The sequence below is a fragment of the Gorilla gorilla genome, chromosome 15 (assembly GCF_029281585.2).
Source record: "Gorilla gorilla gorilla isolate KB3781 chromosome 15, NHGRI_mGorGor1-v2.1_pri, whole genome shotgun sequence".
In the NCBI taxonomy this organism is placed as follows: domain Eukaryota; kingdom Metazoa; phylum Chordata; class Mammalia; order Primates; family Hominidae; genus Gorilla; species Gorilla gorilla.
This window is the reverse complement of record NC_073239.2, coordinates 120886577-121173424: the sequence shown is the minus strand read 5'-3', so window position 1 is coordinate 121173424 and position 286848 is coordinate 120886577. Positions and strand designations below refer to the sequence as shown.

General features: G+C 51.3%; 4 protein-coding genes, 2 long non-coding RNA genes and 1 other non-coding gene across 18 annotated transcripts; 4 read left to right on the top strand and 3 right to left on the bottom strand.

Moving 5' to 3' along the window:
- Positions 1-23806: 23806 nt before the first annotated feature.
- Positions 23807-66757, bottom strand: KIF26A (kinesin family member 26A). 2 transcript variants are annotated; one of them, XM_019009281.3, is made up of 15 exons: positions 66392-66757; positions 65868-66113; positions 52464-52910; positions 47074-47261; positions 37888-38077; positions 33003-33215; positions 32270-32363; positions 31699-31961; positions 31425-31608; positions 31082-31244; positions 30640-30802; positions 27054-29970; positions 26114-26319; positions 25310-25460; positions 23807-25087 (listed from the first exon to the last, which is right to left on the bottom strand). In XM_019009281.3, exons 1-15 carry the CDS (start codon positions 66431-66433, stop codon positions 24906-24908), a joined length of 5649 nt encoding a protein of 1882 aa, XP_018864826.2. In that variant the 5' UTR covers positions 66434-66757; the 3' UTR covers positions 23807-24905. The 2 variants fall into 2 exon arrangements, with proteins under 2 accessions (XP_018864826.2, XP_055217675.2); XM_055361700.2 differs by lacking the exons at positions 52464-52910; positions 65868-66113; positions 66392-66757 and adding an exon at positions 49262-51321.
- A 27-nt stretch (positions 66758-66784) lies between these two features.
- On the top strand, positions 66785-70869 carry LOC129526687 (uncharacterized). The gene is made up of 3 exons (XR_008671415.2): positions 66785-67628; positions 67874-68291; positions 69983-70869. It is a non-coding gene; the product is annotated as an uncharacterized lncRNA (long non-coding RNA).
- A 16742-nt stretch (positions 70870-87611) lies between these two features.
- Positions 87612-87723, top strand: MIR203B (microRNA mir-203b). The gene has a single exon (NR_106477.1). It is a non-coding gene; the product is annotated as a microRNA mir-203b (primary transcript).
- Positions 87724-89601: 1878 nt separating this feature from the next.
- ASPG (asparaginase) lies at positions 89602-120544 on the bottom strand. 10 transcript variants are annotated; one of them, XM_019010216.3, is made up of 16 exons: positions 120392-120539; positions 113502-113610; positions 112640-112751; positions 110587-110712; positions 108424-108507; positions 106533-106641; positions 101666-101778; positions 100855-101037; positions 100606-100719; positions 99892-100014; positions 98290-98385; positions 97840-98003; positions 95869-95955; positions 93597-93696; positions 93198-93278; positions 89602-89860 (listed from the first exon to the last, which is right to left on the bottom strand). In XM_019010216.3, the coding sequence occupies exons 1-16, from the start codon at positions 120471-120473 to the stop codon at positions 89768-89770; spliced, it is 1776 nt and encodes a 591-aa protein (XP_018865761.1). In that variant the 5' UTR covers positions 120474-120539; the 3' UTR covers positions 89602-89767. The 10 variants fall into 10 exon arrangements, with proteins under 10 accessions (XP_018865761.1, XP_018865759.1, XP_063554289.1 ...); XM_019010214.3 differs by having other exon boundaries at positions 89608-89860; positions 106533-106659; positions 120392-120494; XM_063698219.1 differs by lacking the exon at positions 120392-120539 and adding an exon at positions 114629-115260 and having other exon boundaries at positions 89608-89860; positions 106533-106659.
- A 32869-nt stretch (positions 120545-153413) lies between these two features.
- Positions 153414-280697, bottom strand: TDRD9 (tudor domain containing 9). 2 transcript variants are annotated; one of them, XM_004055767.3, is made up of 36 exons: positions 280378-280697; positions 250609-250715; positions 243245-243342; positions 240863-241084; positions 239592-239714; positions 235815-235895; positions 230888-231052; positions 220152-220255; positions 215223-215287; positions 212075-212129; positions 211849-211933; positions 210632-210689; positions 207713-207817; positions 202114-202211; positions 201052-201183; positions 199871-200036; positions 199716-199779; positions 199580-199643; positions 199221-199265; positions 197954-198007; positions 191569-191685; positions 190322-190429; positions 188250-188350; positions 184110-184283; positions 181753-181864; positions 180654-180866; positions 180288-180377; positions 179485-179745; positions 175151-175306; positions 174339-174409; positions 172354-172463; positions 171361-171457; positions 166068-166206; positions 164216-164334; positions 156400-156472; positions 153414-154100 (listed from the first exon to the last, which is right to left on the bottom strand). In XM_004055767.3, exons 1-36 carry the CDS (start codon positions 280590-280592, stop codon positions 153999-154001), a joined length of 4149 nt encoding a protein of 1382 aa, XP_004055815.2. In that variant the 5' UTR covers positions 280593-280697; the 3' UTR covers positions 153414-153998. The 2 variants fall into 2 exon arrangements, with proteins under 2 accessions (XP_004055815.2, XP_055217658.2); XM_055361683.2 differs by lacking the exons at positions 164216-164334; positions 166068-166206; positions 171361-171457; ... (1 more) ...; positions 174339-174409; positions 175151-175306 and having other exon boundaries at positions 154023-154100; positions 280378-280682.
- On the top strand, positions 266524-268633 carry RD3L (RD3 like). Its single transcript, XM_004055768.4, has 3 exons — positions 266524-266961; positions 267351-267656; positions 267956-268633. The coding sequence occupies exons 2-3, from the start codon at positions 267358-267360 to the stop codon at positions 268251-268253; spliced, it is 597 nt and encodes a 198-aa protein (XP_004055816.1). The 5' UTR covers positions 266524-266961; positions 267351-267357; the 3' UTR covers positions 268254-268633.
- LOC129526686 (uncharacterized) lies at positions 280465-282397 on the top strand. Its single transcript, XR_008671413.2, has 2 exons — positions 280465-280575; positions 281333-282397. It is a non-coding gene; the product is annotated as an uncharacterized lncRNA (long non-coding RNA).
- Positions 282398-286848: the final 4451 nt, after the last annotated feature.

Below are 286848 nucleotides of genomic sequence, written 5' to 3'. Positions count from 1 at the left end.
GTGCCCCCTGGGACGCCTGCCCCCTAAGGAGGACAAAAGCCAGACCACAGATCAAGGGGACCCTGGCAAGGAGGCAGGGTCCAAGGTTTGAGGAAAGGGGACTGGCTGTCGACAGACCGGGCATGGCTCCATTGGTCCACCCGTGAAATTCACTGAAGGTCTGGATTCCCAGGAATGACTTAATCCTTTGCCCTGGAAGCCCACCCTTGGTCCTCTGGGACTGCCCCCAGAGCCCTGGGCCCACAAGTGAGCCAGCTGTGCCCACTGAACTGCTGTCCAGCCCCACACCCAGGAGGAGGGGCTGTGATGTGGGCCAGCCTCCTGGCCATGCCTGCTTCCACCAACCTGTTGCCCTGCAAGCTGATGTCCTCCCGGCTGGATGACACCAGAACCAGTGACTCCTCCAGCCTTCCTTCTAATGCCAAGGGCCAGGCAGGGGAGACTTCCAGATCTACACTGTGGCTTCCAGGAACCCCAGACCCTTGCTCCACCCAACAGGCCAGGCTGCCCCCGCCACGACCTCCTTGCACACCCTCAGGCCCCTGTTCCCCGCTCATCTCTCCCCATGCAGGCCATCTGTTCCTGCCAGGCTGTCCCCAGCCACGCCCAGCCCCACACACTGTTCCGGAGCCCTGCCTCACCCTTCCGCCAGCAGCATCTCTCTGGGTCTCCCACCCTGGCCAACAACCTGGCCCAGAACCGAGAGTGGCACTGTCCCATCCCCCCACCCCACCAGCTTCACCGGCCAGGTCAGTGAACCCTTCAGAGGTCCCCACCCAGCCCTTTCTCTCCTCTCTAATTGGTGCCTCGAGGTCCACAGCAGGCTTTCCCGCCTGTCCCCGACCCGGGCCAGGCTGCCCTGCTCACTGTCAGGACAAATCAGCCCCTGCTCAGGCAGCCCATATGCCCATGGCCCCCCGTCGGCTCTACGGGCCCCCAGCCCACAGCCAGGCCCTTCAGTCCCCGGCACACCAGGGTCCATCGTCTCGTGCCCCTGACCTGCTGGTCTCTCCAGCTACAGGGCCTGCCCCTTCTGTCCTGGCAAGGACTCCTGGTTAGACTCAGCCCAGGAGCCACCTCCTCTGAGCAGCCTGCAGGCATGATCCACAGTCTCTCACTTGCCTCTCCAGCAACGCAGAGCCATCCAGCCAGGGCCCTGAAGATCGCAGGTGGGTCTCTCTAGTCCCAAACATCAGCGGGTATGAGGCGACCCAGACCTGTTCCAGGCCTGCCCCAGAGTGCCCTGGTTTCCCTCCTCCAGTCTCCGTTTCCCCATTCCAGCAACCAGAGCTTCAATCAGAACCATCTCCTGCCGCCCCAGCCTGGGCAACAGAGTGAGACTGTCTCAAAAAAGAATGGGAAATTAGGACACAGGCACAGAGGGAAGCCCACAGGAGGACACACAGAGAAGGTGGCCCTCTAGGAACCAGGGAGAGAGACCTGGGGAACCAAACCCATCGAAGCATTGATCTCAGACTTCCAGCTTCCAGGATTGTCAGGAAATGTGTTTCTGTTGTTTAAACCACCCAGCCTACAGTAAACCTTGTCACAGCAGCTCGACAAGGGCAAACCAACACAGCAAGGTTTGGGAAGGAAGGGGAAAGACGGGAATTCAGGCTGGGAAGGCCCAAGGAGTAGGGAGCCATGGAAGGTGTATGAACAAGGGAGGGCTACAGTCAGAGCTGGGCCTTTAAGAGGTCACTGTGACAGTGCAGATCCAACAGGCGGCTAGGGGAAGGGTCCCTGGGCGGCCACCCCCAGTGTACCCACAGCACCGCTCTGGCAGCCCATGGCCCTCTGAGGATGATGATTCTGCTCAGATGGGCAGCCCGAGGCCATTCTCTCCCGGTGAGTGGCCACTCCCAGAGCACCCTCCACGTACCTACTGCAGACAGGACAGGGCTGGTGACAGCCCCTGGGGGAGTCAGGAGGCCTCCCATTCAGGTGGCCATTTTATACCCAAAAGGAGCACTTCGAAGTATTTGTCTCGCCAACACATACCCAGAGGGAGGAAGGAGGACACAGCGGTTAAAGCACTACCAGGGGAAGGCCCCTGGGATGTGAACCTGGCTGCATCCCCCAGCCGTGCCCAGGGAACAGGTGCACCTGCTCTCGTAAAGCCCTTAGAATAAGCCTGCCTCACCTGAACCTGGGGAGCTGCTGCTTGCTGAGTGCTTGAGGTAATGGCTGCAGGAGCAGGCGTTTCAAGCATGCTTGCCTCCCCCCACCTCCCACATCCTCACCTAGGATACTCTCCAGATGCAAATTTTCCAGGAACACGCCAGAGCTTAGCTTGAGGGATTCTTAAGCATTTTGGTTGGAAACAAGAACGTTCTGTAACAACATCCCGCCATTCTGCTCATGCTGAGACCAGTGGACACACCTTTTCTTGGTGACGTCTTGGGGCTGGCCCGGAGTATGGCGGGCTAGGGCAGGAGGCGTCCAGGATCAGTATGCACCACGCTCCTGAACAACATGCTGGCCTTCCCTGCTGTCTTCAAAACTGTCCCTTCCAGCCACAGCCACTGCTGTGTACCCTCCGCACCTGCTGCTTCAGGTCAGAAATCAAAGAGTGGCATTTGCTGGAACTCGGTTTAAACTAAGGCTCGGCAGGTCTGAGTGCCTCACCCATGGGCTGAGCTGGGTCGGGCTGCCAGCTGCATCACCGACCCCTGGAAAATCAAGGAGCCCAGGATTATGAGGGCTGCCCTGCCCCTTGTTCACCTGCTCCTAGCAGAGCACCAAAAGGGTGCAGGGACCCAGCCTGGGTCAGCAGGGTGGGAGGGGCGAGGGAGGCAGGCCCCAGGGCAGAGGGGCACCACTGCAGTCTCCAGTGCTGAGGCGCTGCAGAGGCGGGAGCTAGAAGACCAGCTGGACCTGGATACAGGGCCGGTCAGAGGCCGAGCCACAAGGATGCTGTCTCCCGAGATCCATATGTTGAAGCCCTAATTCCCAGTACCTCCAACGGGCTGTATTTGGAGACAGGTCCTTTAAAAGGGTGACTAGGCCGGGCACGGTGGCTCACGCCTGTAATCCCAGCACTTTGGGAGGCAGAGGCAGGTGGAACACAAGGTCAGGAGATCAAGACCATCCTGGCTAACACGGTGAAACCCCGTCTCTACTAAAAATACAAAAAAATTAGCCGGGTGTGGTGGCGGGTGCCTGTAGTCCCAGCTACTCGGGAGGCTGAGGCAGGAGAATGGTGTGAACCCAGGAGGCGGAGCTTGCAGTGAGCCGAGATCACACCACTGCACTCCAGCCTGGGAGACAGAGCAAGACTCCATCTCAAAAAAAAAAAAAAAAAAAAAAGGTGAGTAAATTAAAATGAGGCTGTTCATGGGCCCCAATCAAATCTGGCTGGTGTCCTTCGAAGAAGACATTTGGACACCAGGGTCTCATGAGTGCACAGAGGGAAGGCCCCGTGAGGACACAGCGCGGAGGAACCGTCTGCACACCCAGAAGACAGGCCTCAGCAGACACCAACCCGCCAGCACTTTGAGCTCAGACTTCCAGTTTCCAGAACTGTGAGCCACAAAGGTCCGCTGTTTCAGCTGCCCCGTCTGCACATTCGTTACAAAGGCCCAAGCAGACGAAGGCAGATTTTGGTATCAGGCATGAGGCTAAGGCCAAGGCTGGACAGTAGGCAGATGGGCAGGGGGATGACACTTAGCTCCTGACTGTGGCTGCCAGGACCCCAGGTCCAGACACCCCCACGGCCTCCAGCCCCACCCCCACCCTTACCCTCACCCCCACCGCAGCCCCTGCCCAGCCCCACCAGCCCTGGGAACACGGAGGACCAAGCCCCCTCCCTTCCCCAGCCCACTCCAAACCAGCCTTTTGCCAAACATAGTCAATAAATTATTCAGTTTGCAGAATGCCATTATGTGTGAGTTTACTTAATTGAATAGAATAATTTATGGTAAAACCTGGGGAAAGAAAGATCGATGAGGAATGGCACGGAAGAATGATTGAGTTTCAGTGAAGGCAATTTGATTTTTATCCCTCATTATAATAATGTTAAGGGGAAAACATCAACTTGGGTCAGAATCAATATTTGCAGAGTGGCTGGACCATGAATTTTAACTGGAGGTGGCCGGGCGTGTCAATAATTAATGCCATGTCTGCCACCACAAATAACAGCTTCGTTTGGGTACAAATGCCCCCTACCCGCAGATTTGCTGGCGGTCATAAAAGATAATTTAGGAACAAGGCTGTTGGTGGGCGTGTGCAATACCCCCAGTGTGATTCAGGATGCAGCCACACGTCGGCTTCCCCACAAATCACCCCGAGACAGCTGGTGCGCAGCTCCCCACCTCTTTCCTGAGGGTTCTGCGTTGGTTGGTCACCAGCCCAGCAGCCGGTGCCAGGCCAGCTCCCAGTGCCCTGACCTGCTCAGCCTGTGTCCAGGCCACGCCCAACTCACCACACTGCATCTCAGGTACCCAGAAAACGATGACGGGCAGCTCGGGGACAGCAAATCCCAACGCGAGAAGCACAGGGGCCACCCACCAGCCGTGGGACCCCGAGCACCGTGCCTCTACCCTGAAATCTCGCCGGAAAGAGAAGGACACCTCTGCCGCTCGATGTCTGGGAGAATCGGGGACAGGCAGGTCTGCATAATGGATGCTTGTTCCTGCTGCTGCTGTTCTCTCACTGAAAAGCGTGTCCTCATCGAATGTGTTCGGTCCGGAGGACTATGCCATCCTTGCATGTAGGTGCAGGTGCAGACACCACGGATCCATCCCACAGGTCTAGGAGAGCAACAGAGTTGCCTGAGGCACCCCCAAGAGTGACTTGCTAAGCCCAAGTCCCCAAGCTTCCTGCACCCCAGCACCAGAGCCTCCCTGAGCCCCCCAGGCAGCCCTTCCCACACACACATGCGCCGTGTGCTCCAGGCCCCCTGGGGCTGCTTAAACACAGACTCCAGCACAGCCATTCCCACTTTATGGATGAGAAAAATGAGGCTAAGGAAGGCTGAGGGCCTTGCCGGCAAAGATGTCAGAGCCAGACTCGGATCTGCCAGATGCCAATATCCCACCCTCTCAACAGACATGTCCCTCCAGATGCCACTTATGGGGCCAGCTCTACACAGGGCTCTGCAGCAGGCAGGAGGCAGACGCCACCATAGCTCTGGTGACCTGGCAAAGGGTCCTTTGGGGACACGGTCCATCTACCCCAAATGGAAAGCAGCAGGCAGCTATCGGCCTCCCAGGGGAGAGGATGGGGCCAGTGGCTGGACTCCCTGGGCAACCTTGGGTACAGTTCTCTCCATACTCACCTGACCCACGGAGTCATTTCTCAGGGCCTCTCCAAGCCCTCGGGGTCACCTAAGCCTAACCTAGGCTGGGCTCCGGGGAGATGGGTCATGTTCCAGGACACACCCTCTCAAATGCAGCCCCAACAGACAACACAGCAAACTAGAGAGTCACTGCCACTGAGGGGAGCCCTGTCCATCAGGGTATCCTCCCCTGCAGAGCAGCCTGGCCAAGCCCAGCCCAGCTCAGGCTCCGTTGAGACCCCAGTGGCCTGAATGCCTCCAAACCTGTGCAGACACCACAAGCATATCTCCCATGCTGTAAGCAGTAAGGAAGTCCACAGATGCCTCTCCCACAGGCTAAAAGGTCTACAAGGGCAGGAACCAGGTCTACCTCATGTCTATCACCCCCATTCCCAGCCCTGAGTCCAGCACGAAGCAAGTCTTGATTGCCATTGGATAAGTGGGTGGATAGGTGGGTGAGTAAGTGGATGGATGGAGAGAGAAAGGGAGGGAGAAATGGAAGGATGAATGGAAAGAGGGATGGATGGATGGATGGATAGATAGACGGATGGATGAGCAGGTAGGTGGATAAGTGGGTGGCTAGATGGATGGGTAGAAGGAGAGAGAAAGAAAGGAAGGAATGGGTAACTGGGTGGGTGAATGGAGGGAGAGAGGAAGGGTAAGTGAGTGTATGGATGGGTGAGTGGATGAAGGAATAAAGGATAGCTGCTTGATGGATGGGTAGATGGATGGACAGATGATGGATAGATGGATGAAGGGATGAATAGGTGGATGGATGGTGGATAGATGGATGACATATGGATAGAAGGACGGGTAGACGATGGGATGAACTGATGAATAGAGGATGGATGATGGATAGAAAGATAATAGCTAGACGATGAATAGATGGATGGATAGATGAAAGATGGATGATGAATGGATGAATGATGGAGGGATGCTAGATGGATGATGAATGGATGAATGATGGATGAATGGATAATAGATGGATGAATGATGGATGATAAATGAATGGATGATGAATGAATGGATGATGGATGATGCCTGGATGATGGATGATGGGTGGATGGATGGATAATGAGTGGATATATGGATAGATGATGGATGGATGGATGGATGGATGGGTAGATGAGAGAAGGGCTGAGGCAATAGATGGGAGTATGAAAAATAGATTGGCGAATGACTGACAGACTGAGAGGAAGGATGAATAGAGAGACAGGTAGATAGATGGGCATATGGGAGAGGGGGTTGGCCCCAGGACAGCAAGGACTATACTTGTACTACTTCCTGTCATCAAGTGGGCACTGAATAGATATTTATCAAGTGAATAATAAAACAGTGGACAGGGAATGGTGGGTTGGTGGAGTCGTGAGGACAGCAATTCCACCCCATCTCACCACTGGGATCAACCTCAAGGCCAGCATCCCAGCCCCCACTTCATCCAGTGGGGATGGTGAGGCCCAGAGAGGGGAAGGGGCTCTCCCAAGGCCTAACAGCATGTCTGAGCAGGGCTGGGGCAGCCAGGCCCCTACCTCTCCACCAGGCCCTGGTCCTTGACCCAGCCCTGCCTCTCAGGTCCCCATGGGTACAACAAGTTCTTGCAGTGAGCTGGGGGCTGAGACCCTCCCTTGCCTTTCTCAGCCTCTGGCCCAGCTCCAGGCAGGCGATGTCTGCCCAACCTTGGAAGGAGACCAGGGAGCCGCTGCCTGGCAGAGAACATCACCAGCTTCGCTCACAGACCCACAAGTGCATTCATGTTTCGTCCTGGCTGCAAGCTAACTGCAGACACCCCACTCCCACCAGGTTCTTGTCAGGGGCACCTGTGGGCACGGGACAAGCAAAGGCGGGCTTGAGGGTGAGCAGGCACTAACAGAGAGGCCAGGTGATGACAAAGGACTAGGGGCACAGGCAGAAATGGGGGGTGGGTGGACTGCCCGGAACACGCTTCAAGAAAGAAAAGGAAATGAAAGTCAGTAGACCAGAACCCCGTGGCTGCCTCCTTCTAGCCCGGTACCACAGCCCCGCCTCCTGCACCCTCCTTCCCGCCCAGCCATGACCACAGCCACCTTCCCCCTTCCTTGCCTTGGCCCCTCCTTGGTAAGCTCTGCCCTAATTTAGACACCACCTGCCCTGCCCTTGCCTTCTCTTTCTCTACCTGGGCTCATCCCACACACCCTCTCCCCACCCTAAGGTGTCCCACCCACCCCCCTCCAAAGCACCTTCTCCCCAGCCCCCACAGCGGTGCTGGTAAATGTTTTAACAACTGGCTCTGAGAGAAAAGAACAGATGCTTGTGTATGCGAATGCACGTTGATTATACACGTTACCGCCATGAAAGACCTGTACACACAGTTTAGAAATAACACAAACAGATACACAACTCTCCCTGGTGAAGTCTGAGCCCTGAAGGCTCCTTGGCTCTGCTCTCATTTCCAGCCAGCCCCGCAGCTGCCACTCCCGCGAGTCAACAAAGGAAGCCAGGTCTCTTTTCCCAAGAAGCTCATTGTCGTGAGGTCTGATGTGTGCTCTCTGTTCAACGACCGCCTATCTCGCCCTCACACCAATTTCACTCATTCAACGGGAACCGCCAGCACTGCAGATTGCAGCCGGGCTGACTCTTGTTAGCTTTCCGTGCCGTGGCGAGAACGAGGACATGATCTGATTCTACACTATTGAATGACAAATCTGTGGAACAACTGGCTCCTGTCAGCCAGGAGGTGCCGGCCCCCGGCATGGCCTCCCCCACAGCTCCCGGCAAGAATGAAGGATGAATTAACGAGCTGGTGAGTGCATAGGCAGCCTCTGCCTCAGCCCAAAGCTTCCACCTGGAGCTGCCTATGGGACACGTCCCCCGGACCACCCAAAGCATCTCAGACCTAACCAGGCCCCCAAACCACGCTGGCCTCCTGTGGGCCCAGGCCCCACGCCTCACCCTTCCGCCAAACTCAAGCTGCCTCTGCCATGCCGGATGCCCCAGCCTCCTTCACCCCACACGCCTGCCCTGCTGCTGCCCACCACGCGGCCCCATCTCCAGCTTCCTCTCGTTGCCCAGCCTCACCTGCGTCTCCTGGGGCTGTTTGACTGCTTTTCATTCTTTTACTCCTCGACTGCCCCGTCTGCAGGAGAGGGCTGTGAGGTCAGCCGGCCAGGACAGGGTTCCCTCCACAGCCTCTCACCCACCCCGGAGCGATCCAGGGGTCTGCTCAGTTCCCCGGGCAAGAAGCAGCCCGGCCTGCCCTGGGCCCAGCAAGCTAAGGCCCGGGGACACCCAATGGCTGTGGGTCCTTTCTTTGTTTCAGACTCAGATTCCCTGGGATGGGTGATGCATCAGAGTCCTGTCCAGCATGCAGGGCCTCATCCCACCCTCTCCCTCCCACTCAGCCCCCCACACCAGCCTTCCCTGCCCCACCCCATGCCCCCAGAAGTCTCGGATGCCCCCAGAATTGGAAAGGGGGTGGTTTGGGAAGGAGAGACCCTACTGGTGGTCTGAGCACAGGTGGGACTTCCAAACCGCAAGCAGCCCCTGCTGCTGTCCCTGGCTCCCGCCACTACTACAGGGCACCTGTCTCAGGTGGGCTGCTGTCCTTGGCCGCACGAGAACTCTGCACAAGGTCTTCACTCCTCGCCGTGGCCCGGTCCGCTAGCAGGAGGGTCTGCGTGTGCAGAGTGGCCTATGGAGAGACCCCAGGGCAGGGACCGCGAGGGGGCTCGCTGAAAGGCACCACTGTCCGGTCCCCAAGAGTGAACACCGAGCAGGGGGGCCAGCATGCCATGCCCCCCTTGGCCCCATCCTCAGCCTGGCATGCTGGGCCCTGCCTGGCCGCCCCCCACAGCTCAGCCAGCAGTAGAGCTCAGCCCTGGCCTCACCGGGCACAGACATCCCCTGAAACAGACACCTGCCAGAAGGACCCTCACCCCTGCATCTCTGGTTCTCTCTGCCCTTCCAGGTTCCCCTAAGCACCTCCTCTTCCGGGAAGTCTTCCCTAACCACCCCTGGCCCAGGTGGAAGCACTTCCCTTCCTCTGAGTCCCCCGCACTTTCTCTGCCTCTCTCCTGGCCTAATCGTCTGCTAGACCATCAGTCACCTGCTGGACCGTAGGTGACACCCTGGACCGTAGAAGCTCTTAAGAGCACAGTCTACACCTGACTTCCCCCCCTCAACACAGCCCTGACACAGCACAAGCTGAGAGCTTAGGTCTAGGGAACTAAAGAAGAACTAGAAAAGTCTGGCTTCACTGAGCCCACCATGTGCTGGGCACCAGGGACCATCACAGACACCACCCACTTCACCCTCCAGGACGAGGGACAGCTCTCCCCATTGTCCAGAAGAGGAAATCGCTGCCCAGCAAGGACAGAGCTGAAGGCCCAGCCTAGCCTCGCTGCTCCGGAGCCCTGGGTGGGCAGGTGCCCTGCCGTCCGGAACCCACGGCACCCAGCCAGGACCATGGAGAGACAGGCACCTGCTCCACGATGGCACATCCACAGTCCTGAGCTGAGGGGATTGCAGAGCCAAGACTGTCTCTGCAGAAGCCGTTCCTCCACCCCCTCTCCTCTGCCCAGCCCTGACCCCTCATGGCTCAGGGTGCGTGGGCCACCTCAGCCAGAGGCCTTCCCAGCACTGAACTGTGCAAATATTTGTTTCTTTAAGAGAAAAGAAGACCCTCTGGTACCTCCAAGGGGAGCATAAATGGGGCCCCAGGAAACCCCACCAGGATATGGGGCTGGCTGATGCCTGGAAGCAGCTCAAAGCAAACCAGGTAATTACCAAAAAACCAGGTAAAAACCAAAAACAGACCAACCAGAGCAGGACCTGACTTCATGGTGAACAAATGTTCTTTGTGTTTTTAAGTGAATGCTGCATTTTAAGCCAATCCCTTCCCACCTGCCCCCGCCACTGCCATGCTCCCCCTGTGCCCAGGTCACCTGGACAGAGGCTCTTCCTGGACCAGCCCTGAGAGCTTGAGGGTCCCGACCCTGCCGTGGCACTGGGGCTGGGTGGAGGCACTGAGGGCGAGGAGGGAACCCCAGCTGATGCCCCGGTTCCGGAAGAGGATGAAACAGGGCCCCCAGGAGGGGTGCACAGGGGAGAACAAGTCTGAGAGATCTGGGAGCCGGAGGGACATGGGGCAGATACCAGAGAAACGATGGAACTGCAGATGTGGGGCACAGGGATGGGGTCTGGGGGCCAAGGTGGCCCAGGGGGACGTGAAGCCCCAGGGCAGGGGCAGGTGGCCCAGGGAGAGTGCAGGGAGGAGGACAGGGCTGAGGGCCACAAAGGGACAGACCAAAGACACATCCACAGGGCGGGGGAGTGGCCGGGGTGGGGGCCGAGAAGTGGGCACAGATGCCAAGAGAAGGGCACCGGGGCTCTGCTTTGAAGGCTGTGAGATCTCGCCCAGCAGAGGCCTCGGTGGTTGGGGAGGAGAGGGCTGAGCAGCCTTGCGAGAGGAGACCACCCCGGCCTCGATTTCCCCAGGGGTGCACTGGGGTAGGTCCCTGGGAGTGGGCTGGGGTCTCCCACAAGGCCTCCCTGGGGGCTGGGAGCTCATTTGCGAGTCTGCTCAACCTGCCCCGGCTCTATGTTCACACCCCATATATTGTCACCCGATGCCACGATGCCTGTGCCTGGTGCGCTGCCACTAGAAGCTCTCAAGTGCGGCGGAGCCCCTTCCTCACCCAACTTACAGCAAGGGGAGCAGGAGAGAGAGCAGGCCAACCAGCCACAGGCAGGGGGCATCCCCACCCCTGCCTCAGCTCTGGGTGAGGCCCTTGGGAGACAGAAGCAGGACAGCCCCCAAGAGCTGGGCAGAGAGACGAGGGCAGAGGGCCCCGGGTAGCTGAGCCTGAGATTGGGGAGCTGCCTGGAGCAGGGAGCCAGGTACACACAGGGGCAGGGCTGTCCCCAGACCAAGACCTGCCCACAGGCCTCAGCGGGCACATCCCATGTGCCAGCCTGCCCAACGCCCAGCCCCTTCCTTTTCCCCTGCCTCCAGCTCATTCCTTGCCCCCAGAAGCCAGAGCCTGTCCCACTGACCCCACCATCCCATCTCAGCCACCACCCAGCTGCTCCAGCTGGCCGGGCTGTGGGTGCTGAGCTGTTCTGAAGAGTGAGGGCACCAGGCTCCCGGATGAGCCCTCAAGGCCAGCCAGTCTCGGGAGCAGGGGCAGAGTCCATGCCGAGTGAGAGGAGACCCTTCTGCCCCCTGCAGTGCCCCTCCGGCTCCACCAGGCTCACCCCAGGGGCAGACGCAACCCAGTGTGGCCCCAGGGTGGGTCTGGCCCTCCTTGTGGCCGCCCGTCCTCCTGCCCCGACCCAGGGCTCTGCTGCGAGGCCAGGCAAGGAGAGGCCTGGCTCTCCTTCCTCCCATCGGCCTTGCACAGGCCGGCCTGCCCTGGACCAGGCCTTCCTGGTCTGTAACACGGGGTGACACGGATACCTGCCCACGCCTGGACATGGAGGGGCCCCGATAAATCCCCGTGGCAATGGCAGAAAATAGTCCCTGCCCTAGAGAGGACCAGGCGGCAGCTCCTGGTGCCCCCACCCTGTGCCGCTGGCCCCGGGCACTTTACAGGCCTTTTTTCTATTTCCCAGGCTCCATGTGGAGTCCACGCAGCTGGTGGGAGCAGAGCCTGGCCGTGGACCCAAGGGGAGGCTGCACTGTGCACACATCATCCTACCCCTGTCCGTGCCATCCCCATTGGAGCCAAATCCATTGGCATTCCTTATGTGCCAGGCACCACTAAGCCGCATACTCCAGGTCAAATCATCTAACTGAGCCCCAGTGAGGTAGGGGTGAATACGGATCTCCAGTTTCAGAGGAGCACAGAGACGTTCAGTAGCACACGTGGGGTCACACAGCAGGCGGAATTTGCACTCAGATAGCCCAGCTGGTCTGGGCACTGAGGCCAGTCACTGCCCGACACTCTGTGTCTCTGTGACTCTAGGTGAGCCCCACCCAGGAACGGGAGGCAGGAACTGGCAGGCCCTGGGCCGTGTGGTCCGTGCAGGTGGGTTCCCAGGCAGAGCCGCCTCTCCCTGCGCTGCTGCTCTGTGATGGACCCGTCAGACCCAGGAGGTCAGCCCCGATGGCCGCCTCAATCCGCAATTGCCGTTCAGCTGACAGCAGCGTGGATTTACGAGCAGCCCTCCGCCTCCCCACAGTGGCCGAGCCACCATGCCCACCCCAATCTGGGACCAGTCCTCAGACCTCCGAGGGTCTTGACCCACACGTCCTCTGTTCCCCTGAATGCAGGTGCAAGGGGAGGCCCCTGCCTGCATTCCCCACCTCTGCCTCTCACCCACCAAAACTTCTTGCCCCAAAGCCTCTGCTCTCCCCATTCAGGGACCCACCCACCTCCACTGTGCAGGGAGCCCTAAGCCTCCAAGTTCCCATTTCCATAATGGGGGAACTGAGGCCCAGGGGGCTGAGGTCACAGGTCGGAGCTGGCTTCTGCAAGGCCAGGCTGTGGCTCTCGCCAGACCTTTCCAACCTCCACCCTTTAAGGTGCAAAAATCAAAGGTCAGTGTCATTTCACCAGTGCGAGGCCAAGGGGCTTTCCTAGGTCACAGGGCAGTTTTTGATGCTGAGTCTGGGAGTACAGCCCACCTCTGCAGCCTGGCTCATGGCGGGGAGCAGGGAGGAGGCATGGGATGGAGGCAACTGGAGTTCAGGACAGTGAGCTACAGGCCCGACCAGCCCCACCCTCTGCCCCCAGGGCAGGAATCAGGAATGGAGACAGCTAGCGTGGACCCCCGGCCTCCCCAGCACTCCCACCTCAGCCTCTGTGCCTGCCTTTCCCGCTCCCAGAGTCCCCTCCTCAGAACCAGCCACATAATTTTGGGTGGGGCCCACAGCGTAACAGAAACCCTGGGCACCTTATCCAAGAGTCGTTATGAACTTCAAGGTGGCGACAACTGGGCATAACAGTGTGGGTCCTTCTGAGTGTGGCCCCATTACTGCCAGGTCTCAGCCCTGACCCTGCCTTCCATCCTGCCTCCTCCACCCACATCCCACCCTCAGCAGCCCCCTTGCCCTCCCGCACGCCCCCTTCCCTGGGCTCCACAGATACAGCCTACACCGGGAAGCCCATCTGCCCTGGGGGGACCCTCTGGGGGTTTGGGCCAGTCTACCTAGGCTCTGGCCTGGAAGTCACCAAGCACAGCTGGCCACAGGCCACCAGAGGCCACCTTCCCATGCATGTCCTGGCCGGGTACCAGTCTGAGACAATAGTGGCCCAAAAGAAGCTTCTGGAAGAAAATGCTGCTGCTCTACTCCAGGTTCCTTCAGGGGACACTCCAAAGCAGCACTGGGCTCTGAGCTGAAGCTTCAATCCCCAAACTCACAGATTCCCAGGTCCTCCCACCTCAGATCCTCAGACCCAGGACCCCCAGATCCCCAAACCCACAGCCCTGAACCCCCGACCCTGGAGCCCGGCCTCCTCCTCCCGGCAGCGGCTCAGAGGCCTCCTCTGCCCGCAAGAGCAGCCCCCGGTCTAGCACCTGAGCCCAGGTGTCCAGCAGAGTGGGCTTGGGTCCGCAGGCCACCCAACCTTTGCTGGGCAGATTTGCTCCCTGTGCCTGTCTGTGGGAACAAAGGCCAAGCTCCTCCCCTCCCCACGGGCTTGCCAGGAAGAGCTGGAGGTGGGGACTGGTGGGGGAGCCCCCATGCCAGGGCTCCAAGAAGATGGACATAAGAGCAGGGCATTGGGTCCCATGACTCCTGAGTGCACGTGTGTGTGTGTGCATGCATGCGCCCATGTGCGCATATGTGTGTACGTGTGTCCCTAGGTGCATGTGTGCCCGTGTGTGCATGTGTGTATGTGTGCGGGTGTGCCCCTATGTGCATGTGCACCCGTGTGTGCATGTGTATGTGTGTGTACGTGTGTGCCTCTACGTGCATGTGTGCCCGTGTGTGCATGTGTGTGTACATGTGTCCCTACGTGCATGTGCCCATGTGTGCGTGTATGTGTGTGCTCATGTATGTGTGCACCTGCACATGTGTGCACACACCAAGTGATAAATCTGGCCACCTAGAGGAGGTGTTTTACTCTCCTCTGCGCCTTATTAACAAACTGCATGGCCTGACACGCGCAGCCGGGGACTGAATCTCTCAGGCAGATCAGCATAACAGGAAGTAAGTAAACAGTGGCCTGCACCAGCCACCTGCTCAGCCTGACCTGTGTCCTGCACCAGCCTCCAGGTCCCGCCTCGGACTAGCTGAGCCTGGGCGCCCTCCTGCACCAACGGCTCAGAGCCCTGGCCATGCCGCCAGCCCCATGACACTGTGAGGCTGTAGGGGGCCTGCTACCTGCCTCCTCACCCCCTGTACTGTCCCAGGGACCCTGGCTCCCCTCACACAGCAGCCAGCCCTGAGGAACTGCCCTCCCAGGTGCTCAGCCAGCCCGTTGGGTAAAGCTAACAGGAGCCTTCTGGGCTGCTGAGGAGGAAACAACGAACACAGGTGCAGGGGGGCCTCACTGGGGTCCCCCCTGAGACAGAGTGCATGGTCCCCTTGCTCACCAGGCCCCCCCCTCCCAGGCCAGCCAGGCCCCATCCCTGCCCATCCCAGGGAGCTTCTCCGGCAGCCCAGGTGGGAAGTGGCAGAGCTGGGGTTGGAATCCAGGTGATTTCCAGCGCTGATGCTTTGCAGGCTGTCTCAGAAGCAGACGCCCTCCTGGCTCAGCCACCTCCAGGCCAGAATGGACTGATCCCTCCTGCCTTGGCAGAGAGGTGTCGCCTGCCCATGCCCCAGGAAGCCTGGGTTCCCTACAGGCAGGACCTGGGTCTCCGTCATCAGTCCCCTCTCAGCTCAGCCTGGCCCAGAGCCCAGCCCACAATGCTCAGGAAGCGCCCCCTGGACAGCTGTGTGCTGTGAAACCTCCTTCCTGCAGGTGAATTCCAAGGCTCCCAGAGCAGGAACAACAGGAGTCAGACACCTGGCTGCCCTCAGCCTGGGCCAGAGCACCCCGCCCAGTGGGCGTGCGCAGCAACTGCTGGCAGGCGGGGGCCGCCCAGGCTGTAGATCACACCCAGCCTGCCCTGGCTCTCAGCGAGGCTCATCCTGCCTCATAAAGATGCCAGCGAGCCCTGCGCCAGCACAGGCAGGCCCACAAATCAGCCTGGGCGCAGGATTTAGAGTGTCACCCCTCTGCCAGGCAGATTAGCTTTGCGGGACAGCCGCTGAGGCTGCGAGAAATACGGCCCGCCGCCCCTGGGGCTGGAGAAAGGGCAGAGATTTATTCCAAATCAGCCAGCTCAGACGCAGCAGACGGCTGCTCCTGCTACAGGAGGGGAAATCAAGGCACAGAAAGGCGGCACCTGCCCAGGACCTGCAGTGCAGTGGCCGGCCAGGCCCCACCCCTGCGCCCCTCAAGCCCCTGGTCCCTTCCTGCCCAGCTATGCAAGGTCCCTTCAGGGTTCCAGTGTCACCAACGGCCCCGCCTGGGAGTTTCCTCGGTGAGGCACATGGGCTTCCCCTTGAGGGCAGCAGAGCCGTTTCCCGAACCTGGACCAAGTGTTTCCCCAAAGGCCTGAGATAACCAGGAGCCCACCAAGGAGAGAGGCTGCCTTCCTCCAGGTCAGCAGTGGGAGCAAATGGTGACCCTGCAGCCCCCCAGGAATGGCAAGGAAGTGGCAGCAGTCTCAGCCCTCCCCACCCCCAGGCCGCCCCCGCCAGGTCCACGGGATGCTTCAGAAAGCCGGCTGAAGCCCCGTATGGCAGGCAGGGCAGACTGGCCAGCACTGGCAGGGGGCCTGACACCCCCGGGGCAGCACGTCCATCTGACCTCACACTCCCGTGATGGTGACAACAGTGTGAAGGCAGCTATGCAGTGATGTCACCCTGTGGGTTCTCAGGAATGTCATTACCCCAGGGCCAGGCCATGTCGCAGTGGCAACTAGCCCAGCATCGCCCGCCCTGGCAGCCAGCAGGCGCCTCCCGCATGCCATTCATCCACTCCGGGCCACCGAGTTCACCAGGGAGGCCCCAGCCTGGCACGGGGCTGTGACCCTGGACAGCACCCTCCTGGGGCATCTCCAGGGGCCTCATCTCACCTCAGACCTCCTTGGGGGAGGGTCCTGGGCTGCTCAGGGGCCTGGGCAGGGGTGGGGTCCCTCTTCCCAGGTACAGTTCCTCCCAGCAGGAGCTCCCGTCTGCTCACGGGGCCCAGATACACTTCCTTCCACCTGGGTGCTTGGAGACCTCAACCCCCCACCACGCCGGGGCCTCAGCCATTACATCCCCTCACTTCTGCGGCTTCAGAGGGGTGGAGACTCCCAGGCCTGTGGGCTCGGGGGCTGTCAAGCAGAGAGCTAAGGACTGTGCGAGGCAACTGGTGTGAAGCGTTATGCAAGGGCCGGGGTAATGGCTCATGCCTGTATTCTCAGCACTTTGGGAGGCCGAGGCAGGAGGATTGCTTGAGCCCAGTAGTTCCAGACCAGCCTGGGAAACAAAATGAGACCCCCTCTTTGCAAAAAAATACAAAACTAGCCAAGCACGGTGGCACACCTGTGGTCCCAGCTACGTGGGAGGCTGAGGCTGGAGGATCACTTGAACCTGGGAGCTTGAGACTGCAGTGAGCTACGATCGCACCACTGCACTCCAGCCTGGAAGATAGTGAGACCCTTTCTAATAATTTCTAATTTCTATGTATATATAATCACACATCCTGGCAGGGACATGTCAGCCACGCGTGTGGGGGGCGGGGGAAGGGGACGCACATGCCCGCAGGCCTAGGAACCAGGCAGCACCAGCTCACTTCTGGGGGCCACGGGGGCCTGGGGGCAATGGTTGAGGACTCAAAACCGACGCCAGCCAGCTGCAAGGCTCCCAGTGGCCAGAGCTGGAACAGCTTTAGTCATGAAACTAATAGTATTGAATGTAACCCAAAGTACAAAACAAACATCTCTAAGTCCACGCTGCTGAAAGTATTTGGATAAATTAATAAATGAGAGAGGAGACAAATCTCCCGTGCAGAATTCCAGGTGCTTTCCGTCTCTGCCTCCAGAGGTGGAGCCCAGAAGGGGCAGCAGACAGGAACTCGGGCGACCTGAGTTGGGGCCGCCGCCACCGCCTCGCCGCATGCCCGTGGGAGGGGGCACTGGAGCCTGCGGTCAGGTGTGGGGGCTCTGTGTGAGCCTCAGGGTTTTTCTGCAAGCCCAAAAGAAGGCTTAGTTTTAAAAGATGATTCTGAAACAAACAGCACCCCCGAAGGCTAAGGTCTGGTGCAGCTGGGCGCAGGCAGACGGGGGAAGGTGGGGGGAACCCACATTTGGGACATGACACCTCCTCCTGACAAGGTGGCCAGGAGGGAGTTTAGGGGGGACCCTCTGGCTGCCCCAGGCCCAGGCGTGGAGCGAGCACCTTCAGGGCCCCGCTCTGCTCCCAACCCTCCTGGAAGCCTCTGCCCTGAAATCACAAATGTCCAGGCTCACACGTCCCCTGTGCCGGCCACAGGGACTCTGCAGAGGGAGACACTGTGCCCCTCAGCCTTGGCCTGTCTGAAGGGAGACAGACCTGGGCCTGGGCCTGCAGGTCCCGGTGACAACATGGGGACACAGGGACGTTCAAGGCTGCCACCAAATCCAGAGCTCTGAAGGGGGTTCCACCATGGCCACCCGGTGCCCCAGGAGCCTCCCTGGACTCCCAGCTGCTTATCACCTGTACCCCCAACACCCACCCCACCCCCAACACCCACCCCACCCCACCCTCCACACCCACCCCACCCCACCCCACCCCATCCCTTCACCTGTACCCCCAACACCCACCCCACCCCACCCCATCCTCCACACCCACCCCACCCCACCCCATCCTCCACACCCACCCCACCCCACCCCATCCTCCACACCCACTCCACCCCACCCCATCCTCCACACCCACCCCACCCCACCCCATCCTCCACACCCACCCCACCCCACCCCACCCTCCACATCCACCCCCACCCCTCTACCCCACCCCACCCCATCCTCCACACCCACCCCACCCCACCCCACCCTCCACACCACCCCACCCCACCCTCCACACCACCCCACCCCACCCTCCACACCCACCCCACCCCACCCCACCCCACCCCACCCCATCCTCCACACCCACCCCATCCTCCACACCCACCCCCATCCTCCACACCCACCCCACCCTCCACACCCACCCCACCCCACCCCACCCTCCACACCCACCCCACCCCACCCTCCACACCCACCCCACCCCACCCCACCCTCCACACCCACCCCACCCCACCCTCCACACCCACCCCACCCCTCTACCCCACCCCACCCCACCCTCCACACCCACCCCACCCCTCTACCCCACCCCACCCCACCCTCCACACCCACCCCACCCCACCCCACCCCTCTACCCCACCCCACCCCACCCTCCACACCCACCCCACCCCATCCTCCACACCCACCCCACCCCACACCACCCCTCTACCCCACCCCACCCCACCCCTCTACCCCACCCCACCCCATCCATCTACCCCCATCTCTACCCCCACCCAATCTCCCCACACCCACCCTCACCCCACCCCATCTCTCTACCCTCCCACCCCATCCCTACCCCAACCCCATCCCCCCACACCTACCCTCACTCCACCCCACCCCCACCCATCTCCTACAACCACCCCCACCCCTACCCTCACTCCACCACATCCCTTTACCCTCCCAACCCATCCCTACCCCCACCCCATTCCTATCCCCATCCCCACTACCACACCATCCTTTTACCCACCCCCACCCCATCCCTCTACCCCCACCCCATCCCTCTACTCATACCTCCCACACCCACCCCACACCTCTACCCCCACTTTCACCTCTACCCCATCCCTCAACCCCAAACCCACCCACCCCACACCTCTACCCTCACCCCACACCTCGACCCCCACCCCACTCCACCCCCACCCCACACTGCCTGCCTGTCCTACAGGAAGCCAGAGCGTCTTAGCTGGCCCAGGGAATTCCTTCCCAGCCTCTTCCAGCCTCCTGGGTTTCCTGTGTGGAAACGGGCCTGGATCCCGCCTTGGTAAACACAATGTCAGGAGGGAGAAGTCACCCTGGGCTTCCTGTTTGCTGGGAGCACATCCCAGCCCCCAGGCACCATGGGGCGGGGCTCATTCCCAGGAGAGGAGCAGACAGGGGGCCTCCACCCCAGGAATCACCCTCCCGCCAGGGCTGCAGACAGGCCCTGGGGCATGGGGCGCAGTCACAGGGCAGGGGCCTCCTCGGATTCCCAGGGAACCAGGGCGTGGGGGCCGAGACTGGTCCCCTTCTGGAGAGCCCAGAGCACCGTCCATTTCACGGCAGCCGGGGGCGGCCCTGGGGAGGGGAAGCAGATGAGGACAGGTGCTGAGCCATGTTCACACACATGACCGCACACGTGAACAGGAACCTCAGCAGAGGGGGAGACTGAGGCTCGAGACACAGGGGGACTGGCAGAGCCTCCCCTCCCAGCCCGGGACCCCGGGAGAACGTGGCATCATCCGGCAATGACCCCGCTGCTGGTTATTTAGGGCCCCCATCTCGGGCACTCCAGGCAGCCCCCATTCCCCCCTTCAGCTGCTGGGGCTCAGGACCCAGTGAGAACCCTGTGGAGGCTGCTGTGACCTCACTCCCAGTTCCCAGGGAAAAGGGTGTCAGGAAAGGACCAGCCTCAGGCCACGTCCTGCTGGCCTCATGAGGAACACACATGCCCGAGGGCAGCCAAGCGACCAGCAGGCCAGGAGGGGTGACACTGCCCCATCAGCCTGGCTGGTTGGATCTCTGCTGCCACCATCCCTAGTACTGCTGCTGCTCTGCCAATGGCCCCACCCCAGCCACAGCCACCAGCCTCCCTGCCACCAACACTCCTCTGCCAGCACTCCCACTGTCATTGCTGCCACTGTTCCCATCCCACCCTAGTGTCACATCCCCATGGCCATCGCTATGGGTTGCACTTGTGGTCCCTGGGATGGTGAACAGGAGGAGGCTCGCAGGGAACCTCTGAGCCCAGCGCCTGCTACTGAAGCTGCAGTCAGTTTCCCAGACGCCTACCACGCCCAGCCAGATAGGAGGACCCTGAGTCCAGGGATGAGGGGCCTCTGCTCTTCTGCCTCCTGCGGATCCCAGTCCTTGGAATAGGGAACCCCCCCGCCCTCCAGCAAGGAGCGGGGCAGACGGCCTGGCAGGGCCCCGGGAAATCAGACCGTGGCTCACAGACCCTCCGCCACTCTGCGAGCAGGGCGGACTGTGGAGCGGCTCTGTGGGCCCCCCAGGCCATGTAGCTCAGCTCCTGTCCCACTGGCCTGCCCAGCCCACCCAGCTCTGGCCTCCTCTTAGCCACCTCATGACCCCCTGCCCCGGTCACCCCACCCCACAACGTGGCCTCCCGTGCTAGGGCTGGTGTGGGCAGAGCCATCAGGGCAGGCCTGGACTTACTGGGTGAGTCAGGTGGGCACCTCACTCCATGGCAGGGGCAGGCTGGCCAGGTGCCAGGCCAGCCTCAGAGGCTACAAGAGACACCACCTGGGAGGACCTTGCCAGTGCCGGGCACAGCCCAGCAAGGTCCTTTCCTGCGCCCACTCCCCTAACCCCAAACTCGCCTCAGCCCTGGCCATCCACCGTCAGCAGCTGCGTGGCTCCCCGTAGGCCACCATTTCTCCCCACCTCAGCTGACCCTGACCCTCCCCTGTGAGCCCCTCCCATCCTGCCCCTGCACACTCCAAATCCGCCCCCCTACTCCTCAAGGAACACCTGCTGGAGGCTCAAGCAGCCCTTGCCCTCTCAGGGCCGCAGTTTCCCCAAATGTCCTGGAAGCAGGAGGCAGAGGCTCCCTTGCCCTCTCAGGGCCTCAGTTTCCCCAAGTGTCCCGGAAGAAGGAGGCAGAGGCTCCCTTGCCCTCTCAGGGCCTCAGTTTCCCCCAAATGTCCCGGAAGCAGGAGGCAGAGGCTCCCTTGCCCTCTCAGGGCCTCAGTTTCCTCAAATGTCCCGGAAGCAGGAGGTGGAGGCTCCCTGCAGGCTGCATTGGTGCCGCTACCTTAGCTTCGGTTTCAGTCAAAGAGCTGGGTCCTGGGCGGCTGCCGCTTTCCCATCCATAAAATGGGTGACTCCTACTTGGGCCGCTCCCCAGCCAGCTTTCCAGCCCCTAATGACAGGGCTGAGGGCTTTGATGTCCCAGATGAAAGGCCGCCCCAGCTCCTGGGCTGGCCCCAATGGCCCCAGGACAGTGGATTCCACGTCCTGTAAAACAGGCACTGCCCTCAGAGAGCCAGGCCTGAACTGTGGGAAATGGGTCCGGCCTGGCCTGCCCAAAGGCCACCACCCCCAAGGCCCCAGCCACGCCAGCCCGGCAGGCAGGAGGACCGGGGTCCAGACAGGGAGGACGGGGGTCCAGGCAGGGAGGACCCGGGTCCAGGCAGGGAGGACCGGGGTCCAGGCAGGGAGGACCCAGGTCCAGGGAGGGAGGACCAGGGTCCACGGCGGCTCCCCAGCAAGAAGCAGGCTCTGGACCCCTCCAATGACAGACGGATGGGGAGGAGGCAGGGGTGTGCTCTATGAAAGAAAGGGAGCCACCCAGACACGCCTCAGCACCCACCCATCCCCTGCAGGTGAGCAGGTGCAGGGCAAGAACGGAGCAAGAGCCGGCACCCCGCAGTGGTCTGGGCTCTAGGGCAGCTCCCCAGCCTCCCTCCTGGGACCAGCATCACCCCGGTCCCTGAGAATGAGGTACCCTGACCCACCCAACCCCACTCAGACCCCAGCACTGTCCTGGATCCCATGGACAGTGTGCCTGGCCAGCGCCTCTGTGCAGGTCAGGGGTCACAGCCAGCTGCACCAGGTTTCCAGGACACGGGCCGGGTGGGCTTCTCAGGCTCTCGAGAGCAGGGTCCTGAGGGGATCACCCCTCCACACCCCAAGCTCCATCACACCCCGCCCGGACCTGACCCCCTCGCCAAGTTCTCCAAACCCAGCACAGAGCTGGCATGCGTGGCCCTCGGCTTCTCGGGAACAACCCTGCCCTCCACATTAGTCTGAGTTTCTGCTGGGATGCAGCGCTGGCCTCGAACAAAAGCAGGGCTGGGGCTGGAGGATCAGGGGCCCCAGCAGCCTCCCAGGCTGGCCTGCAACCCCAATCCCAGAGGCTGGAGTCCCAAGGGCCACCTGCGATGGAAACTAGGGGCCTGGGTGCGGGTGACCCTGTGGCCTGACCTGGGGGGCCCTGTGGCCACACGAAGGACTGCGTCTGTGTGGAACCACAGTGCAGGGCCGGCAGGAGGCTCTCTGCAGACAGCTCAGAGCTGTCCTGGACCTGCTTCCACCGCAGCCGGAGCCTCTTTAAGGGAATGCTGTCATTCAGGTATTCTTTCATTCCTTCTTCAGCCAGTGTCTCCCCAGCCCTGCTGGGCCTAGCCCTGTGCCCAGGATCGGGGAAGGTGATGACTCAGACCCCGCCAGGCAGGGAGACAGGCAGAGACCACACAAGGTGTGACGTGCCATGGCAGAGAGGCCTAGGAGCCTCCACCAAGGAGGGACCCCACAGTCCCCCGCCTAGAGCCAGGGAGGGGCACCTAGCCGGGGACAGGGGGAGTCCCCAAGGGAGGGAGGGGCTGCACAGCCAGCCACCGGGCAGGGGATCACAGCACGGGGGATGGTGGGGCCTCATGGCCAGGACCTCGGGTTGAAGGTGGAGTGGAGCAGCTGGAAGCCAGTGCAAAGCTGCAGAAAGGGGCAGGTGCCCAGACACAACCTTCGCAGGCCAGGCAGGCGGGGGGTACTGGCATGGGGACAGAGTAACAGGCTTAAGGAAGCTAACTAGTTCCACTGGGGACCTACCAAATGAGAAGCAGATAGGACTCCAAAGAGGCCAGGAGGCAACCAGAGCAACAGCTAAAGTGGCCCCAGAGGGCACATGTACAGGTCAGGTGAGGCCATGAGCTCACAGCAGTCAAAGGGCTGGGGATCCCCCAAAGGGTCTGGGGCCTCTGACCACGGGAAAGCCCAGCAAACTGGGGTCAAGACAGACCAGGCCTGAGTCCTCCAGGGAAGAGCCTCCATCCAGGCTGCCCCGGGAGGGGGCTCCTGTGGTTCGGGGGTCCTGAGCCCATGAGCAAAGGCAGGCAGAGGGCAGAGGATGGCAAGAAGACTCTGGGAGGGAAATGCTGCCATCACTCCTGCCTCGACTTCCCCACATAGCATAACCCAGAGACAAGGGAGCCAGGGGCTGCTTACACAGGGCTGTTTCCCACCAGCCCAGCCCCCAAGCCTGGCTCCCTGCCCCAGCCTCGGGACCCTAAGATCTCAGCAGAGTCGACAAGAAAGCAGCTCAGAGAGGAAGCGTGGGCTTGAATCCCAGCTCTGTCGTGTTCCACCTTCTCTGAAGGGCCCTCATGGCACCATGGGCCCCATAGGGGCTGCAAGGCAGGCCCTGGCACAGCACCCGAAGCCCTGGGTCCCCGTGGATGTGTCCTTCCCACGCTTACTGCCCCTCACCCTAGGGACCCTCAGAGGGCGGCACACCAGGTCGTGAGGAGTCTGCCGACACCCAGTGAACTCGGCAGCCGTGGGAACCATCGATGCATCTTTAATTCACAAATAAAAGCTGCAGCAAGATGTCATCTACACATTTGTACAAAGGTTCAGACGTCCTATGCTACGCACGATCCTCAGAAAGTATGAGCCTGTCGTGCGGGGACGTCGCAAACGCTGGCAGGCTCACCCCTCGTCTGCATTTGGCAAGAAGCGCCTCCCAAGGCCCCCCCACCCTGCCCAGGGTGCCCCCCAGAGGGAGCAGGCCTCCCACAGCTGGAGAGAGCCCGGCCCCCAGAACACCTTCCCTAGAAAACCATACAAACATAGATCATTTGTCTTCAAATTCCCACGGCAAATTCCGCATTTATGGGCAAAATGATATAAAAATATGAACCTAACAGAACCTTTACAAAACCCTACCCCCCATCTTTGTTGTTGGTCGTGGTGGTCTGTTTTGTTTTTTGCTTGTGGTTTTGGTAAAAATTCCTGCCGTGGAAGAGGCAACCTGTACCTGGGGCTCAGCCCTTGTTAGCTGCCCTCGGGACAGAGCAGGTTCTCGGGAAGGGAGGGGACTCGAGGTCAGCCATCCCTGCCCGTGAGACCCCAGGATGGATCTGCGTTGAGAACCCCACACAGATCCCCCACAACCCGGGCTCTGCCGAGAGGAAACCATTGTAAAAGAAAAGTCATCCTGAATCCTGAAAGACCCCTGGGGCGTGCAGGTAAGTCCCACTCCACAAAAACTGCTTGGCTGCAAAGAAGGCAAGGTGGACACAAACACAACCGGCGCCAGCCCCGGCCCGGACAGGCGCAGCGGGGCCGGGCTGAACACAACTTCTGCTGGTGTCTCAAGTCTGTAGCACCAAATGCAAAAGGGAGAAAAGTCCAAATCAAGGTCAAAGGCACTTGCGTTGCTGTTCGGTGGTGATGGTCTTCTGGTCACCCTGGCACCCTCGCTCTGTCCACCGCGTGGCCGGCCCTCCCTCCCCCACACTCCGTCTCCTCTCTGAGACTCCCGTCCTACACAGAAAGCCCTCCGCATCCTCCCCCCGCAGCCCCCACCACATCCTCGCTCCGTCCCAAGTCCCGTCCTCCAGCCCCCTGCACGCCCCCTCCTCTTGTCCGGCGCCCAGCCTCAGACGTCCACCTCCTGCGGCCCCGGGACAGCAGCACTGGCTGCAACGCTGATGTCGAAGCAGGTGACCATCATGACGTGCGCCTTGCACAGGTTCACGCACTGCTCCAGGGCCGCCGTGGCTCGCTCCAGGGCCGCCAGGTACTCGGCCGACTCGGGCTCCAGCTCCGGGTCCACTTCAACTGGGGAGGGGAGGAGAGGGGAAGGGCACCTGCGTCAGGCCCCAGGCTGGGGGCAGCCACCTGGCCCCCCAGAGGCCCCAGGAAAGGCATCTTGGCCCGGCCGACCCTGCCTTCCAGCCTTCCCACCACGAGGTACAGGAGAGCAACAGGGCTCAGGGAGGGGAGGGCAGCTGTCAGGGCACACGGTGGGCCGGGCTGGGTCCGTGGGCGGGCGGGACTCACACTGCTCCAGCCAGCGGCCAGGCTCCAGCATCAGCCGGCCCTGGGTCTCGGCCAGCTCCTCACACAGGTGCTTGTGCTTGGCCTGCACCTCCCGCAGCCGCTGCTGCCTGCGCTCTGCCAGCCGCAGCCTTGTACTGACGCACGCCAGACCCTGGGAGGCAGGGCGGGTGGGAGCTCAGGCATGGGACCCTCTCCCCAGAGACCCCCAGCAGCCTTGTACTGACGAACATTGGACCCTGGGAGGCAGGGTGCACGGGGGGCTCAGGCATGGGACCCTCTCCCCAGAGACCCCCAAGCAGCCTTGTACTGACGAACACTGGACCCTGGGAGGCAGGGTGCACGGGGGGCTCAGGCATGAGACCCTCTCCCCAGAGACCCCCAAGCAGCCCTGATGTGGCCCCCGCCTCCCTTCACCTGCCAGGCCTTGGCAGGCACACAGTGGGGCTCCAAGGGCGGGCAGGGGGCGGACCTGGGGCAGCCCACCCATGCCCGTCTGGGTACTGGCTCGGCTCTAGGACCACCCTCCCCACGACAGGGGAAAATTCCAGCGGACAGCAGCAGTGGCCTCAGGACCCCCCAGCCACCCACCCACTGCCCAAGGGGAGTGTCAGAGCTGCAACAGGCTTGGGCTGGGCAGGGCCGCTCCTACCTTTGCGTCCTGGGAGGAATGTGGACAGAAAGTGAGGCCAGGGGCTGCCCAGCCACACCCCCAGAGGCCTGGTGAGCCCATCAAATGGCTCACTCTGCCATCCGCGGCAGGCTCCCCACGAGGGCTCATAGACCCCAGCCCACCAAAGGCCCTACCTGGGTGGGGGCCTCCCTCGGGGTGGGGCGGGGCCGCTGAAGGCGCTCCACGTCATCGATCTCGTACACCTTGATCTCGAACGGCTCCTTCAGGGAGCCAGCCAGGGGCGGGGGCAGGTCCACCCACTGCCCGGGGAGGCTGGGCTTACGGCCCAGGGCAGTGGTGTCGGGCAGCGGGGCGGGAATAAGGCGCCGCCGCTGCAGACCTGGAACGGAGAGCCGGGCACAGGGTGAACAGAGGCGGGGCCCAGCCCAGGCACAGCCCCTGCGGGGACGCTGCAGAGCCAGCCGGAGTCCTGACAGGGAGGCCTTCGGGGTCCAGTCCAGGAATCCTCAGGCTGGCGCTCCGCCCAGGGCAGGGAGGAAGCCGACCCCAAGCCAGGCCCACAGCTCTCAAGGGCACCCCCACCACCACCAGGGCCTCCCACTTTCCCTGCCATGACCTGAGCAGTTCTGTCCCTTGGGGCAGCCCTGGCGGGGGCCTTCCAGGCAGCTGGACACTCGCCAGGGAGGCAGGAGGCCCAGGACCCAAACCCAAGTCCAGTGCCCCAGCCTGGCGACCTGTGCAGGGCTGCCCTTGTGCTCACCCAGACACAGACCAGGATCAGCCCCCAGGGCAGTGTGGGGCCAGAGAAGGGCAAGTACAGGGTGTATATAAACTGCAGAGGGCCGTGCACATCCACACAAAGAAAGCCCCAGGCGAGTCTGTAAACCGTCCACGGCTGTGTGGGTCTGGGACTTTGAAGGCTGTGCCCATCTGTCTAGCATCTCCTGGCCCTGTAAACTGTAGAGGGCTGTGCACCTCTATACACAGAAAGCCCGTAAAGTGTAGAGGGCTGTGCACCTCTATACACAGAAAGCCCGTAAAGTGTAGAGGGCTGTGCACCTCTATACACAGAAAGCCCGTAAACTGTAGAGGGCTGTGCACCTCTGCACCCACCTGTGGCCCTCTTCTTGGGGGACTTGAGGCTGCGCGTGCGGGCGCCTGGGGAGGCAGCCCCACTCTCGCTCATGGAGTCAGGGGCGGAGGAGGCGCTGCCGGTGGCCTCGCTGTCGCGCCGCAGGCTCTCGTAGCCGCTGCTGCCACCGCTGTGGTGGAAAAGGGCGGTGCGGCCCATGGCGGGCGGCAGCTCTCCACTCAGCACGCTGCTGTTGTCGCTGCCATGGCCGCTGCTGTAGCGCTGGGGCCGCCGTGGGGCGGTCACCTTGCTGTAGGGGGAGGGCAGGGCCGGGCCCGTGGGTGGCCGCTCCTCCCCCACGTTCACGCCGCTGTCATGGCCGCTGTCTGAGTCCGCCGAGCCCCACGAGGAGCCACCTCGGCCCGGGGCTCCACTGGCTGACAGCTCATGGACGCGGCTGTGAGCGGCCCGGAGCGCCTGCTTTGTGCCCATGATGGTACCCCGGCCAGCCTTGGCCCCGACACTGGGCCCGGCCCGTGGGGCTGCTCTGGGACCGGCCACAGGGCCGCCAGGGCTCCTGCCCGCCACAGAGGCCGCAGACAGCTTCACCGAAGGCCCCAGAGCCCGTGACCCACCAGCCACTAGGCTACGGCCCTTGCCTCCACCAGCAGGGGGCTTGGGGGCCCCCACAGCCTTGGCTGCGCCGCTCCTACAGGCGGGAGCTGGACCGTGTGTGGGGCTGGAGGGTGGCACACCCAGCTTGGGTACAGCCCGGGGAGGCCGCCCAGGGGCTTCCCGGCCCTTGCTGCTGCTGTGCGCCAGGCCTTCGTACCGCTCCAGAGATGCGTGTCCAGCAAGACGGTGTGCCGCTTCTACCTTGCTGGCCCGGGCCTTCAGGCTGGACGTGGCCCTGGGGACAGAGTGGTCAGCCCGGCTGCTGGGTCTGGGCTCCTCCTCCCCTAGAAGGACAGCAGCAGCCCCGACCCGCGCCGGGTTCACAGCATGCGGAGGGGCTGAGGCCGGGCTGCTCCTCTGCTCCAGGCTGGACTTCCGCGTGGGTGGGGCCGGGGGGGCCGCCCCACTGGGCCTCGGGAGGAAGCCCGCCTTGGGAGCTAGACTCTTCTTGCTGGTGGGGGAGGCCTTCAGGCTCCCCGAGCAGGCCACCACCTCCGTGGGAGCATCCCCCCAGGACACAGCTGGCGTTGTCACACCCAGCGTGGTGGCACCCCTCCGCAGCGGTGGGATCCGAGCCACAGCCTCTGGCCTGCGGGCCGCCCTGGCTGCCGCCTCACACCCGTCCACCACTCTCTGGGCACAGGCTAGCATCACCTGGGCCTCAGGCAGCCGGGGTGAGCCAAGTGTGGGGCTAGGGGCCCTGCCAGCAGAAGCTGCCTGGGCATCACACTCCCCTACCCGGAGCAGCCATGGGTCCTCAAACAGGCCTCCACGGCCAGGTGGGCTCTGGCCCGGGCGAGCACAGCCCACGCGGGTGGTGGCAGAGGCAGTCCTCGGTTTCCGGGGGAGGCTGGAGTGGATGGTCTGGGCTGCGGACGCCCCCCGTGAGGGCCCGGCCTGGAGCTCCCTGCCAGGTCGGGATGGGGCCACTGCAGCCACTTCCCCAGGGCACGGACCCCAGGTTGGCCCAGGACTGTCAGGTCTGTCTGGCCCCAGGAACCCAGAGCTTCCATCCCCCAGGGAACCAACCAGGGCAGGGGGGCCCCCAGGGTCAAGCCCTGCCAGCGAGTCGGGGCTGAAGCAGGGCTGCGGCGTGGGGCCACGGCTGTCAGCGGTGCAGACGCTGACCTCGCTGAGCCAGGAGCTGATGGAAGAGCTGTGACTGCTGCCGGCCCAGGCCGCCCCGTCCAGGGGCCCCCCCTCAGGGGCCTGAGAGGTGTAGGCGTCAAACTCATCATTGATGCTGCTGATGATGCTGACCGGCCGGGACCCCGAGGCCAGGGCCCGCAGGGAGCAGTCACTGTCGAAGCTAGCCAGGCTGGTGGGCCGCCCAGCTCCGGCAAGCCCCCCCAGGGACAGCTCCTCCACCACCGTGAACACCAGCTCGTCCTCGCCGTTGAGCTCCACTGGCCGCTGCAGGGTCACTGTGGTGGTGAGCAGGCCCCGCTCCGGACAGCGACTGCCAGCAGCCAGGCGGGGGCAGGTGGTCCCAGGAAGCATCGGGGACCCAGCCACCTGCCCACTCATGCCCACGGGAGGGGTCCGTGCCACTCCATCAGTGCCCCCTCCCCCAGGCTCTTCTGGGGCTCTGCAGGCTTCCAGCAACTGAGGGGGTGGGGGAGCCGGGCTGGGCAGTGGCCTCCTGCCTCCACCCACTGCAGCCTTTTCCGGGACCAGCAGCTCAGGCCAAGCGCTGCTGTCCTCTCTCTGGTCACCCCAGACAGTGGCCTTGCAGGGCTCAGGGGTACCCTGGTGGGTGTCTGGACCAGAACTGCCTCGAGGGGTGCTGGCAGCCATCGGGGTGCCCACGGCCTTCCTGGGGGATGCAGCCTCTGGTGGCGAGGGCTTCCGGCCCCCTCGGGCGGGGCTGGCCTGAGCTCCGTCGGTGCCACCTGGACCTCCTGAGGGACCCTCGTTGCCATCCATGCATTCTAGCCGCTCCTGCAGCTCCGCGAAGGTGCTGCAGCGGAAGTGGTCTGCGTCTCGGGGGCCCTTGGAGGGCCGGTGGCGGCTCAGGGCAGGGATGATGGGCACGAAGTCAGGCGGACCTTCGTTGTCGGTGAGCTCCCGGTCTGACAGCGCCGCCCCACCGGGCCCCACGTAGATGACCGTGTCACAGGACTGCTCGCTGCTGGAGGAGTAATCGGGGTCACCGGGCAGGCAGGGAGGTGTGCGGTCGGGGTCCAGGGCCACAGTGCGTGGGTGGAAGGGCCGCAGGTGCGGGGGCCGACGGGCCCGGCCCTCCTCACAGGAGCTCTCCCCGCCAGAGGAGCTGGAGGCGTACTGCGGGAAGAAAAGTGGGGCTGCCGAGCCCAGTCTCCCCACACGCCCCCGCTTCCCCGACCCTCCCCAGAGCACAGGGCCAGTGCTGCGGTCACTGTGATGAAACCACAGCAGCCACCACCAACCATGTCCCGCCAAACGCTGGGAGCGGAACTGAGTCTCAGGGGAAGAACCTAAGTGACCATTCTTAGCAACTTTACAAGGAAAACAGTGTCGCCCCGCGCTGGGAGGGAACGGGAAGCTCAAAAGACAAGCATGTACACCCAGGCCAGTGGCCAGGACTCACACCAAGGGCCGTGTAACCCCAGAGTGCACCAAACTCCACCCTCCAGCCCCAGAGAGGGGTCCCTAGGAAGCCCCTGCAGAGGTGGTGTGGCTCTCCTGAGCACCCCAGGGCCTGTGCGGGAACAGCAGGCTGGAGTGAGGCCACCACAAGCCACATACAGCAAGCCCCGATTCTGCCCACTGCAGCCAGGGACCTCAGGCTGGGCTCCCCACCCCCCAGGGAGGGCCACATAGGCACAGCCTCATGACACCAGAACACACAGGACATCTACCCAGGCTCCAGGCCACCTGCTGACCCCCACCCCGACCAGGCCAGCAGAGGCCTGCAGTGGACACAGGAGCCAGGAGGGCCCCAAGATGTGGCGGGCAGGAGGTGGGGAGCACCTTGGCCTTCTTCCTGCGCAGGCGATGGATGCGGGCGGCGAGCTGCACGGTGCTGAGCGTCTCCGCATGCTGGGCTGGCGCATCTGACACGTGGGCGATCATGGTGGTGCGGCAGCCGGCGGTGGCCAGGGATTCACGCAGCAGCATGGTGAGCCTGTGGTCCCTGGGGGTCGAGGCGGTTCAGACGCCAAGGGCTTGGGAAGGGAGCTTCGGGGACAGGCTGGCCAAGGGCAGCCCTGGGATCAGTCTGGTTCCCACCCAGCTCCGGCACCAGCCCAGCGTGGGGCCCCAGGCAGCCCATGGGCAGCGAGGCCTGTCAGGTGGTGGAGGAGCAAAGCCTTGAGGAGCTGGGGGCCACAGCAGCGCCGGGCACACCAGACACGGATTTATCAGGTCACCAAGGGGCCACCCTGGTCGGCATCTGCCCAGGCCCTACACTCACCGGTACGGCACATGCTTGGCTCCGTTGACCAGGGCCAAGATGACGCTGCCCAGGGCCGACAGGGACAGACACAGGGGACCCCCAGCAGCCTCCCCGGCCCTGCCAGCTGCCGCCTCACAGCTGCCCAGGTCGATGAGGTGCAGGCGGCTGCGGCCTCCGGACACTGGAACCACAAGGCAAGCAAATAACGGTGTAGCCAGGGGCCCCCAGATCCTGCTCCACATCCCCACCCCAGGCCCAAGCTGGGGACATCCCCAGGAGCCACTGGATGACAGGCCCCTGTGCCTGGGTCTCTGCTGACACGCATCCCACAAGGGCCTGGGAGTGCGGGTGTGGCACCTACTTCCTCCCCGGCCACACTTCTCCATGCGGTACTGGTAGACGTGCAGCGTGAACAACATGTGGGAGCTGCGTCGGGCGTCCTCACCGCAGCCCGCTCGGCTGGTGCTGCGGGCCGCCAGGGCCGCATCCAGGTAGAAAGCCGCCTTCTCAGCCGTGGGTGCCCGCAGCTCGCTCTGGTTCTGGAGCTGCAGGAAAGGCAGAGGCTGCGGCGTCTTCACTGGCTCAGGACCAAGTGCAGCCCCCCTCCCCCAAGGTGGGACAGTAGGCAGGCGCACCTGCGCCCCACACACGGGGTCCTCCCGCAGGTACACTCCCGGAGACTGGGTGTCCTGGAGGCTGCCAGGGGCCACCTCGGCCAGCAGGTCCCGCAGGCTCTGGTCGCGCCCGCACACCTCCACGGCTGAGACCCGGACGGAGAAGCGGGTGCCCGTCCTCTCCCTGCGCTCCTCGATGAGCCTGAAGAGCCAGGAGATGGCGCAGGGCACGATGCCCAGGCTCTGGGGTGAGCTGTCCTTCCCGATCATGGTGTACGACTTGCCTGGGGGCCACGCAGGCGTCAGGCCCCACCACACACCACGCAAGGAGTCTTTATGGCTACTGGGGTCCCCGGGGGCCAACCAGGGGCACCAAGATCTCAGGGGCCTCTTTGGATCCATCCTAAGCCCTCTGCCTTTCAGTTCGGCAGGGGTTCAGCTTCCTCTCCACAAGCCCCTCACCCCATATGCCCACCACGGCCCATGTGTAGGACCAGCCTCCTTTCCCATCAGAAGCTGCCAGCAACCACCGTGATGAGGATGGCAGGGGGTGGCCAGCAGGACCCATCTAGGGTGGGGCAAGGGTGCTTACCCAGGCTCATGTGGCCAAAGGAAAAAATGCAGCCATCAGCCCCACTGACCACCGACTGGAGCACGTCGGCCACGGTCCCCGAGCAGACTTCGGCCTAGAGGGGCAAGAGAATCAGGCAGGGCTGTGGCCCCTTCCTTCTGCCACGTCTGTGGGCCTGAGGCCGGTCTGTCCTGGCACATGCAGGCAGTCGACCCACAAGGAGATTGGGCTGCACACCCGGGACCAAGGACAGATCCCATGTGCACACAGAAAGCACAGAACACACATAAACAGGACCCAGGACACACGTAGGATGGACTGGCCAGACACGTGCAGACACACACCCGCAAAGCCCAGAAGTCCAGCCGCCGGGGGCAGGGGCAGACCACCACGCGCAGAGAGACGCACACGCAGCCACGCGGTGCACGGCTCAGCATGAGCAGGGAGCACCGGGCGCCCCCAGAGCCCAGAGCCCAACAGCTGCTCGGAAAGCTTCCCGGGAGGGCGGGCTCCGGAAAACCAGGCCTTTCCCTGTGGACTTGGCCCAGAGCCTCGGCAGGGGCGGGTGGAGACACCCAAGGACGCCGGCCAGGACGATGAGGGAGGTAAGCAGGCAGGCGCCGCAGGCAGCGGGCCCCTAGCTCACGCTTCCTCTGCGCCCTGCACGGAGAAGCGGGCGCAGATCGGACCCATGTGCTGAGCCAGCAGCCCGGCTCCGGGTCTCCGGGAGGACGCCCAGTCCGCCTGCCCGTACCTGCTCGGAGTCCTGGGGGAAGACGGCATCGAAGGCAAACATCTTGGGAACCGCAGCAGTGGCGGCTCGCCGGGGGCCTGCGCTGCCTGGGGGACCGGCGGCGGGATCGTAGAGGATCACCTGCTTCTTCCGAGGGTCCACCTTCAGGAAGGACATGGCCTCGGCCGAGCGCTGGGCCCCCTGTGCGGGCCAGATCCGCAGCATAACCTTCACCTGGGGCAGAGGTGGGCGGCACCTGAGAAGCTGCCTCCGCCCAGCCGGCCACTAATTACAGGGCAGGAGGGGCCCAGCTCAGGTGGGGACAGCGGGCCAGGCCTCACACTGGCACCCCCACCGCAGGAATGTGGACAGCGCGCCCCTGCTCCAGGCGAGAGCAGATCCCATATGAGGTCAGCAGAGCAGGGAGAAGGTGAGGGCCAGGGAGAGGCAAGGCCGCTGCACAGCCTGTCAGCACCGAATGTGCGGCACAGAGAATGAGGCGGGGGCGGGCGCCGGGCGCCTCCGTGAGAGGAGGACGGACGCTCAGGTCCTGCAGAGCAGCTCAGTCCAGGAGAGGGCAGGAGGGAGGAGCATGGCCCCCTGGCCCAGCCCTCGCAGGCTGCTCCCCAGGCTGAGGGGGAGCACCTGCAAGATAATGGAATGAACTGCCCCACAGAGGTGTGAGAGCCGCAGAGGGCTGGCGCTGTCAGGGGAGCCATCCAGGGGCATGGCTGCCTCCGACCCTGGCCAGCTGAGAGAACCGAACCCCGGCACCCTGTGGCCTGCCGGACTAGAGTCAGCAGAAGGCAGGGGGAAGCCCATTCGAATGCAAACGGGGACGGGCAAGATAAGAAGGATCCCATCCAGGGGAAGATACAAATTCTGACGCCTCGGCCTCACCGGACCTACTGCAGGCTTGGGGAGACTGAGGCTGGGGGGCAGGCTGAGGGTGGGTTGGGCTTCCAGCCTGACCTCCCAAGCCAGCAGGGAACCAGGCAGCCCTGGTGCTGGGCAGAAGCAATGGCGTCTCCAAAGCACACACACAGATCCCAAACTGGGCCACATACAGGCACCGGACTCGGGAAGACCCTGACACCAGCCCTAGTACCCTGAGAGGGGGCAGACGCCGGGGAGGGGCAGGACCCAGGATGCCGGAGCCCAGAGCAATCACTGCAAACACTCCAAAACCCATGCACAGCAGGGACCCCCCACACAGGTGGGTCTGGTGCGTCGATGCCAGGAGGCGGCAGCTCTGACCCAGCAGAGGCTGCGCACACGAGGGCCACCCTGAACCAGGGCTCCAACGCAGAGCCAGAGACAGGCCCCATTTCCTGCTGGAGGACACCACAGTCCACTCTGCACTGAAATCTCTGATTTCTCCACTACAGTGTAAATCAAATTACCCAAGACTCATTTCAGAGCCAATATTTTTCACGGATTTAATTGTAACTGACAGATACATAACGCCGGCAAAATTGGTTTACCGTGGGTAGTTCGCACCAGGCGGCACCTACTTCCCCTGGGCATGGGGCACATTGATATGCAAGCCGCTGGAGTCGGGAGTGCCCGCTCTCCGGGGAGCAGCGTGAAGAAACACTTTTCTATTGTACTACTCAGAACCTGGGCTCCATTAGGCAAGAATCGATTCTTTTATTCCCCCGACGACGTGAACAAAACTATTTCATTTCCAGACGCCACCGCAAAGCAGATGAAAACGTGCACTTCCCGGTAATTTTTGGCAATTTTTTTTTCCAGTGTGAACTCCTCACCACTTCAGGAGCCAAATGGGCTCTGCAGATTTGAGAGAATTCCTAGCGGGAAGGAGTGGCGTGGAGAGGCTCATGGTTTGGCTCTCTACGTCTGCCAGCCACCCTTTCCACCAGCGGCATTAATCCCAGAGCGGGCTCACAACCAGGAGGAAGGGGGGTGCGGGCCTCCCCAGGGAGGGGATGGAGCAGCCCACAGTGGGGGCACCGCCCATCTAGCCTGCCCCACACTGCCCTGGTCCCAGCGCAGGCCATTGTCTGCCGAAAGAGAACCGTCATTACTGCGGGGAAATGACAGGGTCTTTGCAGGAGAAGGCACAGCAAGCCTCTCCCCTAAATGTTCAGATATTACAAAGCCCCACGGAATAGCTGCCTGGGAGAGAAAAAACACATTTTGCATTAAAAAAAGGGCTTCCAGCTCTGAAGAGGTAGCCCAGGCAGGGAGGGGAGGGGCGCTGCTCAGCACCCACCCGGACAGGGATGTCTTTTTTAATACCACACCGTGATGAATTATCTTAAGTAGCACATTAATGTCAGAAATTGAACGTAATCTAACTTCTTTTCTGTGACAATATTAAACGCCTTTCAGGCGGCATTTCTGACTATGTGACATTAGTGTTAATGACACCCGGGGAGCTCGGGGGTGTGCAGGGTGGAGGGGCTGGAAGGCTGGTGACCCAGGGCTCCTTGTTGCTGGGGAAGCACTGAGCGCTCCGGAGCAGGGTGGGGGTGTGACTGCCATGGAGAGAAGGGAGAAGCCCGGCCAAGGCTGCCCCCAGGAGGAAGTGGGGCAGAAGCTGTCCCCTAAGAAACGCGGGGCGCTGGGAAAAGTGTTGCGGGCTCCTGAAGGAGCTGCTGACTCCTCTGCCCCCCGCCCCAACTGGATGGCACAAACAGGCTGAGTGCCAGGCCCAGGCCAGAGCCAGGGCCCCGATCCCAGGCTGGGCGGGGAACCTGGATGCTGCCTGCCCACCACCGCCCACACCTGACCTCGGCGTCCTCCTGAGCTCTCGGCACAGCCCTGCAGCCCACGTGGCCAGGGCAGCGGCAGCCTGGCCCCAGCACCCACCTGCCCTGTCTCAAGGGGACTGTTGAGGGTGGGGAGGACCCAGGGTGCCCCAGCCAGCCAGGCCTGGGCCCAAAACACAGGCTGATGCCACTGGCCTCGCATCCCAGGGGACTGTGGAGAAACAGCCCGTGCCGGGCACAGGCACAGAGATCAGGAGCCCCCTTGTTCCCCGCAGACCCCTGGCAGTGCTAGGCAAAGAGATTTCCAGGGAGGCAGTGACCCCCAGCCTAGCCCCCCAACTCTGCTTCACCCACCACCCCCGCCTCACCTCAGGCCCCGCCTTGCCCCAACCCCGGCGGAGCAACGACAAGTCCCTGATCCAGGCCACACAGCTTCCCCTGCCCCCGGGCCTTGGATGCAGAATGTCGCCTCCGGAGGACAGAGATGCCAGATGCCCGCCAAGCCCTCCTTACCACAAACGGAAACCAGTGCCCAGAGGGACAAGCGATCCATTCAAACCCTTGCAACTGGTGGGGTGCTCAGGGTGGAGACCCAGAGTCAGGGAGATCGGGAGGCTCCTGGTGGTCTCACCACACACTCCCCTCTGGTCACCCATGCAGCTCCAAGGTGCCAACTGCCTGATACCCCCACCCGGACCCGCCATGGCCTTGAAGATGGTAAGAGCTGTCAGGTCTGCCCCACAGGCCACCCCAGAGCCCCTATGCCCCACGGTGGCCCTCCCTAGGGACCCACCACTGCCCCAGACCAGTAGCCACCGTCAATTCAGGCCAGGGCTGCCCTGGAGAGGTTGGAGGGCTCAAGTCACGAAATTAGCGTTCCAGGGGCTGCAAGTACAATGCTCGCTACATCACTGGGCGGGCAGGGGGCACAGCCCCCAGCAACTGCACCACTGAGGGCATGGCCAGACACAAAGTCACTTAAAGCCCTTCCCCGTAGCCAGCATGTTCGGAACCCTCCCACGAGCCTGACACCTCCCGAGCTCTAACAAAATCCCAAGGTGTGGCTGCCCAGGAGGCCCCTCCAGGACTACAGAGCTGTGAAGGTCAAGCAGGCTCTCACCAGGACTGCGAGGGGTGCTCCTGGCACCCTAGACCCAGTACAGCTAGGGCAGTGGGAGAGGCCTGTGGCACCCCCAGGCCCAGGGATAGGGGCCTTCTGCCAGGGGGTCTCCAACGTGGGCACAGCGTCCCCTCCAGACCTTGTCCCCTGGAGAGCTGAACCCCTGGGAATCATGGTCCAAGTCCAGTGGGGCACGGAGCCTGATGGCCCATGTGGGGCACAGAGCCTCCCGGGCCTGGAGGCACCAGGCAGTGCTTTCGGGGTGCTGGGCGGGAGGGGGCTGGCTGCAGAGCAGGCCGAGGGGCAGGAAAAAGCCACTGCGGGCACACACAGAGCTGTGTGACTGGCTTCCCACCCTCCATGGGCACGAAGAGCCCACCTGACTCAATGGGCCCACGAACCAGGCACTGCCAGCTCCCAGCACAAGGCAGGGCCACGTCCGGCCAGGGCAGGTATTTCTCCAAGACTCGGATGGCACAACCAGCAAGCCACAGGCCCCAGGCTCAGAGCTCCAGGGACAGCCAGGAGCCAGCCTGTCCCATCACTGATGGAGGCCCTGTGCCCTCCACAGGCGGCAGTCTTCCCATGTGGAGCGCAGCGCCAGAATCAACCCATCACACATCCCACTTTCCCACGGCAGGGGCCCACCTGCACACGGTGACTCTGGAGAGCAGAGAGTCCCCTCCTGCCCCCAGCCCCCTCAGGGCTGCGTCTCAGTGGAGCCTACGCAAGGGGCTTCGCTGGATCAAACCCAACCTTAGTCCCTGGGAGCCCCGTGACCTGGCTGTCCCGCCCCACGCTGAACCTAGTACATGCCCCTGGGACCCCTAGGACACGCCACTCCCCTCCCATCCCCGCAGTCCCAGCCCAGCACAGGCTCCCAGGCTCCCTGCTGCCACCTGGGCCTCAGTCTCCCCATGGCACCCCACTGACCACCCTTATCCAACCCAGAGAAGGAAGTGGCAGCCCCTCCACTCCCGCACCCCTCCTGCGTCTTCTCAGACGCCTCTGGCCTCCCCACCCAGGGCCCCGAACTCGGGACTGCGTCTACCTTCCCAATGCTGCCAGGGTTGTCCTTGGTCTTGGAGGCAGCCCTGAGCAGGCAGGGGGGCGCCGGGGGCGGCCACAGCTGCAGGACCCCGCTGAAGTCGGTGGGGTAGGTAGAGGTGCCTCGGGTGGCTGGAGGCGGTGGCGGGTGGGGCTTCTTCCGCTTGGAGGCCAGGCTGAGCTTCTGCACAGCCCTGGGGAGGAGAGGCAGAGGCAGGATCAGTGGTGGGTGACAGCAGCTGTTCCTGTCACCCGCCTGAGAGTCACCAAGCGGTCCCATCCTGGGACTTCATCAGCCACCATCCCAGGAAACACAGTCCAAAATGTGGCTGGGAGACCTGCACTTCATTTCTACAGTGGACGGTTCAGGCTGGGGCCTCCATGGCGTCCCTGCCCCAGGGGCTCTGCCCAGCATTCAGACCAAGCTTGTGACAGGGTCCAGACCCACACAGGCTGAGCGCCCCTCCCTGTGCTCTGCACTGAATGCCATCCCCCCACCAAGGGGTGTGCCCTCATCCCCCACCTGCAGCCGCTGCCGGGGGTCGGACAGTGAAAGCTGCTCCCACCCGATGCCCAGGCTGTGGGCAGCCATGCACAGCTGTGACCTGGGCACATCCACCTGGCCTGCCTATGCCTCAGTTTCTACATCTCCAGAGTGGGATGAGGTGACAATGGAGGCCTCTGTGTGGCCCTAATGGACTGACACACTCAAGGCACCCAGCACAGTGACCACATACAGGAAGGGCTCAATTAATCCTGCTGTCAAGATTACCACACCCCAGGCCCCAGGCCCCAGGTGAGGCTGCCTTGCCCCTTGCCGATCACCGAGGCCCTAGAGCCATCCTGGAGCCACTGCCCAGCTCCTGGGCCCCTGTGGCCCCTGCCACCCTCGTCACTCGGCTGCTGGGAAGTGCCCCCGCTGCCACCCTGCCCCTCAGCCAGGGCGAGCGCCTCCCCACCCCAAAGCCCACCCTGAGGCTCAGCCTTGCCCCAGCACCACCAGGGGTGGGGGATTCCTGCACCCACAGTGCCCCCAGGGAACTCCCAGAAGGTGCAGAGTCTCCCAAAGCCCCCAGACCACAGGACCTCCCGGGGAGAGGCTGACACTTGGGTTTAACACACCCTCCAGGGGAGGCCAGTGCATGCTTGGGGGCCACTGGGGCGGACTCCCAGGGGACCTCGACATGCACACCCTACAGAGACACACACAGACACACACAGAAACACACACATGCATACAGAAACACGCAGACACACATATGCATACAGAGACACAGAGACACACAGTCACACACATGCATACAGCAACACAGACACACACATGCATACAGAAACACAGACACACACATGCATACAGAGACACAAAGAGACACACACATGCATAGAGACACACACACAGACACACACATGCATAAACACACACAGACACACACGCATAGACACAAAGATACACACATGCATACAGAGACACACAGACACACACATATGCATACAGAGACACACAGACACACATGCACATGGAAACACACACAGAGGCCCACAGACACACACATGCATACAGAGACACACAGACACACACACATGCATACAGAGACACACAGACACACACACATGCATACAGAGACACACAGACACACATGCACATGGAAACACACACAGAGGCCCACAGACACACACATGTATACAGAGACACACACAGACACACACACATACATGCATACAGAAACACACACAGAGACAGACACACACGCATACAGAGACACACAGAACACATATGCATACAGACACAGAGACACATGCACACAGGGACACACAGTCGCACACATGATACAGAGACACACAGACACACATGCATACAGAGACACACACATGCATATAGACACATGCAGAGACAGAGACACACATGCACACAGAAACATGCAGAGACACACAGACACACACATGCATAAACACAGACACATGCATACAGAGACACACACACATGCATACAGAAACACACAGAGACATACACATGCAGAGACACACACACACACAGAGACACACACACAGAAACACACACATGCATACAGAAACACAGAGACACACATACACATACAGAGACACACACAGACAGAGGCACACACAGAGACACGTGCACGCATACAGAAACACACACAGAGACGCACACAGACGCATGCATACAGAAACACAGAGAGACATAGAGACACACACAGAGACAGAGACACATAAAGACACAGAGACACATATACAGAGAGACACAGGCACACAGACACTCAGAGACACACACACATACTCAGACACTCACACAGAGACAAGGATACACAGAGAAAGAGAAATGCAGACACACACACAGAGATGCACACACAGACACGCGCACACACACAGACACGCACACAGACACGCACACACACTCACACACATACACACACAGAGCACACACACACATAGACACGCAGACACGCACACATACAGAGTACAGGCCCGCCGCGCCTCTGAGCCCTGGCTATGCTAACCCTGCTGCTGGGGATGTGTTCCCAGGTCCGATCACTGGGCCACACCTACTCATTCCCTGGGGTGGCTTCTCTGTGGCCCACACACCCCACCTCTGCAGGGCCCCACACCCTCCCAGCACATTTTATGCTGCAGGCACCCAGAGCCCCTACCCCGGATCGTGGACCCACCAGCACAGGGACACCAGGACACCACAGGGGTGAACGAACACACACACTGGGTGTCACCACCTCCCAACAGGAGGCGCTCCCACGCGGGCCAGAGGCCAGGATGCCACCCGGCGAAGGGTGTGGTGAACGCTGACCACCGGCGCTCCCCCGACCCACCCTGGGCTCCTCCGTCCCCTAACGTGCCCCACGCCCCCCCACAGCCCCCGGCCTCTCAAGTCTATCTTGACTCCCTAAAACTGACCCCAGTGTGGAAGGACCTGCACCCCAGAGCCGGGCCCAGCCTCTCGCTGCCCCCACTGCGGCGGCTGCGGCGCTGGCGTTTTGCTTAATTTCTTTCATTTTGAATAGAAGCTGTCTCTTAAGAGACCCCAGGGATGGCTTTCCTCCTAGTGAGGTGTCATCGTGGAAAGTAAAAGTAATCTATGACACACGGTGGAGTCCTTAGTAGGGCAGTGGCGGGCGGTGCCTGCAGCCACCCAGGCAAGACGTGGAGCCGGGGGATGCCAGGAGGAAGAATCCCAGGAACCAAACCCACGGCTACCCAGGAGAAGCCCCGGTAGTTCCAGGTGTGGGAAGCCCACCCGCCGCCTCGGGGACTTGGGTTCCTTGCCCACAGCTGGCACGGTATTGGGTAAATGCTGGCGATGCCAGGTGAGGTCCAGGGGTCTCAGGCACACGGGCCTGGGCCCCAGGATGCAGGTGTGAGTCAGAGCAGGGGTCGGGGCCCATGGCCGCCCCGTGCCACGCATGCTCGGGGTTCCGGGGTCACTGGGGTCCCAGGTTTGCGACCCTCTGGTAGCTGAGCCACACAGGGTGGGGCCCAACGTGGCAGGGAGGCCTGCAAGGGGAGGCAATGGCACCTGCATCCTGGGGCCCGGGCCTGTGTGCCTGAGACCCCTGGACCTCACCCGGCATCGCCAGCATTTACCCAATACCGTGCCTAAGCCTCATCTCTGTAAACCTCACAACTGCCCTGCAAGGAAGAGGCCCTTGTGCCCTCCTCGCCCAAAGATCACTCACACAGCAGATCAGGGACAGGATGGAGGTCGACACAGTCGCCCACGCCGTCTGTGTGTCTGTGCATCTGTCCACAGGGCAAGAAGCCCGGGCAGAGGGGAACGCTGGGAAGCACAGAGGGCAGAGCCACAACCCAAACCTCAAAGTGAGCCCCCATAGCGGGCAGGGAGACCGGGCAGGGGCCTGGGCGAGGCCAGAGGCAGGCAGGCAGGGCTGCATCTGCCCATTTGGGGGCACAGGTGGGAGGCGGCTTGGATTTCACCAGTGTCTGCTCTTGGGGTTCTTCCTGCCCGCCCACCACCCCAGCCTCAGCCTCCTGTTCCAGACCCCCCACCCCACGACCTTGGGTTACACCTCAGCTTCCCGCCAGCTGCCCGCAAGGGAAGAAGCTGCAGCCCCGCTTTGGAAAACATCCGCATCTAGCAGGCAGGACTGGGACAGGGCTGCCCCACCTGCTGCCTGGCGCTGCTCCAAGGCTGGGACCCCAGGTTTCTTGGGGCGGGGCGGGGGGAAGGGCAGGGCCCTGCAGGTGCAGGTGGGAAGCCCCCCACCCTACCTGGATAGGCGGGGCTGAGGACGGTCCCCACGGTGGCCCCTATAAGGGACAGGGAGCCTCCCTGGACCCCTTTCCTCCTCTGGAAATGGATGTGGGGGACGCCCAGCACCAGCCCTCACTGGAGGGTGTTGGCTCGGCCTCAAGTGGATGGGGAGAGGTCACGCCCACCCAGAGCCAGCTCCTCCACCCTCCCCTGCAGCCCCTCCCAAGGCTGGGCAGGGTCAGGGTACCAGCTGCGACCCAAGGCTATGGGCAATAGGGCATCGGCACCCACACCCCCAAGCTTCCAGGGGACGCGGAGGCCGGGCAAGCACTGGAGACTGGAGCAGCACTTGGAGGGGCCAGTGGAAGATTGAGGCTGGAGCCTTAGGTCTGCAGAGGCCAAAACCAGGCTGGCGCTTTGCCCCGTCAGCCACACGAAAGGCCACAAGGGCTCTGCCCCTCCAGTGACCCTCCCAGGAGCAGCGTCCGCAGCACAGATCTCAGGTATGCCTGGGCCACAGCGGGCACACCCAGGGCCCAGGCCGCCTAGACAGAGGCTGGGACCGGGAGTCCTCTGTGGTTCCATCAGCCCTGGAAGTCTGGAAGGTTGTTCGCCCCACATCTCCACCCCACAATCTGACCTAACTTGAGGTGCCTCCTCCTCCTGGGGCCCATCGCCAACAGGCTGCACCCCAGCCCGCTGGGCCCTCCCAGTGCCTGCTTTTACGGGCTTACCTCACTGGTATGACTCAAAGACCTGTCACTGCATTAACGAGGCCCCAGAACAGGCACTTTCTCCTTTGATGAAATTCAGGCCCCCATGGAAACGACCGTCAGACACAGCAGCCCCCATCTGGCTACCACGCTTGGGTTCAACAGCCCTTGAGGGCCCCCGGCCTTGTGGAGGCACGAACTTACTTTCTGAGCAGTGGGGTTTGTCTCCCCCAGGCCACAGCAGACACTGCCCACACCCAACACTGCCAGGGAGCGGCGGCCCTCAGTGGGCAAGTCTGAGGGGTTTGACTCTGAAGGGAAGACTCAGAAAAGCAGGAACTTCACCTGCATAAACAGCCCCCATCCTCACAGGACACCTCCTCCAGGAAGCCTGCCCTGATGCCCAAGATGGGTGTCCCCAGCTCCTGCGCCTCCTGCTTCTATAGCAACTACCCCCTGCTGTGAGACACCAGTTTACACAGCTATGTCCCTGCCAGCGGGGGGTCTGGGGGCAGATGCTCACAGAAGATGCTCAGAACATGCGTGAGCGAGGATGAACAAGACAGCGGGCACCTGAACGGCCCCCAGAGCCACCAGGCGTCTTGCTGCAATCCCACAGCCTTGCCTGGGCTCATTGGCCCTGGCCATCGATTCATGTCAACAGAAAGGGAAATATTTTCCTTTTCACAGAGAAAAATCACCTCTTCCAAACAAGAGGGTAATTTCACAGGCAGTTGGCCTTGATGGTGAGGCCCTTAATTACCCCAAGGAGACACACGAGCCTGTTCTGTCCCGTGCAGGAATCAGTTATGGCCAACCCAGAGCTTCCACACTGGGCCGTGTGAGGCTGGTGGACGGAGCCCCACCCTCCCTACCCCCACCTCACCCCAGGGGCACCTGCCACCTGCCAGACCTGCCCCACCAAGGAACCAGGGCAGGCATCGGGGGACCCCAGCTGGGTCCTGCAGACCTGAGAAGGGGACCCTGGACCCCAGCTGGAGGCAGCTGGGGACTGAGGCATCAGCCCCTCCAACTCCCAGCCCTGCTGTGGCCCACACTTCCTGTGTCCTGGATTTTCACCCACAGGCCAGAAGACAGGTGGGGACACCTCTCCAGACAGTGCCTTCCATGCGGGTCCCCAGCTAAGCCTCTGGGCAGCGCACTCCCCCCGCAGGCGCTGCACTTCTGCTGGGTGCCAGCCTGACCGTCCATGGGCCTGGGCATCCAGGCTGACACGGGGGCTCTGCTGAGGCCACAGTGGGGTGGGGAGTGGGGGGCCTTGGTACCTGCAAGTGCCATGAGGTGCCCCCCACCCAAGGGAAGCAACCTCCCTTAGCAGTTTTCTCAAAGACATTTGATTTGGGGTCTTGAAGGGGACCCCCATACCAGCATGACAGCGACCAGGTGAGAGTATGATGACGGAAGTACCTCAGAGGAGGCACTGCAGAGGCTCCCAGCACCGGCACGAACCAGCGGGGCCTCAGACAGCGTCATCAGAGTTGCCAGAACCTTCAGGGAACTCCTAACCCCAGGGGTCACCAGAGCCTTCGGAGAACTCCTAACCCCGGGGCCACCCGGCCCACGCGCCCCACCCTCCCGAACACTTGCTGGGCCAGCATGCCAAGCTCCGTCACAGCTGCGCTGCCTCAATCCCTGCAGCTTCCCCAGGCCCCACCCAGGGGGTGAGGGCATGGGGCTCAGCCCCTGCTCTATGCCCCTGTTAGCATTAACGAAACTCAGGTACCTGGGCACCCATGGGATCACTCCACATCCCAGCTTCCCTGTGTGGAGATGAGGAGCCCAGAGGCCACTGGAAGGATCAGGGGGCAGCCTGAGGCTGGTGCCCTAATCGGGCTGGGGGGTGCTTGTGGGCAGCAGCAGAGCTGAGACTCCCCAGGCCCACAGGATTCAAAAACCCAAACTCCTGACCTCCACCCCATTCTGTCTCCACTTGGCAATGCTGCCTGCCAGTCTCCCACTCAACCCTCAAAGCCCACTCCCTGAGAGGCCACTCTGCCCTGACTGCTGCACGGGTCCCATGCTGCCATCTAAGGCTGCCTCCACAGAGGTTCCCCTCGGTCCCTCCAGACTGGAAACTTCCCAAGGGCAGAGCAGGGGCTGGGGTCAGTGCCACTCCCTCCCAAGTCCTCTTCGAGGGTGGAGGTGGGAGCACAGAAGGTACCCTCAGCACGTGCCCAAGACCCCCGGGGTGGGGGCTGAAGCTCCACTGTCTCCTGGTGGACTCGTCCCCACTCAGAGCCAGAGCCCCACACCCACAAAACCCAGGAGTGGATACCCCCTCTGATCTCACCCCTGAGGGTTCAGGGTACTGCAGCCCCACAGAGGAGGTCACCCACCACCGACCCCAGCCCACGTCAGGCACCCACCGACAGGGCCCACCTGCCAGGATGTCCCCCGCCACAACCTGACCCACGACCTGCCACCTGCAGTGGCCTCGCAGAAGCCGCTGAGACCCAGGGTGCCTAACAGGCTGGAAGTAATGGCAGCCGGCAGCGCCCCCGCCTCGGGAGACCCACCTCTGGGTCCCCAGCCCGATGCGCTGGTTTCTATGGTAACTTCCCAAGGTCAGCAGGCAGCGCGGCTGGCAAGCGGCACCGGCCTCGGCTCCCAGACAAAAGGCAGCCAGGGCTGCTCTGCTGGGCTCCAGGTCACCAACGCACCGGCCTGGGGGCCGACACCCTACCCTTACTTCCCAGTGTCAGGAACCCTCCTTGGCACCAGGGGGCTTAGCATCAGGGACGGGGGGAGCTCTGAGCACTGGAGCTATTCTTTCTTTTCTGGAAGTCTCCACGTTTCAAATCCTCCTGCCAAACAGGACCCAAAGGAGCATGGCCACAGGGCTGTGCCCAGACCAGCCGCACAGGCCCTTTAATTCAGGACTAGGCGGGTTGTGACGGGGTGGGCTGTCCCACACACGGGGGACCCCAGAGCAGGATGGGCAAGACCCCCATCTGCTCCCACCAGGGTCCCAGCCAGCCGTGCTCTCGGCACCTAATTGGGGTGGCGCTGAGGCCACACTGGTCACGTGCGCGGCCTGGCTGTGCTCCAACGCGGTGGTGCGCTCATCAGCCCTCAGCCCGGCACACGGCGTGCGACAATGCCCTAATCATATGCCCCGTCACTCTGCAATCAGACCACACGGTCCCCAGGGCCGGCGCTGATAAGACGCCCTCGTCTCTGGCCGCTGGGTGTGATGCATGTTCAAGCTTATCAGCACCCGCGTGGGGCTGCTAATGGGACACTGACCCGCGGCTGGGCCTGCCATTACCAGGCATTATGGCAATTACATCCTGTAATCCGCATCCTTACACCATCAGGATGAGAGGAGGCTCTGCCACGGGTCCCAGGACCAAAGGCCCTGCCGGGAAGGGCCCAGTGGAGGCTCCCACACCACGCCCCTCCATGCCAACTCCCCCTCCCCACCTCTGCTCTCCTGTTCCCTCTGCCTGGCCCACCCCATCCACACCACCAGTCGGCGAGGACCTGGTGCCTGCAGGGCCTCAGGCTTGGCACTCTGGCAGTGGTGGGGGATCAGCACGGGGGAGCGCAGAGAAACCAGGCACCCCGAGCTCGGGGCCTGGGAAAGGAACCAAGTGATGTCAGACATGGTCCCCCAACGTGGGATGCTCCTGGTGGAGCTGGACCTGCCAACCACAAGCCCAGCTGGCACCGTGGGCACCCGCTCAAGCCCTGCTGCCCCTCCCCTTGTGCTGCCTGAAGGCCAGCCTTGTCCTCTCCGTGGCCCCAGCCTGCGCCTGCCCCGGGCAGCCCCCGATGTCCACAGCTGAGCTGCCCCACTCCGGGCCACATTCTCCAGGCTTCACAGACATTTTCTTGCTGCAGTCACAGCGACCGCTATGGGAAGAGCCCAGCTGACGGGAGGAAACTGAGGCACAGAGAGGTTAGTTGATTTGCCCAAGATTGCACAGCTCAGCAGAGGCAGGGACCAGGCTCCAACTCAGGCAGGGTCCTGGCCACAGAGCCCCTCCTTGGCAGTACTCCCCCGAGGATGAGTTGCCCCCCAACATTGGGCATGGGGCCCGAGAGGCCGGCAGGCTGCGAGCGGCTCAGCAGCCGTGGTCGGAGCAGCTCCCCATCCATTCGTCTCAGCAGCAAGCATGCCCGAGGTCCCCCAAGAACGGCCCGAGGTCCCCAGGGGCCCAGAGCCGGGGCCATGGGGCCCCATCCACAAGGCTGCCCAGGAAGCCCCAGGACGTACCTTATGAAGAAGGAGGCTGCAGCTGAGGGGCCCGTGGAGCCCCCCACCGAGCCCGGGGTGGGGGTGACCAGGGCTGACGTACAGGCTCCACCACGGCCCCAGGCCTTCGACAAGCCATCAGGGCCGGCCACGGGGGGGCCTTCTCGGACCGTGTCTGCCACCGCCACGGCCGCCACCGCTGCCTCGGCCTGGAGGGAAGGAGAGAGTGCGTATAAGGAACGCAAGGGCAGAGACACCACTGCCCCCTGGCACCCGGAGTGGGAGAGACAGGCCTGGGCACCCCAGAGCCCAGCACATTCCTGGGGGCTCTGCACCCCCAGAGCCCAGCCTGTGAAGCCAGGAAGGCCCCAGAAATCAGGGCTGGCAGAGAGGCCAGTGGGGAAGGCCTGCCTGGGCCCTGAGGTCACGTTCCCAGCTCGGGGTGTGTGGGTGGTCTGCCCCAGCAGGACTCCTTGGAGGCCGAGAAGGAGGCAGATGGTGGTCCAGGAGCCACACTTTCCGCCTCTCCCCCATCAAACTCCAGAACCGCAGTGACCACACTGGTCAAGACCGATGGACACAGACCCCCCAACCTCTCACCCCTGAGCCTCCTGGGAGCACCCAGCGGCATAATTAGAGAAGAAACCACGATAACTATTTGGCAGGAACTAATTGGCAGGAACTAATTGCCCCACGTACGGTGATGTATGGCGCTCCCTCATCTGAAATACTACCCTGGCATTTCCAACTCATTAGCTCAAATAAATCCCAGAAAGGGAAGCCTCCTCATAATGAAGCACAAATGTAATTAAACGCCCGGGACAGCCCAGCAAACGTGAGCTCCACCTCCGCACGTTCCATTCCCAGACATGTGGGACCCCGAACCCTCAGGCCAAACCTGGTCCTGGGCGGCGTGGGGGGATGCAACCCCAGGCAGGGCAGGGAAGGCAGCCTGCTTCAGCCTGGCCACCCCTCGCCCCGGCCCCTTCCCCAAGGGCCCAGTGCCCCAAGCTCTCCAAGGACCCCCTTGGGCACCGTGGCCTGGTCAGGTCACGGTCACCCAGGTGCCAAGCGTCATTCGGCCCCAAGCGTCCAGTCGATAACCACTGCCCGAGGCGTCCTTTGTGCCCAGGCTAGCAGAGGACTGGGGTCCCCGTGCTGAGGGGACGTGGGCTGGTCTGGAAGGCCCAGCATCCTCAGGGTGTCCCAAGTGGCACAGGCCAGAGGCCAGGCACGGCACGTCAGCAGAACAAGCCGCCCCGGGACCCAGGAGGGACACTCCAGACAGAGGCCCTGCCATCCCGGACAGTCTCCCTCCTCACCACCATGGAGGGGCTCACCCTGCCCAACCCATGGCCGGCACCAGCTTCCAGGCCCCTCCTGGGACCTGGAACAGAACCATGTCTGCGAAAGGAAGTTCACAGGGAGCCCCAAGACTTAGGCTGGATGCAAGCTGGGTGCCCTCTGGGCCCTAGGCACCAGCCACTCCTCCGGGGCTTCCAGAAGGACTGCCCAGTAGCAGAAAAGGGCGAACCTGGGACCTGGAACAGCTCACCGGACATTGCGCCAGCACACCCCACCCCACCACCAGCCTGCAGGCCAGGAACTCCTGTACATCCCTCTGAACCCAGCCCGGCCAGCCCTCTCCTTCTCCGAGCCACTCCCTCACCTCAAATGGGGATTCTATTTTATCACTTAATGTATGTGCTCCCTATCAAAAGCCTAAACTCCTTTGCTGAGCAGACAGAAAAGAGTTATCTTTAAAGTTACAACACTAACAGCAGGTCCTGAGCCCCCGGAGCAGAGCCGGGTCTGGTTGAGCACCCCTGGGCGTGGCAGTCAGCACCCAGGGCCAGTTCTCCTGGGGGCCGGGGCCGTACCACCCACAGCCAGCGCGGCACCCACAGGTGGCTCGTCGCGATGGCACCACCGTGGGGCCACATGTGGCATCCTGGGCCAGGCCCAATCACAGTGTCCAGTGAGGCACCAGGACACCCTGCCTCCCCCACTGAACAGGGGCACCGAGGCTGGAGGGGCCACAATAGGGACAGAGCTGCTACACCACAGCCCACCTGGCCCCTCCACCCTCTTCCCACAGGGCCCGAGCCCTCCCCCATCTCAGGCCAGCCACTCCACCTCCGGCCAGAAGGTTCCGGCCCCGCCCAGCAACAGTACAGGCCTGCGGCCAGCTGGGCCTCCCCACACTGACCTGTCTCAGGAGTCCGGCACGCGCCTCGGCTCCACCGTCCCACGCGCTGCCGGGACACCGCCCCATCCGCCGGGACGGCCACTGCCAATTCCTGCCGGAAGCAGAGCCCGGGCATGCCAAAAGAAGCCGTCTGGCAAAGCGAGAGCCGGGGGCGGGGGAGGACGGCGAGAGGGAAGACCACAACACGGGGGCAGAAGAGAGGGGGGGCGGGCGGCCAGACAGAGCATGTGATGGAGGTGCCACAGCAGCAACGGAAGGAAAGGCAGGAGAGAGGGGAGCGTGAGGCCGAGGGGCGCAGAGCCAAGGGCCCCAAGCATAGCCGCGCGGGACCCACCCCACGGGGAGCTTCCTAACCACAGCAGGCACCAGGCGGCCAGCAGAGAGCACCTGCAACCTCGGGGAACACCAGGGTTCCGTGGAGCACAGTTTAGGAAATGCCAAGCTAACCCTCTTCTTAGGAGCCCTCCAGGCCCAAACGCATCTGTAAGGTTCTGGCCCGTGAAAGACACCAGCCCCCCAGATAAACGCCTCACTGGGTGCTATTTTGTGCTGAGAGGTGGGGGAGAAAGGGAGGAGGAGGGGCTGAGGAGCGGCCAGGGAGGCTCAGAGCCGAACTCTGTCACCAGTGTCACCCCTGCACGGGTGTGGACGTGCGCCACCCTGCAGAGCCCCATGGGGCGGACTCGCCCACCCACGCGAAGCTCCAGCCTCGTCACTCAAAGGGCCCTAGGGCCTGGACAGCCCTGAGTTCAAAGATCTGCCCCTGCCTGGCCCATCTCAGCCGTGAGGACCACGGGACACCCTCCGGGGCCCCTGCAGCCCAGCACAGGGGTGGCAGGAGCCCCCAAGCTGGTGCCACCCAATCTCCATGTATGGAGGCACTCCAGCTCCTCAGGGCCATCGCCAACACCTCCAGCACCCCGCACTGCCCACCGGGCCACCCCTCTGTGGAGGTCCACGGTGCCACTTGCAACCCACTGTGGGCTCTGAAGGCCAGAGCCTCGGTCTCGCAGCTCAGTTCATAGCGTGAAATGGGCCACGGTTCGCAGCATGTCCCAGACCATGGCAGCCTCTGGTGGTGCGAGCAGGGCACTGGGGTGGCCCCCATGACCACTGTCCAGAGCTCTCAGGGCAGGAGGGGCGGGGCACAGGCACAGGGCCAGGCTCCGTGGGCAGCTTCTGCCCTCTGCAATGGCAGCGCTGCCCCGGCCCAACAATCCGGGAAGAACCACTGGACAGCCCTGCCCGGCGGCTCCATAGCCCAGGAGTCTCTGGATGCTCAAGATGTGGGATGTTCCAGGCCCCACCTGTGGCCGCAGGAGGCCCTGGGAGCCCTGGGCCACCCACCACCCCTCCAAGGACCAGCCTTCTGGCCAGACCCAGCCACGTTCAGCATCCCCTGCCAAGCCTCGGCCGAGGCCAAAGTGCCATGGCTGGTCCCTGCCCCTCCTCTCCACATCGTGTAACAGAGGGGGCTGCAGCACCCCCGTCCCACCCGCTGGCCCCAGATCAGTGTTTGCCTTGGAACAATCTCATTCGACCCAGGGGTGGTTGACGGTCTGTGGTGGAGATTTGCAGTGTGTCTCTCCACAAGTATTTAACTCTAGAGTCTAACAGGCACCATTAACATTCCAGGGCCACGCTAATGATCGATGCCCTGGTTCAGGGGAAATTACCTCATCTGAATCCTAAAGTTCTATTTATGGTTCTAATAATCTCCCTATTGATCGCCCGGACTGCTGTCTAATTATAAATCCATTCCCACCCACCCTGGCCACGATCGATGTGCACATAACGCTGGGAGAGGGTGCCTAAATGTTCATGGTGCGCCATCCACCAGCAGGGCTGCCCAGCAAGGGGCCTGCGATCTTCTCCACCCCCACCCGCTGGGACCCTCAGCCACGGGCAGGGTGCAGTGAGGCCGAGTGGCCCAGGGAGACAAGAGCAGGAGACGGAGGTGCCTATGCCCACCATCCTGGGTTTCAGGCCCAGGCCCTGATGCTTCCACACAGGCCCAGCTCAATGAGACCTCCTCCAGGATGCTGCCCAGCTCACCTGCTGCAGCCCCCAGCACCAACCCCGCCCACCCCTCCGAGGATGCCCAGCTCTGGGGCCAGGAGGCACCTCATGGCAAGGGTGGGGTTCAGCTCTGGGGCCAGGAGGCACCTAATGGCAAGGGTGGTGTTCAGCTCTGGGGCCAGGAGGCACCTCATGGCAAGGGTGGGGCTCCCTCTCCTCGGCCTCACCACAGAGTTCATAGGTGGAAGGGTGTGGGTGCCGAGGCCACAGGGGAATCATCATCACACCAGCTGGGACCCAGGGGGTGTCCAGAAGTTCCTCCAGTGAGCCTCTGCGCACCTCGACCCCTAGGGCAGCCTAGCAGCCTCAGAAGGACCAGCCCAGCAGCCACTGCCAGGGCAGCTAGTGCCAAGGCCAGCCCCCAGCTGGGGCAGGATCTTGATGTCCAGACAGGCCACCTCACCAGTCACAGGGAGGCCGAAAGCCCAGAAGGCAAGGGCAGGGTCTGCCTGGCCTCAGGATCAGTGGCCAATGTTGCCCCAGAGACTAGGGGGTCTCTGCACCTCTGTCTGCCCCTGGAAACACCACCAGGCCTGGAGACCAAGGGAGAAGGGCGAGCTTGTGCTGGTCACTGTGTGGTGACTAGACAGTGTACCAGGCAGAAACAGGGCTCTTCACAGACACCCACATGTCCCTCTGCCCCCGGGGTGCCACAGGGGCAGGCAACGCGTCTCCAGCAATTGCAACTGCCGGTCCCCCGCCCAACGTCCATGGACGCCTCACACCCCCAGGCCCCCACACAGGCCCTCGCTCTGCCACAAGGGCCCTCCTACTCCATCTGCCTGGTGAGCCCCGATCTACATACGGTGCCCTGTGCATCGCCAAGCCCTGTGCTGGGCACTGGTGGGCCCTCAGCCCCAGTCTCAAAAGACAGACAGGGAGAGGCACGTGCTCCCAGAGAAGGTATTCCCTGAGTCAGGCAGGGACCTGAGAACAGCTGCTGTGCACCATCAAGGGTGCATCTGATGTGGGGTCCCAGGAGTGTCAGGAACCCCCATGCCCACAGTCCCCTCCCTTCAGGGAAGCCTTACTGCAGGGCACTCAACGTGGACAGAGACCCCCGAAGGAAGCCCAGTTCTGACAAGGAGGCCAGCAGCCCCCATCCGCTGAGCAAGACACTCACCAGGCACGCCGGCGGGAGGAAGCTGTTGACCCGTGAGACACTCCACATGCCCTCCAGGCACTGCTGGGCCTGGATGGTGACCGTGCTCAGCGCCCCTCCAAGACCCGCAGGTGCTACAGACACCTGGACACTGGGCCCGGGGGGCCAGGCCAGCCCCTTGGTCCTGTCTGGCCCAGCTCGTCCTGGCTGCCTCCCTGCAGGACCCGCTGGTCCTGGCCTGTCCCTCGAGCTGGTCGTGGTGCTGGGGGGTGCTAGGCTGGGGCCTCCATGGGGGGCGTCGAGGTCCTCGTGGCTGGCAGGGGCCTGCAGCAGGTGCATGGCCTCCCGTGTGAGCTGCTGCAGGTGTGTGGCGCAGACGTCACAGTGGCGCTCGGCCTCTGGGCGACAGGCTGGCAGGGCCCCAGGTGCTGGTAGCTTGTCGAGAAGCAGGGCAGAGAGGCAAGGATCCTGAGGACAGCAAGGGACAAAGGAAGGGTCAGTGCCTGGGGAGGGAGGGCCGGCACCCAGAGCCCACCAGCACTCTCACCGTCCATGACGCTGCGAGCTCCCGCCTGGCCACCACACCATCCGTAACAGATTAATAAGCCCAAACAGTTTCACCCACACGAGCCCAGCAGGAAAATAATGATCGGGCTTCATCGTGAGGCTCACAATGTCCTTGTTAACTGTCCACCTTCCCCAGCCGTCACTAACCGCCCCGGCCTGCGGCTAACAAGGCAGGTTTGCGGCTCCTGGACAACCGGACCACTGTCAGCTAAGGCCGCCTGGCCGGGGACACACAGGAGACTGGCGAGAAGCAGGGCCCCTTAAAAGCAACGTCTCTTCAGAGCCACAAGGACCTCCCTCACCCACACTCACTCAAGGCAGAGCCAGGGGCAGGAGACCCTCTCCCTTCCTCTTCAGGTCTCCAGCCCCGGTGGGGCAGGTGGAAAATCAAATCAGTGCTGCTGTAAAGGTGTCAACAGAAGCCAAGGCCTCCCTCGGAGACACTCCTAGAGGGCACATGAGCTCACCGCAGGGGCGCAAGGGCCGCAGGATCGGGTACAGCCCAGGGCCCCGCCCCCCGCCGCACACTCCACCAGCTCCCCTCCCCTGGTCTGAGCTGTATGCTGGGATGCACCCTGTTTGGTGACTGCCCCCTTCCCTGAACTGGGGGGACACACAGGTTTCTCTAGAACCCTGAGACTGGGTTCTAGAAACGGCTAAAAACAAGAGCCAGAAGAACCCAGAGGAGGATGCTCCTCACCCAGCCTCAGAGTCAGGGAAGGCTTCCTGGAGGCAGTGACATCTTCCAGGAAGAGGAGGAGGAGCAAGAAGGAGACAAGCCACAGAGCAAAGCTCACTGGGAGGGAATCGACCAAGAGGCTTACTCCTCTCTGGGGCCTACCCGTGTCCCTCATCACCCCACCAGGCTCTGGCCTTGCCCCTCCTTGGGACCACTCTGCAACAGTCAGGGCCAGAGCCAGGACCAGTGTCTGTCCTGCTCTCTGGGGAGGGGGCCAGGCCCTCTGCGTCTGCACCCCCTCCCCAAGGGGTGTCTCAGCTATAGGGCACCCAGCCCGGGCAGCCCCCAGGAGAGCACCAGCCCAGCCCTGCTGTGGCTGTGACCACCTAGGGCTTTCCGAACACCACCCGACAGGGGTCCTCCACCAGCCCCCAACTTCCCCACCACCCGAAACCTGGCCCCAGGCAGTCCCTGGCTCGATGGCTGGCCACGTTGCCCCAAGGGATTCCAGGCAACACCGGACTCCAATGCAGCCAACCTGCTGGCCACAAAAGGCACTGCAGCCTTCTCAAATGTGCCCATTTCTCAGATGAGGAAGCTGAGGCCCATTATCCCGGGGAGGGGGTGTCTTAGTCACCCCACCCACATTCCTTGAGCCTGCCCTTGGCTGGCTGGGCCCTTGTCCACAGATGCCCTGGAGGCTCACAGTGGTAACAGCTGTGGTCCAGGTGGCCGGTGCCAGCCAAGCATGTGCGGCAATCATGTTCCCCCAGGACCACCTCACACTCCCCATAGTCCCAGGCAGGTCGCATGAAAGGGCGACCCCCACCAGGCCCAGCTGCCTGATTTATGGGCCACTCCAGAGGCCTGGATTTCCTCCAACCCAGGGCCTGCAGAGCCTCTGAAGTGCCTGGCGCGTCTGGTCCCGATTAGCCAATGCCCCTCCCTCCTGCTGCTTCGGAGATTCGCTGAGGTCAGCCACAAGGAGCCCTGCAGAGGAGGGGGGGGGAGGAGGAGGAGGAGGAGGAGGGGGTAGGGGAGGGGGAGGGGGAGGAGGAGGAGGGGGAGGGGGACCAGGAGGGGGAGGGCCCTACCAGAGCAGACGCTGCAGGAGCCCCGCTTAGCTCTGCTGATGCGGCCAGTGGGCACACAGGTCTACATGTGGAACCCAGAACTGGCCCCTGGCCTCAGTCCCCAGCCACAGGCTGAGGGCAGACAGGGCCTGTTTTCCAGTCAGGCTCAGATTATGCTGATTTTCCACTCAGCAGGAGGCTGCCCCGGTGGCCCCGTGTGAAGGGGAAGGAAGTCCACGCCTGCTGGAGCCATTAACCCAACCTGACAGGCAGCCGGCCCCCAGCTCCCCGTTCTGGAGCCTCCAGACAGGCCAGGCAGCCTCTGCCCGTCCAGCGACCTCAGGCCTTGGGAAGCCCACCCTGCCCTTCTCTCCAGGGCTGCACAGCAGGAGGCAGGAAGGACAGCGGAGGGCAGGGGAGGGAGGAAGCCTGGACTGACCTGAGAATGCACCGCCCACCACGGGCTGGCCAGGCAGAGGGGCAACAGGGAAAAGGGGACAGGAAGCCAGAGTGGCCCCCACCCAGTGCCCCCCGCCCAAGCCCCCACCCAGCTTTGCCATCAGGAATTCAGACAGCAGCTGCCAGGGAGGCCCCAGCCCTATCCAGGCCTTGGAGCTCCGGGCATCCAAGTCCCAGGTGTTGGGGGCCAGTGCTGGAGGGGGGCCCATGAAGCTGAAGCCCCCACTGGGGACAAGCCGAGGCTGCTGGTCACCTGCTCAGCAACAGCGGTGGCCCAGGCATCTGGGCCAGGGTACCTTCCCCCAGCAGCCCAGGTGCCAGCCAGCATCCTGGAGGCCAGGCCCCACAGCGAAAGCCCACGAGTGGGCCACGCACCCCTCCCCCGGACGGGCCACCAGGCCCTCCTCTCAGGGACTCTCACCACCCAACCCTGACCCAGCAGGCTCCATGGGGGGCACTGACAGGCCCACCCAAGGCCCCAGGAATTCAAGGCACAGGGCAGGGGCCATCTCTCCAACCCTAGTCACTTACACGAGACCGGCCTAGGGCAACACAGCAAGACACTGGATGGGACCAGGCGCCATCGCCCCCACCACTGAGCCATCACACCGGCCAGGCCGCACCAGGCTGGCACAGCATAGGGGCCAGGGCACAGACTGCTTGGGTAGAACAGAACCACAGGGCTGCTTGCCGGGGCCACTCAGAGCCACACAGCCCAGCCCAGAGGACCCGAGACCTCCTATTTGCAGGACCAGCCTGGGGCCCAGCACACTGTCCAGCTAAGACAAGAGGAGAACTCGGCGCCCCACTCAGCACGCGGGACCAGCACTCAGGGCTCCAGGGAGGGGCTCAGGGAGGCCGCTGCTGACATGGGTGGCTCCCAGGGATGGGCATCTTGGGCCCCAGAAGGTGAAGGCGAGGGTCTCCCACACCACTGACTGCTCCCCGCACAGCAGACCCCAGACGCAGCCCTCAGAGAGACAAAGGCCGCCCAGCCCTGCAGCCCTGCCCCTCCCCCTCCCCCTCCCGGCCGCGCACAGCCCCCACCGCCAACAACAACAAATCCTGCTCTGTGGCCACTTCCTGCACCTTCCAACCTCTGCACAGGCTGGGCAGTGGGACCAGGCCTCCTCTCCCAGCCATCCCGGCAGCTCACAGGGTCCTCTGGCCCAAGCCCCCAACAGGTTACTGCCCCCCAATTTCAGGAATCTGAACTCCTCAAAGCCCCAGCCAGCAGGCCCGCCTGTCACCCAGGCCTCCACAGCCTGGTGTCTTGAGGAAGACAGTAATTACTCCACTGTGAAATATGACTTTTAATTTTCTCTTTATGGTCTAATTACACAGATACTTTACTTGCATTTGGAAAATGTTTTCTTCATTTGATTCAATTTAGCATCAAGCATAGCCCACCCATCGCGCGCCTGGGTTTTAGGGAGTCTCCCCCCTACTGACAAATCATGACTTTGTTCTTTATTTTGTTTCTGGGGTCTCCGAGTTGCTTTAAGTAATCCTTCCATTTTCTCCTGCGTGTGAGGCCCGGGGGACTTTACCGGGGACTCCCCGCTCCCCGTCACTGCAGGAGAGAAGTCTCCCCGCTCCAGCCAAGCCACTGCCCATGGGAAAGAACAGCTGATCAAACCTCCCCGCCAGGTAAGGCCACCCTGGGACAGCGAGGGGGGTCCTGCTCCCAGTTCAGAGACGCCACTCCATCAGACCCCCGGACCTCAGCCATACGGGGCCCTCCCTGAGTCCCCATCACCCGTCTCCACAAAGGAGCTCTGGCACCCACTGGCAGGGCCACTGGGAGGGTAAGTAGGCCCTGAAGCCCCTCCCCGACTCACGCAGTGAGGTATGCGTGTGTGGGCAGCCCTCATAAGGACCCCACGGGCCGTGACCTCCAGATCTTGCCCTCCCTTTCCTTCCCAAACAAAGCATGCTGGGCTGCAACCCCAAGCAGCTGCTGTTTCCGGAGCTGACAACAGGTCCAGGAAGGGACCCCCAGCCAGGCAGCAGCCCGCGCAGGTCCTGCTGTCCAGGACATTTCCACGTCTGGTGCAGCCCATCAGGGCAGGGGGCAAGGAGCGGGCTCGGTGCTCCAGTCTGGAAACTGGCTGGCCACACCTGGCTGCCCCGGTGCCCCTCCTGCCCAGCTGGGCACCTCTCTGAAGGCCCAGACCCTCCCTGGTCTGCCAGCCAGGACTCCAGGGACCATTCCCATCCTGTGGGTCTGCAGCTCTGAAGGCCTCCTACCCCCTTCCTCCTCTGCTGGGAGGGGAGGGAGCGGGGACACAACCCAGTCCACCCAGCACTGGCCGGCACGCCATCCCCAAGGGCCTGTGCCAGGCGCCAGTCCAGCTGGGCAGCTCGGGGCACAGACAAGCTCATTGAGACCCTCATCCCCTCAATGGCCTCCCCTGTCCTCCATCGCATGCCATGACTGGGATCTGGGGCTACGGGTGATTAAAGGCCAGACAGGCAAGGATGGCCCCGGCGAGGTGGGGTGGCAGAGGGGCAGGCTCATCAGGACCCCCAATGCTCAGAGTCGTGCTCAGTGCACTGCAGGGGCCTGGGGGTCACCTGCACACTCAATCCAACTCCGTGTAGGCTGCAGTCACCGGGTGAACCAAGGGGCCCCATGGACTCGGTTTCAAATCAGGCCCCTGCCTCCCAGCGGCCCCAGGCATCCCTGGGCAGAAACCCGGAAACCTCTGCATGTGAGGGGCCACAGGACTGTCCACACCACCAGCCCCTCCTACGAGGCTGCCAAGAGTGCCCAGGATCCCAGGGCTGGAGCACAGCTCCACTCCAAACACAGCCCCCAGAGCGCCCGCCTCCTGTCACCTGGCCTGCCCCGTGGCGGTCTCCATGTGAGCTCCAGCCAGGCCCATCTCGGGGCTTTTCACATGCCCACCCCTTGGAGACCCTCACGCCGTCTCCTTGGTTTAACTCTGAGATCAAACACTGCCGCACCAGGAGCCGTCCGGATGCCGGGACTGCACCTTCCCAGGGCCCTCCCCATGGTCACAGCAGTTTGCTTATGGAAACACAGTGGCGAAGGAGAAGCCAGGGACAGCCTGGCTCTGTGGCTGCCCCCACTTCTTCCCCACCACGTGGGGCAGCAGCGGGCACAGAGGATCTGCGGTGGTCGCCGCCCTCCGCATACCCGCTGCCCGGCTCCTCAGGCCTGAGCCCTCCATGCTCTTCCTACCACACGGTAGGCACAGGGATGAGTTCAGACCTCCCGGCCTCCGCCCTCAGGTCCCTCTCCTCACAGGCCTCTGGGGCATCTATAGAGGGCAGAGACCCCATGCCCTACAAGCTAAAGCCCCTCCCACAACACCAAATGCAGCCAGGAAGTTGGGCAGGACCAGGACGAGCCTTCTCCCAATCACCCAGCAGGCAAGCTGGGCCCCTGGCACCATCCCAACACCCAGACACACCCCTGCCAGGTACCCCAGGCCTCCCTGCACAGCCCTAGGGGCCACCCACCCCCAAAAACAACCACCCTGTTCACTGGCTACCAGGAGTCTGTGACCCCTTTATAGACTGAGGCTCAGAGAGACTGAGACACCTGCCTCAGGCCACACCACCAGGGTCGCAGAGCTGGGGTTCCAACTCAGACCTGGGTGACTCCAGGGCCCAGAGATGCACCCTTGCCACTGCCCTGCTGGCCCCTCTTGGGGAGCCTCTGGGCTGATGGGGTGGCCCCAGCCCCACCCTCAGGAGAAAAAGATGGAAAGCCAGGCGTGGAAGATAAAGCTTGGAGCCAGGTTGCCTGACACTTCTTCCTGGTGAAGGCAAATTGGCGGGGGTGGGGGAGAGGGGGCCCTAGGGACGAGAGCAGGAGGGGCCTTTCAGCCTTGCTCAGGGTAGCCCCCACAGGCTAGGTCAAGCGGCTGCAGGACGAGGGCTTTGTGGAGGCCGCGTTGGCGGCAGGGGTGAGGGTTTTGAGGGCAGAGCTGGGCTACAGCCGTGAACCGAAGCTATGAGCTGGGGAGGGAAGATGGGGACAGGACATTTAGGAAGAGCTCCCTGAGGGCAGCAGGCAAGGGCCAGCACGCGGCACGCTCCGCCAGAAACAGAGGCCAAAGCTCAGGCAACACCCATCACATGGGGTCAGAGGCCAGCGCAGGAGGGACGCAAGCACGTCCATCCCAGGTCCAATGCAGCGCACTGAGCTGAGCGACCTGGCGCCGGGCCAGGCGGGACTACACATTGCCATCAGCCCCGGGCACCGGGCTGGGCCACCCACCCCTCCCCAGCCCTACAGCCGAGGCCTGGGATGCTGCTGGGGTCGGGGACAGGTGGGCTGGGGAGTCTCCACGGAGCACAGTGCAGCCCTGCGGAGGGCCTCGGGCCACCCCAGCCCACGGGTCCCGCCTAGAAGACTCCATCCTGGAGAGGCAGCTGTGGCCAGGGCACACCCGTGAATGAAACGGAGATGCTGTGACACTGGAAAGAAAAGTGACCCTGAGCGCCGGAAGAAGCAACAGTGATGACGCAGCCCAAGGACTCTGTTCACAGGCGGGAAACTGAGGCCCTGCAGGACAAGGACACACCGTGGTGGGGGTGGCAGCCTCCAGAGCCTGCCCTGGGAAAGTCTCACCAAGCACAGTGTTCACCCCAGCAGGAAGGGAGCAGCGGGGGTGCAGAGCTCAGAGGCTCACGAGGGCTGCCCATTCCTGGGCCAGGACTTCCAGAGGCCAGACCACCCAGCCTGGCTGCCACCAGGAACCAGGGAAAGCCCAGCTGACAGCCACTCCCCCCAATAGCACAAGCTCCGCTTCCACGGACCAGATGAACAGGCTGAAGCAGACAAGACCAAGGCACGGTCAGTCCACTTTTACTCTTACTTATTTACTCATAGCCCACGCTGTCTTGCACAAAGATTGTGCAGTGGCTCACAGGAACTACAAAATATAAGCTAAAAACAAAACCATGCAACTACAGTCAGTCATAATTGGAACAAAAAGAATGACCCGTTCCCATTAGAGACAGAAGAAAAGTCCCACGCGGCCCAGAGCTGAGCAGCATATTTGCTGTGAGCTTCCTAGCAGGCAAAGGAAGAGAAAAACTAGACTTTCTTTGTTACTTAAGGCAAAAACCAGCTCTTCTGATTCCCAAATAAGAGATCCTTCCAGGGTACTTAAGGGAGCTTTGGGAAGGCCCCAGTCCCATTCCCTTAGCCCACTCCAAACCCTCACAAGCCCCTCCAGTAGGACTCTGAGCAGCTGAAGGTTTGGGGGTAGCCTGCAGTCCCCCTCCTTCCCTGTCCTCCACCTGGCAGCAGAGAGGCAGTGAGGCCAGCGGCCACAATCCCACCCCCACCCAGCCCACGTGTGACCACGGCCAGACTCCCCCAGAGCACGCCCCTGCCCTGACATAAAGCTTGTACCCCGGAAGCCGCTGGGGCTCCATCTCTGCTTCTGGCTGGTGTTCAGAGGACAATGGTTCACATCCCTCAAGCTCAAGTCGTCCCCCAAATGCCCATCCTCAACCCCTGGGACCCCAAAGAAGCAAAAGAGACAAGACGAGCCCAAGGACGTGCCCTCCACCCATCACATGCTGAACCACAGGGAATCCCGGAGGCAGCACCGCCCGTCCAGGGAAGAGAAAGCCCAGGTCCCACAGGGGCTGCACAGCGAGGCTGGGCCCGCCCAGGCTTCCTCCCTCCCGGCCCTTCCCCGGGCTCCCTCCCCAACAGTAACTGCGAGCTCCGAGCTCCGAGCTCCACGAGCTCCACGGCCTCCCGAGCAGAGCCCTTCCTGGTAGAGTTAGCCACTGCCCTGCCTGCCAGCCAGGGAGCCGTGCCCCCTCACACCTCCCCAGGCTGCCACCAAAGCCTGCGACACCTGGGCTCAGCTGGGAATGCTGCTGATGCCAGGCACCCCACCCTGCGGATCCCCGAGGCGGGTGCCACTGCCAGGCACAAAGGTGGCCCCGGCAGCAGTGGAAGCCGGGCCAGGCTCCAAGCAGCAAGGGAAGGCGGCAGCCCCAAGTCTGGGGGCCCAGGGGCTCTGACCACAAGTGGCAAGCTTCCATCATGGGACCACTCGGGCACAGCTCCTACCCTCCCAGGACCATTGCCTATTTGGGGGCAACAGACCTGGGACCCCCAAATCACAGGCCTGGGGGCTGTGGAGACAGAGATGCCCCCATCCATCCAGGGGGCTAAGAGGGCTTCCTCGGACAAGTGACAGAGGAGGAACGAAAAGCTGGCAGGAGGAACAAAAAGCTGGCAGGAGTCACCTCCAGTCAAACCAGAGAGGCAACAGGAGAAGCAACCAGAAGCCCATGAGCAGCGTCCAAGGAGAAACAGGACTCGCCAACCCACACAGAGCGGTAGGAGGGCTCCCAGCCTCAGACCATGACAGCTGATTCCCTGTACACAGGGGCCACCCCGGAGCTTCGCCGGGAGGAGAGTCCAGAGCCACAGCCTCAGTGGGCAGCTTCCCTCACTGTTCAGCTGCGTGGCACCAGCAGGCGGCACCAACAGTGGTTCTGGAGCTCTCGGGGGCATAAGGACGAGGCCCCTGCCTGGATAAGCAAGAGATGCACGGGAGCTAAATGAGAATTGATCATTTTCCCCATCGGGGGCGATCATCAATTCAGCACCGGTATTGACGCTTCAAATGTCACGGGGTCTCAGGAGGAGTCGACACCTCACGTGACGTGTCTGTCAGCAGCTGGAATGGATCCCCAAGCAGGGACCCTCTCCTTGAAGCAGGGAACCATCCTTTGTGGGGGAGGGGGATGGTCATCCTCCATGGGAACTGTCATTTTGAGGGGCGGATAGCCGGAATCCAGCCCCAGCAGTCCCGGGGGTGACCACCAGCAAGTGAGGTGTGGGAGGAAAAGCCTGGTCATTCAGTCATTCAACAAACACCTCCAGGTGACCCGGACCCTATGCCTGACCTGGCAGAGCTCCTGCTTGTGGGGCAAACCAGGACTGGGGTCGGGAAGAGGGAAGAGGTCTGCCACAGCAGTTTGCGGTGGTGGGTGAGCATGGGGAAGCGAGGGGGGCCTCAGATGTGGAGAAAGAGGGAGGCCCCAGCTTTGCCTGCTGAATGGGAGGCACCAGGCTGCAACCTCCCACAGGGACATCTCAGAGTTGGGGGCACCTGAGAAGGGGCCCGGGAGGCCAGAGCAGGGACACTGAGGGGCCTCCAGCCCAGGGAGGCCAAGGGGTCTGGGGATGAGGACAGCATCTATGGCAGGGCAGACAGAGCAGCCCATTAGAGAAAGGTCCCTGGAGGCCACAGGAGGCCAGGCCATAGGGGGCCGCTCCAGGCCATGGGGGTCCTGAAGTAGTCAGCCCGGAGGCAAGGCCTGAGGACCCTGGTGAGAGCAGAGGGCACAGTGTGGGGACACAGTGAGGAGCAGGAGCCACGGCCAGAGGCCCATGATGGGGCTTCCCCTCCACACCCAGGGCCAAGCACCCTTCTCAGATCAGGAAAGACAATCCCCTGGGGCTCCAACAGGGGCAGGAAGACAATGTCCCCCTCCCCTACAGCCCCAGACGGGGCACCAGAGCTCAGAAAGGTGGGGAGGGCACAGTCTTATCCATGCCACAGGGATGAGGTCCCCGGATAGGGGACCATGGTCACCCTCACTGCCCAGACAAGGGAACTGAGACAGGCTCAGGCAGACAAGAGCACACAGCAGCAAGGGAGAGGTAGGCCGGGAACCTGGGCTCCAACAGCCCCAGGGACTCGGAGTCCCTAACTCAGCAAACAGCAGCAGCAGCTGCCAAGGTGAGAGTGCATCCCTTCCGGGCACTGCACTATGTACCTATGCAATGGGCACAAAGACGGTCCCATGTCGCAGAGCAGGAAACAGTGGCCAAGAACTCTCGGGAACCTGCTCAAGGGAGCTGCCTCCTGGCAGGAGGGTGGGCAAGGGCCCAGCAGGGGATGAGCATAGGCAGGACCATGCGGGCATCGCGGGCTTGCTAAAGAGCAACACATTCAAGGAGACCCTGGCAGGCTGGGCCTCGACCCTCTACGCCTCCCTCTACAACGGAGACAGGCAGGGAGACCCTGGCAGGCTGGCCCCCGACCCTCTACGCCTCCCTCTACAACGGAGACAGGCAGGGAGACCCTGGCAGGCTGGCCCCCGACCCTCTAAGCCTCCCTCTACAACGGAGACAGGCAGGGAGACCCTGGCAGGCTGGCCCCCGACCCTCTACGCCTCCCTCTACAACGGAGACAGGCAGGGAGACCCTGGCAGGCTGGCCCCCGACCCTCTAAGCCTCCCTCTACAACGGAGACAGGCAGGGAGACCCTGGCAGGCTGGCCCCCGACCCTCTACGCCTCCCTCTACAACGGAGACAGGCAGGGAGACCCTGGCAGGCTGGCCCCCGACCCTCTACGCCTCCCTCTACAACGGAGACAGGCAGGGAGACCCTGGCAGGCTGGCCCCCGACCCTCTAAGCCTCCCTCTACAATGGAGACAGGCAGGAAGCCCGGAGGCGAGGGCCTCTAATAGCCAGGCCGGGTCCCAGCAAGTCTCTCCACTTCTCTGGGCTTCTGAAGATCCAAGCATGAGACAGATGGATGATTGTGAAGTTCTCTGTAAACAGCTATCCTCAAGGAAGCTACGAAACGGGCCCCTGGGGAAATCCTAGAACACCAACCCTAAATACCCCTTGACACGTTGGCCTTACAGAGCAGAGGCCAGGGCCTACTGGCCAGTGCACCAGACTCCGGGGAGCACACTGGGGTCTCCCTGGCCACCCCAGAGATTTCCCTCCCAACCCAAACACAGAAGCAGCCATGTCCACACATCTGGGCCCAGCGGGCCAGGCCAGGGCTGCAGGCTGCAATTTTGCTGGGACTCTGGGGACAGCCCAGGCCCCCACAGGGGACAGGACAATGACACCCGTAAGGCCCCAGGATGGCAGGCGCAGCCCCCCATGCCCCGCGGAGAGACAGTGGAGGATGGGGTCTTCTCTCCCGGGGGCACAGCACCCTGCAGGTGGGACAGCACTTCACAACAGGCCCCAGGTGACAGAGGAGACCACAAAGCAGAAGGGGGCCCAGAGCAGAACAAAGCCCTGGCTGAGACCAGCCCGGGACCCCGGTGTGCTGAGTGCCAGCGCCAGCCAGGGAAGGGGGAGCCCCCAGCTGGCACTCAAGAGGAGTTTCCAGTGTCAAAGGCCAAGCTCAGGGGAGGCTGGAGATGGGTGGTCTGGGGCTCCCCTGAAGACCTGTCTGCCAGAAGAGACCAAGACACCCCCCTAGATGAGGAACCTAGAATCCACCAGGGACTAGTATCACCTGCAGCCCTCTCCACTAGGACCCCTGGCCTGCCCGTGACCAGGAGCCCCCTCCCCTCCACGAGTCCATGCCAGGACCATGGCCCCCGGGCCAGGCAGCATCAGCAGTCCAAGCCCACTCCAAGAATGAGGAGACCAGCTCAGTCCTAATGCCCCTCCTGTCTCTGGCGTGTTTCCCCTAATGAGGCAGCAAGATGGGCCTTTAGCTCTGGCTGGCCCTCTCCAGGGGGCCCTCAAGGGTCTCCTGCTACCTTTTAAACTAGATACAGGCCACTGGGGCACAGAGTATGGCCAAGGCTGCAGCCTGTCCAGAGCAGAGGACAGGGCGGGTCCAGCCCCACCCCAGGACAGGCCCACAGGCGCCTGGCCTGAGCCAGAGAGAGGCTGCAGCAATCCTATCCCTCGCCAAGACTCCAGAGGGCCCGGAGACGGTGCCCAGGACAGAAACCAGACTGGTACCCTGCCCCACCCTGCCCTGCCCCAGACAGGGCAGTCAGGGTCTCAGCTCACTCCAACCCCCACAGCCCTCCTTAGAGAACTATATTTAGATTCAATGGGGATTATGCAGACTTCCCAGGAACTCTTTCATAAAGGCTGAAGGCCCGGCAGCGGGCTTCCTCTGGAGACCCCCACCCGCCCCCAGCCTTTGCAAACTTCCAGCATGCATTGTTCCTGGAACAATGGTCCCTGCTCCCTCCAAAGCCGGCAGGCCCACTGGCTGGAAATCCAGGAGAACCCCTCCCCTGCAAGCACCTGCCCCTGGGGCTGGAGCCTGGGGAACCCAGAGGGCCCAGACTCAATTCCCCATGGGTGGCCACTGCCTCAGTCTGTCCCAGGAAGTATGGGACAACAGTTCTTATCCCTGAGGCTGGGAGAGGAGTAGGCAGGGACCTCCCAGTTGCTGTGGCCCACCCTTTCACCTGCCAGGCCCCCCGGCCCCAGGTATGTAATTTCCAGACACCTGGCTGGGGGCCCAGGTGCCCCAAGGGCCACAATGCACCAAATAACCTCTCCCTGCTGGCAGGGCTGGAGCTGTCCCGCCCTGGGTGGAGGCCCTGCCATCCGCTCTCTCCCCTCCTCCTCCCACACAAACCTGCGTTCCAGCTGTGGGACATCTGGGCTGGGGGAGGAACGCCAGCCCAGGCCCCTCCCATCCGAGGCAGCAGGGCCCCTCGGGCTGAGCTCCCTAGCTCACACATGGTGTTACAGACCGGGAAACTGAGGCCCGCAGAAGGGAAGTCCTGGCTGATAACTCTTTGTGGAAACAGCAGCAAGGAAGGAGTGGAACCCTGCTTCCCTCCAAACCCAAGTTCTACCCAAGTTCGGCGTGGCCCTGCTCAGAGGGGTCGGCCTAAGGAAGTGTCACTTACCCGGAGGGTGGTCCCGGGCCCGCTGACCAGCTTCCACGCCTGTCGCTTGAGCTCCACGAGCTTCGTGTGGCAGTGGCGGCACCAGCCGCCTCCGCCGGCCGAGTGGCCCTGCTCTGGGCCGGCCCCGGCGCCTTCGGGCGCAGGGCGGCTGCCGCATGGGTCCCGGTCGGGCCCGGCGGGTAGCCTCTTTCGGGGGGACACCTCCAGCAGCGGCGGCGGCTCGCGGGCCGGGCCGCCCTCGGCCACCTGCAGGGTGTGGGGGCGGAAGCGGACAGTGAGCCTGGGACGTCCGTCGGCTCCAGACCCCTGCGCGCCCTGCCCCAGAGTGACGCTCTTGCCAAAGTTAGGAGCCCTGGGCACGACCCTGGCGCTCACCCACTCCCTCCATCCCCGGAGGTCCCGCCTGCGGGTCCGCTACCCTCAGCAGGAGGCCCGGCCCCCAGGGATCCAGCGCACACTGCGAGTATCTTCGCCGTCCCGGGCCCCCGCCGCCCGCCTCCCTCTCCAGGCCGGGCCGCGCGTACCGCGGGCTGCGCAGCGCACAGAGGGACGCCGCGGCCGACCATGGCCGGGGCGCGGGAAGAGCCCGGCGGGCGCTCCCGGCCACGCTGGCTCTCCGGGGGCGCCGCGGCTACGTGATCCGGCCCCGAGGCGCCCCCATGGCCCGGCCCAGCCGCTCGGAAGTTCGCAGAGCCTGCGAGTGTCGCGGGGAGCGCGGTGGCTTCGGAGGGCGCGCTCAGGAGGCGAGGGCGGGGCCGGGGAGGGGCGGGGCTCGGGCTCCCGGGGCGGGCGGCGAGGGGCGGGAGCCCAGAGAGTGCCCCGCCCTTGCCCAGTGCTGGGCGGCGCGTGGGGGGTAGGGTCCCCGCTTCCCCACGCGGCCCGCGCACTCCAAGGACCCCAACCTGTTAGGTGAGTCCCTGCCCCGGGGAGGGGCGCTGGGGGCGGCGGCGAGGATCTAGTTGCGCGCGCGCATGCGCCTCCCGCCCCTCTCCCGGGACACCAGGGCTGCGCGTCTCCCAGGAGGCGCCGACGCCCCTCCCTCTACAGGCGGGAAAACTGAGGCTGCGGAGGGGACGCTCTTGCCCAAGGCCCACGGCGAGGTGGGCCGAGGAAGGGGCAGGACCCCGGCCCCGAGACTCCCAGGCGCCTTTCCAGCAAGCCCAGCGTACTCTGCGTGTCGCGGGCCACTTTGGGTCTAACTGTCGCGCGTGGGTGAGTGTCGCCGCGGTGTGCGCCTCGAGCCGGGCAGCGACCGCGCCGGCGTATCTGTGCCTCGGCGCGTCTGCGGACGGCACGTGTCTTTACAGCCGCGCGTGTGCCCGCAAGTGGGTGTGCGCGCCGTGCCGCCCGGGAAGCGGGAGGTCCTGCGGGCGTGCGCCGGACCTGTTGTCAGCAGGCCTGGCAGATGGGAACTCGGCTCCGGAATTAATTGCTTGTTTGTCTCCGGCTGGGAGGCCGCCCCCCCCGCCCTTCCCTGGCGACCAGTTGCTCTGTGCCTAGCCGGGCCCCAAATGTCGCCGGCATCCGCGGCCGCAGGCAGCTCTGGGGCCAGGCTCCGGGTCAGCCCCAAAGCCGGGGTCAAGCCAGGCAGGCGCGGCGGGCGGGCTCCCCGTGACGCGAGCGCCCCCTGCCGGCCGCTGCGCACACGGCTCCGAGACTGGGGAGACTCAGCGCCGCGCGTCCCAGGCCTGATGCGCACTCGGAAACTCCGAAGGTCGTGATCCGGGCGGAGACCAAGACACGCGGCTGCCGGCGCATACGGTGAGGCCTTCGCAGAGACTCAGTACGTCAAAGTGACCCTTTCCGTTTTGCCCACCCCCTTTTACTTAGATAAGCCTCCCCGCCCACGCACGCACTCCCCAGAAAGTGGGGTGGGTGATCCCCTCCCGGCTTTCCGGGTCGTTGATGACCTTAGGGGTTCGAAAACGCAAGGGGGTATGGAATAAAGTGGCAGGGGCTCTCCACTCTTTCTGAGATCCGTAAGCCTGCAGTCGCTTTCCACTCAGCCTGGGGGCCCGGAAGCGCTTCCCCTACCCATCTCATCTCAGCCTGGAGAATGAAAACGGGCGTCAGCCCACATCTGGATCTGGGTACCCAGGACAACACCCAAACCCCACCCCGCACTGCCGGCAGACAGCACCGCCTCCCGCCGCTCCACTGCTCCAGGACACACACTCTCTATATCCCGTCCCCCCACCCACACACGCAACACAGAAGCACGCAGCGGTCGGGAGCACCGGTCCTGCGCCCCTGGCCGGCCACACCCGCAACTTCAGCGCTTCTACCGCCGCGGCGCTTCGGGAAGCACAAGCTCACATCCCATATCCGCAGAACACGGGGTGCACAAGGCTGGAGTCACCTCGGGGGCTCACGACCAGTCAGGGGCCCCGACCCCCTACTTCGCCCATCCTAGCAAGGCGCAAGGTGAGCCCGAGAGTCCCTGCGCTGCGCTCTCCGCCCTAGCCACAGCCTCCGGGTGGGTCCGGTTGGGACACAGCCTTGAAGGCATAGGGAGACTTGGACAACGCTAATGGGGGAAAGTGCGGCAGCGAGTCCCAGCCCGGGCTGCGGGACGCGGCTCCGGACCTGCCGTCTCCTTCCCGGCGCAGCAACCCCGGCCGCGCGAGCCGCGCGGCAAAGTAACGGGACGGCGACTACGCCGCCCGCCCCCCCCCCCCGACAGCCCTCACCTTGCCTCGTCGCCGCAGGAGGTGGCTGGTGAAGCCCAGGATGATCTCCGAGTCCAGGCAGAGCGCCCCCATCTCCAGCAGGCTGGGAGCCTTGCGGGGCGCGCCGCGGGGCGGCTCGGGCGGCTGGGGCAGCGCCATGGAAGAGCGAGCGCGGGGAGCGGCCCCTAGCGCCTCCCGCCACCGCCGCCCCGCTCGCGCGTTCACTGGCCGCGCGCCCGCCGCCGCCGCGCCCCGCACCGCGCAGGGCCGCCCGTCAAGCCCCCGGTCCTCCGCGGCCCGCGCCCCCGAGCCCTGCGCTCGCTCCGCGCCGCGCGCCCCCGCGCTCCGGCCCCGCCCGCCTGCGCCGACAGCGCCCCTTCCGCCCCGGCGGCGAGCCAGACACCAGCCACGCGGACTGGAGGTGTGGGGCGACGGCCCCGCGCGCCACTGGGCGGAGGCTGGAGGCCAGAATCGGGTCGCGGCCCGCGCCCACCTGCCTCGCTAGCCCCAGACGTCGGTGTCTACTGCCGGGTATCCGGCAGGGAGAGGGCAGCGCAGCTGCTGTAAAACCCTTCCGACTGGGGCATAATCGCAGCCCCTTCCCCCTCCAATCTGTCCTGAGGACACGGCGCGCTGGGGTCCTGGCCCATGGAAACGCTCAGAGCCCAGTGACCTGTGCACTCCACCCCGCCCACGCTCCAGAGCCCCCATTCAACCTTGGCCTATGGACCTCCAAGGCCCACCCCAACCGGACCACGGAGCGTGCGCAGCGGGACCCGCAGTCTGCGCCTCCACTCCAGGATCCCGATTCTGCCGCCACCCGTGGCCTTCCCTGCCCCGACCCCGACTCCCTGAGGGCTGGAAGATTCGGGCTGGCTGCCGGGCACGACGACTTTACTTTCAGGGTCCGAAGCTAGGGGCGGGGGTGGGCGCTCTGCCTGGGTGCAAACTCAAGCCCGGGTCCCGCGCTCCTCCTGTGGGCTGCCCCAGCCTCGCGCGCAAGTGGGTGGGATGCCTGGCTTGAGAGAGGAAGGGAGAGGATCAAGCAGGCAGAGAGGTTCGCCTAAATGCGCTAGGCCCATGCGGAAGGTCTTTGGGAGTTAAGGAAGTGTCAGGGACCCTGCCCAAGGGACATTAGGCGCCTTGAGCAGGACCTGGAAGGTGGACAGGCGAGGGAAGGAGAACGTTTTCAGCGGCGCCAGCGCGCACCTATGGCCTGGCTGGGGTGCTAAGGCTGGGCTAGACTTTCTGTGCTCTCTGCCCCCTGCACTCCTCTACTCTCCCCTGGGAAGGACCATGGCCACGCCCCACAACCCCACTGCTCCAGCGCCGCAAGACCATCCTGCTCCCCCGGTCCTTCCCCTGACTCCCCCCAGTGGAGGCTGAAGGACGTTATCTCAACCTGACTCCAACCTAGAGCCCAGCGCTGCCATTTGTCTCCAACAGAATCACCATAAACGCTGGATTTGCTGACCACATGGCCGATCGTGACCACCTGCTCTGTACTCACCCAGGCTTCTGATCAGGAGAGAGGCGGGGAAGAGCTGCCCCCTCCCTGCGTCCACCATCACTCCTGGCCTGGGATCAGGGCAAGTTATAAAGGGGGCCAGAGTCCCCCCTTTCTCTCTGTCCCTCTCCAGGAGGACACTCTGGGGACCACCCACCCTTCTCCCTCCCCCACAGGAAGGGGACTGGAGAAGACTGTCCTCTTCCCCCATCCTGTCTCATCCAAGACTCTGAGCCTGGGGCGGGGAGAGAGGGGGCTCCCTTCAGCAGACCAAGGGCTTCTGGGAGGCCACCCGCCATGTCAGTGGATTGATTAAAGTCATTGTGGGGATTTTTTTTAACATTTAATTTACCAGGCACGCGGCGGCTGGTCAGAGCTGTCCCCAGGGAAATCTAGACCAAGGGAGCAAAACAGAAAAAAACCTCCTACCATTCAGCAGGGCCCCTCTGATGGGATTAATTGCTGGAACTCAGCTTCCATTCAGACCACACGCAGCAATGTTTCAGGGAGGGAGGAGGACATGGGGCTTGAGTGCTCAGATTCCTTCCCTGGGTGCTTGGAGCCCAGGGCCCTCCATACCGCCATCTCTCCCCAGCCTGCTGGTGCCGGTCAAGAGCCCCGCCCCCCACCTCTCCGCACCTTCGTGTCTTCATGTGTGATGAGGTGGACGGTACCCGGAGGCAGACCAGTCCCTCCAGAGCCCACCCCACCCCCATCCACGTCCCTTCAGTGTGCAGGGCGAGAGCTGGAGGCACCCCAGACACGCTCCCATGGAAACTGAACACTTGCCAGAGGTGTCTTTAGTAGTGGAAACCGGCTGGGTAGGAATGGCCAATCGTCACTTCATCCTTGGTGACAGTGGATGGACGGCAGGTGGACCCGGGACAGGGACGGGCACGCAGTGTGCGGCACAGCCCCGTTGGCCTTTGCAGAGAAGGTTTATGCTTGTGAAGGCAGGGACCTTTCCTGGGACAGACACAAGCAACAGGTAACGATTGTTGCCTCTGGAGAGAGAGTAGGCGTGGGGTTCGGGAGAGGTTTCACTTCCATTTTACACCCCTCTGCACGGTTTTGACTTTTGTGGAGTTTTTAACCATCCTGTTTAGCATTTAATAAAGAGATAAGGAAGGGTTACAGGGCCTAAACTGTCCACAATAAAATTATACAAGGCCCATGGCCCTAGGATCACACCTGGCATCAGACAGACCCTCATCCTCTCCAAGAGTTGAGGGGGATGGAAAAAACCGTTCTCCTCAAGGAGGCCTCGGGACACTCCCCACACTTTCCCAAGATTGACCAGCTCCCTGGGCTCCCTGCTCACCTATCCCTCCTGGAGGCCAGGACCATGTCTGGAGTGCAGGAGAGAGGGTGCCTCAGGAAGGCAGCCACAAGGGAGGCCGACCCCGGCTCAGGGCAGGGCCTCCTAGTAAAGCGAGGCCCCTTCTCCTCAGCACCAAGGGCAGGCTTCAGGCGGTCACTGCACCAGTTCTTCAGAGGGTGTCTGAGTGCTTGGGGGAGGGTGGCCGGCCATGGGGTTTAGCCAACACCCACCTGTTCTCCGGACCAGGCTCTGTCTTACGCACTTGGTAACATCCACTCATTTAATCTGCCCAACAGTGCTAGGCACGGGTATTGGGTATTGTATGATCGCCGTTTTACAGATGAGGAAATGAGGCCCAGAGTGGGGAGGTCAATCTCCAGGTTTCGCCCCAGGAGTCTGTGCTCCTAAGCCCTGTGTTTACAGCCTCCTTCCCTCTACCCCAGGGCCCAGCTGCAGAGCAAGGGACCCCAGCCCTGGCCTCGGAGCCAGGATGGGGCAGGAACAAGGGTGGTCAGCTCTGAACTGAGCTCTGGGAGCCCAGCCAGGATCCCACGGATCCTGGCTAAGGGTTTGCTGAGTAGGGAGAGACTGGGGATGCTCGCTGGTCAACAGCTGACGGCTCCGCAGACCTCACCCTGCGCCAGAGGAGCCCCAGGTCCAGCACAGAGGGACAGCCTAGGACGCGGCTTCAGCACCTTGGCCAGCACCAGGAGGGGGCTTCTGCAGGCGAGGGGAAGGGGGATGGGGGAGTGTCCTGGGGTGTCAAGCTCTCCATCACTCATTTGTTCATTCACTCTTTCTTTTTTTTTCTTTTTTTCTTTTTTTTTTTTTTTTTTTTGGAGTCTTGCTCTGTCTCCCAGGCTGGAGTGCAGTGGCACAATCTCAGCTCACTACAACCTCCGCCTCCCGGGTTCACGCCATTCTCCTGCCTCAGCCTCCTGAGTAGCTGGGATTACAGGCGCCCGCCACCATGCCCGGCTAATTTTTTGTATTTTTAGTAGACATGGGGTTTCACCGTGTCAGCCAGGATGGTCTCAATCTCCTGACCTCGTGATCCACCCGCCTTGGCCTCCCAAAGTGCTGGGATTACAGGCGTGAGCCACCACGCCCGGCCTCGCTCATTCACTCTTTCAATTCAGTCATCCTGGAGTCATCCTTGACTCCTGCTTGCTCACTGCCCCCGCTGCCCATCCATCAGGATCTCCTGTCCCCACCACCCTAATGGAATGTCAGCCCCTGGAGGGAGTTCTGCAATGCCATGCCCGCTTCAGCACAGCCGCCAGGTGAGCCTTTAAGAAGGCGGTAGGCTCCTTCCACTTCTCAGCCCTGGCTGACCCCTTTCCTCCCGCTCTGCACCCCCTACGCATTCTGCTCCAGCCCCAAGGGCCTCCTCATTGTTCCCAAACGTGCAGTCACCCCCATTTGAGCGTTTGCTCCACTGTTCCCACTGCCGGGGGGGCTCTTCCCCCAGACATCCACATGCCTGACTTTCTCCAGGTCTTTTCTTTTTTGAAATAGGGTCTTGCTCTTTCGCCCAGGCTGGAGTGCAGTGGCGCAATCACAGCTCACTGAAGCCTCGACCTCCCAGACTCAACCGATCCTCCCACCTCAGCCTCCTGAGTAGCTGGGACCACAGGCACGCACCTCCACACTGAGATAACTTATTGATTTTTTTGTAGAGACCAGGTTTCACTATGTTGCCCAGGCTGGTCTCGAACTCCTGGGCTCAAGCAATCCTCCTGCCTCAGCTTCCCAAAGTGCTGGGGTTATAGGCGTGAGCCACCAGGCCTTTTCTAAGCAAAGTGTTCCCTGCCCACCTTACCTAAAATGTCAGGCCCTTCCTGCATCCTGCAGCTTTGCCCATGTTTCCTCTCCCTCCTTAGCACTTACCAGGAGCTGACTTAGATGTTTCTTACTTGTCTAGTTTATTGTCCTTCATCCCCTTTAGAATATCAGCTCCATGAGGGCAGGAAATGTTTGGTTGAGACCTGGCACAGCATTGAAGCTCATTCACATTTGTGGAAGAAATAAAGGAATGCATGAACCCCAGGCTTGTTCTCTGTGCCACCAGGTCCTGCCGCATTCCCCCTGCAGAGGGTCTCCTGTCCTTCCTATCCCAGCCTTTCCCGGCCCTGCCATGCCCCCACCCTATATTCTGTTCTGGCCACCTCACTGGCCCCACCCTGGCTCCTCCCACCCCCCACCACACTGCACCTCGAGGCTGCAGTGCCAGACCCCACCCTCAGGATGCCTTGCCCGGGTTCCCACAGCCCAGCCCTAAGTCAGCCAGGTTGACCTCATGGGACCTGCAAGCCAGTGTGCGGCTCCCAGCTGCCCCAGCCTGAGGACTCTTCCTGGGCCCAGGTGGAAGCATTCCTGACCTACCTGCACCTTCTCTGTTTCCTGGGAGGACGTGTGTAGCACCAAGTGGCCTCCAAACCTTCCAGCCAGTGCCCTCCCCACCAGGGTGGAGAGCCCTGGCCCCCAGCCCAGCCTGCAAGGCCCGCAGCCTGGATCTCTTCCCGCCGTGCTTGGCTCCCCTCTCCCCTCCAAAACAGGATCTGGCTGCCTGAACCTCCCTCCATGCCCACAATACCCAAGCCCTGGCAGGACTCCAGAGTCTCTACCTCCCTCAGCCACATCTCGAATGGGGACACTGTCACTTGTGGCCAGCAGATGGCACACTTTGGCCACAGTTTGTGGCCAGAGGACGATTAAAGCACTCTCTTGGTCCAGTTCCCCTTTCATGCAGATAGGAAAACTGAGGCCCAGAGACAGTGAAGGGTACACCAGGGCATGGGGCCCAGGGCTCACCTTCAAGGCCCATGAGGCCAGCCCTGTGGCCTCACCAGTGCCCCCACTCCACCTAACAGGCCTTGGCGCATCTAACCCCATACCCCTGACTTCCTCTCCCCTCCTGTTCCTGCCTCTTCTCCCTCTACTCCTTGTAGGCTGGGCTCAGCCTCCAGCTTGAGGATAGGCAGTGACCGGGGAAGAAGAACACCTGGGTCAGGAATCTTACCGAGTCCCCAGGCACTTTGGCTGAAGGTGCAATCTGCAAAACTTTGAGAAACCCCTTAGCAGAGGTGCATTGCCTAGACAGCCCTGCCACCATGCCAGAAGTGGCCCCGCTGCTTCCTGAAGAGCCTGGGGGTGAACCTCATACAAAACCCCCAGCCTCCCTCAGCTCCGGATCCCCAGGGACCAGGGCTGGGCATGAAGGCAGCCTCATGAGTAGAGACTCCGTGTGTGTGTGTGTGTGTGTGTGTGTGTGTGTGTGTGTGTGTGTGTGAATATGGCTTACACGAGAGTGTAGAGCATTGATGCACCACACAGAGTGAGGTGCTGAATCAGTGAAGATGGGAATACTGAGAGTGCCACTCCCTCAGACCCTGGGGTCCAGGCAACACCATTAACCACACCAAAGACACCACACACTTCAGGAGCTGCCACCCAGGGCCTAACAGGATATGGCATCTCCACAACTAGTCCTGAGCATGGCCGTGGAATTTCCTCAGAGAAAGAAAATATTGACTTCCATGAACTTAAGTGCAGATGCAATTCAGAGTACAATTTAAAAAGCACTTGGAAAATAAAAATATAATAACAAATAAAATTCAAGAAAGAGGGTGAAAGATAAAATTAAGGAAACCTCCCAGAAAGTTAAGAAAAAAGAGTTGGAAAATAAGATAGGAGCATTTTTTGAATTACAGAATTAGGAAATTCAGCATCTGAATCACAGGAGTTCCTGAGAAGGATAGAAAAAATATGAGTGAAGGAATAATGCCAAAACATTTGCCCAGAGCTAAGAGCTAGAAATCTTCAATGGCCAGCACAAGAAAGGGGGGAAGAAAAGGCCAACATCTTGAAATTTCAAAATAACACCAGGAAAAAACAGAAGATACTAAAAGCTTCTGGGGGTGAGAGGAGGAGGATGGATCAGGAAGCCAACTGACATCTGACTTCTCAATGGAAACAATGAAAACCAGAAGACGATGGATTTCAGTGTCCAAAACTGAGGGAAAATGATTCCCTGTCTAGAATTCTATACCCAGCTAAACTATTAATATCAGCTTAGCATAAAAGTAAAGACAAAAAGGTTTGCCTTTGATTTTTCTCTTTCTTTAAGTTCTTGGATAATGGGCTCCCCCACAGCAAGAAACTAAACCAAGGAAAAAGAGGATGTGGAATCAAGGAGATGGGAGCTAACCCAAGAAAGTGGTGAATGGAGATCAAGGATGTCCACTGAACCGCAGTCCCAACGGGTCCATATTGGAGCAAGCATTAAGCACTCTCTACAGGTAGAGAGAAGGAAAAGAAGGAAGGAATTAGATTACTTCATGTATTTTAACACATTTAGAAGAAATTTAAACTTCTATCAAAGAGCATGGGGCTGGGCATAGTGGCTTATGCCTGTAATCTCAGTACTTTGGGAGAATGAGGCAGAAGGGTCACTTGTGGCCAGGAGTTCAAGACCACCCTGGGCAACATAGTAACACCTTGACTCTACAGAAAGAAAGAAGGAAGGGAAGGGGAGGGCAGGGGAGGGGAGGGGAAGGGAGGGGAAGGGAAGGGAAGGGAAGAGAAGGGAAGGGACTAAAATTTGTCAGGCATGGTGATGTGGGCCTGTAGTCTCAGCTACTCAGGAGGCTGAGGCCAGAGGATTGCTTGAGCCCAGGAGTTTGAGCTTGCAGTGAGCTAAAAATCACACCACTATACTCTAGCCTGGGTGACAGAGCAAGATCCCATCTCAAAACAAAAAAAATCAAAGAGCATGGGAATTATTCATAATACAAAAAATAATTACGCCAATTTTAAAATAAAACCATGTTTAAGTTTAAAGCTATATCGGAAAAGAACTGTGATCACAGATGCTGAAACGCTCAGCTGTGAATGATCTTTACATAGCTCACAATCCTAATGTAAACTCTGAATGCTGATTTAATCAAATATTGTGACCAAGCTATAAGAAGGATAGGAGTAGCGTGGACAGAGAAAATGGTCAGAGTGATATAAAATCTTCAGCTTCCATAGTAGATCCCTAGAAAGGACATAAAACTGAAAAGTAAAAATTGCAGGAAAAGTGGGTTATTTGGAATACAGAAGTAAATAGGAGAAGTAGCTAAAAGAGGTCACTGCCAAGAAGTGGAACTTGGGGTAGGAATAGGTGGGGCAGGAGGCTTCTGTTTTTCTTCCAACATTGACGAGCATTTGACTTCTTAAATTATATACTGTTTAAATTTCATTTTAAAGTAATTATCTGTTTAATTTAAATATGTAGATATATACTTCTGAGTAATTCCTAGAAGAGGTCTCAATGGAAATTGTAAAGAAAGCAAGTCAGTGAATACCACATATCACCATGTGTGGTCTGAGACCAAAGTGGTTCTCAAAGGAAAATTAAATCCTTACATGTGTCTACTAGGAGGCAAGAAGGAGTATTAATAAAGGCTAAATAACAATTTGGGAGGCCGAGGCAGGTGGATCACCTGAGGTCAGGAGTTCAAGACCAGCCTGGCCAACACAGTGAAACCCTGTCTCTACTAAAAATACAAAAATTAGCTGGGAGTGGTGGCGCCCACTTGTAATCCCAGCTACTCGAGAGGCTGAACCAGGAGAATCGCTTGAACCTGGGAGGCAGAGGTTGCAGTGAGCTGAGATCGTGCCACTGCACTCCAGCCTGGGCGACAGAGTGAGACTCCACCTCAAAAAAATAAATTAATAAATAAAAGACTAAATAAGCCAGACTGCAAAATGTGCTACTCTGTGCTACCTTAGCTATGGAGCATTGCTTAACCTGTGTATTGGTGTGTCTTTCCAATAAACTATTCAGTCAGGAGGATGATTTGGGCAAAATTTTAACTGGAACTAAAGGAAGGCTGGCAGGGAGTGAGGTGGGGGAGAGAAATACCTGGAGAGTTCCCTCAGAAGGGACTGAGTTGGGCCGGGTGCGGTGGCTCACGCCTGTAATCCCAGCACTTTGGGAGGCCGAGGCAGGCGGATCATGAGGTCGGGAGATCAAGACCATCCTGGCTAACACGGTGAAACCCCGTCTCTACTAAAAATACAAAAAAATAGCCAGGCATGGTGGCGAGCGCCTGCAGTCCCAGCTACTCGGGAGGCTGAGGCAGAAGAATGGCATGAACCCAGGAGGCGGAGCTTGCAGTGAGCCGAGATTGTGCCACTGCACCCCAGCCTGGGCCACAGAGTGAGATGCCGTCTCAAGAAGAAAAAAAAAAAGGGACCGAGTTGGCTGCATTACTCAGACATCATCAAGTGGACACTTCTAAAGATACCTCTCCTGCAGGGCACTTCTGCTGACCCCAAGCCTTCAGGGAAGTTGTGTGAGTATATGAAATGGTACATATAGATACAACTTGCTTATGATGGGTGAGCACACGTCCCATCCCTAAGCCAGTTGGTACGTCTGAGCCCCCAGGAGAATGCAGCAGGTGGTGTGAGGAGTCTGGCAGAGCTCTGGTTCCAAATGAAGGCCTAACAGAGGGTGTGGCAGAGGCCACCAGGGCGTACCTGCAACAACATTGGCAGGCGCTGGAGACAACCACACATGTCTCAGGAAAAGGAATGTGGTTAAAAAAAATGTCAACAGTCCACAGGTAGGAGTATGAGCCAGTGTTCTTGGGGTAATAAGGAGATGGGTAAGGACTTTCACTCTGAGCCAAGATAAAGTAACAGAGACCAGATTTACACTCCCACCAGAAATAACTTAAACATTGGAAAAAGCATATGAAACACCAGTTTACAGACATTGTCTATCAGGCAGGACAGGAGAGTGATCCCTGAGAGCAGGAAAACAAAGGCGAGCCCTGACCGCCCCAGCCTGGAGAGAGGACAGGCCTCAGCATGAGAAGGGAGGACCCAGGAGGGGCCCACAGGTGCCCCTAAACAGAGGAGACACAGTTGAGTCTGGAAGGACCAAGGTGGCTAGAGAATGCAGAATAGAGTCTGCACAAAAGCTTAGCTCTGGAGATCTGCAGAGAGTGCCCCTTGAATCTTCAGCTGAGTATGGATCAACTCATGAGGGTCCATAAATTACCCATGGCTTTGGATAAAACCACCTAAAAGGAGCTGAGGGAAAGCTGCCCACATTCCACACCGTGCTGGGAGCTAAAGCAGATGTTTGTGTACCTATGTTCATAGCAGCATTATTCACAGCAGCCAACAGATGGAAGCAGCCCAAGTGTCTGCCAGTAAATGAATAGATAAACAAAATGTGGTATAGCCATACAATGGAATATTACTCAGCCTTAAAAAGGAAGAAAATTCTGACACTGCACAACACGGATGGACCTTGAAGTTGCTACGCTAAGTGAAATAAGCCAGTCACAAAAGGACGCATACCACAGGATTCCGTTTAGAGGAGGTCCCTAGAGTCATCAAATTCATAGAGACAGAAAGGAGAATGATGGCCGCCAGGGGCTGGGGAAGGGGAAATGAGGAGTTATTGTTTGCGAGGTAGAGAGTTGCAGTTTGGGAAGATGAGAAGTTACAGCGCTAGCTGGTAGCAGGTGGTTGCACAACCATGTGAGTGTACTTCATGCCATGAATTGCACACTTAAAAATGGATAAAATGGTAAATTTCACATTATGTATTTCATCAACATTTTTTAAATTAAAAAAAAAATTAACCCGTGGTGGGAATAGTTTCTGTTCCCACCAACCAGAAGGAAAAATCTTATCATTTAGAAGACATGAGGAAGACTACTCAGAAAGGTCGCCTCATTGTTGGGGAAAAATTAGTCCCATAATAAAGGCTGAACTGGTCCCACTTAACAGAGCTAAAAGCAAGCCTCAAAAGGATCAAGCCATCTGCAAGTAATTTAACCATGTCCCCGAACAAAGCTCACAAATATTTATAGGAAATGAAATTATCCAGCACCCAACAATGTAAAATTCACAATGTTTAACAACCAACAAAAATTACCAGGCATGCAAAGAAACAGAAAAATACATGAGGAGAAGAAAAAAACCTATCTGTAGAACCCAAAAATGAAGCAGATGATGTAATTAGTAGACAAGAACATTAAATCTGTTTTTATAACTATATTTTAATATGTTCAAGAGGATATGGAAACATTGAGAAGTTATAAAACAGACCTAATCAAACTTCCACAGATGGAGAATATAATGTCCAGGATGAAAATTACACTGGATAGAATTAATGGCAAGTTAGACACTGCAGAAGAAGTAGTTATTTGGATAGCAATAGGAACTATTCAAAATGAAACAAGAAAACCCAAAAAAACTATTTTTAAAAATGAACAGAGCTACAGTGATCTTTGGGACAACTTTAAGTGGTCTGATATATATGTAATGAAAATGCCAGAAAAGAGATAGGGGTTTGTACACAATATTTAAAGAAATAACGGCTGAAAACTTTCAGAATTTGGTGAAAACTGTAAACTCGCACATCCAAGAATCTTAATGAACCTCAAGCACAAGAAACATGAAGAAAACATCAAGGCACATAATGAGATTTCTGAAAACAAGTGATAAAGAGAAAATCTTAACTACGTGGTAGAGGAGAGGCATATTAAATGCAACGAACAAAGATAAGAATGACAGCATTGTTCTCATCAGAAATAACGCAAGCCAGAAGACACTGGAACAAGTTTAATACAGTGAAAGAAAAAGACACTTTTGACCTAGAATTCCATGGCCAATGAAAATATGTTTCAAAACCACAGGCAAAATTAAGACTTTTTCAGATGTTGAAAAGGTGAATAATTTATCAACAGCAGACCTGCAATACCAGAAATGTTAAAGAAGTCTTACAGGCATAAAGCAAATTATACCAAATGGAAATCTGGATCAACACAAAGGGGCACCAGAAATGGTAAACATGCTGGCAAAAATAAAATATTTTGGCCAGGCATGGTGGTGCACACCTGTAATCTCAGCACTTTGGGAGGCCAAGGCGGGTGGATCACCTGAGGTCAGGAGTTCAAGACCAGCCTGGCCAACATAGCAAAACCCCATCACTACTAAAAATACAAGAATTAGCTGGGCATGGTTGTGCGCACCTGTAGTCTTAGCTACTTAGGAAGCTGAGGCAGGAGAATCGCTTGAACCCGGGAGGTGGAGGTTTCAGTGAGCCAAGATCACACCACTGTACTCCAGCCTGGCTGAAATTGTGAGACTTCGTCTCAAAAACTAAATAAAATAAAATAAAATCTTTTTTCTCTCACTTTTACATCTCTTTAAGAGATAACTGACTAAAGAAAAAACTCACTATATTGTAGGGCTTAGAACATATATAGAAATAAAATGAAGAATAACAATAGCACAAAGCCTGGGAGGGAGAAATGGAAGTATACTGTTATGTATCTATAAGGCTGCAAGATTCTAATACTATACATAATTTTTTACACTGTACATAAATTAATATTATTTTAAAATGGAATATGATAAGTTAAAGATGTATATGTAAGTCCTAAAGCAAACAATGAAAAAACATATCAAAGAGTTGTAGCTAATAAGACAACAAAGAGTATAAATTTGAATCATAAAATAGTCCATCAATCCAAAAGAAGGCAAAAAAATAAATGGAGAACAAAAAAATGAATAGGACAGAAAGAAAACAAAGAGCAAGATGACAGATCAAAATTCAAATGTGTAAATAATCACAGTAAATGTAAATGATCTAAATATCTCAAGTAAAAGGCAGAGATTGTCTGACCAAATAAAAAAATAAGATCCAACTATGTGCTACCTACAAAAAAATGCTTAAATGTAAAAAGAGAAATAGGTTAAATGTAAAAGGATACAAAAAGAAACACATTAACACTAATCGAAAGAAAGCTGGAATGCCTATGTTAATAACAAAAAGGCATATTAAATGCAAATGAACAAAGATAAGAATGACAGCATTGTTCTCATCAGAAATAATGCAAGCCAGAAGACACTGGAACAACTTTAATGTAGTAAAAGAAAAGAAATTTCAGAGCAAAGAATATAATCAAGGATAAAGAAAGCAATTTCAGGCCAGGCACAGTGGCTCATGCCTGTAATCCCAGCACTTTGGGAGGCTGAGGCAGGCAGATCACGAGGTCAGGAGATCAAGACCATCCTGGCTAACACGGTGAAACCCCATCTCTACTAAAAATACAAAAAAATTAGCCAGGCGTGGTGGCGGGCACCTATAGTCCCAGCTACTCGGGAGGCTGAGGCTGGAAAATGGCATGAACCCGGGAGGCAGAGCTTGCAGTGAGCTGAGATCGTGCCACTGCACTCCAGCCTGGGCAACAGAGAGAGACTCTGCCTCAGAAAAAAAAAAAAAAAAAAAGAAAGCAATTTCATAATGGTAAAAGGCTTATTTCAAGAAGAGGACATAGGAATTATAAATGTTTATTCACCATATAACAGAGGTCCAGAAACACATGAAGCAAAAATGAATAGAACTGAAAGGAGAAATGGCAAATCCATAGTTATAGTTGGAGACTTTAACAGTCCTCTCTCAGTAATTGATAAAACAGCTAGACAGAAAATCGTAAGGATACAGTGGGCTTGAACAACACTATCAACCAACTTAACCTAGTTGACATTTGTAGAACAGTGCCCCCAATGACAGCAAAATACACATTATTTTTCAGTACATTTACCAAAATAAAACATTATGGGCCATAAAACAAGTCCAATAAACTTAATAGGACTCACGTAATACAGAGTATGGTTTCTGACTACGATGGAATTGAATTAGAAATCAATATCAGAAAGAGACTGTGAAAATTCCCAAATATTTTGAAACTAAAAATTATACACTCCCAGGCCAGGTGTGGCAGCTCATGCCTATAATCCCAGCACTTTGGGAGGCCAAGGCTGGTGTATCACCTGAGCCCAGGAGTTTGAGACCAGCCTGGGCAACATGACAAAACCCCATGTCTACAAAAACTACAAAAATTAGCCAGGCATGGTGGCACACACCTGTAGTCCCAGCTACTTCAGGGGCTGAGGTGGAAGGATTGCTTGAGCCTGGCAGGTAGAAGTTGTGGTGAGTGGAGATCGTGCCACTGCACTCCAATCTGGGAAACAGACTCAGACTCGTCAAAAAAAGAAAGAAAGGAAAAGAAAAAGAAAGAAAAGAAGAAAAATGGAAGGAAGGAAGGAAGGAAGGAAGGAAGGATGGAAGGAAGGAAAGAAAGAGAAAGAAAGGAAGGAAGGAAGGAAGGAGGAGGGAGGGGAGGGGAGGGGAGGGGAGGGAAGGGAAGAGAAGGGAATTCTAAATAATCCAAATGTCAAAGAAAAATTCAAAATGGGAATTAGCGAGTATCTTAAAGTGAATGAACCTGAAAGCACAATACATCTACATTTGTGTAATGGAGCTAAAGCAGTGCTTAGACGGAAATTATAGCAATAAAATGAGTATATTAGAAAAGATGAAAGGTCATATATCAGTGACCTCAGCTTCCACCTTAAGAAAAAGAAGTTGAGGAGATGTTGGTCAAATGATTCAAAATTTCAGTTAGGAGGAATAGGTTCTCGAGATCTATTGTATAACATGGTAAATATAGTTAATAACAATGTATTGTACTTTTGAAAATTGCTAAGAAAGTGTTCTCACCACAAAAAAGATAAGTATGTAAAGTAATGCATATACTGATTAGCTTGATTTAGGCATTCCATAATTATATGTATACCAAAACAACATGTTGTACATGATAAATATATACAATTTTTATGTGTCAAACAAATAAAACATTAAAAAAAGAAACTAGAAAAAGAGAGCAAATAAAAGTCAAAGTCAGGAGAACAAAGGAAATAATAAAGATCAGAGTGGAAATCATTGAGATAGAAAACAGAAAAACAATAGAGAAAATCAATAAAACCAAAAGCTGGTTCTTTCCCAAAATTGATAAAAATTATAAACCTCTATCCAGATGGATCAAGAAAAAAAGAGAAAACATGTAATTAATATTAAGAATGAGAAATGGTTCATCACCACAGTCTACAGATATTCAAAGATAATAATGGAATAGTATGCATAACTTTATACCAATAAATTCAACATTAGATTAAATAAATCCTGTAAAAGAAACAATCACTAAAACTCACTCAAGAAGAAATAGATATGCTGAATGTTCCTATATCTAGGAAATATGTTGAATTTGGAGTTCTTTCCAACAAAGAAAACTCCAGGGGTGGGAGGAGTTGGGGAAGTAAAGAGGGATCACCAAGGGCTGGATGAACCCTGCAGGTAGCTGTGTTTGGTCAACGGTTTATCATCTTGACTGTGGTCATGGTTTCACAGATGTGCACATATATGTCAAGAGTCATCAAATTGTACACTGTAAACCTGTGCACTTTACTGTATGTCAGTGGCATTTCAATAAACCCAAGAAAAATAGTGACACCCCCGACAAAGACTGGCGGGCTCAAGGCAACTCTGCTTCTATGTGTGCCCTCCCAGCACAACTTTGCTCCCCGGGCAGCCTCAGAACCACAGAAAGATACTCAGAAAGCCAGTCACAGTGACCCCACAGCCCTGTGACAGATGTGCTGTCCCATGGGGCTTATCTAGTCACCCAGGAAGGAGCCATCATCTGTCCTCTCTCTGATGATTCTCAACTGCAAATACGTTGCCATGGCTTGAGTGCTTGTGACCCTCCAAAATTCATGTTGAAACTTCATCCCCAGTGCAACAGGATGAAGAGCTGATGCCTTCAGCAGCTGAGGAGGCCATGAGTGCTCCACCCTCATGGGTAGGATTTGTGCCTTATAAAAGGGCATGTGGGGGCGAGTTTGCCCTTCCCGTCCTTTCTGCTGTTCATCCCTTCTGTCGTGTGAGGACATGGTGTCCCTCCCCTCCAGAGCATCCACGCAAGGCACCAACTTGGAAGCAGAGACTGAGACCTCACAAGCTATTGAACCTGCCAGCACCTTGATCTTAGACTTCCAGCCTCCAGATCTGTAAGAAATAAATTTCTCGTGGTTCCTTATAAATTATCCATCTCAGAGGTTTTGTTACAGCAGCACAAACGGCCTGAGACCTGCATATACAATTAGATTCCATGAGCCTCGAGTGGGCACCCCCAGACCCTGGCCTGGCAGGTTACCTGTTCAGCAGGCGCTATGGACTCCTCTGGGAAAGGACAGAGAGGCTAAGATGCAAATTATACTCTAGGCTCCTGCTCCCAGGGAGTAGAGGCCAGGCACCACCCATAGCTGCAGATTCAGGACCTGTCTCCCCTTCCCCCAGCCTGTCTCTCTTCCTGAGGTCTCTCGCCTAAGACAGCTGCTGTCCACCTTGGGCATTTATCAGGCTCGCCTGGGAACTTGGTGAAGACCCAGATCCCTGCCACCCATCCTACTCACTGAGCCTGGGCCTCTGCAATGAGTCAGAGCCCCTGCCTTCGCATACTGGTTTAGCTACTTTAACAGAGACCAAAATAACACTGGCTTTAAAAGGCAGAAGGTTCCTTTCTCTTGTGGAAAAGACAAGCTGTTCAGCTGTCCAAGTGGGTAGGGCAGCGTGTGCATGAGCTGGTCCCACGTAGGGTGATCAGCAGTCCCAGTTTGCCCCAGACTCAGAAGATTCCAAGAACGTTTCAGTGCCAAATCTGGAAACACGCAGGCACACCTGGACAGGTGGGTCGGCCTCATGCAGGGATGCTTTGCCCTGCCCCGGCGTGGCCCTCCAGCAGCACAGCCGGCATGTCTCAGCACTACAGTGCCCCAGTTCCACCCAGAAGTTGCATCTGCCTCTGTTCACACTCCCCTGTGTAGAGGTGGCATGTGTCTCCACCAGCAGCCCAGGAGCCCCACGTGCCCAGCTTCCCTTCAGGAATTCCATGGCTGAAGGAATGGACCCCGAGGAGCCATCCTCCACCTGGGTCAGGGGCAGAGGCTGGAGAGGCCGGAGTGGAGGGGCTGGGGTGCCAGGAAGCACAGGTCTAGTCTCAGCAAAGTAGGGGCCTGTCCACCTGGTGTCCCCAGGGACCAAGCAGGGGCCTGTTGTAAGACCACACCTCATTGCCACCTGAGGCCTTCCATTGGTCCTCCGAGGCCCTGGCTGAAATTCAGCCTCTCCAAGGATCCCCCACTGGCCCTCCCACCACATCAGCTCCAGTGACAGCTTGAGCTCTGCCCCGCTGAGCACTCAGGCAGGGTGCTGCATCATGTCAGGGGAACCTCCAGCGAGCTCCACGTCATCCTACAGAAGGAAGAAACAGGTCCTCCGAGGGGATAAGGGACTTGCCAAGGTCACTTGCTTGTAGGCATAGAGCTGGGGTTTGAATGCACGACAGACTCTCGGTCCCCTGTGCCAGAGGCAGGGAAGGTGGAGGAAGGTGCCTCTGTCTCTTCAATCCCTCAACCCTCCCACCTTGCCCATTCTCCTGGCCAGGTCCCCAGGGCCAGCCTACAGGCTCCAGCGGGAATGAGTGGCAGCCAGCCAAGGGAGCAGTGTTGTGGTGAGTGGGGGGAGTGGGAGCAGGCTGGAGCCCCTGAAAGTGGGGCCCCTGGGAGCCAAGCCCTTTCCCCAGCCTGGCTCCTTGAGGCAGTGCAGCTCAAACCCAAGGGAGGGGGTCTGGCCCAGTGGCCCAGGGGAGGTCACTGCAACGAGAAAGCTGGTGGCAGAGGCTGGGGGCTTCCCTGGAGACCAAAGTGCCAGAGGCAGAGTTGAGGGAGGGTCTTGGGTAAGGACCAGGCCACTGCCCCTCCACCAACCATCCTCATTTCTGCTTCTCTGAGATTAGAAGGAAAAGGCTGGCTTGCTTTCGAGGGAGAAACCACGCTGAGGCCTGGGGGAAAAGGACAAGCACCCCAGGGACACAGCGATGCTTTGGAACATGTTTATTGTTAATCAGTCTAAATTGTACAGACACACACCCGACAGAATGCCTCCAAGCCGCAGAACAGGGACACAGCCGCCATCCCCCACCTGAGCCTCAGCCCCTCTCACGGGGCTGCTGAGGGTTGAGGGCCCATGCAGAGGGCACAGGGGAACGTGCTTGTAAAATGAAATGGCTACAAGGGGCTGCGGTGGTCAGCAGGCAGCAGCTGGGGAAGACACTCCAACCCCTCCGATGCCACAGACCCACTGGGCGCTCCCACGGCCCCAAGCTCTGAAGCCAGAGCCTGAGAGGTGGCCACAGTGGCATTTGCTGAGCAACAGAGGAGGTCCTGGCCAGTGGTGGATGCTCTCCCGGGAACTCCACTCCCCCCACCTGGGTGGCCAGGGGACCTTGCTGTCCTGCTGCTGGCCCTCTTCTGGAACAGCCCTCCACAGTCACCTCCTGTCTCCTCACATCAACCCCCTATGTGTGCAGGTTGGGCTCAGAGAGGGCAGGTGACTGGCCCAAGGCCACCCTAGCAGGCCTCAAACCCAGGCCTGTCTGACCCATCTCCCAGGACTCCCCGCAGCTCTCTAAACACTGGGTGAGGAGGTGGGGACTGGAGGGGGACCCTCCATCCCAGAGGACACAGCAGGCCAGGCAGCACCAGGCAGAAGACCCCGGCCCCTGGCTGGAGGTGGGGACAGATTCGACCCTTTGCTGAGTCCCTCCCAGGGCCGCCTGGGGCTTCACACGCAGATTGACGCCCACACCTCTCCTGTGGGCGCTAGCTACCACGAGGTTCCAAGGAGCCTCCGGCGAAGGCACCTGTCATCATGGGCGCCGCTTCTCCTCTACCTGGGTGTAGTCTGCAAACTTCCTCCCCACCCCCAGTTTCTGTGCCTCGAGGTCCTTCATGAGTTTAGCGCGCACTAGTAGGAGCCGCGCAGCGCTCCCTAAGGCCTCAGTGAGTGGAGAAGCTCCGGGGAGCCGGCAGCGGGAACCATCGGCCGCCCAGCAGGGTGCGGCTGCCAGCAGCCTGATGGGCAGCTCCCAGGAAGCCCAGGGCAAGGAGCGCTCCTCAACCCTACGGGCCCACCGCCAGTTCCTCGCTGGGAATTCCACGGAGTTTCGAGGTGCGCGCCCTCGGGGTGCAGGAGGGCGGCGGCGGCGTCTCCAGGCCGGCAGCGCGCCAGGAGCGTGGGCAACCCAGCGCGCCCCCACCCAGCGGTTCCCACAGCACAGCCCGGCCACGCCCGGCCACCTCTCAGCAGCACTTGGCTCTCCGGCCGAGGGTCTTCCCTGGCAGCAGGTGGAGCTAGCCAGGCCCTGGGGACTGCGGGGCGCGGCACATGGGGCGGCCGACCTGGAGCGCGGAGCGGGTCCGTGGGCTCCCCTGGATTGGTCGCCGGCGCGCCCCTGACTGTGACTCTGACTCCGGGCCGCGCGTGGGACGCTCCGTCGCCGTCGCCGCGCCCGCCGGGTCTAGTGGTCCTAAACATTTCACAATTGCGCTACAGAACTGTTGAACTGTTAAGAACCACTGGACCCAGCGCGCGAGTCCCCAACACCGTCGGTTCGCCGAGCTGTGGAGAGAGGAGCCCCCGACGCCCTTGGGACCGCCCGCGTCGCCTGCGGATCCCGGGGACCGGCCCCTGCGCCCAGATCCCCGCTGGTCGTGCACCCCCTGCCCGGCTGCAGCCACCCGGCCCCGACGCCGTACCGGACGCCTTAGACGCCCTCGCCTGGCGCTGGGGGATCCCAGCCGCCAAGCCCAGCCCCGCCGCGTCCTCGCTGGCTCCGGCGTCCCCTCGTCCCGCGGGCCCCGCGTGGCAGGGCGGCTGAGCTCCGAGCGGCAGTGGCCAGCGCGGCGGCACCTTTTATGCGGCGCAGCCGCCCTTCCCGGCGCCGGAATGTGCCCGCGCCGCGCTGGCCCGACCGGTTTTTCCGGGCGGGGCGGCTCCCGGGCCCATAGGTCCCGCGACTGATCCTCCACGGCCCGGGGACCTGCTCCGCGCGCCCGCGCGGGGGTGGCCCTGACTCAGCGGCCGCCCCGCCCCATCCGGCGCCCCAGCCTCCAGCGCCTGGCCTGGGCGCACCTGGCCTCCCGGGTTCTGGGTCCCCGCCGGGCCACGCCCGAACCGTCTTGTCTGGGCCGGGGGTGCTCGGGCGCACGGAGGGCCCGGGGCTCCACCTTGGCCGGGTCGAGGCCCAGGGTGGCCGGAACAGGTGAGGACCAGCGCCCGACAGGAGCCCAGGGCCGCGCTAGCTCTCCGGTGGGTGTGGGGGCTGGGCTGGACACACCCACCCCGGCCCCTCTCACTTCAAAGGGAACTTCGTGGGAGGGGGAAGGGGAGGGGTAAAGAGAAAGTGAAACTGGAGGGAGGGAGGTTTCTGCTTCTCAGACCCTGAACCCTGAAACCGCCCAGCAGGTTTGTGCTTCTCAGACCCTGAACCCCCACCCCGCAGCCCACAGGGGTAGCCCCGTACCTGCCTCCTCATTTCCCACGCGGGGGGAGGGACGCCCTACCCCCTCACGCAGCAAGGGCCTGAGCCTCGCTCCCCCCACTCACAGCCCAGCCCCGAACGTCCTAGCGCAGCTGGCCCTGCCGGTCCTACCCACTTAGTCACCTAGAGGTGTCCAGGCCTGACCAGTGGCGCCTCCCAGGGACTCTGCTTCAGCAGAACATGGCAGCTGAGGGGAGGGCTCAGGCTCTAGGAAATACCCTAGAGCCCCCTTCAGCACTTGCTCCAAGTCTGGAGCCATTCGTGTGTCTGTATGGGGTTGGGCAGCAGGGTGGTGACCATTCATTCCAGTGCAGGGCGGTGACACGCCATCCCACCACCCGCCCAGCCAGCCAGGAGCCAAGTGCTCAGGAGCCAAGGTGGGCCCCAGACCAGAACACAGCCACCAGATCTGAGGGACCCCCTAGACATTTCCACATGTGCTGTGTGTGGCTCAACCACCGCAGCCACCCTGGAAAGGGAATCAGAAAGGTTTTGTTGTTTTCATTTTGCAGTTGGGGAAACTGAGGCTCAGGGAGGGACAGTGACTTCTGGGGATTGCACAGCTCTTGGTGGTAGAGAAGGGATGACAGGCCTTGCCATCACTGCATCTGTGGGTCTCAGTGCCCGTGTGTGGAGTCCGAGGGGCTGCGGCATGGGGGTGGGGATGGAAGTGGGCATAGGGGAGCTTGAGATCAAGAACAGGAGCTTGGGAGCTCCTCCCCCAACACAACTGCATGGGCAAGAAGAACCCACCTCTCTTCTTTTCTTTTTTGTTTTCTTTTTTTTTTTTTTTTTTTGAGACCTAGTCTCGCTCTGTTGCCCAGGCTGGAGTGCAGTAGTGCGATCTTGGCTCGCTGCAATCTCCATCCTCCCCGTTCAAGCGATTCTCCCACCTCAGCCTCCCAAGTAGCTGGGACCACAGACACAAACCACCACACCTGGCTAATGTTTTTATTTATTTTTTAAGAGACAGAGTTTCGCCATGTTGGCTGTTCTCAAACTCCTAGGCTCAAGCTATCCACCCGCTTCGGCCTCCCAAAGTGCTGGGATTGCAGCTGTGAGCCACCAAGCCTGGCCACCTCTCCTTAATTCTAAGCTCTGGTCTAGCCCACTCCTGGGCGGACTCTTCCTGATGCACAGCCACTTGGATGGGATCTCCTCACCCAGGTGGCTCCCGTGTCCAGCATCCAAGGGAACTGACGAGAGAGGACAGGGAGAGGGTGACAAGTACAAGCACCTGCAGTTCCCACCAGCAGCAGGAAATACTGAGGTGTGACCAGAAGGGGAACTTCCTAGCATACACGAGAAGTCTGGTTACCTCCAGCTGGGGAAGGGCGGTCCTGGAGGGCCCTCAACTGAGGAGTCTGATTTTAGGATAGAAAATGCTGGTAAAAAAGACAGTAGTCATGATGGAGAGGAGATGTTCCCCAGAGATAGCCCTGGGATCCAGGTGATTCGAGATGGGCTATAGGAACCAAGGCCTCCCCCAGCGTGAAATTACCAGGTGTGAGCGGCGCCACCCCACTGTGGGGAGGCGGGTCCCGCGCGCACTGGGCACCCAGCTGTGCCTCATTCCTGAGTCTCCTACGGCCTCACGCCACAGCAAGAGACAAGGCGGCCCTGATTCACAGCCCAGCTCTGCCCTATGCCAACGCAGAGCCCTGGGCGCAGGACGGGGCCACTCTGTGCCTTAGCTTTCTCAGCCATGAAGTGGGATAGACGGGGACCCGGTGCCCTCCTACGGGCACAGTGGGGACGAAACACACCAGCACGGTGCAGGACATGAACGCTCCAAGCCTGTCTGTCCCGGCTGTTCCCACTGCACACCAGAGAGCCAGAGGCCTTGGGGCCAGGTCACTGCCCAGCTCAGAGCCCAGGGAGCCCCGAGCAGTGGCCCTGCACCTCCTGCCACTTCTGGGTGATTCTAGAGGAGTCCCCTTACCCAGGGCCCCTCTGGCCTCTCCCCAAGGGGCACAAAACGGCCCCCAAGGAAGCTCCCAGACTCAAGCCTATGACTCTTCACAGCCTCCTGAGACACTGGCCCAGTCCCGGGGCTCCCTGTGGTAGGGCCCTACATCCCACGAGGGTTTGGAGGGGACTGACAATGGGGGTCTGGCTGCCCAGCCTTGTGAGGAGCTCTCCCCATCTGCCCAGCCCCTGTGGCCCCCAAGCCATCTCTGCCGAACTCCATCAGTGATCCAGTTGGAGAAAGGCCAGCTTGACAAATGCTCTCTGCGGGACAAGCAGGATGAGTGGGCGTTTCTACACTACAGGACACTCACCCTGGGCGTCAGTGGGTGTGTCTACACTGGCAGGTTGGCACCTGCTCTGGGAGGGTGCTGCCATGTGGGCTAACGTGAGCCACCTGCAGCTTTCACAACCTGGGGCTCTGAGGGCCTGGAGCAGCACTGAGTGGGGTGGCGTGAGCAACAGGCTCTGCCCAGCCCCTCAGGAGCTGAGGGAAGCAGGTGGGCCGTGTGCAGGAGCAACCGGGGAGACCAGGTGGGCTCAGCCCAGGGATGCCGGAGGTAGTCCCACCCCTTCTCACCTGCACCAGGCATTTGTCCAGATGCCCCACCGCCTCTCCCAAGGCCCTCCAAGGGTCCCGGCCATCCGGGGACAGCAGGGGCTCCTGGCTCTGGGGCCCGGTGCCACCCTCCCTCCACCTGCAGCCCCTCATGGGCCTCACCAGGGTGAGGAGCAAAGGCTTCCCCGGCCCTGCCACGCTCGCATGGCGTCACCTTTTTGTGCAAGGCCCAGGCACACCTGTGTTGGGGTGAGGACAGCAAGGATGCCAGTGGCAGTACCAGCCAGGCTTGGGAACCAGGCTGAGGAGCCTGGGGTATGCCCAGGTGCCAAGGGCCAGCTCTGGGGTCATGCTTTTGCCCTCCTGGGCCTCCAGTCCAGAGGCCAGCCAAACAGAGGGACAGACAGGAACCGTCACCTGGGCAGGTAGAGAGGCCTGGAGGGAGGCAGCCCCCATGCTCCTCACACCCAGCAAGAAGGGGTCAGGGGCCGGGGGCAGCAGCAGGGAGTCCCTGGCCATCCCAGGCCAGTGCATGCACACATGATGGGGGCCAGGGGTCCACACCCCCGATTTCAGCCCCAGCTGAAAGAAGGCACGAGGCTGCCCTTGGTCTTGGAGCCCCACCTCCACCGGGCAGCAGCAGGGCCCGCCCCACCCGCCCACCTGCCCAGGCTGTGCAACCAGGCAGGCACAGCTCACCCCTTCCCTTACAGGGTGGCCTGGCTCACGGTGGAGGCTGCGTCAGGAGCTTCAGGCAGAGCAGGGGCTAGAATGGTCCCGAGGGGCTCACCACCAGAGTGTGAAGCCCCCTTGACACTCACAGGCTTCCACAGCCCTATGGAGCCCTGGTGTGGCCCTGGCCTGAGAGGGGGGCCGGGTGCAGCGATACTGGGGTGACAGAAAACCAGACAGCAACTGGGACGGGACTGTGAGGACTAAAGAGTTAAGCAGGGGCAGCATGCTCGTCCAGGGGTTGGAGGGCTGCCTGGGGGAGGGGACTTCAAGCTCCAGAATGAAGGCGCAGGAGGTAAGGAGATGGGCAGAGGGTGTCTGGAGGAGGGACCAGCCTGGGCAAAGGCAGGGTGGCAGGAAGGGGGAGGGGCAGCTGGGAAAGGACCGCTTGGCCGAGTCACCTCCGTGCACCCCGCCCCGCCCAGCTCACACTCACAGCTGCCTCCGGAAGGATGGGCCAAGTGCCCCCCGCAGAGACCCCACAGAGCCTGGGCCTGACTCCCCACACACATCCACAGTCCCGGACCCAGACAGAGCCTCTCAGAGCCAGGCTGTACAGACCTGGTGAGGGGATGTCAGAGACTTTATTGCCGTCCTGCCCAACAAAGGCCTTCAGGCTTTACATGAGAGCAGGCTGGGAAGCAGCCCCAGCAGTGCGGTCATGCCTGAGACCCCTCCAGCAGGTCATGGGAGGAAGGAATGGCTTATACTGTAGCAGGACGCCTTCAGGTTAGACACCAGGCAGCACTTCCTGAAAACATGAGGGCTCCTGAGAAGGATACCCAGGTAGTGTGCGAAGGCAGGGCAGAGAGACAAGCCCAGGCACCCCGTCTGTGCGGCACAGCCCAAGAGCCTGAGCAAACCCAGCTTGAGACTATGGGAGGGCCACACAACCGAGTGGGAATGGGGGTGTCAGCTGGGAACTGGCCTGGGAGACAAGCGGAAGCACCCAGCCTAGGGGGTCCCGGTGGGGCAGGGCGCAGGGGCAGGGGCGGGTAAGGGGATGCTGAGCCCTGGCTGGGCCCTCAGTGCTCAAGTCTGGTCAGTTCCTTCAGGAAGCCCTCCCTGACTGCTCCTTTCTCCTTCTCCTCACCTCTAAACTGTGTTCCACCCTGGACATCCCCAGGAGGGGCTCTGCAGACCCTAAACTGGCTGGGACCCATCTCAGCCTCCTCCGGTTCTGTCCCCCTTGGTTACGCTCCCCCGAGCCAGGATCCAGCCCTGCACTAGAAGCTCACTGGGGGGTGTCAGCCCCACCTGGGGTGGGGACTTACTGGGCATGGGGCCTGGGCACCAACCGCACCCTCCAGGCTCTGTAGAAAGGCCACCACTGCCAGGTTCCCGGCTGCCTCTGCCTGTGGGGAAGCAGTGGGGAGGGGCTGCCTTGGGGCCACTGACTAGCAGCCTGGCCCAAGGACCCCCATCCCCAGGATGCCCTCCCCTGTCCCCAGCCCACACACACAGGGCCCCAGCAGCTCCTCCACTCTCGTCACCCCCACCACTCAGAGCCCCGGGAAGGGGACCCAGTCTGTGCGGGTCCTGCATGGGGAGGGCCGGGCATTTGGGGGAGGGGCAGAGCGGGGAGGGGCAGAGCAGTGAGCTGGTGAATTGTCCAGGTGTCCTTCCTGGAGGTGGCAGCCTTTGGAGAGGGTGCAGGGGGTGGGGGCACTCACGACGTGCAGGGCGCTGTGCCCGTCATAGCCCGGCTGCCCCAGGTCAGCCCCTGCCTGCCACCACACCTGCAGGCCTTCGAGGTCGGCCCTGTATGCCAGCCTGGGGGTGGGGGCAGAGGAGGAGTTGTTGGGGCCTGCTGGGCACCTGTCCATCTGCCCACCTGCCTGTCCCCCAGGTGGCCTGGACGCTCTTACAAAGCCAGCCCCAAACAGCTGACCCAGCAGCGACCTGGTCCTGGGGCAGGAGTCACTGGGGGCCATCGGGCAGCCTGGAGCCTGGTTTCACCCAGTGGGTGGGACTGCGACTCAAGTCAAGGGTGCACATGCGCAAACATACATGAACACACGTGCACACACAGCAGCATACACAGCAGCATACATGCACACACACAGGAGCACACAAGCACACACCTACACATGCACACACACACATGAGCATATGTGCACACACATGAGCGCATGCGCCTTTGCACACACATATGCACGCCCACCTGCCGAGCAGCCCACGCCAGTTTCATGTTTCACAACACACCGCTCTTCCCGGGGCGGGGTCCGCAAAGGTGGAAGGAAAGTTTGAGGCAGCCCAGTGGTTCAGAGAGGGGGACACAGGAGGCAACCCAGGATAACGGTTGGCCCTGGACCCCGGCAGACTGCATGGGGGGGTCCTGGCTGGGACAGGGGTCTGGGCCCACCTGCCCTGGAGTGGGGAGCACCTGCCAGGCCCTCGCCAGCTCCTCCTCACCCTGCCACCCTCCTGGGAAGAACTCACTCCCCACCTGCAGAGGCCAGGAGCAGGCCAGGTGGGGACCCGGCAGGGAAGGCTCCACCCACCCATGGTGTGCAGGGGCTGGGGGAAGTGGCCTGGTGAGGAAGGGGCTGCCCCCTCCTCTGGAGGGCCCTTAGGGACTCTGCGCCTACCCAGGAAACAGCAGCAGCCCTGCAGTGGCACTGGGTAATCTCTGCAGCGAATCTGCTGGATGGCCTTACTGGCCCCTCCTGGACCTGCTCCAAGAGGCCAAGCCCCACACACACACTGGCCCCTAGGAAGGCCTGGCCGAGGGGCTCAAGTCCAGCCAGCAGCTCAGGCTGGCCAGGCCCACTTCCAAGCAGAGTCCTGGACCAGGGTTCTGGTCCCAGCTCCCACAGGACCTTACTGCCTCAGTTTCCCCATCTGTCAATGGAGCCAGCAAGTCCTGTCTGGAGTGCAAATCTTGACCAAGTCACCCCGGAAGTCCCTTCAAAAGCAAGACCAGGGGTTGTGGGCTGGTCCCAGAGGAGAAGCCAGAGCTGCTAGTCCTCCTCCTGCTGGGCAGGCGCCTGCACCCACCCCCTCCCAGCCAGTGAGCCGAGCCCCGCCATCACCCACTCCCCAAGCCTGGGACTCTGGACTTACAGGCGCACAGATCCCGCCACTCACAGCACCCCCACCCCAGCCACCACCTGCACCCGGCCCAGGTCTCCTGCCTCCGACTCTCCCTTTTGGGTCCCTCAGAGTCGTCCTGGCCTCGGGCAGCCCAGGCTGGGCACGGGAGGCAGTGCCAAGTCACCAGGCACAAGGCATGCGGTGGGGGGCAGCGATTCTGGCTGTGGCGGACAGAGTAGGATCCCTGCATCCCTGGCCCACCTCCACCCACGACCCACACCCTCGCCGAAGGCCTCCCTGCGCCTCAGTCTCCCCAACAACAACATGATGTCAGAGGGCCTGAGCCTGCCTCGGTGGTCACTCGGCAGCATGAGATCGGAAGGCACACTGGCCACTGGTGCCATGCGGCCAGCAGGGGGAGGCGGGGCCTAGGTCAGTTTATCCCAGGACAGGAACCGCACTGGGGAGAACAGAGCTCACGAGACCTGTCACCTGCCAGGGGCTTCAGCTCCTCTGTGCCCCACCTGCCCCAACCTCCCCAAATGCAGCCCCAGCCACCCTCCAGCCCCTCTCACACCCAACAACCAATTCCCATACCCCTCCTCAAGCCCACCACACACACACACGTGCACCCACACACATGCATACACACATGCACACATGTGCACACAGAGACACCCTTGCTGGACTGTTCGCTCAGCTGAGAACAACTCCTTCCCCTGCCCCATGACATGGTCCAGGGTAGACACCTCTTCCCATCAGCCAGGCTGGTGCACACTGAGGTCAGCGGGCCTCGCCTCTGAAACCCCCACACCCTGACTCACTTGTCCCTCCCAGCAGGTCTGGCTCCGCTTCCCCAAGCTGTGTCCCCCACATCCCTGGAAGAGCAGGTGCTCTAGCTGCACTCACCTGCACAGCTCCGTCCCTGCTTCCTCCAGCTCCTGGGTGGACAGGGAGGCCCCGGCTTCCCGCAGCAACCCAATGACACCCGGATGCCTGTGTGAGAATGAGCATGCTGACCTTCTGCCCTGGCCAGCCCAGCCCCGCTGCACCTCACTCAGGAGCCAGCAGAGCTCATGTCCTGTGCACAGGGACAGGGACCGGCTGGCCCAAGACCCCACAGCCCTAGCCTCAGACAAGGGCCCATCCCCCCATCCTCTGCCTAGGCCCATGTGACATCATCCTGGGATCCCACCACCTCCATTTGTCCAGTACTCCTTCTTAGGGCAGCTGAGGTCTGCAAGGGGTGGGGTCAACTCTGCGGCAGCCCCGCACCCAGCACCCAGGGGAGGGCATTGGTCGGTGCTAGCAGAATAGCTCCTCCCAGGGCAGTCTCCCCAACCCATTCCAAGGGGACAGCCCATTCCAGAGGACAGCCTTACATGAGCTGACCGGCCCCACTGCACACCCAAACGCTGATCACACCCCGTGGTGACCTCCTCAGCCAGGCGCAGGGGACACTGAATCAATCCGGCCGACTGCCCTTGGGGAGGAGTGGGGGCAGGGCACCCGGACAGTGGAGTCTGTGGGGGTGGGGTCGGGGCTCTAGCAAGGAGGAGCAGAGGCACAAAGGCCCCAGGCCGGAGGCCACACAGCCCATTGCACGGGGTGACCTAACGACTGTGCCATAATCGCTGGCCGTGCCCCCACCCCTGCAAAGCACCACAGATCCCCCCGTCACCCCATTTAGGGAGCCTGGGAATAGGTATGAGGCAGTGGCCTCCCCACACCCCACTCAGGCACAGCAGGGCCAGGCAGGCGGCCTCAGGGAGCCTGGCAGCGGAGCGAGGCTGGGAGACCGGTTGGGGGCGTGCTGTGAGCCTCGTCCTGTGAGTCAGGAGGAGACGAGGGGGCGGGACTGTGTGAGCTCATCTCCGCGCCACCCACCCACACCCAAGGACGCCCAGTCTAGAAGCTCCAGTCCGGATCACCCCAGCCCTGCTCGGGGGGACCCTCACAGCCCTGCCCCCTCCTGTCCACCACCCTGTTCTCTCCTATTCTTTTGAGCACCCTGTCAATGCTCACAGGAGGCTGGAAAGAACCTTCTACCCCAGTCACCCACTTCACAAAGGGTGCCACACCCCACCCCAGGGCTCACCGCTGGGGAGGGGAACCCACAGCTGAACACGTCAGGGTCACATGACCCCAGGCTCAGACACCCCGGCCTTCTCTCCATGGGACTCCTGAGCACTCCCTCCCCCAAAAGAACCCAGGGTCCTGCAGGCCAAGTCCTCCCTCCCACAGGGAGGAATCCCCAGGGGCCCTGGGATCTCCGAGCAGCCCATGGGTCTGGGCAGCGGCACCGGCAGACAGGACGTCGGCCTTCCCAGGCTGGGGCTGCTGGGGCAATAAAGAGTAGGAAGGGGAGAGGGGATGCAGATCCCACCAGTGCTGGCCCCGCCCCCCACGCAGGGGCACAGGCACACACTCCGTCTCTGCTGCTGCTCTGGACTTTGGGAAGAGACACCAGCCAGGGCTTGCTGGGTGGGGCAGGGGACCCCCACACGCACTGGCTGGGCCTGTCCTCCAGGGCCCAAGTTGCCTGTCACAGCCCCAGATCTGCTGCCACGTAGCCTGCCTTTTATTGACCGCGTCTGGCTGCTGGGCCGGGACCTTCTGCCCCACCTCCACCCCAGCCCCCATACCCACAGGTGCACAGAGATGCACCGTGTCCTCCCAGCTTTGTCCATAACATTTTAGTTTTCTAGGAACTCTGGGCCGGGGTCTTACTGGGCCCCGGGCTGCGGGGGCAGCCTTTAGGAAGCAGGTGTCCTCCACCTCTCCCAGCCCAGCCCCGGGAGGCTGTTTGAGCGCAGGAGCCCACAGCCTCTCTGTGCCCATCTGTCCAAGGCAGCTCTGTGCAGCCCCTAGCCCCATTACCTGCCCCGCACGGCCAGCAGCAGCGGGCTGAAGCCATCCGTGTCCCGGGTGTTCACGTCCACACCTCTCTGCAGCAGCATGGTGACTGCCTCTGTGTGGCCTCCCCGGGCGGCCGCGTGCAGTGGGGTTTGGCCATGTAAGTCCACCAGGCCCAGGTCACTGCCCTGGAGTGACACAATGACATGCGACCCCTGAGGGAGGCCCAGGCGGGGCCAGGTAGGCCATGGGGAGGGTGGGGTCCTTCTGAGGGTAGGGCCCAGCACAGCCCCTGCGCCACCCTCAAAGCCTCAGTGAGACCTGACAAGCTGGCAGGACAGTCCTGCTGCCCAGTCTGGCTGACAAGGGCTTAGTGTGGTCAGTGGGTGGATGAAAGGCCGTCCTGCCTACAGGGTTCAGAGCCCCCGGGCCAGGCGTGGCTGGGGCTGGGCCCCCAGGGTGGGGGAGGCTCACCAGCTCCACAAGCGCCTGCAGCGCCTCCAGGTCACCGGCATGGGCGGCAACACAGGCCAGGCTGGGCACCAGGGCATTCCGCAGGGCATCTGCCTCCTAGGTGGGGAAGGCGGCAACCTGGGACCCACGCCTCCCTTTGGCATCTGGTGGAACTGGCAGTCCCCGGTGCTGTATGACCCCTGCCAGCCCCCACACAAGGGCCCGCAGATCCCAGGGCGTGGGTGAGAAGGAAGCTGAGCTGCCACGTCGGAAGGCCTGGGGTTGAGCCTCACCACCCCACCCCACCCAGGCCCACCTAGGACCCCTTCCCCTGGAGCTAAGGCCAGGCCACCAGACCACCATCCAGCCCTGTCCCCAACGGGTGTGTGGCCAGTGCCTGCTACCCACCTTCCCAGACTCCCCCGTCTGCTCCCACCACCGTCAGGACGGAATGGTCACCCGCGTAAGGAGATCGTGGGAAGCAGAGCCAGACCCCTCCCCCAGAAGGAAGGCCCTGTTCCCACGGCTGCACCTTCCCAGAAGAGCCACCTGCCCCCAGCACCGGGCACCAGGAACTCCCCAAGACGCCAAAAGGCCGCGGTCCTGGCAGAGGCCCCACAGGGGCCACCACACCCAGCGGGTACAACATGGCCTGGTGACAAGGCTGCTGCCTCTGGCCTGCCTCCCTACAGCATTCAGGCCCTATGCAGCCACCCTAATAACAGGCCATGCACGCCGGTCCTTTCCATCTGCCCATCACCCACCCCAGCAAGTGGCAGTTGCAGCACATGGCTCACAAGACAGGCCCATCCCTGTAGGGGGAAACTGAGGCACTGAGGCACTAAGGCCGGGGCAGGACCCCACGCAGTGGGGAGCAAGGCTGTCTGGCCTGCCAGGCCCCATGTCAGGCCTGGATGTTTGGCCCAGCAGCCAAGGGGGCATGTTGCGGGGTCCAGGGAGGCCCCTTCCCCCTGCAGACCCCAGGCCTCGAAAGCCCCCCTTCCTAGGTCTGGGCACCTCAGTTGTGCAGGGGACGTGCTCAAAGGCTGGCCCTCACCTCCGGGTTCCTCACCTGGAACCCCTGGTGCTCAGAGCCTGGGAGAGCCCAGAGCAAGCACCGCCCCCACTCACCCGCCCTTCTTCTGGACAGGCAGCTCCCGAGGCAGCCCCGCACTAAGGCAGCGCCGCCAGTCAGAAGGCAGCGCCGCCAGTCAGAAGGCAGCGCCGCCAGTCAGAAGGCAGCGCCGCCAGTCAGAAGGCAGCGCCGCCAGTCAGAAGGCAGCGCCGCCAGTCAGAAGGCAGCGCCGCCAGTCAGAAGGCAGCGCCGCCAGTCAGAAGGCAGCGCCGCCAGTCAGAAGGCAGCGCGGCCTGCCGAGCCCTGGCCCCAGCCTCCCTGCTGTGTGCCCACCGCCTGGCCCTTCCTGCCTCCTGCCTTATAGACCCTGCAAACCTTCCTCGCTGCAGACCCCAAACCCTCCTCCTGGGCCCCAGAACCCGGGTGTGCCTAACTGTTTGGGCTCGAGTGATGGCTACAGGGGCTCGTGCCTGCCTGGTGCATCCCAGGGTGACCAAGAGGGTGCACAGCCCCTAGCTGCCACTCAGGCCCGTGTCCCACGCCATTACCTGGCTGCCACTCAGACTGAGGAGCCAGGAGACCCCACGGCCCAGCGTGTTGCCCTGCAGTGAGGGCCGGCACTCTTCCACCGAGGGTGGCGTCATCTCCCCCCGAAGGTCCTTGGTCAGCAGCTGGGGGAGAGAACAGAGGCGAAGTGGCTCTGCCAGGGCTGGATGGGCAGCCCAGGACAGCCTGGAGGGTCGGGCTACCCAGGCACAGTCAGGGGTTGCCCTCGGCCTGAGCTTCGGCCGTGTGTGCTTCATCCCTCGGGCCAGAGCGGGCTGGGTCCCCTCGCAAGGCCAGCCCCACTCCCCGGCCCTACCAGCTCAGGGTCTCCAGGGGCCCCAAAAGCCTCTGTCCAGCCCCAGGGGCTGGCAGCCCAAGGGTCTGGGGCCAGCTGTGTCTGAACCCCACCCTCCAGGAAGAGTGGAGAGCAGGAGAGGATTTCCTGGTGACAGTTAGGGGAGCCTCAGGTCTCCATGCAGGCTGAGAAGGCACAAGGACAGGCGGAGCCTGGGCTGGGGGTCCAGTGAGGGCTGTGGGGAGCCTAGGCCCAGAGCTGCCCTTCCCCACTATAAGGAGCCACATCCCTCCCCTTCCCAAACAGGACACACCCTGGACCGGCCCCCAGGCTCTTCCAGCATCGCCCCAGACATGCCCCTGGAGCCAACTGACATGCTTGTGCACACCGAGGGTTGCCCACAGCCCGAGAGTGCCCGCACCTCCTTCCTGTCATCCAGGCTCAGCCCTGGCTGGCCCAGCACATACGATAGCTTGGCCAGGGCGGCCTCCGATGTCATGTCGAAGCCTGAGATGACGCCGGCTCCCGCCATGGCCTGTGAGGAGGGGGCGTGTGGGCAGGAAGGGCGACTCACCACAGCCCCCAGCCCGTGAGGGGTGGGTCAGAGCCCACCTCTGCCAGGCCCTCAGGCTGTCCCCTTCCCCGCTAGGCCCTGATCTCCCAGCACTACCATGCCAGCTGCATAGTCTGTGGTCACAGCCCCCTGGAGGCAGTGGGTACAGTTGACGATGACCAGGCCGCGCTCGGCGGCCACCCGCAGCTCCTGCAGCAGGTCGGGCTTGGTGGGTCCGTTCCCCGAACCAAAGGTCTCCATGACCACGCCCTTCAGGGGAGGCTGCAAGAAGGCCCGAACCTGTGGGGCGGTGGGGTGGGGGCTGGATGGTGAGGGTCTCTGCCCTCAGCACCACTGAGACTTGCCCCATGCCCTCCCAAGGAGAGGGACCCCAAGCCAGGGGCAGCTGGTGCCTGCTCTGCTCCCAGGACAGTGGGGCTCCTGGCAGGCGTGCATGGCTGCTGGCACCTGGAGGGGGCTGCTCCCCCCACATTCTCCCAAAGGGTCGCCCTGTCTGTAGGGACGAAGGCTTTGTGTGGCAGAACGCCGTGGAAACACCTCAGAGAGGTTGGAGAGGAGCCAAGAAGGCCATCAGAGGCCCCAGAGCAAACACCCTTGTCCAGCACAGCAGGGGCGGCTCCCAGCCAGCTGGAATCTGCGGGAGGACGCTGCCTCTAGAAAAGCATGGAGGACCCCGTTCTGGCTGTGAGCCGCGCCCCAACCCTGCCCACTCCCCGAGAGGCTGGAAAGCACCACGACCGAGGACAGGGGACAGGGCCTGGGGCTGGTGGGGCCACACTGCAGACATCTCAGGTCCACGCGGGGTCTGCACTGGCTGGTGAGGGCCCCACGGAGCCTGAGGGCCGTGGGAGCTGCAGAGGGCTGGGGCTCGGGGCTGCAGGGGCAGGATGGCAGGGGCGGTCCCTACCAGGGCGGCAGGGATCCCAGGGTAGAGGCGCAGCAGGCCCACGTCCTGCTCCATGCTGCTGTGCACCACCAGCCCAGCCTTCCCGTCTACCTTCCGCACCAGCTCCCTGTTGACTGAGGACAGGGAAGGGCCTGTGTGGTGCCTTCAGGCCTCCTGCCAGCCAAGACCCCAGCCCAGTGCCTGGCCCTCTGCACAGGCCGCCTCCTCCCTTGTTTTCAGAGCCCTGAGCCTTCGCGGCTCAGCCCCCTCGCCCTGCCTCCTCTCCCGCAGGCAAATCCTCCCAGGCTTCCGCGCAGTCCGGCCTGTGCCAGGCTCCACAGCGTGCACGGGGCTGTGGGAGGAGGCACTCGTTGGCCAGCGAGAGACCGATGGCCGAGCAATGGACAACACAGTCTCAAGGGTGAAGCCCAGGGAAACTCCGCTGGCCAGGCGAGGGGGCAGGAGGGTCCTGCAGAGATGGAGGCCCGGCTGTGTCTTGCAGGCCGCATGGGGGCGTCAGGCGAGCGCAGAGGCGAGGAGGGCAGGCATGCCCAGCTGGGGAGCCACCAGCAGTCACTGCGCTGGGTCACAGGCGTGGGGCAGCATCGTCGAACCAGCCAGCCTCCTCTGCCCCTTGCCAGGCACCCACTGTGCCCACTGCCCACCGGGTCAGTGGTTGAATGAGCGAACAAATGGACTTTCGGACCCCTCACCTCTGGGGAGAGAAGGCCTCCATCCAGTTCACCCCAAAATCCTCATGTGTGCCCATCACCCCCTCCCCACACCCAGGGTGGGTGATGGTGGAGGTGCAGGCCCCAGGTGAAGTGGGGAGGGATGGCTATTTGGGGTCAGTGCCCCTTGAACCCGTCCATGCAGAGGGGCTCCCCAGAGGACATGCCTGTCCTCGAGCTGAAGGACGCCACTCTGGCAGCAATTGAGCCCCCAGGGTTCTGCCGACTTTCCCGCTCCATGTGGGTGGGGGTGGGAGGCTGATGCCGCAGGCCCGGCCCCCAAACCCTCAGAGGCCAGCGCCAAGGCTGAGGTCCATTCCCTCTGCCCCTCTCCACACTCATGGCAGCCTCCAGCAGAGCAGGGCTGGACACTGGGGACTCCCACCACACTGTGAGATGTCAGAGCTGCCCAGGGCAGTAAACACCCTGGAGGCTGCAGAGCCCAGCCCAGGAAACCGAGGCCCAGGGGTGGGGAAGGGCCTTGGCGCCTGGAGAGCCCGGCATGGTGCTGGGACAGGAACCTGGGCAGGAGGACCCCCGCACAGGGCTCTTCCTCCTGCCCACAGGGAGATGTCACCCACATGTCTCCGGCCACTTCCACCAGAGCAGCTTGCATGCGATAAAAAGGACTTTCCTGGCATGGTGGAGCTGAAGAGGGGAGATGTGGGGTGCTGGGGATGAGAGAGGGGGGAGCGGAGCCCCAGCAGTGAGTCTTCCACCCCCACCAGAGCCCACAGCATCAGTCAGCCCCACATGATGGCAGCATGAGATGCCCTTTAACTGAGGGCGTGTGTCTCAGCCGGACAAGCAGATAAGGCGTCAGCACAGGGAAGGAGGGGGCACCGCTGCCACCGGCAAAGAGTTACGGCTGAGAGGGGGCTACACAGAGACAAAGAGGGCCCACACCCACCCCGCACTGACCTCCTGCCTCCTGAGAGTCTGTGGACGCCACCGTGGGGATCCCAGTCCTTCCTGCCCAGGCCTGCTAGAGGCCAGGAGAATCGTGACCCCACACCCGGGGGCAGAGAGGAGCGCTGGTGGCTCCATGGCCAGGCGAGGCCTGCTGGCTCAGCCCCTTACCCCCAAGAGGGGCTATGGCCCTGTTTTACAGATACGGGAGCTCAGCACAGGAGCCGAAGGGTGTAGTCTGCGGCCTCAAAGCTGGATGCGGCACAGCTGGGGTGGCTGGGACACGTCTGGGAGGGAGGTGGCTTCTCCCAGTGTACAGAGGAGGGCTCTGGGGCTCTGCGTTGGGGTGACCCAGCGTAAGGACCCATGGCTGGTGAGTGACAGGCCTGGCCTGACCCCACAGCCATATCCCCTTCTCCACCCTTCTCTGCTCCAGGGGCCCCAGCAGAGTGGGCCGGGGCCAGGGTTCAGCACAGAAGGGTAAGGGTGCAGGATTTGCCTGGGGGTGACAGTGTGGTCTCCTCAGACACATGGAAAGGACAGGGCCAGCAGGGCCTCCTCCAGCCTCCCACGCACCCTCCCACCCCTTGGCGCCGAGCCGACTGTGGACAGGAGCACCAAGCCCGCCCATGACTCCCGGACCAGCCCAGCCCCTCACTTCCCAGACAGTAGGTAAAAAGCCCAGGACAAGCCCTCGACAGGGTGCTGGCAGCTGGCATCCGGGCCCAGGCTGGCATTGCTACCCCCAGCTGGCTCAGAGAGGCTGAGGGTGCACACTGCCAACCTGTGCCCCTCCCCGGGGGCCCCAGCAGCCACGCCCTGGGCAAGGCCTGAGGTTTCTCAATACCAGGTGCCAGAACCGGCCCGGCAGCCTGGCATCAGGTTCCCACACCCACACGCACGTGGGAAACACTCAGGGGTGGGGGGCTGGGGCCAGGGCAGCCTCCCACCCAGACCAGCCTTAGTGCTGCGCCCAGGAGCTGCCCCGCGGCCCCGGGCCTGAGGCCGGTGTGTCTTGAGCCTCGTGGCCTGCCCGGGCTTAGCACCCAGTGCTGGTGGAGTCCCTGGAATCCAGAGCACGGTCCTCTGTGCACTGTCGGGGCGGGGTCCACCCACCAGCAGAAGCTCCACTCCTGAGCCCCAGATAAGGTGTGAATCAGGCCCCATGGGGGAGCCGGGCCTGCAGGGCACTGCGCACACCTCTTGCTGCTCCTTCTCCCTGGGCTGGAGGGGCCAAGTGCCAGCATCCAGCATGGGCAAGCAAGCCAGTACCCTACCAGCACCAGCTCACAAGCCACCTCCTCCAAGAAGCCTTGAGGGCTGCTCTGGCCCTCGGTGAGCAAGTGGACCCCTGCCCAAGCCCCTGAGACCCGGTGTGCTGCACACACAGTAGACACACTGATGTGTTCTGGGCCTCACACTCCCTAGAAGGTGCTCAAGGGAACAGCAGGAAGAAGGGACGGGGTGTGAGCCCAGGACAGGAGGGAACAGCAGGAAGAAGGGACGGGGTGTGAGCCCAGGACAGGAGGGAACAGCAGGAAGAAGGGACGGGGTGTGAGCCCAGGACAGGAGGGAACAGCAGGAAGAAGGGACGGGGTGTGAGCCCAGGACAGGAGGGAACAGCAGGAAGAAGGGACGGGGTGTGAGCCCAGGACAGGAGGGAACAGCAGGAAGAAGGGACGGGGTGTGAGCCCAGGACAGGAGATAGCGTGCAGGCTTGAGTCGGTGCCTCCCTGTGGGAGCCTGCCTCTCTCTGCCTCTGTTTCTCACCTGTAGAACCAGGCAGTTTCCTCTGTCCTGTCCTGCTGAGGGGCCCTGGGGCAACAAGCAAGTCAGCCACCGAGCCCGGACTCCCACACGCAGGCTTTGTCTTGAGATCCAAAGACGCCGCCTCCACCCGCTTCTGCAGACGGCCCCACAGCCAGACATGCCCAGAGCCCCTCCTGTCCCGACTTCTGGTGGATGCTCCAGGAAGGCCCCTGCCCTGCCAGACCCTTCCCAGGGCCCCCTCATGCCAGGCCCTGGAGCTCCCCAGGGTCCTTGCCTGTGTCTGGGGATTCTTCCAGGAAGCTGTGCCCCAGCAGCCCATAGCCCAACCCTTTCTCCAGGAGGGTCTGCTCCTCCTTAAAATGGGGGAGTGGGGAGCCTCTGCCGCACCGGGAGATTCCCTAGGAAGGGCCTCCCCAGGCTTCCAGTGACCTTGTGGGCTTGACCCACCAGCCCGCCATGGTCCAGGCCTGGAGAGAAGCCCAGCGTGGGTGAGGGGCGCCTCCACCCCACCCCCCCAGACAGGAACAGCTGCTTTGGTCCTGGGCAGGCAGCCCCACCCAGCCCCGGGCGAGGTGTCAAATGCCCCCAAAGGAAGGCCAGTGCTGCCAAGCCCTGGAGCCTCCCCCGGGCTGGACCCCACCTCAGTCAGTCAGGATGAGACACAGGGCAGGTTTGGGGCTGCCTCGAAACAGCAGGGGGCCAGGGCAGGCAGGATGCATCTTGCAGGAGGGAGGGGATGCTCCTGCCGCCTCAGGGAGGGGTGCTGGGGTGGGGTCAGGAGGACTGGCCAGGCCGTGGACCTGGAGCAGGCAGGGGCCGGGTAGAGTCCAGGAAGCAGGGGCTCCCTCAGCAGCAGCACACCCCAGACGGAGAGACGGTAGGCCAGGGAGTGACTTCCGGGCAGGCCACTGGAGTGGCCCTGCATCTCAGGTGAGGCCTGGCAGGGCACCGGTCTCTGAGAACAAGCTCCAAGGCTGCTGCTGCAGCCAGGGCCAGGGGGCGGGCTTGGCTCCCCCAGGGGGAAGCCTCAGGACACAGGACCGCTCGAGTCAGCCCCACAAGGATGGCTGGGCTGCCCGCCGGAACCAGAGGACAGAAAGACTCCCTGAAACTCCTGGGGACGAGGCTACGGCACACAGAGGTGCGGCAGAGCCAGGTGGTCACTGGGGACCTCCTAGGCCTGGGGCGAGTGGTTGGGCAGGACACATGAGGGCCAGATGCCCCAAACCTCTCTTCCAGGCCTCCCGCCTCTGAGCCTGCAGGGACCTGAGGAGGCCCCCACCTCTGTGGCCACGCAGCAGCCCTGTCCACGCAGCCCTGGCTTCTCCACAGCCCAGGGCAGAACCAAGCCAGGGCAAGTCAGAACCAAGCATGGTGCTCTCAAACTCTGCCGAGTCCCAGCCACGAGCTCCCTGCAGCAGCCCCTCGCCCAGCACCAGCACTGGGCAGGCACCTGGCCCTGCTCTTGCGGGGCTTACTTGTGATGTCAGCACCCACTGTGGCCAGAGGCAGCAGGTTCGGGGAGCAGAAGGCTGCGAACCTCCGAGCGTCCACCTTGGTTGTCCGGTTGCCCCGAAACAGCTGATTCTGGAAGAAAAGGCAGACCTGCGGGAAGGGAGCGACAGAGTTCAGAACAGCGGCCACCCTGTCCCCGACCCCTCTGCCCTCCAGCTTCCTCCCTGCCATCAATGGGGTGCCCAGACCCAGGGGGAGGTGGGACTGTAACCCCACCCACCGCAGGCAGAGACCCTCCTGGGAGCAGGTACTGCCCCTCTCGGGCCCTTTCCTGCCCTGCCACCTACCCCTGGGCTAACCGGAGCCTGCAGGGGCCTGGGGACCCCAGGGCCTGGGGCGTGCAAGTGGCTGGGTGGCAGGAGGGTACCGTACTTCCTTCCCTTCCCACCTGCCCACTGCCCCCACTCCTGCTTCTTACAGAGCCCTGGGAACTCATCCCAAAGGTGCAGCGAGCACAGCTGATGCTGGAGGCCCCTGCCCACGGTGAACGGGAGTCCCTGAGGCCCCTGCTCAGGAGCCCGTGTGGGGGCTCTAGTCAAGCTGCTCAAGAGCCTTGGGTAAAGCCACTGCCCCAGGGTGGGGGAGATCTTTGCACACTCCTTCCTGGGACGCCACAGGAAACAGGGAAAGACATGGAGGAGGGAAAGTGACACCCTTCAGAGCCCTGCTGGCTGCAACCTGTTTTTATAGAAACTTCCATACCTATCTCTAACGTAGAACCTCCACACGCGTCTCTAACGCGGAACCCCCACACGCGTCTCTAACGCGGAACCCCCACACGCGTCTCTAACCTAAAACCTCCACACGCGTCTCTAACGCGGAACCCCCACACGCGTCTCTAACCTAAAACCTCCACACGCGTCTCTAACGCGGAACCCCCACACGCGTCTCTAACCTAAAACCTCCACACGCGTCTCTAACGCGGAACCCCCACACGCGTCCCTAACGCGGAACCCCCACACGCGTCCCTAACGCGGAACCCCCACACGCGTCCCTAACGCGGAACCCCCACACGCGTCCCTAACGCGGAACCCCCACACGCGTCCCTAACGCGGAACCCCCACACGCGTCCCTAACGCGGAACCCCCACACGCGTCCCTAACGCGGAACCCCCACACGCGTCCCTAACGCGGAACCCCCACACGCGTCCCTAACGCGGAACCCCCACACGCGTCCCTAACGCGGAACCCCCACACGCGTCCCTAACGCGGAACCCCCACACGCGTCCCTAACGCGGAACCCCCACACGCGTCCCTAACGCGGAACCCCCACACGCGTCCCTAACGCGGAACCCCCACACGCGTCCCTAACGCGGAACCCCCACACGCGTCCCTAACGCGGAACCCCCACACGCGTCCCTAACGCGGAACCCCCACACGCGTCCCTAACGCGGAACCCCCACACGCGTCCCTAACGCGGAACCCCCACACGCGTCCCTAACGCGGAACCCCCACACGCGTCCCTAACGCGGAACCCCCACACGCGTCCCTAACGCGGAACCCCCACACGCGTCCCTAACGCGGAACCCCCACACGCGTCCCTAACGCGGAACCCCCACACGCGTCCCTAACGCGGAACCCCCACACGCGTCCCTAACGCGGAACCCCCACACGCGTCCCTAACGCGGAACCCCCACACGCGTCCCTAACGCGGAACCTCCATACGTCTCTCTAATGTAGAACTTCCATACGTACCTCTAATGTAAACATCCACAACATAAGATCTAGAAGACAGTGCACCCAGCTATTGGCAGTGGCTTCTGGGGAGAGGCTGGGGGGACTTTGTTTCCTGGCTGCTCTCCGGGCTCCTGCCCCTGCCCCACCTGCCCCGCCTCCACGTGCGCCAGGCAGGTACCTCTGGGATCACATACTGGCCGGCCATGAGCAGTGCCCCCAGCAGGTTCTCACGGCCGTCACTCCACAGGGCATGGATGGGCACCTGGGGGAGAGGCCACGGAGTAGCTGAGGCCTGGGAAGCCCAGAAGCCTGGGATGTCTGGCTCATCTCTCCAGGTAAACCCCCAGGCCCAGCCCAGGAGCCCCAGGCAGGGTGTGGGAAAGAGAAGGACAGGCAGGCTTGGACTGCAGCAGGCAGCCTGGAGATGGGTGCCTTGGGGGAACGGGGCACTCAGAGGAGCTGGGCAGTAAGCCCGTCTCCAAGGCCAACAACAGCTGTCCCTGCGGACGATGCCAGCCTGCACCCAGGATCTCAACCCACCCACCAACAGCTGCGGCTGCAGACCATGCCAGCCTGCACCCAGGGCCTCAACCCACCCACCAGCTCCCTCTACAGGTCCAAGAGCCCAGTGCTGGCAGCAGGAGCCAGCCGGTCCCCATACTGGAGAACACATCACAGGCCTCCCACCGCAGCTGCCCTGCCCAGCTCCCTCGCTACCCCAGCAGAACTGTGGGCTGGAAGGAGGGTGGTGGGGGTGAGGGGTGGGTGGGCTGTGACAGAAAGGAACTGCCTCGGGATGCCAGGCACAGTACAGCTCCTCCCACAGCTGCCTGTGTCTAGCATGGGCGACTGTGCTATGGTTGACTGAACAGCGCGTCCCAGGAGGGTGCAGGTGGCCGTGCAGAGGCCAGGGCCTTCAGGAGGAGGTGGCCGGGAAGTGGTCAGTGCAGAGCCTCTGGAGGGAGAGAGCCCTGGCAGGGGGTGGCAGTCCTGGGTCCTGGGTGCTCCCTGGCTCAGCCCTCACGTGGTACGTGGCTGTGGGTGAGCCCCTGGCCTGTAAGCCTCAGTTTCCCCACAGGAGCCCTGGCAGGGGGTGGCAGTCCTGGGTCCTGGGTGCTCCCTGGCTCAGCCCTCATGTGGTACGTGGCTGTGGGTGAGCCCCTGGCCTGTAAGCCTCAGTTTCCCCACAGATATAACAGGGATAAGGATGTCCCGGCACAGGCCAACATCAGAGTGAGGACAACACGCATGTGAACGTTCCTGGGTCCTGCAGTGCTTGTAACTGTGCCCTTGATCCCCTAGAGAGGTCCACGGGACGTTCTGCTCCCCCAGGGCTCGGGAAGGTCTGGGAAGAGGAGAACCAGCTGGAGCCCTGTCCCTCCTTCTCGAGTTCTGGGGCGGGAGGCACTGCTCCACCGCTAACAGGTGTGTGCAGTGGGCCCTGGGGAGACCCTGGAGGGACAAGGGAGACGGCGCCAGGCAAGCAGAGTGGGGTGGCTGAGCCACCTCCCCAGACTGCTCCCCGCAGACCTCCTAAGAGGGCCTCCATGGAGCTTTCTGGAACTGCCACCAAGCTCAAAGGGACACAGGTACCGGTTTCCCATACAAGACCTTAGCCTCAGCCGTGGGAAAGGATCCCAAGGGGTTCAGGTGCCCACTGCCACCCGCAGGCAACAGGGACCCCTAGTCAGCTTCTAGCCAACCTCCCCTGCCACATCCCCTCAAATCCAGTTTTCCAGAACACTCTACTGGCCTTGGCTTATGGGATTTGTGCTGGGTTAGGGTGAGAGAGGCAGGGAAATCGTGCGCCAGGGCCCCCAGGATGGCATCGCCTAGACCCACAGTGGGCGGAGCAAAGAGAGGGACAAAGGCAGGGACACGGCCGGGGCCTCCTGGTGCTGCTCTATGCGCGGCCACCCTGATGCGCCAGACGGAGAGGTGGGCAGCAGCCGTGAGGAAGCATCGGGAGGAGAGGAAGGGATGCCTGGCACCCCCAGGGCCGAGGTGGGCCTGGCTCTGGGTGCTCCAGGGCCTCACAGCTCCCAGGGCCACCAGCAGGAGATGATCCCCCTCCCGCGGGGCAGATGGTGCTGGAGATGACCCCCCTCCCGCGGGGCAGGTGGTGCTGGAGGTGACCACCCATCCCGCGGGGCAGGTGGTGCTGGCACCCGGGCAGGACCTGAGCATTTGCGAGCCCCAGCACGGGCCCTGCAGCAGCCACCTCAGGAGCTGCTGGGCTGAGCAGGAAGCCCGGGGTCCCGCAGCGGCCGCCCACAGCGCTGACTTGCCCTGTGGCCTCAGGAAGCCCCTGTTCCTAGGAGCCCCAGGCCCCTGGGGTTACCTGGGCCCCAGTGAGGATGACGGTCTTCTGCAGGTTCTCCAGCATGAAGGACAGCATCGAGGCAGCAAAGGCCATGGTGTCGGTGCCGTGGATGACCACAAAGCCGTGGTACTGCTCGTAGTGCCTCTGCAGGAGGGGCGCATGCTCAGGCAGGCCAGCCCCTTGGCAAGCAGGTATGGGGGAGGTTGCAGCATTGGGGAAAGGGTCCAGATGCAGAGAGGAGGACTCAGGGGAGGCACCCGTGGGACCCTGGCCTGGAAGTCCCTCTCTGGAAGATTAGCCCCTGGCGTGGAGTCCTGGGACTCCCACGCTCTCCCTGCCCCGAGGCTTCCATGCCACTCAGGTGCACCCACCACGCTGAGGCTCCCCGCAGAGCACTCGAGAATGAGTCCCTCCAAGGGGCCTCTGCACACTCCCCAAGGGCGGGAGAGCGCCTCTCCATGGCAGCAGGGGGCTGTGGTGGTGCACGAGCCTCGAAGCCCAGACCACGGGTCAGGCAAGAACACAACAGTGGGCACAAGGATGCCTGCAGGGTCAAGGCACAGCCATGGCTGGGAACCAGCAGGTGATCCTGGAGGTTGCCTGGATCTGGACCTGGGCGGCCGGGCAGGACACTGAAGGGCAGCAGTGAAGCTGGCCATGCAGGGACGTCCTCCGGCCACCACCCCCTGGAGGGTGGCTGGCCCAGGCTGCGGCTGCCAGGGCACCGTTCCGAGAGCCCAGGGCCCCATACTAAGCCTGGGCCTGCCCGGGGGGCCATTAAAAGACCCAGCCCCGTAGGCCTGGGAACTGCAGAGGAGCGGAGGCCAAGGAGGGGAAGGGCGCCCTCTGCTGGCCACTCGCGGCAAGACGGCAGGTGGGGCCACCCGAGCCGAGAAGGCCTTTGTGAGGCTGTCCAGGGCTGCTCCCTGCAGCAAGGACCGCAGGGCACCTTCGTGGGCCTCAAAAAGCAGTCAGGCCTTTCCCGGTGAGGGCTGCCGGCCACAAATGGAGGGTCCTGTCCTGGGTGGTGCTGCCTGCCACCCTGCTGCTGAAAAGGGGAAGCCTAGATGTTCCCACTCAGGGGAGCAGGGGGTTCGTAAGGGAAGCAGGTGAGAATTGGGACTGGAGGGGGCAGGAGGCCCCCTACCAGGGGAGGCAGCTCCGGTAACATGGGAGCGTGTTGTGATGGGGGAGAAGGGAGAAGAAAAGCTGATGGGGCGGGGGGTGGTTCTGCCTGCAGGGGGAGCACACAGGTCGCTGTAAACCAGGAGTCTTTGAGAGGTGCTGGGGTCCACTAAGACTCCAACCAAGACTCCACTAAATCCACTAAGACTCCAACTGGGCCGGGACGGACAGAGGGCAGTGAGCAGGTCACCAGCCACGCACAAGGAGCTTGCTGGCCCTCGAGGTAGCATCACACACCACACACCACGCCCCAGATACTAACTGGGGCAGGCTAAGACAGCTGTTCCCGTTGTGTCCTCATCTGGGAAGTCGACTTGGCCCTATACGCCCACCCCCAGCTTGCATGGGGGAGAGGAACTCAGAGCCTTGCCCGCAGCTCTGACACGTGGACCCTGCCCTTTCCTGAAGCTGCCATTCCCAGATGCTCCCAGGCCCCAGGCTGGGCAGGCCGACTCCACCCCAGACCCTGCAGCTCCTCACCCGTCCCAGAGTGTTTCTGCCGGCCACTGCCCATCCACCAGCCCCGCCCATACCCACAGCCCCGCCCACACTCATAGCCCCACCCACACCCTACAGCCCCACTCACAACACAGCCCCACCCATAAAACACAGCCCTGCCCACACAACACAGCCCACCCCACACCCACAGCCCCACCCACACTCCACAGCCTCACCCACTCTCCACAGCCCCACCCACACTCCACAGCCCCGCCCACACTCCAAGCCCCACCCACACTCCCCATTCCCACCCATGCTCCCTAGCCCCACTCACACCCAACAGCCCTGCCCACTCTCCACAGCCCCACCCACACACCACAGCCCCACCCACACACCTCAGCCCCACCCACACACCACAGCCCCACCCAGCATTCCCCAGCCCCACTACCTCGATGGTCTGGGCAACGCGAACCCACTCAGCGATGGTCATGTCACTGGAGTCGAAGAGGGGCTGGCACTCCAGCACGGTGTAGAGGATCCTCTGGTTGCGGCTGGCCGGGCTGCGGGACAGAAACAGCAGGAGACGGAACAGCAGGCTCTCGCTCTGCACCTCCTCCTGCTCCAAATGCCCTGACCCACTCTGTTCCCCTCTGGCAGAGCTGGGGCCCCTACGCCAAGGGCTCCGCACATAGCAAGTTCTCAGCATCCCAGGTACGGGGCCCGGCCCCCCTTCCACCTGGAGCCCCCCACAGAGGCAAGGACGTGGGTCAGGATGGGCCACTCCCAGCAGTCTTCTTCCCACACCAGCTCGAAGAGGGGGGCTGGGACCAGCCCATGCCCAGGCAGGAGAGGATGCTTGCAGGAGGCTCGCCTGTGGCAGCTGTGGCGGTCAGCCACCACGAGGGCAACTCCCAGCTCACCCCCAGCTGTGGGAGACATCAGGGAACTGGGCCCAGAGCTGAGAAATGGAAGGACCCCTATGCTGGGGGCAAGGCCACCTGGGCCAGCCGACTCCTGATATACAGGATCCCTAGACGGGGCGCCCTCATCACACTTGCTGAAGCAGCCTGGCTGGGGGTGTGGGAGGAGGGTGGGGAGGGAAGGTGGGACCAGGCACAGGGCACCCTCAGAGGTTCAGGCTCTGGTGGAAGGTGACTGCTGGTCAGTCCTAAAGCCCTGTAAGCTGAGGGGATGTTAGAGACAGGGGTGAGCAAATGGCTCACGTGGGCCTAGCCAGCAGTGCCCAGCCTCAGGATCGGTGCCCCTCAGCAGCCATGCCCTGTCTGGGACTGGGAGGAGCCCACACTCACGGCAGCACCAGGGTGTCCTCAGAGAGGCTGCGGGCTCGGGCGTGCTCCTCGTCATGGAACATGGGCAGTGTCCTCAGGATGGCAGCCAGGCCCGTCCCGGGCACGAGCACTGCAGGCAGAGTCCAGGTGGATGCTGGGGTCAGGGGCTGACAGCCATGGCCTCCTCCTCCCTCACTGAGGGGCAGGACCAGAGCTGGTGGGATGGGGCTCCAGTCTTATGACAGTCAGAGGCTGGGAGGAAGGGCTATGGCTGCCCCTGGGACCCCTCAGAGGGCAGGCGGCTGACCCGCGTTTGGAAGCCATGGCTTCCTGCCTTGGAGCCCATGGTGATTCCTCATTTCGCACCTGGACGGCCCCAGGAGCTCTGCCCAGGTCTCCAGCTGCTCCACCCAAGCCCTGCCCCTGCTCCCACCTCCTTCTCCAAATGCTTAGTCCACACTCCCCACCAAGGCCCACGGGGCTCAGCCTTTGCCTCACTGTGGATATACTGTGGGCTCTGCCTGGAAGTCCTGCCTCGTCCCCACTTCTCACCCAGTAGGTGCCTCAAGGCCCAGATTGGGACACCACCCCCAGGAAGCCCTCCCAGATGCCCAGGCTGTAGTGCTATTCCCACATTCTCCCTCACTGGCCCTCGAGCTCCCAAAGGGCACGGACTGTGTGACTCCCTCAGGGTCCAGCCCAGGTCCCCTTCCCCAGCTCCCCGACCTGGAGGGCCTAGCACACAGCAAGTGCACAGACGGGCTGGTCCCACCCCCAGCAGCTCTGCCACCTTCCTGCAACCTCTGCATCTCAGTTCTGTCCCTTAAATGGAGACCTGGCCACACCACTCATTCCCTGGGGCCAGCTGCTCAGTATAAAGCCCTGACCCCTCAGCCACCCCTCCAGGGCCTCCAGCAAGCCCCAAAGCTCCCTCCCGGCCCTCCCTTCCCTCCCCCAGCAGCAATGCCCCATCCTATCCTGCAGACCCCAGCCATGGTCACCTGCTTTCCCCCTCGCCCTCTGCAGCTGTACCCATCTCCTATCACTGGCTCACAAATTAACCCCAAACTTGGCAAGTTAAAGCAGCCCCCTCTAATATCCCTCCAGCCGCACCCCTCCCTGCCATCACCCTCCACTGCTGGGCTCACCCTGGTCTCCACATCTCTGCCTGTTAAGTCACCAGCCCCGGGACACCAGCCCCTTGGCCCCGTGAAGGTTTATGGCACCCGTGATCCTCCTCTGGCCTTACACAAAGGCCCGTGGAGCCCCGGGGACGTTTGCCAGAGGACTGGACGATGCAGGCCGGCTGAGGTGCAGCCGCTGACAAAATCACCCCGCCAGTAGGGCTCAGCCAGCAGATGGGGGAGGTGGAGCCCGCGCATGTTTGTCTGCCCGTCTGCCCTCCGAGGCGCCCAGAGCGCAGCCAGGACACGGGCTGCCAGAACAAAGGTCTGGATTCACCAGCCTTGTGAACCCCAAGGACACAACCTCAGACCCTGGGCATCCAGGGGGCTCAGGGTCCACCCCACACCGGTGTCCAAGTGTCCCTGTCTCATGTACGGTGGGTTGAAAAGCATCCTAGATGTCCGCATCCCAGGGCCGGGTGCAGTGGCTCAGGCCTGGAATCTCAGCACTTTGGGTGGCCAAGGTGTCAGATTGCTTGAGGTCTGGAATTCAAGACCAGCCTAGTCAACATGGTGAAACCCCGTCTTTATGAATAATACAAAAATTAACTGGTCATGATGGCGGGCGCCTGTAATCCCAGCTACTTGAGAGGTTGAGGCGGGAGAATCACTTGAATCTGGCAGGCGGAGGTTGCAGTGAGCCAAGATCGCACCACTGCACTCCAGCCTGGGTGACAGAATGAGACTGTCTCAAAAAATTAAATAAATACATAAAAATAAAAAAGATGTCCACATCCCAATCCCCGGTACCTGTGGGTGTCACTTCATATGGAAGTGTCTTTACGGATGTGATATTAGGGGTCATGGGGAGGGAGGTGGCCCTGGACAATCCAGGTGGGCCCTAAACGCCCTTTCGTGTTTCCTCACAGGTGGGAGGCCACAGGGCACGGGGAGGGGAAGGCCATATGACGACAGGGCAGAGCGGCCCTTGGAGATGCTGGCCTGGATGACTGGAGTGATGCGGCCACAAGCCAAGGATTGCGGCAGCCACCAGACACTGGAGGTGGTGGGGGTGGCTCCTCCCGCAGAGCCTCAAGACGGAGCGGTGCCCTGCAGCACCTTGGCTCAGCCCGGGGAAACCCCTCTCAGGCCTCGGCCTCCAGAACCCAGAATGAACTTCTGTGATGTTCAGCCACCCGGCACAGTGGCCACAGGAAACAAAAAGTCACTCTCCACTCATCACGGCGGGTGAAGCTGGGGTGTCTTATGGGGAAGGTGGAGGGGGCACATCTGGTTTGGTTTTGTGGGACATGCTCACGTTGTGCAAGGTCACCTCCAGCTGCTGCTGACTCATATGGGGGAACAGCTTCCAGAAACTTCCAGGAATGCTGCAGAGTGGTAGGCGTGGATATGGGCCCTGCTGTCCCTGCTGGGGGCATGTGTGGGCACCACAGGCAAAATCAGCCAAAGACAAGACTAAACTTTCTTGGTGTCCTCTTCTCTCAAGCAAAACACTCCCTATGTGCTTTTGCAGTGGTTTTTATGGCTTACACCTGTAATCCCAGAATTTTGGGAGGCTGATGCAGGAAGATCATTTGAGCCCAGGAGTTCAAAACCAGCCTGGCCAATTTCTTTCTTTTTTCTTTTTCTTCTCCTTTCTTCCTTTTTTTTTTTTTTTTTTTTTGAGGCAGAGTCTCACTCTGTTGCCCAGGCTGGAGTGCAGTGATGCCATCTCGACTCACTGCAACCTCCACGCACCGGGCTCAAGCAATTCTCCTGCCTTAGCCTCCCGAGTAGCCGGGATTACAGGCATGCACCACCACACCTGGCTAATTTTTTATTTTTAGTAGAGACGGGGTTTCGCCATGTTAGCAAGGCAAGTGAACCACCCGCCTTGGCCTCCCAAAGTGTTGGAATTACAGGCCTGAGCCACCATGTCTGGCCAAACGTTCCTTTTTCAAACCTATACTGTCGCCAGTAAAGTTTTCTTACCAACCTGCGAGTGAACCACTTTCCAACTCTGGGGCTCCAGCACTCACCCCGCAGTCAATGTGTTGTACGTCAGCAGCCATTCTAACAGGTATGTAGTGGCATCAGGTTTTTTTGTTTGTTTGAGACAGGGTCTCGCTCTGTCACTCAGGCTGGAGTGCAGTGGCGCGATCTCGGCTCACTGCAACCTCCACCTCCTGGGTTCAAGCGATTCTCATGCCTCAGCCTCCCCAGTAGCTGGGACCACAGGCATCTGCCACCACATCTGGCTAATTTTGTTTTTTGTATTTTTAGTAGAGACAGGGTTTCACCATGTTGTCCATGGCTGGTCTTGAACTCCTGACCTCAAGTGATCCACCCACCTCAGCCTCCCAAAGTGCTGGGATTACAGGTGTGAGCCACCGCGCCCGGTCAGCCGGGGCAATTTCTTTTGTTATTTTAAATAAACACCAGCTTTCAGCCAGGCGCGGTGGCGGGCGCCTGTAGTCCCAGCTACTCGGGAGGCTGAGGCAGGAGAATGGTGTGAACCCGGGAGGCGGAGCTTGCAGTGAGCTGAGATCGTGCCACTGCACTCCAGTCTGGGCAACAGAGTGAGACTCCATCTCAAAAAAATAAAAATAAATAAAAAATAAACAAACACCGGCTTTCACACCTAACTATGATTTTGTAACTTGTATTACTTTTCTCAATGAGGGCCCTCCAAAAGCTTCAAGGGCTGCAGAATCTGAACCCTCCGGCCCTGCCTGGAACCTCTTCCTTGGCCCATCCAGGCAGGTGCCTGAGTTTGCTGGTGACTCGGAAACTCCTCAGCCCCCTGCCAAACACCTGGAAAGGAGGCTTTGCTCTCTAAGACAATGGGCCCCACTGTCACCAGCGAAGTCAAGCTTAGGCTTAGAAACTTGTGAACGTGTAGCACCCATTCAGGAAGGAGGTCCAGGCCAAGGGCACAGACGCCACTGCAGTAACCAAGAAGCCATGGGCATCACTCCACCGACAGTCTCGACTGCTGGGACCCATGTGACCACTGGGCAGGGAGCTTCTCTCAGCTGCCTGGCCCCAAATCTCTGCCTTCCCTGCTGTGCCTGCAAGGAGCCGGGCTCAGGAGGGACTTTGGGACAGGCCGGCAAGCAGGTGGGGTTCCCAGTTTGACACAGGAAGTCTTCAAGTTTCTCGGGTGTACAGAACGTGGCCACTGATGCCAGCTTGGGCTTGGGGTTATCAGCCGTGTTTGGATTCACTATGTCCCTTGACCTGTGATAGCTTCAATGAACTCAGAGAAGGGATGGGTCAAGGGGCGTCCCCGCTGGCATCACCTCTGCCCTCCCTGAACTCTGGCAGGGCTCCAGGTGTGCAGCGTTCCGCCCACAGGTCACTGTTTACCAGCAGGCGCAGAAGCCGTTCCAACAGCGACAATCAAACAGCTTTACTATGGCAAAGCCACCACTCCCCTCTCACCTCCCCAGGGAAGGCCAGAGCCCACGTCAGCAGTGTGGAGGGAGTAAATCATTGACGCCTGACAGTCTGGCTGCTCCAACCTCACAAGGGGTTGGGGGAGCCCATTCCCGCAGGTTCCTGGAAGTGGATGCCCCACATGGGTCAGCTAGCAACAGCTGGGGGTGACCTCGCAGCCACACGAGGACGGGCTGCTGAGCGGAAGCCAGGGCCCCAGTGCACAGAGCACCAAGGGATCTCAGAAGGCTGCTTCAGGTCTGAAGACTGACGCCCCACACCCAATTTCCAGCCTCCAAGTCTCTTGTTTCCCACCCAGACACAGGACCTCACAGCCTCTTTCAGAAATGCGGTGCACGCGTGTGAGTGCACCCACAGGCTGCTGCGGCAAGCACGCGGGGGCCGAGCGAGACGGGCGTGTGGTGGGGTTACAGAGTCCACCTGCCCCTGCAGCTCGGACCACTCAAGAACTACATGTTGAGCTCAACGAAACTGCAGTTGGCCACACTCCAAGCCTGAAGGGGTAGCGTCAGGGGCGTCGGACGAGGCCCCAGACAGAGTCCCCAGGTCCTGTCCCCACTCGGGGGCAGCTCTGGCAGGCTCCGGCCCTGCTGGGCTCCCCACTCCTCTTTCCTGCACCTTGCAGGGCTGCTCCTGGCCTGGCCCTCTCCCATCTTTGTCCTGCAGGCCTTGTGTCCTCAGAGAAGCCCTCCCTGGGCTGCGTCAAAACTCCACACCATCCACACACCCAGCTCAGACCCTGTTATCAGCCTACAGCCCCTACAGGGCCCTGGCAGATCCTGCCCCTGGGACTAGCTCCTTAATGCGTGCCATCCCTTCAATGGCAGCCTCTCTCTCTAGCTTGTGAGGGCCAAGCACAGGAATTGTGTCATTCTGTGTCAGTGGAGTGTCACACAGGGGCGTTTGCCAAGCTGTGAATGACTTTGTTCCATTCACAGGCAGAAGGAGAAGTGCAGAGGAGGCTCCCGGCAGCCTGGACAGCCACGTTCCTGGGGACCTGAGTCCCTCGTGGACGAGCCCCACTAGGCTTTGTCTCCTGGGCTGGGCGCGGAGTGGGCCTCCAGAGGGGTCTGCACCGGCCACAGTGTGGTGGGTGGAATCTGAGAGCACCGACAGAGTGCTGGTGGCTTCTGAGCAGCCACTTCAGCAGAAAGGGGTGGCCAGGAGGGGCAGCTGCCAGGGAACAGGCCGTGAGAGGGGGTGGGGATAGGAGGGGCGGGGAAGTGGTTGGCAGATGGGCAAGGGACAAGAGAATGTTCTGGTCATGCCAGGGGAGGCCCTGGGGCTCTGGCAGAGCCGGAGAGGGTCCCAGCCGTCTCAGGAGAGAGAGCTGCGCTGGACACAAGCAGGAGTGTGGGGAAGGGCCAGGGCAGCAGGGAGTGGGAGGAGGAGGAGTGGAAAGGGCTCCTGAGGGAAAGGCAGGCAGTGGCCCATGGAGGGTCGCAAACAGGTTCAAGACGGGGCGAGGGGGCTGTCCTGGCCCCAAGGGAGGCCCCACATCACAGCAGAGCCCACCTGGGGGCCCCAGGCAGTGTCCTGCCCTCCTGGGGAACACCCAGGCATTCTGGAGGCTCCAGTGCAACCGTCCTCTCCCCATCCTGGTGGCCTCAGGCTCCCCAAGCTACCATCCTTCCTGTGCCCAGCCCAGGCTGGCAGCACTGTGCTGGAGTACCACAGAGCTCGGTGCCTGTCCCAGGCCCTGACCCCACCCAGGCAGAACTCAGTCCAGATGCAATCACTGGTCTCTGGTCAACCAGGTCCACACAGGGGCAGAGGAAGCAGGGCTCTGAGGCCACCTCGGGTGTGAACACGTGCGTCCCCGCAGATGCCAGGTAGCCCCAGTATCGTGCCAACCATTGCTGCCTGACCAGGACCCCAGGGGACGCAGGGGACGGGGACACCCTCCTGGGTGTCGCAGGTGAGGGGTCCTCGCAGCCTCCTAAGCCTTCTCCAGGGCAGCCTCCTAAGCCTGTGTCCAGAGCAGGAGCGGCAGGCCAATGCCCTGGGGCCCTCCCGCCCCATATTCCAGGACTCCAGGACGCTGGCCCTCAGGGGCGCAGCGGCAGCACAGGGGGCCTGGCCCCAGGGTCGCAGGGCGCTCCCTGGAGCACCGCGACAGCGAGAACCCACCGCAACCTCCTCTGTCCAGGTTGGGGCTCCACGCGTGGGGACGCCGGTGGCCGGAACCGAAGGAGAGCGACCTCAGCCCGCACCCTCCATCCAGGTGCGGATTTGACTCCCCAGCGACCCCCGTAGGTGCAGGAGGGTCCGAGGCTCCCGGTCGCGGCCAGGTCCAGAGGCCTACCCCGCCCAGGGTCTCGGACTCACCGCCGAGCTCACTCCGCATGCCAATGGTGCCGCCGGTGTAGACGGCCAGCAGCCTCCGCTCGGGCCCCACTGCGCGCGCCATGCCGGACCGGGGACCACGGGAGTGGACGGGGGGGTGCAGCGGGGACGCGGGGCCTGCGGGACTCAGGGACTGCGGGGAGGAGGCCCGGGACGCCGGGGGTAGCCTGGGAGGGCGGGGCCGGCGGGGGCACCCACGGGGAGGGGGCGGGAGTGGAGTCTGCCCGGGAGGGTGGGAGGCCCCGCGGAGGCGGGCGGGGGCAGGACCTGGGGGCGGGGTGGGTCCCGGGGACTGTCCAGGGTCGGAGAGAGAGGCGGGGCCTGGCGGGGTGGGGGCGGGGCCTGGCGGGGTGCGGGGCGGGGCATGGCGGGGTGCGGGGCGGTGCCTGGCAGGGTGCGGGGCGGGGCCTGGCGGGGTGCGGGGCGGGGCCTGGCGGGGTGCGGGGCGGGGCCTGGCGGGGTGCGGGGCGGGGCGCGGCCTTGGAAACGTGTAGGAAGAGGTGAGGTCTGTGAGGGCGGCAGGGGGAGCTCCTGCCTGGGCAGGAGATTGGCTGGGGCCTGCTTGGGGGTGGGGAGCGCCTGTCCAGGGACTAGGGGGCAGCCAGAAAGGCAGCGACAGGGGTGGGGCGGGTCCTGAGCCATCCTGCAGCCATTGGCCCTCCGTGGTGGCCCTGGGTGTTTGAGTAGCTGTGACATGTGGTGCCTGGCAGACCGTAGTGCCCGAGGCCCTCCACGACCTGAGCACAGAGGGGGCTCCGTGTCCTGTCAAGCAGCCTCCACAGCCCCGGGGCTCCAAGGCCGGCATTGCTGCCCAGGCCCTGCTGTCCCTCCTTTGGATGGCCAGAGGCAGGCAGAGCTAGAACAGCCCCTCCACATGTGCCCATTCACACACCAGCCAAGAGAAGAGCCCGAGGGGCCCCCAAGGGCTGGAGCGGGACAGAGCAGGAGTATGGCCGTCTTGGACAAACACCGCCATTTTAAGTTCCCTTTGATTAAAAAGCTGCCTAAATCCAGCCCAAAACACATCAGCCCAATAGCTAATGTCAGCACGACCGTAAACCACAAATAACATCTCCAATCAGAAACATGCCAACCTCGAGATAACCTCCCCTCCGACCAGAGACATTCCAAGCCCGCAATAAACTTTCCCTCACATAGAAACATTCCGAGCCTGCGATAAGCTCCCCACTTCCTAAACCCTTAAAGATCCTTAGTCTGTAGGAGAGAAGGATCCTGACCAAAATCGGCCAGAAGTCCCTTTCAGATTTATTCTCCAAAATAAACCTGCCTTTGTTGAGCCGCTTTTCATGTTTCTTTCCTCTTTCTTTAACTCCTACAGAGCCCACCCTGCTTCACTCCCATGAGAGCCCAGGAGGGCAGGGCACTGGCGGGTGCAGGGTCCCAGGAGGGTCCCAAGCTGCAGGCTTGCTCCCAGGTGGACAGAAGATCCGCGGCCTCCTGGTCTCCTGGCACCTTGACTGCCTGGGGCACTGATGCACTTTGGTGGGAAACTGTGTGTTGCCCCCAGAAGGCACCAGCATTTGACACTGATTCCATAATAAAAATTATTATTATTCTGTTGCCTGGAGGGCAGTAGCAAGATCTTGGCTCACTGCAACCTGTGCCTCCAAGGTTCAAGCAATTGTCTTTTCTCAGCCCCCCGAATAGCTGGGATTGCAGGTGCACACCACACCAGGCTAATTTTTTTTTTCTTTTTCTTTTTGTATTTTTAGTAGAGACGCGGTTTCACCATGTTGGCCAGGCTGGTCTTGAACTCCTGACCTCAGGTACTCCACCCCCCTCAGCCTCCCTAAGTGTTGGGATTACAGGTGTGAGCCGCCACACCCAGCCCCATATAATTATTTTGATAACAACAGTGCAATAGTGCAAAAGTAATCTTGTCTGCAGAGAAGCAAAGGCATTCTGCCCAGCAAAGGTCTGTGTTAGTTTTCTGGGACTGCAGTAACAGAACGAGTGATTTACAGTGCAAGGAGGTCTACCTCTCACAGTTCTGGGGGGTGGAAGTCTAAGGTCAGGGTGTCACGGGTTGGTGTCTCCTGGGCAAGCAGATGGTGCCTTCTTGCTGTGCCTCACAGGGTCTTTCCTCTGAGCAGTCACGCATCCCTGATGTATCTCCAGATGTCCAGACTTTCTCTTTTTATAGACATACCAGTCAGATTGAATTTGGGGCCTCATTTTAATTCAACCATCTCTTTAAAGTCTACCTCCAAATACAGTTGCATTCTAAGACACTGGGGTGTGGGGGACTTCAACATTCGAATCTAAGGGAGACAATCCAGCCCATCACAGACCCCTGAAAATCCAGTTTCATGTCCATTTGCACGTTCATGTCAATATTCCTCATCTGTAAGTGTCTGTTTCAGGACTTCTCCTCTGAGCTGGTCCTCACAGCTGCCTGGGCTAGGGAAGCTCTTCGACGCATGCTCACCCTGCATCCCTGTGAGCACCATGTCTGGCCCTTTCGGGAATCATCCTTTAACAACCCGCCTGCTACCATAAATTCTAGGAAAACTTGTCTGGGGCCAGGGCAGCCTTCACTGGCAATAATCCTCACTGGAGTGGCTTTTCTCCCAGGTGCAAGGAGCCCCGTCAGGTTTCTGCTGCTGAAACCTTGCAAGCACCAGGACTCGACGCTGCAGCTTCACCTGAAGACACTGCCGGTCTTTGGACGAATCCGCTGTCCTGCTTTGCTTTTGTCTGCGTCCACCTACATCTACAGCGTCCTTGGACGGAACCTTTCATGCAATATATGTTGAAGGCTGGCTCTGTGCCAGGTGCCTCTCTAGGCACGGGGGACGCAGCCCGTCCTTCTGAGTGTACCAGCCAGGGTGGAGGCCATAGTAGACAAAAATACCAGCGTCTGGCAGTGACAGTGCCTGGAGGAACACTCAGGGAACATGGAGACAGGCAGTGCTGTTTACAACAGGGTGGCCAGGGAAGGCCTCTCCGAAGGGTTGGCATTGGAGCAAAGCCAGCATGCCAGGCGGGACAGGCTGCCAGGAAGGGACAGGTGCTGAGGCCCGAGGCAGGAGTGAGCATGGCCCCACAGTGCCCAGGTCAGTGGGGCGAGAGCACTCAGAGGGAGGGGATGCCCGCTGAGTGACTGTGGTGCCACGCAAGGACTTTCAATTTAACCCCAAAGGTGAACACCAGCCCCACCGAGGGTTGGGCTGGTTTGTTTTAATCTCTGGCTGCTATGTGCAGAGACTGAGACAAGAATGGGGTCAGGAGGGCTTTGGGCAGGGTGGGGAGGAGCTGGGGATGGGGAAGTGCAAGGTGGGAGTGCTGGGAGCACAAGCTGGAGCTTGAGGGGTACCCGCCGAAGAGAAAGGGTGACTCTCCTGTCTTTGGCCAGAGCAGCCACGGAGTGGGGATGTCCTTACTGAGAAAGCAGGGGCCAGAGTGGGGCCTGGGGCCAGGCAGAGGGAAGCAAGGTGTGTTGGACACATCCTGCTTGGGGGCCACCTGGGCAGGTCCAAGGAGACTCAGCTGCGCGTCCTGCAGTCAGTGGCACAGGGACCACAAAGTCATGACAGCAGCGAGGTGTCAGCAGAGACAAAGGCCCTAGTCTGAGCCTCAGCATTCCAGCCTCAGAGGCCAGGAGGAGGAGAGAACCCAGGACCGCGAGGGGAGAAGGCCAGTAAGTGATCTTCATGTGAAGTCCCAGGGCTTGGTGAGGAGAGGCCAGAAGCTGGCCACGGTGGAGCAAGGTGGAGGGTGCTGCGGCCTCACCCCGGGTGAGTGGCGTGGAGGGGCAAACGTCTGTCCCCCTGGAGGGACACTTGGCCATCGCTGTGCTGCCTGCTGCTGAAGGAAGGGCTCCCCACCAGGGGCTGGGTTAGGAAGGTGTGGGGTGTGCCGGTCGCTCCCTGGCTCCTGGCCCCCTGGCTCCCCAGGCAGTGTAGTGCCAGGAGGTGAGTCCAGGGAACCTAGGCAGCCCCAGCCAAGTCCCCACGTTCTGCCTGCCCCTCCTTTATTTTTGATTGTTCAGAAAAGTGTTTCCTTGGCCACCCAGGGGTCTCCTCGTCCCCTCTTCTCTCTCACTTCCCATCTACGCCCTCCCCAGTGGCCCTCCTTCCACGAAGCGCAGGAGAGTTCTGGGTGGGACCCTCCCAGAGTGTTTATAAAATCCACTCCGGCCCCAGCCCCACCCAGAGCGGAGTGGAGGGACATCTGCCATTTGACAGTGCCTGGTGGTCCGGACCACCCTACAGCCCTGCCTGTCTTTTCTGCAGCCCTGCCTGTCTTTTCTGCATCTCTTCTTCTAGAGCAGGGTGCTCAGAGCGTGGCCTCCGCTCCAGCAGCAGCACCTGGAACCTGTGGAAATGCAAAGCCCAGGCCCCCGACAACAACTCCGCGTGGGGCCCAGGAGTCCAGACTCTGACCCCGCTCTGGGTGATGCTGATACAGGTGCACATTTGGGAACCACTGGTCTAGAACAAAGGCCGGCAAACCAGGGCTCGATGGCCAGGCCTGGCGCACCTGTGTGTGTAAACACAGTTTTCTTGGAACAGCCACACCCACTCATTTATGTATTGTGTTGGGGAGGTGCCAGGTGGCAGGCCCCCGTGGCCATGCCATGGCTGGCCTTCCAGAGGCAGAGGGGCAGGAGGAAGTGCCTGGGTGCCGAGCAAGGGGCCGCAGGAATGCCACACATACTCCTGTCTGTCCTCAGCCACTAACTGGGGCAGGCCTTGGTCCAGGGTGGTCACCTCTACCCTGAGGCTGGGGGGCCTCAGGTCACAAGCTCTGCTCTCCCAGTCCCCAGCTCCATACAAACAAGCCAAGACTCCTGGAGGCAAGGCGCAGTGCTGAGGCCACTGGCGAGGTACACGGTGCCCCCTGGGTTCTGGCTGTGGCAGCAGGCCTGGGCAGGGAGGCCCTGGGAGCCCACCTTCTTCAGCTGCTCAGGCGTCGTCTGTTGCCCTACACTGTGAGTCTTCACGGTACTGCCTATGGGCCAGGCGCTGTTGCAGCCACCCTGCAAATCCAGGCACATTTCACCCCTGTAACCACACCGAGGCAGAGGATAATTGTCCTATTTGGTGAGTGAGGGGCCTGAGGCACACAGCGCGTCCCACGGCAAGCGAGCGCTGGCACTGGGCTTGTGGACACCACAGGGGTTCCTGACACTGTGTTGAAGCAGGCTGGCCCGGCCTGGGCCAGTGTGCTGGAGGGGAACAGAGGTGTGTGGGGACCCCAGAGAGAGGAAGCCTAAGAAACTTCCCGATGGGGAAAGGAGTCTTGGGGCCTGGGCAGGGAACTGCAGAGAGCTGGGGCGTCTTCGGCAGAAGGTTGGACCCCAGGGGAGTGTGGGAAAGCACTGAAGGGTCACTCTATGAGCTATGATCGCGCCACTGCACTCCAGCCTGGTAATAGACCGAGCCCGTCTCATAAATAAATAAGGGCAAAGGACTTGAATAGACATTTCTCCCAAGATGATAGACACTTGGCCAAGAAGCATATGAGAAGATGCTCAACAACACTAATTATCAGGGACATGCAAAGCAAAGCCACGTGGTGTCCCCACTCACCCTTTGGGATGGCTACTATCAAAAAAAAAAAAACAGAAAATAAGTGTTTGCAAGGATGTGGAGACACTGGAATTCTGGTGCACTGCTGGTGGGATTATAAAATGATACAGCCACTATGGGAAACAGTAGAGGCTTCTCAATACATTAAAATTAGAACTACCATAGGGTCCAGCAATTCCATTTGAGAACAGAGACCAGAGATTGGAAAGGAAGGTCTCAAAAAGATGTTTGCACACCCACGTTCATAGCAGCACTGCTCACAAAAGCCAAGAGGTGGAAGCAACCTGTGTCCATCCACAGATGAGTGGATAAGCAAAGTGGTATCTCCATAGAAAAGGAAGGAAATTGGCCAGGCGCGGTGGCTCACGCCTGTAATACCAGCACTTTGGGAGGCCGAGGCAGGTGGATCACGAGGTCAGGAGATCGAGACCATCTTGGCTAACAAAGTGAAACCCCATCTCTACTAAAAATACAAAAAAATTAGCCAGGCGTGGTGACGGACGCCTGTAGTCCTAGCTACTCAGGAGGCTGAGGCACGAGAATGGCGTGAACCCGGGAGGCAGAGCTTGCAGTGAGCAGCGATCGCACCACTGCACTCCAGCCTGGGCAACAGAGCAAGACTCTGTCTCAAAAAAAAAAAAAGAAAAGAAAAGGAAGGAAATCCTGCCACAGGCTACAACATAGGGTATGCTAAGTGAAATAAGCCAATCACAGAAAGACAAATACAGATGTTTGCAATGGGATTATGTTCTAATAAACCCATCATAAGTCAAAAAATCATTTAGTTCAAACTTCGTAAATCAGAGACCTTCTATACAATAGGATCCCACTTATATGGGGTACTAGATGCTGTGGTCTGAATGTATCCCCCAAAACTCACTTGTTGGAAACTTAATCCCCAATGCAACCATGTTTGGAAGTGGGGCCTTTTAGGAGATGTTTAGGTCATGAGGGTGTGCCCTCGTGAATGAGTTAATGCCACTATAAAACGACCTAACTGAGGGAGTTTGGTCTTTTTTCCCTGTCTGCGATGTGAGAACACAGACTTCAAGGTGCCATCTTGCAAGCAGAAGCCCAGATCCTCACCAGACGCCAGATGCCAGCTCCTTGATCTTGGACTTCCCAGCCTCCAGAACTGTGAGAAATAAATCTCTGTCGTTTATAAATTACCCAGTCTCAGGTATTCTGTTACAGCAGCACAAAACAGACTGACTCTATGAGGAGCCAAACATATAGAAACAGAAGTGGAATGATGGTTGCCAGGGCTGAGAAGAGGAGGGACTGAGAAGTTGCTTCATAGGTGCAGAGTTAAAGATGTGCAAGATGAAAAAGTTCCAGGATCCCTTTCACAACAATGTGAATATACTTAACGGTGCACTTAAAAATAGTTAAGATGGTACATTTTTATGTTTTCTACCACAATAAAAAAAGTGAGCAGGCAAGGATAGACTAGAAGAAAATGTTCACAAAACATATACCAGACAAAGGACTTGCATTCTGACTAAAGAACTCCTACAACTCAATAAAAATACAAACAACTCCCCCCAAACAGGGCACAAGATTTAAGCAGATACTTCACAAAGGAAGATATGGGCAAATTTTAACACAAAAAATTGGGGGACCAGGTGTGGCGGCTCATGCCTGTAAACTTAGCACCAGGAGGCCAAGGCAGAGAAAATTTTTCTCTACAAAAATTAAAAACTAGCTGGCTGTGGTGGTGCACACCTGTGGTCCCAGCTGCTCAGGGGGCTGAGGCAGGAGGATCGCTTGAACCCAGGAAGTGAATCGCACCACTGGACTCCAGCCTGGGCGACAGAGCAAGACCCTGTGGCTAAAAAAATAAAAATAAATGTTCAGTTAAAGGGAATTAACTACTGAGAAGGGTAGAAACATGTCTAAAGAACATAGGAAGAGCAGATGTGCAGCAGCCTCTAGGATCAAGGACAACACCCATGGGAGGAAGAAACTTGGAACAGCCCTGCTCCCACACCCAGAATGAGACTCAGACCTCTTCGGAGAGAGAGTGGCTGAGGCCACGGAATGGCCAGAGGTGCAAAGGCTGGGCCTGGGGGCAGGAAACTGCTTATTGCTGAGAGGTGCTGGGAGGCCACCTGCTGGCAAGCAGCACCAGAAACAGGAAGAGTAGTTCCGCTCCTCCTGCAGTGTCCCTCCAGTGCCCTCTGCCGGCAACGCCTAACATTGCATCAACTGGGAAAGAAGAAGTGTTTACAGTCTAGCTCCAGGACGCCAGACGGCAAAGAAGGATGGATTGAGGGCTGAGAGAGAAAAGCTCCAACTAGCACGGAATGTAAGTATTACAACTGCTTTAGAAAATTTGGTAGTTTCTTACAAGATTAAACGACCACCTGCTCAATGACCCAGTAATCCCACAACTCCTTGGTATTTACCCAAGAGAAACAAAAATCTACCTACAGACTTGTTCACAGAAATTTTATTCATAATAGGTAAAAAGTGAAAACAATCCAATGCCCATCAGTAGACGAATAAAGAATAAAGAGAGAGTGTGTGTGTGTGTGTGTGTGTGTGTGTGTGTGGTTTGAGACGGAGTCTTGCTCTGTCGCCCAGGCTGGAGTGCAGTGGCACAATCTCAGCTCATTGCAACCTCTGCCTCCTGGGTTCAAGCAATTCTCCTACCTCAGCCTCCGGAGTAGCTGTGATTACAGGGGCCGATCACCACCACGTCTGGCTAATTTTTGTATTTTTAGGAGAGATGAGGTTTCACCATGTTGGCCAGGCTGGTCTCAAACTCCCGCCCTCAGGTGACCCACCCACCTTAGCCTCCCAAAGTGCTGGGATTACAGGCATGAGCCACCATGCCCAGCCAAGAAACTGGTATATTTATACAATAGAAAACAAAAGAACAAATTATTGACTTAAACGTGTATCTTGGTCTGTTTTGTGCTGCTATAACATAAACAAACCTCAAACAAACATTATATTGAGCAAAAGCAGCCTGATACAAAACATTACATACTGTACGATTCCATTTACATGAACTTTTACAACAATCAAAACTAATCTATAGGCTGGTCACGGTGGCTCACGCCTGTAATCCCAGCATTTTTTGGGGCCAAGGCAGGCAGATCACTTGGGGTCAGGAGATTGAGACCAGCCTGACCAACATGGTGAAACCTTGTCTCTACTAAAAATACAAAAATTAGCCAGGCATGGTGGCATGAGCCTGTAGTCCCAGCTACTTGGGAGGCTGAGGCAGGAGAATTGCTTGAACCTGGGAGGCGGAGGCTGCAGTGAGCCGAGATCACGCCACTGCACTCCAGTCTGGGTAACAGAGCAAGACACTGTCTCAAAACAAAACAAATCTATAGTGAAAGTAATCAGAAGGGCAGTTGTATCTATGGGAACTTCCTGTGGTGATGGAAATACTGTTGTCCTAGTAGCGGTGTGGTCACATGGGTGTATCAATTCATCAATGCTATATCTGCACTATAATTCAGATCTGTACATTTCTCTGCAAATTATGCCTCAAACAATTTTAAAGGGGAAACAAGAATCTCTAATCTACAGCTATGTGAAAAAAGGAGGAGGGAACACAGACTATCAATGCTGAAGTTCTATTTCTTACCCTAAACTATCCTTTAGTCTTATACTATCCCAAATCAAAAGTTGTTACAATGAACCTAAATGAGCAGTAACAACAAAACTCTAAATCTAACAGTTCTCCAAACTCTTTTTCTTGTAAGCAAACACTGAGAATGTTATTAGAACTTGTTTATTTCTCCATTGGTTCATATTACACAGGCTTACATGTGTAGCTAGGATGGGCAAATGTAAGCATACTTTCTCTTTTTCATTTTTTTGAGACAAGGTCTCGCTCTGTCACCCAGGTTGGAGTGCAGTGGCACGATCATAGCTCACTGCAGCCTCAAATTCCTGGGCTCAAGCAATCCTCCCACCTCAGCCTCCCAAGTAGCTGGGACTACAGGCACACACCACCACACCTGGCGATTTTATTTTTCTGCAGATGGGGGTCTCACTGTATTGCCCAGACTGGTCTCAAATTCCCAGGCTCAAGCCATCCTCCTGCCTTGGCCTCCCAAAGTGCTAGGATTACAGGCATGAACCACCATGCCCAGTGTCTTTTTAAACTTTTCTTTGATAGATTTAGGGGGTACAGATGCAGTCTTGTTACATGGATATGTTGCCTAGTAAAGTCTGGACTTTTAATGTAACTGTCACTCTAATAAAAGTATACATTCTACCCAATAGGTAATTTTTCATCCCTCACCCCCATCCCACCCTTCCACCTTTTACAAATTCTTTCTAAATATGCCTCACAAAGTTGGAAGAAGCTATGCTTTCTTAACTTGCCATTATTTCTCATCAATGTTTCCAATTGTTGGGGGTTTTCTTCAGTTCTCAGGTATTTGCTTCTATTGATAGTTTGCGAGCTAGTATTTAGAGAAACTTCACCTTTTGCCTACAAAGTCAAAAGCTGCAGGAGAAACTTCACCTTTTGCCTACAAAGTCAAAAGCTGCAGAGGCAAAACCTGCAGTTCTCAGAGAAACGGGCTAGATGGCAGTGCTGTTCTCAGTGACACTTCTCAATTTACGAGGGGAAAAAACGTCCCCTAGTCTTGAACGGGTTTACTAAAGCCCAAGTATAAGGATCTCATTATAAAATACAATTTAAGCAGAAAATATTATGTAAGTGATTCTATGCCCCTTTCTAATTACAGATCTTCAGAAACACAGTCTAACCTGAGACTCCCCTAAAGTCTTTGCCAGTCAGATTTCCGCATTATACTACTGCCATGCGCCACATCATGACATTCTGGTCAACAGACCACCTAGAGGACAGTGGTTCCATAAGATGATACTATATTTTTCTTGTACTTTTCCATGTTTAGATACTTACCAATGTGTTACAATTGCCTACAGTAGGCCGGGCACGGTGGCTCACGCCTGTAATCCCAGCACTTTGGGAGAACAAGGCGGGTGGATCATGAGGTCAGGAGATCAAGATCATCCTGGCTAACATGGTGAAGCCCCGTCTCTACTAAAAATATAAAAAATTAGCCGTGCATGGTGGTGGGCACCTGTAGTCTCAGTTACTCAGGAGGCTGAGGCAGGAGAACGGCGTGAACCCAGGAGGCAGATCTTGCAGTGAGCCAAGATTGCACCACTGCACTCCAGCCTGGGCGAAAGTGCGAGACTCCGTCTCAAAAACAAACAAACAAACAAAATTGCCTCCAGTATTCGGTAGTCACATGCTGTAGAGGTTCTTAGTAGAGGAATAGGCTCCACCAGATAGCCTAGGTGTGTCATACGCTGTACCATCTAGGTTTGTCTAAGTGCACTCCATGGCGTTCACACAACAAAATCGCCTACTGGCACAGTTCTCAGAACGTATCCCTGTCAAGTGACACACGACTGCACTTCTCTGAGGTTATAATGGCATCTTTCTCTTGCTTAAAAAGCCTTTTCAAATGAATGTACTAAGATAGTTCTTCCAAATACAAAAGTGAATCCAGAGAATAATCAAGAACCTGCCTAAAGGCCGTAGCACTTCCTCGCCCCAGTATTTCATTACAGCATTTGCTACTGTGCCCTAGTTTCTTAGTGAGTCTTAACGTGGCATCAGGAACTGGGTCATGTACATCTTCTGTCTTCCTCAGAGTGGTTACTTTATGGTGGAGAGAGAAGATGCTTAATAAATGCTTTGTTACCTGAATTCCGATTATTGAGATACTGCCTGTGCTTCTAAACGGAAGCAAGCCTCAACTTTTCAGAGTAGAGAGTAGGTTTTGGTTAAGTTACTTTGAGCTTAGGCAATTCTGAATAAATAGCCTGGAAGCAAATATACACGACCACATGTGGTCTAGGATACCTCATTTACTGTGGTCTCTTAATTCCCACTTTTAATACTCCATCTGCAGCTTAGCACTTTGTGATTGAATATGTATTCTTTTGACTTCTTGGGTTTTTTAGTATATACTGTTTTAAACAGGAACTATGGCTGCTTATAACACAGACCAAACCTAACAGAGGCTTTAAAAAGTTAATTTCTCTCCCACATAAAAGAAGTCTCCAGGTAGGCAGTCCAGGCTGGTGGGATGGCTCTATGGTTTAGAGGAACCCAGATTCTGCCATTGTTTGTCAATGGTTTCCATTCTTAAGGTCCCCTCAAAGTTGAAGATGGCTGCTCAAGCACCAGCCATCATGTGTGCACTCCAGGGAAGCAGGAAGACATCTAAAGGAACAAAAGGGCCCAGCGGTAACCTGTCTCCCTTTTAAGGGAGGAGGCTTTCCTGCTTTCATCTCATTGGTCAGAACTAGCCACATGGCCATGCCTAGCTGCAAGAGATGCTGGGAAATGTAATCTCGTAGGTAAACACACTGCTGCCTTCTCAAGAGAACCAGGTTCTGTTACAGAACAGAAAAGGGGGAAAAACAGTATAAATTCTGCCACAGATAACAATTCATGGATTTATGTATTTTTCGTGAGTAAATGTGATCAGATGCATGCATTGGCATAATCATGTTCCCATCTATCCATGGCTCCCTCTCTCCCTTTACCCTCATTACCACCCAGTTCCATCATCTCCCACCTTGGATGACCGAGGTCATTATCTAGAACATCCTTCCATGTTGTTCTGTGCTCTTAATCCCATCCCGACATGCACAAGCCATACACACTTACACAGATACATCTATGTGCGTTTTCTGGTTACTGAATTTTTTTTTTTCCACAGTCTTACTCTGTTGCCCAGGCTGGAGTGCAGTGGCACAATCACGGCTCACTGCAACCTCCACCTCCTGGGTTCAAGTGATTTTCCTACCTCATCCTCCCAAGTAGCTGGGATTACAGGCACATGCCACCATGCCCAGCTAATTTTTTGTATTTTTAGTAGGGATGGGGTTTCACCATGTTGGCTGGGCTGGCCTTGAACTCCTGACCTCAAGTGATCTGCCTACCTCAGCCTCCCAAAGTACTGGGATTACAGGTGTGAGCCATTGCACCCAGCCTGGCTACTGATTTTTAGGAAGATATTACGCACACTTTTGCATCTTTCTTTCTCACTTGCCGTATCTTGTGGACATTTTTTCAGGCCAACAGCTGTAACTCTCACCTCACTCTTCACATGGCTGCACGGTATTTCTTGACATTGACTGCTATAACGTGTTTACCGTTTCCTTTTGTGTGACATTCATCATTTCTAGTGTTCAGTTATTACACTGTACAGTTGTCCTGACATATCTAAGTCAAAGGATATGCCTGTTTTTAATTTTCCCAGATGTTGCCAGATTGATTTCCAAAAGAAACTTTAAGACTTCATACATTTACCAGCAATATGCAAGTACTTCTTCCCTCTACCTCCCCAACAACAAGCCATACAGCTCTTTTTAAAATCTTGCCAGTCTATAAAGCTCACTGATTTATGATTCCCTTACTACTAAGGAATTTGAGCATTTTCATGTGTTAGTCATTTGGACAGTTATTCATATCATTGTCGTGGTTTCCTATTTGACTCTTGTGCTCTTCCCTGACAATTTTTTAAAATTTTATTTCTCAGAGTCTTGCTGTCACTCAGGTTAGAATGCAGTGGTGTATTCATGGCTCACTGCAGCCTCAAACTCTTGGGCTCAAGCAATCCTCCTGCCTCACCCTCCTGAGGTACTGGGACTACAGGCACTCACCACCTGTAATTTTTTTTTTTTTTTTTAAAGACATCAGGTCTCAGTCCGGCACGGTGACTCACACATGTAATCCCAGCACTTTGGGAGACCAAGGCAGGCAGATCACTTGAGGTCAGGAGTTTGAGACCAGCCTAGCCAACATGGTGAAACCCCGTCTGTACTAAAAAAAAAATACAAAAATTAGCCAGGCGTGGTGGTGGGCACCTATAATCCCAGCTACTCAGGAGGCTGAGGCACAAGAATCACTTGAACCCGGGAGGCAGAGGTTGCAGTGAGCCGAGATCACTCCACTGCACTCCAGCCTGGGTGACAAAGTGAGACTCCATCTTAAAAAAAAAAAAAAAAAGAGGGAGAGAGAAAGAGATCAGGTCTTACTGTGATCTTGAACTCCTGACTTCAAGCAATTCTCCTGCTTTGGCCTCCCAAAGTGCTGGGAATACAAGTGTGAGCCACCACTCCCAGCCTTGCCTGGCAATTTTTAAAAAGGTTTTTGTGTATACATATTAACCCTTTGTTGTTTACATCAATCTATCCAATCTAACCTCCACTGACTGGTTATGGTATCTTTTGCTATATGAGGTTTTTAAAATGTTATATCGCCAAACATGGGTATCTTTTGCCATATGGAGTTTTAATGCTTATGTACTCAAATATGTTTGTATCTTTTTACATGGCTTCTGATTTTCCAATCTAGGTTAATATACGTAAAATGTGCATACAGAATTCTATTCTTAGGCATTTATTCATCTCCACAAATTTTAAGATACTTTTTATCCAATTCCCAAAAGACACTGTTGAGATTCTAATTGGAATTACATTTTCGTATTAACTTGGGAGAGTTGACAAAAATTATACGAAATCTTCTCAGCTACGCTTTTTCAGCTGTCTGGATTTTACGTCTTTTTTTTTTTGAAACAGAGTTTCGCTATTGACATCCAGGCTGGAGTGCAGTGGTGCAATCTCAGCTCACTGCAACCTCCATCTCCTGGGTTCAAGCGATTCTCCTGCCTCAGCCTCCTGAGTAGCTGGGATTACAGGCTCATGTCACCACGCCCAGCTAATTTTTGTATTTTCAGTAGAGATGGGGTTTCACCACGTCAGGCCAGGCTGGTCTCGAACTCCTGACCTCAGGTGATCTGCCCACCTCAGCCTCCCAAAGTGCTGGGATTACAGGCGTGAGCCACTGCACCCGGCCAATTTTATGTCTTTCAATAAGATCTCAGTTTTCTTCACTTAGGGATAGGTCCTACACCTTTATTCTAAAACATCTTACTTGTTTTCACCACATACATAGAATGTTTTTTGTTTTGTTTTGTTTGCTTGTTTTTTTGAGATGGAGTCTCGCTCTGTTGCCCAAGCTGGAGTGCGGTGGCACAATCTTGGCTCACTGCAAGCTCTGCCTCCCAGGTTCACACCATTCTCCTGCCTCAGACTCCCGAGTAGCTGGGACTACAGGTGCCCGTGACAACGCCTGGCTAATTTTTTGTATTTTTAGTAGAGATGGGGTTTCACCGTGTTAGCCAGGATGGTCTTGATCCCGACCTCGTGATCCGCCCGCCTCGGCCTCCCAAAGTGCTGGGATTACAGGCGTGAGCCACCGCGCCTGGCCACACAGAATGTTTTCTCCATTGCTAGGTTCTTATTGCCACAGCGGAGAAGGCCATGGCTTTTGTATCTTTAGCTTATATCCAGAAGCCTTAGCAAAATATCTTATTATAGCAGGGGGTCTTCTAGGTTATGCAGAAAAAGAATTCACACAGCAAGCCCAAGACTGCACTCCTTAGAAAGGTCTGCTTCCAAAGTTGGCCCTTGATTGGCAGCCGGGAGCCTGAATTTTAGGAGGGTTCCCACCATTCTCTGACATGGGTGTCTCACTGTGCCTCAACTATTTGAACAAACAATGTGGTCTACGCTGAACTGGGAGCCTGTAATTTTGGCACATGCTAGGCAGAGGGTTCCTACATGACCAGTCCCCAATAAAAACATGGGCACTGAGATTCTGATGAGCTTCCCTGGCACACAACACTTCACCCACATTATCACAGCATGCTGTGGACAAACTAAGAATGTCCTGTGTGACTCCCCCAGCAGAGGACCTGATTTTCTCTGGACTTCATCCCATGTCTTTTCCCTGTGATTTTCTCTGCATCCTTTCACGACAGTAAATCTCACCCATGAGCACAACTACATGCTAAGTCCTACGAGTCCTGGTGAATTACTGAACCTGGGGTGGACTTGGGTATCCTCAACACGTGTACACATCAGAGCAGCAAAAAGAGCTTTCTCTCTTCTTGTCTAATGTTACGTCGGTTATTTCATCTTTCTTTTCTCATTATAATTTCGGGCCTTCAAGTGATTGTTAAGTAACAGCAAGAGTACACATCCCTGACCAGTTTCTAATGTTAACTGAAATGGCTTTAATGTTTTGCCACTTAAAAGAACGTTTACCATTATTTTTTGATTTTCATCACATTTCAGTAAGGGTAGTCCTTACTTTACACAGCTGTGATATGCACGCATTTCTGTTACCATAGTTCAGTAACAAAGGCCCCCCCAACAGCACAATTCAAGTACCGGTCTCCCTGGCATACAACCGTGAGAAACCGCACGAAGAGTAAACTGTGCTGCCAACTCTTCAACCCACAAATGTGCAAATCACAGGTGTGCATCAGATCAGTAACCCATCCCGACACTTCTTTCAAAGCCCGTCAGGAATTGATCACTGAGCACCTGTTATTCAGCTCACACAGAAAAGTTTGTCGCCTCCTTGCCTCCCAGTGATAAGCCCACATGACAGTTTATGAAAATGGAAAGAGGAAACCAACCCACAAAGGTGAAAATGCAGCAAAGAAATGAAATGTGACAACCCTGGAAGTGACATTTGAATGAAACCTAAGTGAGGTCACAGAGAAAACAGCTGAGGGAGGGAACGTGGACGCTGCTGTCAACCAGGGGCTCCAGCGGTGCAGCCAGAGAGGCTGAGAGGGGGCAGCCTGTCCGCGTAAATGAGTGTATTAAGGTGCTCTAAAGGGACAGAACTAATAGGATATATGTATATAAAAGGGGAGTTTATTAAGGAGTATTGACTCCCACAATCACAAGGTGAAGTCCCACAATAGGCCATCTGCAAGCTGAGGAGCCAGGAAGCCAGTCCGAGTCCCGAAACCCTCAAAGCAGGGAAGACAACAGTGCAGCCTTGTCTGTGACCAGAGGCCCAAGAGTCCCTGGCAAACCGCAGGTGTAAGTCCAAGAGCCCAAAAGCTAAAGAACTTGGAACATCCAACACGGGAGAAAGATGAAGGCTGGAAGACTTAGTAAGTCTCTCTCATTCCACTTTCTTCTGCCTGCTTTACTTTAGCCACGCTGGCAGCTGATGAGATGGTGCCCATCCAGATGGAGGGTGGGTCTGCCTCTCCCAATCTGCTGATTCAATGTGAATCTCCTTTGGCAACACCCTCACAGACACACCCAGGATCAATACTTTGCATCCTTCAATCCAATCAAGTTGACACTCAGTATTAATCCTCACAATGAGCAAACAGTTGTGACAAGAAGGATGAAGACAGCCTGGGGGGTGTGATGCCAGCAAAAAACCCCATATGAAAGGAACTCTGGGAGGCATTTTGCAACACGGGATGTGCAAATGATACAGTGTTGGAAGCCGATCCAACTAGAAAGGAGCGTGGCAACTCAACAGGCCCCGGAGAAGATGCTCGGCCAGAAGCCCAGAAGCGGAAGTTGTAGGAAGAGGAGGCAGTGGTGGCAAGTGCTGTTTAAACTACTATTGACGGGACTTTAGAAAGAGACAAAATGCTTTAATCCCAATGTTTCTAATGTTTCAAATCACAGTGTGCTAAATACATTAGTTTTACTGCTCTTTTCATTTCTCTACACATTTGTAACCAATAACAAACAGTGGGAGTTTTTACTGTACTGCTTCACAGGTGATGGAGAAGCTGCTTCTCAGTAGGTTTGCTCTGCACAGTTTCCACTTGCAGAACCACCATTTTTATGATGCTGGCCCTCCATGCAATGCAAAAACTACTGTAGCTTTTTCCTATTTCTATTTTACATGTTTTATTTCTTCTTTTAAGTTAGGAATGGGTGCTGAAGCTCAAATGGATGCCTTTTCAGTATCCGCTGATAGCCACATATGATTTTCCCACGGCATCTACATTGGGCTTGGCCAATGATTCTGGCTACGGGTGAAGTTCACAAGACAGCTGCAGGAGCACATCCAGGCTTGACTAGAGGCCTCGTACACCTGCTGCTGCTCGGAGGTGCATTGGGAAAAAACCTATGGCTGCAGGGTGAAGAATAAGAGAAGAGGCAGCAATTCGAAATTAGGAAACTCCATCTACAAGGCACCCTGACTCCAAAATCACAACCCTGTTGATATGGTTTGGCTCTGTGTCCCCACCCAAATCTCATGTTGCACAGTAATCCCTAATGTTGGGGGAGGGACCTGGTGGGAGGTGATTGGATCCTGGGGGCGGATTCCCCCTTGCTGTTCTCGTGATAGTGAGTTCTCACGAGATCTGGTTGTTTAAAAGTATGTAGCACCTCCCCCTTCACCCTCTCTCTTCTGTTCCACCATGTGAAGATTGTACCTGCTTCCCCTTCACCTTTCTCTATGATTCTAAGTTTCCTGAGATCTCCCCAGCCATGCTTCCTGTACAGCCTGCAGAACCACGGGCCAATTAAACGTCTATTATCAATAAATTACCCAGTTCCAGGTATGTCTTTAGAGCAGTGTGAGAACAAATGAATACATAAAACTGGTACCAGAGAAGTGGGGCAGTGCAATAAAGATGCCTGAAAATAAGGAAGCAACTTTGGATGGAAGTGGGTAACGGGCAGAGGTTGGAACAGTTTGGAGGCCTCAGAAGAAAACAGAAAGATGAGGGAGCGTTTGGAACTTCCTAGAGACTTGTTGAATGGTTGTAATCAAAATGCTGATAGTTATATGGACAGTGAAGTCCAGGCTGAGGTGGTGTCAGATGGAGATGAGGAACTTACTGAGAACTGGAGTAAAGGTCACTCTTGCTATGCTTTAGCAAAGAGACCAGTGGCATCATGTCCCTGGCTCTAGAGATCTGTGGAACTTTGAACTTGAGAGAAATGATTTAGGGTATCTGGAAGAAATTTCTAAGCAGCAAAGCATTCAAGAGGTGGCCTGGCTGCTTCTAAAAGCCTATACTCATTTTCATAAACAAAGAAATGACCTGAAACTAGAACTTACATTTAAAAGGGAAGCAGAGCATAAAAGTTTGGAAATTTTGCAGCCTCATTATGCAGCAAAAAAAAAATTTCCTCGGGAAAAAGTCAAGGCTGCAGAAATTTGCATAAGATGAGCCAAATGTTAATTAATAGCCAAGACAATGGGAAAAATGCCTCCAGGGCACTTCAGAGACCTTCACTGCCGCACCCCCCATCACAGGCCTGGAGGACTAGGAGGGAAAAATGGTTTTGTGGGCCAGATCCAGGGCCCCACTGCTCTGTGCAGCCTCAGGCCATGGCACCCTGTGTCCCCGCCACTCTCAGCTCCAGCCATGGCTAAAAGGGGCCAAGGTACAGCTCTGGCCATTGCTTCAGAGGGTGCAAGCCCCAAGCTTTGGTGGGTTCCACGTGGTGTTGGGCATGTGGGTATGCAGAAGACAAGAGTTGAGGGTTGGGAGCCTCCACTTAGATTTCAGAGAATGTATGGGAACACCTGGATGTCCAGGCAGAAGTCAGCCTGGGCTCCCATGCAGCCTGTAGGTGCACAGAAGTCAAGAATTGAGGTTTGGGATCTTCTGTCTAGATTTCACAGGATGTATGCAAATGCCTGCATGTCTAGGTAGAGGTGTGCTGCAGGGGTGAAGCCCTCATGGAGAACCTACTAGGGCAGTGCAAATGGGAAATGTGGGGTTGGAGCCTCCACACACAGTCCCCACTGGGGCACTGCCCTAGTGGAGCTGTGAGAAGAGGGTCCCCATCTGCCAGAACCCAGAATGGTAGATCCACCAACAGTTTGCACCATGTGCCTGGACAAGCCACAGGCACTCAATGCCAGGCTGTGAAAGCAGCTGCAGGTGCTGTACCCTGCAGAGCCACAGAGGCAGAGCTGCCCAAGGCCTTGGGAACCCACCCTTTGCATCAGTATGGCCTGCATGTGAGACATGGAGTAAAAAGAATCATTTTGGAGCTTTAGGAATTTAATGACTGACCTGCTGGGTTTCAGACCTGCATAGAGCCTGTAGCCCCTGTTTTGGCCAATTTCTCCCTTTTGGAATGGGAGCATTTATCCAATCCCTGTACTCACATTGCGTCTTGGAAGTAACTAACTTGTTTTTTATTTTACAGGCTCATAGGTGGAAGGGATTTGCCTTGTCTCAGATGAGATTTTGGACTTGGACTTTTGAGTTAAAGTTGGAATGAGTTAAGACTTTGAAGGACTTTTGGGAAGGCATAATTGGTTTTGAAATGTGAGAAGGACATGGGATGTGAGAGGGGCCAGGGGCAGAATGATATGGTTTGGCTCTGTGTCCCCATCCAAATCTCATGTTGAATTGTAATCCCCAGTGTTGGGAGAGGGACCTGATGGGAAGTGATTGGATCATGGGGGCAGATTTCCCCCTTGCTGTTCTTGTGATAGTGAGTTCTTACAAGATTTGGTTGTTTAAAAGTGTGTAGCACCTCCCCCTTCACTCTCTCTCTCTCCTGCTCCTCCATGTGAAGAAGGTGCTTGCTTCCCCTTTGCCCTTCTACCATGACTGTAAGTTTCCTGAGGCCTCCCCAGCCATGCTTTCTGTGCAGCTGGCAGAACTGAGTCAATTAAACCTCTTTTCTTAATTACCCAGTCTCAGGTAGTTCTTTATAGCAGTGCGAGAACAGACTAATACACCTGCCATTTCTGACAAAGTGTGAGTTTAAAACATTTTTTCTCTCTTTTTTTTTTTTTTTTTTTGAGATGGAGTTTCACTCTTGTTGCCCAGGCTGGAGTGCAATGGCGTGTAGTCTCAGCTCACCACAAGCTCTGCCTCCCGGGTTCAAGCAATTCTCCTGTCTCAGCCTCCCAAGTAGCTGGGATTACAGGCATGTGCCACCACACCCGGCTAATTTTGTATTTTTAATAGAGACAGGGTTTCTCCATGTTGGTCAGGCTGGTCTTGAACTCCTGGCCTCAGGTGATCTGCCCACTTAAGTTTAAAACATATTAATCAGCATTATACGAATGATGAATTTTCACTGAAAAAGTATTTTCTTAAATGAATTTCACCAAGTCAGTATACTTCTTTGCTCAATTTTCTAAACAAAGTAGTTTCTACTTTTTATATTTTCTTTTTAAAATTTCCTAAAAGATTTTTCATCAGGTTAATTATCTTCCAGACAAGCTTTGGGGAGGCAAGTTCTGCCTATGTGTTTTTTGGTGAGAGCATCTGTGTACGGATTATCTTTGGGAGCCATTATTTTCCTGGGTCAAATTTTACAAAGATGGCTGTTCTCTCCATTTTTAGACAGTAACCACTGTCACTGGCTGTGGTTTTAGGATTATTCCTGTCAAGCTTACTTTTCCCCAGATAAATTCTAACCGTTTTCAATGTCACCATTAAATGTAATTCTTCAGCTTTCTATAATACGTTATCATTGTCTGCTGTATTTTGTGTTTTCTACCAACTGCGTTTACTAGGAATGATATCAACGATGGGGCTGTATCTACCTCCTGGGTAAGCCATAAGAGGGTTGCACCAAGTACCGAGGACAAGGTGGTGAAGTGCCCTTCAGCAGAGCTGAAGACAAGGAGACGAGCTGAGGCCCAGTGGACCACCTGCCTCCCACTCCCTTGGCAAAACAAAACCAACAAAAACACTAAACCTGCCGATCAGTGCCTGGCAGGAGATGGGGTTCACTCTACAGAAAAACAATAAGCATACATAAAAAGAAGGAAATCTTGTCATTTGTGACACCATGGATGAATGTGGAGAACATTAAGTTGGATGAAATAGGCAGAGAGAGACAAATCCTGCGTGATCTCACTCACATGCGGAACCTACAACAGCTGATCTCATAGGCAGACAGAGTAGAATGGCAGTTACCAGAACTTGGGCGGTTGCAGGGAGTCCAACGGGGAAAGATGTTGGTCAACGGATAATATATAATTACAAGGGGCGGGACGTCCAGAACAGGCATGTATATAGAGACAGAACAGGCAAAATACAAAGACAAAGCAGATAAGTGATTGCCTGGGGACAAGGGTGAGGCTGGGGCGGGGAAAGGGTGGAGGAGGGAGAAACTGGGATGACCTCAAATGGTTCCAGAGATTCTTTCTCGAGTGATGAAAATGCTCTAACGTTGATTGTGGAGATGGCTGCAGAACACTGTGAACATACTAAAATCACTGGACAGGACACCTTTAAATAGGTGGATTATATGGTATATGAATTATATCTCAAAGCTGTTTTTTTTTTTAAGAAGGAAAACAATGTGAAGGATCTGGCTTCAAAAATACCAGGTTCTGCACCACTGAGTTCTTCTCACTGGCTAGTATTAATCTCTAAAGAAAGCTGTGGTACTCACTCTTCCACAACTTCACTGCTAAGTTTATAACATCATTACCACCACCAAGAAAAAGCATCCGGCCAAATAAAGAAATCAAACATCTTAGTGGTTCTGGACACTTCAGGAAGTCCCAGCACCCAGACCTCCACATACTCCCTTGTCTCCTGGCAGGGAAGGGTTTCTAAAGATGGACATCAAAAGACGAGAGGCAGGATTCTGTCCCCCACTGGACTGACGGCGTACAGACTTTAGGGCAGCACACACCACGTGGCTGTGGTGTATAATCCTTCTAATGTGCTGTTGGATTTGGTTGCTAGCATTTTGCTAAGGATTTGTGAATTTACATTCATAAAAGTATCGGTTTGGCCGGACGCAGTGGCTCATGCCTGTAATCCCAGCAATTTCAGAGGCCAAAGCAGGTGGATCACGGATCAGGAGTTCAAGACCAGCCTGGCCAACATGGTGAAACCTCGTCTCTACTAAAAATACAAAAATTAGCCGGGTGTGGTGGCACGTACCTGTAGTCCCAGCTACTCAGGAGGCTGAAGCAGAATTGCTTGAACCTGGGAGGCAGAGGTTGAAGTAAGCCAAGATCGTGCCACTGCACTCCAGCCTGGGCAACAGAGTAAGACTCTGTCTCAAAATATAAATATAAATATATATAAATATATATTATATATATATATCGGTCTGTAGTTTTCTTGCAGTATCTTTGGCTTTGGTAGCAGGGTAGTGCTGGCCTCACAGAATGTGTTAGGAAGTGTCCCTTCTGTTCATTTTTTGGAAGAGTTTGAGCAGGATTGGAGTTAATTCTTCTTTAATGTTTCACAGAACATTTGGTAGTGGGGCTGTCTGTTCCTGGACTTTGGTGGGAGGATTCTCACAGAATGGGAGAAAATATTTGTAAATCACATATCTGATAAGAGTATAATATCTGGAATGTATACAGCACTCCTAGCACTCAACAAGAAGACAACTCAATTTAAAAATAGCCACTAGGGCCAGGTGTGGTTGTTCACACACCTGTAATTCCAGCACTTTGGGAGGCTGAGGCAGGAAGATTGCCTGAGCTCAGGGGGTTGAGACCAGCCTGGGCAACACAGCAAGACCTGGTCTCTACCAAAAAGAAAAAAAAATCAGCCAGGCGTGGTGGTGCATGCCTGTAGCCCTAGGTACTCTGGAGGCTGAGAGGAGAGGATCACTTGAGCCCAGGAGATTGAGGCTACAGTGAGCTGTGACTGTGCCACTGCACTCTAGTCTGGGTGACAGAGTGAAACTCTGTCTCAGAAAAAAAAAAAATAGTCACAGGACTTGAACAGATATTTCTCCATAGAAGATACACAAGTAGCCAACAAGCACATGAAAGATGATCATCATCACTGGGGATTAGGGAAATGCAAATGAAAACCACAATAATATATGCATACCCATTAGGATGGCTTTAATTTTTTTAAAAAGGGGGAAACTAAGAAGTGCTGTCAAAGCTGTAGAGATATGGGAATCCTCAGACACTGCTGGGGGGAATGTAAAATGGTGCAGCCGGTTTGGTGTCTCCTCCAAAAGTTAAGCATAGAGTTACCACATGGCCTACCAATCTTCCTCCTAGGTATACACCCAAGAGAAATGAAAAAACATGTACACACCAAAACCTGTACACAAATGTTTATAGCACCATTATTCATAATAGCCCAGAGTCTGAAACATCCAAATGTCCATCAACAGATGAGTAAATAAACCAACTGTGGCATCCACATCCAACAGGATATTATCCACCTAAATAAAGGGTCAAGCCACTGATACACGCTGTAACGTGGATAAACTCGACAACATTACATGAAGTCAGGGCAGCCAGACACAAACGGTCACCTACTGTATGATTCCTTGTATATGATGTATCCAGAATAGGTAAATCCATAGGGACAGAAGGCATATAAATGGTTACCAGGGTATGGGGGAAGGGGAAGGGAAAAGGGAAAATGGTTACTTAACTGGTAAGTACTTACTTAATAAGGTGCTTTTTTGGATAATGAAAACATTTTTAAACTACAGAGTGTTCCAGAACATTGCAAATACAATAAATGCCTGAATTACACATTTTAAAGTGGTTAATCAAATTATGTCAATTTCACCTCAATTTAAAACTAAGTAAAAAGATGGAGAAAGATACATCATGCTAACACACAAATCAGAAGAAAGCTGGAGTAGCTATATTAATTTCAGACAAGCAGACTTCAGAACTAAGGACATTAGAAGGCCTAGAGAGGGGCATTGCCTAATGATAAAGGGGTCAATTCTCCAAGAAGACGTAACAACCCCAAGTGTGCATGTGCCTAACAACAGTGTCCAAATACAAGAGGCAAAAACTGAGGGAAATGCAAGGAGAAATAGACTAATCCACTATTATAGCTGGAGACCTCAACATGCATTAGTAATTGACAGACTGGCAGGTGAAATTTCAGTGAGGATACCGTTGAACTGAACAGCATCATCAATCAACTGGATCTAATCAACACCTACAGAATGCTTCATCCAACAAGAGCAGAATACACATTCTTTCCAAGCTACATGGAACATTCACCAAGGTAGACAACATTCTGGGACATAAAACACTTTAATAAATTTAATCGAAATCATAGAAAGTATGCTCTCAGACTACAGTGAAATCAATAACAAAAAGATGGCTAAAAATCCCATATTTGGATATTTAAAAACGTATTTCTAAATAACACATGGGTCAAAAAACAAGGCTTAAGAAAAACTTTAAAATATTTTTAACTAAACGCAAATTAAAATACAACTTTTCAAAATTTGTGGCATGTGGCAAAAGTAGTACTCAAAAGGAAATTTATAAAATTAAATATATATATTAGAAAAGAAAAAATCTAAAACCAAAAAATTTGGACTTCCATCTTAGGAAATTACAGAAAAGAGGAGCAATATAAACCTAAAGCAAGCAGGAAAAAAAAGAAATAAAAATTAGAGTAGAAATCATAAGACTGAAGACAGGTAAAACTAAAGAAATTGATCAAACCAAAAACTTGTTCTTTGAAAAGATCAATAAAATTTATAAAACTCTAGCCAGGCTAACCAAGAAGAGTCAAGAAATATCAATTACTAATAACAGAAAATAAAGAAGGGCCATCACTATTGATCTCATGGGCATTAAAAGGGAAATTAAAAAATATTATTTGCAACTATATGCCTACAAGTTTGATACCTAAGATGAAATAAACCAATTCCTTGAAAGACATAGTCTACAAAAACTAACACAATGAGAAACAGATCATCTGAATATGCCTACATCTACTAAAAAACTGAATCAATACTAAATAACTTTACAAAAAAGAAAGCACTAGGCCCAGATGGTTTCACTGGTGAATTCAACCAAACATTTAGGGAAGAAAGCATACCAATTATCTACAATCTCTTCCAGAAAATAGAAGCAGAAGGAATATTTTCAAATTCATTCTAGAAGGCCACCATTACCCTAATACCAAAACCAGATAAAGACTTCACCAGAAAGGAAAATTACAGATCAGTATCTCTCATGATCCTAGATGTAAAAATCCTCAACAAGATCTTCAACAAAGATTAGTGAATAAAACAAAGATGAGCAAATAGAATCCAACAATGTTTTTAAAAATTATACACCACAACCAAGTGGGACTTATTACAGTTATGCAAGGCTATTTCATCATCCAAAAATCAATTAATGTAAACCATCACATCAGCAAGGCCAAAGAAGAAAAATCATACAATCATATCAATAGGTGCAAAAAAAGCATTCAACAAAATCCAAAACCCACCCATGATTTTAAAAACTCTCAGCAAACTAGGAATAAAAGGGAATTTCCCTAATATAAGAAAGGTCATTTATGAAAAACCCATAACCAACATCATATTCAACCTCAATGAAGAATGACTGAAATCTTTACCGCTAAGCCAGAAATAAGGCAAGGATATCTCCTTTCACCACTCCTATTCTACATTGTACTGGAAGTCCCGGCTAATACAGTAAGACAAGAAAAGGAAATAAAAAGTAAAACTATCTTTGTTCACAGATGGTATGACTGTTTACACAGAAAATCCCAAAGAATCTACTTTGAAAAATCCTCCTGGAATGAATAAGGGATTATAGCAAAGTTGCAGGATACAAGGTTAATATACAAAAGTCCATGCTTTCCTATATTACAGCAATGAACAACTGAAATTTGAAATTTAAAACACAGTACCATTTTCATTAGCACCAAAAAAAGAGAAATACTTAGGTATAAATATAATAAAATATGTATAAGATCTATATGCAGAAAATCACAAAACTCTGACGAAAGATACCAAAGATCTACAGAAATGAAGTGATATTCTACTTTCTGGGATAGGAAGACCCAATATTATTAAGATGTTAGTTCTTCCCAAGGTGATCTACAGATTCAACAGAATCCCAACAAAAATATTTTGTGATATTAAACTGATTTCAAAATTTATGTAGCGAGTAAAAAGACCCAGGATAGCCAACACAGTACTGAAGAAAAAAACAACATTACCCAACTTCAAGACTTACTGTAACGCTACCATAGTCAACACTGTGTGGTATTGGTGAAAAATAGACAAACAGGCAAATGGAACATAATAGAGGCCCCAAAAACATGTCCACACAAATACAGTCAATTGATCTTTGACAAAGGAGCAAAAGGCAATTCAATGGAGAAAAGACAGTCTCTTCAACCAACGGTGCTGAAACAACTGGCCGTCCACATACAGAAAAATCCATCTAGACAGAGACCTTACACCTTCTACAAAATTAACTCAAAATGGATCATAGACCTTAGTGTAAAATGACAAACCATAAAACTTCTAGAAGAAAACATAGGACCTGTGTGACCTTGGATTTGATAAGTTTTTAGTTTTACCACCAAAAACCATGACCTATAAAAGAAAAACATGTTAACTTGGGAATTATTGAAATTAAAAATATCAGCCAGGCGCAGTGGCTCACACCTGTAATCCCAGCACTTTGGGAGGCTGAGGCAGGCGGATCACTTGCGGTCGGGAACTCGAGACCAGCCTGGCCAACATGGTGAAACCCCATCTCTACTAAAAATACAAAAACATTAGCTGGGTGTGGTGGCAGGCGCCTGTAGTCCCAGCTACTCGGGAGGCTGAGGCAGGAGAATTGCTTGAACCCGGGAGGCGGAGGTTGCAGCGAGCCGAGATCATGCCACTGCACTCCAGCCTGGGCCACAGAGTGAGACTCTCTCTCAAAAAAAAAAAAAAAAAATTAAAAAACATCTGCTGTGTGAAAGGCATAAAGAGAATGAAAAGCCACATACTGGGAGAAAATATTTGCAAAAAAAATCTGATAAAGATTGTTTCAAAATATACAAAGAACTCTTAATTAAAACTCAACAAGAAGACAAACAACCCAGTTCAAATGGGGAAAAGATCTGAATAGACACCTCATCAAAGAATATATACAGATGGTAAACAATCATTATATACAGATGGTAAACAATCATATGAAAAGATGCTCAACATCACATGTCATTAGAAAAGTGCAAATTAAAACAATAATAAAATACCACTACACATCTATTAGGATGGCAAAAATCCAAAACACTCACACTAAACGCTGATGAGGACATGAAGCAAAAGGAATCCTCATCCACTGCTGGTGGGAATACGAAATGGTACAGCCACTTTGAAGAGAGTATGACAGTCTCTTACAAAGCTAAACACACTCTTACCCTAGGATCCAGCAATTGCATTCCTCAGTATTTACCCAAATGAGCTGAAGGCTAATGTCTATGCAAAAACTTGCACACAAATATTTATAGCAGATTTATTCAAATTGCCAAAAACTGGAAATAGCCAAGTAGCCCATTAATATCCATAAATGCAAGTAGCCAATTAGCATCCATAATTTTTATTGCTGGAATATTATTCAGCAATAAAAATGAGTTAGTGAGCCTTGAAAAGATATGGAGGAACCTTAAATACACATTGCTAAGGGAAAGAAGCCAGTCTGAAAAGGTTCCATACTATATGATTTGAACTATTAATGTATGTCATTCCTTTGAAAAGGGTAAAACTCTGGAGACAGTAAAAAGATGAGTGGTGGCCAATGGGAAGGGAATGGGGGGCAGGATAAACAGGTGGCACACAGAAGATTTTTAGGGCAATGAAACTATTCTGTATGATACTGTAATGGTAGACATGTCACGTCAGGCGTCTGTCAAAATCCACAGAAGGTAAAACACAGAGTAAACCCTGAGGATGTAATCTGTGTGCTTTAGTTAACAATGTATCAATGTCGGTTCATCAACTGTAACAAACGTACCACATTAACGCAAGATGTTAGTAATAGGGGAACTGTGTGGAGGAGAGAGAGAAGAGAGAGGCACAGGGGAACTCTTGGTACTATATGCTCAATTTTTCTGTAAAACTAAAACTGCCTTAAAACAATAAAGTGTGTTAATCAACTTTTAAAAAATAATATGTTAACTGAAGTTCTAGAACAGGCAAAGCTAATCTGTGGAGAAAATACTCGGAACTGTGGGTGCTTATCTGTGAGTGAGAGGCTGCCTAGGAAGGGAGATGAGAGAATTTTCCAGGTGATGATAACATCCTGTATCTTGGGGTTTGGTTCCATTCACCAGTACTCACTGGATAAACTTAAGATTTACATGTTTCAACGCATATATGTGTCACAAAAAAAGAAAAAAGAAAACACTGCGGTTAATATGTATGCTGAAGTATTTAGGGGAAGTGTAATGCTGTCAAGTTTACTTTGAAATGCATCAAAAAATAAGATGGACTGAAGAATAGAGGAATTGATAAATAAGTGATAAAACAAGTAAAGTGGTAATGTAAAATCTAGGTAGTGAATATACTGATGTTCACTGTAAAATTAACTTTACTGTAGGTTTGAAAATTTTCATAATGCCAAAAGAAAATAACTTTTACAATAGCAAAAACATGAAATACCTAGGAATAAAACAGTAGTGAGAGAAGGCTAAAGAAGAGTTAAGTAAATGGTGAAAGATACCTTGTTCATCAGTTTTCAAGATGTGCTCCCTGAATAGTCACAGACTCAACACAATCTCAATTGGAATTCCAGCTGGCATTTTTGTAAAAATTCATAGGCTGAGCCCAAACTTTATATGGCAAGGTAAAGATCTAGAATACTAAAACCATTTTGAAAGAAACAAATTTGGAAGACTTCCACAATCTTATTTCAAGACTTAGCATTTTAAGCTGCAATAATCAATATTGTATTGTATGGCATTACTGTTTTAAGGACAGACATATAAACCAGTGTAACAGAAGAGAATCCAATTGTGACCCTATATGGTCAGCTGATTTTTTACAAAGTTTTCAAGGTAAGTGAATTTAGGGTCAGAGTATATTCTTCTCAAAAAAATGTATGGAAAAGCAAATCAACCTCTCATCAACGCTGATCCCCCTCCCCCCAAAAAAACAAAATAAGCAAAAAATTAAAAATAAAACTTGAAATGGGTCACAGCCCTAAATATAAAAGCTAAAACTATGGAAATTCCGAAACACCTAGTAGGCAACCTTTGCAATCCTTGTATGTAAATTTTACCTCAGTAAATTTTATGTACAAAATCAAACCATAAGAGTACTAGAAGTAAATATGGGAGAGAATTCTAATAATCTCAAACTAGGGGAGACACTTTTTGAGATGGCATAAAAATTCATAAACTAAACTATATAACAAGATCAATTTTAACACAAAGAAAGCCTGGCAAAAGATATAAACAGTTCACATACAAGGAGAAGCCAATAGTCCTCAGCATCTGAGGATGCTCAGCCCACTCATAAGGAGAAACTCAAGACTACTCATCTGCCAGAGAGAAAGGGCATCTCCTAAGTGTCCAACACTGTCCTAACTTGGAGGGTGAGAGTCTGGGTACGGACTGTCCTATAGTGCTGGGGGGAGCGTGTGCTCTATGGAGAGCAATGTGGCAACATCTAGGAATGGAGTGATTTACTAAACGCCCTCTGACTCAGTAATCCCAATCCTAGGAATTTATTCTATAATAAATTATACACATGTGAAATGACAGGTGTACAAGGACATCCACTGCAACACTGTGTATAATAGTAAGACTAGAAACTATCCAAATGCCCGTTGCAGGGGTGTCATTAATTATGAAACATGAATAAAATGATATAACCATGAAGCACTTAAAAAGAATGAGGCACCTCTTTGTGCAGGATCTAGCAGTGCAATCCACAACAATCAGTGAAAAGTCAAGGTAGAGATCAGCATGTGCAGTATGCAACGACTCATGAAAATGAAGAGGCTTGTGTCCATATATGAAGAGAGGAGCTCCGAAAGGACCCCGAAGACACTGGCTGGATTCTCTTCCTGGGGCCACCAGGACACATAACCACAAACAGGGGGCTTACAACAGAAATGGATTCTCACAGTTCTGGAGGCCAGAATTCTCACACCAAGGCATCCAGGGCCCACATTCTCTCCGAAGGCACTGGAGAGAGCCTGGCCTGGCCTCTCCCAGCCTCCAGCAGCCCCAGGTCTTCCGTGGCTGTGGCCACATTGCTGCGATCTCAGCCTCTGCCTTCACTGGCCTTCTCCTCTATCGGGACATTTGTCATTGGCTTCAGGTCCCATCTTAAATCCAGGATAATCACCTCATTTTGAGATCCTTAACTCAGTCACACTGGCAAAAACCCTTTTCCCAAATATGGTCCTATTTATAGGGAGTTGTGGGGGTTTGGACATGGACACTGCCCCAGACTATGTCCAGGGAGGGGGTCAACACTCTGCCCACCACCATGGTGCCTCCAAGAACCTTCTCCTCTGAGCCGTGGTGCCGTGCCTGCCTCTGGTCACTCTGCTGTCTCTCTGGTGCACATTCTGTCTGGCCACCCCTGCCCTTCCACTGCTCCCACCCCTGCTGCACACCAGTGTCTCTTCCTGGACTTAACTGTGCTGGTTTTGCACCCTATGCCCCATGCAGCAGCCAGAATAATCTTTCTCAAAACGTCATCAAGGCATGACACTCCCTTGTTCAAAACCCTCCAGGAGCTCCCCACCTCACTCAGAGTAAACCCCAAAACCTGCATGTGGCCCACCTGGCCTGGCTGCTCTCCAGCCTGACCACCAGTACCCTCCACACTCTGTGCCAGCCGCACGGGCTGCCTGGCGGCTCCTCACACACACCAGGCCTGCTGCCTCCTTGGAGCCTCACGCATCTCCTCCCAGCTATTCCAGTGCAGCCTGGGCCAGGCCTCTGCTTGAATGTCACATGGGAAAGGCTGTCCCCAGCTGCTTCTCTAAAGCAGTGTCACTCCCTGTACTTCCCCCCATCACAGGATCAGCAGCTAAGACCCAAGCTCAAGTCTGATGCCTGTTTTCATAAATCAAGTTTTGCGGGAACACAGCCCTGCTCGTTTGTTTATGGCTACTCCTGAGCTTCAACACAAAGCTGAACAGCAGCAGGAGCAACCACATGGCCCACAAAGCAAAAACAAGTGTGCACGCTCCTGTCCTGCAGCTTGACAGCTCTCACTCTGTCGCCTGACGCATTTGACCACCATCTGCCTCTACCCACTGCTCCCTGAGTGCAGTGAAACCTGGGCCACTTTGCTCGGAGTGGATCTTCAGCGTCCGTGACAGTGTGTGGAACACAGGGCGTGCTGACGGGATGCACCAGGATGAAACAACGACTGCCTCCGAGGAGCACTTGGGCTGGGCATGAGAGAGACTTCACTAGAGACCCTTTTCAAATGTCTTCATTTTATGTCATGGACATGTATCATTATACTAAGAACATTAATATGTATTTAAATATGAGGAGAATTTTGCAAACAAACAAGGCAAGTACCCTCTTAAGATAGATAAGGAAGGCAACGCAATCGAAGTGCACCACTTGGTTTTACAGAAGATAATTTTCTTTGCTATCTACAAAATCCATGTTATAAAGCACAATGACTGACCTGGCCAGTGATATTGCTGTGACCGTGCGGACAGATAGCAAAGGAGGTGCAGAACAGTGGGAAGGAGCCAATATTCATCTACTGCTCAACAGCTGATGGCTAAGATGGCAACCATGAAAAAGCAGAACAAAAACATTCCTCAGCAAGATGAAAGCAATTCCAGAAAAATATAGGGAAGAGTTAGTATGGTTTCCTTTGAGAGTTGGGTGTTTTTGTTTTTAAACAAGCCTCTTGGTACTACTTAATTTTTTTTGTTTTTGTTTTTTGAGACAGAGTCTTGCTTGCCCTATTGCCCAGGATGTAGCGCAGGGGTACAATCACAGCTCACTGCAGCCTTGAACTCCTGGGCTCAGGCAATCCTCCCACCTCGGCCTCCCAAAGTGCTAGGATTACAGGTGTGAGCTACTGCACCTGGCCTAAATTTTTAATCACTTACTAAAAGTCTGGTTAAAAAACGAACAGAATGAGTGCTTGACTGTTGTGAGTGTCCCCTACTGCTAAGGCCACACATTTGGTAACCTTGCGCACATGGACTAAGTACTCACAGGTCGGCAGAGCAAAGAGAAAAGCCAATCAAAGTGTCTGCTGCCCTCCCCGGAGGCTTTCTCAGAGGGCTTTCTGACGACGGGCAAAACCTTCCCTTTAAAGCGGAACCAAGTTTTGGACGTGCTCAAAACCTTCCAAGAGCCCTCCATGTGTGCCAACTTGGTATGACCACTTCCTGCCTAAGGCTGGGAAGCACATTCCCCAGAAGGCCAGGACGGTGGCCCAGTGACAGGGGTGCAGTGCTGCCAAGCCACCGCAGCTGCTTGGTGGTCTTCCCGCTTGGCATCTGCCAGCTTCCCACTGCTGGCCAGCGAACCCACAGAGGCCCAGCACAGCGCCGATGCTCCCCAAGATGTGACGGCTTCCGAGACCCCACACAAGCTCCCGTTTATGATCTCAAGTTGATGCCCATGCACACGCTTCTCCTGTTTCCTCACGATCTTCAAATTGTCCATCTGGGATAAGTCAGTTTAAGCAGAGCATTTCTCTGATCCTACAACTTCCCTCTCACGTGTGAGCTCACTGGCGTCTTTCACTGCTGTATTTACAACAGCTCTGTTCTTCTGACCAAACCCTGACTGATGTGAGTTGAGTTTTTAAAAGAGGTCTGTATCCCTGTATCAGTTTTACAATTTCAGATTTTTTGGAACTAAATACATCTTAATCTCCTCTGACTAAAAACTGTCAGAAACAGAAACTTCATTTAATGCTTTTATTGTTTTAACACAGATAAGCTATGGCCATGTAATCTGTAATCTCTGATTTCCAAAATGTGAACCAAGAACTATAACTCAACTTAGTCTTACAAAAATTAGATATTTTCCCTCATGGAAAAAAAAAATCAGAAAATACTACATGGTTTTTTTGTTTTTTAAGTTTTTTCCTATACTACTGGTTTAAATCACTGTAACAGAACAGAATATGTAAGCACATTCTGGAACCTTACATCTAAGATTAACTACTTATATTTACCTTAATAAATTTAAAGCAAAATACAGCTCTTTATCCAAACAGTCTTCTTTCAGAACAATTTTTCCAAAATATTTAATACAGTGATTTTCTGTTTCTAGAAAAGACTAGAGTTTCCGATCCTTCCCACCTGAACAAAAACACCACTCTCTGACTATCACCCAAAGAGAAAAGAAGAAAGAAAAGGCCTTTAGGATGCAGTGGGCACAGACTGTAACACCCAGACACAGAGGAAAGTCAGTCTGCGGAGGGAGCCTGGAATCCAGCCTCCGCAGCTTCCTGAGGGGTGTGCTGGAGGCCACCTGTGGACGTGCTCAGGTGCCGAGCACAACCAGTTTGTGGAGCTGGTAGAGAAAGGTGTTCTTCCCTCTGCTGCTCTCGCGGTCGGCCTGCTCCATGACCTGCTTTGGATCAACCTAATGGGGTAGACAAGAGGACCAGTCAGGCTCTGTGACAGGGCTTTTCCAGACATAAAATACACATGCATTAACATCCAGGATGCACAAAGTATAATTCAGTTCTCCAAAAATATTTACAGAACACTTCTCTACTCTCACACTTCATACTATATGCTTGATAATTCATTTTTAATTTCATGTTTAAATAACCCCATTAAAGATGGACAAAAGACATGAACGCTTCTCAAAAGAAGACATTCAAGGGCCAAAAACATTTAAAAATGCTCCACACATCACTAATATCAGAGAAGTGCAAATCAAAACCACAAAATACCATCTCACACCAGTCAGAATAGCTATTATTAAAAAGTCAAAAAAACAACAGATGTTGGCAAGGCTGCAGAGAAAAGAGAATGCTTATACACCATTGGTGGGAATACAACTTAGTTCAGCCACTGTGGAAAGCAGTTTGGAGATTTCTCAAAGGTCTTAAAACGGAACTACCATTTGATCCAGCAATTCCATTACTTGAGTATATGTCCAAAAGAAAACAAATTGTTCTACCAAAAAGACACATGCATTTACATATTCACCACAGCATTATTCACAATAGCAAAGACATGGAATCAACCCAGGTGGCCATCAACAGTGGACTGGATAGAGAAGATGTGGTACGCACATACCATGGAATACTACACAGCCATTAAAAAGAATGAAATTGTGCAGTTAGGATGCAGCTGGAGGCCATTACCTTAAGCGAATTGATGCTGGAACAGAAAACCAAATACTGCCTGTTCTCACCTAAAAGTGGAGCTAAACATTGAGTACTCATGGACATAAGATGGGAACAAGAGACACCGGGGACCACTAGATGGGGGAGGGAGGCAAGGATCGAAAAGCTACCTATTGGGTACTATGCTTAGTACCTGGGTGATGGGATTAATTGTACCTCAAACCTCAGCATTATGCCACCTACCCAAGTAACAAAAGCTGCACATGTACCCCTTGAATCTAAAATAAAAGCTGCAAACAAATAAATTCATGATTAATACTATGGCAAGCTTTACTGAGAAATCTCCCATGCATGCCTATGTAAATGTGGATGGTAATTGCATTACAGGTCTTGAAGACACTGAAATTTTCTAAAACATACTAACCTCAAAGTGAAATTCTGTTTTCAAACAAAGTCCTGCTAGTTCATCACCCTCAGACACTCCAACCGAGCCTGATGGCCATGGGGGCTGGTGTGGTCACCCCTCTCCTTGCCCATGGAGCTCTGCACACAATGGGGGCGGCTGCCAGGAGCAGCCTTGGGGTCTCTAAAGAGGGACCTAGGCACAGGGCACAGGGGGAGCAGGCGAGCCTCACATCAGGAGCAACCTTGAGGCACAGGATGGGACACAGTCCTCCAAGGCAGAGCCTCACTTAGATCGTCAAAGGGGAGGGGAAGACTGCCCCTGCTGCTTTGTATCTAGAGATATCCCTGGCTCTGGAATTAAATCTCCAAACTCCTTTGGGCTCCTTTCTCTGAAATCACATTTTATTCCATTTCTAGCCCTACAGAGAGGAAGTACCAGGGAGCCTATGAAGGGCTTTGTCCTTCTTCATGACTCAACTGTGGCCCCTGAAAATTCCTTCACTGAAGCCCGAATCCCCACTGTGATGTTATTTGGAGATGGGGCCTCTGGGAGGTGATAAGGGTTAGATGAGGTCACAAGGGTGGGACCCCAAGGATGGGATTTGTGCCCTAAGAGAGGACGTCTCTCTTTCAAGTGAGGGCACAGTGAGAAGGTGGCCATCTGCAGATGTCCCTCAAAGGTCCTCACAAGGACCCACAAACTGGCACCTTCCCTAGGACTTCCAGCCTCCAGAGCTGTGAGAACAAATGTCTGCTGTTCCTAAGCCCCTACCCGTGGTGGCACTGTGACAGCAGCTCAAGGAGACAAAGACAACAACCAGTACAGCCCGAAAGCCACCAAGCCAGCCACATGGCAGGATCAGCCAAGGTGCATTTCACAAAGACCAACAAGAGCAGGAAGGTCCAATCCAGACCCTCATACCTTTTTTTCCCAACTCACAGGCAGTGAGTTATCCTGGTGTCTGACTCTTTGCCGGGACATCACATAGAAGACACTGTGCAGAAACAGCCTGTCTGGTCTGAGACATTTGCTAGCTGGCCCCCAAAGCCATCCACTTTGCCTCCTGTCTCTGCCTCTCAGACCCTCGGCCAGCCCTGGCTCTGAACCCTGGGTCTGCCCAGGGCCTGTCCCCTCCTCCACGTGGCCTCTGCTCATGTAGCAGCCTGCATCCCACTCACCTGATTCCACTCGTAGGGCTTTTCATGCCACTTGGGAACAATCTTCTCCCTTGGTTTTGACTGACAGAACAAACTAATTTAAAAAAAAAAGAAATTATCTTAATTATATATTAGTAACTGAAAACACTGCTGTGATTTTTTTAAAGATTTAAATCCTATATGCTTCCCACAGAATTGGAACTAGAATAAACTGTTTAAAGGTCAACATTTATGCAGTTGTGATCAGAAAATATTTTAATCTATAGCATATTCAAAAGCAGAAAGAAATGGAGTGCGACAGATCTGTAAGACCTAGCCTCGTCTCTTTGTTCCCTTAGCAACCAGCACTGCACATCACCACATGAATGAGTCAAGTTCTCTGAAATGTAACAGGACATTTTGTACCATTAGCTCTCAAGCAGTCATGACAAGTTGGAAATATCATCAGCTTAAAAAGATAGGGAATTTGAACAATGAGGGAATAAAGAGTTCTGCAGAGCCTCTCCCCACTAAAAAACTATAAAACAAGGCAAAACTGTAAACATACATACATACATACACACACACACACATACATACATACATACATACATACATACATACATACCAACAACAACCATTTGAAGGCTCTGGAAATTAACCAAAGGCAAAGGCAAACAACAAGTTGAGAAGCATTCATTCATGACAAACTGCCAGCTCCAGGTGAGAACAGTGGAGTGTGTGGAGTTCTTGCTGGGGTAGGGAGCCGCTCCCACCCCATACACCTGCCCCTGAACCCAGCACCACAGCACTCCCAGGGCCATAAAGGCTATGTGATCTGGATCAGAGGGTGAAAAATCCTCACACCTTGACTTGGAGCATTGTCAGTAAAAACAGCAATGAAGGAAACAGATGGGGAAAGCCCATAGCTTTCCAGCCTCACGCCACATCCTGCTTGGGGCCAGCAGCAGACCAGACTATTCAGGAGGTAAAAGGGAGACTCTGGAAAGGAGAGTGCCACAGAGGGGGAGCAGACCCTCCACACATCCCTGACTGATGGAGGGGTGCACACACGTGGGAAAAACCTGGGAAGCCCTGAGAAAAATAGAGGCCAGGGAAGAATCAAAAAGTGCCTGAACTTGGAGTGTACTTTTCAACTCATACTTAGCTCCAATGGCAAAGGGCAGAAGCCTTCAGGGCAGTATTTAAAGACAACTTCTGATTGATCACGGACTAAGCACTACGCTGTGCAGATCAGATACAAGGACAACACCTAGGAAGCCAGGCTAAAAAATAAAAATAAGAATAAACAAAACAAAACGAGCTGGGCGTGGTCACATATGCCTGTAGCCCTACCTACTTGGGAGACTGAGGCAGGAGGATCGCCAGAGCCCAGGAGTTCAAGGCTTCAGTGAGCTGTGATCACATCACTGCACTCCAGCTTAGGCAACAAAGTGAGACCTTGTTTCTATAAAAATTAAAATTAAAAACATAACAAAACAGCAGAACCCAGACATCAGTGACCTCACATCACGGGGGATGGACTTACAGGTTAAGACTAGGCACTTTTCTAAAGTGAAACAAACAAAACAACAAAACCCAAAAACAACAGCTCTGGGGGAACTGCTCCAGTACATTATCTAAAGTACCCAATTTCCAACAAAAAAATTAGGAGACATCAAAGACACAGGAATGTGTGGCCCGCACACAGAAGAGCAGCCAGTAGAGGCTGAGTGTGTGGCCAGCTGTGGGTTCAGCACTCCAAGACCTCAAGGCAGCCACTGTGAACAGGTGCCAAGAAGTTTTTTAAAAATAGGATAACAATGAATCAGGGATAATCTCAATAAAAATTTAAAACTACCAAAGAAACAAAAGAAATCCTAGAGCTGAAAAGTACAATGACTGAAATGGAAAATTCTCTGTACCGCATCCACGTCGACCTGAGATGAAATAATAAAGGATCAGTAACCTTAGGACAGATCAACAGAAATTAACCAATCTGAAGCACAAAGAGGAAAGAGACTGAAGAAAAGTGACCAGAGCCTCAAAGACCAGTGAGGCCGTATCGACCATGTTAGCACGTGTTTAACACCAGCGCACTGACAGACGTGCAAAGCAATGTCTCCCTAGGGGAGAAGAGAGCGGGCACGAGGCAGAAAAAAATATTTGAAAAAATTCAAAACTGCAAATATACTGTAAGTAAAAGGACAGAAAAAGCTACGCTACACAAATGGTAGCTAAAGAGAGCTGGGGTAGCTATATTAATATCAGACAAAATAGGCCTTAAAACAAGAAGCATTACTAGAGAAAGCAAGCTTTCATAATAATAATGATCTTGTATGCAGGAAATCCTAAGGAATCTACAAACAACTACTAGAATATAGAAGTTTAACAAGGTCACAGGATAAAAGACCAATATATAAAAATCAACTGTTCCTTTCTAAAAAAAAATTCAAAAACAAAATTAAGAAAACAATTTTATTCACAATAGCATTAAAAGAACTAAAATATTTAGAAACAACTAAAGTGCAAGACCTGCACACTGAAAATTCTAAAACAGTGTTAAGAGAAATTAGAGAATACCCAAATGAACAGACACTCCATCTTCATGGACTGGATGGCTCACTACTGTTAGGATGGCAATTCTCCCCAAACTGACTCACAGGTTCCACACAATCCCTATCACAATTCCAACAAGGATTTTTATACAAACTGACAAGCTGATCCTAAAATTTACATGGAAAGGAAAAGAATATAAAAGAGTAAAAATAATTTTGAAAAAGAGCAGGCCGGGTGCGGTGGCTCACGCCTGTAATCCCAGCACTTTGGGAGGCTGAGGTGGGCGGATCACGAAGTCAGGAGATCAAGACCATCCTGGCGAACACAGTGAAACTCCGTCTCTACTAAAAATACAAAAAAAATTAGCCGGGTGTGGTGGTGGGCACCTGTAGTCCCAGCTACTCAGGAGGCTGAGGCAGGAGAATGGCATGAACCCGGGGGGTGGAGCTTGCAGTGAGCCGAGATCACGCCACTGCACTCCAGCCTGGGCGACAGAGCGAGACTCCGTCTCAAAAAAAAAAGAAAAAGAAAAAGAATAAAACAGGGGGACTAATGCTACAGCAATTAAGACAGTATAGCACTGGTACAAAGATAGATATAAAGTAATTGAACAAAACAGAAAGCCCAGTAATAAATCTTTACATTTACGGCCAATTCATTTTTGACCAAGGTACCAAGGCACCAAGGCAATTCAATGGTAAAAGTATAGCTTTTCAGTAAATGACGTCATCACCACTAGATATTCATATGCAAAAAATGACTTTAGGCTCTTGTATCACATACCATATGCAAAATCATCTCAAAATGGATCAAAAACCTAAACATAAAAAATTACAAAAAGAGAGAAAATGATTGTGACCTTGAGTTTAACAAGGATTTTTTAAGATATAGCACCAAAAACATAATTCATTTTTTAAAAAGATAAAGTAGGCCAGGCGCGGTGGCTCACCCCTGTAATCCCAGCACTTTGAGAGGCTGAGGCGGGCAGATCACGAGGTCAAGAGATCGAGATCATCCTGGCCAACATGGTGAAACCCCATCTCTACTAAAAATACAAAAATCAGCTGGGCGTGGTGGCGTGCGCCTGTAATCCCAGCTACTCGGGAGGCTGAGGCAGGAGAATCGCTTGAACCCAGGAGGTGGAGGCTGCAGTGAGTCGAGACTGCACCACTGTACTCCAGCCTGGGCGACAGAGCGAGACTCCGTCTCAAAAAAAAGATAAAGTAGTGTCTTAGTCTATTTTCCCCTGTTATAACTGAAGACCAGAGAGTGGGTCACTTACAAAGATAAGAACTTGATTTCTCACGGTTCTGGAGCTGGGAAGTGCAGGAGCATGGCTCTAGCACCTGGCCAGGGCCTTCTTGCTGCATCATGACATGGCAGAGGGGCAAGTGAGTACTTGAGACAGGAAGAGGCACCGGGGCAGACCCACTTTACAACAATCCATACTCTCTTGATAACTAACCCTCTCTCACAATGATGACATGAGTCCAGTCAACCCCTTATTATGCCCAACCTTCCAACACTGTTGCATTGGGTATTAGGTTTCAAACATATCACATTCAAACCACAGCAAGTAGATTTCATCAAAATTAAAAATTTGTGTTCTTTGGAAGACATCATTAAAATAAGAAGACAAGCTACACAATGGATAAACTAATCGCAAATTACTTACCCAATAAAAGACGTGTATCTAAAATTTAAAAACAATTTCTACAACTCAATAATGAAAAGACAAATTTAAAAATGGGCAAAAGATCTGAACAGACATTTCACCAAAAAAAAAAAAAAAGGATAAATGACTGGCTAAGAGGAATATAAAAAGTTGCTCTACATCATTAGTCATTAAGGAAACGAAAATTAATGCTACAATGAGATACTACCTTACTCACCAGACTGACTGCAGTAACAACACGTGCCAGTGCCTCGTGCTGGTGAGAATGTGGAGAAGCCAGAGCCAGCCTATGTTGCTGGTAGAAATGTAACATCGTACAGCTATTTTGGAAAACAGTTTGGCTATTTCCTTTTTTTTTTTTCCTGATAGAGTTTCGCTGTTGTCACCCAGGCTGGAGTGCAACGGCGTGATCTTGGCTCACTGCAACCTCCGCCTCCTGGGTTCAAGCAATTCTCCTGCCTCAGCCTCTCAAGTAGCTGGGATTACAGGCGCGTGCCACCATGCCCTACTAATTTTTGTGTTTTTAGTAGAGACAGGGTTTTACCATGTTGGCCAGGCTGGTCTGGAACTCCTGACCTCAGGTGATCTGCCCACCTCAGCCTCCCGAAGTGCTGGGATTACAGGCGTGAGCCAATACGTCTGGCCCCGGCCTTTTCTTAAAAGATTAACATAAACCTACAATACAACCTACCAACTCCACTCATAGATATCTTCCCGAGAGAAAAATACATGTTCACAAAAAGACTGTATGTGACTATTCATAGCAGCTTTCTTCATAATGGCCAAATACTGGAAATAATCCAAATATTTTATCAACTGGTGAATGGATTAAAAAAGTGGCATAACAAACAATGAAATATTATTTAGTAAAAAGGAACATGATACAATATGGATAAACCTCAAAAGTACTAAGCTAAGTGAAAGAAGCCAGATTTTAAAATTAAAATGTGATTCCACATATATAAAAATGTCAGAGAAGGCAAATATATAAACAGAAAGCAGATCAGTGGTACCTGGGCTGGGGTGGGAACAAGACTGCGTGTAAATGGACAGGGGGAACTCTCGATCCTCAACACAGCTTTACTGAGGTGTACTTTACATATCCTAAAAGTCATCAACTTTAGGAACATAATTTATTAGTTTTAGTAAATTTATGGGGTTGTACAAACAATGACACATTCTGTTTTAATATATTAGTCAAACAGGTGGCATCTGTTGCCTGCTGCCAGGAGAAGTCGGGGCACCCCTGCATCTTGTCTTGGAGTCGCCAAGGAAAACACACATAGTCAGACCCTGGCTGGAACGAACCTTTACTTACAGAGGGAGGCGACAGGACAGGATCAGCTCTAGTGACTGGCATCGGTCCCTGTGGCCAGCGGGTACCTCCCGGAAGACAAGGCAGGCCTGCAGGCCCCTCTCCTATGTGGCAGCAGGAGAGCCCTGTCCCATCCCTGCAGTGGTGGGATTGACCAGGTACCGTATGACACACAGGCTTAAGCAGGGCAGAGCCGGAATCAAGGAAAGATCTTCCCACACATGGCGACGAGCCCCCCCACAGGCTGTGAGGACCCTTAATCTTATGGGAAGGATGCGTTTCAGGCCCAAGGCCTGTTCTCAGACAGCAGAGAGGGGATCAAAGGCTGCCTGCATGAGACTGCCTTTCCCGACAATACTTATGAGTAAACTTCTCTGGATGACAGAAATGCTGAAGAGCTAGGTTGTGCTGACAGACTGCACAACTATAAATTCACTAGAGTTATTGAATTGTTAAAACAAACAAACCAATACCTACCTATGGCATAATAAGGCAGGATACAGTTACCCTTGTTTTGGGGGCAGGGAGTGATGGTGGCTACAACCGCACCCGCACACCCTAAGGAGCACCGGGGCTCTGACCTCGGTGCTGGCCACATGGGCATATACCTGTGTACTTAAACTTCAACCCACATTTTACATAAAAATATTTTTACCGGCCAGGCATGGTGGCTCACACCTGTAATCCCAGCACTTTGGGAGGCTGAGGCGGGTGGATCGCCTGAGGTCAGGAGTTCACCTGACCAACATGGTGAAATCCTGTCTCTACTAAAAATATAAAAATTAGCTGGGCATGGTGGTGGGTGCCTGTAATCCCAGCTACTTGGATGCTGAGGCAGGAGAATCGCTTGAACACGGGAGGTGGAGGTTGCAGTGAGCTGCGATCATGCCATCGCACTCCAGCCTGGGTGACAGAGCAAGACTCCATTCTCAAAAAAAAAAAAAAAAAATTACCAGCTTGGGCAACATAGCAAGACCTCATCTATATAAAAAATTTAAAAATTAGCCAGGTGTGGTGGTGCACACCTGTAGCCCCTGCTACTAGGGAGGCTGAGGTGGGAAGATCATGTGTGCCGAGGAGTTGGAGCTGCAGTGAACCATGCTCGCACCACTGCACTCAGCTTGAGCAAGAGAGTGAGACCCTGTCTCTAAAAATAAATAAATAAATATTAAAAATATTTTTATATAAAAGAAAATGCCGGGCGCGGTGGCTCACGCCTGTAATCCCAGCACTTTGGGAGGCCGAGGCAGGTGGATCACGAGGTCAGGAGATCGAGACCATCCTGGCTAACATGGTGAAACCCCGTCTCTACTAAAAATACAAAAAATTAGCCGGGCGTGGTGGCGGGCGCCTGTAGTCCCAGCTACTCGGGAGGCTGAGGCAGGAGAATGGCGTGAACCCGGGAGGCGGAGCTTGCAGTGAGCTGAGATTGCGCCACTGCACTCCAGCCTGGGCGACAGAGCCAGACTCCGTCTCAAAAAAAAAAAAAAAAAAAGAAAATGAAGAGAGAAAACTAAAACTGGCCTTTCTCACCATTTCTAAGATAGCTATATATAGCTTTTTAAAAAATGCTTATTAAACTAAAAGAAACCAACCCAAAAGGCATAGGAAGGAGAGAAGTGTCACCGTGATACCAGATGCCACCTGCTTTCACAGAGCTCCAGGTCCCAGCCAGCACAGGACACTGTCAGGCAAGGAAGGACCGGGCCCTTCCCAGGGAGACTGGCTCTGGGGCAGAAGCACAGGACTGGGTAGGTGGAACGCTGGTTTCTCCTCCATGACCACTCCCACTCTTCTTGGCCTTTCCGGGGCCCTCAAGCTGCCTTGGGCTCATGGGCTACACCAACAGGAGCCTTTTGTCTCTGCATTCTGGTTTGGTTTGTCCCATGGAGAGTCCAGCAGGAGGTGAGAGACAGGGAAGTCAGGTCAGAATGCTCCTTCTCCAACCTCCCCTGCAGAGAGGTTCAAGAGAGGCCCAGCTCTGAAAGGCCCAATCCTACAAGCCGGACTCCCCCGATCCCTAAGACACCCACCACTAGGAATGGTGGGTGACGCATTACCCACTGTGGCTTCCCATGCCCTGCCCACGCTGTCCCTTCAAGGGACACACACACACGGAACAAGGGTGCTGCTCTCCACAGGAAGGGCGTGCCTACATTCTGATGCCTCCCAGTGCTGCCTCCAGCACTGGCACTCCACTTCAGGTGATCAATATGTCACATTGCCTACACAATTCAAAACAGCCATGATCAAGGCAGCTGAGAAAGTTGACTGGGAAGAAAAGAAGCCCGCGTCATCACACAGCTTACCCTAAAAGCTTCTGACGGGCACTGTCTTGAAGCTGCACAACTCTCTCTGGCCCAAGACACTTGCATCCATTTGGTCCATCACAGACTAGCTTGTTAATAGCAGCCCTGAGAATATTAACCTGTAAATAAACAGCAACATAAACACTCATACGGCTCCGTCGTAACTGAATTTCATCCCATTAGAGAATTCACAGCATTCAGAGTTAGTATTCTCTGTCATCAGTATGGTTTATCCACTCGCCTGCTGAAGGCATCTTGACTGCTCCCAGTTTTTAGCAATTATGACTCAAGCTGCAATTGATATTCACATACAAGCTCTATGTGGATGCTAGTTTTCAAATCTCTTGAATAAATACCTACAGATGGGATTCCTGGGTCATATGGTAGATGCAGGCTTAACTTCATATGAAACTGTCTTCTAAAATAGTGGTACTAATCTGCATTCCCACCAGCAATGAACAAAAGGTCCCCGGTCCCCCTACACCACATCCTTGCCATTGCTGGTTACTGTCAGGTTTTGGATTTCAGCCATTCCAGTAAGTATGTGGTGCTATCTCACGGGAGTCTCAATTTGCATTTTCCTAATGACATATGATGCTGAGCATCTTTTCATGTGTTTACTGTCATCCATATTTTAATTCTGTTGCTTGTTTTCTTATAATTGAGTTTTAAGAGTGCCTTACATATTGTAGATACAAGTCCTTCATCAGATATGTAACCTGTAACTATTTTCTCCTAGTGTGCACTTTGTCTTTTCTTCCTCTGAAGAGGGTCTTTTGCAGAACAAGGTTTTAATTTTGATAAATTGAAACGTATCAATTTCCCCTTCACAGATTGTGCTTTGGGTGTTGTATTTATAAACTCATGCCACACCCAAAGTCACACAGATTTCCTGAATTTGCTTGTAGCACTTTAATAGTTTTACATTTTCCCATTAGCTCTATGGCTTAAGGAGTATTTTCAAGCCCATAAGCCCCTTCTTGTGACCAGGCAATTATGACTTAACAGTTGCAGAGACAACACCGATACCTGCCCCCGGAGCATCGGCAGCTGTCTCTGCAGCTCCTCCTTTCCCCCGGCCCTTCAGTGTGGTTATGTTAACCTCACCCATCTCACGGAACTTCTAAGAAAGAAAGGCGACTGAGTACTTAGAAAGTAGCATTTCTCAAACTATTTGTGGTAAAGGATCAGTTTTGGTTTTCCCACTTTGTAAAATGCAATAAAAATAAATTACTATAACGATGAAAGATCTTTTTTAATGTACACAAATACGAGCCCACATTTCTCATTATTAGATTCAAATGACATACAAATACTTTGTGTACTTGCTACACAGTTTCCATGTCTGCCTTGCCACCTCACCCCAGAGCTAGTGCGGTGCCCAGACAATGCTGCAAGCAGCTCAGCTCTGCACTCACGCTGACCCAGCCCTCTGCTCAGCATGGTCACCAGGCCGGGAGAAGGGCAGAGGGGCAGGACCTTGTGTCCTCCTTTCCCAGTAAGAATTAGCAAGGATGTTCCACTTCCTGACTTGGAATGAGACCCACAGTAGCCCTACAGCCCCGTGGTTTAGCTGATTGCCCAGAAAAGCTTATGCCAGGAGACACCAAATGAGAGACTGAGAGAGCACCATCAGGAAGTTACTTTTCACAGGAAAGATACATCAAACTGGCAAGTTAAGGAGCGGTCCTCCTGGAGGGCGACCCCAGGAGGGACAAGGAACGTGCGCATCTCCAGGACCAGAGGTGTGTGTCTGCACCGCGAGCTCCACAGCAGACCCTGCACTCACTGTCAGGTAAGCAAAACCAGAGAGAGACAGGGTTGTGGTGCCGTGATGCTGCACTACCCTTACCTCAACAACATCCTCCACGCTGAATTGAACGTCAAACGCAAGCTCCATGTCGTGCTCGGGCAGTATGGAAGCCCCTGTAGTTGGATTCCACCCCAAACCACAAAGGACTCCAGTATAGTACTTGCCATTCTGATCAGTCCTAAATGGAATGTTTTCAGAAGAGTCCATTATTTCAGAATTGTTAAAGTATATGTTTTAGCATGTAAAAATTGACCGATAAAATTATCCTAAATTCTGCCAGCCCTAGTACAGCAATTAATTTCATTTGTGCATTTTTTCTGCCAGTTTTCACAATCAAAATATAGTTATAAAATATAGTTATAAGAATAGTAAATTCAGTATTTTTATTAATACTTAATACTTAATTTGTATTAATACTTTATTAAGTTTCTAATGTGGTAGATAAGATAATGAAAAGAATATTTTATCATGAATGGGTTTTTTTTCTCCCTTGCCTTCGAATTCTTTCCATGGGTTAAATTCTTATTAGGGAGATTTCTGGAGAAAGGGCTATGCACATATTTATGACTTGTGAAACAAGTCTAGCACTTAGTAAAACCCTAAAAAAAAGTTCCACCTTCTCATCCTAAAACAATGGTGCACACTTACAAAGTTTTGTACCCCAGTTTTATCACCACCCTCCTCTGGCCACTGGCACGTCCTGTCACCTTTATCACTCCCTAAATCTGTTAGCCATGTGGCTGCGGCCAACAGCCTGGTCCAAGCCACTGCCATTTCTCACCTGGACTTGGTAACAACTTTCTGACCAATTCCCCATCTCTTACTCCTGCCTCTTCCAATCTTTTCTCCATATAGCACACAGGAGTAGCTTTTCAAAACAAATACAATGTTACTCCCTTGCCTAAGGCGTCTCAGTAGTTTCCAACCACACTGTGAATTACAGTGGGACCTAGAAGCCACAGTGGTCTAGATGTGACTGTGACTACAGTAAAACTCACGCTGTGTGGCTTCTGCAGCTAGATTACAAAAGGTGACACAGACCAGGTGATATGGTTAAGCTTTGTGTCTCCACCCAAATCTCATCCTAAATAATCCCCACGTGTCATGGGAGGGACCCTCTGGAAGGTAGTTAATCATGAGGGTGGTTAACCTCATACTGTTCTCGTGATGGTGAGTGAATTCTCATGAAATCTGATGGTTTTGTAAGGGGCTTTTCTTTTCCCCCTTTTGCTCGGCACTCCTCCTTGCTGCCACCATGCGAAGAAGAACGTGTTTGCTTTCCCTTCCACCATGACTATAAGTTTCCTGAAGCCTCCCCAGTCGTGCAGAACTGTGAGTCAATTAAACCTCTTTCCTTTATAATTTACCCAGTCTCGGGTATGTCTTTATTAGCAGTGTGAGAATGAACTAATATACTGGGCATGGTGGCTCACGCCTGTAATCCCAGCACTTTGGGAGGTTGAAGTGGGCAGATCACTTGAGGCCAAGAGTTTGAGACAAGCCTGGCCAACAGGGCGAAACCCCTTCTCTACTAAAAATACAAAAATTAGCCAGGTGTGGTGGTGCACACCTGTAATCTCAGCTACCTGGGAGGCAGAAGTGGGAGGATCACTTGGAGGCAGAGGTTGCAGTGAGCTGAGATGGCGCCACTGCACTCCAGGCTGGGTGACAGAGTGAGACTCCAACTCAAAAAAACAAACAAAAAAACAGTGACAGCTGCCACCTGGCTTATTCTCAGGACCCTCAGCACCAACCCACCATGCTGAGGACACCCAAACTAGCCTACAGACAGATCACTTGTGGAAGTCCTCACTGAGAGCAACTGAGGTCTCTGGAAAGCAGCAACCACCAGATGTGAGCCTGGACACCCACCAGCCTTCAAATCCTTCAGCTGGAGGCTCCAACATTGGGAACACAACAAGCCATCCCTGTGTACCCTGACATAGTTCCCCACCCACAGAGGCAAAGAAGGTTGCTGTAGCCCACTGAAGTTTTGGGGTAACTTGTTTTTAGCCACAGTAGCCGGGAAACCCAGTTAAACAGTGAGAGTTGTCTTTCAATCCACCCTCATTTAATTTTTTGTTTAATTTTTGTGGGTACATAGTAAGTGTATATATCAATTTTTAGGTTTCAATTGATAGAACTTCTTGTTGTTGTTGTTTAAAGATCCCCCCACCCTCTCATGCCTGTTCAGAAGCACCATCTTCCCAGGGTTACAGCACTGCCCTCAACACGTGACTTACCCTCTAAACCATGGCCAGCATTTGGCAGTCTCCCCAGTAGCAAAACCTGGCTCCAAGAACCAAGGGAAGGAGGTGAGTACAGTGTTCTTGTCACTACACCAATAAGAGCGTGTTCTCAGATGTCTGCTCCCATCCTGGAGGTGCCAGGCTCTGCTACCATGGAGCATTCTGCTCACCCAGGGAGGCGGCCTCCACGAGGTACACAATGATGATGCCACTGAATCCAGGCTGACACCATCAACTACTCTAACTGTTCAGGGAAAACACCTCGAGGACAGGGGCAGCAAGAGGAGTGACGCACTCCGGGGACAGATGTGTGGTGGATCAGCTCCACGATGAAGGGAAGAGGAAAGCTGGCACCAAGGCTCAGTCACCCTGAGTTACGGAGGGGCCAGCTACAAGCGAAGGTCACATGGCAGAAAGAACAAGGGAGGGGAGACAAATGGCAGCTAGGTCAGTCCACAGCCAGTTGGCAAAGAAGGGGACAGTGGCCTCCACTTAGATGTCTCTGCTTATGAATGAGGCATAACACATATCTCCTTTCCCTTTTTAAGTTGAAAATCAAGATAAAATTAAGTTCCTGCTCATCTTCCCTTCCTGCCACTATTGTACAAAGAGTATGTTCGAGGTGGTAAAAAATTATCACTCAGTCGTAAAGTTGAATCAGTTGTGACAGGACAGTGACACATGTGGAGGGAGAACAGACTTTACCCAGAGACTGCAGGCTTCGCGTTTAACAAGGGGGGCCAGGACAGCCTCTAGTGCAGCAGCCAGACGCCACCCGAACAGGAGACGAGTCCCATGCGGGTGCGCATTAGAGAGGTGGCTCACAAAAGGAAGCAAACGGGCATGGGTGCATGGCCTGGCAGCGGCTCTCAGGAGCTGTGGGCTTTGGAGGACAGCTCCCCTCTGGAACACACCTAAGACACAGTGATGGGACCCCCGGGCCAGGTCTGTACTGAAGACCCCCTCCTGCTCGCTGCAGAAGACTGCATATTTAAAGTGAAAGGAAAGGAGAATGCTCATCCCAAATCAAACAGCTGTCATCTTTCAAAGTTTCTCAAAAACAGTTGTTACTCACTCAACAAATTAAAAAAAAAAAAAAACTCCAACCTTAGAGACAGAGTGAGACCCTGTCTCAAAAAACAAAAACAAAATAAAAAACAACAACAAAACCAAGCTTATACAACTACTCAGAGGCAGGCAGAGTTTGGAGGAAAATCAACCAGGCCCCCCTGCTATCTTTCCGATAATCACCTAGTTAAGCCTGTGGATTCAAAGACAACTAGTCTTACGCACACTGTCACATAAACCGTCCCAAATCTGGCACATTTCAGTTAATTCAACAAAATGAATATAATCAGCAAAGCACTGTGTATTGTTATATATAACATTTTCCTATTAAGCTTGTGCTTTTTCTAGAAAGATGGTGTTTTAAATACCAAGTATGTCAGTATTTCTTGAATGTCTACAACCTAAACGCTTGCACTCTGGAGTTGTGAAAATAACACACTATATCATTCAAATCCTCAAAAGCTAGTGTTTAAAAGAGGTGAAGCAGGAGCTTTGTCTAGTTAAAAAGGCAAGCAGGGCGTCCAAAGTGCCATGAGAGGAAGGGACCTGCTTCTGCACTAGCCAAGCCTCAGGCCTGCAGGTGCACAGCGTGCTGTTTGCTCCTGAGATCATCCCACTGCCACGTGTGGTTCCTGCACATCTGGCTCCCCACCGAGGCTCCAAGACGCCTGAACTTACAGAGGGATTTACTGCATCATCACTGCAAAATTAGGCCACATTTCAACAATTAAAGGCATGCTCAATCCTTTCAGACAAGAGCCGCTCAGAAACAAGTGCATGTATAATTAAAACAGGGCGGTATTTTTGTAAGCCATCATATGCCCATTCAGTGATATATGATGCAATTATCAAAATGGATATTTACAAAGATATCATAATATGAAAAACCTGATATTTGTGGGAAAAGAATACAGTATAACAAGAATCTTAAATAAAAATATGTATATACAAATTTAAAATAAGTATACTAAATATTTAAATTTAAATCTATAAATTTAAAAATGTGTTAATTTTTCCCATTCAGCTTTTTCTAAGTAGCACATATTTTAATGAAAAAAATATTCTTACAACTAAAAAAAAAAAAAGCACTACACATTTTGAGATTGCACTGTCAGATTCTGAACAAGTGTAATGGCAAAAAGGACTGAGTAAACGGTGGGGCCCTTCCACCTGCCTTGACTGAACTTAGCCCCCTAGGTCTATGGACCACCCTCCCCATGCTCACCAGCTGACTAGAAAAGAAGAAAAGGGTAACTTTCCATGCCCCCGACTCTTGAAGTGCTACCAGGCCTCTACTGCAATCTCGTCATGGCCATTTCCATCCTGCCCAACAGAATGTGAGTTCCTAAAGCCCAAATATTACTCCTTTTCTAGCCACCCCACCCACTGCTCCACTAAAACCTATGTTAGTGCTTTCCCCACAGAGAATGCTCTGTCAATCCCTAGTCTGCAAACAAAACCTTACACAGCAGCAGCCCCCACTGTAAGGGTGCCTTTAAGAGCTCTGCTCATGGCATCACACACTCCTCTCTATCAAAGTCTCTGGGAGAAATCCTGGCTTAATCATGGCATTAACAAGAGCTACAATCTGCTGGGCAATCTGCCTTCTGATGTCATGGTTACCACAAGAAGCGGGACTGACGGGTTCTTGTCGACAACTGGTCACCAGAAAACTTGGAATCACATTCACCACCCATTAACAATGGGATGTCCATCACCATGACATTTATTTTGAGCCTCATTCCTAGCTCCATTTTTAATTTATTTTGCCTCTCTTTTGCCTCAAGCTCCTATGTGACACAGTGTGTACCTTTACAAGCTTTCTGAGCTTCTTTCAAAATCAGCCCAAGCAGAAATAAATCAATAACAATACAGGCTTCACCCCAAGCAGCGAGACGTGCCATGGCTAGCTTCCATAAAGGCTTTCTTTCCAAAACGAGCAAGGAGAGGCACCCATTTTTTTCCCGCCCAGGTTCTTATTTTACAAAGCCTATAGACAAGACGGATGCCCGTACCTTAACTCTATCACCGGTGCGAATAACATGCTGAGGAGAGCCGGAAGGCCAGGGATATGAGGCATCAGAGAGGTTTCTCTCAGCAGCATCGTAGATCCTGTTCAAGTCATGCTAAATCAACATCGGGCATTAACTCACGCTGCTCAGGGCAGCGTTCCCTCCCGGCCCGCTCCTACTCATCTGCAGGTATCCCCTCCTCTGCTGAGTCTGTCCAGTCCCCACAGGCCCACCCCAATAGTAACGCACACACCCTGTTCTCTGTTTCCACAGTACCCTACAGAGAGACACTACGCTATGATGTGTAAGCTTTTACCCCACTTGGGGATAACTCCTATTTGGTTACTCTTTGCATCTCTTTCCCTAATCAGGCTATTGGATTTTTCTCAGGGCCAAGAGCTTGGATGTATTCTACTCTGTAGCCAAGCAGGGTGGAATGAATGAAAGATCCAGGAGTCAATTATTAATACTTCCCACATCCTTGTATAAAAGGAAAAGTGAGAATGCTCCACTGCGTAACCTCGCACCAGCCAAAGCAGTCAGAAAATGGCCTAAAAGAACAGCACATAAGCTGGGCGCGGTGGCTCACGCCTGTAATCCCAGTACTTTGGGAGGCCAAGGTGGGTGGATCACGAGGTCAGGAGATCAAGACTATCCTGGCTAACACAGTGAAACCCCATCTCTACTAAAAATACAAAAAATTAGCCGGGCATGGTGGCGGGCGCCTGTAGTCCCAGCTACTCGGGAGGCTGAGGCAGGAGAATGGTGTGAACCCAGGAGGTGGAGCTTGCAGTGAGCCGAGATCGCGCCACTGCACTCCAGCCTGGGCAACAGAGCAAGACTCTGTCTCAAAAAAAAAAAAAAAAAAAAAAAAAAAAAAAGAATAGTACATAAGTGTAGACTTGTTCACCAATTACAGGATAAGTTGTTCCTAGTAGCTGAAGTCAAGGAAAAGAAAAAAGAGAGGACAAGGAACAAACAGGATCCTTAAATTACCAGTCGCATTGATGGAAAGGGAAGCTGCAACCAGCATTCTCTGGTGAAGGTCTTCAGGGGCGTCACTGATAATGACAGAGTTGATGCTCTCCTTCTCAATCCAAACACACCTAAAAGGCAGGAGCACCAGGAGATGGGGTGACTGATCCACTAACCAGGCAATGTGCTATGCCAACCCACAAGCAACCCATTTCAAAAACACAAACAGGCAACTGCGATGACAGACGGGAAGAAACATTGACCCCCACTCTCCTGCACATCTCCTCTTACTGGACCACCTCTTCACACAGGAGTCCTCCAGCTGCTCCTCAGCCCTCTTCTCTCTCCACTCCCTCGTGCATGATCCCGACCACTCCTTGGCTTAGGAACCACGCACACGCTGTGGATGCCCGAACCTCCACCTCCACTCGAGACCCTCTGTCCTGCACTGTCAACCCATAAGGGCCATCACCTGCATCCTGGCAGAGGGAACTGAGTGTGGTCCACCCCACAGTTCCTCCGTCACCCCTCAGCAGAAGCCTGCTGCAGCCCCAGCAAGGGCACCCTTAATTCTTCCTCTTCCCTTCAGCACTGACTCTAATGGAGCTCCATCCTGCTGCTTCCAGCAAGTGAAAGCGCTGGTGAAGCTGTTTCTGTATCTCCTGCCAGGGACTCAGTTTCCCATATTCCCACCCTGGGTTACAGCAGGGACCAGCCTCAGAAGCACAATACTGCCTGAGGATCTTTCCACTCTGAAATCCAATGCCGGCTTCACACTGGGGCTCCTGAGACTGTAAGCACAGGCAGATCGCCAGAGGCCTTGTGAAAATGCAGGCTCATTTGGAAGGCCCTAGGGGACCTGGGCATCTGCATTTCCAATGTGCTCCCCAGAAGACATTTTGAGAAGACAAGTCTTACCCAAAGGCATCATTTTAAAATGCACATAGTAAGGTTCACCGGCCCTTTCAGAATTAAGTCTACAAAGTTTGCCCTCGTCTACCACAAGCTTGGCACCTCCCTTCCCCCCACCCAATTCTCCAATCTTATTAAACTTACTCGAGTTACACATGCAAACTCTCAAACTCAGGTCTATGCACTTGCCAGTGGAGCCACCCTCATCCCACCTCCCCTCTCTTCCTCCAACACCTGCACCTTGGCTGACGCCTCTGTATCCGCCAGGCCTCAGATTTCTCTGGAAAAGCTCCATGATCTTTCAAGGGTGGCTGGGCCCCCTAGATGCTTTCATGATGTTCTGTGCCCTTATCAAGAGCCCTATCACCCTATATTGTAGTTACCGGCTTCCTCTATGCCCCCCACCCCCCAACTGTATCCATAATTTTCATGAAGACAAACAACTGTTTCTTGTTCACTACAGTTTGCCCCAAACCACACACTGCTCCTGGCATACAGTGGGCTCTCACAGCTTTGCTGAATAACAATTGTAACAAGAACAGAAAAAAATGTAGTCTTTGATAAAAGATACTCAAAAATGTCTTACATAGAATGGCTTTCACGTGTGTGAGAGAGAGAATACCTCAAATCAGGAGCTGGGAGAGAAATGAGAAGTTAGAAAAGATAACACATTCCGGCCGGGCACGGTGGCTCACGCCTGTAATCCCAGCATTTTGGGAGGCCGAGGCGGGTGGATCACAGGGTCAGGAGTTTGAGACCAGCCTGACCAATGTGGTGAAACCCCGTCTGTACTAAAAATACAAAAATTAGCCAGGTGTGGTGGCACGTGCCTGTAATCCCAGCTACTCAGGAGGCTGAAGCAGGAGAATTGCTTGAATCCGGGAGGCGGAGGTTGCAGTGAGCCAAGATTGCGCCACTGCACTCCAGCCTGAGTGACAGAGTGAGACTCTGTCTCAAAAAAAAAAAAAAAAAGAAAAGAAAAGAAAAGATAACACATTCCAACAGTTTAGATATAAAGATACATTATTTTCTGACGAGGTCTATAAATAGAAAAGCAGAGAAAAAAATTCATGGAAAACTTAAGTTAATCATACCTGAATTTGGATATTCTGGTCAAACTATGGCACTTTAGTTCATAAGGGTTAAAAGGCCCATGAAGTTCTGCCTGCGTGCACAAAATATAGGAAGTGTTACCAATAAGCAAGGTAACACTTAACATGAATTTTTAAAACTCAAAAGTCAGCTCATTCTTTAAAGGAAAAAAAAAAGACATCTCATTCATAATGTCTTTATGATTCAGTTAAGAAAAAGTGCCTTAAAGAAGGTATTTTTCTGGGATGTAACTCATTCTCTTCAACGATTTCACTAACATTCCTTGATATATATGTTTAAGAAAGCCTTTGAACAACAAAAAAGGAATCATTGACAATTTACTGAAAATACTATTATTTCAATTGCAGCAGACCAACCCAGTTGCACAGGTAGACCTGAGACCACACAGCCAGAGGCTGGGGAAACACAAGTGGAGTCCCTGAACAAGGAGACACCCTGGCCAGCCCTCCTCTCAAGCAGGCGGGCAGCACCGGCTCTAACAGCCAGCCAGGGAGTCCAAGGATGGCACCAGTTCTCTGAACCCACATGCTGTGCTTCCTTTAGTCTGACAAAAAAAGCACACGTCAGGAGGGTTTAAAAAAAAAAAAACTAGTCAAAGCTTCTCTCTAAACCCCACGAAACACTAAACCCCAGGGTTTTTTCTTATTATTATAAGAGGATCAATTGTGAGAAAAGTAACAGCATTAAAAGCCAGAAAAGAAAAAACCACCATGACTACTGACTACAACTCCTAGCACATAAATGTAGAATGATACTAAGCTTTTAAATTACATTTTAAAACTCCTACAATCACCTTACAGTTTGGAGTACCCAGTTTATTGGAAGAAAAGCTCTCTAACAAAATCCGGATGAGATATTTCTCGTCGTCTTTCATGGGAAAGGGCACAGAGCCATCTGTCATGTTTTCTACTGACTTGGAAAAGAGGCCCTTGAGAACTTCATGGCTTTGCTGAACAAACAAGAAAAGTTTGTTTTGTTAAAAGAAAATATTACAAGGACTTTCTTCCAAACTAATCAAAATATTTCATAGGCACAGTCTTACTCTGATTTCTATGTCATTAATTTTTATTTTATTATTATTACACTTTAAGTTTTAGGGTACATGTGCACAATGTGCAGGTTAGTTACATATGTATACATGTGCCATGCTGGTGTGCTGCACCCATTAACTCGTCATTTAGCATTAGGTATATCTCCTAATGCTATCCCTCCCCTCTCCCTTCACCCCACAACAGTCCCCAGTGTGTGATGTTCCCCTTCCTGTGTCCATGTGTTCTCATTGTTCAATTCCCACCTATGAGTGAGAACATGCGGCGTTTGGTTTTTTGTCCTTGCGATAGTTTACTGAGAATGATGATTTTGGAAGTCATTAATTAAAGTATAGGGAAATAATTTTATCAAGTTCATTTTAAGATTCAAACAAAAGAAATATGACAGGATTTACAACCTTATTTCTTCAAACAAAAGAAATCCGACAGCCTTTGCAACATTTTACCCATTAGAGAATTTAAGAGAAATAAACATTTTTTACAGTTTTTTGGGGTTTTTGTTTGTTTGTTTTGAGACGGAGTCTCACTCTTGTTGCCCAGGCTGGAGTGCAATGGCGCAATCTCAGCTCACTACAACCTCCGCCTCCCAGGTTCAAGCAATTCTCCTGCCTCAGCCTCCCGAGTAGTACAATTACAGGTGCCCACCACCATGCCCAGCTAATTTTGTATTTTTAGTAGAGATGGGATTTCACCGTGTTGGTCAGGCTGGTCTCGAACTCCTGACCTCAGGTGATCTGCCCACCTGGGCCTTCCAAAATGCTGGGATTACAGGTGTGAGCCACTGCACCTGGTCTACAGTTTTTTTAATTTTCTTTTTTCTTCTCTTACTATCGTTTGCAAGAAAGAAACATTTTTACAGGACTTTTTTATATGTAAAATTTTGGTTTTACACTGGCAATATTAACATAATTCCCTGAAGTGTTTTTATATAAATTAAATACAGAATTTAGCCAGCACTCCGGCTAACATTTTGCTAGACTGTCCCTTCCTGATACCCAGTATTCTTCATCCTCAGCAGAAATAACAGAAGTAAAAGACCTTCAACATCAGCTTCAAAAGTGGCCTCTCTGATCATCTCAATAGATGCAGAAAAAGCACTTGATAAAATTCAACATTACTTCAAGATAAAAAAATTCTCAGCAAATTGGGTATAGAAGGAACATATCTCAACACAAGAAAGGTCATACATGACAAACCCACAGCAAACATCATACTGAAGAGGGGAAAACTGCCATCTTTTCCTCTAAGAACAAGAACAACACAAGGATGCCCACTTTTACCATTTATATTCAACACAGTACTGGAAGTCCTAGCCAGAGAAATTAGGCAAGAGGAAGAAAGAAAGGGCATCCAAATTAGAAAAGAGAAAGTCAAAATGTCCCTCTTTGCAGATAACATGATCTTATATACAGAAAAACCTAAAGACTCCACCAAAAAGCTTTTAGAGCTGATAAATGAATTCAGAAAAGTTGCAGGATACAGAAATCAGTATACAAAAATCAGTAGCATTTTTATACACCAATAACTAGCTAAAAAAGATATCAAGAAAGCAATCCCATTTACAATACCTACAAAAATAAAATAAAATACCGAGGAATATATTTAACCAAGGAGGTGAATGATCTCTATAATGAAAACTACAAAATATCAATTAAAGCAATTGAAGAGGACACAAACAAATGATTAAGACATCTCATGTTTATGAATTGGAAGAATTTATATTGTTAAAATGACCATACTATCCAAAGCGAGCTACAGATTCAATGCAACTCCAATCAAAATGCCAATGACATTCTTCACAGAAATAGAAAAAACAATCCTAAAGTTCATATGGAACCACAAAATACCCCAAAAGCCAAAGCAATCCTAAGCAAAAAGAACAAAGCAAGAGACATCGCAGTACCTGACTTGGAAATACACTACAAAGCTACGGTAACCAAACCAGCATTAAACTGGCATAAAAACAGGCACACAGATGACCAATAGAACAGAATAGAGAACCCAGAAATAAAGCCACGCATTTACAGGCAACTGATTTTCAATAAAGGCTCCAAGAACATTCATTGGGGAAAGGAGAGTCTCTTCAATAGATGGTGCTGGGAAAACTGGACATCTAAATGCAGAAGAATAACACTAAACCCCTATCCCTTGACATATACAAAAATCAACTCAAAATGGGTTAAAGACTTAAATGTAAGACCTAAAACTATAAAAAACTATTAGAAGAAAACAAGGAGAAATACTTTAGTACACTGATCTAGGCAAGGATTTTATGGCCAAGACTTCAAAAAGCAGAGGCAACAAAAATAGACAAATGGAACTATATTACACTAAAAACCTTCTGTATAGTACAGGAAACAATCAACAAAATGAAGAGACAACCCGTAGAATGGGAGAAAATATTTGCAAACTACTCATCTGACAAAGGAATAACATCCAGAATACACAAGGAACTCAAACAGCAAAAAAGCAAATAATCCAATTAAAAAGTGGGCAAAGCATCTGAACAGACATTTCTCAAAAGAAGACATACAAATAACCAACAAATATACGAAAAATGATCAACATCACTAATTATCAGGGAAATTCAAATCAAAACCATCGTGAGAGATAGCATCTCACCCCAGTTAGAATGGCTATTATCAAAAAGACAAAAAGTAAATGCTGGTAAGGATGCTGAGAAAAGGGAACTCTTATACACTGTTGGTGGGAAGGTAAATTAATACAGTCTTTATTGAAAACAGTGTGAAGGTTACTCAAAAAACTAAAAACAGTACGAACATACAATCTGGCAATCCCACTACTGGATATTTATCCAAAGGAAAGGAAATCAGTACATCAGAGATACCTGTATCCCGTGATTACTGCAGCAGTGGTCACAATAGTCAAGATACAGAACCAACCTAGGTGTCCGTCAACAGATGAATGGATACTGAAAATGCGGTATATACAAAATAAAATACCATTCAGCTACAAAAAGAAAAAATCCTGTCATTCTTGGCAACGTGGATGAGCCTGGAGGATGGTATGTTAAGTAAAATAAGTCAGGCACAGGAATATAAATATGACATGTTCTCATTTATGAGTAAGAGCTAAAAAAAATTGAAATAATGGAAGTAGAGAGGAGGATTGTGGGTATTAGAGGCTGGGTAAGACAGGAAGGGGAGAACAGAGAGAAGTTGGTTAACAAACACAAAATTACAGCTAGATTGTAGGAATAGGTTCTTGCGTTCTGCAGCACTGTGGGGTAAATATGGTTAACTATAAGGTATATTTTCAAAAAGCTAGAAGAAAGTTCTTGAATGTTTACAACACAAAGAAATAATAAATGTCTGAGGTGACAGATTTGCTAATTACCCTCACTTGATCATTACACATTATATACACATATCAAAATATGACTCTATATCCCATAAATATGTACAATGATTATGTGGCAACTAAAAAAGGAAAAAGAAGTGGCCTCTCAAACCTTTAGATCGTGAAAAATAACTCTAACACTGATTTTCAAAGAAACAGTTGAAAGAAGTTTTGAAATGCTTGAAATATTTGAAATATTTTATTAACTACTTCCATTAGGGAGATAAATCTTGGAATCCATTTTTAAAACTCCCCACATACATAGAACATTTTCAAATCTATCCTAAGAAGATAAAAAGCTGAATAGGAGGCTGGGTGCAGTGGCTCACACCTGGAAGTACTCTGGGAGGCTGAGGCAGGAGGATCCCTTAAGCCCAGGAGTTTGAGACCAACCTGGGCAACACAGGGAGACTCTGTCTCTACTAAAAAATATGTTAAATAAATAAATAAATAATTTTTAAAAATAAACAAGCTAAATAGGAGACAAACAAATACAATACTCACCAACAAAAACAATACCCAGCCACCATACTTTAGTCTCAGAGAAATCTAGAAGACATTTAAATTGGTGCCACCAGTCTTAACACAAGTACAGCAAACCAAATGGTGAAGAGGAACACTGTCCGCCTCCTCCTATCTCAGGGTCCACAGAGGAAGGAAAGCCTGCCCCGTTCTCTCTCACACAAATGCGTGCTCCAGCAACGGCGAAAGCACACACCTTGGACTCGTAGGACTCCTCCGTGAGCTCGGCATAGCCCTGCTGGATGAGGACGTCTCTTATGTTGATGGCATCCTGGACCCCTGAGTACTGGTACACGTCCACATGCAGGACGCTGTGCACCACAGAGAAGACCTTCACAAGGAGGGTGCAGCCGCTCACCAGAGAGGCGAACCACTGGCTGGCCCCGTCACTCCAGTGCTCGCCACAAACAAGAGACTTTGCCGATGGTCTCATTTTGCAAATCTTAAATTCCAAAGCCTACAAGGACAGAAGGGCACAGCTCAAACAGCTTTATAAATAAGCAAAACACTCATCCCAAATACCACTGAAAATAGACCTTGTTCATGTACCTTCAACAATACTCTCATAAAAGTCCCAATAAAACTAATGTTGGGGTAGTGAGAATTTCCTAAAGAAACTTGGTTTGCTTTTTAACAACAATAAGAAATATTTAGAATAATTTTTAGATTGTCTTCATACTGACGGTAAGGGCATGTGTGACTATGTCTGTGGCCTACCTAAAATGTCTGTCTGGTTTCAACATAACCAGAAAACTCAGAAACAGTATTAGAAGATACTACTGGATTAAAACAACTTTTTTTGCTAAATCTGAAACCCTTCATGTATTTTTGGAAGAGCAGAAACCAAATTTGGCTATTGTGACAAAGCAAGTCCCTCCCTGTCCTGGGCCTTGGCTCCACTAGCTGTAAGCCGAGGCAGGGCACCATATGACCCAGGAATCCACCCAGGAATCCTGTCCAGCATGCAGCATTCATTCCCTAGAGTCTTCTCTACCTTACCTGGAAAGGAAGTTCAAGAAATTGACAGGGAATCTCCATCAAAAGATGTAGATCTACATGAGACTTATTGCCATAATCTACAAAGAATACCTAGAAAATAAAGCAAGTATACACTTTACGACGGGGTCAAAAACAATGCCCTACCTGAGCAATAGCAATGCAGCAGTCTGCTCTAATCCTATAATTATAGAATTCTTACAGTGACCTGAGCTTAAATCCACATATCAATGAGGGAAACAGACTACTTTGCTAACTGCAATTATTTTAAATTTAATTTCCACCTACAATTATAAAAGATATTTGATAAACTGCTATACGTCTGTCTGTCTCATTTCCCTTCCAGTGACTTGTTACAGAAAAACCTACCTCAGCAGAATTTCCAGAAACATAAAGGACTTGAGCTCTAAAGTAGCGTTGTTTATCAAAATCAGCAAAAGGTGCCAGACAGACCAAGTCTGGATGTGGGTGAGTGGGCAAGGGCATCAGCGTCAGTTGGTTGATTTCAGCAGTAAGCTTTTTCAGAATCTCTGAGTTTTTTTCATCAATCCTGTATCCCCAAAAGTGTCCCACTTCAACCACCTAAAAAGGAAGAGGAGGAGCAGAGATGAAATCTAGAAAGGACTTTTGTAAGGAGGAAAATGAGCTTGAATCATAGGGCTGACACCCTGTGCTGTACGACATCTCACCCGCGTTAATCCTCGGAACATAACTATTTTACAGGTTTTTAACAGGTGTTTATGAGACAAAAAGAGGGGGTCCCCTGGTGAACTAAGGTAAGGAAATGTGTGGAATATATCCTTTTCTTGGCGGTACAAGACTCATTCTTACATAAATAAAGGTTCTGAGGTCATATAATCATTTTGGCGGGGCACAGTGGCTCACGCCTGTAATGCCAGCACTTTGGGAGGCAGAGGTGGGCAGATCACTAGAGGTTAGGAGTTCGAGACCAGCCTGGCCAATGTGGTAAAACCCCGTCTCTACCAAAAGCACAAAAATTACCCGGGCATGGTGGCACACACCTGTAATCCCAGCTACTCAGGAGGCTGAGGCAGGGGAATCGCTTGAACCCAGAAGGCAGAGGTTGCAGTGAACAGAGATCGTGCCACTGCACTCCAGCCTGGGCAACACAGTAAGACTTTGTCTCAAAAATATACACACTTTTTTTTCCTCTAACATGTATCTTGTTAAGTCTGATTTATTTCAGCATTTTAAATGTACTTGATATTTTAAAAATTAACTTTGATTCTAGAATAAGTATGTTTCAATTTCCATTTTAGTCATATTTCAATTTAACAAGTACAGTGATAATTCAAACTCACCCACATTAACAAGATTACCAAGGTGCACAAGTTCTCTCTCTGTGTGTGTGTGTGTGTGTGTGTGTGTGTGTGTGTGTAAACTTCCTGTATACAACATGATGATTTTAGATTAAGAAGAAGGAAAAGCACAATTACTTCATCCTTACCTCTGTGACATCAATAGTTAGAAGGAGATCTGTAACTGTCTGGGACCTGTCTGATGTGTTAAAGGAGACTTGCATAGGATCTACCGTCTGCTTCTGGAAGTCCACATTCACCCTACATAATACGGATTTTTAATAAAATAAAAATCAAGTTTTACAAAGAAAACACATTTACATATGTGAAATTATCACTTGAACTATTCTAATATTTCTACAAGAAAAGAACATTTCAATAAAATACCTAAGCCAGAGATGACAAATTTGATTTCATCTCAAACATGAATTTCTGCTGGCTTTTTGAAGAGCTCTGGAAGGGGTACACATCCCAAAAATTATATACTACCCTCCAGGTAGTATATAATTGTGAAGGCCAAGACTCTCAGAGAATATCTACTTTCAAGGTATTATCAAGATAAATAAATTATCAAATTTAGATTGTCAAGGTCTGAGATTTAGAATTATCTGCAGTGTTTCCTAACTTGTGTTTTCAAATGTGCACCTTGACCTTTAGAAAACTATAAGAATCCATGCTTGGCTCAATGCTATGTTAGAAAACACACACATGATTTTCCAATACACCCCAAAAATATCATTTTCCCTTAAAGGCAATAAGATAGTAAATGCTAAACTTCTGGAATACAAAAGACAAATTTGACAGAAAATAAAAATTTCCTAATACTTTATTCTAAAATGAAGAGAAAGAATTATAAGAAAAATCTTGATCCAACTCTTTTCCCAATCTCCAGACCTATTTTTAATGAGTGACTCAGGCAATGAGTGACTCCCCAGCATTCGATTACAAAAGTAAGTGGGGTCTGACCTCACTAGAGCAGGACAGGCCTTCTCTACATGAAGGACTGAACCCACTACACTCCCAAACTCTCAGAAACCAAAAGTCACACAGTGGGTGAAACCAGATGGAACAGATTTCCCTTCCTCCACCAACTCCTCAGATTCCTGTTAAGTTCCTCCCAGAACCGAAAACTCTACAATTAAGAAATAATAAATGAGACTTCCCACATATGTGACTATGGGGGTATGGCCAAAAGGCAAGCAGTCTGTCACAAATACCATGGGTGACTCAGTTTGGTCCAAGAGAAGAAGATCCGCCAGGGTGATGACAGCTGCATGCAGCAAGTGCTCCTGCCCTGGGCTGACCAGCCCTACAGACAGCCCTGGCCCTGTACCACTCTCTGGGCGGGAGGGAAAGATGCCATTTGGCAAGGAAGGGCAGCTTACACTGGTAAGCAACTAGGTGCTCCCAGCTGCATCTCCATTATGTCCCACTGACTGCTGTGTTGAAGACAAAAAATATTCCACATTACTTAAAAAGAGAACTTGCAAAACAAAATGCATAATCCTATCTAGGAAGACAGGAAATTAACATTAGATTTAATCCCTACTATGTAACTAAAAATTACATCAATGATATCACTCAATCCTCTCAACAGCCTTACACCATAGGTATCTTTTTTTTTTTTTTTTTTTTTTTGAGACGGAGTCTCGCTCTGTCGCCCAGGGTGGAGTGCAGTGGCGTGATCTCAGGTCATCACTGCAACCTCTGCCTCCTGGGTTTAACTGATTCTCCTGCATCAGCCTCCCACGTAGCTGGGATTATAGGTGCCCGCCACCACACTCGGCTAATTTTTTTGTATTTTTAGTAGAGACGGGGTTTCACCATGTTGGCCAGGCTGGTTTTGAACTCCTGACCTCAAGTGATCCTCCCACCTCGGTCTCCCAAAATGCAAGGATTACAGGCATGAGCCACCTCACCCGGCTGGTATCATTTCTATTAAACAGAAAAAAAACTGAGGTTCAGAGAGGTTAGGTAATGTGCCCAAGTGCACACAGTGAGGAGATGATGCAACCAGGATTCAACAGCAGCTCCACTCAACCACAAAGCCAGTGCCTTTTTATTTATTTATTTATTTATTTATTTATTTATTTTTTATTTTTTATTTTTTAAGACAGCGTCTTGTTCTGTCGCCCGGGCTGGAGTGCAGTGGTGCAATCTCGGCTGACTGTAACCTCCGCCTCCTGGGTTCAAGCAATTCTCCTGTCTCAGCCTCCCGAGTAGGTGGGATTAAAGGTGTGTGCCACCATGCCCGGCTAATTTTTGTATTGTCAGTACAGACAGGGTTTCACCATGTTGGCGAGGCTGGTCTCAAACTCCTGGGCTCAAGTGATCTGCCTGCCTCGGCCTCGCAAAGTGCTGGATGAGTGGCGTGAGCCCCCACAACCAGCCAAGCCAGTGCTTTTACCATGAGCTGAAGCAAGGCCAGATCAACAGTCATGTAAAAATAGCACCTGAGAATGTGAAAGCAGGCACAGCCTGTCTGCCACCTCCCTCCCGAAAATACCTTGTGTTCCTGAGCTTTGAGACGTTCATGCCTTGCACCTTCCCTTCAATTTCCTCTGCAGAATGAACGCTGAGTTCAAGTGAAACTTTTAGTTGAGACATCTTAATTGCCATATATACTGCAGGAAGGGTTTTAAATCTCTCTGTTGGATTTCGTGAGAATTCCACAAAGGCTCTGCTCCACAAATGTAAATTTAAAAATAAATTTATCAGGCATCTGTTTAAAAACTGCATATTCATTTCTCTCAAGATTAGACAGAAATTCTGTCACATCTCTCCTCAAAATGCCAGTAACTCTTCAATCTATAATTAATCAATAACATGTATTAATTTCTCCAATGGAAAATTATTAATTGAAGAGAAATAAAAGTTATAATGACATGTCATTAAACCAAAACCAAGTATCATCCTTGTATAATATAATGCAGAATAAACACTAAAGTCACATGGAATTTGGGGCAAAGAAATCTTACTTCATAATTACTTTCATAATTGCAAAAGAATTTTCATGATTATAACAGAATGTCTTTACTATCATAAAACAAAACAGATACAGAAAACCACACAAATGTATATAGCTCAGTGATCTTTGTAATTCCCCTTCAAAAAAACCATTAAATTTATTTTTATTATTTATTTATTTTTTTTTTTGAGATGGAGTCTCGCTCTGTCGCCAGTGCAGGGGTGTCATCTTGGCTCACTGCAACCTCCACCTCACAGATTCAAGAGATTCTCCTGCTTCAGCCTCCCGAGTAGCTGGGACTGCAGGCGTGTGCCACCATGTCCAGCTAATTTTTGTATTTTTAGTAGAGACAGGGTTTCACCATGTTGGCCAGGATGGTCTCAATCTCCTTACCTCATGATCTGCCCATCTCAGCCTCCCAAAGTGCTGAGATTACAGGCCTGAGCCACAGCGCCTGGGCCAAAACCATTGATTGCCAAGTGATATAAATTGATTGCCAAGTGATATAAATTGATTGCCAAGTGATATGGTTTAGATCTGTGTCCCTGCCCAAATCTCATGTCAAATTGTAATCCCCAATATTGGAGGAGGGGCCTGGTGGGAGGCGACCGGATTGTGAGTGCGATTTCCCCCTTGCTGTTCTTGTGAGTTCTCATGAGATCTGGTTGTTTACAAGCACCTCCCCTTTGCTCTCTTCCTTTCGCTCCAGCCATGTAAGAAATGCCAGCTTCCCTTTGCCTTTCACCATGATTGTAAGTTTCCTGAGGCCTCCCCAAAAGCAGCAGCCTATACAGCCTGCAGAACCATAAGCCAATTAAACCTCTTTTCTTTATAAATTACCCAGTTTCAGGTATTTCTTTATAGCACTGAGAGAACAGAATAAAACACTAAGTAATACTGATAAATGCCCTCTCTTGCCCCAGCCCATATTTCGGTGTCCCATTCCAACCCCGCTCTGGGGCATGAGCAGCAGGCATGGAGCAAAAGGTGCCTGCTGGATGTGCCAGGCAGAAGGAAGACAGCATCAAGTTTACCTTGCTATGCATGCACGTTCTAATGCCCCTGGGTCCCCACATCATCACAGAGCCACAAAAACAGACCTGGGCCCCTTCCTCTACTATAAAAATCGTCCTGTAATGAGCTCTCTCCTGGAAATGTACACCTTGAGCAGTTTGGAAAGACGCCCAGCAGGGGAGGTGTGTGGAGCAGGTACATGAATCAACCCTGACCCGCTCCGCCTCCTCCGCTCTCCTTCACGCCCCATCCTCTTCACTCATAAATGCACGCATTTTCCTTCCACCCACTGCCTGATTCATGCCCTTCTGCTTTATCTCCCTTCTTTAGAGTCTCTCTTAAGACTCCGTAGAAGTAATTTTAAACTCCAGACCTCAGCATCTTCTCCTCGAAGCTGCATCCTCCCCAGCATCCAGGCTGGAAAGCCGGATGCTCTTGGGCTCCTCTCTCTTCTTTGCCCCCCACATGCAATCACCAGCCAAATCCAAGACATCCTCCTTCCCATCTGTTGGCTCCTTTTCATGTCCAACAGCACCATACTGGCTGCACATCTCAGTACCTCTGCTTTGGACTACTGCAAAGACTCCAGGCCGGCTTCTTCTCCTCTTACCTTGACCTTCCGCTTATCCCTGAGTAAGTTCCATAAAACACAGTTCCGGACAGAACACTCAAAGGTCTCCGAGTGCCCACCTAGTCATGTTCACACTCATCGGTCTGCCAGAAGACTGTCTCAAAGTCAGCACCTGACCTCCACAAAACAGACTCCATCTAACACGGAGCAGCTCTGCCCAAACGGCTACCAGCTATGTGTGCACAGTCTCAGCTTTCCCCTGCCAAGATCAGCTAATGACTGCCTCCTGCTGGAAAACCACCTGACCCTACTGCACTACCTCTGCACTGGCCACTGCACCAGCCCGAGGCCTCACAACCCTCCTACGTCTACCCGAGGAAGTCTCAAATTAATGTTACCGCTCTAATATTGGGCCTCAGATAGAATGTCTTCTTCTGACCTTCTGGGCCTCTCCCCTGACATCTCACAGCAGGCAAATGTCTGTGAAACTAATTTGACTCTCCACTCCTACCACGAAGTTGAAAGCTTCTTATGGGAGAACATGATATGCCCAGGTACCACCTGTGCCCATCTGCCCATGCGCCCTTGGCACCTCACAGGGTCTACACGAAGTCACCCCTGCTCTATGCCAAAAGAAATACACTTCTTATTCTTTGAATCACTATAACTTCCTTTGCCTTTAAGTACTTGAATCCCAAGAACTGGTACTGGTACAGAAAAAGTACTGTTACTTCCCCCAAAAAATTGGTATGACATTTGTATTATGACTTGAGAGCTGGAAATATGAGGAATGCAAAAGATATAAACACGTATAAAAAAGGTCCCAGGCAATGGGAGGCGGAGGTTGCGGTGAGCCGAGATTGTGCCACTGCACTCCAGCCTGATGACAGAGCAAGACTGTCTCAAAAATAAATAAATAAAAATAATAAAACAAAAAAAAGTCCCAGGCAAGAAGAACAGGAAACAAACACAGAACCCAATCCAGTTGTAAAGATGAGTGCACAAAGATGCTGCAACCTTCTGGGAGCCAAGCCTTCTGACCACTCAAATCAGTCAAAGGAGCATCCATGCAGAACTGGAAGCTCACCCAGGTAAGCGGACACACAGTATTCAGGAATGAGTTTAGCTGTGTGATTCCAGCTTTAAGGAAGTCACTTTATATATGTGACTAAGAATCTTACTATCATTTACATCAGAATATTTAAGAAAAGTTCAGACACTACAAGTTTAATTAATTCTCTAAGAGTTGTTCAAAGCACTTAGGAAGGTTTTGCTTGTTAGGGAGTTGTGTGTTTGCCTCATGAGGCATTTACAGGCCTACAAAGAAAATCAATATATTAATCATAGAAATGGAACTTAAAATGCCAGAGTGAATTACCCCAAATTGAAAATGGACTTAATGTTCAACTTGAGTGAACTGGACATTAAAGAAAAAGTGTTTGTTCTTATTTACAAAGCTTTGTCAAGTTAAATAAAAATTTATACAACATTCACAGAACACTGGAAAAAATTTCTAACTTTAAAAATTAAAAATCCTACTTTAGGCTTTTTGGTACATAAACATTTCCTGTTAGAAATAAAAACTCAGTGATGCTCCAAAACACACATTTGTTCCTTACATGCAGTAAGTAGAGCCAAATTGAGTTTTTACAATGTTTGCCTTCCAAAAATATTCAAAACATATCTGCTTTAGACAACTATAAGCAGATACACTCTATTTTGGATCATCTTCATGGCCCACAAAATAACTCTTACTAATGACTCACTGAGAAAATCTCGGACCAGTGCGTGAAAGTGAAGATCACTTTAAGAGAATCCGCCTTAGCATCACACTGAGTTACCGAGCCTTCTTGGAGTGACCATGCTTGACCACTAACCAGCAGCTTAGTTCCTTTAGGAGGTCACTCAGCAGAAAGAGAAGACAAATTGCTCCTGACCATAAGATAAACCAGAGCTACATTCTGAAAGCCAACTGCAGCAGGCCATAGGAGGACCCACCTCCACGGGCACTCCGTTTTAACAATCAGCGTCTGGAAACATTTGAATCATTAAGCCTCCTTCATAATTGCAGTTGATTACAAAAATATACTTACTTTGCACCATCAAATACAATGGATTTGACTTGACCACACTGTCTAAAGAGAGACTGTAGTTGTTTATAGTAAAGAAATCCATAGGGAGGAATGTGCTTCAACTGTAAAATATAATACAAAATCAGAGCAGATTACTAGAGTTAACAAAATAGTTTCAACATTCACAAGCTCAAAGCTGCTGCACACTGTTTTAGTTTCTAAAAACATAGTTTACTATCTTTAACCATAATATATAAACTCTACAGATGAGTGCATTTAAAGACTTTTAAATTCTAACTAAGTTCTATAATAAATATGTTAAATAAAGGCTAATTCTACCCGTTAAAATGGTGTACGTCTAATACAGCAAAATTAAGATTTGTTTACTTCTGTTTTCCCTTACAATAATCAAGCTTACTAGATACTTCTTTTCAAAACATATTTCTACATAAGGAATAATGGGAATGTAAACTTTAAAGGAAAATGTCTAACTAATGAGAGGAATATGTATTTCCTCATCACCACAGTGGAAAGACCAAACAGCACATGATCAAACTGGCAGTGACTTTTAATGTATAAACTCTCAAGGTGCCATGCTGGGTTTCTGCAAAGCACTCCATACTTTTTTCTGGACCAGGACAACTCCTGTGCCAGCCCAGCTCTGCACGAGGCTCCGTGACAGAAGGCATGTAAGTGAAGGCATGGGCTGGGGCTCAGATCCAGTTAGATCCTGTCTCCTCACTCCCTGAATCCGCGTGTCTCCTTAGGCAAGTTACAGAGTTACCCTGAGACCCAACTGCCACATCATGAAATAAGAATGACACGAGAAATCCCCAACTCAAAGGGTGGAGTGAGGCTCAGAGAAGAATGAAAAGTACCTAACAAACAGCCTCTCAAGTGCTAAGTAAAGCCAGCTATTATTGAGCTTTTATGATGTACACACTAGGTAATTTTGGGCCCCCAGACTAGGCTCTCTGTGGTCGAGGGATGCAGGCACAGCTACTAGACGTCTGAGGAAGAGACCTATAGAACCCTTCCTCTTGCGCACAGCTGAGGGAAGAAAACCACGAAGGGGCAGAGGGGTGAGAGAGGAAGCCAAGCAAAGAGCTTAGTCAAACCTGATGGCCAGCAGGAGCAGAGGTGCCAATCAAATGATCCTCAGTAGCTATAAAAAACTAATGACTTCCTTTTAAATCCCTTCCACAGGTATCAAGTGTATCTCAGCTGCCTCTCTCATCTCCAGAGCACCAGCTCCTTTTGGTGCTCATCAAAGACCTCCAGTTGTAATCTCAAGTCATCTGCGCCCTTTCCTTATGAGCTATTTATTTCTTCAGGATTAACAGTGGTGGTGTAACAATAACCAGGATAAAATCTGGCAATGACTGAGCCCTTATGATATGACACGAAGGAACTTCAAGTGCTTCTCACCCCCCCTTATCAGATACAGGCACATACTGGAACCAAGTGATCCAAAACAGTCCAGTCTCAGCTTTCTTCCAGTGTGAGTCTCCCTGCTGCTGGGCTTTAAACAACTGGGTTGCAAACGCTGATTCAACGGTCAGGGCCTGTGGCTGATCATTAGATATGCCCAAAGTACACACTACTTGAATGCTGATTTCTAGGGCATACTTTCTAGCTCAGATCTCGCAGAGCCCTCAGATCTGAATTTCAACGAATATAAATAAAATAAGCACTCTCCAGGTAGTTCTGTTGGGCATCCAGGTCGGGGGATCACTGGCTTAAGCCACAGCACTCAGCTGCCAACCAATAACATTTTATTTTGTATGAAATGAAGTTGTGAATTAAGAAAATGTTCTTCAACTTGTAAGTGCCTTAAATCCTTCAAAATAGCACATGATCAAATCAGCATTGACCTTGAACGTATAAACTCTCAAGGCTTCCTTATAAGGCCAGGTCTGTAAAAGGAGGCAAGAGACTGAGGGACAAGTAGATATACCTGAAAAGGCCAAACAAGCCTAATATTCACTCCAGGGGAAAATTCACTTAGGACTCACAAAAATAGAAACAATTAGAGAACAAAAACGTTCTGCCTCACCACACCCCAGAGAGGATGGCCTGCCCCCAGCACCTACCACAACAGTTGTCTTGGGGTCCTTGCCAGCCAGCTCTCTCACCGCCATCTCCTCATCCGGCTGTCCAAAAGTAAAGTAATTTGGATAGAAAGCACCTGCCAATACAACCTGAAAAAGAAATTTATTTTCATGAAGTAACAGCATTATTTTATCAGTTATTCTCACCAATATACTAATCTCAACCCAGCATGATATGACATCCATAAATGTAAAAGATGGTTATCATTTGTATGGAAAACTAGACCTTTCACCAATCAAGCAGAAAGTCACAATTCTGATAATTTCATCTAACAGAAACACTAAAAAAGAAACACTTTTTTCACCTAACAGAAACATCTTTCTTCAAAAGAGCTTGAGTACTTCTCAGAATGAGGCTTGGGAAACAGTGGCAAGTTGAACAAGGACATAAACCATCCTACACACAAAGCCCCAGGGTTGGCCAACTTTCTCCACTTCTCCCCACACACATCTATGTGCAAGGTACTCTCAGATGTTCAGATAAAACTCCAATTGGAGCACTCAGACTTAGGGCAGCAGGCTGGCGTCCACTATTCACCTCTAAAATGCACTCTGCAAAGAGTCCCTTCTTCAATAAAAACATACCAGTTTGAAACACACCCACCAAAGACTCCCCCAGCCTTAGAGCAATTTTACATCCAGGAAAACACTCGCACATTTCCAGCACACCCAGTTTATAGGCATCTACCTCAAACCTGATTCTGTATGCATCAGCCAACCCTTCTAGGAAACCCTAGAGCAGAGGCAGTCTCCACTGGCCAGGACACACTTCTCGCTCGCTACATTCCAGCTAACTACTAGTAATTTGAATCCACGGCCTCCAAAGTTAAAATAATATTTTCAGTGTAGGGGAATAGCTACATACACTGAACGATATAAAGAGCACTTCACTTTCTTAAAAGCTAAAACAAAAGGATCTCTCCTGAAGCAGTGATAACACAGGTACTCTACAGAAACACTCCCCTGGAAATTAGAAATGGGTCTGAATCCATTAAATATTAATAATTAAACAATAAATACTCTCTAGGTGAATCATCAACTCAACAAATAATGCAAACTATGAAAGAAGAATGTTTCCTGGTTCCCAAACACAGTATGAACACTACGGACCTAAAATCTCCTTTGAGGTTTGGTTTGTATCAGAAAGCAGGAATAAGCAGTTTCTCGACCACAAGACCTTGTAAGCAGAAAGAATCAGGAAAAAAAATATCCAGGAAACTTCAGCACACCTGTAGGATGAATCGCTGCTTATATATATACTCTTGGTCCATGACAGGTCGCCGAGAATCAACATGCATGTTGAACTGTGAGATTCTAGTCTTCAATTCTTCATATAATTCAGCCACCTAAGAAAAATACATTGAAATCTGATGTCTCAAAGGTACATATGTTATCAGAGCAGTGAAAACACTAGAAAATAAGTGCACAATGGGTAAAGTATAAACACAGCTATAGAATGAAACACTGCAGCTAATTAAGAATCATCTTTTGGCTGTGCGCGGTGACTCACACCTCTAATCCCAGCACTTTGGGAGGCCAAGGTTGGGAGATCACTTGAACTCAGGAGTTTGAAACCAGCCCGGGCAACATGGTGAAACCCAGTCTCTACAAAAAAAATACAAAGTTAGCTGGGCGTGGTGGCGCACACCTGTAGTCCCAGCTACTTGGGAGGCTGAGATGGGAGGATCACCTGAGACTGGAGGGCAGCGGTTGCAGTGAGCCAAGATTGTGTCACTGTATTACAGCCTGGGTGGCAGAGTAAGATTCTGTCTCCAAAAAAAAAAAAAGAAATAATCTCTTAAAAATTTTTATTATTATTATCTTTTTTTTTTTTTTTGAGACAGTCTCGCTCTGTCGTCCAGGCTGGAGTGCAGTGGCACGATCACAGCTTGGTTCACTGCAAGCTCTGCCTCCCAGGTTCATGCCATTCTCCTGCTTCAGCTTCCCGAGTAGCTGGGACTACAGGTACCCACCACCACGCCCAGCTAATTTTTTGTATTTTTAGTAGAGACAGAGTTTCACCGTGTTAGCCAGGATGGTCTCAATCTCCTGACCTCATGATCCGCCTGCCTCGGCCCCCCAAGGTGCTGGGATGACAGGCGTGAGCCACTGCGCCCGGCCTAAAATTTATTTTTAGAGGCAAGATCTTGCTATATTGCCCAGGCTAGACAGTGCAGTGGCTATTCACAGGCACAATCCCACACTGATCAACACCGGAGTTTTGGCCTGCTCCAACTTGGGCTGGTTCACCCCTCCTTAGGCAACACAGTGGTCCCTGGCTCCCAAGAGGTTGCCACATCAATGCTGAGTTTAATGCAACACCCAATCAGCATAGTGCACTACAGCCCAGAACTCCTACGCTCAACTGATCCTCCAGCCTCAGCCTCCCAAACAACCGGCAATACAGGCATGTGCCACCATGCCTGGCAAGAATCATCTTCTTAGAAATTGATTAGTAAGTAATGTTAAAGATGAACAATATAACACTTAGAGAAAATACCAGAATACGAAATCATATATGCTCCATGATCTGTTTATAAACACACACCCCTGAGATGGGAACCAATGCAAACGCATAACTGTGCCCACCCAGAGGTCAGAATAGCAGAGAGCCATGACCACAGCCTTGCTTTAGATCCTTGAAACACGTCCCAGCCTCTGCCATGAACATGTACGGCTTTTGTGATTAAAAACAAAGTAAGTGACCTATGGGCAAATAGTCCCTCCAAACAGTAAAATAAAATCAATATCCGGTTGTAATAAAAACTGTTTCACACAAAATGTCAAACTTTAATGTACACATGTGAAAATATACAACTCCAAACACCTATGAACTGATCATAAATTAAGTCACCACAAAATTATCTCAACTACAAAAAGAATACAGTCACAAGTGTGAACATAACTGGGGGGAATAACAACTAAAAAGAATTGAAAGGACAGAAAAACTCAGCAGCCACTATCTCTGTGGAGGGAGGAAAAGCCTGGGACATGGGAAGCAAGGGAGAGCACACTCAGATGCTCGCCTCTGTACCCCTGAGGGATGGAACTGTTTCATGTGACTGTAATCACATGTAAGTGAACTAATTAAAAACCAAGACTATGCCACTCTCTACACTAAAATGCAATAAAATCAGAAATGAACAACAAAAAAAAGATATTTAAAAACATTTCAGGGCTGGGCACGGTGGTTCACACCTCTCAGAGCTTTGGGAGGCTGAGGCAGGAGGATTGCTTAAGCACAGGAGTTTGAGGCTGCAGTGAGCTATGGTCATGCCACTGCATTCCAGTCTGGGAGACAAAGACCCTGTCTCTAAAAAATAAAAATAAACTCTTTAGTCAGAGAGGAAACCAACACTAAAAGAAATTATAGACAGGAATGTCAAAAATCAATGGGATGTGGTGGCTAAAGCTGCTCATAATAAAATTCATAGCTTTAAATGCTTTTAATTAGAAAGACTGAAAATATTATTATTAATAATAAATACTAATTTCAGAAAGACTGAAGTAAACTAAAAGTCACAGGAGAACTAAATTAATGGAAAAAAAAAACAAAAAGCAATGATTTAGAATCCCCCACCTACTCCTTCCCTCCCAAAAAACATACACAAGAAAACTGACAAATGAAACTAAGAGTAAGCTCTCTGAAAATACAATAACACAAAGGAAGCATCTTGCAGACTCTGCAGTAAAGGAGTAATCCAGCAGGCCTGGCTGTCCAGACCATGCACATTCCAGAGAAAGGCTTGGCCCTGGCCCAGCTCCTGAAAGGTCATTGCCAAGCCTCCAGGGACTCTCACCCTCCCGGATAAGAGTATGCATGCTGACCTGGGGCCTTGGGCCACACAAAAGAGTTTACGCTAGAATGTGATTGACGGTGGGGCCTTGGGCCATGAGGGTAACAGTTTCCTCTGGAGGGACTGAAGACTGAGTAACTAAAGTCAGTCACATGGGTACTCTAGGCCTCCATAACCAGTGCTCAATAAAAACCCAGGACACCAAGGCTCAGGTGAGCTTCCTGGTTGCAATACTTCATGCCTGTCATCGCACACTGTTGCTGAGAGAATTAATCACTGTCCATAAGACTCTACTGGGAAAGGACCCCTGGTAGCCTGCACCTGGTCTCTCCAGGGCTCCTCCCATGCACTTTTTTTTTTTTTAACCTTTGCTGATTTTAATCCATATCCTTTGGCTAAAATAAATCATAAGCATAAGCATAACAGCTTTTCTACTTCTGTGAGTCCTTCTAGCCAATCATTGAACCTGAGGATGGTCTTGGGGACTCCCTGAATATACAAATATAATCAAGAAACAATGAGAGTACACAAATACACAATAATAAGAACAAGAAAGGTGTTACCAGTTGACATGAATTTGAAATTAAGAAAATTACGTGTAACTATACATCAATAAACTTCATGATCTGGATTAAATGGGTACCTGAATGAAAAAACGTAACTCATCAAAAATGACTCCAGAAGAATTAGAATCCAGAATGGATCAATAACTACCAGGGATATTGAAATTTTTTTTAAAATTGATCCCTCAAAAAGGCACTAATCCCAAAGGTGTTTTTGAATGTGTTCTATCAAATATGTAAGAAATACATTTCTAGTTATTAAACTGTTGATTAAAATGGTTCCTGGGCACAGAAAGATGTTCATCCTACCAGGGTGGTATCAATAACAACATCTCATACTATTGTGCATGCATGTGCACACACATGCACACACACATGTAAACCAGAGGCCAATTTCACTTATAAATATAGAGGCAAAAATTCTAGAGAAAATATTGGCAATCAGAACCGAGCAATGTTTTGGGAGAAAACATTACAAACAAGCAGAGTTTATTCTAAGAACACGTGGTTGGGTCAACAGTGGGAAATCCATCATGTATTCATGTATAAGTCATGCACCACATAGCAGTGTCTCAGTTGACCATGGACACGTATAGAACTGTGGACCCATAAGACCGTCACAGAGCTAGAAAATTCCTGTTGCCTGGTCATGTCATAGCTGTTGTAGGGCAACACGTTTACTCACGTGTCTGCGGTGATGCTGGTGTAAACAAACCTACTGTGCTGCCAATCATACGAAAGTCTAGCACATACAACACATACAGTACATTTCAGTTCACCCCTGAACAACATGGGGTTGAACAGCAAGGGCCCACTTATACGCAGGTTTTTCTCAACCAAATGTGGATCAAAAATACAGTATTCAAGGGATGCAAGCCCGAGTATATGGAAGGCCGACTATTCACATGGGTGCCACAGGGCCAACTGTAAGACATGAGTATTCGTGAATTTTGGTATACAGGGGTCCTGAAACCAACCCTCCTGTGAATACCAAGGGACGACTGTACTTGATAATGATAATAAATAACTATGTTACTGGCTTATGGATTTATCATACTATACCATCATTATTTCAGAGTATATACTCCTATTTTTTTAAAAAAAATTAACTTCACATGTCTTGAAAGAAGCAGCAAAAAAAAAAAAAAAAAAAAGGAAACAAACAAAGTTAATTGTAAAACAGTCTCAGGCAGGTATCCTTCAGGAGGTATCCAGGAGAAGGCACTATTATACTGTAAGAGATGATAGCTCCATGTGTTACTGCCCCTGATGACCTTCCAGTGGACAAGATGTGGAGGCAGAAGACAGTGATATTGATGATCCTGATTCTGTGTACGCCTAGGCTAATGTGTATGTGTGTCTTAGTTTTTAACAAAAAAGTTTAACAAATAAAAATTATTTTTTAAAATAGATAAAACCAGTCTGGGCTACAAAGTGACACCCTGTCTCTACAAAAAAATACAAGAATAAAAAAAATTAGGCCAGGCACAGTGGCTCACACCTGTAATCCCAATACTTTGGGAGGCCAAGGCAGGCAGATCACAAGGTCAGGAGTTCAAGACCAGCCTGGCCAACATGGTGAAACCCTGTCTCTACTAAAAATACAAAAAAGTAGCCGAGCATGGTGACGCACACCTGTAATCCCAGCTACTCAGGAGGCTGAGGCAGGAGAATTGTTTGAACCCGGGAGGCGGAGGTTACAGTGAGCCGAGACTGTGCCATTGCACTCCACCCTGGGTGACAGGGCAAGACTCCACCTCAAAAAAAAAAAAAAGAAAGAAAAAACAAATTAGGAGTGGTGACATATGCCCGTAGTTCCAGCTACTGCAGAGGCTGAGGCAGGAGAATTGCTTGAGCCCAGGAAGTCAAGGCTTCTATGAGCTGTGATCATGCCACTGCACTCCAGCCTGGGCAACAGAGTGAGATCCTAGCTCAAAAACCAAATAAATAAGGAAATAGATAAAAACTTATAGAATAAGGATATAAAGAAAGAAAATATTTTTGCATAGCTGTACAATGTTTGTGTTTTAAGCTAAGTGTTAATATAAGAGCCAAAAAAATTTTTTAATTAAAAAGTTTATCAAGTTAAAAAAAGTTATATTAAGCTACAATTAATTTTTTAAAAATTTTTATGAACTTAGTGTAGCCCAAGTCTGCACTGTTTATAGTCTACAGTCATGTGCAGTGGTGTCCTGGGCCTTCACATTCCCTCACCGCTCACTCACTGACTCACCCAGAGCCACTTCCAGTCCTGCAAGCTGCATTCACCATAAAGCTCCCTATATTGGTATGCCATTTTTATCTTTTATACCAGTGATCCCTAACCTTTTTAGCACCAGGGACCAGTTTCATGAAAGACAATTTTCCCACAGGCCGGAGTAGGTGGGGATGGTTTCAGGATGAAACTGCTCCACCTGAGATCTGGTATTAGTTATATTCTCAAAAGGAGAATATGGACCAGGTGTTGGGAAACCCTGTTTTATAACCATATTTTTACTGCACCTTTTCTATGTTTAGTTATGTTTAGGTACAGAAATACTTACCATTTTGTTGTAATTGCCTACAGTGTTCAATACAGTCACATGCTGTACAGGTTTGCAGCCTAGAAGCCATAGGCTACACTATACAGCCTAGGCGTGTAGTGGGCCATACCATCTAGGTCTGTGTAAGTATGTTCTATGCTGTTTGCACAAGGATAAAACCATGTAATTACTCATTTCTCAGAATGTATTCCTGTCATTAAGCAATGTAAGATTGTATTAGTAGGTTAAAAATTAAAATACCGTATGTTTATCTTTTTCTTTTTCAAGACAGGCTCTCACTCTGTCACCCAGGCTAGAATATACTGGTGCGATCACGGCTCACTGAAGCCTCTGCCTCCCAGGCTCATGCAAACCTCTCACCTCAGCTTTCCCAGAAGCTGGGACTACAGGTGTGAGCCACGACACCCAATCTGTTTATCCTGACATATACTGAAAAGACATACAACAAGATTACACAACCATTCCTCATTAAACTATATATAGGGAAAATATACTCCTTAACTTGAAAAGGAGTATTTATTAGAAACCCAAGCAGTTCTACTGAAAGGTGAAAACACAAGAGACACTTCTACTAAAGTTGGAAACAGGCAGGAAATACACTTCTTGGAATACTCATTACTACCCACGTACTTAATAAATATTGTTGTCATTTAATAAATATTTCATAAGTCAACTTTATTTGCATCCATTTTGTCAAAAAACTTAACTTACCTCTCTAATTCTCTTGATTTGAATGTAATTTAACCGTCCCCAATTAAGTTCATCCTTTAAATATATAAAAGCAGAATACTCAATATTAAGGTAATAAATTAGAGCTGAATTTAGCTACTTTAATACATATTTCATCCAAAAATTTAATGATGAATGTAAATTACTGAGCTACTCAAGCTGACTGTGGCACTCCCTCTCCAGGTACATCCAATTTTACATTGAAGCCAGAGAGCATAATACTCAACCATAAACACAATACAGAAACTCTTCTGAGTTCACCTGTCTCAAAAATTAAAGGTAGACATAACTTGATTATCTTGAAAAAAGATGTCTGACAAATTATATACCAACAAGAAAAATAATACAGCTGAGCCTTTAAAAGACTTTAAGCCAGGCGCAGTGGCTCACGCCTGTAATCCCAGCACTTTGGGAGGCCGAGGCGGGCAGATCACAAGGTCAGGAGATCGAGACCATCCTAGCTAACACAGTGAAACCCCATCTCTACTAAAAAATACAAAAAAAGTAGCTGGGTGTGGTGGCGGGCACCTGTGGTCCCAGCTGCTCGGGAGGCTGAGGCAGGAGAATGGTGTTAGCCCAGGAGGCAGAGCTTGCAGTGAGCCAAGATCGTGCCACTGCACTCCAGCCTGGGCGACAGACCGAGACTCCGTCTCAAAAAAAAAAAAAAAAAAAAGACTTTAAAGAGTTAACTCATATATGTATTGGTAGAGATATATCTAAGCACAGCAAATCTCCACACAGAAACGGCAGACCTGTAAACAGTCTGTTGAACCAAATAAGTTTAGAAGAACAGCAAAGCCTGACCAAAAAAAAACAATAAAATGGAGGGTAACAGATTACATTTCTTTTAAGCCCGTTATCTAAAAGAGCTGAAAACAGAAACAGCAGCCACATGGCCCTCAATTTTGAACTGACACGTCCAACCCAGTACCCACAGCTATGAAATACAGCCAAAGAGGCTGCAGACACCATGGCAAGATCAGTACAATGTGGAGCCATGAAACAAGCAGCACAGCTCCAGCACAGGCCTGAGAGCAAGCGGCCTCCTGAGAAGCGATGGAAGCAAAAGGACCAGTCTGCAGAGATTATGGCCTGCCACTCTTGGGACAGCCGTGCGAGCACTGACAGTGACCTCGACTCCAGCCGCAGGTGGCACCGTCATGATTCACATGCTCTGACTGTGCCAAGACAGAGTCCTTCTCTCATTACTCCCAGCCATCTAGAAAGCAGCAGGAAAGGGCTCACCAACCTTCGGGTACCGCAGCTCCCCTGTCTGTCTGCAAGCCTTCCATGTCTGAAAATAAAGGATACAAAGTTTCAAAATAATGTGTTGGCTCACTGAATTTTTTTTAAGTATAATTTCAACAAACCTGAAAATTTACAACATAAAAATTTACCAATTTAATTTTTTCAATCAATTTCATAAAATTGGACTTCCATCTCACTCACTTCTTCCAGCACGGTTAATTTAACACTGGACACCAATAACCCTGATAATACTTTCACTAGATAAAACATTGTCTCTCTCTACCTCATACGTTTGTGGTATGAAAATGTACTAACAATCTGTCGTAGCTGCTTTCATGGTTTACACAACAGAAAACTTACTTTAAATGCCTCAACAAGTGCAATACAGTCACTCCTGCTACTGCCAGAGAAATTCACTTTGTTCCTATAAACAGATAACAGTGTCATTCAATACCATTAAAATATAGTGACACTTTAAAATATGAATGTTCAGTACCTATATCCATCGAGATGCTGCCGGAAAGGCATTGCAAAAAAATTCTTCAAAGAAAGAGCTGCCGCTAACCATAAAAAATAAACAAGAAGAATGTAAGATTGTGAGAGTGGTGTTGTATAAACTTCCCATTAGCATTTATTTGTTCTCACACTTACCTATAATAAGACATTCATCTAGACATCCAAATACATGTCCAAGGACTATGAGTTTACCAAGTTGCTGATTTACAGGAAGTTGGGCTAAAACTCTTCCTAAGAAGGTCAATTCACCATCATGGGGGTTTTCATCTTCTCTCTGCCCACTCACTGCAAGTGCTCCAACCTTTATAAAATAAAATTAGTGTTATTATCAAGCACTGACTTACTCATACTTCTTCCCCTTAAGGTGGAGAGTCCAAAACAGGAAACAAAGACCGAATTTTGGTGAATAACGTTCTAAGTCAATTTATGAAAGGTTGATATGCTACCAAAAAAAACTTTTTTAATTTTCCCTTGAAACTTAGAACACATTTTACTTTTTTTTTAAAAGTATGATCCTGGGAGGTAACACTAAAGGACTTTCACAGAATTCTACTCACCTCACTCTTGAACAAATATGGCACGCACAGTACTAAGTGAAGGATCTCCCAGCTGTAACTGTCAACAAAACCTTACTGAACTATGTATGGGGAAAAACTTCCTTAACTTGACACAGTGTATTTCATAGAAACCCAAGGAGGTATCATATTTAAAGGCAGCCAAGTGTGGTAGCTCACACCTCAGTCTCAGCTACTTGGGAGGCCACAGTGGGAGGGCCACTTGAGCCCAGTGTTTGAGGCTGCAGTAAGCCATGATTGCATCACTGCGCTCCAGCCTAGGCAACAGAGCAAGACCCAGTTAATCAATCAATCAATCATAATAAAGAAGGTAAAACACCAGAGGCATCCTCAACTTCGAAGGTCAGAAGCAGAACGTCCACAGCCCCAGCACAGTATGTACACTAGGATACAGCTTGTACCAAGGCCTCGGTTACAAGTTCGAAGAGCAGAGTATGAGTCAGGTGTGCAGTCAAAGAATCCCAAGTAGGAAGAGCAGGGTTTCCAGGAATGGATGAAGAAAGCCAGAAGGAGGCTGAGGAACAGAGTTAGCGGGAAAGTGAGGCAGGAGGAACAGAGTTAGCGGGAAAGTGAGGCAGGAGGAATAGAGTTAGTGGGAAAGTGAGGCGGGAGGAACAGAGTTAGCGGGAAAGTGAGGCGGGAGGAACAGAGTTAGTGGGAAAGTGAGGCATAGACTGAGGGAGCCACAGTAGAACACAGCTCTACAGATGCCAACAGTACTAAACCATCAGGCAGTCCTACCTCCTTTAGTAGAAGGATGGTGCGCTCAATGTCACTCAGACCAGGCGGGGAAAGGGCAGTGGCCAGCAGAGCTCTCGGCTCACCCATGTCGAGTAATTTCACTTTCAAGATCGTGCTTCCTAATGGACAACGCTGAAAAGAAACAAGCCTGAGATTAGAAATAATAACATAACTAATCAGTTAGCCGATTCACATAACCAGTGCTTCAGAGGGAAAGAGGAGGAGAGAAGGAGAGGAGAGAAGAAAGAAAAATGGAGAGGATTGAGGGAGGGAGAGAAGAGAAGGGAGAGAGAAGGAGAAAGAACAGGAGAGAAAGAGATGGAAAAATAAAAAGATGGGGAGAGAGAAGGAAGAAAAAAGAGAAGGAAAAGAGGAACTGAAAAGTGGGAGAGCAAGAAAGCAGGGAGAGGGAAAGAAGAAAAAAAGAGAAGGAGGACAAAGGAAGGGGAGAGACACAGAAAAGAGGAAGGAAAAAAAGCTGATCCCACAATTACTCATTATAAAGGGACATAGAAAACAGCAGCATTTAAAGACAATCCTATTATAGAGCCCATAGATACCAGAAAACATCCTCTCATTAAAACCGTAAAATGTGGGTAACGCCCTAGACAGTAGCCTGATGCGTAATCAATAGTGAGCCCGGATTGTGAGTGAGGGGGAATGTGGCAAGACAAGGATTTTTCTGGAATCAAAACTAGATGACACTAGAAATTATATTACTTAGACTATTTGGCAAAACTATCTACAAAAAATTAACTTTGACACTTTGGGAGGCCAAGGCGGGCGGATCACGAGGTCAGGAGTTCGAGATCAGTCTGGCCAACACAGTGAAACCCCGTCTCTACTAAAAATACAAAAAATTAGCTGGGCGTGGTGGTGTGTGCCTGTAATCCCAGCTACTTGGGAGGCTGAGGCAGCAGAATCGCATAAACCTGGGAGGCAGATTGCAGTGAGCCAAGATCATGCCAGTGCACTCCAGCCCAGACAACAGTGCAAGACTCCGTCTCATAAATAAATAAATAAATAAATAAACAAACTTTGACAATGACCAAAGTGAATTACCAACATCTCAGGAACAACATGATCAGGGATGGAGTTGTCCCAGAAATCCTTGTGTACCAGCCGGTAACAGTACCCTCTAGACACTCGTCCAGCACGGCCTTCAAAGGAGAGATGTGCAAACAGTGTTTGGCATTAATTACTTTAATATCAGCATGAAGATATCTTTTTAAACAGTCATTAAATATTAATTAAGCAAAGCCTTAAGTATCTTCCACCAGACTATGTCAGTAAAAACTTTAGAATACATTAGTGTATTCTTAATGTTATTATTTTAAACATTATTCTAAATAAGAATGACTATCCTAAAAAATTAGAATAAATAGAACAAGACTAAATGCTGACTTCTATTCAGTGACCAATATTATAAAACCCAATGCATACTTCTGAAGAAAACAACCTTGGCCCAATATGCAACAGAAACCAAGTACACCCTTCTTGAAAATGCACAGTACATAACAGAAAGTCACGAGGTTGGTGACAGGCCCTACGATGCCATCGAGGAGCTGTCTCAGCACCCTGTGCTTCCCACAGCTCCTTGCCCCACTGCAAAGCACCCTCCCAGCTGTCAGCCACACCGCATTACGTGACCGAGTGAGGAACAAGCAGAAGGTTCAGAACCAAGGCTGGCCCACGGAGACCATGATGTAAACTGTTACTCTCTTGCGACTCTATCACCTATGAAGTAGCAACTCTTTTATCCTAACACATAATAAAATTGTCCAAGGAGAGAGAGTGAAGGGAGGGGTAGGAGGGAGTCTTAAAATGCAGCTTTAAAAGAAATGGGGCAACCCAAAAAGCATTCCTTCCCCACCTATGGGGATCTGGATCCTAACAAAAGATATCTGTCTAGAAGGGTGAAGGCCTCTTGGCAATATTTTCTTTAACCTATGATGTAGGTCAAGAGGGGTGAACCAATGTTTTGTTTCTGACTGATTATGGATTAACAAAGGTACTATTAAAATTTTTTATCTAAATCTACCCTTTGTCTTTTGTTTATTAAGGCATAAGATAGATGCTAAAACAGACCAAGTTGTTTTTTTCTCCCACTAATAAAAATAAAAAATCCCAACACAAAGAGGTCCCTGCTACTCTAACCCTTATAAAAAAATAACTTAAAGTCCTTGTTCCCACCTGACAAAACTCACTGTCTCAATCTCTTGGCTCAAGAGATTGAGCCAATCTCAATCTCTTCCCAGGGAGATCTGAGACCAAATAAACACATTTACAATGGTGACAAAGTGACATCAATGCCTAAGGTTTTGGTCAACCTCTTAATCTTGACAGGTTGACCAAAGGGGAAAGTTGTTAAATTAAGTTTAGCCTACACTTGTAATCCCAGCACTTTGGGAGGCCGAGGCGGGCAGATCATGAGGTAAAGAGATGGAGACCATCCTGGCCAACATGGTGAAACCCTGTCTCTATTAAAAATACAAAAATTAGACAGGCATAGGGGTGCGCGCCTGTAGTCCCAGCTACCTGGGAGGCTGAAGCAGAGAACTGCTTGAACCTGGGAGGTGGAGACTGCAGTGAGCCGAGATCACGCCACTGCACTCCAGCCTGGCAACAGATCAAGACTCTGTCTCAAAAAAAAAAAAAGAAAAGAAAAGAAAAAAGGTTAGCCTAAAGATGCCTCCTTACATATTTTAAGTTCAGCCTAAAAGTCTCTCTGCATATAGTAAACTATAACCTAACTAGATATGTAAAAAGACTATAACCCACTCTTATGCCAATCACCGGGTTTCAGCCAATCAAAGGCAACCAACTGCTCAAACCACATTCAAAGGGGACCAATGCCCAGGTGTAGTCAATTCGGCCATTTCTGTGCCTCACTTCCGTTTTCTACACGTCACTTTCCTTTTTCTGTTCATAAATCTTCCTTGACCATGCAACAGCACCAGAGTCTCTCTAAACCTCTTCCAGTTCAGGGGCAGACCAATTTGCAAATTGTTCTTTAAAACTCTGTTAAATTTAATTTGTCTAAAATTTTTTTTTTTTTTTTTTTTTTTTTTTTGAAACAGCATCTCACTCTGTCACCCAGGCTGGAGTGCAGTGGCGCAATCATGGCTCAACTGCATTGACCTCCCAGGCTCAATCTATCCTCCCACCTCACCCTACTGAGTAGCTGGGAGTACAGGCACATGCCATCATGGTTGGCTAATTTTTGTATTTTTTATAGAGATAGGGTTTTGCCATGTTGCCCAAGCTGATCTCAAACTCCTGGGCTCAAGCAGTCTGCCCACCTCACCCTCCCAAAGTGCTGGGATTACAGGCATGAGCCACTGTGTCTGGCCAAAATTTTTCTTTTAACAGTGGTGCTGGCAAAGATACGGAAAAAACAGATCTCACACATTGCTCATGGAATGTAAAATGACACAGCCACCATGGAAAGAGTTTACAGTAGTTCCTTATAACACTAAACATAGGCCGGGCACAGTGGCTCATGCCTGTAATCCCAGCACTTTGGGAAGCCGAGGCAGGCAGATCACGAGGTCAAGAGATGGAGACCGTCCTGGCCAACATGGTGAAACCCCATCTCTACTAAAAATACAAAAATTAGCTGGGCGTGGTGGGGCATGCCTGTAGTCCCAGCTACTCGGGAGGCTGAGGCAGGAGAATTGCTTAAACCCAGAAGGTGAAGGTTGCAGTGAGCTGAGATCACGCTGTTGCACTCCAGCCCAGCGACAGAGTGAGACTCCGTGTCAAAACAAAACAAAAGAAACTAAACATAGATTTACCACATGACCCAGTAACTATATTCTTGGGTTTTTATACCAGAGAAATGAAAACTTATGGCCACACAAAAACCTGTACATGAATATTCACAGCTGTTTTATTTACACGGCAAGAATTGGAAAAACCTCAAATGTCCTTAAACAGGTAAATGTTCAGTGGAGTACTACTTAGTAATAAAAAGGAATGAGCCACTGATACTTGCAGCTTGTATTGGCTTAGATGGCTCCTAAGAACACTATGGTAAGTGGAAAAAGCTAATTTCAAAAGGTCACATACTGTATGATTCCATTTATCTAACATCCCGGAAATTACAAAGCTGCAGAGATGAAGACGGGTCACCAGTTGACAGGCAGAGTGTTAGGGGCAGGTATGGCTGCAAAGCGGCAGCACAGGGCCACCCCTGCATAGCAGTGGGACAGGACAGTTCTGTGTTCTGATCATAGTAGTGGTTACACAAACTTACACATGGGATCAAACTGCACAGAACCATACACACAGTACAGGTAAAACTGTGAAACAAGGTGTATAGTCTAACAGTGTTACACTATGTCAATTTCCTGGTTGACTGTACTTATAAAGATGTCCTACTCCAGGGGAAGATAAGAGAAGGATTCAAAGGATTCTATGTACTATTTTTGCAATATCTTATAGAGGAAGAAATTTTATAATAAATATCTAATTATAGAAATTTTGAATATACAAAAAGGTAGACAAAACTCCTATAATCCCAAGACTGACCCAAAGATAATCACTTTTAACATTTTTGTATATTTATTTCTAGTCACTTTTTATTGAGGTTTTTGTTTTTTTTTTGAAACACAGTCTTGCTCTGTTGCCCAGGCTGGAGTGCAGTGGCGTGATCTAGGCTCACTGCAACCTCCACCTCCCAGGTTCAAGCAATTCTCGTAACTCAGCCTCCCAAGAAGTTGGGATTACACGTGTGTGCCACCACACTCGGCAAATTTTTGTATTTTTAGTAGAGACAGGGTTTCACCATGTTGGCCAGGCTGGTCTTGAACTCCTGACCTCAAATGATCCACCGGCCTCAGCCTCCCGAAGTGCTGGGATTACAGGCACAAGCCACCACACCCAGCTATTTCTAGTCATTTTTTAAGCATAGTTTTTTAGAAAGTTTGAGGGGAGAGGTGGTTAAACATAGTGAGGTGTTTACAGTTTAATATCCTTTTTTCTCTTAACTTTATAACAATACTTAAGTTTTTTCCAAGGTGATGAGAACCTCTGTGACTTTTTTTTTTTTTTTTTGAGACGGGGCTCTCACTCTGTCACCTAGGCTGGAGTACAGTGTGTGCGATCTCGGCTCACTTCAACCTCCACCTCCCAGGGTCAAGTGATCCTCCCACTTCACTCTCCTGAGTAGCTGGGACCACAGGTATGAGCCACCACACCCAGCTAATTTTTTGTGTTTTTGGTAGAGACAGAGTTTTGCCATGTTGTCCAGGCTGGTCTCAAACTCCTAAGCTCAGGCATCTACCCACCTCAGTCTCCCAAAGTGCTGGGATTACAGGTGTAAGTCACCGCACCTGGCCTCTGTGACCCTATTTTAACAGCTGCTTAGTCATTCTCTTAACCCCTCTCTAGGCAAGTCATTTCAGGAGAGGTGATATAACAAAAAGGTTAAGAATGTAGACCAAAGCCAGATTTCTGGGTTCAAACCTCATTCCCACCACTTCCTACTATAACCTTGAGCAAGTTACTATTTCTGTGCCTCTCAGCTAGCTGCTTCACTAAGAAATGGGAAATCTTAATTAACACACCATGTACGTTACCTCACAGGGTTGTTAGGAAGATTAAATGAGTTAATAAATACTTAGAAGAATGTCTGGCATATGGTAAATATTCAATCAGTGCTGCCTTTATTATTTTGGGGGGTGTATTTAGTATTTTAGTATTCTTGAAATGGTGTTTTATCTACCCTTCCCAAAAGGTTTTCTAAAAAACAAACAAAAAAATAAGCCACTTCTCAGTCTGCACTGAGAATGCTGTCCTGTAAAATCAGTTCTTGCCACAGGTGATCTTAACCTGTCCCAGGTATGTCATGAATATACCTCCACTGTAGTTGAAGCATCCCAAGACCCCAAAAGTGACCCCACACACCCTCATCTCTGCCCAGTGATACGTGTGGCTGATGCAGCAAATCCAGAACTCTCTGCAGAACCACTTTAGGAAAACTAACCCTAGGAAGATCAAAGTTAAACAGAAATCAAATCATCAAAAATTACTGAAGTGACCCACTTGGTTTCCACAGTTCTTCACCAATAACTTTTTAACTTAACTTTAAGAAAAAAACATAGTGTCAGGATGATGGGGTTTATCCATTATGTACAACGACCTCATACGTTAGAAGAGAGGAGAAGCACGGATTTAAATGGACACTCTGACAATATGAGAAGCCATTGCTAAAAACTTAAAACTGGTTCCAAGAAAGGAAATATCTAAGTAAAAAGTGCAAAAAATGAATTTTTTAGAAAAGCATCTGAATGGCTGGGCACGGTGGCTCACGCCTGTAATCCCAGCACTTTGGGAGGCCGAAGCGGGTGGATCACGAAGTCAGGAGATCGAGACCATCCTGGCTAACGTGGCGAAACCCCGTCTCTACTAAAAAATACAAAAAATTAGCCGGGCGTGGTGGCAGGCGCCTGTAGTCCCAGCAACTCAGGAGGCTGAGGCAGGAGAATGGCAAGAACCCGGGAGGCGGAGCTTGCAGTGAGCCGAGATCGCGCCACTGCCCTCCAGCCTGGGTGACAGAGCAAGACCCCGTCTCAGAGAAAAAAAAAAAAAAAAAGCACCTGAATGTGCCACTGTGTCACCAATGACTCATTATTGTGCTTTAACACAAATGTCTTACCTTTTCTCTGATTACAGCTGGTTTTAGAGGCCCAACTCAATCGCAGACTCTGATAATTTGTATCTTCATCACAGACCAAAGTTCTAGTCAAACAAAAATCTATAACTGCCATTTAAAAAAAAAAGGACTGTAAACACCATGCTAATAAGAGATCATTGCATAATAAATCACAATGCATAGTGATAAAGCCATTTGAAACATGCAGCCTTAAGAATTAGTGAACAGGCAGAAACATTTGGCCAGGCACCGACCACTCCCGCCCAGGATGGGGAGTTGCTGGTCCCATCCTTTCTTGCTGAGTACAGGGAGTCCCTAGGTGTAAAGAATGCATAACCCGTAAGACCCAACGTGTCATAAGAAGGCCTACCTGGACTGCACCCGAAAGAGTAACGTTCTCCGAAAGAGCATCATTACAACAGCAGTACAGAAGAGCAGCTGATGCAAGGGACTGCCAGAATTCAAATCCCGCGTCTGTGTGTGCCTGTGGTTGAATCTGGGTGTCTGGGTATGTGTGTGTCTGGATGGGTGTGTGTATCTGTGCATCTGTACGCGTGGGTGGGTGGGTGTAAGTGTGCATGTGGGTGTGCCTGGCTGGATAAGCTGCCGAGTGTCTCTGCGCTTTAGTATCCTCATCCGTGGCCTGCCTCCTCCCCTCCACCACACCTTTCCTCCTCACACAGCCAAAGCACTGGGGATCTCCCATCAGCAATACTCACTCCCTTGGGCCACCCCTTCACTTACTGCCCCATTTCCTCTGCTCCCCTACAGCAAAACACCTGTGGAGTGTTGTCTGCCACCACCGGTTCTTTGTTCATTTCTTCCCATCCTTTCTTGAGCCCACTCCAAGCAGACGCTTGCTTCCACCAAAGCTGCTCTTGTCAAGGTCACTGACAACAGCCCTGTTGGGAGGTCCTCCTTGACCCGCCATGGGCATCTGATGCACTCCTCCACTCCATCCCCTCAAGACCCTTTCCCACTGGGTGTCTAGGCCTCTGTGTTCACTGGCTTTCTTCCCACTGCCCTGGAGACCCCTCTGCTCTTATCGCCCACCTTTAAACACCGGGGCCACCCTCCCTCTGTGCACTCACAGAAGAGCTTGGCCAGGTTCCTGCCTTCCAACGCCAGTCACAGGCTGACGCCCCCGCCAGCTGCTCCCTGGCCCTGGTCTCCAGGCTCACACAGACAGATGCTTCCATGACACCTCCACCTGAACATCTAGCACGTCTCAGCCCAAATCCCAGCTCCTCACCTACCCCACCCTGCTGCTTCCACAGCCTTCACCATCTCGCAGGAGACTCCATCCTCCCAGTCTCTCAGGCCACATGTCTAGAGGGCCGACCAAATGTGTCTCTCACAATTTCTCTATCAGAGACCTCAGCACATCCTCCCCAGCTCTGCCTTCAGAATCTCCCTGGGATCTACCCCCACCTCCTGTCCCCTACTGCTGCTGTCCTTTTCTAAGCACCACCCATTGTCGCCTAGATTCTTGTGACACCCTCTTAAGTCTCTTCCTTTTCTCTCCTTTGCCTCATTCTAGTCTATTCCCAGAGAAATCCTGTTAAGTGAACTTCAGGTTATGTCATTTCTGTTTTCAAAACTTACCAACGATTCTCCATCTTGCCCAGCACAGCAAGGTTGTACCAGGCCCTACGGGCCCTGTATGGCCCCTGCTACCCCCAGGCCTCTCTTCTGGCTCGTTTCCCCTTCGTTCACACTGGTCCAGCTGCCCTGGCCTCCTTGCTTGATGGTGCTGTTTCACAATCATCAAGCACTCTCTTGCCTTCTCCTACCCTAAACACTCTTTTGCCAGGTATGGACCCGACTCCCTCCCTAACCTCCTTCAGGATGTGACTTGTCTCATTCCCTGGTCACTCCACCTGCAATCTCAATGGTGCTTCCCTAACACTCCCTACCCAATAACCCCTTTTTCTTCATACACTCACCATCATGTAACTTACTCCATATCTGTACTTATCTACCCACCCCGAATGTGTCATGAGAACAAAGGCTTTTTGTCTATTTTGCTTACTGCTATTTCGCCGGTACAAAGACAAAACACCTGCTCATTATCATCTGCCCTGGTTTACCCATTCCAGCCACACTGGCCGTGTGCTGCTCCTCAAACCCGTTCCCTACACCCCAGCCACCTTTTTGCATGGCTCGCTCCTCATTTAATCCAGGTCTCTATTAAAATGTCACTTCCTCAAAGAGGTAATTCCTATCTGAAAGATCCTATCTGAAAGATCATTTTTCCCAATAACTGTACCCCTTCCCCTGATTTATTTTCCTACACAACATTGACCTGTACCTGAAATTATAAAACGTTTTTACCTGCTAAGCATCTCTCTCTCCCACCAGAACGTAGCAGCCATGAGGACTGGACTTTGTCTTACTCACCACTGTACTGCCAGCATTGAGAACAGTGCCCGACACATGTGTTAGGCTTTCAAATATAAATTAATGAATTTAGAAAACTCATTGATGAAGCAATCTCACAAAGTAATCACAGACACATATGTGGAAGATGAGATGACAAAGTGGGCTGCTCCGGAGTTAACATGGTGTCCTGCCAAGCAACCTTCAGAGCTGAGATGGCCTGAGCTCCTCCCCACATCTGCCTCCCTCCAGTCACAGAACTCCACCTGGCAGCCCCAAAGCTGTTTCCCACAAGGCCCAGTGGAACACCCCAAACACTTCCGACGAGCCAGCTTGCCCTAAAGCATGAAATAGGTACACTCAGAGGAGGAGGTGGTGAACTGAGAGTATGGGAGAAACTATGTAAACCTACTTTTCTCAATTCTGTGTTCCAAAACAGGAGGAGATGGGAAGGAAGAGAAGAACGATTCCTGAGTGAGGTGAATAAGCCAATAAATACGGCACTACAGCTAATGCCAGGAGGTAAATGGAGAAGTATCTTACCATATTTGACATCTGGAACTGTGACAGAACTCTCTGCAATATTGGTGGACAGAATAATCTGTTAAACATCAAAGGAAAAAGCTGACATTCCTACTATATTCCAAACATCATTAGGCAAAGTTTACAAAAATGCAAAAATTATTTTAAAGCTTCTGAATGTAAATACTGAACTCAGGTTTCAAAATTAGCCATTTTTCTATTTTATACACATCACAATTGATCAAGAAGCCCCTGATGAATGGAAACCAGCCACATACAACACAGCAAAGGCTTAAACACAGGCAGACAAGACACGGGCAAAGGGAGCTATTCCTGACTTCTGGTGTGGTAACTTTGGTGGGGTGAAGAGGGGTCCTGGAATTGCCCAGGGGCACAACCAGATTTCTAGAAGAAGGGTTGTTGCCTGTACTTGCCCTAGAATACCACCCAAGGCTGCTCCTAGGGATTCCAAAGCAATCAAGGGGGGCGAGGTTGTCAGCTCAGGCCCCCTGATCACCTCAAGCAGCTCTAGAAGGGTCTTGTTAAAACAACTCCATCATTCACACATAATCTGAGATAAAGAAATCCTCCTGAAGCAGGACCTAGAATATGGCTTCTAACCAGAGTCACCAGAGTGGTTTCAAGGACACGAGAACAGTCCCAAAGTTAAAGAAATGCTAAAGAAGAATTAAAAGGCATCAGAATTCCTGAATTGAGAAAACAAAAAATCTTAGCTTTTTAGCAAACTGATTTACAAAATAAAACACAAAACTAAACAACATACCTGGCTCATTAGGTAAATATTTGTTTAAGTGAGTAACCACTAACTACAGAACACACTGCTGAAATGTGATTTTTTTTTTCTTTTTTTTCTTTTTTTTTTTTTTTTTTTTGAGACAGTCTTGTTCTGTCACCCAGGCTGGAGTGCACCAGTGTGATCTCGGGTCACTGCAGCCTCCACCTCCCAGGCACAAGTCTCCCACCTCAGCCTCCCAAGTAGCTGGGACTACAGGTGCATGCCACTGCACTCAGGTAATTTTTATATTTTTTGTAGAGATGGGGTTTCGCCATGAGGCTGGTCTCAAATTCCTGAGCTCAAATGATTCACCCACCTCAGCCTCTCACAGTGCTGGAAACACAGGCATGAGCCACGACACCCAGAAAATATTTTTCATGAGTAGAGTCTCTAAGGAAAATTTACCTAAAGTGCTTAGAACTTGTCTTCCCAGTTTTCCTACCTTTCTGTACCCAGGGACTGGACTTAAAAACACATTATTCTGTTCTTCTAAAGCCACACTTGAATGGAGTGGATAGACCTGCAACCTAAGAAATTACTAAAATAAAATCTCCATAAAGAATAGATATACATGAGATACAAAAATAAATACTGAGATAATTAAAACTATTTAAGGCAGAAACAATGCAATGGCTTAGAAGAATACAGCTGTATCATTTTCAACATACCTTTTATGAACCAGGTTCGTGAGAAGTTCATGCATATAATTTATTTCACCCAGACCTAGGGAAGAAAAAAGTGGAGGAGGGAAATAAACATGTTTGTATTTACTGCTAGAAACCAACCTTTAAATTAAAATGGCATATCTTTCAAAGAAGGCCCTACCAATTTATTTGACTTCTTTATCCTCTTTGCCTAAATATGCCAGAAACACAAGTAAAAGTACACAGTGACATTGATTAGTAGTAACTCAAAAATATAGTGAAAAACCCTATTATTCCAGTTTTCCTTTACACAGCAGTGACTCCCTGTGGGTGTTAGCTATATGAGTAATTTTTGTATTCCTTTTTTACCCCCAGATTTTCTAAATTTTCTATAATGAGCATGCAAAATCTTTACAATCAAAAAATAACATTTGTAAAGTTTTGGTCATGAGGATGTGCTAAACCATTTCCATCAGGCCTCCGTCCTGTTTGCTGAAAGCTAAGCTAGCAGGTGCTTTTGCCTCACCCTGATTCTCAAATCTGAGTCTGTTATGGGTTGAACTGTGTCCCCTAAAAAGACGTATTGAAGTCCTAACCCCAGAATCCGGAAGGTGGTGTTATTTGGAAATAGAGTCATTGCAGATGTAATTAGTTAAGATGAAGTTATACTGGAATGGGGTGAGCCCTTAATCCAAAATGACCGGTATCCATACAAGAAGGGAAGAGGCACAGAGAATGCCATGTGACAACAGAGACAGGAGTGATGTAGCCACAGGTCAAGGAGCACTAGGGACTGATGGCCACTACCAGGAGCTGGAAAGAGGAAGAGGCTCAGAAAGAGCATGGCCCTGCTGACAACTCGATTTTGAACATCTAGACTCCAAAACAGGGAGAGAATAAATGACTGTTCTTTTAAGACATTTAGCTTGTGGCACTTTGTTACAGCAGCCCTGGAAAACTACTATAGAACTGTTCACAAAAGATCAATTGACACATAAACATCTATCAAACTTGAATTCATATGAACATATTAAAAGGACAGTAACCCTAAATGTAAAATATCACTTATAAATATTTTCTTCAGGCAATGTTTAGCAGGTAAAAAGTATTTACCAGCCAGGAGCAGTGGCTCACATCTGCAATCCCAACACTTTGGGAGGCTGAGGCAGGTGGATCACTTCATGGAGATCACTTGAGCCTAGCAGTTCGAGACTAGCCTGTGCAAGCTAGTTAAACCGTCTCCACAAAAAGATACCAAAAAAAAAAAATTTGGCCAGGCATGGGGGTGCATGCCTGCAGTCCCAGCTACTTGGGAGGCTGAGGTGGAAATATCACTTCAGCCCAGAAGGTAGAGGCTGCAGTGATCGGGGTCACACCACTGTACTCCAGCCTGGGGAACATAGCAAGACCCTTTCTTAAAAAATAAATAAAATAGAGTATTTATCTCATGTTAGGTATTCTTTTTTTTTTTTTTTTTTTTTTTTTGAGATGGAGTCTCGCTCTTTCTCCCAGGCTGGAGTGCAGTGGCGTGATCTCGGCTCACTGCAAGCTCCGCCTCCCAGGTTCATGCCATTCTCCTGCCTCAGCCTCCCGAATAGCTGGGACCACAGGTGCCCGCCACCATGCCCGGCTATTTTTTTTTTGTATTTTCAGTAAAGATGAGGTTTCACCATGTTAGCCAGATGGTCTCGATCTCCTGACCTTGTGATCCGCCCGCCTCAGCCTCCCAAAGTGCTGGGATTCCAGGCATGAGCCCCCACGCCCGCCCATGTTAGGTGTTCTTAAGCCTCGGCCTCCCAAAGTGCTGGGATTCCAGGCGTGAGCACTGTGCCCGGCCCATGTTAGGTGTTCTTAAGCCAGTATCAACATGGCTCTACTTGGGTGATGTTTTCCCCTTAATACAATATGATGCACACAGAAGTCATCTGATAAATATTCACCAAGGCACATGCAACACCACCCCACTGTCAGCTCACGGTTGTTCCCTGCATGTAAACAAATCCTTATCAGCTAAGCAAAACATGACAAAAGTTTGAAACTCATATGTTGCATTACAAAATTAAGTAAGCTATTTTCATTGCATGTTTTTCATTCTCCATTATTATAAGAACAAATCTGTTTATGCTCTATATATTACAACAGAAAATATTTGAATTATTGTCATAATGTTTCATCAAGCTATACCACTTGAATTAAACATCAAGTAATTTTGAAAAAGTACAATTTAACATAAATTCATCTTTTCAGAAAGGTATTTTAAAAGCCTGTTTTCTCAAACACTGAGAAGGGAACTCAAGGATTACCCCGATGATTCTCATGGTATATTATAATAACTGTGTTTTACTATTACTAAATAAGCTTTCAATGCAAACTGATGACAGTTACCTCACATTTATAACCACATATGTAAAATGCAAATTTCACAAAGCCAAATATTTTACTGGAAATTTTGAAGGTGGCAAAACTGCCTTCAAAAAGTTGAACTCTAGACAAGCATGGTGGCGCGCGTCTGTAATCCCAGCTACTTTGGAGGCTTAGGCAGGAGAATCACTTGAACCCAGGAGGCAGAGGTTGCAGTGAGCTAAGATTTTGCCACTGTACTCCTGTCTGGGCAACAGAGTGAGACTCTGTCTCCAAAAAAAAAAATTGAACTCTTAATTATTAATAAGAAATCTTTTTTAGAAATACAAAGGTTGGCCGGGCAAGTGGCTCACATCTGTAATTCCAGCACTTTGGGAGGCCACAGTGGGCAGATCACAAGGTCAAGAGATCGAGACCATCCTGGCCAACATGGTGAAACCTCATCTCTACTAAAAATACAAAAATAAGCCGGGTGTGGTGGCGTGCACCTGTAGTCCCAGCTACTCGGGAAGCTGAGGCAGGAGAATCACTGGAACTGGGGAGGCAGAGGTTGCAGTGAGCCAAGATCGTGCCACTGCACTCCAGCCTGGCAACAGAGCAAGACTCCATCTAGAAAAAGAAAAAGGAAAAAAAAGAAATGCAAGGGTTACAATAAAAAGCCAAACTGAAAGTTACAATTGTTCACATACTCAAAGTGTAAAAAGAATAAAGTCCTATGGAGAATACCATCTTTCATAATCTGTGTTAGGCACAAACTTAGCCTCTCTCCAGAGTATTATGATTCCAAGTCACAAAATTATGATGTTCTTACCTGGCAAAAACACCAATACACTGCTTCGCTCCAACACAAACTGGGCCCCTGACCAAGCCTTGTTCCTGTTAAAAATGTGATGTGCACAAATATTAATGAAGGCTAATAACAGCTATTGCTTCTCAAAAATCCTAATATTACAGGCTTTTAATCCTGAAAGGCTCTTACAGGTCATCCAATGTAATGTTCTTTATTTTACATAAGAAAACACGAAGCCCAAAGAGATGAGAAAACATCCAAGGCCCCATGGTCATTCACGGGACTTAAGCCTTTTGACTCCCAGTACTTTCTCCTATCAAAACTTACTATCTGCAGAAGTTTTCCTTGAAATTTAGTTATTGTAATCAAGAACTTCAAAGTAAAAAACATTTAAAATAACTACAAGCAAAATTTAAATGTTCAGGAGTCCGAACTATTAGAAAGGATTTGTACAGACCAAAATCTCAAATCATCTACTCGCCTCCTTGCTATTGTCAATATATTTACTTTTGTGTGAATTTAGAACTTTCATTCTTCCATGAACCTGTGAGCCCTTCCTACATGCCAGGCCCTCCTCTGTGTAAGATACAGCAGTAACAAGAAGACAAGCTCCTTGCTCTTTGGAGCTTACATTCTAACTGGAGAGACAGACAGGAAACAAGAAAACAGACAAGGCACCTTCAATTTAGCAATAAGACCTAAAGAGACACACAGGGAAACACAGTAAGCAGTGCTAAGGGAGGTGCATGTATGGAGTGCTCTCAGGAGGGCTGGCTGGGAAGGGCCTCTCTGGGGAAGTAATGGGAGCTGAGGAGGGAGCCATGGAAAAGCCATGCAGTGGCAATCCAGGCAATGCCTGGGAACAGTCACTACAAAGGAGAAAGGGGTGTGAGGGGTAAACCAGTCACTGCAGCACAGGCAGCTCAGCATCCATGGTCACTGCTCCTGCTGCTCCTCCATCTCTCCCTATGAGTGTGAGCCACACCTATGACCTCAGGCGGCAGCCACTACCATGAAAAACACAGCCTTGGTTTGTAGATGGGCCTGCATGGGACGCTGGCAACAACCAGGGGCGAACATCTGCTGCATCACAGCCCCACCCAGAGGAGAGGCTCACACACAGTGAGTGGGGAAGGGAGCTCTTCCCAGTTAGCAGAGGTGAGGCAGTCCATCTGGTGGTACTGCTTCGGGTGGAAGGAGACATGGCCATGAGGTTGGGTTCACCCCAATCAACAGGCAGAGGCTAATAGCTTGGTCAGCTGGTCAGGGATGTGGAAATGGCAAGACTGATAATAAGGAGATCTGATGGAGAGGTACCAAGAAATGCCCATAAGGCAGCCACAGTGGAGGAGGCTTTCAGTCACCAGACGGGCAAGAGGCCCTGCCTGTGGACGTGACCCAGCCTCCTTCTCCAGTCCCTCCAGGGTTAGACAACGCACAGAGTGGACGGGTAGCAGGGATGAAGGCTTACACACAAACTCAACACCATGCACTTTCCTGAGATGAGACTCATCCGGCTGCTACCACTGCTGGATGCCAACCACACAACAGCAAGGGCCAGTGCCAAGTCCCAAATATGGCACCATTCCCTGGGGGACCAGCCCAGCCAGCTGATGACAGGTTGATTCCATCATGAAGAAGATACTGATTTACCCTCATGGAAATAGATACAGATCCTATTCTGGATTCAGGTCTGCCTTCTCTGCACCTAAAGCTCCTGTCATACCCCCATCCATGGACCTAAAGATGCCTTTCTCGCTTCCATTATCTCCTGCACAGCATGGCCTCCTGCCAAGGAGCTCAGTTTAGTAGTCAATGGACTCATGAAATTCAATGGTATTACCATGCATCCAAAAGCAGGTGGCTTAAAAGAAAGATGAAAATGCCTATTAAAGGCTGAATTATTGTCCCAGTCCTACAGGAAGTCATAAAAGCCATAATGAAATTCAAAGACAAGGTGAAATCTTGCAAGCAGCAAGAGAACAATGACATGCCACATGCAAAGAAAACCCCAGTAAGATTAACAGCTGAATTCTCAGAAGAAACAATGGAAGCCAGAAAGCAGTGGGATGACATATTCAAAGTGCTCAAAGAGAAAACAACTGTCAATCAAGATTCCTGTATTCAGTAAAACTCTCAATAATGAAGACTAAATAAAGACTGTCACAGATAAACAAAAAAATGAGAGTATCTAGCAGACCCACCTTACTAGAAATACTAAAGGAAGTTTTTTTGTGCTGAAAACAGCTGACCCCAGAGAGTATTTCAAATCCACATGAACAAAGAAAGAGAACTGGTAAAGGTAATTAATTAATGACAAAAGATACTGTAAATACATATTTTGCCTCCTTCCTTCTTAGGTGATTTTAAAAGTAACCGGATACAAAAATCAGCAGGGTGTGGTGGCACGCACCTCTAAGTCCCAGCTACTCGCAAGGCTGAGGTGGGAGGATCAATTGAGCCCATGAGGTCGAGGCTGCTGTGAGCCATGATCACTCCACTGTACCCAGCCTGCTCAACACAGTGAGACCTTGTCTCAAAAAAAAAAAAAAAAAAGTAAAATGCTACACTGCAAAATATGTATTAAATGCAAAAGAAAGCAGTAAAAGAGAAACAGAGGAACAAAAAGAATATGAGACATACAGAAAGCAAAAAGCAAAATGGCCAACATAAATTCAACTATATCAGTGACAAAATTAAATGTAAATGGATTAAACAACATAAATGGATTAAACAACCCAATCAAAAGGCAGAGATTGTTAGACTAATTTTAAAAATACAGGCCAGGCGCGGTGTCACACCTATAATCCCAGCACTTTGGGAGGCCGAGGTGGGAGCATCACGAGGTCAAGAGATCAAGACCATCCTGGCCAACATGGTGAAACCCTGTCTCTACTAAAAATACAAAAATTAGCTGGGCATGGTGGCACATGCCTGTAGTCCCAGCTATTCGGGAGGCTGAGACAGAAGAATCACTTGAACCCAGGAGGCAGAGGTTGCAGTGAGCTGAGATCACACTACTGCACTCCAGCCTGGTGACAGAGCAAGACTCAATCTTTAAAAAAAAAAAAAATATGATCCCACTCAGAATATGTTGTCTACAGGAGATACACTTTAAATGCAAAGACACTAAGTAGATTGGAAGTAAAAGAATGAAAAAATATGTGTCATGCAAACAGCAACTACAGAAAAGTGAAATGGCTATACTAATACACAAAATAGGTCTTAAAATTAAGTGTTACGAGAGATAAGAGGTGCATTTTATAATGATAAATGGGTGAATCAATCAGGAAGATGTAACAGGTATAAACATATATGCACCTAGCAACAGAGAACCAAAATACATAAAGCAAAAACTGACAAAAAAGATTGAAGAAATAGGCAATTCAATAACAACTGTTGAGGACATCAATATCTCATTTTCGATAATATATAGAGCAACCAGGCAGAAGATCAAGAAGTAGAAGACCTGAACAATATGGTAAGTCAACCACACCTAAAAGACATCTATAGAACACTCCATCTAAAAACAACGAGTGACATTATTCTCAAGTGCACGTGTAATATTCTCCAGAACAGTCTACATGCTAGGCATGCAACAAACCTCCATAAATTTAAAAGAACAGAAAAAATATAAAATATGTTCTCCAACCACAATAGAATGAAATTCAAAATGTGTAACAGGAAAAATTGGGGGAAATTCACAAATATGTGCAAATTAAACAACACACTCCTAAAAACCAATAAGCCAAAGAAAAAATCAAAACGGAAATCAGAAAATACTCTGAGATGAATGAAAATGAAGACACAACACAGCAGAACTAATGGGACACAGCTAAAGCAGAACATAGCAAGAAATTTGGAAGATGAATGAACAAACTGTGGTACATCCAGACAATGGAATTTAGCGCTAAAAAGAAATGAGCTATCTAAGCCATGAAAAGACGTAAGGGGAACTAAATACATATTACTAAGTAGAAGAAGACAACATGAAAAGGATACATACTGTATAATTCCCAACTACATGACATCCTGGAAAAGGCAAAACTATGGAGACAGATGTAGTAAAATTAGTGCTGTAAAGGCTCAATCATATGGTGTGTGTGTGTGTGTGTGTATATACATATATATATATATATTTTTTTTTTTTTTTTTTTTGAGATGGAGTCTTGCTCTGTCACCAGGCTGGAGTGCAGTGGCGTGATCTCAGCTTACTGCAACCTCTGCCTCCCAGGTTCAAGCGATTCCTCTGCCTCAGCCTCCAGAGTAGCTGGGACTACAGGTGCGCACCACCATGCCCAGCTAATTTTTTGTATTTTAGTAGAGACAGGGTTTCACCATGTTGGCCAGGATGGTTTTGATCTCCTGACCTCGTGATCCCCCCACCTCGGCCTCCCAAAGTGCTGGGATTACAGGCATGAGCCACCGTGCCCAGCCATATTTTTAAAATTATAAACTCTAGTCACCACTTATAACCTAAAACTGTTCCTCAGGGAATATGTTCCAATTTTCAAAGAACCAGCTAAATGAATGAACATCTGGATTACAGAAGGAGATTGCTTAGGGTCAAGAATATGTCCTTATAGTAAATGAAAACAAATGCAAAGAAAGTTTCAACAGTTTCTACTAATGTAGGATTTAAAGTTTTATCCCAGCATTAAGAGTGATAAGACCCCTATATGTCTGGAAAAACTATTTTCAGGCTATAAATCCTAGCTTTTAAAACTATCAGTCCTAACACTGCATTCAGCATGGCTTTAATTATTTAAAATAGATATTTCCAGTTAAAAAAATTCCAAAATACTAACCTGATTTTAAAATATATACAGTAACTACTGAAAAAGTACCTATAGTTATACCTTCTTATAAAAACACTAAAACATTTCCAAATGAATAATTTTTTAAATCACATATACATTAAAGTGCATTACCAACTGAAGTATCTCTTACCCACTCTCCTTCATATCCAAGTCATCAAACATCTGAATGAGAGAGACAGCAACTTCATATATATCCTTAGTTATCACTGGTTCCTCCAGGAGATGAGGAGAGAGCTAAAAACAGTGAAAGAAAAAAGTCGCAATACGAAAACAGGATTACAGAAGAAACCTGGCGTTGGATGGGACTGGCTCTCACCGTTAGTACAACACTGTAACAAACTCTCTAAATAAAAGTTCTTGGTTTTTATTGACAGCAATGTCTGAACACTTGCTGTGTGCCAAGTACTGCTCAGGACAGTGGACACATAAAGTGCCATACTCATCAATCTCCTCACCTAGTCACCAGAGCAAGAATGGCTCAGAGAGCCCAGACACGCACAGGCAGTGTGTTTGGCAGGATGTCTACTTTGAAGACATCGATTAAGTCACACCAAATGTCTATGGAACCCAGGAGGAGTTCCTGATCTCAAAGCCAGTGCCCTTCCCCTCTGTCAAACCCCTACCTCAAAGAGCCCTAAGACTTCCCTAAGATTTCATGTGTGAAAAGTAACCTTGTATATCAAAAGCACCAGAAAACTGTAACGTCACATCCGTATCTACCAATGTGTGGTGATAACACAACCTCATGATGAGGTATCCATCTACCAAGGTTTAGGGGTTCTTCTACTACTTTTAATTGTCTATTAAAGCAAAGACACCAAGACCAGATAATGTAAACTTGCCCCTCAGGCACCGCTACCAAACACTAGGCACCAACCACAAGCGGCAAACTCCCCAAGTCAGGTTGTGCATTAGTCCATCTTCATGCTGCTGATAAAGACGTACCCAAGACTAGGCAATTTACAAAAGAAAGAGGTTTACTGGACTTACAGTTCCACATGGCTGGGGAAGCCTCACAATCATGGCGGAAGACAAAGAGAGAGAGCTTGTGCATGGAAACTCTCCCTTACAGAACCATCGGATTTCATGAGACTTACTCACTATCATAAGAACAGCACAGGAAGGACCTGCCCCCATGATTCAATTACCTCCCACTGGGTCCCTCCCATAACAGGTGAGATTTCAAAATGAGATTTCGGTGGGGACACAGCTAAACCATATCATTCTGCCTCTGGCCCCTCCCAAATCTCATGTCCTCACATTTAAAAACACAATCATGCCTTCCCAACAGTCCCCACAAAGTCTTAACTCATTTCAGCATTAACTCAAAAGTCCATAGTCCCAAGTCTCAAAGCAAGTTAGTTACTTCCTAGATACAATGGGGGTACAGGTATTGGGTAAATACAGCCTTTCCAAATGGGAGAAATTGGCCAAAATAAAGGGGCTACAGGTCCCAAGCAAGTCTGAAATCCAGCAGGGCAGTCAAATCTTAAAGCTCCAAAATGATCTTTGACTCTATGTCTCACATCCAAGTCACACTGATGCAAGAGCTGGGTTCCCATGGTCTTGGGCAGCTCCACCCCTGTGGCTTTGCAGAGTACAGCCTCCCTCCCAGCTGCTTTCATGGGCTGGCATTGAGTGTCTGTAGCTTTTCCAGGTGCATGGTACAAGCTGTCGGTGGATCTATCATTCTGGGGTCTGGAAGACAATGGCCCTCTTCTCACAGCTCCATTAGGTGGTGCCCCAGTTGGAGTCTGTGTGGAGGCCTGAACCCCACATTTCCTTCTGCTCTGCCCTAGCAGAGGTTCTCCATGAGAGCCCCACCCCTGCAGCAAACTTCTACCCTGACATCCAGGCATTTCCACACATCCTCTGAAAAGTAGGCAGAGGTTCCCAAACCCCAGTTCTTGACTTCTGTGCACCCACAGGCTTAACAACATGTGGGAGCTGCCAAGGCTTGAGGCTTGCACCCTCTGAAGACACAGCATGAGCTCTTTGTTGGTCTCTTTCAGCCATAACTGGAGCAGCTGGGACACAGGGCACCAAGTCCCTAGGCTGCACACAGCACGGGGGCCCTAAGCCTGGCCCACAAAACCACTTTTTCCTCCTAGGCCTCCAGGCCTGTGATGGGAGGGGCTGCCGTGAAGACCTCTGACATGCCCTGGAGACATTTTCCCCATTGTCTTGGGGATTAACATTCAGCTCATTACTTATGCAAATTTATGCAGCTGACCTGAACTTCTCCTCAGAAAATGGGATTTTCTTTTCTATTGCATTGTCAGGCTGCAAATTTTCCAAACTTTTATGCTCTGTTTCCCTTTTAAAACTGAATGCCTTTAACAGCATCCAAGACACCTCTTGAATGCCTTGCTGCTTAGAAATTTCTTCCACCAGATACTCTAAATCATCTCATTCAAGTTCAAACTTCCACAAATCTCTAGCGCAGGGCAAAATGCCACCAGTCTCTTTGCTAAAACATAACAAGAGTCACCTTTACTCCAGTCCCCAACAAGTTCCTCATCTCCATCTGAAACCACCTCAGCCTGGATTTCATTCTCCATATCACTATCAGCATTTTGTTCAAAGCCATTCAACAAGTCTCTAGGAAGTTCCAAACTTTCCCACATTTTCCTGTCTCCTTCAAGGCCCTCCAAACTGTTCCATCCTCTGCCTTGTTACTCAGTTCCAAAGTGGCTTCCACATTTTTGGGTATCTTTTCAGCAGTGCCCCACTCTACCGGTACTAATTTACTATGGGTGTGACTGTCCAGCTTTCCCCGAGCTGAGGCCACAACTACACAAGCATCTTTCTACAGTATCCAGCACAACAGATGTCTCTAAATTTCCGAAAAATCTATTTTATAGCGATACTGGGTTTTTTTCACCCAGAGTAAGAAGCTTTTTTAATTAATAATTTTACTCATTAAACACTATGTGCAGAACATCGCATCTGATTTTGTTGAGGACAAATCAAAAGAAGTCTTCGGGTAATCAGAGAAGCCAATCACAGGGGCAAATTTTTTTTCCAATTTTTACTTAGAGTAAATTAAGTCAGCTAGTTTCCAAATAATTTATAAAAGTTGACTTTTAGGCTGGGCATGGTGGCTCATGCCTGTAATCCTAGCACTTTGGGAGGCCGAGCCGGGTGGATCATTTGAGGTCAGGAGTTCAAGACCAGCCTGGCCAACATGGTGAAACCCCATCTCTACTAAAAATACAAAAATTAACCGGGCATGGTGGCACACACCTGTAATCCCAGCTACTCGGGAGACTGAGGCAGGAAAATCACTCAATCCTGGGAGGCAGAGGTTACAATGAGCTGAGATCGTGCTACCGCACTCCAGCCTGGATGACAGAACAAGGCTCTGTCTCAAAAAAAAAAAAAAAAAAAAAGTGACCCACAGCGAGTCCAGGTGGGGCGGGGGGCATGCTCTACTACTGGACCTGGGTTGTTGATCATTTCACAATTTCATTACAGCACACATTTACATTTTATGTAACCCTTTTTCTAAGCGTGTTCTTTATAATTTTGTTTTGTTTTGTTTTTTGAAACGGAGTTTCGCTCCTGTTGTCCAGGCTGGAGTGCAATGGCATGATCTTGGCTCACCACAACCTCTACCACCTGGATTCAAGCAATTCTCCTGCCTCAGCCTCCTGAGTAGCTGGGATTACAGGCGTGTGCCACCACACCTGGCTAATTTTGTATTTTTAGTAGAGTTGGGGTTTCTCTGTGTTAGGCTGGTCTCGAACACCCAACCTCAGGTGATCCGCCTGCCTCAGCCTCCCAAAGTGCTGGGATTACAGGCATGAGCCACCACGCCTGGCCTCTTTCACAATTTTTTAAGAAGCTGAATATAAAGGATGAAAAGGACTCTCCAAAGGACACTGAAAGGGAACAGCCAGATCTGGTAACAGAAAAACCAGGACGCCACCACAGAACCCGAAGAGAGGGTGAGTTTCAAGAATTGAAGTGGCCAACAGTGTCAAATACTGCAGAAAGGCCAGGTAAGTCTAGGACTTACCTAGAGCTCTCCTAACGACAAGGAGGTCACTAGGGACCCTGGCAGGTACAGTCTGAGTGGCAACAGGGGACACCACCCTGCAATAAATGAATTGCCTGTGGGAGGTAGAAAAGTAGAGAATGTGAGAGTCCACAGGCCAGCAACGGCTGGAGAGCAGCCTGAGACCTAAGGTGGGTGTTCGCAAAGGTGAAAGAGCTTCAGTTATGTTTCAGTGTGAACAAGAAAAGGACAGCAGACAAAGAGACACTAATGGTAACAATGGGGAGGGGGAAACAGTAGATCAGACGAGGTCCCTGAGAAGGTAAGAAGGATAAGACATGAAACCCAGGAGGCGCGGCTGGCGCTCCATGAAGAAAGGGGACTTCTCCCTTGTAACAGCAGACAGTGTGGTGAGGTAACATGACAAGAGTAGTGACAGTAACACAACTGAAATTTTAACCAAGGTCCTCTGATTCTGAAGCTGTATAACAGGATCTATACAAAACAACACCATTTTTACAAGCTCAAAATTAACACAGACTGTCCCTGATTTACAGTGATTTAACTTATATTTTTAGACTTTACAGTGATATGAAACCATTCTGCTTTTTACTTTTAGTGCAGTATTCAATAAGTTACATGAGATATTCAACACTTTATTATAAAACAGGCCTTGTATTTGGTGATTTTGCCCAACTATAGGCTAAATAAGTGTTCTGAACTCATTCAAGGTAGGCTAGGAGGACAGGTGTATTAAATGCATTTTCAACTTCATGATTTCAACTCACAGTGGTTTTATCAGGGCATAACCCCATTACAAGTCAAGGAATGTCTGTATACAGCTAAGTGTTGCATATTCATTCACTGAAATATTTACTGAGCACCTATCAGGTACCAAAAACAAGACGTTGGATAAATATTGCTAAAGCTGGACATTCTCTATTCTACTGAACATAACCCACCCATGAGGCAAGGGGGCCCTGGGTGCCTAGAAGCTGGGTTGTCTTGACCACACGGGCTCAGACAGCAAATGGCAAGGCCTGATCCAGCTCCTCAGCGGGTCCACAACGAAGCATCTAAGTGTTGTGAGCTCTGACAGAAAATACACAACGAACATCAATAGGAATTAATTAGACTTCAGCCAGCTGGAAAGAAGACTGGTAAACCATCATCACTCTCACATTTCAAACTAGTCAGAGGCCAGGCATGATGGCTCATGCCTGTAATCCCAGCACTTTAGGAGACCAAAGCAAGAGGATCACTTGAGGACAGGTGTGGGCGGCAAGCCACCCAGGTGCCGAGGCAAGAGACCGAGGGCATGAGCTGTTCCAGTATAATAAAATATATAAAATAAGAATAGTTATACTAGATATAGATCTTAGATATGATTATGTATGAATATCATTAATCATTAGTTTGTAGTAATTACTCTTTATTCCAATATTATAATAATTCTCGCTCTACAATCATAACCTAGGAAAAACCAGGCCATACAGAGATAGGAACTGAGGGGACATAGTGAGAAGTGACCAGAAGACAAGAGTGCGAGCCTTCTGTTATGCCGGGACAGAGCCACCAGAGGGCTCCTTGGTCTAGCAGTAATGCCAGCATCTGGGAAGACGCCCATTGCCAAGCGGACCATGGTCTAGCCGTGGTCTAGTGGTAGCGTCAGTGTCAAGGAAAAACACCCGTTACTCAGCAGACCCGTTACTCAGAAAGGGAGACTCCCTTTCCCTGGGGTAGTTTAGAGAAGACTCTGCTCCTCCACCTCTTGTGGAGGGCTTGACATCAGTTAGGCCCGCCCACAGTTATCTGGACGCCTAACCGTCTCCCTGTGATGCTGTGCTTCAGTGGTCACGCTCCTAGTCTGCTTTCATGTTCCATCCTGTACACCTGGCTCTGCCTTTTAGATAGCAGTGGCAAATTAGTGAAAGTACTAAAAGTCTCTGATAAGCAGAAATAATAGCATAAGCTGTCTCTCTCTCTCTCCTCTCTCCCTCTGCCTTGGCTGCCAGGCAGGGAACGGCCCCCTGTCCAGTCGACACGTGACCCACGTGACCTTACCTATCATTGGAGATGGCTCACACTCCTTACCCTGCCCCTTTGTCTTGTATCCAATAAATATCAGCGCAGCCTGGCATTCGGGGCCACTACTGGTCTCTGCGTCTTGGTGGTAGTGGTCTCCCAGGCCCAGCTGTCTTTTCTTTTATCTCTTTGTCTTGTGTCTTTATTTCTACAATCTCTCATCTCTGCACACGGGGAGAAAAACCCACCGACCCTGTGGGGCTGGTCCCTGCAGACAGGAGTTCAAGATCAGCCTAGACAACATAGCAAGACCCTATCTCCACAAAAAGAATTTTTTTAATTAGCCAAGCATGGTGGTATGCATCTGTAGTCATAGTTTCTTGGAAGGCTGAGATGGGAGAATCTCTTGAGCCAAGGAGTTCAAGGTTACAGTGAGCTATGATCGCACCACTGCACTCCAGCCTAGGTAAAAGAGCAAGACCCAATCTCAAAGAAAAAAAAAAAAGAGTCAGAAAATGCAAATTCTTTAAATGTTGTAAATGTAAGTGCTACCTCCTCCCTACCTTGAATAGAGCCTCACCTGGCAACTTGTTTCTCAAGAGTACAATGTGGAAAGGAGGCAGTAATGCATAATGGAGAAACCTGGCAAACACAACCTTTCCAGTGATCAAAGTCTGTGTCATCAGTGCTATAGTTTGTCCCCTCCAAATCTCATGTTGACATTTGATTCCAGTGTTGGAGGTGGGGCCTAATAGCAGGTGTGTGGGACATGGGGGCAGATGCCTCATGAATAGATTAATGCCCTCCCTTGGGAAGACTGAGTTCTCACTGTTATTGGTTCCTACCAGAGTTCCCCCGAGAGGTGACTGTTACAAAAAGCCTGGCACACCCACCTTCTTCCAGTCTCACCATGTGATCTCTGCACACACCAGCTCCCTGAGCAGAGGCCAGTGCCATGGTTCTTGTATAGCCTGCAGAACTGTGAGCCAAATAAACCTCTTTCTTTTATAAATTACCCAGACTGAGTTATTCCTTCATAACAGTGTTAAATGCTATTCACAATAGCCAAGATATGGAATCAACCTAGGTGTACAACAGATGGAGAAATAAAATGGAGAATATATACACAATGGAGTATTATTCAGCCATAAAAACTGTGAAATCCTGTCATTTGCAACAACATGGATGAAACTGGAGGACATTATGTTAAGTGAAATAAGCCAGGAACAGAAAGTTAAATACCACATGTTCTCATGTGGAAGCTAGAAAACAGTTTAATAGAAGTAAAGAGTAGAGCAGAAGATACTAGAGGCTGGGAAGGGTAGGGGAAAGGAGGAGGCAATAGGGAGATTTGTTAAAGGATACAAAAGGACAGCTAGATAGGAGGAGGAAGCTCCAGTGTTCTACAGATAACAATAATATGTAATTTCAAATAGCTATAGGAGGTTACCGAATGTTCCCAACACACACAAAAAAAAAATGTTTGATACAATAGATATGCTAGTTACACTGAGCTCAACACCATGCATTGTATGTATCACATCACTATGTACCCCATGAATTATTATGTGTCAATTTAAATTTTTTAATTAAAAAAAACATTAAACAGACTTAAGACAACCAGTAAAGGTCATGTTGATAGTGTATGCCCTTGATATGTGACAAAAATGGCACCTCAGCCTGTGGTCTTCCTCCCCAAAACCAATAACCTCAGTTTAACCATGAGAAAAACATCAGTCAAATTCCAGTATAAGGGCGTCCTACAGAATACCTGACCAGTACTCTTCAAATCGTCAAAGTCTTAAAAAATGAGGAAAGTCTGAGAAACTACCACAGCCAAGAGGAGCCTAAGGAAACATGGAGACCAAATCTAATGTAGCATCCCGGATGGGATCCCAGAATAAAGGACATTATGGAAAATACAGTCAAACTAAATAAAGTGAAGTTTAGTTAGTAGGTTTTTTTAAGTGTTACTAAGTAAATGTTAACTACAAATAGATGTCCTGAAGCATTTTCCCTATGTTTTCTTTCTCAAACTCCTGGGCTCAAGTGATTGGCCCACCTTGGCCTCCCAAAGTGCTGAGATTACAGGTGTGAGCCACTGTGCCTTGCCATGAATTGGAAGAATTTATACTATTAAAATGACTATACTACCCAAAGTGATGTACAGATTCATACAATTCCAATCAAAATACCAATGACATTCTTCACAGAAATCAAAAAAAAATCCTAAAATTCATATGGAACCAAAAAAGATCTCACAAGCCAAAGCAATCCTGGGCAAAGAGAACAAAGCAAGAGGCATCACATTACCTAACTTCAAAATATACTACAAAGCAATGGTAACCAAAACAGCATGATATTGGCATAAAAACAGACACACAGATGATCAATGGAACAGAATAAAGAACCCAGAAATAAAATAACATATTTACAGCCAACTGATTTTTAAGAAAGGCATCAAGAACATTCACTGGAGAAAGAACAGTCTCTTCAATAAATGGTGCTGGGAACACTGGATATCCAGATGCAGAAAAATAAAACTAAACCCCTATCTCTCAATATACACAAAAATCAACTCAAAATGGATTTAAGACTTAAACTAAATCCTGAAACTATGAAGCTATTAGCAGAAAACATAGGGAAAATGCTTCAGGACATCTATTTGTACAAAGATTTGATGGCTAAGACCTCAAAAGCACAGACAGCAAAAGCAAAAGTAGACAAATAGGATTATATCAAACTAACAAGCTTCTGCACAGCAAAAAAAAAAAAAAGAAAGAAATCAACTGAGTGAATGGGGGGAAACATTTGCAAACTATTCATCTGACAAGGGATTAATACCCAGAATATACAAGGAGCTCAACAGCAAAAAACAATCCAATTTTTTTTTTTTTTTTTTTGAGATGGAGTCTCTCTCTGTCACCCAGGCTGGAGTGCAGTGGTGCAATCTTGGCTCACTGCAAGCTCCGCCTCCCGGGTTCACGCCATTCTCCTGCCTCAGCTTCCTGAGTAGCTAGGACTACAGGCGCCCACCACCACACCCGGCTAATTTTTTTGTTATTTTTAGTAGAGACGGGGTTTCACCGTGTTAGCCAGGATGGTCTCGATCTCCTGACCTGGTGATCCACCTGCCTCGGCCTCCCAAAGTGCTGGGATTACAGACGTAAGCCACCGCGCCAGGCCCAAACAATCCAATTTTTTTAATGGGCAAATAAGTGAGCTGAAAAGACTTTTCTAAACAGAAGGCATACTACTGGCTAATACAAGAAAAAATACTCAGTATCACCAATTGTCAGGGAAATGCAAATCCAAACCATATTGAGATATTATCTCACATGTGCCAGAATAGCTATTATCAAAAGACAAATAAAGGCTGGGTGCAGTGATTCACACATGTAATCCCAGCACTTTGGGAGGCTGAGGCAGGAGGACTGCTTGAGCCCATGACTTCAAGGTTTCAGTGAGCTATGATAGTGCCACTGCACTCCAGCCTGGGTGACAGAGCAAAACCCTATCTCTAAAATAAACAAGTAAAAATAAAAGACAAAATATGACAAATGCTGGCAAAAATGCAAAGAAAGGGGAACTCTTGTATACTGTTGGTAGGAATGTAAATCAGTATAGCGTTTATGGAAAACAGTATGGAGGATCCTCAAAAAAACTAAAAACAGAACTACCATATGGCCTAGCCATCCTACTACTGAGTATATACCCAAAGGAAAGAAAAACAATATGCTGAAGAGATAGCTCCACTCTCACGTTTACTGCAGCATTATTCACCATAGAGAAGATATGGAATCAACCTAGGTGTACATCAAGAGATGAATGGATAGGCCAGGCGCGGTGGCTCATGCCTGTAATCCCAGCACTTTGGGAGGCCAAGGCGGGCGGATCATGAGGTCAGGGGATCGAGACCACAGTGAAACCCCGTCTCTACTAAAAATACAAAAAATTAGCCAGGCATGGTGGCGGATGCCTGTAGTCCTAGCTACTCGGGAGGCTGAGGCAGGAGAATGGTGTGAACCTGGAAGGCAGAGCTTGCAGTGAGCTGAGATCGCGCCACTGCACTCCAGCCTGGGCAACAGAGCAAGACTCCGTCTCGAAAAAAAAAAGAAAAAAAAGAGATGAATGGATAAAGCAAATATAGTATATACACACAATTAAATACTACTCAGCCATGAAAGAAGAATGAAATCCTATCATTCTGGGCAACATGGCTGAGTGAAGTTAGTGAAATAAGTCAGGCACAGAAAGATAAATACCACACATTCTCATTCAAATTTGGACGCTAAGAAGGCTGATCTCACGGAAGGAGAGAGTAGAAAAGAAGTTACTAGAGGCTGGGAAGGGGAGGAAATAGGAAGAGGTTGGTTAATGGACAGAAAATCATAGCTAGATAAGAACTAACTTCTAGTGTCCTTTTTAAAGAGAGATGAGGGTCCCACTATGGCTGGAACTACAGACCCCCACCACTACGCCCAGTTTTCGTGTTCTAGAGCACCGTGGGGTGACTACAGTTGACAACAACTTATCGTTTATTTTCAAATAGCTAGAAGAGAGGATTTTAAATGTTCCCACCACAAAGATAAATGTTAAAGATAATTAACAATGATAAATGTTGGAGATGATGGATTTGCTAATTACCTTGACTTGATCATGACACATTATACCTATGTATCAAAATACCACACTATACTCCATAAATATGTACACTTAGTATGCATCAATTTTAAAATAATAATTTTCTCGCAGGGCCTTACAATCATAGGTGATGAATGCAGGTTTGATCAAATACAAGAGTACGCTCACTATAAAAGAAACAGCACATTCTAACATACCTTGCTATGATGAATGTGCTCCAAATCATTAAGATAATACTCTTCAACTGAATGGGGCTTGCCTTCCACTTCAAAAATATATGCAGGATTCATCTTGTTTTGAACAGGGACAGCAAAGTAGTCTGCAAACTCTTTACAGTTGATGGTAGCCGACATCAGGACCACCTACAGAGTAAGAGAAAACATTAAAATAAAACAATGAGAATCATCACAAATTAAATACTTCTAAAACTGCAGGCTTTTCTTCTGCTTCACTCCTTATCTAACAACTTTCGAGACTTTAAACAGACCACCCTGATGTAATCTCTAGTGTAATTATTGTAGTTTAAACAATGTTCAGAGATACCAACTTTTACTATTTCTCTTCGAGTACCTTTTCAAATGATAAATTTTATCTCCAATAAGGGTAAATTAAAACCATTTTTCTGAAAGAAAACTTTGCATCAGGAGACTAATTTTAAAAAAGAATAAGGCCCAGGTAAACAAAGACACTGTGGCTCACACCTATAATCCCAGCACTTTGGGAGGCTGAGGTGGGAGGACCACTTGAGCCCAGGAGTACAAGACCAGCCTGAGCAACAACATGAGACCACTGTCTCTACAAAAACATTAATTAATTAATTAAAAATAAATTTTAAAAAAAGAGTAAGGCCAGGTGCCGTGGCTCATGCCTGTAATCTTGGGCCAAGAGTTTAAAACCAGCCTGGGCAACATAGCAAGACCCCATCATTACAAAAAATTTAAAAATAGCTGGGCATGATGGTGCCCTCTTGTAGTCCCAGCTACTCAAGAGGCTGAGGTGGGAGGATCACTGGAGCCAAGGAGGTAGAGGCTGCAGTGATCTATGATCACACCACTGCACTCTAGCCTGGGCAACAGAGCAAGATCCTGTTTCTAAAAACAAAAATAAAAAATAAATTAAAAAGAATAAGTTATTCTATGATGTGTTCCAAAGAAATGACAGAGTAAGCCAGCAAAGAAAACAGGGGATCTAGAAAACTCTAGCTCCAACTCAAGAAACTGGAGAAGTCCCAGGACGACAGTGGTGCAAGAGCAGAGGAACAACCCCAGACTGGGGCAAGATGACGGACTGCAGCTTCCAGTTTTGTCAGAAAGCAAATATGAAATGATATCCTTAAGAAACTCAGCCATGAATGACAGGAGCAGTGCATACAGCCCGAGACGTGCCAGGAGAAAGTGGCTGATTATGGAGGGTCTCCCAGCTCAGCAGTCTCCACAATGCTACATGGGGAGTGGGCACAGCAGTCCGGCTGGCTGCTCACCACCTACTGTACATCGCAAGTAGAGTTATCTAAGTGGAAATCCTAGCCAAAAAGTAAACTTTTTTATTTTTGAGACAAGTTCTGGCTCTATCGCCCAGGCTGGAGTGCAGTGGTGTGATGTCAGCTCACTGCAACCTCAGCCTCCTGGGCTTCAGTGATCCTCTCACCTCAGCCTCTCAGGTAGGTAGGACTACATGTGTGCATCACCACAGCTGGCTAATTTTTGTAACTTTTTTTTGTAGAGGCAGGGTTTCGCCATGTTGCCCAGGCCAGTCTCAAACTCGTGAGCTCAAGCGATCTGCCCACCTCGGCCTCCCAAAGTGCTGGGATTACAGGCGTGAGCCACCACACCCAGCCAAAAAGTAAACGTTTCATATAAGCATTGTTGTTGCAGTTATTGAGTAAAGAAAACATCTGTATTTTCCCCTTTGGAATGAGATACAAATGGTAAAAACTGTACAGACTAAAACTCATTTTGAGAAGAGATGTCTGAAGTTAAAAAGAATGCTCCCAGAAGCCACTTGGAGTGGAAGAGAGGCTCCTAAGGGACACACCCCAGTCACCATAAATGATCTCTAAACTGGGTTTTAAGGAACGACGAGGCCAGTGAACTGCAGGACACTGAGTACAGCCTGCAAACAAGAGGCCAAGCCTGGAATGCAGGGAGCAAGGAGGACTCAGCCTGGCCACCAGCCTCCCTCATCCACCCTCCCCTGCAGCCCTCTGCCTCTTCTCCAAACAGGCAAGTCAGCAGACACCCAAGACAACTGCCTGTCTGGAGTGGGCCTGAGCTGAGTCCAGTCAGCAAGAGGTGACAACAAGGTCAGTGGCTGGAGGATGGTATAGAGGAGGCACTGAGAGGAAGCCAGGTCGGGGGAACCACAGGGACCTAAAGGTTGGTGGGAGAGGAAAGGGGAGGCCTTAAAGCCCATGTGCCCGTGCCCCACACCCAGGTCCTCTTGACAGCGGCACTCTCTTTAAAAGCTAATACAGATTTTTTGAGAGTTTTTTAAAAACCTCTTACAAAACCACCTAGAGTATGGTGTCTAATTTCTTGGCCCAACTACATGTACCATATAAGTTTCTATATCGAGAAAATATGCTGCTTCACATATTTGTTAATAAATCATGAACACAGTGAAACTGACAAACCATATCTTACAACTTATAAGTACCAAATTCCTCACCAACATGTCCATCAGTGTAGGGTTTTGTTAATCCACTAACACTTTAACTCTTTTTACCACTGAAAACTAAAAAATGTGTAACCAACTCATTATTCTGACTTGAGTAAAAAAGAAGAGTCTTAAATGACATTCAAGAAAGGTCTCAATGTGAATAATCTTCAATGGCAGCTTGGTTAAGATTCCAAAAAGGACTGAAATAGCCAAATTCTCTCATTCATTTCATAGTCACCTCAAGCAATAAGACAACTGATTGCAAGTGTCGAGTTCCATTCATTCAGCACCCACCCAGTGAAAATATGAACATCCTAAGGCAGAAACTTCCCCACCTGGGGACATGGGAAAGAGAAAGAGAAATGTTTTCCTCAACAAATAAACACTTGAAGACAACAGGCTTTATGGTTTAGAAAGCAACTGCTTTCCAATAACAGCAAATCCCTTAGCAGCCCCATCATAGAATAACTGAATAACCCAACCATGCGGCCTTTTATCAAGCTGTTTCCCACAGACCTCTGCTTAGCACAGCTGGGTTAAGGTCGACCTATGAGTAGACTTTCTAAACCCTTCACCATTTTGGCCTAGTTCACACCTTCTTCCTTTCTGTTCAAATAAGAAGTAAATGATATTTATCATTCCCATCAACTTTCAGTTAACTCTACTTACGTCTCTCAAATAGTAGTACATACTCTGTTCTCAAATTTCAATGCACTTTGGTGCTATTTCGAACACAGGGACTGCAGATTCATTCACTTACTTTTTGTTTTGTTTTTGTTTTTTTTAAAAAATGCAGTCTCTCTCTGTTGCCCAGGCTGGAGTGCAGTGGCACAATCTCGGCTCACTGCAACCTCCACCTCCCGGCTTCAAGCAATTCTCCTGCCTCAGCCTCCCGAGTAGCTGGGATTACAGGCGCCCGCCACCACGCCCGGCTAATTCTTGAGACAGGGTCTCATCTGTTACCCAGGCTGGAGTGCAGTGGCGCAATCACAGCTCACTGCAGCCTGGACCTCCCAGGCTCAAGCAATCCTCCATCAGCCTCCCAAGTAGCTGGGACCACAGACACACACCACTATGTCCAGCTAGTTTTTGTATTTTTTGTAGAGATGGGGTTTCACCATGTTGCCCAGGCTGGTCTTGAACTCCTTGGGCTCAAGCAATCTGCCCACCTTTGCCCCCCAAACTGCTGGGATTACAGGCGTGAGCCACTGTACCGCCCAGCTTCATTCACATACCTTTAAACTGTGGTACTTATTCAACCAAAAGCAAAGCTCAAAACCCAGCATGTCATTATAGTCAACTAGACCATTTTCTGCAGCCTGGAGAAAATATGAGAGTTTAAGGCAACATAATAACCAAAAAGTATCCGTACTCTGTTCATAAAAGAATGCCCCTTAGTTGGCTTCCTGGCAAGATCTGGTGTACTACACATGATCATGAATTTTAAGCGTCATCAGTTTCAAATGTTTCTGTTAAAATACAGTCAGCCCAGCCAAGTGCGGTGGCTCACATCTGTAATCACAGCCCTTTGGAAGGCCAAAGCAGGCAAATCAGTTGAGGTCAGGAGTTCAAGACCAGCCTGGTGCAAAACCCCATCTATACCAAAAAATACAAAAAAAAAAAATTAGCCTGGCATGGTGGCAGGTGCCTGTAGTCCCAGCTACTCAAGTGGCTGAGGCATGAGAATTGCTTGAACCTGGGAGGCGGAGGTGGCAGTGAGCTGAGATCGTACCACTGCACTCCACCCTGGGCAACAGAGTGAGACTCCATCTCAAATAAATAAGTAAACAAACAAACAAACAGCCCTGGGCCAGGCGCGGTGGCTCACACTTGTAATCCCAGCAATTTGGGAGGCCAAGGCGGGCAGATCACGAGGTCAGGAGATCAAGACCATCCAGGCTAACACGATGAAACCCCGCCTCTACTAAAAATACAAAAAATTAGCCAGGCTTGGTGGTGGGTGCCTGTAATCCCAGCTACTTGGGAGGCTGAGGCAGGAGAATGGCATGAACCCAGGAGGCGGAGCTTGCAGTGAGCCGAGATCACACCACTGCACTCCAGCCTGGGCAACAGAGCGAGACTCCGTCTCAAAAAAAAAAATAGTCAGCCCTCTGTATCCAGATTCTGCATTTGCAGATTCAACCAACTGAAAATCAAAAATATTCAGAAAAAATAAAAATACACATTTAAAAAATAGAGTATAGCAACTATTTATATGGCATTTACATTATATTCAGCATTGTAGATAACCTAGAGGTGACTTAAAGCATATGGGAAGATGTGCATAGGCTACATGCAAATACTTTACTATGCCATTTCATATAAGGCACTTGAGGATCCTCAGATTTTAGTATCTGTCGGGGGTCCCAGAATGCTCTATAGACACCAACAGACTATAGAGAGAAACAAAACTAAACAATGAACCTTAATCCTAAATATGTCTGTTACTCATGAAATCAAATTTACCTTCACAAAACGTGAATTTGTTCTTAAGAGTCTGCGGACTACCAATAGCAGGAAATCCATTTCTTCTGTTCGTTCGTGTACCTACAAAATAAAAAAGGGGGCACCCCCCACATGGCATCAGGCAACACACATGTCACTGCTGACAGAAAGGCACCACTGGGGGACTGGGGACTAAACCAGTTCTCTCTGCTAAATGCAGTTCCTCAGGGGGCTAGTATCACTCCTGGTTAAGAGGAAGAAAAGAGCATCGGCCAACAGACCACAGACCACCCACTCAGTCACGGCCCCCAGTGTTTCTCCTTAGGGCCCCCTGAGAGATGGCAGAGTAATGTTCTGCACCCTCGCCCCTGCTCATTTACTGCCAACTGTGCCCAAGGTCACTGTGACAACCAGAAACCTCTCCACCTACCTCAAGCACAGAGAACCACTGAGCCAGCCTCCCATGGCCCCTGCTTGCCACAACCCCTGCCAGGCCTGCAGGTACACTGTCATCTGAGCAAGCAAGCACAGGGAAGATGTGCCAGTCTAACACTGACCGGGAGCCATGTGACCCCTACAGGACACATTCCATGATGTGCATAACTGCAGCTCACAAGGGTGGGCAAGGGCTGGTCCTGGAAAAGCTGGGTCAGTCACAAACAGGTAAACCAGAGCAAGGTTAGGACCCGAGGTCAGTAGCACTGACACTCGGGGACAGCAGTCAGGGAGGCAGCACCTCAGACAGACCTTGCAGCCCTCCTCAGACAGAGACCTCACAGTCAGAGCCACCCCAGGACCCACAGCCCCCCCACCCCGCCCCACCCCAGAACCAGCTAGCACCCAAGGGCTAGGCAGCCTGCTACTGTTCTAAAGAAGCCAGTTACTCTAGAACTTAGGAAACGTCAATGTACAAGGGGACAGTAAGATTCTATTCTGGGACATTTCTCAGCCGAAGTGGAGAGATAATTACTAAGTGTCAAAGAGGGAGTTCTCCTTTCCTCAGTGTAAGAGGTGTAAGGATTTATTCTGTAAGTAATTCTATTCCAGGCCCTACTATCTTCTGAACTTCCCACTGAAGGAGATGTCTAGAGAAGTAGCATAGAGAAAAGAAAAACAAAAATCAGTAGCTAAAAGGTATTTAACATCATCATAAATCTCATGCTGTCACTTGACTTCAGAACATTTCCTCAGCACAAACATCCTCTCTTTTACTTGAGAAGAAAAATCAAGGCTATCATCAGCGAAAAGCCCCAAAGTGAGCTCTCCTCAGCTTGTGGCAGTCTCTTCTGAGTTCACACACCCATCATCTTCCCTCTGCCCTGCAACCCACTGGCTCCAGGATCCCTACACCAGCCTTTCTAACACATAAACATGCACACATCAGCAGATGTGTCTCCCTAGTACTCATCTTTATAACCTCAGCCCCTTAGGAGGCACCTTTTCCATAGCAGTACTCAAAAAAAAAAAAAAAGTTTATTGAATGAATGATTTGCCTAAAGCTAGTTTTTTTTTTTGCTTTTTTTTTTTTTTACACAGAGTCTCTTATTCTGTAGCCCAGGCTGGAGTGCAGTGACGCGATCTCCGCTCACTGCAAGCTCTGCCTCCCCAGTTCACGCCATTCTCCGGCCTCAGCCTCCCGAGTAGCTGGGACTACAGGTGTCCGCCACCACGCCCGGCTAATTTTTTGTATTTTTAGTAGAGACAGGGTTTCATCATGTTAGCCAAGATGGTCTCAATCTCCTGACCTGGTGATCCGCCCACCTCGGCCTCCCAAAGTGCTGAGATTATAGGCGTGAGCCACTGCACCCAGCCAAGCTACTTTATTCTTTTTTTTTTTTTTGAGACGGAGTCTCACTCTGTCGCCCAGGCTGGAGTGCAGTGGCGCAATCTCAGCTCACTGCAACCTCTGCCTCCCGGGTTCACGCCATTCTCCTGCCTCAGCCTCCTGAGTAGCTGGGACTACAGGCGCCACGCCCGGCTAATTTTTTGTATTTTTGGTAGAGATGGGGTTTCACCATGTTAGCCAGGATGGTCTCAATCTCCTGATCTCACAAATCCTCGTGATCCGCCCACCTCGGCCTCCCAAAGTGCTGGGATTACAGGCGTGAGCCACCGTGCCCGGCCCAAGCTACTTTATCCTTAAGAGCTGGAAAGTTAAAAACATTATTCCATTTTAAACTGGCTGGCCATCTTCAACTTTTGTTCTTGTATTTGTTTTGAAATTCAAATAATCCCAGATAATGCAAACGATACTATATGTAAACCTAAAACTTCAGGTAGTTGAAGCCAGTCCATTCATTTATGAAGCAAATAATCCCTGGGGCATCTACGAGGTGCTGACACCGCACCAGACAGAGGCAGAGCAGGAGGCTGCCGTGATGGCGCGATGGTCTTCTGCTGGTTACCGCTCCCCAGTAGGGCAAGCTCTCGAAGAGAGGAGCTAACTTTTGCTCAGCTATTATGGCAGAGCTTGAGAAAAGGATATAGTCAATAACACAGCATTGATGGATTTATCTGTGTCACTCAAGTATGGGGGTGCAAAGGCCACGTAGGCAGAGAAATATGTCAGACACACAGAAAATAAATGTAGGCACCAGCACCACAGGCTCTAGAGTAAACTACCCAGGGATGAATCCAGCAACATCACTGATTACTTGTGGCCTGAGCGCTGAACTTCCTTAAACTTTGGTTTCCTTTTATGTAAAGTGGGCTCAATTATACTAAAAAGCCCAATGAATAACTATTATAACCTTCATAATGCCATCTTTTGGCATATTATCTATTAAATCTGAATTTGTCTGTACCTACTATAAAGATATTCAAAACTGCCATAAGTCACAAAGAAAAATTCTGAACCGTATTATATATCACCCTATTTTGTAAGAAACAGTAGATCATTTTCACCCTCTCCTACTCTCCCACCAAATGCCCTACAATAATTTAAAACCAAGTGCCTGTACATAAGATCACAAACGCACTGACTCAGCTTTGCCTGGAGTATATGTTGTATTATTCGTTATCCCATGCATCAAAATAGAGTGCAGAGACACTACCCTAAACAGTTGCCCAAATGGGTTTATCCTTTTGGTTGTTATTGTTGTTGTCAGACGCAGTCTCACTCTGTTGCCCAGGCTGAAGGGCAGTGGCGCAAACTCAGCTCACTGCAACCTCCATCTCCCAGGTTCAAGTTATTCTCCCACCTCAGCCTCTCAAGTAGCTGGGACTATAGGAGGGTGCCACCGCACCCAGCTAATCTTTTTTTTTTTTTTTTTTTTTTTTTGTATTTTTAGTAGAGATGGGTTTCACCATGTTGGCCAGGTTGGTCTCGAACTCCTGACCTCAAGTGATCCACCCACCTTAGCCTCCCAGAGTATCGGGATTACAGGCATGAGCCCATTGCCCAAATGGTTTGATTTCAGACTCTATTAAACACCCTAGCCTTGTCTCACAACCTCTCACAAATCCTATTTATTTGCTGATGTGTCTAATTCCTCCAGAAATAAGTCAAGCTTCCCAAACAGAATTACTGATAAGGTTTAAAACACAAGAGTTTAAGAACCAGTTCCAAAGTTCCTGGGAAAGTTATTCAAACACAACATTCCCCACCAAAAAACTCATGTTTAAAATATAAACAAAATCAAAAAACATTCCATCCTTACTGAGAAAAGTCCAGAAAGTAAAGGGGAAGGAAAAAATAAAGAAAGCTGAGACAGGCACAAAGACAGGGTTCACAATACTCTGAGAGTTTTTTTTTAAGAGAGATAAATATGACCTTTACAAGTAGATGACATCACTTACTTCATCAATGATGATATGTGTGAATTCCATCAAACTCTTGGCACTAACTATTTTCTGAAGCAGGACTCCAGTTGTCATATAAATTAGCCTGGTGTCCTCTGTTGCTATTTTCTCTAGCCCTACCTAAAATTGGAGAAGGAAAAAGGAAAGGAAAAAAGAGAAAAAAAAAGTTATGTCCATTTTATTAATATAATGGGGGTAAGAAAGGGAATAAAAAATTAAGGTATTTCGAAAGATACACAGGCTCCAAATTAAAAGTGACATTCTCAAGTCAATTATTTTCTTCTTTTTTGGGGGGAGGGGGGCAGGGGTTGGCCCATCTAATCACACTGCTATAACATTTTTATGTTAAAACAATTGTGTATCAAGACATCTTCTAGATTACAGATATAATTAAAAAGATAAAATTATAAAAGCCGTAAGCATGAGAATTCCCACTGCTTTCCTATTCAACTGGAAAGAAATTACAATTTATTTTCAAGAAATTCTCTTTTTCTTTTCGAAACAGTCTCACTTTGTCACCCAAGTTGGAGTGCAGTGGCGTGATCTCGGCTCACTGCAACCTCTGCCTCCCGGGTTCAAGCAATTCTCATACCCCAGCCTCCTGAGTAGCTGGAATCACAGGCATGTGCCATCATGCCTGGCTAATTTTTGTATTTTTAGTAGAGACGGGGTTTCGCCATGTTGGCCAGGCTGGTCTCAAACTTCTGACCTCAAGTGATCCGCCCGCCTCAGCCTCCCAAAGTGCTGGGATTATAGGCGTGAGCCACCATGCCCAGCCTTATTTTCAAGAAATTCTGTTTCACTGCTTTTTAAAATTATGCCACAGTTCTCTTCTATAAGCAGCTGGTTTCTTTTTTTGTTTGTTTGTTTTTTGTTTTGAGACAGAGTCTCACTCTGTTGCCCATGCTGGAGTGCAGTGGCACGAGCTTGGCTCACTGCAACCTCTGCCTCCCAGATTCAAGCAATTCTCCTGCCACAGCCTCCCGAGTAGCTGGGACTACAGGCATGCACCATCATATCCAGCTAATTTTTGTATTTTTAGTAGAGACAGAGTTTCACCATGTTGGCCAGGCTGCTCTCAAACTCCCGACCTAATGTGATCCGCCTGCCTCGCTCTCCCAAAGTGCTGGGATTACAGGCATGAGACACAACTAATTTTCAGCAGAAAATGGTCACATACTATCAACTTACACAGAAAAAAACTTAATAAAATTAAGGAATAGAGAGACAGCTGGCTCTCTTAGTCCCTCCCTCCCTCCCAGTCTCACCTGGTAGCCCACCACACCCCCCAGGGTCCAGGCACGCTCTTTACTGATCCACCTGGCGATGCTGCTTGCCCCTATCTTCCGGGGCTGGGTGACCACAATGCTGCAGTAGGTGGAGCGCTGAACGTAGTGGTCCAAGATATACTGCGGGAGCTGAGTGCTTTTACCGCTTCCCGTGGCCCCATGGATAATCACCACGGAATTACTTTCTATCAAAGACACAACCTAGAAATTTAAAAAATTCTTTCAAAATCAGCACAAAATGGCAATGTAAAGTATCACCTATATTAGGAAGTCTTTCAGGATTTATTTTTCTTGCATCTTAAAGTTTTGTTTTGTTTTGTTTGAGATGGAGTCTCGCTCTGTTGCCCAGCCTGGAGTGCAGGGGCGCAGTCTCGGCTCACTGCAACCTCTGTCTCCTGAGTTCAAACGATTCTCATGCCTCAGCCTCTCAAGTAGCTGGGACTACAGGCGTGTACCACCACACCCAGCTAATTTTTGTATTTCTGGTAGAGACAGGGTTTCTTTCACCGTGTTGGCCAGGCTGGTCTTGAACTCCTAACCTCAAGTGATCCGCCTGCCTCAGCCTCCCAAATTGCTGGGATTACCAGCAATTTCCCAAATTGCTTAAAGTTATTACTTAACCATTCTAAACACAACACAAGAGAGCAAGGAGGCGACAAACGGTTGCCACACTTAAATGCAACTCTACTACCTATTTAACAGTAATTAGTGGCTGGGCACGGTGGCTCACATCTGCAATCCCAGAACTCTGGGAGGCCAAGGCGGGCGGATCACGAGGTCAAGAGATCGAGACCATTCTGGCCAATATGGTGAAACCCTGCTTCTACTAAAAATAACAAAAATTAGCTGGGCATGGTAGCGCGCCTGTAGTCTCAGCTACTTGGGAGGTTGAAGCAGGAGAATTGCTTGAACCCTGGAGACAGAGGTTGCAGTGAGCCAAGATCGTGCCACTGCACTCCGGCCTGGCGACAGAGCAAGCCTCCATCTCAAAACAAACAAACAAACAAAAAAACAAAAACAACAACACAAAAAACAGTAACTAGTGATAGCTGTGGAAAAACCAGGCCAGGTTAACTCCAGCTTCCTGGGTCTCAACTGCTTCTGTAAAAATGAAAATGTAAAATTAGATTTCTATGACTCTTCCCAAGTTTCTATTAACATTTTGTAATGAATCTGCAAATAATTCTACTGAACATGAGAAAAAGAGCTGTTACTACATTCAAGTGGTTTTAAAATGTCATCTTAAATTCTTCAGACATATGTTTATCTATTAAATGTCTGTTTATTTATTTTTAGACACAGGCTCTAGCTCTGTCACCCAGGCTGGAGTGCAGTGGCACAATCATGGCTCACTGCAGCTTTGACCTCCTAAGCTCAAGCCATCCTGCCACCTCAGCATCCCAAGCCAGGACCACAGGCACGTGCCACCATATTCCACTAATTTTGGGGGGTGTGTTTTGTAGAGATGAGGTCTTGCTATGTTGCCCAGGCTGGTCTGGAACTCCTGGCCTCAAGTGATCCTCCCACCTCCAGACATATTTGGAAACAAGTAACTTCCACTTTTCCACTTACAGATTATATGCAGCATTTTTAAAACTCCACTCAAATTCCTCCTCCAGAACTCCCCGACCTCCACTCTAAACTTATTTAAGCTCTTATCCTTCTAACAATTGATATGGTCAGGGAATACAAATTAATTTGAATATTGGCCTCTAATTTTTAGTTGCATGATTTACTCTAAAGCAAAGTAAAAATTAAATTTGAAACATTTCTAGTTTTATCTATAACTCCTTCTTCCGGTTAATAAAGGTTCCGATGCGCTTACTTTTAACCATGCTTAATAACACGCAAGTAATTAGGAACTTAATCGTCCTACTGCTACATCTGCCTGGCATTGTTAATACAATGGTATGTCAATGATTGATTACATTAATCAACAGGCAGAGAAAGGGCCAACGCTGTAAAGAAAACCCAGTGGAAATGCTAGGGTATGTCATTTGCTTCATAAAAACATTTAGCAGTGAGTTTATTTTTACAAGAAGCTCTCCTGGGGAAGACTAAGTGTTTACTTGCAGATATTTTGAGGAAGGAAAGACTAGATAAACTAAATGTTAGAAGATGTACTCAGGCGAAGACTAAATAAATTAAAGCACAGATCAAAAGAAAAGCCATCGATATGGTTACTACACAAAATCATGTGCAGGTAGGCCTGAGCACACCCTCCTCTTATCCACCACAGAACCTTGTACACCACAGAAGTGTTCACCTGGCAACTGGTAACTTTCAAATTAGAAACCAAAAGTATTGGGCCTCAGACATGTATTCAAACAGCAAAATTACAGTATAACAAAACAATTTTACCTCTTCCTTGTATCGACTTATAGGCAAATCAGGATATTTATAAGTTGTCCCTGGGATGCACGTCACACTGCTTAATTTAGCCAAAGATGGCCTTGGACCTGGATTAAGGCAAAACAAACAAATACAATGCCATTTCTTATCTGGAAAAAGATAACTCAATGTTCTAATCTATATATACAGCATACACACACACACACACACACACACACACACTCTCAAATACAAAAATACATTTTCTACAGGCTAAAACTGCCATCAGGGCAATACCAAAGACATGGAACGAACATACGTATCCATCAATGGTGGATTGGATAAAGAAAACATGGTACATATACACCATGGAATACTATGCAGCCATAAAAAGGAATGAAATCATGTCCTTTGCAGGAAGCAACATGGATGCAGCTGGAGGCCATCTAAGCAAATTAACACAGAAACAGAAAACCAAATATTAAATGTTCTCACAACTGGGAGCTAAACCTTGGGTACACACGAACATAAAGATGGGAACAACAGACACTAGGGACTCCAAGAAGAAGAGGGAGGGAGGGGCAAGGGCTGAAAAACTTCCTATTGGGTACTATGTTCACTATACAGGTGATGGGATCAATGGAAGCCCAAACCTCAGCATCACCCAATATACTCTTGTAACAAACCTTAACATGCACCCCCGAATCTAAAATAAAAAGTTTAATTTCTTAAGAAACTTCCCTTAGCAGCCCACTATTAATCTTGTATAAAAGCAAACTGAGAATATTCTATCCCTCCATCACAGCCACCAATATTGCAAGCTCAGCACTGCCTTCTAAAACAGGCCTGTAAAACATGCACTCATTGCTGATTCAGTGGTGCCAAAACAGTTAAAGAGAAAACTTTTCCTTGAAATTTCAACAGAATGCATCAATTTAAGCGTGCATTCCCTGCTACTAAAATACATCAGTGATAGCAATAAATAAATCAAACAATTTATGAAATACAGGTATCAGGAAAGCAGGCAGCTTGCCTCTGCTCAGGATACATGATACAGAGCTCTGACCAGGCACACTTCTCTGCCCTCTTGTAAAAACATGCCCTGCTCTCTGGCTGCACTACAAATTCTAAACCTCTGGTCATCACTTGACAAACTGACAAATCATCAAAACTCACGGAAGACAAACTTTTGCTGGGAAATAAGTTTTACTTCCAAAATAAACTCTTAGCCAAATTTAGCACCACACTCATTCCCTTACCCCATGACTCACCTTCCCTTCCTATCAGCCCCTTGTTTCTGACCAGCATCTCCTGCTGTGTCACCCTCGGCCTTTCCTAATAAAACCAGGCTTCTCTCTTGTTGTCCTACATCTTTTCCCTCCATATATTCCCATTTTCCTAACTGGTCTAATAATATGTAATTAAAATGTAGGTATTTTCCCACATTTGAATCAAAGTTACGTGGTCCCTGTTCTCAATTCTATAAACAGAGTAGCCAGATCTGTCGTACTTTCTCAAAGCAAACATAGCTTCTTTGTGAGTATGTTCTTCCTAAAATATTAGTGACCCCTAACTCAGGAAAGCTGTCCTGCCGATATGGCTTTTTTTTTTTCTTTTTTCTTTTTCTGGACAGAGTCTTGCTCTGTCCCCCAGGCTGGAGTGCAATGGCGCCATCTCGGCTCACTGCAACCTCTGCCTCCTGGGTTCAAGTGATTCTCCTGCCTCAGCCTCCTGAGTAGCTGGGATTACAGGTGCCCACCATCACACCCGGCTAATTTTTGTATTTTTAGTAGAGATGGGGTTTCACCATGTTGGTCAGGCTGGTCTTGAACTCCTGATCTCGGCCTCCCAAATTGCTGAGATTACAGGCATGAGCCACCACGCCTGACCTGTGGCTTTTTAATCTTCTAATCAGCCTAACTAGTGATTGCCAAGTTTACTAAAACAGGGATTTTCTTTCCATTATCACGTCTCACTTTCCTTCCATTCCTCTTCTCAGTGCTATGGTAATTACTGATGCCTTCTTGTTTTCCCAGTTAATATACCTAGGCCTTCTTGAACATAATGAAAGAAGGGGAAGAGAATCCCCATGGCCCTTGTGAACTGGACTGAGAAAAAGAAGGCCCTGAGCCCAGACACAGCATGCAGACAAAAGGAGAGGCAAGTATTCTAGTGAAGAACAGGGTGGGAGTAAGAAGCTGAGGAAGAGCTACTCAAAGGGGAAAGAAGGTGACAAAGATTCTTTTAGAAAGACGAAAAAGGCTGCAGCCACATTCGTTTTGCTAAAAGACTTCAAGCCCTGGCACACATGCTGCTAAACAAGCCCTGTTACTTAGACAATATTGGCTTACGTTACTTGATTACATGCATTTTGAAGACTGCTACTTAAAGACAGAAATTTTACAAGAAAAAATGCCAGAAGTCCTAACGGTACTGTCTATACTATAGCCCCTTCTCCATGTAACGCAAAACACAAGCTGACGTTTTTAGGTCACTGGCTGAAGCAGACCCAGCACAAATCAAGTCCTGCCTCCCCGCGTACACTGCCAAAGGGCAGACAGGAAACCAAACAGCAGAAATGTTCACAGCTGTGTGGCTCTCGCACCTTTGCATCAGCAACAGAATAAGAAGGAAAACCATCACGGATAATTTAAGGCAAATCAACAAACTACATACGACAAAGCAAAAATCCAAAAACGGCATGAGGAACAGCTCAACCTCAAAATTGACTATTCTTATTTTCTTGCTGTCTCTTTATCCTACATGATTAACAACACAATGTTTTACATGAACTGGGGAAAACTGGAAGCCATAAAAATTGCTAGTTCTCTTCACTAAGACATATCACTACATCATCATCAACCAAATATGAAATCTAACCAAAAAGTTCAGCACTTAGAGGTTCTAAACAGTATGTAAGGAATTTTAACTGGTAAGTACGTCAGCTCACATGGTGAACTTAAGACTTATCTTCAAATCTACACACTATATATTACAGAAAATAATTTTAATTACTGGATTACTGATTTAACCATAAAATTAAATCTTCAGAATAGATAATTATATATGACTTTCTCCAAATATGGACTAGTATTCTGAATACAAAATTAACTTGAAGGAAGAATAATGTTTCTCTTTCGGTTATTAGACATTCCACATAGGCCATTCTCTTAAAACCAGAAGAAAAGCTAAAAGGAGGATGAAAACAGCCACTAAATATATCACCACATTTAAAAGGAGGCAGCACTGTGGAATTTAACTACAATCTAAAGACTGTATCCCAGGACAAATTCAAATTGTTGTGTGAAAGCAACAGAACCCTTCAGGAGTCGACAACCTAGAACTAGGCTCACACTGTTAGGAAAGATTTCATTTATCAATGCAAATAAATCTCAGTTTTTAAAAAATGATTGATCTTTAACCATGTAAAATGATTCTACTGTAATCGATAGAAATTCACTGAATGGGTGTCCTTGGATTTCTATTTAGAAATAATTTTTAATACTTATAAGTGAAATAACACCTGTATCAGACCAAAATCAAAAGTGTTTTGAATCAAATTATTTTATAACTGGATATAACAAAATGTTCATGCTGAAACCTGTGGCACTGGACTGGAATTAGAAACATCAGTGTAATCTCATGGTTTTAATAGAAATAGACATAGAAATAGCTTTGTGTCTGTGTGTGTGTGTATGTATACACACACACACACGACAACCTGACCTTACTTCTTCAATGCTCCAGAGGCACTTCAACACTTCAAAACATTTAGCAGACATGATGGTGACATGTTTACAGTCCCAGCTATTCAGGAAGCTGAGGCTGGAGGATCACTTGAGCCTAGGAGTTCAAGGCCTACCTGGGCAACATAGCAAGACCTCATCTCAAGGAAAAAGAAGTGGACAGCACCTCTCTGCCTCCTGCGGCCTCCTCCCTCACCCTGTGTCCAAGGCATCACCAATTCCTGTCCGGTTTGTCCTTCAACTGGCTCTCCTCCTCCACTGCCATCCTCTGTCAAAGACACCATCAAGTCTCACCTGGACTAGGACAATGTCTCCAATTCTCCTCAGGTCCACTCTGGCCCCCTCCAGTCAATTCTCAAAAATACGACCAAAGCATTTTTTGTAAAACACAAATCTAAACACGTGACACCCCATTCCTCCCTTCACAGTCATCCCAAGAAAAGCACGGAAACTTTCATAGCTTCCCACTGCTCTGAGTATTAAGACCAAAACTCTTCGTTACAGCCCACAGGCCCTATTACTAGTCTTGCCTATCTCATCCAACCTCATCCAATACAAGTGTGTTAGTTTTTTACTGCTGCTGTCACATTTTACCTCAAACTTAGTGGCTTAAAACATGCATTTATTCTCTTACAGTTCTGGAAGCAAAGGTTCAAAGATGAGAAGGACAAGGTGTTGGCATGGCTGCTGGATCCTTCCGGAGGCTCTGTAAAGAAGAATCTATTCCCTTGCCTTATCAGCCATGGAGAAGCTGCCTGCATTGGCTCATGGCCTCTTCCTTGTATCACTCCAACCTATGACTTCTGTTGTCACATCTACTACTGACTGATCTTCCTGCTTCCCTCTAGGAAAAACCCTGTGATGACATTAGGCCCACCTGGAAAATCTTCCCATCTCAAGATCCTTAATTTGCATCTGCAAAGACCCCTTTACCATGAAGGTGACATATTCACAGGTCCTGGGGATTAGAACATGGACCTCTTTAGGAGGCTATTAGCCTCCAGCTGACCTTGCCCAGCCCTCCCACACCCACTGTCTACTCCCTAGCAGCACTGGCCCCTCTTTCAGAGCTGGAATACCAGGCTTCCTCCCAGCACAAGGCCTCTGCACACATTTCCCTCCCTGCACCCCCACACTGCCTCAGTAAGGTCCACTCATCCTTCAGATCCAAGCTCAACTGTTACTTTCCTGACACCGCAGCCCAAGTCAAATCCTTGTTTTATGCCCCCATAGAGCTGGCTTTCAGATAACTTATTTCCAAAAAGCATTTATTTGTGTAACTGGATGACTAAATGATCATCTCTATAATGATCAGAGATGATCAGAGTTAAAGTCTTTTTTACTTGTCATATTCTCACTGTCTCATATAGCCCCTGGAACTCACCTTGATAAATGTCAGTGGCTAAGTAGCCCAAACCTCCATAAGTAGCCAAAGCCATAGTTGATCCGACTGCCCAGAGAAAAGCCCCAAATATATTATGATACCATGCATAAAGAAAGCAAAGAGAGTTTCACATATGAACTTAAAAGTATGAGAACAGACACTTTGAGTTACAGGCATTCATTTGTAATCTAGCTAGTCCTAAAGAGTGGTAATCCATCCGGCACGCTACAGGCCCAGCACGCAGGGTGTGCCGGGCTGCTGCCTGTGCCCCCGGGCCAGTACGTGAGTGTGACAAGAAGGATCACATCACACAGAGTCATCTATAAACTAACTAATGTGCTTTCCAAACAGAAGTATTAGATGATGGCTCTCTTTCCACAATAACACATATGGCTACTTCCTACCTCCAAAGCTGCACAGTACTCTTCCTTTGTACAAAAGACCAAAGTCACCAATCCTCTGTTCACTGGCATATAAGAGATTCTTAAGACTTCCCATAGATTAAGTAACAATTCAATAAACATTCTTATATGTACAACTTTGTACTTTTCTTAGCATAAGTAGAAATTGGACCAGAGATAACATACACTGTGAATGCTCAGTTCTGTTAATACACTGGGTTGTTCAGACAAATCTCCTTCCTGAGGTCAACTAAAGATGTTAGATTAAATACACAAACCTCTCCTTAAAAGCACCGAAGGGCTGATGAAATAGCAAGGAGACATCAGGCCAAAGCCTGTGATGAGGCAAGAACACAGAAAGGGAGGCAAAGAACCGAAGGCTGCTTTTACCTTAAGGTGACAGATCTAGCAGAAATTAACCAGAACAGAGCACACTGACCAAAAAAATGAAAAACACAAAACTAAATGAAAGAGTGGGCCATAGATGATGGCTCAGAATTTTCCTGGACTAATTAAAAGGTACCAATTGGTATAGTCAAGAAGCCCAAATCAATCCCAAGAATGATAAGGATTAATCTACTATTATGTATCGACTGTATTTCATACTTTTTAAAAGGCTAAAAAAGAAAGTGTTACTTGAACCCACATTTGTGCCCGACTCTGAGCACACTAATACGCAGGATGGCAGGACAGGAGGCAGAGCTTCTCAACTGAACTAGCAGAAATCTATGACAGACGACCTCTCATAAAGCAAAAAAAATCAAAAGATAACTTCTAGCATATGAATAGGGCCTGGTGCTAGTAAGATAATTTGCTCAGAAAAAAATTCCATACTCACAGAAAGTAACTAACGGTGAACTCTGAACAGTTGTACTCTTGGGAACCGGGAATTTAAGAAGGACCTTTTACTTTTTTATTTTATACATTTCTGCATTGTTTAAAATGTCATTTTAATATCTTTATTGTAAAAAAAAAAAGTAGTTTTAATTAATAGCAAGGTAAGAAACCATTATTAGTCTTCCGAAGAACAGACTACTTAGGATGATCTCAGCTCACTGCAACCTCTGCCTCCCAGTTCAAGCGATTCTCTTGCCTCAACCTCTCCAGTAGCTGGGACTACAGGCATGCACCACCATGCTCGGCTAATTTTTGTATTCGCCACTATATTTCTTAAAGGCTTCTAATAATTTATTTTTTTTGTTGAGACGGAGTCTCACTCTGTTGCCAGGCTGGAATGCAGTGGCACGATCTTGGCTCACTGTAATCTCTGCCTCCCAGGTTCAAGTGATTCTCCTGCCTCAGCCTCCCATGTAGCTGAGATTACAGGCACACGCCACCACACCCAGCTAATTTTTGTATTTTTAGTAGAGACGGGGTTTTACCCTGTTGGTCAGGATGGTCTCAATCTCCTGACCTCGTGATCCACCTGCCTTGGCCTCCCAAAGTGCTGGGATTACAGGCATGAGCCACTGCGCCTGGCCTAATAATTATACATATATATATGTGTGTATATATATATATATATATACACACATATATATACAAATATTTTTTAGAGAGAGGGTCTCCCTATGTTGCCCAGGATGAACTTGAACTCCTAGCCTCAAGTGACCCTCTCACCTCAGCCTCCTGAGTAGCTGGGATTACAGATGTACACCACCACATCCAGCTAGTTTTTTTATTTTTTGTAGAGACAGAGTGTCACCATGTTGCCCAGGCTAGTGTTAAATTCCTGGCCTCAAGTGATCCTCCCACCTCAGCCTCCTGAGTAGCTGGAATTACAGGCATGCACTATGAACCTAATATTTTAGCATGTGAACCACTCATGTATCCTATCTAAAATATTTAAAGAGACCTGTTTACCTGGCCCACTGGTTGGTTGGACACTGCAACACACATTAAGCTCTTGTGCTTCAAGCTGTCTGTATTTGTTAATATACTCTACTTCTGAGCTCCTTTGGCTGAGTGGCCTGAAAAGAATAGTAAAAGTTAGTATACTATTTCCAAAAAGCCAAGAAACCCTTGTGTACTAGAGAAGTTTTTCACATTAAGTCACAGGAAAAAATGCAAATAGTCAATAAACAAATGAATATACACTCAAACTCAGTTACCAGGCAGATGCAAATTAAAACAATGACAAACCATTTTTTCACCCATCAAATTGGCAAAAAGAGCAAATATTTTCAGAATATTTATGAGGAGAGATACATTTATGGTAAATGGGTATGACCACTTATTCTGAAGGGTTGTTTGCAGTATCATTTTTTTGAGGCAAGGTCTCTCTCCGTCACCCAGGCTAGAGTACAGTGCTGTGATCATAGCTCACTGTAACCTCAGCCTCCTAAGTTCAAGCAATCCTCCCACCTCAGCCTCCTGAGTAGCTGAAATCAGCTAATTAAAACTTAAAACAGCCAGGCATGGTGGTTCACACCTGTAATCCCAGCACTTTGGGAGGCCAAGGCGGCTGGATCACTTTGTGCTCAGAAGTTCGAGACCAGCCTGGGCAACATGGTGAAACCCCATCTCTATAAAAAATACAGAAATGAGCCGGGTGTGGGCTCATGCCTGTGGTCCCAGCTACTCAGCAGGCTGGGGCTGGAGGATCCCTTGAGTCAGGAAGTGGAGGTTTCAGTGAGCCAAGATTATGCCACTGCACTCCAGCCTAGGCAACAAAGCGAGACCCTGTTTCAAAAAAAAATAAACAGGCTAGGCACAGTGTCTCACGCCTGTAATCCCAGCACTTTGGGAGACCAAGGCGGGTGGATCACTTGAGGTCAGGAGTTCAAGACCAGCCTGGCCAACATGGTGAAACCCTGTCTCTACTAAAAATACAAAAATTAACTGGGCGTGGTGGCAGGTCCCTGTAACCCCAGCTACTCGAGAGGCTAAGGTAGCAGAATCACTTAAACCCAGGAGGCAGAGGTTGCAGTGAGCCAAGATGGTGCCACTGCACTCCAGCCTGGGCAACAGAGCCACATTCCATCTCAAAAAAAATAAATCAAATAAAAATTAAAAACTAACCAAAACTTAAAACACACGTCTCCTACAATCCAACTTTTCCTCAGAATCTTTGTTAAACATCAGCACATGTAAACGAAGCACGTGCAAAGACATGCATGGAAACATTCGTTTAGCAAATACTTACTGAACACCTACTGCACAAAAGGCACTGTCTCCAACACTAAAGATACAGCAGGAAACAAAACAAAGTCCTTGCCCACATGAAACTACCATTCTTGTGAAGGACACATAATAGATACGTAAGATGCTGATTAGAGATGTGGACAAAATTAAAATCGGGTGACGCTATTAAGGATTCCAGGGAGGAAGGGTATATTTTCATAATATTTGTAATAATTAAAACCTGAAAAACATGTCCAACAGGGGACAAGCTAAAACAATGGCATACCTTAGTTAATGTGTATCATTTTTAAAGTGTCATGGCTCTATTCATGCCAATAGATAAACATGTATAGAATATTAAGTGAAAAAAGACAATTGTGATATGTATTATACGCTATCAACTATGTTTTCCTCATCAGTGTCTAGTCTAAATGCACTGTTGTCAAAGAGACTATATGATACTGATTCTTGAAATTTGAGACACCCCTCTCCCTCTCCCTCTCCCTCTCCCTCTCCCTCTCCCTCTCCCTCTCCCTCTCCCTCTGCCTCTCCCTCTGCCTCTCCCTCTCCCTCTCCCCACGGTCTCCCTCTCCCCTCTTTCCACGGTCTCCCTCTGATGCCGAGCCGAAGCTGGACGGTACTGCTGCCATCTCGGCTCACTGCAACCTCCCTGCCTGATTCTCCTGCCTCAGCCTGCCGAGTGCCTGCGATTGCAGGCGCGCACCGCCCCGCCTGACTGGTTTTCGTATTTTTTTGGTGGAGACGGGGTTTCGCTGTGTTGGCTGGGCTGGTCTCCAGCTCCTAACCGCGAGTGATCAGCCAGCCTCGGCCTCCCGAGGTGCCGGGATTGCAGACAGAGTCTGGTTAACTCAGTGCTCAATGGTGCCCAGGCTGGAGTGCAGTGGCGTGATCTTGGCCCGCTACAACCACCTCCCAGCCGCCTGCCTTGGCCTCCCAAAGTGCCAAGATTGCAGCCTCTGCCCGGCTGCCGCCCCGTCTGGGAAGTGAGGAGCGTCTCCGCCTGGCCGCCCATCGTCCGGGATGTGAGGAGCCCCTCTGCCTGGCTGCCCAGTCTGGAAAGTGAGGAGCGTCTCTGCCCGGCCGCCATCCCATCTAGGAAACAAGGAGCGCCTCTTCCCAGCCGCCATCACATCTGGGAAGTGAGGAGCCTCTCTGCCCGGCCGCCCATGGTCTGAGATGTGGGGAGCACCTCTGCCCTGCTGCCCCGTCCGGGATGTGAGGAGCGTCTCTGCCCGGCCGCCCCGTCTGAGAAGTGAGGAGACCCTCTGCCTGGCAACCGCCCCGTCTGAGAAGTGAGGAGCCCCTCCGCCCAGCAGCCACCCCGTCTGGGAAGTGAGGAGCGTCTCCGCCCGGCAGCCACCTCGTCCGGGAGGGAGGTGGGGGGGGTCAGCCCCCCACCCGGCCAGCCACCCCGTCCGGGAGGGAGGTGGAGGGATCAGCCCCCCGCCCGGCCAGCCACCCTGTCCGGGAGGTGAGGGGCGCCTCTGCCCGGCCACCCCTAATGGGAAGTGAGGAGCCCCTCTGCCCGGCCAGCCGCTCCGTCTGGGAGGGAGGTGGGGGGGTCAGCCCCCCGCCCGGCCAGCCAACCCGTCCAGGAGGGAGGTGGGGGGGGCCAGCCCCCCGCCCGGCGAGCCGACCCGTCCGGAAGGGAGGTGGGGGGTTAGCCCACCGCCCAGCCTGCCGCCCTGTCCAGGAGGGAGGTGGGGGTTCGGCCCCCCGCCTGGCCGGCCACCCGGTCCGAGAGGTGAGGGGCGCCTCTGCCCGGCCGCCCCTACTGGGAAGTGAGGAGCCCCTCTGCCCGGCCAGCCGCTCTGTCCGGGAGGGAGGTGGGGGGGTCAGCCCCCCGCCCGGCCAGCCACCCCGTCCGGAAGGGAGGTGGGGGGGTCAACCCCCCGCCTGGCCAGCCGCCCCGTCCGGGAGGTGAGGGGCACCTCTGCCCGGCCGCCCCTACTGGGAAGTGAGGAGCCCCCCCCGTCCGGCCAGCCGCCCGGTCCGGGAGGGAGGTGGGGGGGTCAGCCCCCCGCCAAGCAAGCCGCCCCGTCCGGGAGGTGAGGGGCGCCTCTGCCCGGCCGCCCCTACTGGGAAGTGAGGAGCCCCTCAGCCCGGCCAGCCGCCCCGTCCGGGAGGGAGGTGGGGGGGTCAGCCCACCGCCCAGCCTGCCACCCTGTCCGGGAGGGAGGTGGGGGGGTCAGCCCCCCGCCCGGCCAGCCAACCCGTCCAGGAGGGAGGTGGGGGGGGTCAGTCCCCCGCCCGGCCAGCCGCCCCGTCCGCGGGGGAGGTGGGGGGGCCAGCCCCCCGCCCGGCGAGCCGCCCCGTCCGGAAGGGAGGTGGGGGGGTTAGCCCACCGCCCAGCCTGCCGCCCTGTCCGGGAGGGAGGTGGGGGTTCGGCCCCCCGCCTGGCCGGCCACCCGGTCCGAGAGGTGAGGGGCGCCTCTGCCCGGCCGCCCCTACTGGGAAGTGAGGAGCCCCTCTGCCCGGCCAGCCGCTCTGTCCGGGAGGGAGGTGGGGGGGTCAGCCCCCCGCCTGGCCAGCCACCCCGTCCGGAAGGGAGGTGGGGGGGTTAACCCCCCGCCTGGCCAGCCGCCCCGTCTGGGAGGTGAGGGGCACCTCTGCCCGGCCGCCCCTACTGGGAAGTGAGGAGCCCCTCAGCCCGGCCAGCCGCCCCGTCCGGGAGGGAGGTGGGGGGGTCAGCCCACCGCCCAGCCTGCCACCCTGTCCGGGAGGGAAGTGGGGGGTCAGCCCCCCGCCTGGCCAGCCGCCCCGTCCGGGAGGGAGGTGGGGGGGTCAGCCCACTGCCCAGCCTGCCGCCCTGTCCGGGAGGGAGGTGGGGGTTCAGCCCCCCGCCTGACCAGCCGCCCCATCCGGGAGGTGAGGGGCGCCTCTGCCCGGCCGCCCCTACTGGGAAGTGAGGAGCCCCTCTGCCCGGCCAGCCGCCCCGACCAGGAGGGAGGTGGGGGGGGGGTCAGCCCCCTGCCCGGCCAGCCACCCCGTCCGGGAGGTGAGGGGCACCTCTGCCCGGCCGCCCCTACTGGGAAGTGAGGAGCCCCTCTGCCCGGCCACCACCCCAGCTTGGAGGTGTACCCAACAGCTCATTGAGAACGGGTCATGATGACAATGGCGGTTTTGTGGAATGGAAAGGGGGGAAAGGTGGGGAAAAGATTGAGAAATCGGATGGTTGCCGTGTCTGTGTAGAAAGAGGTAGACATGGGAGACTTTTCATTTTGTTCTGTACTAAGAAAAAATTCTTCTGCCTTGGGATCCTGTTGATCTGTGACCCTACCCCCAACCCTGTGCTCTCTGAAACATGTGCTGTATCCACTCAGGGTTGAATGGATTAAGGGCGGTGCAAGATGTGCTTTGTTAAACAGATGCTTGAAGGCAGCATGCTGGTTAAGAGCCATCACCACTCCCTAATCTCAAGTACCCAGGGACACAAACACTGCGGAAGGCCGCAGGGTCCTCTGCCTAGGGAAACCAGAGAACTTTGTTCACTTGCTTATCTGCTGACCTTCCCTCCACTATTGTCCTGTAACCCTACCAAATCCCCCTCTGCGAGAAACACCCAAGAATGATCAATAAAAAAAAATAAAATAAAATAAAAAAGATCCAAATAAAAAAAAAAAAAAAAAGAAATTTGAGACAAACTTTATGTAATGGTTAATTTTATGTCAACTTGACTGGGCCAAGGGATGCCCAGATAGCTGGTAAAACATTTTTTCTGGCTGTGTCAGGGTGTTTCAGGAAGAGGTTAGCATTTGAATCAGTAGGCTGAGTAAAGAAGACCTGCCTCAGTAACATGGATGGGCATTACCGAGTCCACTGAGAGCCCACCCGGGCAGAACAAAAAGCATAAGGAAGGGTAAATACTCTCTTTTTGAACTGGGACATCCAGTTTCTCCTGCCCTGGGACACTAGAGTTCCTGATTCTCAGACCCTCAGGCTCCGAGATTCACACCAGCCATCTCCCATCCCAGGTTCTCAGGCTTTGTCTTGGATTGGGAGTTACAGCACCAGTTACCCTGGTTCCCAGGCCTTCAAATTCAGACTGAATTTCACCACCGACTTTCCTTCTTCTCCAGCTTGCAGAAGGTATATAGTGAGACGTCTCAGCCTCCATAATCACGTGCGCCAAGTATCATCACCAATCTCCCCCTCTTACAGATCTATATAGATCTTATTAGTCCTGTTTCTCTGGAGAATCCTGTCTAATACACTTTAATAAAATGCTGTTTGCATCAAAGCCAACTTTTACCTGTTCCAAAATATCAGCATTCCTCTGGTTACTGTTTGCCTGACATTACTCATTAATTCACTCAACAATAACAGTGTACCAGGTGCAGCTGAGAGAGTCAAGATGCCTGGGTGGCTCCCACAGGAGGGGGCGGGAAGAGGATGATGAGAAATGGAGGGTAGGGAGCAGAAGGGTATGGAGAAGAGCTGGAAGTAGCAAGGAGGAGCTGGGAGTAATTATAAAGATTTTGGCTTTTGTTCTGAGTAAGATGGGTTTTGAGCAGAGAGAGAAATAACAATATCTGACTTTTAGTTTAACAGCATGGCTCTGACCAGGTGAAGGGGAGCAGGTGATCATCTGAAAGAAAACATTTGCAGCAAAACTTTAATTCCTGGCTGGGCACGGTGGCTCATGCCTGTAATCCTAGCACTTTGGGAGGTCGAGGCGGGTGGATCACCTGAGGTCAGGAGTTTGAGACCAGCCTGGCCAACATGGTGAAACCTCATCTCTACTAAAAATACAAAAATTAGCCCAACGTGGTGGCGAGCACCTGTAATTCCAGCTACTCGGGAGGCTGAAGCAGGAGAATTGCCTGAAACCTAGAGGCAGAGGTTGCAGTACACCAAAATCGCACCACTGCACTCCAGCCTGGGCAACAGAGTGAGACTCTGTCTTAAAAAAAAAAAAAAAAAAAAAGAGAATTCCTATAAATCACTAAGATAAGAATAAAACGCATAGAAATGTGACTTTTAACTTTAAAAGGTAAATACAGTAGTATTTTAATTAAAATACTGAAAAAAAATTCAATATCAGTTTCTCCTTAAATATTAACTGCATTTTTTTCAATCTTTTTATTGTGGCAAATATATATAACATAAGGCCGAGCACAGTGGCTCACGCCTGTAATCCCAGCACTTTGGGAGGCCAAGGTGGGCGGATCACGAGGTCAAGAGATCAAGACCATCCTGGCTAACACGGTGAAACCCCGTCTCTACTAAAAATACAAAAAATTAGCCAGGCGCCTGTAGTCCCAGATACTCGGGAAGCTGAGGCAGGAAGATTGGCGTGAACCCAGGAGGCGGAGCTTGCAGTGAGCCGAGATCACGCCACTGCACTCCAGCCTGGGCGACACAGCAAGACTCCGTCTCAAAAAAAAAGAAAAGAAAAAAAAAAGAAATATTTCAGTTTATTTAAATTGTGAAGTAGAATATAAAACTGAATTTGTAGCTAGTACCAGAGAATGGACTTAACTGGTGTTTAATGAGAACAGCTTCTACACAGGATTCCAAGAGACTTACAGGAAAGGGGCAAAGCCCTAATATTAAGCAAATAAAATGTTTCAAACAGATTATACAAAAATTTATACTTCATTTCCCTTTTTTGATATTTAGAAAGTGCAGATTTAACAAAAGGTAGCCATATCCTTTCTATGTACAATGCCGATTATAATTATGCAAACCGTCAGTGTGTTATCCAGAAGTCCCAGTGTTTAGCTCTCAAACCTTAAGTCATGGAATTGAGTAAGAATTAAAGGGGGTTAAAATAAAAAAGCTAATGACACATTCCACATAAAGGGAAGCAACAAATACATTAATCTAACAACAGTAAGTTTAACCTGAACTTTTCAAAAAGCTTAACATCATTTTAGTGGAAAATCAGGGATTATTTGGCAATGCTGCTTTTTACTAGTAGTAAACAATGATAAAGTCAAGTGCAGGAATAACCTAACAACCAGTGAGGCATATAAAATTGTGTTTAGGGCACTCTCTGAAAAATTAATGGATTTTTTTTTGTTTTCTTAACAAGGAAAGATCTTTATTTGGGAATAAAGCATTGCAATGGGAATTACACATACCACAGTAAATGATTTGTGTATTCAGGGAAGTAAAGAAAGATAAAGGTTTTTAAAGGAAAAAATGAGTAGTACATAATTGTTTTGAAATAATTATCCTTGGCTACAAAGATCAAAAACAGGGTGATGCTAGTCTGAAGCTGGTCAAGCAGTGGCTGGGCAGATGTCCTTGGAGAAATATTCTTTGAGAAAGGTTGTGATGGCCTTTGTGCAAGGTTGTGGGTTTTGTAGAGTCTTTTTTGTTATAAAACATACAAGTGTGAGACTCCTCTCTTCATGGCCTTCCCTGGCTCTGTTTGTCAGGGTTTTAACATTAATGACTCCATTTTGACTCTGACACATTTCACACATGCAGTTTTTGCTAAGCGTTTGATGAGCAAATAGATGAGGTACACAATATTTTATTCACATAGTGTATCTGGTCCATTATTTACTAGACTGAACCTCTAACATTCTCTCTAACCTCCCATGATCGAATGTCACGTTTCCATATCCTTCCATAATGCAGACTTCCAAGTCCTAGACCTGGCGTCATCTTCCTGTGTTCTTCAGAAGAAGATTAGTTTCTAAATTCAAGATTAAATTGCTCAGCACAATAACTGACAAAGAAAATACCTCCTGGAACCAAATACATAGTTTAATCATTGTGGTGGAAGAAGGGACATTTATTTGATTATGAAATAGAAACCGGCCGTATGCGGTGGCTCATGCCTGTAATCCCAGCACTTTGGGAGGCTGAGGCAGGTGGATCACCTGAGGTCGGGAGTTCAAGCCCAGCCTAACCAACATGGAGAAACCCTGTCTCTACTAAAAATAACAAAATTAGCCAGGCATGGTGGCACATGCCTATAATCCCAGCTACTACGGAGGCTGAGGCAGGAGAATCGCTTGAACCTGGGAGGCGGAGGTTGCGGTGAGCTGAGATTGCGCCACAGCACTCCAGCCTGGGCAACAAGAGCGAAACTCCATCAAAAAAAAAAAAAAAGGAAGGAAGGAAAGAGGGCAGGGCCCATCAAAAGAAAAAAAAAAAAAAGGAAGGAAGGAAACAGAAGAGGGCAGGGCAGGGCAGGGCAGGGTCTGATTTGTTTAAATTGGCAAAGCCGGCCGGGCATGGTGGCTCATGCCTGTAATCCCAGCACTTTGGGAGGACGAGGCGGGCGGATCACCTGAGGTCGGGAGTTCGAGATCAAAATGTTGAAACCCCGTCTCTACTAAAAATACAAAAATTAGCCAGGTGCAGTGGCGGGGCAGGCGCCTGTAATCCCAGCTACTCGGGAGGCTGAGGCAGGAGAATCACTTGAACCTGGGAGGCGGAGGTTGCAGTGAGCCGAGATCCTGCCATGGCACTCCAGCATGGGCGACGGAGTGAGACCCTGTTTCAAAAATAAAATAAAATAAATTGGCAAAGCCAGCGTTTAGAGCTTCTGTGTCCTCATGAGTCATAACCTTCAAAGTTATTGTTGCAATCACATATATGAGGTTGACCATTGTGTTATGCATATTGCACTACTCCCTGGGTGGCATAACCAGAAGCAGTAAGAACATACATGAAATTGTTTATAATCAGAGGTCAAAGTAGAACTAAAATCAGGACCTGAACTGACTATATTTTGGATTGTTTTTGTTTGGAGGATTTACTCCCCTGAAAAACACTTCAATCTGCCAACTTCTACAAAGAATTCTTCTACTAGCAAAATGAATTACACATTGCAAGACATCATCATATAATCTCATCTAGACCCCTGCTTCATGGATTTTCATAGCAGATACATCCCTGTTGTTTGCTTATGTGAGACAAGAGGTCATTAAAATGTTATTCATGACACAGAAAGACTTCTCAATGGAAGCTGCTGTCCTAAACTTAGCCTCTGCTAGAAATGAATCATGCTATTCACAATTCTTTCAACAAAGGTATCCTCCATCTTAACTATTTTTAAGTGTACAGTTCAGCGGTATTAAATACATTCATGTTATGCAACCTTCACCACCATCCATCTCCAGAAATCTTCATCTTGTAAAACAATCCCTGTACCCATTAAACAATAACTCCCCATTTCCCTCTATTCCTAGCCGCCAACAAATACCATTCTACTTTCTGGCCCTACGATATTGACTCCTTTAGGGAATCTCATATAAGTGGAATCACAGAGTATTTGTCCTTTCAAGGATTTTTTTTTTTTTTTGAGATGGAGTCTCACTCTGTCACAGGGTCTTGCTCTGTTGCCCAAGCTGGAGTGCAGTGGTGCAATTATAGCTCACTGCAGCCTTAAACTTCTGGGCTCATGCAATCCTCCCATCTCAGCCTCCTAAGTAGAAGGAACTACAGGCACACTCCATAGTGCCTGGCTAAAGTATCTGTCCTTTTGTGACTGGCTTATTTAGCATAATGTCCTCAAGGTTCATCTATGTCAGAGCGTATCTCAGAATTTTCTTCCTTTTCAAGGCTGAGTAATACTCCTTTGTATGGATATGGACACTCAGGTTGCTTCCACGTTTTAGCTATTGTGAATAATGATGTTATGAATACAGGTGTACAAACATCTCTTCAAGGTCTTCCTTTAAACTTTTCTGGGTATATACCCAAAAGTGAAATTGCTGGATCATATAGTAATTCTATCTTTAATTTTTTGAAGATCCACCATACTGTTTTCCACAGCAGCCCCACCATTTTACATTCTCACCAACAGTACACAAGGGTTCCAATTTCTCCACATCCTCACCAACTCCTGTTTTGCCAATTTTGAATCAACTTTTTTGCCGGGTGCAATGACTCATGCCTATACTCCCAGCACTTTGGGAGGTGAAGGTGGGAGGATCACTTGAAACCAGGAGTTCAAGACCAGCCTGAGCAACATAGTAAGACCCTGTCTCTACAAAAAATTAAAAAAAAAAATAGCAGGCACACTGCTCCACGCCTATAGTCCCAACTACTTGGAAGGCTGAGGCAGAAGGATCCCTTAAGCCTAGGAGGTCGAGACTGCGTGAGCTATGACTGCACCACTGCACTCCAGCCTAGGCAACAGAGTGAGACCCTCCCTCTTAAAAAAATAAAAATCTGTTTTTTTCTTGTTGCATTTTGGGAAATCTCTATACATTCTATGTATTAATCCCTTTTCAGATACATGATTTGCAAATATTTCTCCATCTTGTGAACTGCCTTTTTACTGTTCAGTTTTTTGATATACAAATCTTTCAAGTCCAATTTGTCTTTCTTCTTTTGTTGCCTGTGCCTTTGGTGTCATATCCAAGAAATTATTGCCACATACGATGTGAAGTTTGTGCCCTCAGTTTTCCCCTAAGGGTTTTGCAGTTTTAGGTCTTACTTTTGAGCTTTAATCCATTTCAACTTAATTTTTGTATATGGTGTAAACTAATAATTCAATTTCATTTTTTTGCCTGTGGATTTCCACTATTCTCAGCATCATTTGTTGAAAAGACTGTCCTGGCCAGGCACGGTGGCTCATGCCTGTAATCCCAGCACTTTGGGAGGCCAAGGCGGGTGGATCACGAGGTCAGGAGATCGAGACCATCTGGCAAACACGGTGAAACCCCATCTCTACTAAAAATACAAAAAAATTAGCCGGGCGTGGTGGCGGGCACCTGTAGTCCCAGCTACTTGGGAGGCTAAGGCAGGAGAATGGCATGAACCTGGGGGACAGAGCTTGCAGTGAGTGGAAATCTCCACTGCACTTCAGCCTGGGCAACAGAGCAAGACTCCATCTAAAAAAACAAAAACAAAAAAAAACAAAACAAAAAACAAAAAAAAACCTGTCCTTTTCCCCTTAATTGGTGTTGGCACCCTTACTGAAAATCATTGACCATGTATGTGAGGGTTTATTTCTGGGCTCTCTACTCCATTGGTCTATGCATCTGTATGCCAATACCATACTGTTTTGATGATTGTAGCTTTGTAGTAATTTAAAAATCAGGAAATGTGAGTCTTCCAGCTTTGTACTTCTTTTTCAAGATTGTTTTGACTATTCAGGGTTCCTTGACATTCCATATGAATTTCAGGATGGATTTTTCTATTTATGAAAAAAAAGTCATTAGGATTTTGGCAGAGATTGCATTGAATCTGTAGATCACGTTGTGTAGTACTGACATTTTAACAATATTGTCTTCCAATCCATGAATAGAGGATGTATTTCCATTTACTTATGTTTTTAATTTCTTTCAGCAATGTTTTGCACTTCTCATTGTCCAGACTTTCACTTCTTTGGTTAATCCCTGAGTATTTTATTCTTTTTGATGCTATTACCAATAGAATAGTTTTGTAATTCCCTTTTCAGATTGTTCATTGTTAGGGTATAGAAATGAGACTGAATTTTGTGTGTTAACTTTGTAGACTGCTACTTTGCTGAATTCAATTATTAGTTCTGACAGGTTTTTGTGGAATCTTTAGGGTTTTCTACATATAAAATTATATCATCTGCAAACAGAGATAATGTTACTTCTTCCTTTGTAATTTGGATGCATTTTATTTCTTAATCTTCCTTGATTGCTCTGGCTAGAAATTCTAGTACTAAGTTAAGTAAAAGTGGTGAAAGGTGGCAACCTCACCTTGTTCCTGATCTTAGAGGAAAAGCTTTCAATCTTTCATTGAGTATGATGTTAGTTGTGGGCTTTTCATATATGGCTTTTATTATGCTAGTAGTTTCCTTCTATTCCTAGTTTGTTGAGAGTTTTTAATATGAACAACTCCACAGAAATGTACTTTTTACCTTAAGAAAAATGAATCAATAACCCAGAACTTTTAATTCAGTAGCAAAATGAATTAAAAACAGGTTGGGCACAGTGGCTCATGCCTATAATCCCAGCACACTGGGAGGCTGAGGTGGGAGGATTGCTTGTACCCAGGAGTTCAGGACCAGCCTGGGCAACATGGTGAGTGAGACCCAGTCTCTACCAAACATTTAAAAATTAGTCAGGCATGGTGGCACGTGCCTATAGTCCCAGCTACTTGAGAGGCTGAGGTGGGAGAATCTCTTGAGCCCAGGAGGCTGAGGCTGCAGTGAGCTATGACCATGCCACTGTACTCTAGCCTAGGTGACAGAGCAATACCTTGTCTCAAAAAAAGAAAAAAAAAACAAAAAGATATGAGTCTTCCCACAATGAAAAATCCTTCTTTGATTGCAATCAAGTGCTGTTGAATACTATATAAAGCAGCCCTGATTGTAATATATAAAAAGTTATGCCTGGCTCCTTAGCTTGCTTTTCAAGGTTCCAAAATTTTGTCTTTCTAAACTTTTCTTTTTATGTACTTCCTTACAGATCTTAAAATTTTACATAGACACACATATATTATGCATGATATGGTCCTATTTCATTTTAAGTCTTATAAAATTTAATACTTAGCTAACAAGGTGTAAACTAGAAAACTATGACAATGACCAAAAAGCAAAGGACCTAACAGCTTAAGTTTTATGTCATCCACACAAAATATCCTAGGAAGTCTGCAATTCATCAGAAACAATTCATTTATTCAACTCATTATAATGTAAGATAAATACAATCCAAGATACTTCCTTACCTTTGCTTACAAATATTTATGTTCTCTATCTACACAGCAGTAGAAGAAATACTGTAATCAGAGAATTATTTGGGTCTCTACTTCTATCTGATAATCTCAGGAGACAGGACAAAATAAAATTTGTAAGGCAAGTAGCATACACTAAGTACTAGAAAAATTGGTTTACACAATTAAGTTCAAAGGAAGGTATACTCAATGTGAGTTAAGGTGGTAAGAAAAGTTCTGAACAGGTCTTTGGTAATGGTTTCAATGGCAAGACAGGTGTCAAACAAGTAAGTGGAGAAGGAAGATTGCCTTCAAGAAGCTCTTCCAGTGGCTAGTTCATTGATCTCTAAATCTCTGTTAAAAGGACACCCCCTACCCAAAAAGGTCTTCTCTGACCTCCAGTTCTAAGTGGGAGAAGTGTTCCAAGTATATTAATAGATTATGACCATCTATAATTACCTTACTGGATGATTTGTGTACTTATATTTGTCTTCACATTTGGAGGCTGGCTCCTTGGGAGTAGGAACTAGGTCTGTCTTGTTCCCTGCTACACCCCAGCCCCTAACTATCCAGGCCCTGGCATACAGTCAATAGACATCTGTTAAGTGACTGAAAGCCAGCAATTACAGTAGAGGACACAGCAGGATCTAACTGGAAAGCATTAGGAAAAAGGGAAAAGAAGCCGGGCACGGTGGCTCACGCCTGTAATCCCAGCACTTTGGGAGGCCAAGGCGAGCAGATCACTTGAGGTCAGGAGTTCAAGACCAGCTGGCCAACATGGCAAAACCCCATCTCTACTAAAAATACAAAAATGAGCTGAGTGTGGTGGTGCACGCCTGTAATCCCAGCTACGAGGGAGGCTGAGGCACAAGAATCACTTGAACTCAGGAGGCAGAGGTTGCAGTGAGCCAAGATCACGCCACTGCACTCCAGCCTGGGCGACAGAGCAAGACTCCATCTCAAAAAAAAAAAGGGTGGGGGGCGGGGTGGAGAGAGAACAGGAACACAGACCAAACCAGTCTTTCTATAAGTTTAACAGTGAAGATAAATAAAATCAGAGGTCAAAGGAAAAGTAGGGCCAAGGAAGATGTTCACATTGACCCTCAGGTTGAAGGAAAAAATGAGTTGGTATTTGAGCTGGTCCATGAAAAAGAGAATTACTATGTGGATACATGAAAAACACAAAGAAGCAGCTTCTCAGAAGAGAAAAAAACAGTTGAACCAAAGCTGAAGGATCAGAAGTAAGCATGGCAAGCGTCAGGAGGCAACGTGGCCTGGCTGGAACAAAAGGTGTGCTCTAGGGTCGAGCAAGAAAGCAAGCCAGGTAAGAAGGGATAACGTAAGACTGTAGAGGGCCTTGAAGGAGGGATAATGTGAGACTGCAGAGGGCCTTGAACAGAAATTTGGCTTAAGTTCCATATCCAATATGTTCTGATATTTTTGTTACCATTTCAGAGGAAAAAAAATTATGCAGTAACAAGGAGGTTATTCAAAGGAGTATGCGGCAAGATTCGCTGTAATTTTAGTATAAAATTTGGTAGGACACTTCTGTCATGATAAACTTTATTCCTTTCCTTCTCCTAACAGTATATGCAATGTCATGTGAAAACCTTCCAGTTGACAACAATGAGTCCTGACATCTGGCTGTTTCTAACATCTAAGCAACAGGAGCTGTAGGGTGGCCACACATGTCACTCTGGGTCATGCATGACATGCAAGTCTGATGTAAACAACGTCTACTCTTCATGGCTCACTTGAAAGGAAAAGCAACAGAAGAAACAAATACTACAAAAGGGAAAACCACTATGCAGTCGTTTCACAGAGAACTGGGGAGTAAAAGACCTTTTATACTATCTACTCTTTAGCAAAAGACAAACACTTGCATAGGAAATTAGCACAGGCCAGCGCAGTGGCTCACACCTGTAATGCCAGCACTTTGGAAGGCTGATGCAGGTGGATTACTTGAGCCCAGTTTACAGACCAGCCTGGGCAACACAGGGAGACCTTATTTCTACAAAAAAAAAAAAAAAAAAAGAAATGTATGTGTGTGTGTATATATGTGTGTATTATACATGTGTGTATATTTATATATACATATATAATACATATACATATGAGTATATATACCTATGTGTATATATACATATATTACATGCATATATACATATATGTACATATATAAAATACATACATATATGTACATATATAAGACATATATGTATGTACATACGTGTGTGTGTATATATTGTTTTAAACTAGCCAGGCATGCCGTAGCATGCACCTGTGGTGGCATGCACCTATGGTCCTGGCTATTCAGGGGGCTGAGGTGGGAGGATCACTTGAGCCCAGGAAGTCGAGGCTACAGTGAGCCGTGATCGTGCCACTGCACTACAGCCTGGGTGACACAACGTGACTCTGTCTCAAAAAAAAGAAAGAAAAAAGAAATAGCACAATGACCATTACAAACCAATATGCACCTAAATAGTAAATATAAGTTTTTCATCCTCAGCTCCAAAAAAAACCACTAAAATGATTTTTCTATGATGAATTATAAGATTTTGTTTAGAATTTTGCATGTTCTTATGCCTCTATTTTTCCCTGACAACCAATTACTGCCTTATTACCATATTTTCAGAGATTATAAAGTATATTTTAAAGTTATCTAGCTGTTTATTATGTCCCCTAGCATTTCAACGTGCTTAAATATACAAATTTAACTATTTTGCAAGAAAAACCAAAATGAATACAAAATGTAACATTTGCTAAATATTTCACAATTATAATTCACATCAGCATTCTTTACCTATTTCGCTCAATTACAATGAGCTTTCTCAGAATGTATGTTTTGCAAATAGTCAAGTCTAATCTATTTTTCCTGTTTTCACTAAAGGGGACAGTGACCCGGCTTCCAAATGGCCTGAAAGTTAAGCTGAAGAATAAAAGCAACATGGCTATTTTTAGAGCTCTACAGGCATAAAAATACAGCACTAAACTGTGACCTACAGCTATGCACAGCAAAGCATCACATCACGCGACAGTCTTCACTCTAGCTCGGAGCGCGTCTGTGGTGCTTTAGACGACCATTCTTCATTTCACTACCAAAGACATGTCGGAATGCATTTAGGACCAGCATCCATAGCTGCTGGCATTTTTTTCAAATAGACTGAGCTACATTGAAAAGGCAGACCATTATATAACTTGTGAAGATTAAATAGTCAGTTATTTTTGTCATTTCTTCTAGCTTACTTACAAGGTGAATTAATGAGCATTCTCTCCAAATGAAGACATCACAGCCTCATTCCTAACACAGAAAGTTATTTATTTCAAATACAGTTTCGGTGGGTAAATAAGGTGGCGCATTCCTTCAACAGAGGACACATCTAGGAGAGCAAGATACGTCCCAGTGAAACACAGCTTCGTCACCAACTTCAGTCAACTCTTTGGCAACATCACATCAGCCCATCAACTTAACAGGTAAGCTTTAAACCTTTTCTGTCCAAAACATAAATCAAAAGTATTTGTAGGCAGCACTTGCCCCGACATTAATATTTTAAGTCTCTTAAGAACTTTTCACAGCAAGTGTTAGTGTTATTTTCAGATATCATTCAGTCTATATGTTATCTCTGACTTTGTATATCTAATTTCTGCTAAGCTACATAAAAGCATTTTCAAAGCTTGGTTTCTGCCACTGACCTAGTTAAAAATTAAGACGCTAATCCATGTTCTAATCTTGTTTTGACCTGCATAGCTAAATGTGAAAAAAAACGTGCACTTTTCGGGCAAATTTATTGTAAAGAAACAAATATTTGCTCAGAAGAACCATAACATTTTGAGCAAATAAACAAGTGAAAATATTTCCATAGGCTAAAAATGCCACTTTTTGGCTGGATGAAATGGCCCAAAAACGATTCCTACAAACCCACACACTATCCTGGCTCAGACATAGTGACAAAGACTCTGCTTCGGGAATTAAAATGGCACCTAAAGGAGCGAGAGAGATTAATACAAGAAATCGAAAATGAACAAAAAGTGAAAAAAACAGGTGTGGATTACAACTGGCTCAGAAACCACCAGAATCCCCACACAACTATCCCAGTGACTGAACAAAGACAACTTGAAGTTCTTTGCTCACAAGTTCAACCTTGCCAAACTGGAACTATTCTCAGCAGGTAAAAATACTATGTTCTCTTATGATTCCTGCTACTGCTAAGTCCAAGTTCCTCACATATTTTGACTAGAAACTGTATTCTATCATGTAAATTCTTTAACTGTGTAGATGTCTGGTGAGCAATTGTTTTAAATTACATTTAAAATTTCTTTACTAGAAGCATAATTTTAAAACAACATGCAAAATACTCAAAAGGTGGGTAACTTGTATACAAGCACATTATTCAAGCTGTATTTTGGAGATAAAGATATATAACAAAAAATGTTCTAAACTGAATATTCATTACCATTTCCCCTCTAGATTTCGAGAAGTTTTGGCAGAAAATGATGTACTGCCATGGGAAATAGTCTACATCTTCAAGCAAGTTCTGAAAGACTTCCTAAGCAGCTCTGACAGAGGGAGTGAGCAAGAGGACCTGGAGGACTCAGGGAGCATGGACTGCTCTGCTCCTTCTGTGATCCCAGGTGACAGCTCCAAGAGGGCAGACAAAGATGAAATACCCACCATTTCCAGTTACGTAGACAAAAACACAAAGGACAGGTTCCCAGTGTTCTCACACAGAATATGGAACCTACCATATTATCACCCATCTAGTTAAGTTACTTACAACTAGAGGGGTTTTTATGACCACCTTAGAACTCTTAATATTAAGAATAAGAAAAAGTGATGTGACTTCAAGTTTTTCTTTGTTACAAGGTCAGTATCCTGTGGATGTAGCCTATGTTTTAACTAGTGTTCTTTTTTTAACCACTCTAAACATGCTATGTTTTCATTGAATAGTATGCTTTTAACTAAAATGTTTCCTAAGTATTTTGAAAAAATGTTTGAAGTATTTTCTTATACCTCAAACCCACCTCACAGGAACTAAAGCAACTTCAGTATGAAGTTTGACAAATTCTGTACAAAACTTAGATATTAATCTTGACTTTTATTCTACAATGAAGCTACGTATAGAATTAAATAAATGATTAATACGAATCCTATCTTTACAATATAACAGAAATGAGAAGTCAACATCCCATTATATGATCATTCTCGGCAGGGGATGGGGAGAAGGGCGGTGAGGGAAAAAATAACATGTAGTTTAAAAATGAAGCAGCGCTTTAACCCAACACTCAGCTTTGGTTTTAATCACAGTACTTTTAAGCTCAATATTAAGGGAACGTGTAATAAAACTCAGCTCTATCAGTAAAGATAAATAGACTGATTTAGCAACATGAGTAGCTGCTATTCTCAAAGAAAAACATTCACTGTTGGTGAATAATTTAAACTTATACTCTGGTGAAATAGCAAAATATTTAATATATAAAATCTGGCTTTTCATAACTTTATTAAAAGTAGGAAATTATACATTAGTCAGATTTTTTTTATAAAGTGCTACAATTCATTCTTAAAGTTAAGTCCAAGGAACCTAATTATAACCTTATATTTGAAGATGTACTGGTTTTCTTTCATCTAAAAAGAAAAAAATATACGTTATCAAAATTGGAACTAGCTGGGTGTGGTGGCACATACCTGTAGTCCCAGCTACTCAGGAGGTTGAGGCAGGAAACTCACTGGAGCCCAGGAGTTAAAGGCTGCAGTGAGCTATGATTGCACCACTGCACTCCAACCTGGGCAACAGAGAAAGACCTTGTCTCAAAAAAAAAACAAAAAACAAAACAAAACAAAACAAAACACTTTTTTTCAAAAAGACTAGAACTAAATATACACCACAAAAAAAAAAAAAAAAAAAAAACCTCCTAACTTTATTCTCCCTGCATTCTTGGCCAACTTGTATACCATTTTCAACTGACCTCAATTTGGTCTTAAATCCCAATCACGTAATGCAACCTACCTGATCAGGGTTTAACAGGACAAACACAGTCCCAAGCAGATTTAAAATAAAGACGCCTCTCATTCCTGCTCTGAGATTTTCAGTTTTCCTACATACTACCTTTGGCTTCTTCAGTCACTGTAAGATTTCCTAGAGTGGAAACTGTGTGGGAGAGATAAATGCCCTGAACAGTACACAACTGCTTATTGTGCAGTGAATACGGTAAGTAGCAAACATGAGTTTTAAGGAAATATCATTGCCTTAATGGTGAGAACAAAATCTTCATTTAAAGAAACAAGAAGAACGTGAAGTTTGTATATGAAGCCCGGTACTAGAATTGGTCATCCCACCATACACACCAGGAAATATATGCCATGAAGAGATGCAAATCATTTCCTTCACTCTCCAAGGCTCCTCAAGCAGCCACTGGACAACATCATACCACTTCCAAGAAAGGGTCATCCTCTGTATTCAAACAGGGAGAAATAACTCCCGGCAAAAAGCTTCTGGTGACTGAAGCAGCTATGGACAGTTCAGGATGAAAACAAATCCTAGCCACTCTAAGTCACCCACATGCAATTAATTAATTTTCCACCCAAGCTTGAAAAAAGAAAGGAAAAATATATTAAGTTTTGAGTTTCCATCTCTCACTTTGTTGTTGGCAAACCTAATACTCATATCCTGTGAGGGTATTGGTATACGTAATTTAAAACTGTAGTTATTTCTGGAACACCTATAAATCAAATAGAAATTTTAATACAAATAACTTCCTGAATAGTGACAGATCCATGTTTTTATACACTAGGCTATTTATAATACCTAAAGCTGGCAAAGGAATCAGGATCAAAAATATAAAGGGGGGCCGGGCACGGTGGCTCACGCCTGTAATCCCAGCACTTTGGGAGGCCGAGGCGGGCGAATCACGAGTTCAAGAGATCGAGACCATCCTGGCCAACATAGAGAAACCCCATCTCTACTAAAAATATAAAAATTAGCTGGGCATGGTAGCTGGCGCCTGTAGTCCCAGCTACTTGGGAGGGTGAGGCAGGAGAATGGCATGAACCCGGGAGGCAGAGGTTGCAGTTAGCCAAAATCACGCCATTGCACTCCAGCCTGCGCAACAGAGCGAGACACCATCTCAAAAAAAATAAAAATAAAAATAAAAAATATATATATATATACACACACACACACACATATATGGGGCACAGGTGGGAAGGGGACGACTGGAATGCTTCAGGTGTGTTTTATCAAGAAAAAGCAGCATTCGTTCAAGAGCTACAATATTTAGCTAGGGAATAGAAAGAATAAATGAATCCACATAAAAGCATTCTGCACAATCCCCGACATATAATAGGCTCTCGAGGTAGCATTACTAGCCAGCCCAATCCATTTAATAATATTAAAGTAATTCTCTTACACACCAGGCACATACTAAGCACTATGAGTGCATTCTCATTTCATCGTAACCTTATAAAGTAGGTGATACTATTCCCATATGACAGATGAGCAAACTGCCTCAGATATGTCCAATGGCTTGCTCAGTATAGCAATAACTGGCAGAAAGGAGATTCACATCCAGGCTGCCGTGTCCCTTCCCCAACTGAGCTCTGAGCTCCAAATGCACAGAACCAATTGCCTATGTGACACCTCCTCTTGGATGCTCACAGGCAACTTAAAGTCAACATGTTCATCCTTCAGTATACTCCATTCAAAAAAGAAAATTAAAAAAAAAAAGAAAATCGACATGTTCAAAACCAAAGTCATAGAGAATTTTTTGTGTTCTAAAGGAACAAACAGAATTCAAGAAAGGAACCAGCTAGTACCAATACACACACACACCCTCTAAAAGCATAATTCTTCAAACATTTCATCAACTAGTATTTTCTATCTCAGTAAATGACAGCACCATCCATCTACTCAATTCTACAAGCCAGAAATCTCAGAATCATTCTGGTCCCCCCTTGGGATGGGGGAGAGGCCAAAAACACAATCACAATCCAAAGGTAACTGGCAGGGCTGGGTTTTGGCTATCACAAACAAGACTGGATGGAGGCAGGAGTTCAGTACTTGGAGAAGGTTAAAAAGTTATTTAAAAGACTAGAGAGACTGGGAAAGAAGGGAGGGGAGGGCTGCTTTAGCTACGGAGGTCACAGGAAACTTCTCTAAGGAGGTATCTGAACAGGGTCCCAAATGAAGAAAGGAGCCTGTCATGGGAAGGGAGCGATGGGAAGCACTGAATACAGAAGAGTCAGTGTGGAAGCTGCAAGGTGGGAATTAGCTTGCTATCTTCAAGACACAGAAAAAATGCCAATGTGAACAGAGCACAGCGAGCAGCAGACAAGGAGATGCCCAATGGAGGAATGCTCGCCAAGCCTAGATGCAGAGTCAGATGAAATTTTATCCTAACAGCAGTCGATGCCACAGGAGATCACACATGTGCTCAAAGAACCTCAGGTGTGAAGGTTTACTCAAGAATTTGTTCATTCAACAATTTTTTTTAAAGAGACAGGCTCTTGCTCTGTTGCCCAGGCGTGCAGTGGTGCAATCATAGCTCACTGCAGCCTTGAACTCCTGGCTTCAAGTGATCCTTCTGAGTCAGCCTGCCAAGTAGCTGGGACTACAGGCAGGCACCACAACACCCGGCTAATTTTTTAATATTTTGTAGAGACAGGGTCTCCCTATATTGCCCAGGCTAGTCTCGAATTCCCAGCCTCAAGTGATCCTCCCACCTCAGCTTCCCAAAGCACTGGGATTACAGGCATGAGCCACTATGCCAGGCCATCATTCAGCAAATATTAACTAAGCATCTACATCATGCCAGGCATTCTTCTAGGTGCTAGATTATTGGGGAGTAAGGTTGAAAAGTCAGGAGACCAAACATAGAAGGTTTATGCAATAATCCAGGCAAGAGATGACAGCAGTGGTTTGGTCTAGAGTGGTGACAATGTAAACTGTGAGAAGCACCCATATTCTGGAAATATTTTATAGTACACTTGCCAGGATATTGTGATTTTTATTGTTTGATTGTATACCCATATACACACTCTGATACACTCCTTAGGAAAATCCACCATGGCCTGAGGAGTAAGACAGAGATTTATGATTCAATCAAGACAGGACTGCATGAGGAAGCAACTCTCACCATGTCTAGAATAAGGACATGACATATTGTAAGCATTCAATAACTGGGGTCTCCTAGGTTGAGCATGGTGGCTCATACCCATAATCCTAGCACTTTGGGAGGCCAAGGTGGGAAGATCACTTGAGCCCAGGAATTTGAGACCAGCCTGGGTAACACAGTGAAATCCCGTGTCTCCAAAAACATTTTTTTAATTTGTCAGGCACGGCAGCATGCACCTGTGGTCCCAGCTACTCAGGAGACTGAGGTGGGAGGATCAAGGGAGGATCACTTGAGCCCACGTCAAGGCTGCAGTGAAACGTTATTGTGCCACTGCATTCCATGTGGGGCAACAGAGGGAGACCCCATCTGAAAATAATAATTATCCCCAGTAATTACCTTGCTTCCATTTTCACATGGTAAATATGTAACATCACTCTGCCACACTTATCTACTCACCAAATGCCCTGCCTTCCCTCTTGTAAAAAAAAATTATATTATTGTGACCTCCTAGGTCATTCATTCAAACAAATATCTGAGCTCCTACTATGTCAGGTACTGCACCAAGAGGTGGAGATTCCCTGATAATCTGTACCCTTAATAAGTTCTTATGTGGGAAAAATAACATACAAAATCATTCCCATGAAAGTGTTAAGATATGCGTGTGCAGGGCACTAAGCAAGCTGTTGATTAGAGTGGGCCTCACTCACCTGGTGTCCCTCTGACCACCTGTTCTCAGTCTCCTTTTCTCACTGCAACTCATCCACCTATAGACACTCAAGCACCCCAGGTGGGCCCTTCTCTCTACACCCACTCACTAGGATACACCCTAGTTAAGGGACCTCATCAGTCTCGAAGTCGAACTTCCCAGTGTCTAGCTCTGCCAGACTTCCTTCCTCAACTCCAGACCACCTACATGTATTGCTGTCTAACAGGCATTTTAAAGTGAACACGTTCAAAATCAATCCTGCATCCCCCCACAAACTAATTCCTCGTGCAGTCTCGCCTTCCTTACCTGAAGGCAACACCTGTCACTTGCTAGGCCAGAAACCTTGGTGTCACCTGTGATTGCTCCCCCACTCACATCCTATACTTGCTCCAGCTACAGAGTCCTTGCCTCTAGCTTAAGAACATGTCCCAAATGCCACCATTGCTTACCACACCCCACATCCTCCACTCTCAGCTACCTGCCTGGTCTAAGCCACCATCCTATCTCTTGCTGGAATGATGTGTCAGTCATAGTTCTCTAAAGAAACAGAATCAACAAGATGTGGAGAAAGAAATTTATTTTAAGGAATTAGCTCCCATAGCTGTAGAGGTACAAGTCCAAAATCTGCAGGACAGGCCAGCTAGCTGGAGACCCAGGGAAGGGTTGCAGTCCGAGTCCAAAGTCAGTAGGCTGACACAGTTTCTTCTTGGTCAGGGAAGATCAGTCTTCACTGCATTCGGTCTTCAACTGACTGGACAAGGCCCTCCTACCTCAAAGAGCATCATCTGCTTTACCCAAAGTCCACAGATTTGCAATGTTAGTCTCATCTAAAAAACACCTTCAAAAAACATCCACAGTAGTGTCTGACCAAATATCTGGGCACTGTCACCCAGCCAAGTTGACACACAAAGTTAACCATCACAGAGGACATCAAGAGATTCTTCCCTGACCACCCTGCTCCTGTCCTTGCCCCACTTCAATCCACTCACCTCTGTCGCCCACGCTGGGGTGCAGTGGCGCCATCTCAGCTCACTGCAAGCTCCGCCTCCCGGGTTCACACCATTCTCCTGCCTCAGCCTCCCGAGTAGCTGGGACTACAGGCGCCCGCCCACCACCACGCCCGGCTAATTTTTTGTATTTTTAGTAGAGACGGGGTTTCACTGTATTAGCCAGGATGGTCTCCATCTCCTGACTTCATGATCCACCCGCCTCGGCCTCCCAAAGTGCTGGGATTATAGGCATGAGCCACCATGCTCGGCTAGGACATACCTCTTGATCTCCTGTTAGCTCCGTGACCACACCTATTCTCTCCCTTTCAAACACTCTACTCCAGCTGCACATAGTACATACAGAGAACACGCACCAGCACTTTTTTAATCAATGGGAAAATTACTGAATAAATGAAATCTGTTAAACGACCAAAAGATCTTAAAAATGTGGACTTTGGCCAGGGCAGTGGCTCATTCCTATAATCCCAGCATTTAGGGAGGCCCAGAGGAGAGGACTGCTTGAGCCCAGGAGTTTGACACCAGCATAGGCAACATCGTGAGACACCATCTTTACAAAAAATAAATTAGCCGGGCATGCTGGCACGTGCCTGTAGTCCCAGCTACTTGGGAGACTGAGGCAGGAAAATTGCTTGAGCACAGGATTTCAAGGCTGCAGCGAGCTATGCACAGCAGCACTGCACTCCAGCCTGGGTGACAGAGCAAGAAAAAAAAAAGTGGATTTTGTGGGTGAACAGAAAATAGGAATTCTTGGAGAGTTTCAGAGTCATACACTAACATCCATGTGAGGCCTGAATACCAAAAGGCAACAAGACAAAAAGAAAAATGCAATATGCCTTGGAGTCCAACACACCCATTCTACAATATAATAGGTATGTGGACTTAGGACAAAGTAAACTTCAACTTCTCTGATCTTAACTTCCCCTGTCTGTCAGAAGGGCCGAGATGGCTCATTTCCTGTGTCACCTGACACAATGCCCAATACAGCAGGCATTCAACTTCAGTAAGAGACAACGAGTGCAAAAACCAAGACTTAGGGACCTGGGCCAGATGCGGTGGCTCACACCTGTAATCCCAGCACTTTGGGAGGCCGAGACAGGCAGATTGCTTGAGCTCAGGAGTTTGAGACAAGCCTGGGCAACATGGCAAAACCCTGTCACTGTTTTTTTAAATAATATTTTTTAAAATAATAATAGTAAAATAAAATAAAATAAAATAAAATAAATTAGGGAACTAGAAGAAAGTAATCACCAGATCGTGGAAATCTGAAAGCTTCCTATGATGAAGGCTTCCCAAAGACAAAGAACATTTTAATAAGGTGTTGAACAGTCAAAGACACAAAAGCGAGAATTAAGTAAGATCTTCATGAGCCAGGAGTTAACGTGAGCTGTGAAGACAGGAAAGTCCACGGCAGAAAGCACAAAGAAACACAAGGCAGAAGGAAGCTGGGAGTGACGCAAGGCTCCCAGCCATGGGCTGCAATCCACAGGAAAGCTGGTGCTACACACTGGAGAATGCTCAAAATGGTATATCACAGCCACTGAGGTTTTCTTCTTCATATGCCAAGGTGAAGACACGAGAATGTAAGGATAACAGAAAGAATAATCACCATCAAAGAGTAAAATACAGTACTATGTGGAAGAGGAGACATGGGGAAATCCGTAAAAATCACTGGAAACAAAATTTATAAATCGTTCCCTACAGGCACTCAGGCAACACCTTCATCATGAGTAAGGTGTTACTCACCTTCATCATGAGTAAAGTGTTACTCACCTTCAGCATGAGTAAGATTCATGCTGAGACCCACAGGCGCCCACACCATCTCCGGCAATTCTTGTCTGAACTACCTGTGATGTAGTCTGGCATTTTCTATTTATTTTTTAATGCTGGTGGTCACTACTCATTAAGCTGATTTAAAAAAAACTGCCCATGTTCTTCTGCTGATTTAAGCTGATTTAATCATTAAGCTGATTTAACAACACTCTCTCAGACCGGACTGCAGTGACTTGGTGTACACTAATTTTATCATTGAGTGACTATCTCTAACAAATACATTTTAACTGTGCAATACCCTATGCTTATAAAAGCCATCCCTCCCGGCCGGGCGCAGTACCTCACGCCTGTAATCCCAGCACTTTGGGAGGCCAAGGCAGGTAGATCACGAGGCCAGGAGATCGAGACCATCCTGGCTAACACAGTGAAACCCCGTCTCTACTAAAAATACAAAAAATTAGCCGGCTGTGGTGGCAGGCGCCTGTAGTCCCAGCTACTCAGGAGGCTGAGGCAGCAGAATGGTGTGAACCCGGGAGGCAGAGCTTGCAGTGAGCCGAGATGGCGCCACTGCACTCCAGCCTGGGCGACAGAGCAAGACTCCGTCTCAAAAAGAAAAAAAGCCATCCCTCCCCCATGTCAAATGTTCTCTCACTAATGTCAATGCCTCACTCAACATTCTCCTTCACTGGGAAAAATAACATTCAACAAGTATCCAAGTATCCACTATGTGCCAGGCACCGTGCGGGGTTCACAGGTCGGCTCACCCCCATCCGAACCCAGCTCTGCCACCAGATTTGTACCCTAATGCAGCGCTGCCTCAACAAATCGCACAAACATAGCAGTTTCAAACAAGGCAAATTAATTACAAGTCCAGGTGAACTCAACTGGATCCCCTGCTTAGGGTTTCCTAAAGCTAAATCAAGGTGTTAGCAGAGTTGCGTTCCCTACTGGCAGTGCATTCAGGTTGTTGGCCAAAACCAGGCCCTTGCAATTGTAGGATCAGTCCCTTGCAAACTCAGTCCCTTGCAATTGTAGGACTGAGGTACCCATTTCCTTACCTGCTGTCAAGTGGGATCCAGTCTTTGCTCCTAGCTGCCCATCTTCCATTCTCATGCTTTCCATGTGGCCCCTCCGAGCAATGACATTTCAAATCTCTCGTTTCAAATTTATCTGACTCCAGCCTGAGAAAGTTCTCTGCTTTTAAGGGCTCATGTGATCAGACTGCGCCCACTCAGACAATCTAGCTAATCGTCCTGTCCTATGATCTGTAACCTTAATTACAGCTGCGAAATCTCTTTCACCATGTAACATTACATAGTCACAGGTTCCAGTGAACATCTTTGGGGGAGTCATTCTTCCCATCACCACCATTTGCTACAGGAAGTTGGGCAAGTCACTTTACCACCAAAACCTATTGCTTCATCTACAAAATCATGAAATAATCAGTTGATGATAAAGCCATCAACCTCAAAGTGTTGTTGTGCAGATTCAATAATATAGCTATATTTAGCTGAGTGCCTACTACGTGCTGGAAACTCTGGCATTGAATACATATGCACCTAGAGCCCAGGAAGCTACTTCCAGAAGAATTTCATCAAAACTAGCACTACTCATAGACCAACATTGCCTGTCACTGGTTAAATACAGAAGTTAAAATGTTTACGTCAATTTCACAAAGTAATTTTACATATGTTGAATTTTTTTTTTTTTTCTTTTTGAGACAGGGTCTCATTCTGTCACCCAGGCTGGAGTGCAGTGGCACGATCTCAGCTTACTGCAACCTCTGCCTCAGGGACTCAAGCAATTCTCCCACCTCAGCCTCCTGAGTAGCTGGGGCGGCAGGCACAAACCACCATGCTCGGCAAATTTTTGTATTTTTTTGGTAGCAACAGAGTTTCACCATGTTGGCCAGGCTGGTCTTGGAACTCCTGACCTCAAATGATCTGCCCACCTTGGACTCCCAAAGTGCTGGGATTACAGGTGTGAACCACCACACCCAGACTGAATCTAATAATTTTTTAAATGGGATTAGTATGTTGTCTTTTTTCATTTCATTGCTCTGAAAATTCATTTTTATTGATTTTATAAAAGTCTCAGTCCATGAAGGACTAGAAATCTTAAAAATTTGTCCTTAGTGCTTAAAATGGCACTTAAATGTATAGTTTCCGACAAGGTCAATAATAATTTACTTCCAATATTACAATGAGTTATTTAATAGCAATGCTGTTCACACTGTTGAGACTAAGGAGTAAGTGATGGACCATTAAGTAGGGGAGGCGGCCCACAGGATCATTTACCAGAGTAGCTCAAGGAAATAAAGTGTGCAAACATACAAACAGCAACTCCAAAGTTGCACAAGGGGTCTCTCGGTCTCCCTTATGCCTCTAAGAACCAAATCTGCCAAAGATCCCAAGGGTGTACTTGAAAGAACTCTACAAAGGCTTGAAGCAACCCACGAAAGCTTGACCCAGAGTCTGGGCCTATCCATCAAATCAGACAAGACTAACAAACAAGAGTAACTTTAAAAAAGAAAAATAAAGCCAGGCACGGTGGCTCACACCTGGAATCCCAGCACTTTGGGAGGCCGACATGGGTGGACCACAAGGTCAGACCGACCTGGCCAACAAGGTGAAATGCTGTCTCTACTAAAAATACAAAATAAGCTGGGCGTGGTGGCACACGCCACTAATCCCAGCTACTCGGGAGGCTGAGGCAGGAGAATCGCTTGAACCCAGGAGGCGGAGGTTTGCGGTGAGCCAAGATTGCGCCACTGCACTCCAGCCTGGGCAACAAGAGCGAAACTATGTCTCAAAAAAAAAAAAAAAAAACAACAAAAAGAAAAACAAAACTACCTTCTCAACTGTAAAGGGTGGTGGACTTGGGGACTGAGCAAGAGTGACGGAGATACTCCAAGCTGGAAGTACTTCTCCCAGGGCCTTTTTAAAGAGCGAGAAGAGGGAGCAGGTGTTTCTACTCACCAAATCTAGGTCTTTCCTCTAAAAACAGAGGATATACTCTTGCTTTTTATTTCCACCAAAATCAAGTGAACAGAGTAACTGATGGTAGCTACTTAAAGAATAGTGAGATGAGGAGGGAGTCTGTGAAACTTAATAAAGATTCAGCATTTGCACTCCTTGGTATTTACCCAATGAGCTGAAAACTTATGTCCACACAAAAACCTTGCCAAAACTTGGAAGCAGGCCGGGCGCAGTGGCTCACGTCTGTAATCCCAGCACTTTGGGAGGCTGAGGTGGGCAGATCACCTGAGGTCAGGAGTTCTAGACTAGCCTGGCCAACATGGTGAAACCCTGTCTCTATTAAAAATACAAAAATTAGCCAGGCGTGGTGGCATATGCCTGTAGCCTCAGCTACTCGGGAGGCTGAGGCAGGAGAATCGCTTGAACCTAGGAGGGGGAGATTGCAGTGAGGCGAGATGGCGCCACTCCACTCCAGCCTGGGTAACAAAGTGAGACTCCATCTCGGGGGGTGGGGGGTGGGGGGGAACTTGGAAGCAACCAAGCTCTCCTTCAGTAGGTGAATGGAGATAAACTGTGGTACATCCAGACAGTGGAATATTAATCAGTGCTAAAAGGAAAGAAGCTATCAAACCATGGAAAGGCATGGAGGAACCCCCAAATGCATAATACTAAGTGACAGAAACCCATCAAAAAGGCTACACATACTGTGTGATTCCAACTAGATGACAGTATGGAAAAGCAAAATTATGGAGACAGTAAAAGAATCAGTGGTTTCCACGTGGTGTAGGGAACGGGAGGCAGGAACAGGTGGGGCCGGGAAGAGCTGTAGGTCAGTGAACTCTGTAATGCGTGACGTTAGGCGTTTGTCCAAACCCACAGAACGTCCAGTACGAGGCGTGAACCCTCCTGTAACGATGGCCTCCGGGTGACGAAGACGCAGCGATGCAGGTTCGCCCACTGTCACAAATACCCACACCTCACGCAGATGCTCACAGGGGAAACTCTGGGAGGGAAGGGGCCTATGGGACCTCTGCCCTCCGCTCCGTTATCCTGAAAACCTAAGAGTGCCTCAAAAACTAGTCTGTTAAACATTAAGAACTGAAAAAAAAAAAAAAAAACCTCTAGCTCAGCTTCCTTACAGGCACCGCTCTGGGCCGCGCGTCGGGTTGTGTAGTGACCACTCGCCCTGGACGGTCAGGGGTCCCTGGAGCCCCGCGAGAGGGCACGGGCTCGCGAGAAGGATCTGGATGGCCCGTGCCCTCGTCGCCAGGCTTCGCCCGGCCGCCCTCGAGCCGCCTCCGCCCCGCCCGCGTCCTACCTTTCGAACGCAGCGGCCGGCCGGGCCGGAGCTTGGGCCAGAGCCGGAGCCTGGGCCGCGGGACCAGCGCCGGGGGCCACGTCCTGGCGCTGCACCTCCTCCCTGGCCGCCCCGGCCTGGAAGGCGGGCGGCGCGCCCAGCAGCTCCACATTGGTCACGGTCTTGCCGATGGTGAACCAGTCGTTGATCTGCTCGATGGTGAGCTTCCGCAGCATCCTCAAGGCCCGGGCGTCGGCATCCCCCAACTGCCGGGTCCCCGCGGCGGGAACAGGCGACGGCGAAAACGCGCCCTGGAAGCCCCGCCCCCGCTCGAGGCCTTCCAATCAGAACGCGCCGCGCGCCGTTGAGGGCGGGCTCCGGCCCGGCGCGTGCCGCCCGCGCTGCCTGGTCCTCGTGCCGCCGGCCCCGCCCCGCCGCGCTAGGCCTGCCGGGAGCCGCCGCCCCGAGCGAGCCCAGGGTGAGCCTTTCTAGGACCTCAGGGGAAGCTTGAGCGCCGCGGCTGGCCCGGGAGTCTGTTTCACGGGAGTTCCGTGGCAACCCCTGTGTGTACAAGAAAATGCCCTCCGGTCACTCCCTGGCCTCCCTGTTTAGAGGCTGCTGCCTCGGAGGTTTGTGCGCTTCGAGCGGACCGGGACCCTACATACGTTTCTTGAGCACCTCAGGGTGAGGAGATGGAAGGCAAACCGGAGAAGGGATTTGCGTTCGTGGGTCAGACGTACCAGGACATCCTTGCACCTAATATGGGGGGAGAGGGGCAAGAAGAAGGTCAGGAAGGTCTTGGAGAAAGTAACGCCAGGCAGACCCCTGCAGGATACGGGGGAATGCGCCAGACGGAGGACCACCCAGGGTTATAGCGGAGGGCAGGCGGCCCTGATGGCTGAGGTGAGGATCTGGGAGAAGTTCTTTGCAGCCGGATCATAACTGAATTCATCTTCCTCCTAAACCTGTGTCTCAGGTGGCGGTGTCAGACTCACAGCTGGACACAAACAGGTGCGGACAGGAGGTCCAGGCGATCACATGGACAAAAGATACAGGCTGAGGTGGTCCCGGCCGAGCTCTGGAAGAGTGAGGGTGGAGAACAGAGCCCTAGCAAACTCCCCAAAAGAAGGAGCAGCGGGAAGAAATCCAGCAAAGGATGCACGGGAAGGCAGCTACATGTGCAAGGGAAGGGAGGGTCAGAAGAGAGACATGGCCACCTGCCTGGGGTATGTCCCCCTCACTGGCCAGGGCAGGATCTATCTGGCCCATGTGGGCTCTCAGGAAAGAGCCATGTGAACAAATACAGAGACGGTATCGAGAGCATGACTCTAATCAGCAGTGTAAAGCCCAAGCAGTGGCAAATAAGAGGGCGGTTTGAAAACAGTGTAGACAGAAATCAGCCAGGTAGGTTGAGCTATTGGTGTCTCAAAAATTGAACCCATAATCATACTAAGCCAGGAGTTCTGGCTCCAAATCCTGGCCTAATGAGCTCTAGACCTCATATTAGGACTTTGCCAAATATGACAGGTTCCAAAAAGTGCCTCAACACACTTTGCCAGGAAGAAATAACTTGCTTTTCTTTTTTCTTTTGAGGCAGGGTCTCACTCCTGTCGCCCAGGCTGGAGTGCCATGCTGCAATCAGGGCTCACTGCAGCCTGAACTTCGGGGGCTCAGGTGATGCTCCCACCACAACCTCCTGCATAGCTGGTACTACAGGCTCACGCCACCACCACACCGGCTAATTTTTTATATTGTTAGTACAGACAGGGGTTTCGCTGTGTTGCCCAGGCCAGTCTCAAGCTCCTGGGCTCAAGCACTCTGTTTGGGAGCCCTTGGCCTCCCAAAGTGTTGAGACTACAAGCATGAACCACCATGCCCAGCCATGTTTTTCAAAAAATAAGAAAAAAGGTAATCATAAAGTAATTGAGACTCATGGTATGTCATTCAGCATTGATTGGAAAATATTGTAACTTCACACTGTATGTGGAGGCTAGGACATAATTCAAAATTTTACAAAATAAATTGAAACCACTTGAAGCAACTCCAGAACTCACACTTGTTTTGTTTTGTTTTTTGTTGTTGTTTTGAGACGGAGTCTTGCTCTGTCACCAGGCTGGAGTGCAGTGGCACAATAGCTCACTGCAACCTCTGCCTCCCAGGTTCAAGCAATTCTCCTGCCTCATCCTCCGGAGTAGGTGGGACTACAAGCGTGCGCCACCATGGCTGGCTAATTTTTTGTATTTTAGTAAAGACAGGGTTTCACCATGTTGGCTAGGAAGGTCTCAATCTCCTGACCTCATGATCCGCCCACCTCGGCCTCCCAAAATGCTGGGATCATAGGCGTGAGCCACCGCACCTGGCCTGTTTTTCTAGGATGTTGCTGTTCCCGTGTGCTGTCATCCTTTGTTGATGTCACAACGAATACGATTTTAAGTGGAAGATGCTTTTCAAAAATATTTTCTGGGGGGCATTTTCTATATTGTTTGATCTTTTGGGGCTACTAGCTAATCCTTCTGAGTTTTGATTTTTTTTTTAATTGCAATCTAAAGATACTCTCTTGATGCTTCTTTGGAAATTTGCCAATTTGGAAAGTTGCCATAGTGTTTCCTGACCAAACACTAGTTAACATTCTGAATCGTCACAGACTGAATGGCTTTGAGCACCCTTCATTTGATTCAGTAGTTCTCGGTGCTCCCTACTCACTTGGTCAAGTTCACCTTGCATTGCTGTCCAAAGTTCAGAGTTAAAAGAAACAGCTTGGGCTGGGCGCGGTGGCTCACGACTGTAATCCCAGCACTTTGGGAGGCTGAGGTGGGCAGATCGTGAGGTCAGGAGTTCAAGACCAGCCTGACCAACATGATGAAACCCCATCTCTACTAAAAATACAAAAATTAGCTGGGTGTAGTGGCGCGCACCTGTAATTCCAGCTACTCGGGAGGCTGAGGCAGGAGAATCGCTCGAACCCAGGAGGTGCAGGTTGCAGTGAGCCAAGATCGCACCACTGCACTCCAGCCTGGGCGGCAGAGCAAGACTCTGTCTCAAAAAAGAAACAAGAAACAGCTTGACATCAGATAGATCTTCATGGACTTGTCATATCTAGGCCAGAACACATGGGAAGGCCACTGAACCCCTAGTGAGCCATGGTATTTTGGGAAGGTTTTGCATATTTGCATTCACTGAGCATTTGAGCGTCCACCAAAAAGGGGAAACTAACAGCTGAGAGCAGTTACAAATGGTGTTGGTGCCATTAAGCAGCACTCTCCTTAAAGCAGAGGAAGCTGTGCTTGAAGTAGCTTGCTGTCTTCTCCAGCCTTCCTACCACAAGATGCAGCATTCTGCACTTTGAATAAATCTGCTGGAGTGGCCCTTTCCTTAAACATTTAGGTTTTTTTGGCCGGGCGCGGTGGCTCACGCCGGTAATCCCAGCACTTTGGGGGGCTAAGGCGGGCGGATCACGAGGTCAGGAGATCAACACCATCCTGGCTAACTCGGTGAAAAACCATCTCTACTAAAAATACAAAAAATTAGCCTGGCGTGGTGGCGGGTGCCTGTAGTCCCAGCTACTTGGGAGGCTGAGGCAGGAGAATGGCGTGAACCCGGGAGGCAGAGCTTGCAGTGAGCCAAGATCACGCCACTGTGCTCCAGCCTGGGCGACAGCGAGACTCTATCTCAAAAAAAAAAAAAAAAAAAGAAACATTTGGTTGTTTTTTTTTTAAGATGTGCGTTTCTTAGGGTGTTTTGGATTTGAAACTAAAGACATTAAAACTCTTGGTCTGAGCACAGTGGCTCACGCCTGTAATTCTGACACTTTGAGAGGTCAAGGTGGGAGGATCACTTGAGGCCAGCAGTTCAAGACCAGCCTGGGCAACATAGCAAAGTCTATTGATCTCAAGTCTAGTTGGAAGTTCAGAAGCTCTGTCTTGAAGCAGCTCTCCATGATGTTCTTCCTTAAGTTTTTCCTAAATGCTTGTTCTCGTCCTCAGCAGTGTTATTATAAATCTAAAACTCTAAAACATTTTTACTATAGGACAGTGGTTCTCAAACCTGGTCCTGTCTCAGAACCCCTTTACACTCTTAAAAGTTGCTGAGGACCCTAAAGAGATTTTGTTTATGTGGATTATGTCTATCAGGGATTACAACTGAGAAATGTTTTTACTTATTTATTTTAAAATGATAAACCCGTTTGATGTTAAACAGTGTATTTTTGTAAAACGTCACTATGTTTTCCAAAAAACATTGTGTGTGTGTGTGTGTGTGTGAGAGGAATAACACTTTTACATTTTCAAAGATCGCGCCACTGCACTCCAGCCTGGGCGACACAGCAAGACTCCATCTCAAAAAAGAAAAAAAAAGATTTTACCTGGATCTTGAGCCTTTTATTATTTTATCTTGACACATCTGAGCTCGTTTTCCTTGTGCCTGAATAATGAACATTTATTTTACTGTGGATCTGCTTGTGATTATTTCAGTCCTAGCTGCACCATTTTATAAATCCCCCACCATTTCACAGACCCTGGTCGGAATGAAACATTCCATGGGGGCTCTGACCATAAGAAACATCCTGCCCAACTTCCTGACTGCGGGAACATCCTTATCACATCCTGCCAGGCAGCAAGCCATACTGCCCAGACCCATCCAGCCCAGACCTATAATTACCCCAGCCTGGAAGCGGCAGTGAGCTGGGGCACTAAGCTGGTTACCCGCTCCACGGGTTTTTGCTGGCAATAAACATGTGTTGCTGTTGAAGCCACCATCTCTCTCCCCTCTCCCCCTCCCTCTGTGTGTGTGTGTCTGTCTTGTCTGTCTTTAACCCTTGCCTTCCCTTCAAAACCTAATAATTTCCTCTTTTTTTTTTTCTTTAAAGATGGGATCTTTTTTTTTTTTTTTTTTTTGAGACGGAGTCTTGCTTTGTCGCCCAGGCTGGAGTGCAGTGGCGCGATCTCGGCTCACTGCAAGCTCCACCTCCCGGGTTCACGCCATTCTCCTGCCTCAGCCTCCCGAGTAGCTGGGACTACAGGCGCCCACTACCACGCCCGGCTAATTTTTTGTATTTTTAGTAGAGACGGGGTTTCACCGTGTTAGCCAGGATGGTCTCGATCTCCTGACCTCGTGATCCGCCCGCCTCGGCCTCCCAAAGTGCTGGGATTACAGGCGTGAGCCACCGCGCCCGGCCTAAAGATGGGATCTTAATACATTGGCCAGGCTGGTCTCAAAATTCTGGGCTCAAGCAGTCCTCCCAAAGTGCTGGGATTACAAGCATGAGCCACCATGCCTAGCACGATTTCCTCTTAGTTTGTCCTTAACTGTCTTTATTTTACCTTCTTTTCTGAATGCCAATTTCCCTGTGTATAGAATTCCCTGTGTATAGAATTCTTGATTGGTGGTTACTTTCTTTGAGATTTTATCTTTATCTTTTCTATGGCTTTATTGTGAGATTTCAAGGTATTGATTTATTTTTATTTATCTGCTTGCTTGGTTTCTGTAAGGCTTTTTGTTTGTTTTTTGTTTTTTGTTTTTGTTTTTGAGACGGAGTCTTGCTCTGTTTCCCTGGCTGGAGTGCAGTGGCGCCATCTCTGCTCACTGCAAGCTCCGCCTCCCGGGCTCACGCCATTCTCTCACTCAGCCTCCGGAGTAGCTGGGACTGCAGGCACCCACCACCACGCCCAGCTAATTTTTTTGTATTTTTGGTAGAGACGGGGTTTCACCGTGTTAGCCAGGATGGTGTGGTGATCCGCCCGCCTTGGCCTCCTAAAGTGCTGGGATTACAGGCGTAAGCCACCGCGCCTGGCCTCTGTAAGGCTTTTTGAATCTTTGGCATGATTTTTTTCTCATCACTTTTGGAAAATTCTCAGCCATTAGCTCTTCAAATATTTCTGCCTCACCTCTTTAATTTCCTTCTAAGATACCAATTACCCATATGATGGCCTTTCCTGCTGTATTGTCTTATTTTCTGAATGGCTTCTTCGATCTTGCAGTTTATTCTTTAACTGTCTAATCTGCCAAATCCATCCAATTTTTTTGTTTTGTTTATTTGAGACAGAGTCTTGCTCTGTCGCCCAAGCTGGAATACAGTGGCGCCATCTCAGCTCACTGCAGCCTCCACCTCCAGGGTTCAAGCGATTCTCCTGCCTCAGCCTCCCAAGTACCTGGAATTACAGGTGCGCACCACCACCACACCCAGCTAATTTTTGTATTTTTAGTAGAGAAGGGGTTTCACCATGTTAGCCAGGCTGGTCTCAAACTCCTGAACTCAAGCAGTTTGCCTGCTTTGGCCTCCCAAAGTGCTAAGATTACAGATTACAGGCCTCCCAAAGTGCTGAGCCACTGCGCCCAGCCTCCATCCAATTTTTATTTGGCTTTTTTTTTTTTTTTTTTTTTGAGATGGCGTTTCACTCTTGTCGCCCAGGCTGGAGTGCAATAGCGAGATCTCGGCTCACTGCAACCCCTGCCCCCGGGGTTCAAGTGATTCTCCTGCCCCAGCTTCCTGAGCAG

Coding starts and splice junctions, on each gene's coding strand:
- KIF26A (XM_019009281.3), bottom strand. CDS start 66,433: ATGGTCGGCCGCGGCGTCCCTCTGTGCGCTGCGCAGCCCGCG. Junction 52,911..65,867: donor GGCCCGGGACCACCCTCCGG/GTAAGTGACACT, acceptor TGCTGTCCTCAG/GATCCTTGCCTCTCTGCCCT. Junction 31,245..31,424: donor GAAGTGTGGCCGGGGAGGAA/GTAGGTGCCACA, acceptor TTGTGGTTCCAG/TGTCCGGAGGCCGCAGCCGC.
- ASPG (XM_019010214.3), bottom strand. CDS start 120,473: ATGGCGCGCGCAGTGGGGCCCGAGCGGAGGCTGCTGGCCGTCTACACC. Junction 101,779..106,532: donor AGTGGGTGCTGACATCACAA/GTAAGCCCCGCA, acceptor CCCTGTCCTCAG/TCAACAGGGAGCTGGTGCGG. Junction 100,015..100,605: donor GCCTGGATGACAGGAAGGAG/GTGCGGGCACTC, acceptor TCTCTCCCCCAG/CTGCTGACCAAGGACCTTCG.
- RD3L (XM_004055768.4), top strand. CDS start 267,358: ATGCCACTTTTTGGCTGGATGAAATGGCCCAAAAACGATTCCTACAAA. Junction 267,657..267,955: donor ACTGGAACTATTCTCAGCAG/GTAAAAATACTA, acceptor TTTCCCCTCTAG/ATTTCGAGAAGTTTTGGCAG.
- TDRD9 (XM_004055767.3), bottom strand. CDS start 280,592: ATGCTGCGGAAGCTCACCATCGAGCAGATCAACGACTGGTTCACCATC. Junction 239,715..240,862: donor GGGGTGTGGTGGGCTACCAG/GTGAGACTGGGA, acceptor CTCCAATTTTAG/GTAGGGCTAGAGAAAATAGC. Junction 199,266..199,579: donor CACTTGTTGAGGCATTTAAA/GTAAGTTTTCTG, acceptor CTTTATTTTCAG/ACATGGAAGGCTTGCAGACA.